The sequence below is a fragment of the Canis aureus genome, chromosome 2, assembly GCF_053574225.1.
Source record: "Canis aureus isolate CA01 chromosome 2, VMU_Caureus_v.1.0, whole genome shotgun sequence".
In the NCBI taxonomy this organism is placed as follows: domain Eukaryota; kingdom Metazoa; phylum Chordata; class Mammalia; order Carnivora; family Canidae; genus Canis; species Canis aureus.
Genome location: NC_135612.1, coordinates 61,735,552 through 62,014,575, shown reverse-complemented (window position 1 = coordinate 62,014,575; position 279,024 = coordinate 61,735,552). Strand labels below are relative to the sequence as shown.

The window sequence follows — 279,024 nt, the reverse complement described above, 5'->3', positions numbered from 1 at the left end:
GTGTCCCGACCATGGAGTGGGACGGGCTGGCAGCTGAGAGCAGGCAACCACCCATTCCCAGTGCTCACAAACCACCTTTGCCTGCAGGGACCGTGGCGGGGCGGCACCTCTCAGGTCTACACTAAGGTGAAAGCACAGCCTCCACGTGGCACCTAAAGGTGTTTGAAGGGCATAGAAGAGTCCTATAGCAGCACTTGGTGTTTTATAACCTTGTGGCTAAAATCTTCATTTAAATTTATGGTTGTGTTTTTGATGCCTGGAGTATAGTAGCTGTTGTTTAAATTACCATGATTATTAGCGGATATTTGGGTTGCTATTTGGTATAGTAACAAGAGAATTCTTTGTTTTTCCTCTGACATGGAGTGATAAAACAGCTACACTGAACATACTAGAGTTAGAAACCAAGGAAAATGTCCTTATTCTGGGCTTTTCATTGGTGCTGTACTCCCTATATATCCAGTTCTTGGGAATAAATCTTTTTGATACCTTGTTTAATACTATGGGGTGTAAGTAAAAAAGTAAGGAAGCATGTGTGTGTTACTGTCATCTAATTTTGTATGAATTTCTTGAAAGTGTATAATTAACGTGAATATTTAAAGATATTTTTTTCCAAGAAAATCAAGTGAGATCTTCTGAGTCACTGAATCTTTCAAGTGGGCGTCCCCCTTCTGGCCTCACTGCAGCCTGGGATGGGTGGTGGTGGGTTTCCTGCACCAAGTAAGCTCTCTCCAAGCGCCTGCTACCCGAGACAAGGCTTGGGGCTCCTGGCCCACTGTGGTCTTGAGGTAGCCTGGCCGTCTGTTAGAGAGGTGGATGCCGCCGTGCACGTGGTCACCCAGGCTCTCCCTGACTTGGAGGGTGGCCGGGAATGCAGGAGAGGACCTAGAGCCATTCTTCACTTGCTTTTTCCCATCTGGCAGGTGGTTTGATGTGCTTCAGAAGGTGTCTACGCAGTTGAAGACCAACCTCACGAGTGCCACTAAGAACCGTGCAGATAAGGTGAGTGGGAAGTGGCAGGTTCCCATGCTAGACGCACAGATCAAGCCCAGCACTTGCCAGGTCGGCTGCTTGAAGTTTTCAGTTGAAGGCTAACTCATGAATTTGTTCTTTTTTTTCCCCCCGTAGAATGCTATTCATAATCACATACGTTTGTTCGAGCCTCTGGTTATAAAAGCTTTAAAACAGTACACAACCACAACGTCTGTGCAGCTGCAGAGGCAGGTTTTAGACTTGCTGGCACAGCTGGTTCAGTTACGGGTCAATTACTGTCTTCTGGACTCAGATCAGGTTTGTCACTTTCAGCTTTTGTCTTCCACTGCTCTTCCTAATTCAGTAAAGGTTACGTGTGAGACCCTGAAGCCCACCTTCGGGAAATGTGCAGCTTTGCTGTTGCTGCACCAGTCGCTGCCTCTCCCCTACTTCATACACTGGGTGATGCCCAGACCTGGTGCACACGCCCCACATACTGTCCGCCTGGGTGGGGCTGTGTTTGGGGTGGCCTTTACTCGTGTGCCAGGTCTTCCTGTTCACTCACCCTCCCCACCCCAAAATTAGTGTATTGCAATTGTAAGATACAATTAAGACTTAATTGTTGGTGGGGGCATTTTTACAAAATGTGGGGATTTATTTTGAACAGATTAACAATTATGGCATCCAGTTTCAAACAAGCTGATGTCAGCATGTGTCTGTAAAAGGGAATGTGGTCTAAGGGAACAGTAGCTGGTGCTGTGTTAGAGGCCCTCCTAGTGCCTGTCTGACCAGCACGGTTTTGACACTCCCTCAACGAGTGGGACTCAGCTGCCTAGCCTTCCTGGTGTGGCTACTGTGGAGAAGCGCTTCTGGAGTCCTCGCCCCTAGGGACGCAAACTCTGAAAACAGGAGTCATGCCAGCTAAGTTCGCTACAGATAAAATTGCCTTTAGGTCATGGAAATGTGACTGTCATTGCTGGGCCGTGATCTTGGGCTCCTTTCCCAGGTGAGGTGGGAAACGTTTTGTAGACATTGGTGTACATGCAGTATCTGCATTGTCTGTAGTTACTATTGGCACCAGTGTTCTTCTTAAAGGGACTTCCTAGAGAAAGTGCTCATCTTCCCACCAGCGGTATTGGGAGGCTGTCTTCTGATGAAGGAGAGCTTGAAGCTACTTCATGGTGGTTGATGTTTGGAGTAATCCTCCTTCTGCTGAATTATCAGAAGCACATCGTCTGAAAGGGCCACCCCCTTCCATGGGGAAGATGCTCACTTGGGGATGGTTGGGGACATTACCCCCTTTCCTCTGACACAGGAGTCTCAGTGGAGGAGAATCCTCACCTGAAGCCTCAGGCGGTGCTGACCCAGAGGGAGGCAGGTGCATACTGACGGGGGCTTGAGCAATAAGGGGATCTGGGGGTCTTCTGAGCAGAAGCCTGGGCCCATAGTGAGGGCTGCTCTAGGAATACAGAGCCATCAACTCCATCCAGGACTGCACCCCACCATCTCCTTAGCATCTGGTTATGACTCCTTACAGGCAGAACCAGGCTTTCTCCTGCTGAAGTGAGGGGCTACTCTCTGGGCTGTCTCTAGTTGGATCACATTCTCTCTTTAGTCCTTCTCCATAGACTCTCTTTTCAGAAATAGTGTAACCTTTGTTGCTTTCATCTATCTTCCTAAAATCTCCAACTGACTCTTAGACAGGGAGAGGGGCCGGCCTCAGAGCTCCTCCATGCTGTCCTTGTTTCTGCAGTGCGCCTGGGCCACACTCCAGTGGAGCCAGTTTCCAGACTCCTTTTATGGGGTGGTGTTGGCTTTTTCTTGCTGCAAGTGCTCTGGCCTCACATTTGTTTGGATTTGCTTTTATCACTTAGTGCCCTTTATCCCCAGTCCTGAGGGTTTCAGTATGATGACAGTAGAAAATGAGACCGGGCAGACCATTTAATTCAATCCAGATCATGATTTGTTGAGTATCTGCTCTGTCTGCATCAGGCCCAAGGGCTGGGAGCAAACAATGGGTAGGTAAAGTTCCTGGCATGAGGTTGGGAGGGTGCAGGTGCTTGAGTTGGACATGAAACTGGCTCTAATCCAGTCCTAAAATGCCGTGCCCTTTGTGCTTAGGGTCCCTTTCCTGTTAGCACCAGCCCCCTGCATCGCTTCTTTGAATATCGGGGTGTAGGGGAAGGCGGACTGACGTGGGTATCTTCTTATTAAGCCAGATTCAAGTTTCAGGGCATCCGTGCTGCTCAGTGTGTGAGAGCTGGAACGAGCCCGGCCCCCACATGTGTCTTTTTGGTACTGCTTGGTCTTCTGGAGGGTGTGATCTATTTTTCCATAGTGTCCACCCCATCGTTTAGTAAATGTTCTTAAGGGGATTTGTGGAAGTATCTTGAATTACCTAGTCTGGAAGAATACATCTGAGTTCTTGTATAGAAACAAGTTTACCTACTGTCAGGAACCTGGTTAAAGATTTACACAAATAAGTAGAGAGAAAAGTAACCTAGTTTGTACACTTTGCTGATGTGAAAATTTTATTTTCCTGCTTGTAGGTGTTTATTGGATTTGTGCTGAAGCAGTTTGAGTACATTGAAGTAGGCCAGTTCAGGTAATAGCATTTTGTTATTTTAGATTTTTTGTCCTTATTACATATTTATGTATGATTTAGATTATTAAGATGAATATTTACTTTAAAGGATTGTTAAGCATTTTTGCTAGATATTTTTTTAGGTGGAACTCTGATTAACATGCTGTGTGTTTTTGTTTCTCTTAAAAATTGGTAAGTGTCTCAAGATCATTTAGAAATAGCTGTGTCTGGAATTACACTTGTCAGTTTTCATTTCACATTTCAGAGTATTTAATTATGAGGACAGACTGCTCACTGCAGTCTTATCTGCTGGGACACTGATGTTTTGAGCTTCTTAGAGAAAACATGTTTTAGATGTGGCCATCGTCAGTATAGATGGTTACTGTGCACTTCACTGATTGGTATTGCAGCTTCCCCTTGCTGGACAGGGAGGCCTTAACATTTCTCCTGTGCCAGTTATGGGCATCTCAGTGTAGTTCCTGAACATGAGATCTCCTGAGTCGCTGAACTGCAGTGAACCCTTGAATGACACGGGTTGGGGCTGCCCGCCCCTGCACACTCCAAAATCTACCTTTAACTTGTGCCTCCCCAAAAAGCCAACTACTGGAGTCTGCTGTTGACCAAAGCCTTCCAGACAATGTCAACAATCTCCTATTTCATATGTTCTACATATCATGTATATTCCTACAGTAATGTGAGCCAGAGAAAAGAAAATGTTACTAAAAAAACCATGAGGAAGATAATATACGTTTACAGTCTAATATTGTATTTATAAAAACCCCCTGTGTAAGTGGACCCGTGCAACTCAAACCCGTGTTGTTGGGGATCAGCTGTTCTTAGTGTGAGAGACATGGTGAAAAAGGCTGTGTTCTCAGCGCCTCTGGGTCTAGAGATCCAGCACTTTCTTACTCCAATCAGGTGACATCTTGACTCTGATTTGAGACAAGTTACTTTTTCTCCCTTGAGCCTCAGTTTCCTCAGCTGAAGAGTGAAGGGGCAGAAAAAGAACTCAGAAGATAGCACCTCTGGGCATCCCATGGTGTTGGGAGCTTTCTGGGGACGTTCCCTCAGCCTTCCCCATTGTCCCCTCATTCCTTGCTCGCTCTCTCCCTCTCCCTCCTCACTTGCTGCTCCACAGCCCCCTCGTCCTGTCCCTTTCCCTTTTGTTCTAAATTTGGAATCATGAGTAATTTCATGTTGTTTATATTGATCAGTATTTAATTTTAAAAGGAAGTATCTAAATGGATGTTTTTGTTTCTAGGGAATCAGAGGCAATTATTCCAAACATCTTTTTCTTCCTGGTATTACTATCTTATGAACGCTATCATTCAAAACAGATCATTGGAATTCCTAAAATCATTCAGCTCTGTGATGGCATCATGGCCAGTGGGAGGAAGGCTGTGACACATGGTAACGGGACAAACCTTTCCCTGTGGTCGTCAGTAATGATGTGCTGGACAGTGTTAGTCTTCATTACACCAACTTCCAACTGTATCCACAGCTGCTCTGTGCTTTGTAGGCTGTATATATGCATGTGTGTGCATGTGTGTGTGTCTGTGAGTGTGTGTGCATGTGCATACTGGTTAGAAGTGTTATGAAAAGAGAGCCCCCTTTTACTCTCAGGAGCTTATAATCTCCTAAGGGGAAAAGCACAGCAGTCAGGTGACCTGAGGTATAGGTAGAGTCTAATAGAAATACTTTTGTTGAATTACATGAAACACACAAAACTGGAAAATGCAGCTTGTCTAAGGACACTTGGTTTGTTGCACAGTGGTACTGGAAGTAGTGGTTTGGCCTGGGTTCAGGACAATTCTGTTGTGCCTGATTATTTATAGAGGCCTTACTGAGCACAGAAAGTGATCAGATGCTCAAGCTGCCTCCTCCCACCTGTGCAAGAAAGTTATGGTTTTAAGAATAAACTGTAAATCCTTGAACTTTTCAAACTAACCTCCCAGCATTTTCCTACTGACTCCTCTCTGGCTCCACTGTCAGGAATCAGTAGGCTTTTGAGCTTGGTAAGGGTATATCCTAAGGCCTTTGCAGACCCCAGGTGGGAGGAGGGTATTGTGGTGTGCAGCATTCTCTGTTCCATGTGCTTGTAGTAAAGCAGGTAATGTGTTGAGAACTAGACATAGAGCACCATCTGATTTTCACAGTCACTGGACTCAACTTGCCATGGCCTCACAAGGGCTGAGATTCCTGCCTCAGCCAAAGTTCACACTTGTCCACGTATGGAATTTGGGGTCTGGTGCAGATGTCCAATAGAGAGATGACTAAAGCTCCCTAGATTAGAGGATCTTTGGATAAAAAATCAGTAGGCAGACAGACCCTTGTACTTTCTATAGAAAGCTTGGTCATCTGTAGAACAGCCAGCAAGTATGCCGTGTGTGTGTGTGTGTGGCACTGAGGGTCCGTGTGCCGGTGTGTGTGTGCGCGCGCGCATGCGCGTGTACCACTAGGCTGACAGTGACTTGCGGTGACATCAGCAACATGATTGGGCCACACCCTTCCCAATGAAAGGTGTTTCTTATGGTTCGTCCCAGTAGTGATGTTAGACTGAGGAATCCACTTTGCTATTTCGGATAAAGACAAGACTTGGGGGAAAAACTTTATCTAATGAGAGTGAGTTATTACTTAAAAGGGCATAGAAATCTAATTCAGGTAAATCTTTCAGTAGAGTACACATTAGAATAGGAGGTTGTTATTTTAGTTAGTTGAAGGATTTTAGTTTGAATTTGACTTTTGAATTTGTGTCTCTTTTTTTCAGAAATGATGTTACATCACAGACACCCTAGTTTTCTTTTTAAGATTTCACAAAATTATCAATACATGGCAGAGGGTAACCTATGGTCTCCATGATGATATACTGATAATCCATAGCACTCACTGATAACCTGAATTTATCCTTTATTATAAGCTATATATGGATTAGGGTTTTCTTATTTTTTGGACATATTTTGGAGGTGTTAAGCTTTGTCTGCCCCATAAATGGTGTGTGATACCTTCTAAACCTGCCTTTTTACACTACAGCCATACCGGCCCTGCAGCCCATAGTCCATGATCTCTTTGTACTGAGAGGAACCAATAAAGCCGATGCAGGAAAAGAGCTTGAAACCCAAAAAGAGGTGGTGGTGTCAATGTTACTGAGACTCATCCAGTACCATCAGGTAAGGAGGCTTTGGGGCAACCCTTGGCACCCCATTGTCTCTGCAGGGGGAGGCCTCCTGTCTGCTAGTTAGTGGATGATCATTTGTGCCACCCTGAGTTCTCAGTCTGGGGAGATGCCCGGGAAGAATAAGCCTGCCAGGGCTTGGTCTTTAAAGCCATATAACCACGTGGGGAGGTCATTTGCCACCTGGCTAACAGTCACGAGGTCATTCAAGGAAGTAAATAAGTTGAAGACCCTCTTTTCCAAAACGACCAAAAATCAGTTCATTGACATTCATCAAAATGTTAGAATTCTAAAATTCTAGATTTTAAAAGATTTTAAGATTTTAAGAGATTTTTAATCTTTTAAAAGGTTAAAAGATTTTAAAAGATTTTAAAAATCTCACATCTGAGAGGCACCTGGGTGGCTCAGTAGGTGAAGCGTCTGCCTTTGGCTTTAGGTCATGATCTTGGGGTTCTAGGATCGAGTCCTGCATCAGGTTTCCTGCTCAGTGGGGAGTCTGTTTCTCCCTCTGGCTATGTCTCTGCCCTTTCCCTTGCTTGTGCTCTGTCAAAGAAGTAAAATCTTTTAAAAAATAAACTCACATCTGAAATAATTTAAAGACTTTCCTTGTACATCTTTTTACCATATGTTGAGGTAGGGCCAGGGTCTTATCCTCTGTGCTGGTTGTAGATTTGTTTTCCTTAAGGAGGAGTGGGAATTCCAGGCCGATTGGGGTGGCTTCAGTGCAGAGACCTAGCCTCTTCAGTGACGCCGTTCAGCTTGTGCGCTTACCTGGCTTTCACTGTTTTGTAATTCTTGTTAGCTATTTGTCTTTGAATCTTAAAGTCATAAGCTTTTTCATAGAAACACTTTCTTTGTACATTATCGTTTTGGTTGATCTATGTAATGTTTAATTAAATCCCATAATTACAGTGAAAAGTACAAAGCACACTGGGTTGGAGGAAGGCCTGGAGAGTGGCCTATCAGCCACATGAGCCCAAGGAGCTCTTGTCTGCTTCTCAAGAGGCCCGAGAGGGTTGGCTAGCCTTTGCTGAGGAGAGTTGGAAGGGAGTACAGATCTCCCTCTGAGAGGCACCTGTGGAGGGCGTGGGCAGACAGACTTCTTAGAGAGTGGACTTAGATTGGCATGGCTCTCTTTGTAGCCCTTGAGCTTTAAATAGGTCAGGTTGATAGGGGTTTTTGTTGACAGGAAGATGATAAGTATTTTCAGTTTTGCAGGCTCTAGGGCATCAGTTGCAGCATCCCAGGTCAGCTGTTGTGGACAAAAGCTGCCCCGGCCATTGTGTTCATGAGGGTTATGGCTGTGTGCCGATAAAACTTTGTTTACTAAAACAGACTTTTAGATATCTCTGCCTAGGACTGATCACTCATAAACTCCTGCTCGACCATGGGTAACTCTTCTGAAAGTAATGCTACTTAGTAGGTTAGCTTTGTAAAAACACAGACTTGAAATTAATGTAAGCGAAAGTCAGGAGGCATCTGCAGAATAGTTTAGTCAGGCTGTGTTTGCATTTTTCCAAAGGTTAATAGAAATTTGATTTTCATTTTGTGCCTTTTCTCTGATTATAAAATCTTGTAAATTCCATAGAGGCGTAGAAGCATAATGATGGCAAATGATCCTAAGGAGTGTGCAATTAGAGTATGCCCCTTGCATTTTCTTCTGGTTTCTAACGTGTCTTGGGTCAGGGTAGCATCAGGTGCTTTAGGCCCTCTTTGGGGATCGTGTTTGTATCCTGGAGCCCTCCCGCTGAGCCAGGGTCAGTGTGCTCTGCAAGCATGACTGGCCAGGAGGTGCTCTGACCTGCCCTTGCCCCACACCTGCAGGTGCTGGAGATGTTCATCCTGGTTCTACAGCAGTGCCACAAGGAGAATGAAGATAAGTGGAAGCGACTGTCTCGGCAGATAGCAGATGTCATCCTCCCGATGTTAGCCAAGCAGCAGGTTTGTCCCCTGTGTGTCTTATGGCTGTGGGGTCACTGGGACATGTTTATAGCTGGCAGAATTTCTTATAGGAGGCAACACTTGCAATTGACATTTCACTGAATTAAAACAGATTCAGTTTGCGATCCTCATCAGTACCGATCACAGGGCTGGGATTTCATTTATTCTCAGTGACCTTCTCAGGTTGCTGTTGCCTCCTGCCTCACAAGAGCAGAGCCTGAGGCTCAGAGCTCAGAGGTGAGCTCAACCCACCCAGAGGTGTGCAACTGGAGAGTACTGGGGCCAGTGTAGAACTGGTTGAGTCTGGAGCTGTGTCCTTTCCTATCTGGCTGACCTGCCTCTCTCATCCTGCTCAGACATTGCTACTTGATCTTGAGGAGTTTGTTTTCCCTTATCAACCATGATCCATCATTTAATCAGAACTTCTGTAATCAAGCCATGTGATCAGTTGTTTCCATAATTGCAGTGGAAAGAGGTTATCTGGCTGTGTTATGTGGGATGGAGCCACTCGACACAGTTTCTGAACCATGGCTGCCACCAGGTGTGAGAGGACAGGATGCTCTGTGCCCGTTGCAGGTGCAGTAGCACCTTGGTAAATGGGATGTGTGTGTTGGGGGCGGGGGGTGGTCTCCAAGGGAAGCAAGGGAGTGTCGGTGATGTCCCTCCAGGAAGCCTCACCAGCTATTAGCAGAGCTCTAGGTATTAAGCGCTTCAAGATGCGGTCATCAGATACCTGTGTTCATTTTCATTGTCTCAGTTAAAGAAGCAAGTACTCTGGGTAGTAGACAGTGTCCGTAACTCTTGGCAGTTGATACAGATGTGTAGCCATGGTGCAGTAGTAGTTACTGTCTTCACAGCTTCAGCCCCGTTCTGGCTTCCTAACAGACTTGTCATCCAGAAACTAGAGGGAGGGAGTCTTCTGGTAATATTGATAGATGGCAGTTTTCATAAATTGGTGAATGTGGTGTTTTATCATGGTTAGGGATCTGTATCTTTAGAATAGTACTCCAAAAACTTCATTCCAGTCTCATTTGTCAATAGTGTACACGATATAAGGCAGATGGAGGGCAGCCCAGGTGGCTCAGTGCTTTAGCGCTGCCTTGAGCCCAGGGCCTGATCCTGGAGACCCGAGATTGAGTCCCACATCAGGCTCCCCACAGGGAGCCTGCTTCTCCCTCTGCCTGTGTCTCTAACTCTGTGTGTGTGTGTGTGTGTGTGTGTGTGTGTGTGTGTCTCATGGATGAATAAGTAAAATCTTTAAAAAAAAAAAAAAAGTGGAGCTTGAAGGCTGGAAGGCATAGTAAATGTCCAGCTTGATCCCTGCCATCATGAAACCATGTGAAACACACAGTGCTTGCCAAGCGGCTAAGCACAGGTGTGCATTCCATGCAGTAGTGCTGGGCACTGCAGTACCAGCAGCAGACAGGAAAATGAACAGAGCTGGTGAAATGCCTGTCCTCTAGGAATGACAGTTTCGCTGGATGGAGGTGGAGGAGACAGACAACAAAAGTAACTTAGTGATGTGTGTGAAACACCAGATGACAGTAGGTGATGTGGGGGTGGGCCAAGGAGAGAAGAGAGGTGGGGATGTCAGGGCAGGGCTACGTTGCTAAGTTTGTATAAACTTGACCCGGGTAAGAGCTTTCTAGGCAGAGAAAACAGCAATGGAGATGCTAAGGTATGGGAGCCTGCCCAGTGGGATCAAAGAACTTTAAGAGGCCGTGTGGTTGGAGCAAATTGACCATGGGGATCAGGGAAGGCAGCAAGGGTCTAGGGGTCATGGAGGGCCTCTCAGGCCAGCATAAAGGACTTCAGGAAGCCTGTAGAGGGTTTGGTACAACGGAGTGGCATGGTGTGATTTGAGACCTGAGGATAGCCTCAGAGAGGGAGTGAAGGCAGAGCAGGGGGACCTGACTGAGGCATGGAGGTTGCATGCACCAGGATGGGGAGTGAAGTGACAAGCAGTAGCCACCTGCCACATACAGTGTAGAAGCAGAACCAGTAAACTTTGCTGTTGGCTTCACATAGATGTGAGGAAGGAAGCTTATGGTGATGGGTGTCTGTCTACTGCACTGGGGAGATGAGGAGATGAGATTCTGGTCTGGGCATATGCAGCTGAGATACCTGGGAGGCACTCTGGGGAGGCTGAGGAAAGCATTTGGATGTACAAATCTGTAGTTTTCAAGTTGGAACTGATCAAGAGGTGAACATTGGGATGGGAAGAGGTTACTATGGGACCCCATGTAGCTAGGAAGGAGGAGGCCGAACTCTGAACTTAAAGGCCAGAGAGGGGAGGACGAACCTGTGGAGGAGGTGAGGAAGGAAGAACAGGTGGGGTGGCATTGTTAAAGCTGAGGAAGGAAAGCATTTGGTGGAGGAGAGAGAGGTTGGCTTTTGGCTGTTCACAGGCTGAGCAAATAAGCAGGAGATGGAGGCCAATGGGGAGCAGTTTGGGTGGGGTGGAGGGTGTAGAAGCCTGGCTCATGTGTGTTGGTGAGAGAGGCATAGGAAAGAAACAGACTCTGGGAAGGAATAGGTGCGGAGTGGCAGCCAGAGGTAGGAAGAGTGGTCAGGGCGAAAGCAGAGGGGATTGTCCTCAGCGGGTTGGGGCTGGCCCTGGCTGTGGGCATGGTGTACTTCTCCTGAAGACCCAGAAGAGGCAGAGCTAGTGGCACAGATGCAGGCCCAGGGGGAAGACTTGAGAGTGTGGAAGCTCTGGATGGTTTCCTTACTGTTGAGGTAGACTTGGTGTATGTGGTGAACACATAGGCATCTGGGAACAGCATATCTCCGCAGACGTGTTCACTGGGTATGGGCACACTCCTGATGATAAGCAGTGTGCCCATCAGGAAGTCCGTGGTTGAACATTGTGGTAGACCCTTAGCTTGGAATATTTTGCATCCATTAATAATGATAGATTTTAAAACCTGTTGCCTTGGGAGTTCTTCGTTCTATTTTTAAGAGAAAAAAGCAAGAGATATTTATAATATGATTTTTCAGAACAACTTCAAAGACTCTGCGTGTCTATGGATATATGATTATGGGAACATAGAGAAAGTTAAAGAGAAATACAGTTGACCCTTAAACAACATGGGTTTGAACGGCACAGACCTACTTACACACAGATGTTTTTCCATAAATACAGGACAATCCTATACATGTATTTTCTCTTCCTTATGATTTTCTTAATAATGTTTTGTTTTCTTTAGCTTTTACTTCATTGTAAGAATGCCGTATGTAATACATGTACAAAATATGTGTCGGTCAGCTGTTTTGTTATTGGTGAGGCTTCTGATCAGCAGCAGGCTATTAGTAGTAACGTTTTGGGGAACTCAGAAGTTATACATGAATGTTCAACTCTGTGGGGTGGGTGCCTTTGACCCCCGTTTGTTCAAAAGTCAATTTGTACATCAGTTATTACCATTTGTTATAATTGGCTGAGTAGGGATGGGGTGCAGGTAAAGTGAAGAAAGGAAAAGTGTGTGATATCCATTTAGGTAAATTATGTGCATAAAGAAATGCATGAGAAATTGTTCCCAGACTATGGATGGTGATCATCTGATAATGTGCAATTCTGGCTGTCTTTTTCATCCTTTTAAATAGTTGAATCTTTTATAGAAAATATACATTGTTTATATAGTAAAAATCTAAATAAAAAGTTTCCCTATGGGAAACATATAGCTGCTACGGTGTTCTAAAAACTGTTTGCCTGGTTCACCACTCAAGTTTAGGATGCTTTTAAATGCAAGGATGGTAATACTTGGATGGTCAAGGCCATTTGACCTTGAGGTCCCTAACTTGAGGTTCATTTCTGTTGGCTTACCGGAAAACATTTGTGATGTTCCATTGCAACAGATGCATATTGATTCTCATGAAGCCCTTGGAGTGTTAAATACTTTATTTGAGATCCTGGCTCCTTCTTCCCTCCGTCCTGTGGACATGCTTTTACGAAGTATGTTTGTCACTCCAGATACAATGGTGAGTGTCTCGCCTCATGACGGCATCTTCGATTCATGACTGTGCAGTGCCCCCTGTTCATCAGAGTTACCTAGGGACTCTACCAGGGAGAAGCATGGTGGAACTTGGGAATTTGCATATTGAACAGGTTCTAGATGGTATTGATATTGCTTGTCTGGGACCACACTTTTGAACCAATCATAATTTATTGGCTTTATTGGTAGAATGGTAAAATAAGGGTAATTTTCATTCGTGAAACTAGCAGTCAGGAAAAATGTAATTCTCTTTTTACTTTATCACTTATTTTCTCTCTTTTAGGCATCTGTGAGCACTGTCCAACTGTGGATATCAGGAATCCTAGCCATTTTGAGAGTTCTAATTTCCCAGTCAACTGAAGATATTGTTCTTTCTCGTATTCAGGAGCTCTCCTTCTCCCCATATTTAATTTCCTGTCCAATAATTAATAGGTTAAGAGATGGGGATAGTACTTCAATACCAGAAGAACACCATGAAGGGAAACAAATGAAGACTTTGCCAGAGGAAACATTTTCAAGGTATGCTCTTTATCTTAGCCTTTAACCATCCCACGGCCTTCAGGAAGTCATGAAGTCATTTTGCGATCAGTAAGTCTGCAATACGTCCTGGTCTTGCTTAAACTCTGCAAGTGGGGTAAAGAAGTCTGTGTGGGTATGTTTTCTCTACCCAGTCTGCCTTATCTTTGGCCCTGGGTTCATGTGTCTCTTAAGTTCTGTCACATCCTGTCTCATATCCTTGTTAAAGACCACACAGTGGCTCACCATGGCAGTGGGGGCTGAGGCTGGCAGTAAGAGTCTGTTGTGTTGTCTGCACAGAATTTAAAAATCTAAGAGAACCCACTAAAAGTCATTTTTATTCTCATGTATGCTGGCCATTCTAAACACGGTAATAAAATCCTTCTTCCAAAAAAAAAAAAAAAAAATTAAAATCCTTCTTCCCGCCAGGGTGACTGTTCCCACTGTGTTCCACCTGGTGTATTTATGGTATCAAATCGGGTCTGCTCTCACAAATTATTTGGAAGCTCCTTGAGGGCAGTGATCACAAGTCAGACTCATAAATGCTTGTTGCCTATACAACACCTTTGCTGTCCACCTTTGTTGGATTCAGGGCACTCAGTAAGGTAGAGCTGGTGAAATGTCCCATGAGTATGGTTTGTCCAGACCTACTTCTTTCAGGCAGGCCCAGGTAACATCCATTTAGCCTTCCCTTCATTGGTCATTGGTGAAGGTGCCTGTGTGTTTGTGGAGTTAAATCCAGTAAACCTGCCAGACACTCTTTTGTTTTTTTGTTTTTGTTTTTTTTTCCAGACACTCTTTTGTTTGCAGGTTCAATCAGGTGGATTGTGGCCCCCTCTGCCACATTTAAGCAGGTGGCCAAAATGAACATTAAATTCTTACAGCGGATTGTTGTCTTATATTTGTGCTGCTTTATGGTTTGCAAAGTTTTAAACACTACATGTCATTTTATCCTTGTAGCAGTCCTGAAGGTGATATGTTTATTGCCATCTCCTAAGTGAGGAAGGTGATACACAGAGAGAGAAGGTGATTTAATCCAAAGGGATGATATTAAATGTTGCACTTTGTTTACTTAACTTAAATTTTTACTCCACTTCTGTCTACCATATGTATTTTTACAGTATACCTCATATAAGTGCTCTTTAACAGTCACCTATCAGACTTTTCCCTTTCTTTGAAGGTTTTTACTACAACTAGTTGGCATTCTTTTGGAGGATATTGTTACAAAACAGCTAAAAGTAGAAATGAGTGAACAGCAACATACTTTCTATTGTCAAGAACTAGGCACCCTGCTCATGTGTCTGATCCACATCTTCAAGTCTGGTAAGTGCCTCAGACTACTGTTCTTATTGCATCTATATATTCCCTATCCTATACTGTACACTCTAAGAGGTAGGATACCTTGCTGCCCAGCGTGAGCTCCGCTGTGCTTAATGTGCATTTAAAAATGTTTTGTTGACAAAAAAAGTAAACCTGAGGGCTTCTTCCTCTTTTAAAAGCCCAAGTTATTTTCGTACTTTTATATATAATTATGAATTAGAAAGGACAGTGAACCCAAGAGAGAAGTCACAAGGAGGCAGCCTTGCACCATGCATAGGAAGCAAACAATCCATATTAGGACAGTCAGTGCTAAGAGGAATGAATGTTTTCAAGAAGAATGCCCTGGCTTAGATTAAATGAGAAACTAAAAGACTTTAGTTATAGGGTACTGGTAAATCCTCTTCTCTTAGCAGGAAAAATGAGAGGCAATTCTAATCTCTAGGAAAAACAAACAGCAAGGAAGTCATGGTCTAGATACAAAGCAAACCAAAACATAGCATGATTTTCAACAATTTGATTGAAACCCTTGACCTTTAAAAAGCTCCTTTAAGTGGCTCCGGGGTCATGACCAAGGACCCATAGAAAGAAGTGTTATCCTTCTAGGTTTCTTGGCTTTGTTGGGAACTATATTTACATAATAATATAAATACTTTTTGCTTTTCGGTTTTAAAGTCAATGTGTGAATAAAACATTAAAGATTGGGCAGCCCTGGTGGCGCAGCGGTTTAGCACCACCTGCAGCCTGGGGTGTGATCCTGGAGACCTGGGATCGAGTCCCACATCGGGCTTCCTGCATGGAGCCTGCTTCTTCCTCTGCCTGTGTCTCTGCCTCTCTCTCTCTCTCTCTGTCTCTCTCTCTGAATAAATAAATAAATCTTTAAAAAAAAAAAAAACAGGGATCCCTGGGTGGCGCAGCGGTTTGGCGCCTGCCTTTGGCCCAGGGCGCGATCCTGGAGACCCGGGATCGAATCCCACATCGGGCTCCCGGTGCATGGAGCCTGCTTCTCCCTCTGCCTGTGTCTCTGCCTCTCTCTCTCTCTGTAACTATCATAAATAAATAAAAATTAAAAAAAAAAACAAAAAAACATTAAAGATTTATTTACTTATAGTTTCAGAACAGAATGAAAATGTTTTTATTTTTAAAAAAATGTTTTTATTTCCAAGAAAAAGAAAAGAGAAACTAACCAACTTAATTTTGGAGTGGAAAGTAGTGAAAGAAGTGGAGGGATGGAAGAATCACTAATCTCATTTTGCATTGTTGGGGTTTTAAAATTATATCTAAAGTTGACACAACAGAAAATAGAGGCTACAGAGACAAGCAAATAGAACTGAGAATGTAACTTAAATTGCTAGGTATCATGAGTGAGCTACATCTCATCTCTAATAGGGTAGAGTCTGTAACCATCATTCATCGTGACTCAGCAAGTCCAGCAGCTTGATTTGCAGGGGCAGGACCCTATCCTACACTAGAGCAAGAAGAAAAGGAATTACTAGTTAGAGTTCCTGGAAGTATTGAGGTGACTGTCTTCTTTAGGTATGACCACCTCAGGCATTTTAATTCTGTTGCCATATCGAGTATTTCCATGTTTCAGCTCTGATTTCTGTATTGGCTCTATTCTCTGCTGGGCTGCTTCTCCATGGCAGGAAGGATGGCCTCTGGCCACCTGTGGCCTCAGCCCCAGTATGAGTCTTATGAGTATCCATGAGTCCCTGCGTGCTTTCACCCACCTGGCCTAGATGAGAGATTGGACAGCATTCACTGAGAGGGAGTGAGAATTCTTTGTAATAGTAAGGTGAGAGGAACAGGCAAGAATGATAGATGGTCTGTTACCAGTGGTGAAAACATGTCGAGTGGAATTTTGGAGGCAACTATCAGAACTAGAAATAAGACAGTCAGTTGTTGCCTGAAGAAGGGTGGGGCAGGACATTTGAAAAATCAGAAGCCTTTCTATTATTGGATTTTTAAGTTGTATACATATTACTGTAATACAAACTAAAACATGCACACGCACCAAGTACCCTCAGAGCTGGAGATAGTTCTCATTTTCAGACTTTCTTCATTTGGCAAAAGTACACCAAGTCAGCCGGCACTAGACTGCACTCTGGATCCATGGTATTCAGGAAGGCTGATGTGGCTCTTGCCTTCGTGGGGCTTGCAGTCCACTGGGGTGGATGATACACAGGCAGAGAATCATGAGTCTGGATATTTCCTCTGAAGGAAGCAAGTAGTGCAATGATAGGCACCCAACAGGTGATGTTAAGCTAAGGCCTGAAGGTGAGATGTTGCTGTGCTCCAGCCAGATGGCTACTGAGAGTGCATGGGCGAGGGTCAGTGGGCGACAATCAGCAGGCAACTGAGGAGGTGGAGAGGGGCAGGGGTCACAGAGAAGGAGGCATCTTCGTGACTACTTCATTTAATTGCCTTTGCCCTTGGACAGGGGCGTGGCCAGAATTATCAAGTGGACTTGAGTATCAAGCCCTCTTCATTACTAACATTGAAAGGATTTTTGTTTTGAAGATCTTTTGATTTATGCTTCACTGATGTACTATAATAAGTTTAAAGTTGAGAAAATAAGCTACATGAATAATAGGTCATTTGTAGTACATCGGCCATTCTGATAGTTGGCCATTGTTTAGTTTGGACCTGATACCAGAAGGATACCTCTAAGCGCTGCTTGCTTCCCTCCTCAGACAAAAGTGACCTCTTCTATGTCCTTTTGCACATCACGTGGAGTTCTGTGCCATTCCAGGTATAGACCGACTCACCACCTTTAGTTCCTCCTGTTCCTTTTCTCAAAGGTCAGGGGAGGTATTGTGTAGGCTATGACAGCCAGTGCTGTCCACTAGTGCTTCCTGCATTGTGGGAACATTCTGTGCCTGCAGTGATACAGTTGCCTCCAGCCACATGTGACCTTTGGGCACTTGAAATGTAACTAGTGTGATTAAGGAGGTACTTTTAAATTTTATTTAATTAAATAGGGTGTGAGGGGCGGGGCAGTGCATTCTACTAAGGAGCTTGGGGCCTGGTGCTAGAGCACCAGTGGCTTTGCTACAGTGTCTTTGCATGCTGTTCATTTGGTTCAATATTTGCAAATAAGTTGTCAGTGTGTTTATAAGTGTCTATTTGCATGTTGTTTGTTTTGACTACATTTCTTCTAAAGATACAAGGGAGCAAAATTACTGTGATTTTGAGACATTTTAAGTCATCTTATATTTTGATATAAGTAGGTACATCTAGCATATGAAGTTGGGGATTTTTATTTATGCTTTGCTTAAACAAAGGCAATGAATTCCAGTCCTCCACTGAAAATTGAGACCTTCAGAAACAATTCTTCCTGCAGCAGTACGATTGTTATGATTCAGAGTCACACTTGGGCAAAGACGTGGATGGTCACACTGCAAGGAATCACAGTGTTGGCTGTGGGGTGTGGTGCCCCATCAGTCCCTAGAACAGCTCAACAAAATAGACCCCCTTTTACGATGAGAAAGTTTAGGCTCCAGATGGTACTATGGTAAAACCGAGATTGAAAACCCAACGAGGGCAGCCCAGGTGGCTCAGTGGTTTAACGCCACCTTCAGCCCCGGGCGTGATTCTGGAGACCTGGGATCGAGCCCCACATCGGGTTCCCTGCATGGGGCCTGCTTCCCCCTCTGCCTGGGTCTCTGCCTCTCTCTCTCTGTCTCTCATTAATGAATGAATGAATGAATGAATGAATGAATGAATAAATAAATAAATAAATAAAATCTTTAAAAAAGAAAAGAAAACCCAACCATTTGTTCTTTTCACTTGCACTGTGCTGCTGCTTGGGTTGCACAGCAGCTCACATCTGCAGAGCACTTCTTGCAGCTCCAGAGTCTGGTATGTGGAGCCTCTGCCTCTAGCTCTGCTTCCAAGACTCCTGGCCAGACCTCTTATTCAGTGCCAAGAGGGTAGAACAAGGAGTCTTCTGGGTCTGCCTTCCTGTCCTGGTGCTCTTCTGTGCTCTGGCTCCGGCACTTGGCCCTGGGCCCTATCCCTTCTCCTAGGTCCTGACTCTCCTGGCTTCTCTTGCCTCCCAGTCACAGACTTTGTGCCGTGGGTGCAACTTCCTTTCCTCAGCCAGTGGTGGCTGCCTAGGAGACTGGGAAGGGAAGCCCTGTCAGAGCATCTTCTGGTCCAGGTCAAGGACTATGCTCACTATAGTTCCTGTAGCAGATAAACAGCAGCATTTCAGTGGCTAACCACAGTTGCCACTGTGGGAGTGTCTGTGCGGGAGGGTGTTCTGGTCTCTGGTGACTCTTCCCCATGTGGAGATTAGAGCCCAGGCCTCTCTCCTTCCTGGGGCTCAGTTGTCCCGGAAATCAGCACCCTGGTGATGCTGGCGGAGGAAGAGAGAAAAGGCTCTGTTGCCATGGACTGAAAGTGACCTCCAGCCCTTTTGCTGGTGTTTCTTTGGTGTATCTCTCAGCGGCCTCCACCGCATACAAGGGTTCACTCCAGTGGGTGACTGCTTCCCAGCAACAACCCTGTTGGGCAGGAGGACAACCTTGGGGGTCAGAGCTGTGGGGATGACAGCCAGGAGGCCCCAGGTGATGGGCAGGAGAGGCAGACGTCATGGCAGGATTAGCAGTGGCATCAGCCACCTGCCAAGGGCATCGAGCGGGCCTGTGTGTGTGTCCTCACCATTCCCGTGCTCTCCTCTCTCTCACCTCAGGGAGACACAGCCCTGTGGCCCTTCTTCTCACCCCCTCCTGCCACTTTTTGTCTTGAGCCTTTCCAGAGCTCACTCCACAGTCCCTGGCGCAGCCTGGGTAACAGCATGCATGTCTGTCTTCCCTGTGGGGCTAGGCCTTGCTGTGCTGTGAACCCCACCTCCGATGCAAAACAAACTGACCCTGTCTGTGCTCTGTGGCTTCCTCCATCCTCTCTCCTGCATTGACTACACAGCTTTCCAACAGGAGTCTATTCCTGTTGCTTCTCGAGCTGGGCTTCCCCTCTGGTTTTTGCACCCAGAGCAGTGTGACCGGGAACACCCTTGCAGAGGCCACTGCTGCTCTTTCCTGCCACCTCACCTTGCGGGTACCAGGCCTGAGCATGTGGGGTGGAGCCCCTCACTGCCTGACTTTATCATCTTTGCTTTCTAGCCTCTTGATGGTAGATGTCCCTGGATTTTACCTCGCCCTGACCCTGGCTTTCCAAGGGTAGAATTGACCACAAAACGCTGAGTTGCTGAGGGGGTATAGCCTAATGATTTGAAGTGTGAACTTAATGCGAAATCATCTCCTGGCAAGTTCAGGTGTATCCATCACCTCATGTCGTTAGACATTTTATTTTTCCTTAGATGAGAACTTTTAAGATCCACTCTCTTAGCCTCTTTCAAGTACACTGTAGAGCAGAGTTAACTAGTGTCACCATGTTGTGCATGAGAGCTCAGGACTTAGAACTTCTTTGCCCGATGGCACCCCCACCCCATCCCTGCAATCCTTGCCTCTGGCAGCCACCAGTCCATTCTCTCCATCTGAGTTTGGTGTTTTTAGATTCCCCATGTAAGTGAGATCATGCACTATTAGTCTTGTTTTGTCTGACTTATTTCATGCAGCGTGATGCCCTCGGGGGCCATCCAAGTTGTCACAAATGTCAGTATTGCCTTTTTATGGCTGAGTAATACTCCATTGTGTATGTGCACCTCATCTGCTGTTCGTTCATATGTCAGTGTTGTCTTTTTGCATCATGGCTGTGGTATGTGTGAGCATGCAGATACTCTTTAAGACAGTGATTTTGTTTCCTTCAGATAAATGTTCAGTACTGGGATTGCTGGATCGAATGGCAGTTCTTTTAACTTTTTGAGGCTCCTCTGCACTGTTCCCCACAGCAGCTGCACTAGTTTGCATGCTCCCCAATGGTGCACGAGGGGTCCTTTTTCTCCTCTTCCTCTCTAATAGTAGCGATTCTAGCAGGTAGGAGATGGCATCTCCCTGATGAGTGATGCTGAGCATCTTTGCATGTGCCTTTGGGCCATCTGTGTGTCTTCGTTGGGAAACTGTCTGTGTGGGTCCTTTGCCCACTTACTAATTGGATTCTTTGTCTTTATGCTGAGTTGTAGGAGTTCCTCATGTAGTTTGGATATTAGCCCCTTGTCAGATGTATAGTTTGTGGGTTGCCTTTTCATTTCATTGGTCATTTCCTTTGCTGTGCAGAAGCTTCTAGTCTGGGGTAGTCCTGCCTGCTTATTTTTTATTTTGTTGCTTGGGCTCTAGGTGTCACACCCAAAAAAATTTGTTATCAATACCCATGTCAAAAAGCTTTCCCCTCTGTTTCCTTCCAGGCGTTCTGTGGTTTCAGGTTCTACATTTAAGTCTAACTGGTTTCAAGTTAATTTTTGTGAGTGGTAGTGGTCTAGTTTTTGTCTTTTGTCTGTGAATATCCAGTTTTCCTAGCACCATTTATTGAAGAGAAGTCTTTTCTCCTTTGAGTGTTCTTGGTCCTGGTTTCTATGCTTGATCTCTGTGCTCCTTCTGTCCCTTTCTCCTCTCCACAACCCTACCTCTCTCCCTTCCCTGTCTCTCCCTCCCCATCTCTCTCCCCCTCCCTGTCCCTCTCTCCCCTTCCCATCTCTCCCCTTCCTCATCTCTCCCCTCTCTGTCTCTCTTCCCCTTCCCCCGTCTTTCTCCTTCCCTGTCTCTCCCCCTCCCTGTCATTCTCCCTGTCCCTGTTTGTCTCTCCTTCCCCATCTCTTCTCCTCCCCCATCTCTCCCTGTCTCTCTTCTCCCTCCCCATCTCTCTCCTGTTTCTCTCCTCCACCTGTCTCCCGCCCACCGTTTCTCTCCCCCTGCCCCTCTCCCCTGTCTCTCCCCTCCCTGCCTCTGTCCCTTCACCTCTCCTAGTAGGATTGTCACCTTTGTGACCTGCCCTGGTTATTGCTGCAGAGGTGACTCATCATCATCCACAGAGTCTGGGTCACCCCACTGACTTGGCAGCCTTGGTATCTCATGTCCATTCTCCCTCTAGCTAGTGTGTGCTTTGTTGTCTCAACCCCTCACACTTACGATAAAAATTGAACTTGTTACCTGGCATAGCTGCTTCTTGCCAACGTGCTCCGTGCTGTTGTGGGAGATGTTCAAACCCCAGTGCACTGTGTACTCTTCCTTGCCCTGGTGAGCCATCTAACTTCATCTCTACTGATGGCTCCTCCAGAAGCCAGGTGAACTTTCTTAGCAGCCCCTGGCAGCAGCCCCAGTTGGTGGTCCTTTGCATTGCCCAGTGCTGTACTGATCCTATTGCAGCTATGTGAGCAGCTGCTACTCTTAATTCCATTTTGCAAATGAGAAAACTGAGACCCTCGGTAATGTACAGCCAGGGGCCAAGTGAATGGTAGAGCCATTTACTGATTTCAGAGCCTGTATTGATGTCCAGTCATGTGGAACACAGCTCTGACCATGGTTTCCTGTCCGCTGTCATTCCCTCTGCTCTGTGCCCCAGTCCAGCGTTCCTTCATGCAGTACCTGCCTCTTCCTGTGCATCCATTAGCCCCACAAGGAGCTCACACAGTAATGGAGGGCACAGAGAGGTATCTGACCCAGGCTGGGTGGACCAGCAATGGATGATCCTGTCCACGCAGCACCCAGAGAAAACCCTGAAAACAGGGCCAGAGAAAAGATGAGCATTGGACAACTCATTGGAACTGTTTTTCTGAGTTTGTGTGCTGTGCTCCCTGGGCATCCCAGGAGGCCAGGCTGGTATTGCATGCTATGACTGTTCTGCTTTTGTTAGCTCTCTTTCTCCACCTCAGGTCAGAAGCATAACTAGTCATAAAGTAGTGGGGAAAGTCCTTTGTCTGTTTTTGCCTAGATTAGGATCCCTTTGCATTTGAGGTGTGTTGAAACCTAAATCTGAGAGAAGATTTTTGACTTTCTCGCAGCAGTGCCAGAAGACTCAAGATACAGAGGGCAGGGAGCCCTTAGCCTACTCTGTCTGTGTCATGTATTCCCTGCTGTGCTCTGCAGTATGTACGTGTCTCTGGGTCTTTGGGGTGAGGAGGGCCGGCTCATGTGAAGCCACAGCAGATGACAGGAGAGGCGTGTTGAGCTGACTGTATCCATTCAAAGGATGGGATAGAAAGAAATCATTAGTTCCCAGAGGGGATTTGTCCACACCCTAAGGAGGATGCTGTGGACAGGCTTATGGGTAGAATGCCACTGGGTGTGTCTGTGACACTCCCAAGCTGAGTGTGGGTGGCTGTGTGGTTGCCTCGCCCCACGATATCCCATACTAGGCACAGAGATCACCTGGCTCTCTGTTCTCAGTAGTGTGCAGACCATGAGCTGGGGTCCTGTGTAGAACACTGTCTTCTTTCTCTGGGCACTTGCTGTGGCAACTTGTAGTTCTTTGCAAGCCAAGGAGATGTTTATTCCAGCAGGAGTAAGATGTGGTGAGGGTCCTGCTGCTCCTGCCAGAGTGAATGTGGCTCGGCCCTGTGGAGGCCTCTCTGTCCAAGGGGTAGTAACCTGTAGCACGAAGTGCAGGCCGCCTGCTCTTCAGTGGAACTGGGTCCACTATCATGCACAAACATGGCTCTTACTGCAGAGCTCCTGGAGAACTTGCTGACAGCAGTGGAGAGAAGGCCTGGAAGAGTAAAAATGTTAGCATCCTTGGCTGCTCCGTTAAATAAGTAGGATATCTGGTTTTTTTCTTTGAAAGCGCGATCTTCTAGATGCCAAATGGTTTGAACATGTAAGTATAGGAAAGAGCTGAGGGTGTATCTTTTTTATGCAAGATCTGCAAAGCATTGGGCCATAATGAGCAACAAAGACATTTTCCTCTCAGTTCTACTTTTTATTTCTAGGAATGTTCCGGAGAATCACAGCAGCTGCCTCTAGACTCTTCACGGTAGACAGCACTGACGGCAGTTTCTATGGCCTAGAGAGGCTGAACGCCCGGGTGCGTGCCATGGTGCCCACACATCCAGCCCTCGTGCTGCTCTGGTGCCAGATCCTGCTGCTCGTCAGCCACACCGACTACCGCTGGTGGGCAGAGGTGCAGCAGACCCCCAGGTACGTTTGCCATCTGCCAAGTGCCCTAGGTAGCCCCGGAGGCCAGCCCACTCTCATGTGCCAGAAATCTGGGCAGCTTGAGATTTGGCCCCGTTTCTTTTTTTTTTTTTTTTTTGGCCCCGTTTCTATGAGACTTCGTACTGGTTGTGCTGAACGTTAGCCATCCTCTCTTGGACTCTGCACTGTAGGGAAAATGTGGTTAGATTAGAGGCATTCAGAGTAGGTGCTGCTTTCCAAATGTGGTTTCTTTGACAAGTTCTTTGACACGGTTCCTCTTGTGGATCATTCTTGTCATGCTGTGTCCCTCCTGCTAGGCTCTCGTCCTTAAATTGGTTCCAGAGTCAGACATGTTGCAATGTCTTAACTTCATTATAAGGTAAATGTGGTTCTAGTTATTCTTAGATAATGAAGTAATTAATTACTGAACAATATTTCAAAACTGCTTGGAAATACTCTATTTTTTGTCATTCAGAAAGACTTATTAAGTATCTGATTGAGGGTGACCCCCTTTTTACTAAAAGTTTTCAGGGTTAAGCCTTGATTTCTGGGCACTGTCCTGTTCAGACATTTGAACACATGTGGGAATAGAAGCTTTGCCGCCCATCTGCCAGGCTGTCCTCAGTGCAGGGTTTCCAGAAGGCTCCAGGGCCTATGATGAGGAGAGGAAGCAAGGGCTGCAGGGCAGAGGTCAGCTCCTTTCTGCTCAATGTGGGAAGGCTGAGCTGTGTGAAACCTGGGGTCCCCTTTGGGTCACTCCATTGCTTTCAGCTGGAAGACCCAGTGTTACTAGGCATTATTCAGTATCTGTTCTGTGCTATATGCTGTGGGATATGCAAGGAAAAAATGTATTTTCTGCCCTCAGTGTATTTACAGTTTAGTTGGGGAAGACCAGTGAAAACATTGAAAAGGCCTAGAGAACATTACCTACTATAGGAGTCAGGAACAGAAAACGATTATCTGCTGCAGTGCTCCTTCAGTGGACATAAATCAACCGGTGAGCTTATTAAAATCGAGTTCTGGTTCAGCAGATCACTGTGGGACTCAGCTTTTTTGTCAGGCTCCTCTGTGGTGCTGATGCTCTGGTCCATAGAGCACCCTTTCTGTGAGGCCCTGAGTCCTCAAGGAGTGTGCCAAAGAGCCACTGGGGGAGCTCGTTCCAGGGACCAGGACTGTGGCCCAACCCACCACCAGACTGGACAGCTGGGTACCTTAGGAATTAGGATCCTGGGCTCTTGTGTTCTCACCGTCTCCCCAGACAACTCCCATGGGACCCAAGGATGATTTATGCTGGGCCAAGACTTGGTGGGGTGGGGCTTGAGTTAGCTGCTACTGCTAGCAGGTGTGTGCAGGTGGACAGAAAGTGAGACATCCACCAACCACCCCAGTGGGTGTGTGAGCCAGTGAATTTCATCCTTCACTCTACTCCCCGCTACCCCTTCTCTCATCTCCCTTCCTCCTCCTCTTCCTTTTCCTGTGCTCCTCTTCCTCCTGCTGGCTGGAGGGTGGGGAAGGCAGAGGGAGACCTAAAGTGGGTTCAAGAGGAAGTAGGATGGTGGACTAATCTGATAATTAGGAAACAGACACACCCAAACAGAAAGGGCCTTCTACAGATTTGAGGGATAAAACATGTAGAAAGAACACTATTGGAATGATAGGGGAAATTTGAATGTGAGTTCTAGGTGTTTTATAGTAACGAGGAGTTCTCAGGGGACCCCTGATGAAGTTCTTAAGGGTGAAGTGGTTTCACCCGCAGAGTGCTCGTGTGGTACAGCCCAAAAAAGTGTGTGCGTGTGGACTGCATATGTGTGCCTGCATAGAGTACATATGTGTGTATGTGCATAGAGTATGTGTAGAGTGAACTGTGTGTGTGCAGTGTGTACACATGTGTAGAGCATGTGCATGCCTGTGAGTGTACATGTGTGGGATTCACGTGTGTGTAGAGTGTGCGCATGCAGGTGTTTAGAATGCATACATGTGTAGTGTGTGTGCATGTGTGTGCATGTATGAGCCCATGTATGCAGTGCACGTGTGCAAAGCATGTGCATGCATATGGCATGAGCACATGTAGTGTACATGTGTGAGCATGTGTGTGCAGAGTGCACATGTGTATGTGCACAAAGGTGGCAACATATTAGTGATTGAATCTAGGTGAAGAGGTGTGACGGTTCATTGAATTAATCTTTCACCTTTTCTGTTGGTTTGAAAGTTTTCAAAGTAAAAGTTAAGGAAAAAAAGATACGGAAGCAGGGGCATTTTAGATCATACATTCTTGGACAATTCTTAGGGGGAGATTTGGTCTAGAGGGGAAGAGATATGGGACATGGGGTTGTGAGTTCCTCGTTTTCACTTCTGGTCCTCGTTGTAGATGCTGAACAGTGCTTTGTTGTGGTTTTCATGTGCATTTCTCTGATAACTAAGAATTGTTTTTTCATGTACTTATTGGCCATTTGTGTATCTGTCTTCTGTTAGAAAATATGTATTCAGATAGTTGCCTTTTTTTTAAATTTGGCTGTTGTTACTGAGTTGTAAATTCTTTATGTATTCTGGATCTAAGTCAGATGTAATGTAAATGTTTTCTCCGCATCTGTGGTTTGCTGTTTTATTTTTTTTATGGTTTCTTTTGAAGAGCAAAAGATTTAAATTTTTATGAAATCAAGTATGTCAGGTTTTCTGTTTCATTCTTTTTCTGTCCCCTCCCAAGTACCTACCCCAGGAGCATGAAGATTTTCTTCTCTGGTTTCTTTTGGAACTGAAATAGCTTTAGTGTTTACCATTCCGAGTTAATTTTTGTGTTAAATTTTGTGTATGCCAGAGCAGAGAAGAGTCATCTCCTCACCCAATCCCCTGAAGGGTGGTTCTTTCAGCATTTTTTTGTGAAAACATCCATGCTTTCTGTCTTGAGTTCCCATGGCACTTTTCTCAGAGTGCAGTGGGGCACGAATGTACGAACCTATTTGCAGACTCTTCTCACGTCCCCCAGTTGGCCCCTCTGCCAGCCATCACGGCAGCACTGCCACCACTTGGTCACCTCAGCTGTCCTGCCGGTTCCCCCACTCTTTTGTACTTCTAGAATCGTTTTGGGTCCTGTAGGTTCTTTGCATTTCCATGTTTATGTTAGAGAATCAGGTGGTAAGTATCTCCAGATGAGCCTGCTGCCGTCTGACTGAGCTTGGAGCCAGTCTGGAGTTTGGGAAGAATTGGCATCCAGCGTCTGGTCCGTCAGTCCTGGAGCATGGTCTTGCCCCATGTATTTCAGTCTCACAGTGTTTCATGTGCAAGCATTACTTGTATTTTATATATTCGTCCCTAAGCATTTCATGTTTTGGAATGCTCTTTTAAATGGTACTTGAGAAAGCGTTTTATTGCTATGGCGTGCTGCTAGTTTATAAAAGTATAGTTGGTTTTGTGTACCAATTGCACATCCTGAGACCCAGTCCAGCTCACATAGCAGCCCCAGGATGCTTTTGGGGCTCTGCAGGGTTTTCTGTGAACACAAGGATATCATCTACAGGTAAAGACTTTTCCCTTCTTCCTTTCCCAGCCGTATTCCTCTTGTTTCTCTTTTCTGCCTCAGGGCACTGACCAGACCGTCTGTACAGGGCTGACCTCCTGTCTGTTTCTGTTGGGGTCCAGAAGTGTCATTTCCTTCATGACCCCTGTTCATTTGAGGTCCAGGGGGGTGGAAAAGATGGACTGCACGAGTTGATAGCAGTTAAGACACAGAAACTACAGAGGTGTCATTAATTGCAGTGTTTCACTTAACTTTTTTTTTTTTCTTTTAAGTTTATTTATGTCAGTAATCTCTGCACCCAACGTGGGGCTTGAACTCACAACCCCACGACCAAGACCTGCACACTCTTTTGACTGAGCCGGCTGGGCGCCCCTCACTTAACTTTTTAAACCAAAGAAGATAAAAGCTAATGTAGTCAGTGGATTTAAATGCTTGAAAATCTAAATAGCCCTGAGAGCCAGCCATTGTCAGAGGCTGCCATCGTCTCTCTTGCTTTGGGAAGCTTTGTAACTGGAGCTTCCACCAAGGCCACAGTGCTTCCAGCTGGCTGGGCGTGCAGGAAGACCAGTGAGTGAGTCCATTCCTCTGGTCTGCTATCCTTGATCTGTGCCTGTCTTTTTCTATACATGTTTGGCAAGACATGTGTGTGGTCTGTATTTGGTGAGTGTGTGGCATTCGTGTTGCGTGGATCATGTGTGTGTGGTGTGTATGTGAGTGTTTGGCTCTTTTCATGTTAGTAGGAGTTAATCTCCTAAGTGTTCTCCATCAGCTCCAGGATGCCCCTGTTGAGACTACCTGCTCCTATTCTGATGTTATGTCAGAAACCTCTGGATCTGGGAATTGTATTCCCTGAATTACAATAACAAATGCTTAACCTAGTCAGTGTTTAAAATAAATGAGCCAAAAGTGGATATAGTCTGGGATTTGGCTGGTGTCCTCATTCAGCTGTTTGAAGGCATGCTGTGGCTGTTCATAAATCCAGGAGTTTATGAGTTTTCTTTATCCTACCTAATACAGTTTCCCTTTTTATAACATCTTGTATTGTTCTCCTCTGTTATCCTGAATAAAATTAATGGATTCTATAACCTAGTATGCCGAAATTTCATATAAATATGTCACAATGGTATCATAAAGATAAAACTAAAGGAAATAGTGTAATATATTGTGGTTCTTTAGTGCTTTTAATATCCCTGCTGTGTTTAGGGGGAAATCACCCGCATACATGTCCAGTAGCCCCAAGGGAGCAGAGCTTAGACCTACTCAGACCTATGCTCTAACACACCCCAGCAAGATGTTGTAGACAATGAGTGTTTATTTCCAAAAGATAATAAAAATGAATTACTTAGAAGTATGGAATACAAAATACAAGCTATTCTGATTCGTAGATTCAATAGGAGCCCTCCCCAGCCTGGTGCAGGCAGGCTCTCTGATGAGTCTTGGAAGCCATACTCTGGCCGCATGGCCCCTGGAAGCACTCGCTGCTGCCACAGCAGGATCTGCTCTTGTCTGCTTCTTGTTTGGGGGGGCTCTGTCTTCATAGGCTTTTGATTTATTTCCAGTCTGCCTGGCCTCTGGTGGCCTGTTACAGTCTTGCATGTGCTGTGGCACTGGGGGTGTGGTGTGGCCACCCCTTAGTTCCAAGGCCTGTGTGTGCAGTCATCTGGAAGGTGAGGCGTTCATTCACCATTGGTACCTAGCAGCATCTGTCGTGAGGTCTTCGGGGCTTGCCTATTAAGCTGGGACTCCATTTGGATTAATGTTGGTTGACCTTCAAATCCTACTGCTAGGATTTGAATTGCAAACTCTGCCCCTTTTCCTGCAGAGGCTCCCCTACCTTTGTGAAATGCAAAGTCACCACTTGAAGAATAGTCACACTGGGGCTGGCAGAGGGCTGAGAAGAGGAGGCGTTTCTGTTTGTTGGTTTTTAATTGGTCTATGTCTTACAGTATAGAAAAATACACTTTAAAAAAAAGAGATTATTTATTTATTTGAGAGACAGAGATAGTGATAGAGATAGCGAGAAAGAGTATGAGCAGGGAGCAGAGGGAGAAGCAGACTCCTCACTGAGAAAGGAGCCTGACATGGGAATGGATCCCAAGACCCTGGGATCATGACCTGAGCCCAAGGCAGACATTTAAGCAACTGAACCACCCAGGAGCCCCAAACGTACTCTTTCTGTATCAAATATTGTCAGGTGAACACCACCACAGTCGCGGTACAGGACAGCATCACCACTTCAGAAGGTTCCCTGTGTCTGCTGTGGCCACCCTCTGCCCCCCACTCTCCCAGCCACCGGTCTATGCTCCATCCCTTTGTTCAGCATAATGCCATATGGATGGAATCACATGATCTGTAACCTTTTGAGTCTGGCTTCGTCACTTAGCGCAGGATATTTCAAGGTCATTTGTAGCATTGCATGACCAGTATGTTCTTGGGGCTGGCGAGTAGTATTCCATTATAGGGATAAGGACAGCTGGCACGTCCATTCACAAGTTGAGAAAAGGGAAATTGCAGTTTGAACATTTGTAATCTGTGGACTATTTTATACCAGTTCTCTTATAAATCCTGAGGTGCTGTAGAAAAAGTTGATACATTTCAGAATATTCTTGTCCTCATGTGACCTCCGTCCCCACTAAGCCTTAGCAGAGATGCACAGGCTCTTTGTCACTGAGGGAAGAGTATTGTCCCAGACTCCAAATTGGGGGCAGTTCACAGGTGTGACGACACCTGTGTTTGAGGGCTTATGGCAGCATCAAGGGCTCCCCAAGGTGTAACCCCTTGCACTGAAGAGTGAAATAACCCGCTCTGGTGGAGGAGTTTTGCAGAAGTACTTTCAGATAAGGTTTGCGTGGCAGCACGTGGGCAGGTGAGAGTTGCAACATTTCACTAGTAATTGTTTAGTAAAATCTGACCTTGGAGGGGCTTTCTCTTGGCAGGCGGGCAGCGTTCATGCAGACCCACACGGGGAATCCCGAAAGCAATCTCTGTGTTTTCTGGTGCGCCTGGTGAGAGCCCTGGTACCTGAGTGCCAATCGGAGATGCAGCTTCACAGCAGGTTCCACTTTCAGTCGAGCACTTGACTGTTTTCTGTTCTCTTGACGTCCGGACACATTTTGCCATGGCTTAGAAGTAGGCAGCTGAGAGTGGGGGGTCACATTCAGGTCACTGGAGTACGGCAGGGTTTAGGGCCTCCACCTACCTCAGCACCGGAACTGCACCTAGTCACCTTCTGCTTTGAAGATGATCTTATGCTGTCCCAGAAACATTGTCAGCGTGTCTGTTTCTTCTTCCAGGAGACGCAGTCTGTCCAGTACCAAGTCACTCAACCCCCAGATGTGTGGAGAAGAGGAGGATCCCGATGCAGCATGCAAGCTTGGGATGTGCAATAGAGAAATAGTGCGAAGGGGAGCTCTCATTCTCTTCTGCGATTATGTCGTAAGTTAGGAAACATGAGTCCCCGTGGGGGCAGGGGGCTGGAGTACCCCAATGTGGGTGATGCTTTTACAGAGTGACCTCCTACTGCCCCTTGCCATCAGCACGGGACCTCAGCAAGTGTTCCGTCCTTCTCAGGCCGGTCACAGACATGGAGGTTTGGCTGCAGAAGATTTCACTCAGCTGCCGCCTATTTGGCGAGCGTGACTTGGAGTGGGGTTCTGCTTTAAACACTGTTCACCATCTGTGCAGAGGGCATTGGTGTCCATTGTTGCATTTTAAAATGGATTCTGATTGGAATGCCATTTTTAAAAAATAACTTTTGTAGAGTTTTTGACCATAAAACTAGCATCATGTGTTTAACATAGAAACTTGACAAAAACCAATAAACAGAAGAAAATACAGTCTCCTTGGAATTGCATTACGCAGGAAATCTGTTGTGACATTTGGCTGGGATTTCATATTTTTTCTCTACCGATAACAGCATGTGAGTTTCTTTGGCACAAATATGGCACCATGTTTATGCTGTTTTCACTCAGCAAAGCATGTGATGTTCTCAGTTGGAAAAGGAAGAGGGCTCCTTCACACAACTAGTTGTTACACAGATTTTTTTGCTGCTGTTTTTTATCGATATTTTTTTATTTGCATCTATTACATTGAAATAGTTTTTCTACCTTGTACTTTTGAGAAATAATTCATTATAATTGTATAATGTTATCTTTCGTGGAAAGGTAAGAAAAATATTAATTTTATAAATTAATACTATCAAATTATCCCACATGGAAAATATTAATCAGTAATCAGATGTCAAAGAATTGATTTCATGTTATAATTTCTGTCTAGAAGGATTATGAATTAAGATTGAAAGCCAACACACATATTCTAGGATGGATATTTATTTTCTTAGGAATCTTAAATCTCCCCCTTTAATGTCCATTTGATTAGTGGAATCTATTCCTATTTTGGATTCAGGAATGCTGTCAAAACTGTGACAGTTTCAGAGAGCCCATTTCCTCTGCTGACCTGTCAGGACTGGAGAACTGGGGAGCACTCTTGGGCGGCCAGACCAGAGCCTGGATGGAGCGAGGTCAGCCATGCATGGGACTGTCACCTGCTCCCTTGTGTCATGGCTCTGGTCCAGTCACCTGAGGGCAGGAGGTGCTGCCCCTTCCATTCTACTGCCCTGGGATCACACTGTCTTTGGCAGGTGTGCTGGGCCTTGCTCTGTTCCTCCTCTGGCCCTTGGCCAGTGTCCCTCAGAGGTGCACCAGAGCATTGAATTCCCCTGGTGGGCAGTGTCTGATGTCCAGCAGCTTGCGCCACAGTGTAGGGGTGAGGGTGACAGAATCTGTGAAGTAAGTCCAACCCCGATGATTGTTGGTGGTCAAACACTAGATAGTTTCAGTGAGGATTATAATTTGGAATTTGTTTTCCCATCTTCCTTCTTCTGGCCTTTTCTTTGGTATCCGTGTCTGCTTGCGAATGAGTCTGTCACTTTCTCCTCAGTGTCAGAACCTACACGATTCAGAGCACCTAACGTGGCTCATCGTGAATCATATCCAGGACCTGATCAATCTGTCCCATGAGCCTCCCGTGCAGGATTTTATTAGTGCTGTTCATCGGAACTCTGCTGCCAGTGGCCTTTTCATCCAGGCAATTCAGTCTCGTTGTGAAAATCTTTCCACCGTAAGTCTCCTTGGTACCAATTGTGCCAGTCCGTTTTTTTCTCTGCCTTAAGAATGTACTATTGGAATTTTTAAACTGCCAATTTCCAATTGGCAAAATGCCCTTGTTGCCTTCTTTCTGTCCACTGCCAGCCTACCACTCTGAAGAAGACGCTTCAGTGCTTGGAAGGGATCCACTTCAGCCAGTCGGGTGCCGTGTTAACCCTATATGTGGACAAGCTTTTGTGCACTCCGTTCCGTGTGCTGGCTCGCATGGTCGACACTCTAGCCTGTCGCCGGGTGGAAATGCTTCTGGCTGCAAATTTACAGGTACTAGAAAAACAATGAAACTAATTTTTTTTTTTTAATTTTATTTATTTGTCCATGAGAGACATAGAGAGAGAGGGAGGCAGAGACACAGGCAGAGCGAGAAGCAGGCTCCATGCAGAGAGCCCGATGGGGACTTGATCCCGGGTCTCCAGGATCAGGCCCTGGGCCGAAGGCAGGCGCTAAACCCCTGAGCCACTCAGGGATCCCAATGACGCTGATTTTTATTGAGAACTTAGCAGGACAGGCAAAACAGTTGCCTAGTTTTTTCCTCTACAGGCATATTCTTCATACACCACTGAGAGAAACGTGTATAAGATGTATAAGTTGTTCATTCTTTTGTGTGCCTGGCACGAGCACTTCTTGTCCTTCCTTCCAGTCTGCCTTTGCTATAATACACTGTACATGTCATTTTTCCACTTTCCCAAGAGTATAGGGTTATTTTGATTCATTGCATGTTACCCACTTGCTGACCTGTTCCTGTCTACTTCAGAGTGGCATGGCCCAGCTGCCAGTGGAGGAAGTGAGCAGAGTCCAGGAGTACCTGCAGCGCAGCGGGCTGGCCCAGAGGTAATGCAATGCCCGGGCTTCCTGGCTTCAGGGAATACAGGCTTAGATTTATTTATGAACTCTGGATGAGAGAGAGACATGCTTTGCATGTGAGTATGCTGTGGAAAGGCCCTCAGAGACTTTCTAAATTAAGCAGACTGGGATCTCACTTTATAAAGTGGTAACAGAGATTCGGCCTTCATTTCTTGGGCTGGTTGAGGGGTCATATGTATCCGGATGGTCTATGTCCACCCACCTATGACAAGTAAAAATGGCAGTTACCACCTTGATCTGAGCAAAGTCAAAGCATATAACTTAGCTGCTAAGTAAGAGAGGGTAGTCTGAAAGATGTTACCTAATTCTTGGCATGCATCTCTTTCTGGTATTTGTCCCCTAATTCTGCCTCATAGTCCTTTAGAAATCTTCATCAGAAATCATGACATCTATTATCTATTTCCACAACTAAATAAATAAAATACTTTTTACCTTTAAATGTTACCTTTTCCCTCCACACGGAGGAAGACGTGTGAAATGTGTGTGCACGCACTTGCATGTATGTGCACGTGAGAGAGCAAGGGAGAGAACAGAATAGAATTGCCATTGTGTAGCTCGTTGCGGGTGTCTTCATTTAGGAAGGCATCTAACCTGGTACGTAACACATGGTTTGGTTGATTTTTTTTTTCAGTTTGCTGGGCCCGGTTATGTTGTGATTTGCATTATGAAGTTGTTGCTCTCATAGAAGATGGTAGAAGGTCAAACTATTATTTTTCGACTCCAGAGTTAGTGTTTAGACCAGATGAAGAAGATTATAAATATCTTGTCCTAGATGAGGTGCTTGTTCTATGAAGTGAACATAAATTTGTATAAACTGTATTGTGTTGGGAGAATCAATGGGAGATTTTGTGCACTCAGATTTTAGAATAGATGATCTATTTTGTATTTGTAAAGAATGCTTTTATTAGCTGTTAAACCATGTAATGCCTATTATGGTGTTTGAGTATTAATGAAATGTCTGCAAAATACTTGTGGCATATGAACTGTGGTTATTAAAAATAAGCTAGACCCTGAATTTGCATTATGATTTGTCTGAGTGTTGTTGAGGCAGCTCTGAGGATAAAGTGTCAAACGCGTTGCATCTCGCTTTAAGAAGCCACTGTCGTTTCCTAACCTATGAGACTGTGTTCTAACCCCGCGTGTGATTGGATTCCAGACACCAAAGGCTCTACTCCCTGCTGGACAGGCTGCGTCTTGCCACTGCACCGGGCTCACGTGGCCCTTCACCTCCAGTTACCTCCCACCCGCTGGACGGGGATGGGCCCCTGGCACTAGAGATAGTGATTCCAGATAAAGTAAGTATTCACCTTGTGTACATATGACACACAGGGCCTATTCCAGGCCCTAAATGCTCTTTTACATCTTTGGCAAATCCAGAGTGTGCAGTGGGGCAGTAGGATGTCCTGGCACCTGGCACAGCCCCCAGGGCCTCTCAGCCTGCTATTTGTTGCCAGCAGTGGTCAGGGTTCCATCATTGACAGGATGCCTAAGGCCCAGCCCAGGTCATTATTAGGAATTATGGGGTGAGAAAGAAAATGCTGACTTGGGACACTCATGGCCTCAGGGAGAGGGGTATCAGCGTGGTTCACGGGAGAGTCAGGAGAGGAGTGGCCATAGCCTCCATAGGCCATTGTGCATACCTGCTTGGCCTCTCTCCATCTCCTTAACCCCACTGACCTCCTGTGTGTTGAGCACACCACCCCAGGACCCTGGTAGACTGTCATCACCCTTGCTGCTCACATCTCAGAGCTGGGTACCAGTTGGGGCTGTAACAGATCCTTGGTACTCTGCTTTCCTGAAGGGAGGTCAATATAGATATGAACTTGGATTTTGAAAACCCATAGCCCAGGCACAGAATGGCAAGGTTCAGGTCTCTATTGCATTGGCCTTGGAGAGAGAAGAGCACTACAGACAGCCCAATAGAAGATGTTAGGAGCAGAACCAGATGAGGGGTGGCCAGAGGGTGAAGGCACAGAGAGGAGGGCCTGCTGCCCTCACACTTGAGCTGAGTTAGGAGGACACTCAGGTGTGTCAGGGAGGAGCAGAGGCTGTCTAGGTAGTGACAGCAGGTTCAGGTCTCTATTGCATTGGCCTTGGAGAGAGAAGAGCACTACAGACAGCCCAATAGAAGATGTTAGGAGCAGAACCAGATGAGGGGTGGCCAGAGGGTGAAGGCACAGAGAGGATAGCCTGCTGCCCTCACACTTGAGCTGAGTTAGGAGGACACTCAGGACAGTCAGGGAGGAGCAGAGGCTGTCTAGGTAGTGACAGCAAGTCAAAGACACAGCCTACAGAAAAGGCCTGTGGTTTGGTGAGCAGCCACATGGCTAGCTAGAATCCAGTTGCACTGAAGCTGCATTCATAGTCCAGAGTGGGCCACAGGATGTGAAAGCGCAGGGCAGAGAAACAACACATGTTCAGTAGAGTTGAAGCCCCTTGAAAGCCATGCCAAATTTCACTGGGTTTCCCACTTTTTTCTTCTTCTCAGGACTGGTACCTACGTCTAGTCAAATCCCAGTGCTGGACTAGGTCAGATTCTGCACTGCTAGAAGGGGCAGAACTGGTGAATCGGATTCCTCCCAGTGACATGAGTACATTCATGATGAACTCGGTACGGCAGAGAGCAGCGGGATGCTAGCAGGATGCTTGACTTGTCTTATCATCATGTGATCAACTTAGGACATGTGGCGCTCACTTTTCTGCCTTAATGGCAGACTCTAATCCAGACAGGATGGAGCATGGGGGACTCCAGTCTAGATGGGACAGGTTGTGGGGAAAGTCTAATCCAGATGGGGCAGGGAGTGGGGAGACTGATCCAGATGGGATGGAACATTATTTCAGCTACATTAGAATCCAGAAGGAGGTAAATTGTGTCTAATTCAACTTTTCATGCATTTGAAAAGAGGTTCTCTTAGATTGCAATCTGTTCTCATAACAGTCATGAGGAACAGTACTAAAATGGTGTCCTGGTACATGATTTAACCAATTCTTGTATTCTGGAAATTCATTTTTTTTTTAAAGATTTTATTTATTTATTCATGACAGACACAGAGAGAGAGAGGCAGAGACACAGGCAGAGGGAGAAGCAGGCTCCCTATAGGGAGCCTGATGTGGGACTCGATCCTGGATCTCCAGGTTGTGACCCAGGCTGAAAGCAGTGCTAAACCACTGAGCCACCCGGCTGCCCTGGAAATTGATTTTTAGTAAGACCCCTCCCCTTATTTTAGGTGGTGAGGTCCTCCTGGCCCCACTACTTATAGGGAGGTCCCTGTACCCCTACTCCATATGGTATGGCCCTCCTCACTCCATGACTTGTAGTTAGGCCTTCCCCACCCTCTCACTAGATGTTATGAGGTCCCCATCCGCCCCATTGAAGTTGTGTAGGCAGGCAGGCAGAGCTGGCCCAGTGAGGCCCTTGCAAAGCACCGAGTCCCTATCCTCATCTCCTAGTCAGGGCCTGTGAGGAGTGGAGTCCCCGCCTTCCATAGCAGCCACAGCTATAGTAGGTTCCTTCCCAGACCTCCTGGGACGAGCAGCTAATTAAACCTTCAGGTGTTTTAGTGCTGCCTCAATATGTATAAAGTGGGAATGAGGAGCAGCAGGGGTCTGGGGGATGACAGGGTGACTGCATGAAGGGTGGGGGGCAACTAAGGGTGGGCCAAGTATGGATAAAGAGACTCAGGGTGGAATCCACACAGCGGTATGTGCCTAAGCACCAATTCTTCAGTAGTTTGACAGTAAGAGCTATACTGAAAAAACAGAATTGGCTCACAGTCAGTTTGCTGAAGCCATTTTAAGCTCCATTTGGTGAAAGCTGATTTGCTGAATGATAAATTTGCTTAAAGATCTATTTATTGGGGGCAGCCCAGGTGGCTCAGCGGTTTAGCGCTGCCTTCAGCCCAGGACGTGATCCTGGAGACCGGGGATTGAGTCCCACGTCAGGCTCCCTGCATGGAGCCTGCTTCTCCCTCTGCCTGTATCTCTGCCTCTCTGTGTGCCCTTCATGAATGAATAAATAAAGTTAAATAAAATAAAATTTTTTTAAAAATATATCTTTATTGAATATTCCAAATTCAGTAATTGAACTTTTAATAGCTTTGAAGGTTCTGGCTGTAGCAGAAAGGTTCAGTTTTGGTCACTGATGATGACCTATGCTTTTCTGAATGTTACCTAATCAAGATGAATATTCTGCCTGAAAATTGGCCCCCCAAAATCCTTAACATCTAAACCATCTAAAAAAATGGTTTTTAGAAGTTGGCAAAACACAAGTTGATACACTATCAAAGAAATGGCTGTATTTCAACCACGGTTGTGGCTCCTTGGATTTATTTCAGCTGCGTTTGAACATAACTTGTCAAACTTTGTGAATGTTTGGTGTTTCACTGGATTTCTTAGGTGCCGTGTCAGCTTCATTTTGTATTTTTATCAATTAAAAATTACATGTTGAATTTATTTCAAACAAATTTGAAAGCATAAAGAAATTTAAAATCTTTCCTTAATATTAAAGTAGCCCCAAGAAACCAGAAGTGTGCTTCAAGTAGCATATGGTATTTATTACAAGAAACAGAATATTCTTTAAAATACTTTGTTATGGTATACTCCTTTGTGCTTTCTCAGAAACGTTTGCATTATCCCTTCTTCAGTTGTGTTTTTCTTGCCTGGTTGAAAGTGTGTAATAGTTGTTGAACCTTTAACATCCTGATTCAGGAATTCAACTTAAGTCTGTTGGCTCCATGCCTGGGCCTGGGCATGCGCGAAATCTCCGGAGGCCAGAGGAGTCCCCTTTTTGAAGCAGCTCGCCTAGTGACACTGGACCGCGTGACCAGCCTGGTCCAGCAGCTCCCTGCTGTCCATCATGTGTTCCAGCCATTCCTGCCTATGGAGCCCACCGCCTACTGGAGCAAGTTGAATGATCTATTTGGTATTTAAAATAAAAACTTCTTTTATTTTTAAAAAATGCTGCAGAGGCAATATTGTGCTTTGCACTGAGTAAAGATTAGCAGTAAATGCTGTTGATCTAATAAACAGAAAGCATATGCGGAGGTGGCTGAGAGGCAGTGCCGGGGACCCTAGCTCTGGATGTCTTTTGGCATGTTTGCCCCTTTGCCGTTCCCCGGCCTAACCCCAGAGGAACCCTGGAATAGACCTCAGAAGAAGGTGCATTCTGAGTCACACACAGTTGGGTGGGTGTGTGCAAATGTATTTCTGAGCCGAAGGTGCCTTCAGATTCTCAGAGAATGGCCTGACTGCCTTTCCTAAGTCATGAACCCTTGCTAGAGTTGTGTTCACCCCCAGTCTTGTGTTCTAGGGGATGCCGTGTTGTATCGGTCCTTGACCACTCTGGCCCGGGCCCTAGCCCAATACCTGCTTGTGTTCTCCAAACTGCCCAGCCATTTGCACCTACCTCCTGAGAAGGAGAGGGACACTGTGAAGTTTGTGGTCATGACCCTTGAGGTAAGAGGCAGCTCGGGAAGTTGGTGTTTCTGTGCTGAAGGACTGTCACTAGAAAAATAAGAAGGCAGTTTCATCTGAAATACAGGAGCTGTGTGGTCCGACAGGGTCCTCTCCTCCCAGGGACAAGAACTAGAGGTGGTCAAGTTCCACATCTGTCCTTACTTTCCTGTGCACACTCACACCCCTGACTGTGTGGGTTTCTCACAGGTGCCTTATGACATTGGCTGCATAGCACTTCCTGTCCCCACTTTAGAGCAGGCTCTGGAGAGCCAGGCTTGGGACCAGGGCTCCCACCCAGTGTTTCCCCTCTGTGTGTGTCTAGGGCGAGGGCACAGGTTTCAGAGGAGGATCTGGTAGGGAGAAGCAAGGATGATTGGAGGGATGAGCAGAAACCTTTTAGGGATCTCCCAAATAGTGTAGGGAGTTATGTGCTTATGTGTGGATCTCTTTCCTTGATTCTAAGATGCCTTTGATCTCAGGGCAAACATCCATTAAATACGTTTTTTTCCAGGGAAAAGGAAGCACTGCTAATGTAGTGTGGATCCTAATTTTAGATAACTAAAAATAATCTGGGAAAATTATTGTTTTAAGTTGAGTAACAAACCTAGATGTTTCAGCCATAAGAAATTAAACCCTGTGTTAACACTTATAATCACCCCCAAAATGTGTGCATATCGTGCATTCGTCACCTTTCCATACAACTTTGGCAGAGTCTAGCCTGCATCCTTGCAGCCAGAGAGCCTAAGCTGTGTTTGTCAGCCTAAGCAGGACATGGCTGTCTCAGCATCGGCTCCACCTGCCACTTCATAGGTGTCAGGAGGGCAGTCGTTCATGAAGTGATGAATAAAAGCACCTGCTTGGAGCTGGGCCAAGTCAGACATCTCAGTGTGGTGGTGAGCAGGCTAGCAGGCAAACATACAGTGACAGTACATAGTCATGACTGTCAGCAGCAGTCCCATGACTGCCATGTGCAGGGCAAAATGCTTCTATGCATCCTCTTATTCAGATCTTCCTATAATTCTGCAAGATGGACTCTGTTATTCCCATTTTACAGATGAGGAAAGCAGGGCTTACTGAGGTTTGGTGGCTTGTCCAGGTTTCACCCACTAAGAAATAACCCACTGGCATTTGAACCCAATCCTGGCCATCTCCAGGACCCATGCTCTCAGATTCAGCCTCTATGACCAAGGCAGAGCCTGCCTGCACCCTGGGAGCCCTGTGAGGAGGAGCCTAGCCTAGAGACCATGTGGCAGGGAAGGATTTCTAGAGGAGCCCACAGAGCCGAAGGAAGGAGGAACAATGAAATCAGGGTGGCCCTTCTGGCAGAGAGGCAAGCCCCAGGCGGTTTTGGGAGCAGGTGGTCAAGCTTGGAATATAAGGGAGTAGGCAACAGGGTCTCATCCCTCTGGAAGCGTAGTCAGGACCCACCAGCCTCTCACTGTTGAGACAGTTCCCTGGCAGCCTGGAGATAGGAAGCGGGTCTGATCCTTCTGTAACGCTGACCCTCCCCTTTAGGCCCTGGCATGGCATTTGATCCATGAGCAGATCCCACTGAGTCTGGACCTTCAGGCAGGCCTCGACTGCTGTTGCCTGGCTCTGCAGCTGCCCAGCCTCTGGAGTGTGCTCTCCTCCCCAGAGATGGTGACCCACGCCTGCTCTCTCATTCACTGTGTCCGCTTCATCCTAGAAGCCGGTGAGTCTTTGACCACAACAGGTTTCTCTCCTCTGTCACGGGATCAGTAGTCAGCTCTGCAGATCTAGTCACGGACGTTTATTTTGTGCCACCTGTTTTCCAGGTGCCAAGCAAGGAATTGGGGGTTACTTGGTGGATAAAATATAGGCTTTGTGTTCATCTCCAATGGTTTGGATTCTGCATTAAAATTGGACTTGAATTTGCTTTTGTAGTCATTTTGTTTAGATTTTGGCGTTCTAACTTTCATAAAAAATACTCCTAATTTTATGTCCCTTTGATCTCTGGTCCTACTTGACTGTTTCATGCTTTTAGTCCCAAATGACCATAAGATTTAATAAGATTACATTAAAAAGATTGTTTTCTGTTATAGTCAAAATGCTTGTTTCTATAATGAATTGTAATATTAATGTATTATAAAATAAAAGTGACATTCTTTTCAAGGGACAGTGTCCTTAACAAGGGTCGTTAGCCAGAGTTTCTCAAAAATTAGACATTATAGTTTACATGTTAGAGGGTGTTTTGAAGTTTCATTGTTTAAATTGTTTTCATCTGTGCATTTGTAGTCAGCTTGAAAACGGAGATCTGGGGAGTAAATTTTCAAAGCCAGACTTCTTGGGGAATTGCAGTGATGCTTTTAGCAGTAATGAATCACGAGCTGTCTGATAAAAACCTTGAGGGCAAGAGGTGCCAAACAGCAGGCAGTGGACAGATGTAGAAATCTCAGCATAGACGTCTAGTCTCATGCACTTCAGACAAGCCTGGAGACCTGTCCCTGAGTCTGGTACTGTCTAAACCTGACTCCAGGAAATCCAGAGCTCCTCTGGCTGAATCTGTCTCCTTGAAATGTTATAAGGCTCCATAAATGTGAGACTTTGAATAAAAAGGAATGGTAAAAGTGTTTGGAAATTGTTCTATTGTGACTTCCAGTCGTGGTGCAGCCTGGGGACCAGCTGCTTAGCCCAGAAAGGAGGGTGAACATGCCAAAGGCCGCCAGAGTGGACGAAGTAGATCCAAACACACAAAGTAAGTCTCGAGCCGTTCTTTTTTTACCCAGTGTTTTTGAGGGCTTGAAATTCATGAAGAGACTTTTAAAGGGGTAAGTGTAGACACCTGAAAGCTTACTTAATGCAGTTGCATCCTGTTGATTATCTTTAGATATGGGGGCAGTTTGAGCACAGCATCTCACCTGTGCTCTTTCCTCTGCTAACACACTGGCTCTAGTCATCCAGCTTTCTTTGGTCCCTCCAAACTGGGCTGGGGTGTCACTCCCAGGCAGCCCTCCTGATGCCCCCCTTTCACAGCTGCTCCTCTGCCATCACCGCACTCCCTGAGGGCAAGGACTGCCTTCCCTCCGTGTGCCCACTTTCGTAAATGCTCTAGAATGTTTACCGGGTGACAAACAAATACGTGGAAATACCCATGTGACCATCAAGCGACCTGAGTGTCTGTTTTGACCTTCTCTGGGGGTGGATGTTTAAATGAAAGTTACTGCTCTTCCTACAGAAAAAGCATCCACATCCTATCCATCGGAACTTCTAGACTTAGACGTGTGCCATAGGTGTGCACGTTCTTTGTCCTGAGGCAGGTCGGGAGGAAAGCACTTGGCTGAGTGACTGCTTGTCACTGGGGGGCATCTGGGTGTCCTCAGCCAGAAGGTGTGGCTGGAGTGCCACCTGCAGCCCATCCACAAGATGGGAAGCACATGCCCACCTGGTGGTTCTTGAATGCCTTTTTTATGGAATGCTCTGGAATACCAGAGTCTTAGCCATGCTCTGGTGGCTTCAGAAGCCTTCCTCTTTCAGAGCAAGTACATACATGCTTTGTCATTTGCCAGCATTTGTACAGACCAGGTAAGGATGACATTTCCCTGTCATTCATCTTCAGCAGGTGATTTCTCTTCCTGTGTCACCTGTGAGTGTGTAACCCTCAGACACAGTGTCCTTCGGTACACACAGCCTAGCTCCTCGAAACTCTGTGGTCTGTCAACCCTTAGTTCACGCTTTCATGGTTTGTTGTTGATCTGTGAGGGAGACACACACTCACCTCCCTGCTTGGCCACGTTCTAGCTGAGTGGCTATGGCGAGTTCTCATCAGTGCTTCTGCAGGGAAGGTACAGGTGGCACTAGCCTTGGATTGGTAGAAGGATTAAATAAATTCATCCATGGATAGCACCCAGAACAAGTGCCTGTCTTGTTATAAGTGCTCAGCAAATATCACCATAATTTTTCTCATAACTTAAATTTCTATCCATCTGAAAATAGTTCAGGCATTTCAGGGGGTCGAGTCAGAGCAGACAGGCTCACAGGCTGGAGCCTATTTAGTTCACGTTGATTATGCTTATTCCCCACGGCCCAATTTAAGCTGGTTTGTTTAATCCTGGCCAGAGGAAGAAGCTAGCTCTTTTTATCGCCTTGATAGGGTGAAACCTCTTAAAGATTGCCCATTAGGGGCTCCTGGCTGGCTCAGTTGGGAGAGCATGCAACTCTTGATCTTGGCATTGTGAGTTTGAGTCCTGGGCACTGAGTTTACTTAAAAAAAGTATTAGTAGGGGATCCCTGGGTGGGCTCAGCGGTTTAGCGCCTGCCTTTGGCCCAGGGTGTGATCCTGGAGTCCCGGGATCGAGTCCCGCATCCGGCTCCCAGCATGGAGCCTGCTTCTCCCTCTGCCTGTGTCTCTACTCTCTCTCTCTCTCTCTCTCTCTCTCTCTCTCTATGTCTGTCATGAATAAATAAAATCTTTTTTTTAATAATAAATTTATTTTTTATTGGTGTTCAGTTTGCTAACATACAGAATAACACCCAGTGCTCATCCCATCAAGTGCCCCCACCTCAGTGCCCGCCAACTAGTCACCCCCCACCCCCTGCCCTCCTCCCTTTCCACCACCCCTAGTTCGTTTCCCAGAGTTAGGAGTCTTCATGTTCTGTCTCCCTTTCTGATATTTCCTACCCATTTCTTCTCCCTTCCCCTCTATTCCCTTTCACTATTATTTATATTCCCCAAATGAATGAGACCATATAATATTTGTCCTTCTCCGATTCACTTATTTCACTCAACATAATACCCTCCAGTTCTATCCACGTCAAAGCAAATGGTGGGTATTTGTCATTTCTAATGGCTGAGTAATATTCCATTGTATACATAAACCACATCTTCTTTATCCATTCATCTTTCGATGGACACCGAGGCTCCTTCCACAGTTTGGCTATTGTGGACATTGCTGCTAGAAACATCGGGGTGCAGATGTCCCGGTGTTTCATTGCATCTGTATCTTTGGGCTAAATCCCTAGCAGTGCAATTGCTGAGTCTTAGGGCAGTTCTATTTTTAACTCTTTGAGGAACCTCCACACAGTTTTCCAGAGTGGCTGCACCACTTCACATTCCCACCAACAGTGCAAGAGGGTTCCCTTTACTCCGCATCCTCTCCAACATTTGTGGTTTCCTGCCTTGTTAATTTTCCCCATTCTTACTGGTGTGAGGTGGTATCTCATTGTGGTTTTGATTTGTATTTCCCTGATGGCAAGTGATGCACAGCATTTTCTCATGTGCATGTTGGCCATGTCTGTGTCTTCCTCTGTGAGATTTCTGTTCATGTCTTTTGACCACTTCATGATTGGATTTTTTGTTTCTTTGCTGTTGAGTTTAATAAGTTCTTTGTAGATCTTGGAAACTAACCCTTTATCTGATACGTCATTTGCAAATACCTTCTCCCATTCTGTAGGTTGTCTTTGAGTTTTGTTGACTGTATCCTTTGCTGTGCAAAGCATCTTATCTTGATGAAGTCCCAATAGTTCATTTTTGTTTTTGTTTCTTTTGCCTTCGTGGATGTATCTTGCAAGAAGTTACTGTGGCCGAGTTCAAAAAGGGTGTTGCCTGTGTTATCCTCTAGGAATTTGATGGGATCTTGTCTCACATTAAGATCTTTCATCCATTTTGAGTTTATCTTTGTGTATGGTGAAAGAGAGTGGTCTAGTTTCTTTCTTCTGCATGTGGATGTCCAATTTTCCCAGCATCATTTATTGAAGAGACTGTCTTTCTTCCAGTGGATAGTCTTTCCTCCTTTATTGAATATTAGTTGACCATAAAGTTGAGGGTCCACTTCTGGGTTCTCTATTCTGTTCCATTGATCTATGTGTCTGTTTTTGTGCTAGTACCACACTGTCTTGATGACCACAGCTTTGTAATACAACCTGAAATCTGGCATTGTGATGCCCCCAGCTATGGTTTTCTTTTTTAAAATTCCCCTGGCTATTTGGGGTCTTTTCTGATTCCACACAAATCTTAAAATAATTTGTTCTAACTCTCTGAAGAGATCAACAAAACCAGGAGTTGATTCTTTGAAAGAATTAATAAGATAGATAAACCATTAGCCAGCCTTATTAAAAAGAAGAGAGAGAAGACTCAAATTAATAAAATCATGAATGAGAAAGGAGAGATCACTACCGACACCAAGGAAATACAAACGATTTTAAAAACATATTATGAACAGCTATAAGCCAATAAATTAGGCAATCTAAAAGAAATGGACACATTTCTGGAAAACCACAAACTACCAAAACTGGAACAGGAAGAAATAAAAAACCTGAACAGGCCAATAACCAGGGAGGAAATTGAAGCAGTCATCTAAAACCTCCCAAGACACAAAAGTCCAGGGCCAGATGGCTTCCCTGGGGAACTCTATAAAATGTTTAAAGAAGAAACAAAAAAAAAAAAAAAAAAAGAAGAAGAAACCATACCTATTCTACTAAAGCTGTTTGGAAAGATAGAAAGAGATGGAGTACTTCTAAATTCGTTCTATGAGGCCAGCATCACCTTAATTCCAAAACCAGACAAAGACCCCACCAAAAAGGAGAATTATAGACCAATATCCCTGATGAACATGGATGCAAAAATTCTCAACAAGATACTAGCCAATAGGATCCAACAGTACATTAAGAAAACTATTCACCATGACCAAGTGGGATTTATTCCCGGGACACAAGGCTGGTTCAACACTCGTAAAACAATCAGTGTGATTCATCATATCAGCAAGAGAAAAACCAAGAACCATATGATCCTCTCATTAGATGCAGAGAAAGCATTTGACAAAATACAGCATCCATTCCTGATCAAAACTCTTCAGTGTAGGGATAGAGGGAACATTCCTCAACATCTTAAAAGCCATCTACGAAAAGCCCACAACAAATATAATTCTCAATCGGGAAGCCCTGGGAGCCTCTCCCCTAAGATCAGGAACAAGACAGGGTTGTCCACTCTCACTACTGCTATTCAACATAGTACTAGAAGTCGTAGCCTCAGCAATCAGACAACAAAAAGACATTAAAGGCATTCGAATTGGCAAAGAAGAAGTCAAACTGTCCCTCTTTGCCGATGACATGATACTCTACATAGAAAACTCAAAAGACTCCACCCCAAGATTGCTAGACCTCATACAGCAATTTGGCAGTGTGGCAGGATACAAAATCAATGCCCAGAAGTCAGTGGCATTTCTATACACTAACAATGAGACTGAAGAAAGAGGAATTAAGGAGTCAATCCCATTTACAATTGCACCCAAAAGCATAAGATACCTAGGAATATACCTAACCAAAGAGGTAAAGGATCTATACCCTCAAAACTATAGAACACTTCTGAAAGAAATTGAGGAAGACACAAAGAGATGGAAAAATATTCCATGCTCCTGGATTGGCAGAATTAATATTGTGAAAATGTCAATGTTACCCAGGGCAATTTACACGTTTAATGCAATCCCTATCAAAATACCATGGACTTTCTTCAGAGAGTTAGAACAAATTATTTTAAAATATTAAAAAAAAAAAAGTATTAGTAAAAGCAGCCCCACTTCTTTTAGCTTGCGGCTTGACTCCATAAGCCTAATAAGAATCCCCTCTCTAGATGAGGAAGTTGCTTAGTCTGCCAAATCTCATGAACCATGGGTTATATTTGTGCACAACCTGAAACATTTGTCAGCTCAACAAATAATGTTCTGGCTCATACTCTGTGCCAGACTCAAAGTGAATGAGAACAGTCCCTGCCCTCAAGGTGCTGTGGCTCTTCTCTGCGGCTGCAGGGTTCCCCTCAGCATTCTCAGGAGTTCCAGGGTGAGACTTGGCACCCTATCAGAATCCCACCAGCAGTCCAGGAGAACCCCTGATCTCAGGAAACAGTGAGCCAGGGATTTATAATGTGGTTTTTTGCACGCCAGCTCAGGGAGCAGCAGAAGGTCCCAGGAGAGCCGCAGGACACCAGAGCACAGAGGAGCACAGCATGATTGCTCCTAGGTGCTGGCCGCATTGTGCAAGGCAGGTGGGAGGTTCAAGACAACAGTCCTGGCCAGCATGGAGAAGGTTGCATGTTTAGATAGACTGGAAGGAGGTAAGATCTGCAGGCCTTCAGTGAGCACCTGCATTTGTGGTTTGAGCACTGGTTGTAGGATGGTGCCTTCTCCCTCGGGGGGTAGGAACATCAGGAGCAGAGGTGGCGGGTTTGGGATATGTTTCGACAGAACAGACCTCTGAACCCTGGTGTTTGTTTAGATCTAGCATATATCACCACAGCCTGTCAGATGGTGGCAGAAATGGTGGAGTCTTTGCCATCAGTGTTGGCCTTGGGGCACAAGAGGAACAGCAACACCCCAGCGTTTCTCACGTCAGTGCTGAGGAACATCGTCATCAGCCTGGCTCGCTTACCCCTCGTCAATAGCTACACGCGTGTCCCCCCGCTGGTGAGTCTGGTGGTTCCTTGGCAGAAGGACAGAAATAATGAGATGTGCAGACCAGCCCCTGGCTGGGGGCTCCTAGGGGTGAGAGTGGGAGCCCATCCCTCACCTGCTTCCCCTGGGGTGGCCAGAGCCTCCTTCTGTGCTTGCTGTTTGTGGTCCTGGCACCTGTCTGGTTTCCTGGGGCATTGTGTCTAGCAGTCATTGATAAAAATGCTGGGTTTTCCAACATGGGGGGAAAACCTCCAGAAGTAAGATTTCATCTCCCACTAGTCAGTACTCGATGTTGGATGTGATTGGAAAGTAACTCAGCTCCCCTGTTTGGTGGTAGACTGGATGCCGTGCCCCTCAGTTGTTTGCCCGTAATACCAGGCACCGTATGATACTGTTCAGCTGTCTGGGCACGACCACTTTTGAAGCTTCCGATTCCAAATTGTCCTCAGAATTAGTTTTAACTTGGCATTCTTTGGACTCCTGACTGGAAGGACTTAGTGTGAGTGGGTTGAGGGTTGGTGGGTGGCCTGACAGCATAGCTGGAGGTCAAGGTGAAAACTGGGACCAAGAGGAAGGGGGCTTGTTTCAGCTTAGAAAAGACCTGTGCCTGCCAGTGGGCACGGCCTCTGTGCACGTATGTGATGGGGGACACTGGGCAGGTTGTACCCAGGCAGCAGTCCTCCTTAGACCAGGGCGCAGAGGGTGCCACCACAGGAGGCCGAGCTGGCCTACCTGTAGGGCTCACTGGGGGCAGCAGCCACCATAGCCTGGGGTTCCGGGGCTGGTGTGGAGCAGTGGGTTGTAGCGCATCTGAAGCCCCATGCCCACTGAGAAGAGAGCCAGGTGGAGCCCGGTAGAGAAGCAGGGTTGCCAGTGTGCAGGGCACGGCCTTGGCTGCCGAGGCACCTCAGTCCCTGTGTAGGTCTGGAGACAGCTGCCTGGAGGGAAGCGGGGAGCCACCCTGGGAAGGTGCTGTCCTAGAAGTCAAGGTGTCTGGAGGAGACGCGACAACACAAAGGGCACGAAGCAGTGTGCACCAGTGTTCTGAGAGGAGGGTGCAGTGAGCAGCTCAGAGATGCTAGGGAGAGACCTGGTGTCTTCCTAAGCTGAATGAGAGGCACTGGAACTGTGGAGGTGGGCTGGCCATGTCTCTGAGGCCCCCATGGGTGGGCTTGGGGAGTGCGGAGCTGAGGGGTCTATTCTCTTGGCTGGGAGGGTGGCTGCTCCTGCTGCCAGGACAGCGACGGGTCCACAGCTCCGCCTTCTGTTCACTGAGTTTATGTGCCTGCTTGCCAGGGACTATTTTTAAATGCAACTTGACTTCATTTGACGCCTGTTTTCATCTAACACACCAGCTGCTGTTTGTGTGCAAGGGTGCTCCTGCCTGCCTCTGACGGCCAGGGGCTGCCAACACGGACCTTCAAGAACCCAACTCATAAATTGCTAGCCTAGGGTGCTAGCAGCGAGGGAAAGGGGCTGGGCCAGTTTGGGAGCAGGCAGGTTGGGAAAGTGGGAGGTCAGAGCAGACCCAGGAGGCCCACAATGGGGCAGGAGATCCTCGGGTGATGCATGGGAGCTGTTTTCCCAGAAGGATGATGCACTTGCTTTTGGGACAGTCTGTGTGAGCTGTCAGTAAGAATGTGGCCTCCGAAAGGAGGCCATGCTGAGAGAAAGGTTGTTTCATGGTTTCCTCATAGTGCAGCTGTCCTGATTTGACTGGGGTCACACTATTTCTTTCTCATCTTCTCAGGTTTGGAAACTCGGATGGTCGCCTGAGCCAGGAGGGGACTTCGGCACAGCCTTCCCTGAGATCCCAGTGGAGTTCCTCCAGGAGAAGGAAGTCTTTAAAGAGTTCATCTACCGCATCAATGCACTAGGTATCCTTGTTTCTCTTCCAGAATTACTAGGCCTCAAAGCGCCTAGTTCTTATTTATTCCACAAGGGATGTAGGGTATGACATGGTCCTATGTGAGTACATTCTGCAGTGAATGCAAACTCTCGCAGTGAAAAATACTCACCGGTTGGTGTGATGTTGGGGGGCTTAACCCCAAGTCTTCATATACCAGGCTTGTTGGAAGTTAGGACAGGCACCCTGGTGATAGATCATGTGCAGCCCAGATCCGTGCGCTCTTGTGTGGTCGAGGATTCCCTTCTCAGGTGCAGATCACTCTGCAGCTGCAGCGAGGTGGAAGCAGCGCACTAGAGCGGGGAAAGTAGACTCTTCTGTGAGACAGCTCTGGCCTCTGGACGGTGGGGGCAGGCATCCTGGCCTCTAGGACACCCAGTGTTGTGGTTTCATAGCATCAGTACAGATTCAGAAACCACACAAGATTCGTCTGGTACACGGTTGCACAATATGTGGCAGTGTTAGTAGTTTGCATCAGGCGTTGTCCACTTCCTGCAGTACGGTGTGTGTTGCCCTTTTGCCCTCATTGCATGGCTGCAGGTCTGGTGGCAGGGTTGTATTTGGTAGGTCCTGAGTGGCTGTGTCAAGCTACGATGTTTCCCAAAGTGTCGGGCACCTCGCCTGCCTGTGGGGCCTGCCCTTCATCCCTGTGATCCCTGGCCAGCTCAGGTTTCCTCAGGGTCTGTGCTTATCTTGATCCCAGAAGCTTCAGGGAGCTGATGCCGTGTTGCCTCTACTTTTCCCTTTAGTGAAGCAGACAGTTTGTTACTCTGTCCACAGTGTGGACAGTCTCTGCAGTGACCCAAGGCTAGCAGCCTCAGAAAACTTTGTTTCTTGTCCTTGACGGTGGTTAGGAGGCTGTCTCCTGGCCACCCCCTATGTGCTATCATTTCCTTTCTTAGGCATCTTCCTGCTCGAATCCTCACTCAGACGTGCAAGAGGTACCCTGGACAGCTCCACTCTCTTCCTGATATTGCCTTCACATTCTTGCCTTTGTCTTCATTCTTTTCCCTAAAATGAATTGTGTAAACATCGATCTGTATGTTTGCCCACTTGACTAGGTCTGTCTGCATTTAATCCTGAAATTTGCTCTGGTTTTCCTGCCCTTGACATCCCCTTCCTGTCACTTGTGACCCTAATGGAAGTGGCCTGGCCACCTCCACCTCGCACGCAGATCACCCATGGCAACAGGAAGTGCGACCCTGAGAAGCAAGTGCTCATCCCACACCTTGAGGGCCACTGGTGAAGACATTGCTTGAGGTCAACCCACTAGATGCATGTTCCCCAGATGCTAGTGCCCTGGCTAGGTTATATCCTTTTTTGATCTGATATTCTTTTAGACAGAGTCAGAGAACCCATTCCTTTAACTTCTCTATTTTTAACAGCTTTCCTGAGATAGAATTCATGGAGCACACATTTCACCTACTCAGGGTATGCAGTCCAGTGGTTTGGTGTCTGCACACGCTTGTGTGCAATGCACTGGTTTGTTTTTGGGGAAGACCCATGAGCCCTCTGGTGAGCAGGGCAGGAGCAACTCTGACCCACTCAAATGTGGCCTGCTGCTTAAACATCCCTTCGCCTCACTGCATCTCTGCAGTAGGGGATGGAGAGGGTGCCACTTGCCTGTCGTGTGACCTCATACATGTGTGCTTCAGTGTCCTTGCTGGTGCAGTGTACCTGGCAGTGTGGCTGCATCTCAGGACTGCTGTACATGGCCCTGGGGGCGGGGCCTGTTCCAGCTGCAGCTGTATGGCCCAGCTGCCACTTTACATCAAGAAGTTTGGGGAGCAGGTGACCTTGTCTCACGTACCGTTTGCATTCCTAGGATGGACCAGCCGCACCCAGTTTGAGGAAACGTGGGCCACCCTCCTTGGTGTCCTGGTGACTCAGCCCCTTGTGATGGAGCAGGAAGAGAGCCCACCGGAAGTAAGGCCACGTGCAGGCCTGTGTGTCCACTTTTTGGCACATGGGCAGTCATGGCAGCTTGTGAATTGTTCCTAGTGGGCAATAAAGGGCAGCAAGCTCTTTTTCTTTTTCTTTTTCTCCCTCCCTCCCTCCCTCCCTTCTCTCTCTCTCTCTCTCTTTCTTTCTCTTTTCTTTCTTTCTTTTCTTTCTTTTCTTTCTTTCTTCTTTTTTCTTTTCTTTCTTTCTTTCTTTGTTTTCTTTCTTTTCTTTCTTTTCTTTCTTTCTGTGTTTACCAGGGTAGTCAGTTCATATCTAGGCTAATGTTGTAGAATAGGAGCAAATTCCCTCACAGTTTGAGTGGCCTAGATTCCTGGTGGCCAGAGTATGCTCTGTCATGGTGCATCACACGTTAAGGGTCAGTAGGGCTGCACCCTTTCTTGAAAATAAGTTTGAGTTTTCTTTATCAGTATTCAGGTATAGTGTATAGGTTGAATGAGAATGAAAAGGCATGTTATAAAGGCTATGTTTGTGTATGTACCTGTGTTCAGTTCACTGCTTTGCAGAGATTTATCCGGCTTCTTAGAATGTTAATGTACATTATATTAATAAAAACCATGTTCTCTGATAAGGCAAAGCCTGAGATACTGAAAACCGTTGGATATAAGTCCTTAACTCTGGTGGAAGGTAGGCCCAAACTGGTAGAAATGTCAGTTTAAGAAGTAGACCTACATCAAAAATCAAGGGTCTTTAAACTCTTTAAACTCATGTGTAGAACTCACAGGTGACAATTAGGAACCCTAATTTTAAACCCTAAAATTAATGAGGAAATTTAAGGGCAGTTTCTTAAAAATTGATTTATATTTTGAGGTCTGTACCAATAGGAGACTGTGCTTTGAAAGGTAGACATTGTCCATCAGGTTTATTACAAGTCACAGATGCTCAAGGGAGCATAGGCTGCGGGGAGCTTAGACAAAACAGGACCATTGCTGGGAAGGCATGTTGCTCTGCAGCCCTCCAGCTCTTCCCCATAAGACCGTGCAGCCCAAGGACCACGGCCTTTCAGTCCTGTGTGCAGGTGGGGGCGTATATGGTTTCTGGCATCTAGCCATTCATGACATGATAAAAATGTGGGCTCTCCTTCCAGGAAGACACAGAGAGGACCCAGATCAACGTCCTGGCTGTGCAGGCCATCACCTCCCTGGTGCTGAGTGCAATGACTGTGCCTGTGGCTGGCAACCCAGCTGTGAGCTGCTTGGAGCAGCAGCCCCGGAACAAGCCCCTGAAAGCCCTCGACACCAGGTGGGAAGAGTGAGGTGCCTTTTCACCCCGCCCAGAGTAACCAGCACCTTCTCCCTGGGTCCTTTTCTTTGTTACCAGAACTACAAACAAAACACCTGTGAGTGTTGCCTTACTGCAAGAAGTGATTCGGTGACCCGTGGCAGTGAGGCCTGCATGCCATGGGGTCCATTGACTGTTTAGGGCAGACTCTAGCACATCAAAAAATAGCCAAGGGCACATGGACTGGAGTCCCCTCAAAGGGAGTCATTTGCTCTTATAGGTGCCTGTGTTTCCTTTAGGCAAAGCTGGAAGATGCCCTGAGGTTTTTTGGTTTTAAGATTTTGAAGGAAACAAAATATCCTTTAACCTTTGTTTTGGATTTTAGGTTTGGGAGGAAGTTGAGCATTATCCGAGGAATTGTAGAGCAGGAAATCCAAGCAATGGTTTCAAAGAGAGAGAATATCGCCACGCATCACTTATACCAAGCGTGGGACCCTGTCCCTTCTCTGTCTCCAGCTACTACAGGTACCTGTGGGAAGAGGGCCATTTGTACCTGGGCCAGAATGAGAATGTGACCAAGATCCTAACACCACCACTCGGGCAGAAAGACCAGAGGTGTCTTTTTGGAGGCTGTGGTACCAAATGCACTGCCCTCCCCAGTCAGCCCATGAGGAACAGAATGGCTCTCAGCCTGAGACCTGCAGCCTTGAGAGGGAGTATAGAGGCCAAACTAGTCACTCAGTGAAAAAATCAGCATAGTTCATCCTTGACTCGCTTGAAGCTCCAGCTTTTTGCAAGAGAGCGCTGTGGCGAGAGCAGGCCTGGACCCCTGAGAGCCTGTTGTGGCTGGGGATCCCTGGTCTGAGCTCTCTGCCCCCAGCTGCCATTCCCTTCCCCATCCTCCGTCTGGGCCTGCAGGCTGTGTTCCTGCCCTGTAATGGGCACCAGAGTTTGTCACCCTGAGTTAAAAGGAAATTTTGTGAGGTTATTATTATTTTTGTTAGTACACATGTTTTTGTTGACTAATCAGTATTTTAGCACAGTGTTTTTATGATTCTCTAGTTTATTTTAGCAGTCGTTAGATACAGTTTTAAGCATCTTGAGTGCTTTACCTAGAGAGCATTCTATGTAGACATGCAGACGCTAGACATTTACTGAAGTGCTGGACTAGACTCAGGATTGTGTACCAGGATGGCCCCCTGAGGAGCTCCTGCCCCCTAGGAGACAGAGGTGGCCTCACTCCGTGTCACAGGAGGAAGGGGAGAGTAGGTGCAGATGGACTAGGGGTAGGAAGCATCATGGAAGAGGGGGGTGTTGAGGCTTGATCTGGTAAAGGGTCAGCCAGAGGCCTCTGGCTGGCAGGGGGAGTTGTTTAGTCTGGGGTATAGACAGTGCGAAAGACATAGGCTGTGGAGAAGATGGGTTGAGTGGCAGCATCCGCCTGTACCCTCCTACTCTGGTGGGCACAACTGGACAGCCGAGACACCAGGGCAGGGTCCTGGGAGGTGTTGCCCATCGATGTTGTGGTCTGGGTCCCTGAGTGCCTGTCTACTGGGCTGTTGCCCCATCAGCTGCTTCCTGTGCAGTCAGAAGCTGGTGTGTTAACAAGAGAAACAGTGATAATTCAGCATTGCCCGCCTGGCCCTGCCAGCATAGTACATTATGAAGTGCCAGAGAAAAGCCCAGAGACCCTCAGGGCTCTGCAGAACTGTCCACCTTGTCACCCTGCAGGTGCCCTCATCAGCCACGACAAGCTTCTGCTGCAGATCAACCCCGAGCGGGAGCTGGGAAACATGAGCTATAAGCTTGGCCAGGTCAGTCACACCCGCGCTGCCAGGGCACATCCTACTACTTTCTTTGCTCTCTTTCATCTGCTATGACTTTGGGTCATTTGATGCATCCAGAAGAAAAATTACATGCATTTTTTAAATAAAGGGAGAGTTTTTTTTATTTGTTCTCATTGATATTCTCTACTACGAGGAAGATTTAAGGTATCTTGTGTACCTAGTGATGTGAGCATGTGTGAATGTAGCAGGCTGGTGGGAGTCAGGCTTAGCTTTGGGGCATTAGTCAGTCAGGCAAGAGTGGCTTGGGTGGGGTGAACATCAGGATGGCCCTGGATTTGGCCAGAAGATCCCAGCTGCCAGCTGAAGGGGAACTGTGGTCACATAACCCAGTGTGGAAGATGGATATGCCCTGGGGGCCAGGTTGACAGCTTACCGGGTGAGTCACTTTGAAATAAAAATTCAGTTTTCTTGTCAGAAAAACAGGACAGTCACACATATGATAGTGCATGTCAAGGAGCTGGAGCGTAGGGATGTGGCTCCTGGAGCCATGAGGACGTGTGTGCTGGGCGGAGGGGACTCACGTGGGTGCCCGATGGCTGCTCTGTCTACTGCTCTGTCCTTTCAGACTTTACTGGTTTACTTAGAAAGCAGTTACTCAGGACTGCTTTTTTTTTTTTAAGCTTTTGTTTCAGAGGACATTGGCCAAGCAGGGGTTGGAAATACTTGTTTATCCCGAGGGCATCCCTATTGGCTCTGGGCACAGCCTTGTGGCAGAGTCCCCAGGCCTGCTCCATCCTGTCCTCTCCTGCTCACACACATTCCTCTGTGAGCAAGGAGCCACAGACGGGCTATCTGTGCTGTCCTTACAGAGAAGTTTCTGCCCCTGAGATAAGTTAGGGTGATGGAGCTCACTGTCATTTCTTTAGAAACGTGTTCCTGAGGAACAGGCTGTGAGTGGCTCTCGGGGTGGAACCTAGCCTCCTGGGTACGGGGCGTTTGCTTAGCCACATCGTTGTTCAGCATCTATGTTTACATCCAGCCATTGGGAATGGAGCATAGTGCATCTGCCCAGGGCTAAGCCCTGACCCCACCCTGTTCTGTCTGGAGACCGATCAGCTCCCACATCCCTCTGAAATGAGCCATCACTGGCTGTTGGGGAGTGAGGAGGACAGAGGGGCCACCCTCTCTTGAAGCCTGAAGATTGCTTTGAGGCTTCGAAGTTCATATTCCATCTGTGGCAGCTTTCAGGCAGCCACCTCCAGCCTGCCTGCCCACTGCTGGCCCCACCCCCCATGGCTGGTGGGACCCCAAAGGGGCAACGGTTGTTTATGCAGAGTGGGAGTTGGGCTAGTGTCCTAGTTGGTGGTAGGAATGCAGCCTGAGGCTGCAGCAGCCACTTGCTCAGTGTGAGGTACCATGCTGTGTGCCAGAGGACTCCCACGTGAACAGATGTGTGGGGGCATGGGCTGTTAGCAGGAGCGTAGTCTGTTTGAACTGGGTGCATAGGGAGGCACCCGAGTGGACAAAATGACTCCTGTTCCCAGCACCGCTGCCCCCATCTCCAGAAAAGGGGTCTGCAGCTCAGGGGAGAACCCACGCCTCTGCCCTAAACACTGAGCCCAGGCTTCTTATCTCCTGAAGGTGTCCATTCACTCCGTGTGGCTGGGGAACAGCATCACACCCTTGAGAGAGGAGGAGTGGGAGGAGGAGGAAGAAGAGGAGGCTGATGTCCCTGCACCTGCATCACCACCCACATCACCCGTCAACTCCAGGTTTCCCATCTACTTTTCAAGCAGTTTGAAATTTCCTATCTGTGATTTGATTTGGGGGAACCTCCTGAAATAAGTCTCATCTTGTGTATGGGGCGATTGCCCATCTGCTATGCTCTTCAGGAAGCACCGGGCTGGAGTCGACATTCACTCCTGTTCCCAGTTTTTGCTTGAATTGTACAGTCGCTGGATCCTGCCATCAGGTTCGGCCAGAAGGACACCCATCATCCTGATCAGTGAAGTGGTTCGATCCGTAAGTCTGCATTCCCTGCTCCCCTACAGGTGCACGGTGCTCGTGGCAGTACACATACACACTACCATAGACAGGGTGCACACGTGCAGAGTTCACGAGCTCTGGGAACCTGGGAAGGAGCTCTGAGCAGTTCACAGATCCAGGAGGAGAAAGTAGTATTTCTGTAGCCCATGGAGGGACCAATATTTACATTTCTGATCCACAGCCAGTTGGGACCCTTATAAGTACAGTAAGAGTGTTGTAGGGGCATCACATTGTGTGAAGGCTCCCTCTGAAGGCCACCCTATTTACTCATATTTGTCCCAAGGGCCTGTCTCATAAATGTCTACTTTCTTAGATGAGAGCTGGGCAGATGGTCCCACGACCACACCCCCTGGAAAAGCTCTGATACAGAGCTGTCAACCTCACTCTGCAGGCTCAGACTCCTGTATGTTTGGGGACCCCAAAGAGGATGTGTGTGTGGCTTAGGCCTATCCCTGCTTACGGTGCTAGGACCGAAGTCATAGAGGTTTGACAGTAGTTCCTCCTTAGATGCCAGCTTCACGTCTTTCCCATCATGTGGTGAGAAGCGAGCGAGAGTTTGGAGCTGAAGACACTCAGTGCCTGCTTCCCACCCGCGGACCAGCCAGCTAGAACCATCTATGTAGTCTCTGCAGTGGGCTCTGGTTGTCTGTCCCTGCCATGCCTCCAGCCGGTCAATGCAGGCATGGATTTTGAGCCTGGCTGTTGTCAGTACACACCCCTAAGGTTCCTAGATAAGACCTTTATTGCAGGTGAGATTTTTCATTTTTAACAAAAGTTTGCAACCTGATTTTTTTCAAAAACCAGTGAAATATAAGCACCTGTAATGAAGGTCTTATTTTTAAAAACTTACTTAAATATTTAACATAACAATGATAATTTTTATTTAAAATTTTTAAACAATTAGTGAGAAGAGCCTTGTTTTACATTTTTGCAAGTCTCTTAACTGATTATTAGAGAGCTTGATTTTCCTGTCTTCCCTGTGTTTGGCCTAATATCAGAGGGCTTCTGGGAAACACTGCCTTATGGTCAGAAGAGAACAGGAGTAAAAAAGCAGATAGGGTCTCCGTGTTGCTACAGAGGCAGTTCTGACCTCAAGCCCAGGAGGGCCTCGGGTGTCCACATGTCCGCTTTGGGAACAGCTGCTGCTGGCGAGTTGCCGAGCCTGCTGGTTCCTCAGCTGGGTCTCGGCAGGAGGCAGTACTCCTGAGGAGCAGATGCACTTGCACGCCTAGGTGACGTTTATTTCTAGATGGCATGTGAAGTTGAGCCTCCAAGAATTGAGTATTTTGGGGAGACAGGAAATCATCCAAGCATCTCTTTCTGAAGTGGTTGCCCATTTCTCCATCCAGGGCTTTGGAGAGCCTGTCCCCATGCTGCAGGGATGCTCTGGGATTTGGCAGAGTAGCAGTGGGAGAACTGCTCTGTGGTCTCACCACGGTCGTGACTGCGATCCAGGCCCTCACCTCTCAGTGGGCAGTATAGATACAGAGGCGTTTTTAAGGAGATATTCTGACTAGTGTATCTTCATGTTATCTGCTGACACTTATTATTACAGGTTTCCAGGTGTGGGCCGATTTATTTACTTGGCCAAGACTCCTATGGATTCCCATATTTGTCCCATTGGTGTCAGAACATGCATTTTGGACTTCGTTGCTTACTTCCTATCCCAATGCTCTGTGTCTCCAGCTCCTTGTGGTCTCAGACTTATTCACTGAGCGCACCCAGTTTGAGATGATGTATCTGACGCTGACGGAACTGCGGAGGGTGCACCCTGCAGAAGACGAGATTCTCATTCAGTACCTGGTGCCCGCCACCTGTAAGGCAGCTGCCGTCCTTGGAATGGTAAGTGAGAGGTGGTGCAGGGACCTCCTCCTTTTGGCTGCATGCCATGGGCATAGCCTTGGCCTGGAAAGGTCTGACATGGGAAGGATGTCAGGAGGATTCTGCTAACGTACCTGCCTTTCCATGGGTCATGGTGAAGCATGTTGTGGTGAGGAAGCCTTGGTTTGGGGCTCCTGTACCCCTTTGCCCTGGGTCATCATGGTGACCCATCCCCAAGGGAGCCAGAGGTGTGGGTGGTAGAAGCATGGGTTGGCTCCTCCTCCACAGTGGCCTATGGCCCCCCACAGCCTCCCACTCCCCTTTTCTGAAGTGCTGGAGACCCCTGTGTGTCCTGTGATCAGACCCTCCCTCTTGGAGGCCATTTTACCCCAGACCCTGCATTTCCTCCCCCAAAGTCTGGATGCTCGAGTCTGTTCTTAGCAGGAGGGAGACTGCCTGCTTTTGGTTTCTTCCTATACTCTGCATCCAGTCCGTCAACTCACCAGTACAGCACCCACCCATCTTCTGTGCAGACATCACCATCTGGTACATGCTCACCGGCCGTGATGTGAGCACATGAAAGCACTTGTGTGCAGGCCCTGCCCTTGGTAGCCAGTGAGGGACAGAAGCTCTGCTCCCAGAGGAAAGTAACCATCCTCCAGGCTATGCAGAGCCTGGCCTATCCTCTTGGCTGAGTAGCAGCAGCCAGTGACTGCAGAGCCTCTGGATGGTGCCCCCTGGGCCCACCTCCATTTTGGCAGCAGGGACTCCTTCATCCATCCAACACGTGGGGGCTGCCTGCTATCTGTCCCGTCACTGCGGCAGCTTTCCTGCACCTGGCCCAACAGGTGAGGCTGCTCTCATTTTGTCTGGGCCCCGTGAGGCTGCGACTAGGTCACACAGAACGTGGCAGAGGTGTAAGCTCACATCTGTGGCCTGGAGCCCTCTCGCCCCTTCCCAGTGGTGCTCCCCTGTATGGTTTGTCCCTCTGACCTAAAGTGCCTGGGCAGGTACCACCCGTCCCGGGTGGCCTTCAGCTGCGGTGCCGCCGTTGGGGGGCAGGAACAGTGAGTTTCCCCTGTGAGCACGTCACTTCAAAGTGTGTGCCTTCTGGGCGTCAAGAGACGTGAAAGCAGCTGGACTTGAAGGGGCCCTTTTGTCTTTGTGGGGGGTTTCAGCTGCTGGGTTTGTTTTTATTATAATTGTGTTTTTGTGCTCAGGCCCAGATCCCCCTAGACAGATGTTGTGTTGTCAGTAAATCAAATAAGTAATGATCGTTTTTAAGAAGACCCTAAGGCAGGATGCTGCATGGACACGGATTTCTCATCCTGACATGCACACAGACGTACTTCCGGAAGGTGGAGGCATATGTGTGTTGGCGCAAGCAGTGTGCTTTTCCTTCTCAGATGCTTATACAGTGTTGGAAAGCGTGTGTCCCTCACAGCAGGTCCTGGTGGTGTTCGTGTGGTCAGGGAGTGACTCCTGGGCAGGGCAGTCCTTGGGAAGGTGTCACACCATCCCAGTATGTGTGCAATAGCCATCAGCCAAGCCTGTGGGGACCCTCGGGTGGCAGAAGCCACCTTTCCCAGATGAAGTGGCTTGTGAAGCGCTAGGGTCGCCCCCACCTCCACACCGCTTCCTGTGGCCAACTCTTCTCCAGAAAGCGAGTCTTGAGGGAGGGGTGTGGTGCAGAGTGTTTGGGTTTTGCTGCACTCCACTATGTTTGGTGCCAAACGGACATCAGTAACATTTTGGTCTGTGATAGTATAGACTACTGTTAGGGGTACCCAAGACTACCTACCCTGGGTTTTTGTTGGGAGAATTCACGTATACTCACAGCTGGGATTGATCCCAGGGAACAGACACAAAGCACAATCAGCCAACGGGAGAGGTATGGGGTCGAGGAGTCAGGGGGACAAAGTCCAGAGGAATCAGGCGCCAGTTTCCAGCATCCCCTCCTGGGGACTGAGGTGGGACACGCTCCATTCCCAGCAGGGCATTGTGACAATATGTGTGGGGTCTTGTCAGCCGGGAGGCTCGTTAGGGACACAGAGCAGGGCTCGCTGGGGCTGGTCCTCTGGGCCCCTCTCCCTGGCTCAGCCCAAACCGCAGATCCCCGGGAGGACAGGGTGTCAGCACAGGTTGGGGAAGCACGAGGAGCAGGAATGCTCCCTGGACGCCTGCCCAGGGCCAGCTTAGCTCGGGCCTCTCGGGCGACAGCCTGGTCCCTCTGTGGAGCTCCTGCTACTCACTGTGTTCCTCTACAGTGTGAGGCCAGCCCCCGTTGGCCTCTCCTGATCCATTGTGGTCTAGCCTCCGTGCCTGTGACTATGCTCTAGGACAAGGCCGTGGCAGAGCCAGTCAGCCGGCTGCTAGAGACCACGCTGAGGAGCAGCCACCTTCCCAGCAAGGTCGGAGCCCTGCACGGTGCTCTCTACGTGCTGGAATGTGACCTCCTGGATGAGACGGCAAAGCAGCTCGTCCCAGTCATCAGCGACTACCTCTTGTCCAACCTCAAAGGGGCAGCACAGTGAGTATAAACGGCTGCATGGGAGTCTCAGGGTGGACTGGGGTAGAGCGGGCACACATATAGGTCATGGGGTTGGGGGCTGAGGTCCCTGAAACACAAGGTCACCACACACTGTCAGCTCAGTCCCTACCTCATGGTTTCAGCTGTGTGAACATTCATAGCCAGCAGCACGTGCTGGTGATGTGCGCCACTGCCTTTTACCTGATCGAGAACTACCCCCTGGATGTAGGCCCGGAATTCTCTGCATCAATAATACAGGTGAGCAGCCTTGAGCACCTTCCCCCAGGATGGGAGTGAGTTTGTGTGCACTGTCACCTGTGGGGGTACCGTCAGGTCACTTTGATGTGGAGGATAGGCACAAGTGACAGAGGCCTGATCTCTTCCTTCTTGTTCAGATGTGTGGGGTGATGCTGTCTGGAAGTGAGGAGTCCACCCCGTCTATTATCTACCACTGTGTCCTGCGGGGTCTGGAGCGCCTCCTGCTCTCTGAACAACTCTGCCGGCTGGATGCAGAGTCCCTGGTCAAGCTTAGTGTGGACAGAGTGAACGTGCACAGCCCACATCGGGCCATGGCTGCCCTGGGCCTGATGCTTACCTGCATGTACACAGGTGAGCTTTGGGGCTCCAGAGACTAGCCCAGGCCCACCTGTGCCTGGCCAGTCAGTACCACTGAGCTCCAGACAGAATGGGTCTCCTGTCCCAGTGAAAGAGAAGCGTGTGCATTCTTGGGATGCAGACCATAGGGCCTCACCAGCACTTGAGGGGGATTCTGGAGTATGGGGTTACTGGCTCAAGGTCACATTGAGCCGGGCCTGACTGCTGCACCCTGTGTACTTGAGCAAGATTGGGCCCTGGGCTGCCAAGCACTTCTGTCACCTGTTTTCACATCATCTCTCTGGGTTTGTTGAACCCCTCTGTGAGTTCAAGGCACAGTCTTCAAAGCAAGTAAGAGTACAGAATGATTTGTTTCAGGGAAGGAGAAAATCAGCCCGGGCAGAACCTCAGACCCCAGCCCCACCGCCCCAGACAGCGAGTCAGTGATTGTGGCTATGGAGCGTGTGTCTGTACTTTTTGACAGGTAAGAAAGAAAGCCCACCTTTTCCCTGGCCTGACCTGGAATGCTCACCAGGAGCAGCTGCCTTCACGCACACCTGTTCTCCTCTCAGCCTGGCCTACTTGGATCTTACCAGTGCACACCTCGCTCAGGGCTCTGCAGGAACGGGCAGTCCTTGGACCCTAGCACCAGAGGGTTTGGGGTAGACCAGCTCTGAGACCAGTCCAGGTGCTTGCCTATCTCTCCTAAAGGTTGGGGGGCAGCACCCTATCCGTATGGAAGCATCAGAAAAGGCATGTTACCAAGACGAGTCCTGCACATGGAGTTTTGAGAAGTAACAAAGACATCCATCAGACACTGCTGTCTTTGGGGAGAGAGGAGCCTTGCAGTCAAAGCAGGCTTGGCTGCATACTCCCAGGACCATAGGGGCACAGCCTTTGGGCAGCATTAGCAGCAGCTTCAGGAGGACTGTTCACTAGACTATGGTAAAGGTTTAGACAATAAACAAAAGCACCTCTGAGAGTTTGTAATTAACCCCCACCTTCCCTCGCTGTGTGTACTTCTGTCCAGAATTGGCTTAGCTTGCCAGTTCTGGAAAATGGGTTAGGCCCCTTGCCAGGCTCTTTGCCCAGAACTGGGCCCTGGGTTCAGCCAGATGACATGATGGCATCTGTGTCCTTGGGAGGCCTGTTGTGTGCCACTCAGCCTGTCCTGTCCCTTCACTCGATCAGCAGGAAGTGTCTGGCTTTCACAAGAGCATCCTAAGCAAGGCTTTCCCTGTGTCCACTTAGGCCAGATGAGGTGTTGTGGAAAGCTGAGCATTGTGGTCTCTTTCTGTGTTGAAATTTAAAATGAGTGTTTATAGCCATTCTTCCATTGTATATAGATCTGTCAAACCCAGCCACAGCTGAGTGGCAGGCAGGGGAGCCCATGCTTGGGTCCCTGCCTTCATGGCCCTTGTGCCCCAGTATTAAAATAAAACCAACATGTTAGCAAGTGCCCATCAGGTATGCAGCTTGATCATGCTCCAGACATTGGGTGGGGGACACTGGACTAACACCCAGTGGTGGGTGTCGTCAGATGCAGCAGCCTCACATGTGATGTGTGGGGCCACGGCTGGCATCTGCGCAGGGGGATCTGAGCACACACACATAGGAGGAAGCGTGGGCCCAGTTTCTGGGTCAATTCGGTGCTTGTCAGTAATGTACAGCTCTTCCATTTGCACAGCATTGGGGGTGCAGACCATAATCTTTGGGATTGGCAGGACGTCAGCAGGAGAATGTGTGGGTTCAGGTCCAGTAAGAAGAAAGGTCCTTACTGGCTGCGGTGGTGAAAAGAGGCTCATAGAGCATTTAGACATGGACAGAAACAGAACATCACATGGACAACATTCTTCATAATGAGTCTTTTTTAGTTCTAACGTCACCATCTCAAACCCTTTCTGCTTATTACTTGATATGACTCGGAAACCCCTCTGAGTTATCACCCCCCCCATACCAGGTGGAGGCCCTGGGTCTGTGCATTCACCTGTAGGTCCCTGGTGAGGTCTGCAAGGCAGGAGTCGCCTGTTTGCTGTTGCAGGTCACATTCTAGGACCCAGGGTGCCTCCCAACTGGCTTTAGACACGAGGCCCTCTTGGGGTAGGGCCAGACTCTAATTTGTGTCCCCTCCTTTTAGGGTCAGGAAAGGGTTCCCCTGTGAAGCCAGAGTGGTGGCACGGATCCTTCCTCAGTTTTTAGATGACTTCTTCCCACCCCAGGACGTCATGAACAAAGTCATTGGAGAATTTCTGTCCAACCAGCAGCCGTACCCACAGTTCATGGCCACCGTTGTATATAAGGTGAGGACACGGGGTCACAGGGCAGGGGAGCTGCCTGACGTAGACTGACCCAGACTTTCCAGAACGGATGTGCTAACCGAGTAGACTTGCCACTGGGCCCAGTTCTTCACCTTTGAAAACCAGCAGCATCCTTTTACCCAGCACCCATGTGTTGGAAGAGCTGTGGCCTCTGACTCTGTGGGCTTTCGTGTTTCTCAGGTTTTCCAGACTCTGCACAGCACCGGGCAGTCGTCCATGGTCCGAGACTGGGTCATGCTGTCTCTGTCCAACTTCACACAAAGGACGCCAGTGGCCATGGCCGTGTGGAGCCTCTCCTGCTTCTTTGTCAGTGCTTCCACCAGCCCGTGGGTCTCGGCAGTGTATCCTTCCCTGGGTCTGGGCCAGGGGCGGTAGCTCCTTCTCAAGCAGTCCTACAGGCCCTGCTCTCAGCATCTGGGTTGATAGTGTCTGTTAATGTTTTGAAGCCTAACCTTTAAAGAAACCCAGCTGTCAAAATGAGATTTACCTTAAACCTTGACAGAGTGCAATGTTGGTAAGGGGATAGAAAAGGGAGCGTTAAAAAAAAAAAAAAGAAAAAGAAAAGGGAGTGTTTACCACACTGACTGGGACCGCCTGGAGAGGCGGGGTGGGAGGGATGCTGAGGGCAGCAGCCCATCCCTGTAGACCTCCTCCCACCCACTCGCGGGTTCCATGCAGCTGCATATGTGGCCAGTGCTGTTTCTCATTATTCCTTGTCCATTGTGCCTGTGTCATCCTCTCGGGTACAAGGCTTAAGTAAAGATCCAGTTCCCACCCCAAAAATGCTGGCTGCCAAAAGGGGATGTTCTCCTTTGGCAGCCTTCCCCCAAGACAGACCAGAGCCTCTGAGCAGACGGCTGTCCTGGTGCTGGTGGCAGGCCTCGCTCAGCATTGCCTGGGCCGGGTGGCCATGGCTCTGCCCTCACTCTGCGGGAGCAGGGCTAGTGGGAGCCTCAGCGGCCAGCGCTGTGAAGGGAGCCAGGTCAGGTAAGTACTGTGGAGTGGAGCACCCTCGCTCTGGGGCTCCCCAGGCTGCCTTGCCCGCTTCCTCTGTCTCACTGGGCAGAGCCGGGCTTCCAGCCAGAGTGGCAGCGTCCATTTGCCTGTTCCTGGTGTGGCTGGCAGGAGCCAAAGTGGGAGGCAGCTGCTGCTGCTACACAGTCCAGGTCCCTGGCGTCTGCTCCAGCCGCCTCTCAGGGCCCCCAGGGCCCATCTGTAGACCTGTGTTGAAGGACAGCCTGGTGAGGACTGGGAGGCATGCCTAGGAGACTGCTCTTCCCTCACTTGAGCCTTGCTCCCTTAACTCCTTTGCCAGCCTTCCCCACGTTATCAGCAGGATGGGCAAGCTGGAACAAGTGGACGTTAACCTCTTCTGCCTGGTGGCCACGGACTTTTACAGACACCAGATAGAGGAGGAGCTGGACCGCCGGGCCTTCCAGTCTGTGTTCGAGGTGGTCGCGGCACCAGGAAACCCGTATCATCGATTGCTGACTTGTTTGCGGAATGTCCACAAAGTCACCATGTGCTGAACGCCCACACAGGGCAGCAGCACAGAGCCGGGGGCCCTGCCTGCGCTGGCGTGGCTCCGCAAAGGCCTCCCCTCGAGTCGCATCAAGGCCAGGCAGGCAGTGTCGGCTCTGCCACGTGGCAGAGGAGCTCTTTGGCAGTGAGGCTGCGTGCAAGGGAACATGTGCAGTACCGTGGGGTTGAGCCTGAGTCCTCGCAGAGAGCAGGAGCAGTTGTGTCACTAACCCTCTGTGCTGCAGCTCCTCCAAAATGCCAGCTAACCAGGTGTTCTTTTCCTCTTAGCACCCAGCCTGCTCGTGGTCATCGGGTTACAGCTGCTCTTGTGTCCTAGGGCCTCTCTGCTGTCCCGCCGGCAGAAGGTGGCGCCAGTGGGCTTTCAGGAGCATTCCCCGGGGCTCTGGCCTGGGGGTCAGGACCACACCCAGTCCTGGAGGGGACCGCTGCGGTGTGAGCAGGTGGGGGGGGGGGGGGCTGGGAACGTGACACCCAGCGCCATACTTCCTTTCTCTGATTTCTTCTCAGGATTTAAAGTTTAATTATATCAGTAAAGAGATTAATTTTAAGGTAACTTTCTACGCCCGTGTAAAGTATGTGCATTACCAAGTCTGTGCCGCATGTGACAGAGCCTGCGGAAGCTGCCCCAGGCCGGTCCTTCCCTGGCAGCCCCTGCTCTCTGCCCTGCAGCTTCCCTGCCCGCCCCCTTCGCCCACACACACACACACACACACACACACACACACACCCCTACCTGTCTTCCTTATTAACACGCTGGCGATGTTCTGTGGTACCCTCCACCCTTTCTCACGAGTTCACTTCTGTTTAGAGATGTTTAGAATTTAGAGATGTTTCATGTTAAGGTGTCTGCGTCAGGAACTCACACAGCCACTCTAAGGACTGGAAGGTGCCTGCCCCCCTGTCCCATACACAGCCCGCCTGCTGCTCCCTCACCCTTCCACACTGATGGCTCTGTGGGCTCCATTCCCCAGTGAAGGACAGCTGTGCTGGCACCTAGCCAACAAGGCCAGCTCTCCTGGTTACAGGCAGTCTGTCATGTCCAATGACGCCAGCCTGGATGTTGTCCGGTCCCGTCCCAAGCGGGGTCCGGCTGGGAGCTAACTGACCGCTGTGAAACCTGCTCTCCATGTGGCCTCTCTTGTGTATTAGGGCCCAGGCGTGTAGTGGAATTATATTTGTACCACTCTTGGTCAAGAGCAAAGCTCGGCATTTGGCAACTGTTAGAGAAGGACCCCAGCACCCACTTGGCCCCCTTTGCAGCTCAAAATGTAAAGTAGGCCTCCTTTCAGGAGGATGCAGATCTGTACCCACTGGATACGTGATGGGGCTCAGAAGGGGTAGTAAGGAGAAGGGCTGGGCAGTGACTGGCCGGCCCACGTCCCCTCAGAGCTGCTGCTTTTACCCCAGGCCCAGGCCGCTGGACCAACTTTCTGTTTCCAGCCCCAAAGTAGCCAAATCATCCAGTGCAGATGAGGCATGGACATTTGGGTTGACCTCTGCTGGGCAGAGCTCATGGTGTGCCTACGAGTGGGGCCATGCTTGCTGTCTGCCTGTGAGGCTGGTGGGTACTCTGCTGTCTGGCCCCAGAGGCAGGCCGGTTGCATGATGACTGCCATGTGGGTCAGTTTGGTCCTCAGTTCAAATGCAGGCAGTGGTTTGGGTATTTCATGTGGTGAGTGGAGGTCATTTTGAAGCCCTTTTCCAGAGCCAGAGGAGGAAGCGGAGGAGGAGGAGCCTTGGTACATGGTTAATTACCCTTACATCTGGCTGGGTATGGGCCTGATATCCCACCACAATACACAGCCAGCTGTGGGGCACACACCAAACTGCCTGCTGACCCCCTGCCCCAGAACTGCCATCCTCTTCCTACCCTCTCCTGATACAGCAGTTTGGGAATTGCTAGGGTGCAGGGTTTTCCCACCAGCCCCCACAGAGGCCCCACCAAGCAAGGGCATGAGCAATAGAAATGAGTCCCGCTTTTGAGCTGGATGGAAGGGAATCTTAAGAAGGAAATCTCCCATGTCCCCCACCTCCGCTGGGCTCCCATCTCTCCCTGCCACCTCCTAGAAACCGCCTGTCTCTCACCCCGTCACCTCAGCGGCTCCAAGACAAGAACATCACAGGCCAGGCTGCATGCTGTTCCTGGTGAGGGGTTTACATTTGTAGGAAGTAACACTGTGAATGTAAGGTTTGGAACCATCCCCCTTAGGATCCATATCACTGGGCTCACCTGGAAGCGTCATTGTCTTCCCTTGTTTGCCATTGATCCAAAATAGTCGGTGCTTAACTAGGGGCCCTGGAGCTTAGCTCTGGCTGTACGTGCTGACCCCAAAGACTGGCCTGTGTGATCCGGAAGTGGATGGGAGTTGGTGAGTGAAGTTCTCTAGCCGGGGATGAGTACGTGTGTGTGTGTGTGTGTGTGTGTGTGTGTGTGTGTGTGTGTGTGTGTGCATGTGTGCGGATCTATCATATGTATATCAATATGCAGGTATGCAAGGCTACCAGGAATGGCCGCTTAAGTTTTTTGCAGAAGTTGACTTTTCTTAGATGTGCCACATGGAGCTGGCTGCATGGCTGAGGTGTCTAGGAACCATGTCATTGCTCATTAAAATCCTACTTAGGAAAGGGTCCATCCACTTTGCCAGCTTTCTGCACAAGGAATTAATATTTTAGCAAGTTCCTAGAAGTCTGTGGCAAGCAGCAATCCTATCATCAATCCAAATTTTGTTGAAAATACTAATTTGGCAGGTCTATTTGCCAGGGAGAGGGTTTGTTTTCCTGCCGACACTTTTCCACAAATTTGAATGAAGCCAGGGCCATGCCCTTAAGCATGGCTCCTCCAGAAACGCGCCTCCCTCCCCTGCTGCCCCGCCAAGTGCTGTGGGCAACTCCCAGCTGTCTGTACCCGCTTCTCTTGTCCTGTCATATTTTTGCCAGCAAATGGATCCTTTCCGGACGATGAATGAGGCTGACCCCTGCAGACACCCCGAATGTAGCGTCAGAAGGCCTCACCTCTGAAAGGACCCCCACCGCACCCAGGCTGCCCCCTCCTTGCGGGGTGTCACTTGCAAGTCCCCAAGACCATGAGGCAGCTTCCTCCGGGGAGCTACAGCGAGCCCTTGTTGGCGGTTCCTTTGGAACAGACAAAACAGCAATAACTGCTCTTGGCTGACCTGCAGACAAAGCTTCCTTCTGCTGCAGGGCTGCAGTGGGCGTGGTTCTCTGGGATTTGTGGGGAGTGGAATTCATTTCCTCTGATACTGTGAGCATCCTTCCTAGCAGCTGTCCTCACTTTGTTTTGTCCTTCCCTCTGAGGGAGCCCTTGAAACCATGGCTCCCAGCCAGGGTGACCATGGGGTGGTTCTGTGGGGCAGTGGGCAGCAGCAGGGGTGCGGCCTTGCTGGAGAGCTCGGAGGGCTGTGCTGCTGCTGCTGGCCTGGGCATGGCCTCAGCAGGGAGTGGCCCACTCAGATGGCTGTGACAAGTGAAGGTGGCCTGGAAGGTTCTGGGGTCACTTTCCCCCATGCACCTGTCACTTTTAATGCAGTTGAAGGAACCCCCTCACCCCACCCTGAGTGCTTCTGAGAGCACCTGGCCCTGGACAGTCACCACAGTCTCCCAGTGCAAACTGGATGGTGACCACCGGCGCTCGAGGACCCTGGCCATCAAGGACCTGTTGCAGGTGGCAGGGCTGAGCTAAGTTTGGCCACCTGTCCATAATCACTGCTTCGTGCTGCGGCTGAGCGTCAGCAGGGTGTTCACCCCTGCCACACCGCCACCACCTTCCCCCGACACTGGGAGCCAGCAAGGCTATGAGGGGCATGTCCCGGAGCCCTGGCCTGGACTGGACTGTCCACTTCCAAGAGGAGAGGGAAGGACTGACATGCGATGTGTATTTAAATTTTTTAAATTGCTACAAACATTGTGTATCTGAATTAAAGGGAAATGACACTACATGCTACTGGGCTGCGAGGCATGCTTATTCTCGAAGAACCTCCACCAGGGATGCAGGATGAGGGTGAGGAAGTGGGCCCCAGACGTGAGCCAGTCAAGTGACGTCGTCATCTGTTCACACCAGGGCCATGTGGTTTCAGCATTGAATCTCTGCCTCCGTGTGCAACTGGGCCCTGAGGGGTGCTAAGGACACCAGGGTAGCTGAAGTGCTCACATGGACTGTGGCCTGGCCTCCGAGCGCCCTGCAGGGCCCCGCTGACTCCTGGGCTTCTGGCTCCCGGCCTGTCAGCTTTGAGCTTCTGAGTCCTCCCTGCTCCTCAAAGTCTTACCTAATCAGCTGAATGGGGTACCATGCTTCTTAGCTCTGGGCAGACCCCTCCTGGGGAGCTTTGGCAGTCGGTGTTGTCGGCAGTCAGCAGTCATCTTGGGGTGCAGGTGTTTTGCCCACCAGCCTGCACAGACAACTAGGCGGCAGGCTGCTCAGGTGGGGTACCATTCACCCAAGTCTCTTGGGTTCCCTTCAGTTGGCAAGAATCAGCTGCCTGTTGTCTTGGCAGGGCAGTCCCAGAGCCCACACTATAGCAGGTACCAGCAAGGGAGACACGGGCACCATAGTCCTTGCCCTTGGGCTGGAGAATGATGAGCACACGGGCTTCCCCCGGAATCTGTGACAGCCCTGAGAGCCTGGTGCCAGGAGCCTCAGGACCCCCTTCCCCTGCACAGGGACCATGGTGGAGTGTCTCCCCGCTAGGGCTGCAGTCTCACTTCGGCTCTAACATTCCATGGGGCTGACTTGAGCTCCCCAACTGTCTCCTCTGTGATATAATTCCAAAGCCTCTGATGGCACCTTAAGCTGCCAAGGCTGCGTCCTCCTTCTTCGTCCAAGCCTGGACAGCCAGACCCTGCCTGGTGCATCTGAGCACACCTGGCCTACCCATTGTTTCTAAAAAGAAGGGTCCCAGAGCCCCTGGTGTGAGTGGGCTTTGCTGCTGCATATCCCCCACTTGCCCTCCTGCCGCCACAGTAGAGGTGCCCTCAATGGAGGGCAGGACCTCACTTTTCTTGAGAAACTCCTGAAGCCCTTCTAGATGTGTTGGGGGGCTGCCCCTTGCCCTCGAAGCAGCCTGGCAGTAGTCTGAGTGCCACTTGGTGGCATGTCACCAAGACTCCATTTGGGGAGCCATGAGCATGTCCTGCAGTTTCTACTGATTTGGGGGTCTTGACAGCCTGGCCCCTGCATCTGGTCAGATGGCACTTGCCACTAGCCTCCCAAACAGATGTGGGGGCTGCTCCAGTGGCCTTCTCCCTGTCAGCCATGTCCTCTAGGGAGCCTGAGGGGCACGTGGAATGTGGGTGAGTCCAGGGTAGCCCTTGCTGCAGGGTCGGGGCTTGCCCACTGAGGCAGAGTGCTAACAGAGCAGAGTATGGCTACCTGGAGATGTAGGGAGAAGGCCAGTGGGGCCAGCAGGGAGCTGGGTGGCAGCTTGGAACTTCCTTCCACTGTGAGCCAGGCCATCATGGGACAATCCTTGCACCCTTCCACCGGGACAGCCCATCCTCCAGCCCGGTCCTCCCAGGGCTCTACCCTGCCACCCCGGCCACCCTCCAGCCACATTTCCACATGCCTCCCTGCCTTTGCCCAGAATGGAGTATTTCCAATGCTGAGCTCACCTGCCCACTGTGATAGGCTCGGCTCACCAGTGCCTGCTCCTGGCAGGTGCCAGAGGCTCCTCACAGGGACATCTGCTTCCTACCCGCAGCCCCCATGTCAGTCTAAGTACCTCAGACGGAGCATCCATTCATGTGGAGATGGAGGCTTACAGGGGCCTCCTGCTGAGGCCTGACTACCCCTTCTCCCTACAGGTACTGCCGGATACCCAGCCCCCGGCCCTCTGCCTCCCTATCCCTCAGAGACTGAGGGTCCCAGCAGGCCATGCAGCTGTGCCAAGGTATGGAGCTCCTCCCCACCAAGGACAGGCAGGGCCCTCCCCAGTGGGGGCAGCTGGGTTTTTACCCTGCCAACCCCTTCCACCTAGTGGGTACCTGCCCTGGGAGGACCACATGAGGGCTCTGCTTCCAGAAGCTCTCCCAGGACTCCCCTCTCTGGGGGGGCTTCCAATGCCCATTGAAACCTGAAAAGACATTTGGAGTCCAGCCTTTTACCCTGACTCCTCTGGACATGCCAGCTGGAGGGTAAGTAGGTGGTGCAGACTCCTCCTTGGGAACCACCTGTGTGGGACACCCGGAGGCCAGCGGCTGCCTCTTGGAAGCAGTGGGACCAGCTCTCTCAGTGTTTCCCAGGCAGGGGTCCCTGGGACAGCAGCTTCTCCTGATGAGTATTCACCATCCCCAGCCAAGCCAGTATGCCAGACTGCCCTGTCCAGTAGCTCTGCCCATGTGCCAAGAGGTGCCAGGAGGCAGCCTGGCTCAGCCCTTGGAGCTGCGCTGGAGAAAGCCCTCAGGTGGGGCTGAGAATTTTTATCTAAGGACTGAGGGCTTCCTGGAGGGCCTTCCAGTCACTCTCCAACATCCTGAGCACCACGTGCAAGGCGCCTACGCCTGGAGAGTGCTGCCTGGCCGGGTGGCCGTGTCCCTGTGTCCCCAGGTGACTGCCTGGAGAGGAAGGAACTCCTATAGGAAGCTGATAGCAGGCCCAGGCCTTGAAGCAAGAGCCAGATAAATGGGGCAGGTGCAGGCCCCTCTGAGCGTGCACACGTGCCCCTTCTGCCCGGGCGTGCTGCACTTCCAGCTCTGACCCTAATCTACCCACCCATCCTGGGTACCTCCCACTCTTCCACCTGAGCGACAGCTCCCTATTCCAAGTTCAGCTCTTGCGTTCTAGGCCAACTTGGAGCGAGACTCACGTGCATGGTCAGATCTGAGGAGGACCTCTATTAACCATGGTGATTTTCAGCCTGGACTTTGAGAGTCCCTCCCCTAGGCTTAGCCCACCGCCAGAATCCCACAAATGCTAGCAGGCTCACTGATGGCCCATAGTTGCTGGAGCCTGGCTGGGTGCCTGCGCCTAGGGGACAGTGCTGGGGCCTGTCCAGCAGGTGTGCTGGGCTCCTGCATTTAAACCATTGGAGTTTAATCTTTTAATTTTGTTTTGTTTTGTTTTGTTTTTTAATTTTTATTTATTTATGATAGTCACAGAGAGAGAGAGAGAGAGGCAGAGACACAGGCAGAGGGAGATGCAGGCTCCATGCACCGGGAGCCCGTGACATGGGATTCGATTCCGGGTCTCCAGGATCACGCCCTGGGCCAAAGGCAGGCGCTAAACCCCTGCGCCACCCAGGGATCCCCTAATCTTTCAATTTTGAATGTTGATGCCTTTAGGTGGCGCTTTGTCCCCATGGTACTCACAGGTTGCGTGGCCCTGCTCTCCTCTTCTGGCTGACCATCCTGCTGACATCAGCTGGCCAGACTCAGGGGACACCTCAGCCCATCCTCATCCTGGCTCTCAAGCCCACCTTTCCAGTTCCCCGAGGAATAGTCATGCTGTCTCATTGCTGGCTCTGTCTTACTCACCTTTGTCCTACAGTGTTCCCCCAGCCCCACCACTGCTAGCCAGCCCTAGCTGTGGCCCTGGCCCTTGAGACATCATCATGAGCCTCAGTCAAACTCTGGCAGAGACCTGCTGAGAGAGGGTGAGGGTCCTATGGCCACCCACTGCCAGTAGCCACCCTGCCAGCATCCCTGCCTTCCAGGAGGCCCCAGGAAATGGTGGGGAGATTCTTTTAACTGGGAGCCTGCCAGCCAGTGCTCCTTTAAGAGAGAACACAGCACAGGGTCAGACTCAGCTCCAAGCCAGCCGCTTGCCCTCTGGGTGATCTCCCCTCTCTACCCCTTCAGCTCTTCACTTGGAACATAGTGACCATGAGGATCAAAGTAGAATATAATTGTGTGTAGCTCATAAAACAGTGCCCAGTGTTCAGAGAATACTCAAATTCTTATTTTCTCACTTTTGCAAGTGTTCTGAACCCATGGTCACACAACTAGAATAGAAAAATAAAATGGCCTGGCTCAAGGTAGATCCAATTGGCATGAGGGAAAAAGGGAAGAAGGACCAAAATGGAGTGGGAAAGACTTCAGAGAGGAGGTGATGTCAGAACAGGGTTTTGCAGAATGAACAGGAATTTGCCAGTAAGTCCAAAAGCAAACTCTAGATGATCAGTTGGGAAGGGAGAGGGGCTACTTAAGACTGGTCCCTTCATTTGTTCATTTTGTTACTCAGCAAGCCTTTATTTAGCAAACCCTTTTCTGTAGGCTCTGGGGCTACAGGGAGCATGCCGCCTACCAGGTAGAAGTGGGTGTAGGTGCAGATGGTTCTGAGCAGGGTGGTTAGGGCTGTGGCGGGGCTGCCCAGGGTGGGAGGGACCAATACATACTGCCTGCCTACTGTTCTCGGCCTCAAGAACTGCCCTGGCTTCTCTGCTCGCCCATCACCCAGGCCAGCAACCAAGGAGGGAGACAGGTGATCCAATGGACAGAGTCCCACTCTTGCCCAGCCTGGTATTGGCACACTTAGTTTCCAGTCACGGAGTGTGCATGCACTGCCGGGGGGATGCTGTGTGTGGAGCGCATGGTGGGTAGGCAAGGGCTGGCATGCCTGCATGTATGTCGCCGAGGGTCCCTGGGGGTATCTGCCTCCGTGCCCCCTCCTTGCTGCCCCCCCATCTCCATCTTTGTTGGCCCTGGCCCCTCATTTTACCCCACCCTGACTGCCTACCCCCCACCCTCTACCCCCGGGCTCCTCCTGGGCCCCTGGTCTGTGCAAGTGGGGCGGGGCTGAGCTGGGGGCTCGGCTTGGACCCCAGCACGCTGGGCTCCCAGCAGGTGAGGCCTGGTGGCCGGGCTGGCGCCTGGGCCGTGGGTTTGAGGTCTGGCCCACTCGCTGCAATATTGATGGCCCGTCAGGGCAGCCCTGATTCCTGCGCTTTCAGTTAAAAGGTTTCTGTTGTTGTAGCTTATGCAGTTGCTCTGTTGCTATGGAAACGTGACATCAAAATGACGTTTCCCGTTTAAAAGCTTTTAACTAAATTCCTGCCTGTCAGATGTAGGCCCCATTTTGAGCGTGGAGCTGCCTTCCAGGAGTGGGGCTCCCGCCCTGGTGCGCAGACCACAGGCCCCGCCTGAGCGCGCTCCTTTAACCCCGCAGGTACCTCCGGCATGGCAGCCGCCGAAGCGCCTGGCTACCTCGTGTCCCCTCAGACGGAGAAGCACCGGCGTGCCCGCAACTGGACCGATGCCGAGATGCGTGGCCTCATGCTCGTCTGGGAGGAATTCTTCGACGAGCTGAAGCAGACCAAGCGCAACGCCAAGGTGTACGAGAAGATGGCCAGCAAACTGCTGGAGATGACAGGCGAGCGCCGGCTGGGCGAGGAGATCAAGATCAAGATCACCAACATGACCTTCCAGTACAGGTGGGCCCCACGCGCCGCATGCCTATGCACTCCGCGCACCCCATACACCCGCACGCACCCCCACGCCCTGGGCTCCGGCTCCTTCCTGTATAGGTGGGCCCCACGTGCCGCACCACCATGCACCCCCACGGCCAGCACTATGGCTTGGCAGCCAGCCATCTGTGCCTAGGCTGCTGCCGCGGACCCCCTCGGTGCTGAGGTGGGAAGGCCCTGTGTGGGCAGAGCCGGGCCACGAGATGGGGCCTCTACAAACTATCTGCCGCCTCCCATCAAGGAGAGGGAGAAGCTGAGGCCCAGCGAGGCAGAGCTGGGGCGATCAGCACCCTTCCCCAGACCCTTGACACAGGCGCCCACACAGACGACTCCCGCCCAGCCTCCACACACCCTCCTGCCAACCAGGATACCACAGGCTGGCCACCCAGGCAAGGCTCAGCTAGGCAGAGTGGCTGCCGTACAGGCAGGGAAACCGAGGCCAGGGGTGAGGAGGAGGCTCAGCTCCTAAGCCTGCAGTCCTGCCTGGTGCTGACACTGTCATTCCCAGCAACCACTGAGCCCAGACGTGAGTGCTGCCAACACGGGCCACGGTCAGGAGCAGGGTGTGTAGTAGGTCTGATACTGGAGCCCTGGACCACCCAGGGGCCCCACTTGTGGGAGGGGCCTTGTTTGTGGAAGGACAGGTGTGGGCCTATGATGCCTCCACCTACCCCCCCACCGTGGCATGAGGGGAGCTGTGAGTCAGGGCTGCCAACAAGGTTCCCAGGCAGGGGAGCTCTGGCCCCTGGGAGGGGTGAGGGGGCAGCTATGGCCCCACGGGCCCAGTGTCTCTGGGTGTGTGTGAGCCAAGCCCATCTGCAGAGGGTCATGGTGTGCAGAGGGTCCTGGGTAGGGCAGAGATCACAGCAGTGCAGAGGGTCCTGGGTGCAGCCAAGGTCACAGATATGGAGTGGGTCATGGGCATGGTAAGGGTCACAGGCAGGGCAGGGGTCATGGTCTGACTGGGGTCTTGCTGGGGGCCACAGGGGGAAGACTGGTAATGAGATTGGGGCCACAGGGCATGCTGGCAAGGGTGGGCCTGTCCACATCCCCAGAGGATATGCAGGTGCCCAAGGTGGCTGCTGTGAGCAGGGGGCAGAGGTGCAGCCAGGGCTGGCTGCACACAGGGCTTGCAGGCTTGCCCTGGGCACCTTGAGAGGGCTGTCCCTGGCAACAGTAGGCAAGGAGCCGACTGCTGTCCTTCCCCCACCCCCGGCCTATAGCTCTCAGCCTGTTATGACACCCAGTCGGCTATTTCCAGTTAACTTTCTGTGGCCCTGGGAGGAGGAGTTGCAGGGCCTGGACCTGCCTGAAGGCCCATGTCCACCTGCCGTCCCAGCCCCCAGGCCGGCCCAGGGGCCAGAAATGAGGCAACCATTAAGGGTCTGAGGGCCTCAGTCACCACATAAATAGCAGCCACCTGCTCATGGTGCAAGGGATAGGTTGTCTGTAGATGCGTGTGTATTCCCATTCCTGCCACCTGCATGCACATGGAGAGCCCTCTATGCCTGCTGCGGGGCAGGGGAGCTGCAGAGGCAAGGCCGGCTGCTTTACCAGCTTCCCATCTGACTCAGTAACTCATGGGCTCTGATTAGTGTCTGGCAGAGTTGTTCATTATTTATCCTGAGAGCCATCTTCAGAGTCCCAGGGGAGGCATTCTGTTCCCTTCTTGGAGGTGGGGATGGGGGCCAGGGAGCCCATAGGCCATGCAGGTGCAGCAGAGTGGGGCCTGGGCCCTCCAGTGGGGCACCCCTCCAGACCCTCAGTGCTGGGGGTAAGGGCTGCACACATGTACAAGACTGCAGTTTCCCATTCCCGGGGGGGTGGGGGTGGAGGTGGGAACTGAGCCCTAGACCACAGAGCCTGTAACAGGCTGATGCTTCAGTTGGTCGACTGGTTCTTCATCTGTTTCTTTCCACCCCGACCCAGAAAGCCTCCCATAGCAAAATCTTTTCTTATTTTCTCATGGTAGCTCCTTACATATTGAGGTTGTCAGGCTAAGGAAGCCTGTGGGGGTGGCCAGGTTCCGTGGAACATGGTCTCTTGGAATACCGTTCAGGGGTCTCCTGTGCCAGAAGCAGGCTTTCCCTCATTTCTCCAAGGAGAGCCTGACTTGAGTGGTCAGAGCAAGCACAGGGAGACCTCTCAGGGTGCTGGAGGGGAGCCTAGGCAGAGGTTGGGTGGGGGCCCCAAGCACGGTCCTCAACTTCCCACACCCGGAATTTGTGCAGCTTCCAGGGTGTTGGATGGTCCTGGGGTCAGGAGACAGAGCAGCCTGTGCCTCTGTGGCCTGCTCCTGGCTTTCTACTCTGGACATCCAGGCTGGTGGATGAAGCTCCTAAGGCCTCCTCCTGCTGCAGCTGGCCTCAGCTTGCTGCCATGGGCCACAGACCCCCTTGCTGTCCAGGTGGGCCTATTTGCTGAAGGCAGCTCAGTCAGATGCTCAGCTCAGTATTTCTAGTGAAGAGTGTGACCAGGGGCCCACGCTGGAGGGAAGCCCACATCAAGAGACAGGAGCCATCGGCCACAGGGGTCGCCAGAGCATGAGGGCCTCCATCCCCGGGAGAAGCGTGGGGCAGGAATGTAAGGACCCCAGACTAAGGCTGGGTCTGATGGGCAGGCAGCAACCTCCCAGTGGTGGCCTCCTTCCCAGCTCTTTTACAGCTGAGTCTTCCCATCGCTGACCTCCCCAAATTTGGCCAAGACCCAGGGACCTACAAGGCCTGTCTGGTGGGGAAGGGCAGGACACAGGGCTGGACGGGGCTCCAGCCCACGGTGGGCAGAGCTATGCTGTGCATACCCCTGGCCCCGGAGTCTAAGTAGGAATGAGGAAGATCAGGCCCAGCCCTGCTGCCTCCTGGTACCTTCAGCCAAGAATGTTTGTTGTTTGCTGGGAACTGGGCATTGTCTTATTAGATTCTCCCTGGAGCTTGTGACGAATTTACTTTGCTCATCCCCATTTTACTGATGTGAAAATGAAGGCTCAGAGAGGTTAATGAACCTGCCTAAGGTCACACAGCAAAGTGGTGGAGATGAGACACAGCTCAGATGTGTTGGACACTGAAACCTATGCTCCTAACTCCTGTGGTTCTCACTTCTAAGGCAGTCTCTTTAGAAAAACAAATTTCTTATATTATGATACCTTATGGTTGTATTATATCATACTTATATTTTATTCCTATGTTTGTATATTTTATTAAAAGGAGTATTTGTTCACTGTAGGGAGTTTAGAGATTACAGAACAACCAGGACAGAGGCAGTTCAGCCCAGCTCAGGTCCTCACACTCCCAGATGACCGTATTCACGTTTGGGGCGTGTGCTTCTATTGTCCCCGGTGGGCTAGGTCCCCAGCCTGACTTCTCTCCGAGTCTAATGTCACCCTGGCTCTGGAGTCCTTCTGGGGAGGCTGTCTGGCCAAGAGTGGTACCCGCCCGAGCCATGCAGCTCCCTGGGCCCCGGGGCTCTCGCACCCCTGAGCACCCCTCAGCCGAGGGCCAGGCAGGACAGGCCGGGAGCAGCTCCGTTTCTCACCCTTGGCTCTTGTGTCTCTCGTTTCAGGAAATTAAAATGCATGACAGATAGCGAGTCCGTCCCGCCCGACTGGCCCTATTACCTAGCCATTGATAGGATTCTGGCCAAGGTCCCCGAGTCCTGTGATGGCAAACTGCCGGACGGCCAGCAGCCGGGGCCCTCCACGTCCCAGACCGAGGCGTCCCTGTCGCCGTCTGCTAAGTCCACCCCTCTGTACTTACCGTATAACCAGTGCTCCTACGAAGGCCGCTTCCAGGACGATCGCTCCGACAGCTCCTCCAGCTTACTGTCCCTTAAGTTCAGGTAGTGTGTGTCTTCCTTCCCCGCCTCCACGACCAGCGGGGCCAGGAGCCCGGCAGCCAGAGAAGGGGCTGGGAGCGGTGATGGGCAGCGGCTCTCGGGGCGGCGGTGTCGTCTGCCATCCCTGGCTGGCTGCAAAGGCCTAGGTGGTGTGCAAGTGCCTCCTGGGACAGGGGGCCTCAGGCAGGCTGGCCTCAGACGGGGAGGCCACAGACAGGGAGGCCTCAGGCAGGGAAACTGCAGACAGGAAGGCTGTAGACCAGGAGGCTTCAGACAGGGAGGTCGCAGACAGGCCTCAGACTGGGAGGCTTCAGACGGGGAGGTCGCAGACGGGGAGGCCTCAGACCAGGAGCCCTCAGACCTGAGGCCTCAGACCAGGAGGCTTTAGGCCAGGAGGCTTCAGACGGGGAGGCCTCAGACCCGGAGGCCTCAGATCAGGAGGCTTCAGACCAAGAGGCCTCAGACCGAGGCTTCAGATGGGGAGGCTTCAGATGGAGAGGTTTCAGATAGGGAGCCACAGAGAGGGAGACCTCAGACCGGGAGGCTTCAGACAGGAGGTTTCAGATGGGGAGGCTTCAGACCAGGAGGCCTCAGACAGGAGGCTTCAGATGGGGAGGCCTCAGACTGGGAGGCAGGTGGTATTGAAGTGCGGGCCATCATGTCCATAGTCTGGTTTTGGCTCCTGGCTACATCACTTTCTAGCTGTGTGGAAAGTCCTTGACCTCTCTGGGCCTCAGTCTCCCTCTGTGAAATGGGGATGAATCAGCACTTTGTCTGAGGGTGACTGGGAGTGTCATGAGAGAGAAGGAACTTGGTGTGGGGCCTGGGACATGGAGGAAATCCAATGTCCCATTCCCACCAGCCCCCAGTTTCTGGCTCCTGGGCTCCCCATCACCCCCAAGCAGATCCTGACCTGGCTAGGCTGGCTGGAAGGCATGTTGGGCTGAGCCTCCAGTGTGCTCCCCTCAGCTGGTTGCAGTGTACGCGCCTGTCCCCTCTGATGTCCCTTCACAGACGTCCTGCTGGGCCAGCTCCGGCCACCTGAACCTGCCCTGGAGATGCCTACAGACAGGTACACAGGAGGCACACTCCTGTGCTGGGGAGGCCAGGGGAACCAAAGGAGGGACATTAGGGCTCGGCTTTCAAGGGTGAATAGGAGTTGGCTAGTCTGAGAAGAGAAGGAAAAGAGTGGGTTTGACTGGCCCTGCCTCTCCCGCAGCCCTGGCCTCCAGGTCTGTCAGATGGGGGTAAGATGAGGAAGGTCTGGTATCAGGGGCTGCCAGTTGGTTTGTCCAGCGCCCCTTCCCTGGATGGGATTTCTCAGCAAAGACCCCAAACAAGAATGCATTTGTGGATGGCCAGATGGAGTCAGCTAGAAACCTGAGGTTTATGGCCAGGTGTTTCTGTGGATTGACCTGGTTCCCAGACTCACAGCTGCCCCAGGCACCACGCAAGGGCCAGGATGTGGGACTGGCACCCCTGCCCCTGAGACTGGCCAGGTCACCATTCTGCTTCAAAGCATGGGGCCCAGGCAAGGAGACTGGTGGGGTCTGGCCAGTTAGAGCAGGGATGCTCCCCAGCCCACAACAGAGAGCACAGGGCCTACCACCCGGTAGGCTACCTTTGCCTCCCTGGAACTACCAGAGGTTCCAGTCCTGGGGGAGAGGCCACACTGCCCTGCCCCCCTCCCACCCAGTCCTCTTCATCTCTCCCCCCCGTGTGGCTGCTACTCCTGAGCTCCACCTAGGCTACAGGGGGTTTGGATTATCCTGTGACCCAGGTCACTGGATTGCCTCAAGGCCCACAGGACGGCAGTGCCTACAGCCCCCTGGCCCCTTCACCATCCTGGGAGGAGGGCTACAGCCCTCCTCACCTGCTGGACCAGGGGGAGGGAGGGCAGAGCAGTTGCTCGGCTACCAGGGGCTGTTTCCCATGTGTCCACTGAGGTGGGTGGGAGAGTCAGGCAGGCGGAGCCTCTGGTGCCCTGATTGTGTGGCCGGCCATCCACACGCTGGCACTGTCCTTCCAGGTCGGACGAGCGGCCCGTGAAGAAGCGCAAGGTGCAGAGCTGCCACTTCCAGAAGAAGAAGCTGCGGCTGCTGGAGGCCATGCTGGAGGAGCAGCGCAAGCTGAGTCGCGCCATGGAGGAGACGTGCCGGGAGGTACGCCGCGTGCTGGACCAGCAGAATCTCCTGCAGGTGCAGAGCCTGCAGCTCCAGGAGCGCATGATGAGTCTGCTGGAGAAGATGATTGCCAAGTCCAACGTGTAGGCTGCCGGGTGGGCTGGCGGGCGGGTGGGCAGCCAGGGCCCAAGCAGGCTGGCCATACAACACAGGCCGGCCGGGCCAGGCCAGGTCCCAGAGGGAGCCAGCCTCACGCTGGCCCCTGGGGCTGCTCCTGGATCGGACTTCCTGGTGTGGAAGCCCCTCCTCAGACACAGGCCGAGGACACCAGGTCACACGGGGGTGATCCCCCAGTGGGAACTCCTAGAACCTGTTCTCCGGTGTGGTGACTACCGATGATACTTGAAATGGCTTTCGGCATTAAATGTGTGATTTTTCATGACTCCCTGGAAGCAGAGTTCACCTTTCCAGCTCAGAGGGAATGCACCAGGTTGGTCTATTCCAAAAACAAAAGCATATGGAAACAGGCAAGTGGCAGCTTTGCACTCGTAACAGAAACTGTCCTGAAGGGGAGATGCCTGCCTGCCCCTCCCTAGAGTCTGCAGCAGTACTCCTGAGGTGGCCTCTGATGCCACAGCAAACCCAGGGAGCCTTCGGCCCTCTCCTTGGAGTACTGGGTGCTCCAATCACCTCCCAGCAAGAAGGCTAACAGAGCAATGACAGCTACCCACAGGCACCACCCTGTTCATTTTCCTAGGCCTGGGGGTGTCACGCTGATGAACAGAGACCTGGCCTCATGCACTCCTGTTCCAGGCGAGGAGGCAAACGCGTGAAGAAGGAAATGACATGATAGCAGGTGGTGGTCAACGCAGGACAGGAAGGGCTGGCCCCAAGCATGAGGAAGCCTCACAGAAGCAGCCAGGCAGTGCAGCCAGGCCATAGACGCACAGGAAGCTTTTGGGTGTTGTGCTGGCCGGGGCCCTCTGAGCAGGAGGTGGTGGTGTCCAGAGCTGTGAGATAATGCTCACCTCCCTGCCTCTGCCCTTTCCAGCAGGAAAACCATTCCAGATGCTTCTCTGCTGAATTCTTCCTAAGTCCTGTTGGCCACTTGGGCTTTGGTCTCTGACTGCAAAGGATGAAGGGCACGGGAGTGTCTGGCCCCCCCGGGACCAGCATGTTGCTGCCCACCCAGCAGGGTTGTGAGGCAATGCAGCAAGTGACATGGTTGACTTTTGACCTAGAAAAGCTCCTTCTGGGTGCTCCTGAGCAGCCCCATGGCAGGTGGGATGAAGGCAGGGGTCCTGCCAGGAGGCTGTCACAGTTATCCTGGTTGACAGTGACCCCTCATGGGACACTCCAGTGGCCTTTGAAGTCAGCCACCCAAGGTCATGCAGGTGGAGCAGAGGCCAGTCGCAGGCCTGGCTACAGAGTCCAGAGGGCAGAGCCAGATGGAACAGGATGGATGCCCCTGGCTCACCACCTCGGGGACCTCCCCAGAGCACATGTGCATGGACTCAAACCATGCTGCTTTGGGACCCAAGGCAGTAGTTCAGTGAATGTATGACAGGAGGCTCTGCTGAAGTGTGAACTTGCCAATTTCTTCCAAAACGGTCAGTGTTCCCAGCAAGGCCAGTGTCAGCTACCAGCATGATGTCACTGAACCAGTGCTGGGGAGGCATGCACAGAACAAGCCCCAAAACCCCACCACACAGGAGACTGAGGGAGTGCCTCATCCTGAAGACCTGAACTGAGGGCTGATTTCTGGCACAGGAACCCAGCTGCTCCTGAGACACGATGTCCCAGTGAGAACTTGATTGACAAACACTCAGCCTGCTGGCTATGCCAAGGCTGCTGGCTAGAACCCCATCAGAGTGGCCCAGGGGTCGCCGAGATGGCCACAGACTGTGGCTCCAAGTGATGCAGGAGCTCTCTTACCTTAACTGTCCTGGTGCTCCCATGGCTGTGGCTGTGGCCATGGCATACCAGGTTTAACCGTCCTGGCACTCCTGGAGCTGTGGCCATGGCTACCAGGGTTAACATAGTGGCAGAAGGCAACAGTTGCAGTATGTTATGTAGCATTTTTGCCTCTGTAATTAGAAGTCATTTGCACTATTTAACTTTCCCAGCTGTCTCTCTGAGTGTGGGATCAGTGCTGTCTCTCTCCATGTCTGCAGATTCTGTGCTGCCCCATACTCTGTTGGGCTGGAGCAGAACCGATGTGGTCAGGTGGAGGCCAGCCGGACAACTGCCTGCGTCACGCGCTTCATAAATAGTGTGTCTGTAGGGAGTCTCTGATTTCTTCTGTAGTTATTGGTCCATTAAGGGGGAAAGTGACTCTATTAGTAAACACTAAGCTGTTTGATAAGATCCAGCAAGACAATGATCCTTTTAACGCCAAAAACTGAACTCCAAAACCAAACAAATATGCTTTCTCTCCCTTTATTATTTAATGTTGGCATTTATATAGCTAATGCATCAAGACAAACAAATAAGTGGGATAAAAGAAATGAAAATTGCCTTTATTTTCAGATGATATTTTTATATTCCCAGAAAACAAGATATATAAAAGATCAAGAACTCTTTAAACCACCTTGAACCTGTGGATTATGAGAATGGAATGTTCCATTCAGGGTCATAATTGAGAACCGCAGGGATTCTATGAGCAAGTTTAACCAGAAAGGTATAGGATCGACATGAAGAAAACTACGGTTTTATTGTAAAATCTAAAACAATTCCTGAGCATGTGGAGAAACCGCATACTCCTAGAAGTGCCAAAGTAAAGTGTCATCATCTTATTAATGTAATTCCAGCAATATTCTCAATAACATTGTGGGTTTTTGTTTATTTTGAAATGGAAGAAAGTTGTTTTTTTGCTGTTGTTGTTGTCATTTTTTAATTTGAAGTCAGCTCCATGCCCAGTGCAGAGCCTGACACTGGACTTGAACTCATGACCCTAAGATCCTGACCTGAGCCCAGATCAAGAGCCAGATGCTTCACTCACCGAGCCGCCCAGGTGCCCCTGAAGAAAGTATTTTTAAGTTCAAATGAAAAAGGATTGGGGCAGAGGTCTAAGGCCGAAGGATGAGGAAGACCTTCTGGGCCTCATGTGGCGCTGGGAAATGCAGAACAGAAGCAAAAAGTGTGCAGTCACACACCCATGCAGCCAGTGTGCTGTCAGGGTCAAAGCTGGAAAAACATGAGACAGAAACTCAGACTGCACTAGGGGCGGCAGGGCCCCAGGCCAGCCAGACCCAAGCGGCTTCCTCCCGAGGAGCTGACCGCATGCATGCTGCCCGGAGCCGGTCCCCGAGCCTCTGCACTCACAGGGCCCTCCATGCTCTAGGAGGCCCTGAAGATGTCACAGCCTCTGTTCCTCTGGGTCCTTGCCACCAATTCTAACACCTAACAGACCTTACTAGAAATCAAACCTAAAACTTAAAAATTGGACTCATTTCAAAATAATAAACCCATTACGTGTTGACATAAACAGCAATTGAATGAAAAATACATTTTCCAAAACAAAAGGTTTTCAGGAGAAGAGGGGCGTTGTGTCACAGCTGGCTCCAGCCTCGGGCTGGTGGGTGTCCACGGGAGACCCGGCGCCGCATGGACAGGTGTTTGGAACAGAAAGATCATGGTGGACACCTCTCCCAGGAAGGACACTGGCTGTGCGGGCTAGTTGCAGTGTGGACTCAGCCCACCAGCTCTTCCAGAGTTGTGTTGAGCCTGCAGCCAGCCATTGGTCCTGTGCCTCGGGGACCTCTGTTCGCCACGCTCTCTAACGCTGTACCGGGCATTTGGAAAATTCTGGTTCTCGCTGTCATGCGTGTCTTCTGTGCCAATACAGTGCACAGACACCATCAGCTGCTTGCTCTCACTCTCCCACCCTGACCGCAGAGCCTTTCCCAGGGTGGGTTATCGAGCTCACAGCGGTGGAGGCAGCTCTTCCACGGTCCTGACCTTGGCACAAAAGCCAGAATCTTGCCACCGGCCACCACAACCACGTGACTTGTTTTCCCCATAGGGACAGCTCCCTTTGTTGGTTTCCAAGAGCACATCCACCAGGCGCCAGAGGCCTTTCAGGTGAAAATCATGTTCCTGTGAAGAATGTTTGCAGCTGCATCTTCTGGCAGCTGAACGGTGACCACGGGCTTCTCCCTGACAGCTGTCACACCGTATGGTGGGAGTCTGTCACACAGACTGTCCATCTTGTCATGCAGAATATTAAAATGATGTGTGTCCCAGGGCCAAGATTTAATAAAATTAGTACATTTTACTGCTCATTGGGGACACTTTTAAGGGAAACGTGTTTTTTGCAGACAGTGTGTGGTGGGAGGGACACGGGACATGTCCTGTTTCTCACCAAGGACCCAGCCTTTCCACCCAGCACTGCAAATGCCAACGTGCTGAAGATGGCAGAGGGCGTTTTTCCTTTGTGATAATACTTTGGGCCTCAGGGACACTTGGGGTCCACAGATCAGTCTCTTGGGAAGGCCCAGGCATGGGTGTAAGGCAACAGGGATGAGAAGATGCTTGGTGGCCTTACTTGTATCTGTGCATCCTGGAAAGCTCTGGTGGGTCCCACAGCAGGGGCAGGGATAAGGAGGTGGTCTGCAGCCTTTGTGCAAGCCTTTGTGCAAGCCCAACCCCACCAGCCCCCATGAGCTGTGTCCCCCAGGGGGGCCCAGAAGGAGGTCCTGCTTCCCTCTAACCCCTCTGCTGTCCTGCTGACCACCTGCTGTGTACCAGGAACAGGGGAGTAGGGCGGTATCAGTCAGAGGCTTGACAATGAGGGGAGGACACCCTGAGCAAAGAAAATGGGCTCATAGCTGGAAGGTCATCGCTTCAGAAAGAAAGAGCATCACACTGACCTGCCTGGGAGCTCCAGCCCCTGGCTCTGAGTTAGCTGCCATCTCCAGGACTCCTAGGCGGGACCTCACACCAGGGCTTGTGCAGGGTGCCAGCCCGGGGCCATCTCCCCAGAGGGACCTGCACCCACTTCCTGGAGGTATAATTGGACCAAAGAACAGGCCCAATCCCCCGAATGGCCTCAGAGCCACCAAAATGGAAGCCTTGACAAGCACAGGAGCATGTCTTCCTGGCACACCTTGGTTTGGCTTCCAAAAGGCAGGTGCATCTTTGAGAACAATGGGGTATCCTTCAGCTCATTCAAGGGGGGGGGGTGGTTCCCATTTACAGCTGCGTGTCCTACATGAGACCTATTCACTGGCCTACAACCAGCGCTTTCCTCTCCCCAGAGCAGAAGGCATCGGCTGCCCTTCAGTTTTGCCTTGTAGGGCACTAGGTCAGCATGATCCAAGATCATCGTCAACCAGGAGACCATCCTTGTTTTCCTCCAAGGCAGCATTAGTTCCCTGCTCCCTTCCAGTTTGTCTTCCGGGACCTCCACCTTCTTGTCATCCAGGAGATCCACAAGAGCCAAGAGTCCACATGTCAGGGGGTCAGAGCAGGGGAAGATGAGGGAGCAGGTGCACAGGCCTCATGGTGAACCACATACACATGGCGGAGGGCATGCTGACCCTCTGTGGGGTTGGCCAGCCACACATACCTCCTTTGAACGTGTGGGCTGGGGTGGGAGGGGCCGCTGGCTGACCCGCACCAGGACACAGCAGAGGAAGGCCTGAAATTCAGGAACTGGCGATGTCTTTGGAAAACAGCCTTTGGTGCTGGAGTTTCTGGCCCTTGTGCAACCCTGTGACTGCTTCTGGCTGCCCCGAGCCCTTCCTGGTTACCCCCATGCGTGTGTGACATGGTCCCGGGGAGGAGCCCCGAGCACGGCTCTGAGCCCTCCTGCTAGGGTCATGGTACACCTTCCTGGGTACTCCGTGGTAATGCAGAGTGACACCCTCCCCCCCTGCAAGGGCAGCACCACATCCGCGTGGTGGCAGCAGTTTCATGGGTCCCGGGTAGATGAACAGATCCCACCAGGCTCTCGTGACAGCGGCGCAGTGGATACCCCTGTGTGTACTTAGGCACACTAGTGAGCATTTGTAAAATCAGACAAGACAGCTTCAGGGGAACAGAAAGTTGACCAGGAAAGTCACCGTGTTAGACTCAGCAGCTCATGTGTGAGGGAGGGGCCCAGTTTATGTCTCCAACACAGGTCCCATGTCACAGCACCGGTTGCCGACCCCAGCTGTCCCTCCACTACTGAATGGTTTTGGAATCTTTCTTAAAGATAAGTTGCCCGGGATGCCTGGCAGGCTCAGTCGTGGAGCATGTGACTTAATCTCAGGGTCATGAGTCCATGCCCCACATTGGGTGTAGAGATGACTGAAAAATAAACTTAAAAAATAAATAAATTGCCCCCAAATATGTGTGTCTACATCTATAGTCTGCATTCTGTCCATTATTAATGATTCTTATTCTTGTGTCAATACATACTGTTTTTACCATGAGTCTTAAAATCTGATATAATAAATCTTTCAATCTTGTTACTCTTTTTACAGATCATTTGGGTATTTAAGACCTTAGCATTTCAAAAAAAAAAGTACTTAGCATTTCCTTTTTTTTTTTTTTTTTTAAGATTTATTTATTCGAGAGAGACACAGAGAGAGAGAGAGGCAGAGACACAGGCAGAGGGAGAAGCAGGCTCCATGCAGGGAGCCTGACGTGGGACTCGATCCCAGGTCTCCAGTATCAGGCCCTGGGCTGAAGGCAGCACTAAACCGCTGAGCCACAGGGCTGCCAGCATTTCCATTTTTTTTTAAAGATTTTATTTATTTATTCATAAGAGACAGAGGCAGAGACATAGGCAGAGGGAGAAGCAGGCTCCCTCCAGGGAGCCTGATGTGGGACTCGATCCTGAATCCCAGGATTACAACCTGAGCCAAAGATAGGCACCCAACCGCTGAGCCACTCAGGCATCCCATCCCCCCCTTTTTTTTTTTTAAGATTTTATTTATCTAGAGTGAGGGTGCACGCACGTGCTGGTTGGGGGTAGGGCGGGGGAGAGAATCCCAAGCAGACTCCATGCTCTGTGCAGAGCCTGATGCAAGGCTTAATCCCACAACCTTGAGATCATGACCCAAGCCAAAATGTAAGAGTCTGATGCTTAACCGACTGAGCCACCCAGGTGTCCCAAGTCCTTAGCATTTCCACAATTTTTTAAACGTAGTAAAATACACATAACACAAAATCTACCATTTTACCTACTGTTAGGCATCCAGTTGAGAGGCAGTAAGTCTGTTCCCACTGTGGCGAGCACCCCTGCCCCTCCCAACTGACCTCGTGTCCCCATGGAGCAGCATCTCCCTTCTCTCCCAGCCCTTGACACCCGGTACCCTACTTTTTGCCTCTGGGCACCTGACTCTTCCAGGGCGTCAGGAACTGCAGGCCCGTGGGATATCCTTTTGTGTCTGGCTTTTCCACTCCCCACAGGGTCCTGCAGGTTCATCTATGCGGTGGCAAGTGCACTAGCCTGTATGCCCAGCCACAGAGCATGAGGGTCCCCTTTCTCTGTGTCCTCGCCAACACTGGTTCTTTCTTGTCTTTTTTGATGAGAGCCATCCTAACAGGGTGAGGTTCTGATTGGCACTTCCCTGACATCAGTCATGTAGAGCATCTTTTTATGTTGGCCATCTGTGTGTATTCTTTGGAAAAATGTCTATTCAGATCTTCTGCCCAATTTTTAATTAGATTTTTTTGTATGTGGATTGTAACTGACAAGTATTTTTATGCAGTAAATTCCTACGTGCGGGATTGCAGGATCAATTGGGTAGGGATTGTCAAAATGCTTTCCCAAGATGTTATCTGAATTATGTTAAACTCTAAAAAAGAAGAAAATGTCCCACTTCATGTCTTAATACCAACCTGATTCTTTTTAAAAGAATACAAAACAGGAAAATAAAGTGAAAGTTCTAAGTAAAATCCTAGCAAACCTAAGACAGTACAACCAAGTAGGGCTCCTTTGAGAAAAGTCAGAGAACCACCAGCAGCATCACCAAACCCACCAAATCAGTGTGAGGAGGTCATTGGCCTGCATCATGCAGACAGCCCTTTGGAAAGTTCCCAGCATGACAGGACTTTCAGGGAGGGATGCAGATGTCGTTCCCACCCCATCCAGCAAGCACATGGCAGCCACACACAGTGGGACCGTCATTGTGGGGTCAGCATCACCAAGGACAAGGTCACTGTGCAAATATTGGAAAAGGAGAGGCAACGATGATCTGTTTTTGCCAAAGACATGATTATGAAACCAGGAAACTTGGAAGAAAAGTTTTATTTTTTTTATTTATGATAGTCACACAGAGAGAGAGAGAGAGAGAGAGAGAGGCAGAGACACAGGCAGAGGGAGAAGCAGGCTCCATGCACTGGGAGCCCGACGTGGGACTCGATCCTGGGTCTCCAGGATCGCACCCTAGGCCAAAGGCAGGTGCCAAACTGCTACGCCACCCAGGGATCCCGGAAGAAAAGTTTTAAAAACCCTACTATATTAATAAGATAAATATATGATTAATATATAAAATTTGTTTTTTTCTGTCTTATTAATAACTGGTTAAGAATAGGAAAACTCACATAACAACCAAAGCTGAGAAATGCTTATGAATAAATGAAACTGGAGAAGACTTTAATCATAGTAAAGATCGGAGAGGGACACCTGGACAAAAGGTGTGATGCCGTGTCCTGGGGGAGGGGGATGTTCCAGGGGGAGTAGGATGTCTGGGGGGGGGGAGGATGACCTTGGGGAGAGGACATCCTGGGGGTGGGAAGGAGGATGTCCCTGGAAGGAAGAGGATGTCCCTGGTGGGGGAGGACATCCTTGGTGGGAGAGGATGTCCCTGGGAGGAGGACATCCCTGGGGAGGAGGACATCCCTGGGGGGGAATGATATCCCTGGAGGGAGGGCATCCCTGGGGGGGAGGATGTCCCTGGGGGGAGAGGACGTCCCCTAGGGGAATCTTGCCTGAAACAACATGGTCTTTCCTGTGTCCCCACTTCTGCCCATAAACGTCCCCCATTTTGTGCATCACCTTGGACCCCTATCTGAGACAAAAAGCTGGCTGGTTAATGAATCATCTCGTAAAGCCAATGAGATCTTTAACTGTACTCAGTTGGATTTTGCTTTTTCACAGATAAAACCAAGCACTCAGGCCCTGTGGGGAGATGGTGTTGGTGGGGAGAGACCAGAACGGGTGGCTCGCCCAGACATGGGCTTTGACAGATGTTCACTGGTATGTTGATGTACATAACTGGGGAGGAAGCAGGGACAAATGTCATAATCTTCTATAAGGTTCATGTCAGGTGGATCAAAAATTTAAGTGATAAAAGTGGAAAACTTCTAGAAGCGATTCTGAAGGAACATGTAACCTTGGGGTCAAGACCTCTCTAATGGGACAAATCAGAAAAGAGAAAAGTGGCCTAATTTGATTAATAAAACTTCTAAAACGGTGTATAACAAAGAGCTTTAAAGAGTCTTGAGATGTTCGGTAGATGATGGGGGCGGGGCACCCTGCTGGTTAGCTCAGGTATGCAGCAGCAGGGCTGCAGGTGGGGGAGGGGTGCAGTGGGGGGGGATGCAGCCGAGGGAGGGGGGCTAAGGCCCAGCCAGCTGAGGGGGGGAGGGGTGTGGCAGGAGAGGGGCGCTGCAGCCCTGGTCACTGCAGGTGGAGTGGGGCTTCCTCCCCAGCCCTCCAGGCCACTTCTGCCCCCCAGAAGCAGGTAAGGCCTCTTCTGCAGTAGGGTCCCCCTCAGGACTGAGGTGGACGTCTGATACTGTGTGTTCCGGAGTGTTCTATCCATGCTCTCTATGCTGGGAGCCACATTTCCAGGATCCTTCCCTGCACAGTTCTGGGGTAGATAGCATCAAAGATGAGCTTTGCTTGAGGCTTGGGAGGCAGAAGTGATGGAGATGCCATGGGCCCCTATAGGGTGAGAGTGGTTGAAGTGTGGGTGGTCAGGGCTGGGGGTGGTCAGGGCTGGGGGTCAGGGCTTGGGTGGGCAGGGCTAGGGGTCAGAGCCATGGGTGATCAGGGCTGGGGGTCAGAATGTGATGTTAGAGGTGTCAGTATTCAATTCTGCACCCAATTCTGACATTTTTTCCCACTGACATCATCAAGCAATTGTCTGACACCAACTGAGTGTCCCCCAAATCTAACTCAGCCCTCTCACTCTCCTCTTTTTTTTTTATTATTTATTTATTTTTTTATTTTTTTAATGATAGTAACACAGAGATTGAGAGAGAGAGGCAGAGACATAGGCACAGGGAGAAGCAGGCTCCATGCAACGGGAGCCCAATGTGGGACTCGATCCTGGGTCTCCAGGATCGCGCCCTGGGCCAAAGGCAGGCGCTAAACCGCTGCGCCATCCAGGGATCCCTCTCACTCTCCTCCTGGAGATGGCATCAGACCCCTCAGGGAAGGGCTCAGTCCCACAAGGCTGCCCCTCCACCTAGACTCCACAGTCCCCTGTGCTTCTGGCCGCAGGTCCTTGGATCCAAGGGTCCCACAGCCCACCTCGGGTTTGACCGTTTGCTAGAGCGACTCATGGAGCCCGGGCAAACATGCTGTGCACTGAATCAAAGGATGTCACTCGGAACAGCCAGATGGGGGAGAGGCTCTGTGGCCCGTCACCCTCCCGCATCCCATCTGCACCGCTCGGACGCGCTGTCTGGGGTTTTCTGGAGGCTTTGCTACACTGGCCGGACCGATCGGATCTCTGGCCTGGCTCAGGGGTCTCAGTCTCCAGCCACTGGTCTCTCGCGGGCTGGGGTGGGGTGTGTTTAGGGGAAGACGGCCCGGGCTCCTCCTTCTGCGGGGCTGCCCCCAGAATTATAGGCTGCGTTCTAAGGCTCCAGGGCTATGGCTCGCCCCATGTTATTTCTCAAAGCTGCACTGGGCATGGTTAAGTACCCAAGGGCCTCCTTGCCCGCCTGCAGGGCAGCAGTGATGGGGTGTGGTGGGAGGCAGCAAGAATGAGCCTGAGGCCCCAGGCCCTCCCTGTACCTCTAGGGTGGCTCTGAGGGGTGTTTGGGAGAGGTCAGGACCCAACAGGGGAAGAGGAGCCGGGGGTGCACAGCACCCGATGGCTGATGCCCCCCACTCCATGTGTACACGGTCCCTGAATCAGAAGGGAGGCAGCAGGAGGGGCACTGGGTGCAGGGGAGAACCCTGGAGGAGCTGAGGGGCCTGGGGCTCCAGGCTAGCTCTGCCCCTGCTGTGGGGGGGTCCCACAGCCAGCCTGCCCTGCCCGGACCTGTCCTTCTGGAGCGGGGGCCGGGGGCAGAGGCCATGGTCAGCCGCCAGCACCCCTGAGGCCTTGTTCCAGGGGAGGGCAGAGCGTGGTGCTGGTTGCATCTGTACAGGGGAGCAGCGTGAGGGGTGGGCCAGAGAGGCCCTCCTGTTCCAGCTGCCACCTCACGTCACTGCCACAAAGCAATCTGGAGCACATGTTACCCCACAAGGGTCTGCCAGCGCCAGAGCACCCTGCATTGTTACACCTACTGGTACTCCCTAACCCCCAGGGATAGGGGGTGCCAGTTAACGCCAGGTCTAGCCCCTCCTTCCTCTGGGTGCCAGGGCTCAGGTTGGCTGCAGGCCTGGGAGCAGCCCACCCGCTGCAGGACCCTGGTCACAAGGGACTGTGAACCCTGAAATTCAGATTCCAACTACATGCCTACCACCCGCCCCCAACCTCCCTCGTTTTCACCACAGCCTTTGTCTTTCCCTGTTCAGAGAACTTTCCAGAGACTTTCCAAGCTCTGCATGGGAACAGCGTGGCTCCCTGGGGTGCCAGCTGGCATGGCCGGCAATTATCCTTAAAGTACGAGGACAATTTTAATTTCACAATAATTAGAAATATCAACTGCAGCTCAAGCCTTCGAAACTCATGGAATTTTAATGGGCAGCTGGCTTAGGTTACAGCCAAGAATAGCAGTCCTGCATCCAGCCCGGATCCAGGAGCCCCACGCCGCACTGGCCTCTGGGAAAAGTGGGGGTGTGTGCAGGGGGACAGGCCCCAGCTGAGCATTCTGTGGTACCCAAAGGAGGGGGGGAGATTCACAGGCCATGGGACCCTCAGTCCCATGGAGCAGGGCCTGCATCCCTGGCTTTGAACCTCAAGTCCAGCACATCTCCCTGGAGATGTAGCCTGGCCCCATGTCCACACTGTCTCAGCCTCCCTGCTTGTGTCTGAGCTCTTCCTCCCCAGGGCTGGAGCCCTCCTACCCCTGGCTCCTGGCTCCCACAGCTTGTGCCCACAGAAGCCTTCTCTGAGCGGGGTTGCAAGTCTGGGGTGTCCCCACCACACCCTAGGGCACGCTGGCTGCGGGCAAAAAGCCAGGGGCTCACAAGGCTCACTGCTCTCCTGTCTCATCTCAGGCACAGTCTCATGTCTGAAAACAGCCCTCTCACACATTTTGTCTGGTTTGCAGTGGACGGGGTGGTGAGTCTGTCCAAACCTTGTGATGCCACCACAGTGAAAAATGGACACTAATTGTGTCTTTTGGTGGACAGAGATTTTGCTTTTGATCAAAATCAAAATTATCTAGTTCAATTTTCTCTTGTAGCTAGAGCTTCCTGTATGCTGAGAAATCCTGACCAAGGTCAGGAAGGTAGGTATGTTCCACACCGTGTTCTCGAGCTGTGGTTGTGTTTGGGCCTTCTGTCCGTCCCAACTTAATTGATGTGCATTGTGTGAGTTAGGTATGAAAGTTCATCATTTCCCCCATTATCAGCCAGTTATTCCAGCACCATTTGTTGCAAGTCTTCCCTTTCCCTCACTGAATTTCTCTGGGGTCATTGTCAAAAAATCAGTTCACTGGGGACACCCGAGTGGCTCAGTTGGTAAAGCCTCTGCCTTAGTTTCAGGTCATGATCTCAGTGTCCTGGATCAAGCCCCAAGGCAGGCTCCCTGCTTAGTGGGGGGTGTGCTTCTCCTTCTGGCCCTCCCCCTGCTGTGCTCTCATTCTCTGTCAAATAAATAAATTATAAAAATCTTTTTAAAAAATCAGTTCACTGAACAGAGTGGGTCTATTTCTAGACATGGTTCCACTGGCCCATATGTCTACATTGTCTTCATGACTGTAGACTCCTTTTCTTTATAGAAAGTCTCGAGATCAGAAAGTACAATCTTCCAACTTTGTTATTCTTTTCCAAAATTGCTTTGGTTATCCCAGATCTCTTACTTTTGCATATAAGTTCTCAATCAGGGGAGCCCCAGTGGCTTAGAGGTTTTAGTGCTGCCTTCAGCCCAGGGCATGATCCTGGAGACCCGGGATTGAGTCCCATGTCAGGCTCCCTGCATGGAGCCTGCTTCTCCCTCTGCCTGTGTCTCTGCCTCTCTCTCCTTCTATCTCTCTCATGAATAAATAAATAAAATCTTTAAAAAAATTAGCTCTATATCAGCTTGCCAATTCCCGCCCCCTCAAACACCTGCTGAAATTTTTATTGAGATGACATTGAATCTGTAGATCAAGTTGAAGAGAATTGAATGTTACCAATTAATATTCAGTCTTGCAATTTATGAACATGGTATATATCCCTTTGGCAAAGTCTAGTACCTCCTTTATTAAATTTATTCCCCAGTATGTTATTTTTCCATTTGTTTATTGGTGGTATATAGAAACACAATTAGTTTTTGTATCTGTAGCCTACAACCCTCAAGACTCACTTATTAGTCTGATAGCTTCTTAAATAAATTCCTTAGGCCTTTCTAGGTTCACAATCATGTTTTCTGTGAATAAATGCATATTACTTTTTGTTCTCCAATTTGTATGCTTTTTTTTAAAAAAAGATTTTATTTATTTATTCATAGAGACAGAGAGAGAGAGAGGCAGAGACAGGCAGAGGGAGAAGCAGGCATCATACAGAGAGCCCGACGCGGGACTCGATCCAGGATCTCCAGGATCAAGCCCTGGGCTACAGGCGGCACTAAACCACTGCACCACCGGGGCTGCCCTTGTATGCTTTTTATTTCTTTTTCAAGCTTTATTCCTCTGGCTAGGACCTCCAGTACCATGTTAAAAGAAGCTAGAAGAGCCCCATCATTGCCACATTCTTGATCTTAGGGGAAAACATTCAGTTTTTCACCATTGAGTATAATGTTAACTGTAGGTTTTTCACAGATGCATCTATCAAATTGAAGAAGTTCCTATTTTTAGTTTGTTGGTTTACAATTTTTTATCATAAACGAGTGTTGAATTTTGACAAATGCTTTCTTGGCATTTGCTGTGATAATTACAAGATTTTTCTCCTTTATTTTATTGATGTTATGAATAACAAGGAAAGGATTGCTTTTTTTTTTTAATTTTATTTATTTATTGGAGAGGAGAGGAGAGAGAGAATGGGTGGAGGGACAGAAGGAGAGGGAGAAAGAATCTCAAGCAGACTCTGCACTGAGCATGGAGTCTGAGGTGAGGCTTGATCTCATGACCCTGAGACCATGACCTGAGCCAGGTTCCCCAAGGATTGTTTTTTAAATGTTAAATTAACCTTGCATTCCTGGGATAAAGCATACTTGTTCATGGTGTTATTCAATTGAGTAATATTTTGCTGAGGATTGTTGGGCTTATGTTAATGAGGACATGGGTTTATAATTTCTTTTTCTCATGATGTCCTTGTCAGGTTTTGGTATCAGAGTTATGTAGGTCTCGTTAAATGAGTACTAAAGTATTCAATCTTTCTCTATTTTCTGAAAAATTATGTGAGAATTGTATTTTTCTTTTTAAAAAATATTTCATTTATTTATTTGAGAGAGAGAGAGAGCAAGGAAGAGCTGAGCAAGAGGGAGAGGGAGAAGCAGACTCCCTGCAGAGTAAGGAGCCCAATGTGGGGCTCAATCCCAGAACTGAAGGCAGATACTCAACTACTGAGCTATCCAGGCACCCCTGTATTTCCTTCTTAAATGGTTTTACTCACTCCAACACCATATAGTCCTGGCAGGTTACTTATGGGTAAGTTTCTTTATAGAAAATATTGGCTTTTTATCTAAAATTTTATTATGAAAATTTTAAACAACTCAAAAAAAGACAGACTTGATAATGACAGTCATTCCATTTCCTACATTAAAATGTTATTATGCTTTCCTAATCAGATACCCACCTATGTATCCATTAGTCTTATTTTCTGATACATCCCTAAGTTGTAGACATTAGCACATTTCTCCTTAAAAGTGCTTAATTATTCAATTTCTTTAACCAATATAGGGCTCAACTCTTTATTTCCTCTTGTGTAATTTTGTTGTGTTTTTAAAGTAATTTTTCCATTTTATATGTTGTCATATCTGTTGTCACAAAGTTGTTCATACTATTTTCTTAATGTCCTTTAAATATCTGTAGGTGGGCAGCCCCAGTGCCCCAGCGGCTTAGCACCGCCTGCAGCCTGGGGTGTGATCCTGGAGACCAGGGATCAACTCCCATGTCAGGCTTCCTATGTGGAGCCCACTTCTCCTTCTGCCTGTGTCTCTGCCTCTCTCTCTCTCTCTGTCTCTCTGAATAAATAAAATAAATTAAAAATCTTTAAAAAAAATAAGTATCTTTAGGCTTGTAATGATATTCCTGATATTGGTCATATGTGTGTCTTCCTTTCCTTTTCATTAGTCTTACTAAGAATTGGTAAATTTTAATAAAAAAAAATTTATCTCTGTTTTTCTACTGTGGTTTGCCTGTTCTCTATTTCATTAATTTCCACTCTTTTATTATTTTCTTCCTTCTATTTACTTTAGTTTAATTTGCTCTTCATTTGCTGGCTTCTTAATATGCAGGCTTGAACCATTCATTTTAAACCATCTTCAATAACATAAGCATTTAAAATTATAAATTTATCTCCATAAGACTTTATTTACATACCATAAATTTTGATATATTGTGTTTTTATTACTATTCAATTAAAAATATTTTTCTAATTCCCCTTATGATTTGACCTGTGAATTATTTAGAAGCATAATACTTGTCTAAAATTGAGTGCTTTTCTAGATACCATTATTAATTTCTGTTTTTGATAGAAAACATATACTGTATGACATCAATTCTTTAAAATTAGTAAGATTTATTTCATGGCCCAGCATATGTTCTCTCTTGGTAAATGTTCCATGTACAATTGAAAAGAATCTGTATTTTGTAGCTGATGGATGTAGTCTTCTATTTGTGTTAATTAGGTTAGATTGTTTGATGATGTTCAAATATTTTATGTCCTTATTAATTGTTTTGTCTGATTTTCTCATCAACTTATGATATAAAATGTTAAAATATTCAACTATAAGTGTGCTTTTGTCTATTATTATTTGTTTCCTTTCAGTTCTCACAATTTTTGCTTCAAATATTTGAAGATACAGCCACTCCAGCTTTCTTAAGGTTATTTTTTTCCCATGGTATTTCTTTTTCTATCCTTTTACTTTCAATATAATTTTTTTTAATATTTAAAGTGTGTCTTTGTTAGACAGAATATAACAGGGTTTTTAAAAATCCATCCTCACATGCTCTGTATTTTAATTTGAGTGTTTAGCCCATTTATATTTAATATAATAATTGATAGAGGGAAAAGGATACATTACATACATTAGTGCAATAATAAAAATGGCTGAGTTTTTATCAGAGACAATAGAGAACCAAAGACAAAAGAACAACATCTTTAAAGCACTGGGAAGAAAAACTGTCAACTGTGAATTCTACATCCAATGAAAATACACTTGAAGAGGAAAAGCAAAATAAAAGTAACTACAGATTAACAAAAGCTTGTTGAATCCATTGCTAGTGTATGCATGCTGCAAGAAATGCTAAGAGAAGTTATTTAGGCTAAAAAGAAATGATGCCAGATGGAAACTTGGATCCACACAAAGGAATGAAGAACACTAGAAATGGTAAATATGGAAAACTCTTCTATTTTCTTCATTTCTTTAAAGACAGTTAAACATTTTTAAAAGGATTTATTTATTTGAGAGAGTGAGATCGAGCAATGGGGAAGGACAGAAGTCTTCAGCAGATTCTGAACTGAGAATGGAGCCCAATTCAGGGCTCAATCTTGCAACCCTGACATCATGATTTGAGCAGCAACCAAGAGTTGGACACTTAACTGACTGTGCCACCTAGGAGCCCCAAGACAATTGAACACTTAAGCAAAAATAATAACAACGTATTCTAGGTTTATTTTTACAAATATGTGTAAATTATAATTTCCATTTGGAAAGGAAATGGAATTATATGTTGAAAGGTCTTTACCTTATGCATGGAATAGTATAATGTGATTTCAAAGTATATTGAGGCAAACAATACATATTGGAATCCCCAGAATAAACTCTGGAAAATAGTAAAAGGGTATTGTAGCCAAAAGAGGAGATAACATTTTTAAAATTTAAAATCAGTTAATCCAAAAGAAAGTGGGGCAGCTGAGTGAGTCAATGGTTGAGTGCCTGCCTTTGGCTCAGGTTGTGATACCAGGGTCCTGGGATCGAGTCCACATCAGGCTCCCTGCAGGGAGCCTACTTCTCCCTCTACCTATGCCCCTGACTCTCTCTCTCTCTCTGTCTCTCATGAGTGAATGAATGGATGAATGAATGAATGAATGAATGAATAAATAAATAAATAAATAACGTAAAATAAAAATATGAGAAAAATTTGGCCACTATTTCTTCAAATATATTTTCCCCATGTTACCTTTCTGGGAATCCAGTTACACATTACTTGATGTTATCCTACAGGTCACAACCACTCTTTTTATTTTATTCAATCTTTTCTTTTCTGTAATTTAGTTTGGAATATTCATACTGATCTGCCTTCAAGTTCACTGGAAGTTTATTTTGCAGTGTCCAGAAGCCTAGCCAATACCTTTATATTTCAGATATTGTGATATTGTAATTTTCAGTTCTTGAACTTTTTTTTGCAATTTTGGAGTTTCCATTTATCTTCCAAAATACCCCATTCTTTATCCATTCTATCCTTATCTGCAAATTCTTCTACATATTCATAGTATATTTTTTATATTATGTGTCTGCGAATTTCAATTACTGGACATCTAGGATCTACATTTTTTATTGTGTTTTCTCTTGACATGGGTCAAATTTTCTGCTTCACATGTCTTACAATTTTTTTTAAGATTTTATTTATTTATTCATAGACACACAGAGAGAGGCAGAGACACAGGCAGAGGGAGAGGGAAAGCAGGCTCCATGCAGGGAGCCCGACGCGGGACTCGATCCCAGGTCACCAGGATCACACCAGGCGGCGCCAAACCGCTGTGCCACCGGGGCTGCCCATGTCTTATAATTTTTTTGAAGATTATTTATTTGAGAGTGTATGTGCAAGCAGAGGGAGGGGAAGAAGAAAAGGGGGAGAATCTTAAGCAGGCTCCCCGCTGAGCATGGAGCCCAATGCCAGACTTCATCTCACAACCCAGGCCAAAATCAAGATTTGGATGCTAAATTGACTGAGGACCCAGGCACCCCCATATTCTTATAATTTTTTGTTCCATTCCAGACATTGTGTGTAAATGAACAGTGGAGACTGTTATGTAATGTTTTATTTTTATTTTATTTCCCCCAAATGCAAGCCATTTCCTCAGTTGGGTTGAGGGTCTTTTTTTTTTTTTTTTAAGATTTTTATTTATTTATTCATGAGAGACACACAGAGGAGAGAGAGAGAGGCAGAGACACAGGCAGAGGTAGAAGCAGGCGCCATGCAGGGAGCCTGATGTGGGACTCGATCCCGGGTCTCCAGGATCACACCCTGGGCTGAAGGCGGTGCTAAACCCCTGAGCCACTGGGGCTGCCCTCCTGCCTTTTTTTTTTTTTTTTTTTAAAGAGGTTGAGGGTCTTATCACTCACATTCCTCCAAGAATCAAGTTGACTCTGGAGCTGGGACACAGCTTTAATGAGATTGAGTTCATGTGTGTTCAGCCCAACCCTCTATCTCCATTACATTGCAGCCTTTTTGATCTTGTCAGAGTTTGGTTCAGGAGCACAGCTATAGTTTCAGATATATTCAGTTCACTTTGGATTTAATCCTGTTGGAACCCTGGGGTCTCAGCACTGTGAGAATGTGGAGGACTAAGTGATTTCACTTTGCTTTCCACTCTATTTTCTCACTTTCTTTGGGAAATTTGAGTCTGGGTGGGAAAATCTAATTGCTGGGGCTGACTTATCATCTAAGACTGTGTTTCTCTTCATCTCTGCTCCTCCTTCTGCCAGTATGAGAACCAGACTTCTGCTACAGGCACAGACATTGCCACCACATTCTGTTCTCTATGAAAAGCTTATCTTTCTCAGGAATTCAGTTCATTAAAATGTCTATACCGGCCTACTAACCCTGTAGAAAAGTATAATAATTTTTTTCCTGGTTTTTCATTGTACCATGGAAGTGAAAGTCTTGTATCCACACCCCAGGTGGAAGAAGACGTCCAATTTTCTTTTATTCATTATGCTCCACATTGAAAGTGCTTAGGCTGATGTAAAAGGCAAATCACATTTATTAAATCCTCCGTCTCAGGTGGAGTGAATGCCATAGATTCTCATCCTAAAATAGTTTGCCCATGGTGCCATTTGTCTTGCTTTTCTTTATATTTCTATTTGTGATTGTTTCCAGAGGTTCTCAGAAATTAGCAGAACATTTGTTACAGTTTCACATGGCAACCGAGGAGCATTTTGCAATACTGTTCATACGATTATTCTGTGTCTGTGCATGTTGGGCCAGACCAAGCGGTGAAGTGGCTGACCTCTACTGAGCATCGGAAACAAACCAGACATTGAACATGGAAGTTGCAAATCATTTTACTTAAGATTCCATTAAATTTTAAGAAATCAAGTGAAACAATTTTACTTTCATTTAATACGTTAAAAACTGTAAGCAAAAGACTATAATAATGGTGCTATCACAATGCATAAAGGAAAAAGTAAACAAGCTAAAATTTTGGCCAGAAACACAGAAGCTTTCTTAGTGTCAACTATGGCACAGAGTCTGAATTTGTTATATATGGCTTTGAGGATGCCAACAATGATGATGTGCTTTGGAATAACTCAAGGGTTCTATTTGATACTTTCTGCATCTGCCCAAAGATGGAACTTCTTGATGAGACATATATCATATTTGACCTTATAATCACCCTTAGAAACACAAAAAGAATGTCAACTAGATGCTGTTAAAACAATTAGATCTAATTTACCCAAGATTCCAGCTGCACAGAAGAGTTAAGTAAAATAGCAGAATATCCTCAGATGAGGAAGAAGCATGGTCTTCAGAGGAAAACGAAACTGATTTCATGTCTGCTCTGTTGTGATCATTTGGTGTATCTATTGCTATTGATAGTATTAGGACAAGCGTGCAGAAAGGGAAAAATAAAACAGGTTGAGTAATTTTTTAAAAAGTCAAGCTTTTTTTTTTTTTAAAGATTTTATTTATTCATGAGAGACACACACACACACACAGAGAGAGAGATACAGAGACAGAGACAGAGACACAGGCAGAGGGAGAAGCAGGCTCCATGCAGGAAGCCTGACTTGGGATTCCATCCTGGGACTCCAGAATCACGCCCTGGGCCGAAGGCAGGCATTTAACCACTGGGCCACCCAGGGATCCCTGCCTTTTTTTTTTTTTTTTAATTGGATAGAAAATAGCTTTTATCCATAAAAAATTTAACAATACTTGCCTGTGAAATAAGCAATAAAAATAGTATTCTAGAAAATGTAAGGAGATTAAAACATTGGCACAAAGATGAAGGAGATGATTCACAGAGATGAGTTACTGTCAGTTTCAATGGAGTCATGATCTCAGTTGAAGAGAGATTAGAATAAACTGAAAAACATTTTGGTATTTCTGAAATAATGTCTCAGTGTCAACAAATTGGAAAGAAGAACTTTAGAAATACCGCATGAATTTAGCTATTGCTTTCAGGTATGGTGAAAATCTTGCTGTTATGGTGATTTCTATGATGAAATTAGCTTGCCATGTTTTCTGTGATAATGTTTCATATGCAAACCCACAACAATGTTTGAACACGATACATAAAATCTTTGGTTCTTTTCCCACTATAAATATTTGCTCTAAGAATTTTATTGATGGCCCTCATTTCTTCTGCCTCAGCAGAATAAGTTTCTCCAAATTGAAAATACAGCATAAATGATGTGGAAATCTGGATTATAGCAACATAATTAAAGTTTTTGCTGAAGTGAACACAAAAAAAGGTGTTTTCTGAAACAACATGTAAGCAGTTATGGTGTGTGTCTTTCTGCTATTACTCATCCAGTCACAGTTGACAGTCTCTAGACATAAGCAACTAAACATAGTTTTGGTTTTTTGCTATCGTGTGGCCATATGCAAACCATAGCTTTAGAAATATACAAATGGTCAATAAATACACAAAAACATGCTCAACATCACTAACCAGGGAAATGCAAATCAAAACCACAATGATGGAGCACCTGGGAGGCTCAGTCAGTGAAGCACCTGCCTTCTGCTCAGGTCATGATCCTGGGGTCCAGGGATCGAGTCCTGCATCGGGCTCCCTGCTCAGAGGGGACCTTGCTTCTCCCTCTTCCTCTCCCGTCCCACTCACTCATACTCTTGCTTGTGCTTTCTCTGTCTCAAACAAATAAATAAAAAAATCTTTAAAAAAAAACCCCACAATGATATGCTGCCTTACACCCAGTAGGATGACTACTTTCAAAAAAGCCTAGAAGATACCAAGTGCTGGTGAAGATGAAGGGAAGCTGAAGCCTGTGCACTGCTGGTGAGCATGTAAACTGGTGTAGCTGCTGCAGAAACCAGTGTCCTCAAAAAATCAAACAGAACTACCCTATGATCCAGCATTCCACTTCCAGGCATGTACCCAAAAGAATTGAAAGCAGGGGCCAGATATACACTGGTACACCCAAATTTGTGGCAGCATTATTCACAATAGTTAAAATGTGGAAGCAACTCAGTGTCCATGGATGGACAGATGGATTAGCAAAATGTGATCCATCCATGTGATGGAGTATTATTCAACCTTTAACAGGAAGGATCCTCTGACACCTGCTACTATGTGGATGAACCCTGAGGACATCGTGCAGAGTGAAAGAAGCCAGGCCCCAAGGGACAAATGCTGGGTGACCCCACGTACAGGAGGCATCCAGCTGTCAAAGCACAGAGGAAGTACACAGTGGTACCAAGGTGGGCAGGGACAGAGGGTTAGTGTTTATGGGGAATGGAGGCTCCATTTTGCAGGATGAAAGCAGTTCTTGGGTGGAGGGGGTCGGCTGTATATCATGAGTGTACTTAACGCTGCTGCACTAGGCACTTAACGGTAGTTCAAATGGTAAATTTTCTTTTTTTTTAAAGATTTTTATTTATTTATTTATTCATGATAGTCACACAGAGAGAGACAGAGAGGCAGAGACACAGGCAGAGGGAGAAGCAGGCCCCATGCACCGGGAGCCCGACGTGGGATTTGATCCCGGGTCTCCAGGATCACGCCCAGGGCCAAAGGCAGGCGCCAAACTGCTGCACCACCCAGGGATCCCCAAATGGTAAATTTTCTAAGTCTATTTTACCACATTAAAAAAAATTGGGAAAAAGACCTCATAGCTTTAGCTCTGCTTTTCAGTTTTGTTGTTTTATAGGAATTTTTGTCTGGAAGACATTCCACTGGATAGTTTACTCAGTTTGGGACCAGACCTCAGAGGAGGGGGGCCTCCTGGGTGAAGCCCTGCCACGCAGTGAGTGGGGTGGATTCCAGATGAAGGGGACAGCAGTCCCCTGCCCCCGAGGCTTCATCCCCCCTGGGGTACGGGACCTAGCACCGCCCTGCTGCTTGGGGGAGACCCCTGGGAGCCTGCCTCTCACCGTGGATCTGAAGTGGGTGATGCAGAAAGTGTAGGAGGTCTGGTCTTGGGAGTACTTGGGGCCCGGGGCCGGGCATTAGAGAATTCTCCAGTCTCCCAGGAGGAGGATGGAAGCTTCCCCAAACACAGACTGTGTGTTCCAGTCTGGGAAAGGTCCTGCAGGCCCTAGCCTGGCACCGCTGCCATCACGCTGGCTGTCACTGCAGGCACCCGTGAAGGTGGCCCACTGGGCTGGGGGTGGGTGTGAAGGGCAGGGGTCCTGCTTATCTGTGAAGTGCGTGGAGGCAGGGGCACCCGGGCTAGGTGTTCCAGGGATGCAGCAAAGCCTAGCAGCACCGAGACGGTGGGTCCCCTCGAAAGGGAAAGGTCCTGTGTTCACCCCAAAGACTTCCCAAGCCCTTCTCTGCCCTCTGCAGCAAATATGCATGGTAGCCTGTGGAAGCCCGTGGCTCCCTGTGGGCCACCTGCCACCAGTGTCCTGCGGTGGGGCGGGGGGAGGTGTTGGGGACACTCCACTCCTGAGCTTGTTTCACCATTGGCTCTTGGGATAAGTCACCCCCACTTCCCGAGGCCGGCTCAGTAGGGTAGTGCCCAGAGTTCCCTGTGCAGTCCCCATTATCACCGTAGAAAGTGCGGGAAGAGGTCCTCACCGATCTGTGGGTCCCCGCGGCCCCGAGGGAAGCTGACCCTCTCAGGCCAGCGTCTCGGGCTCCTGCCCGCCCGTGCTAGGCCACCCGCCCAGGCCTCGGAGCTCGGTGGGCCCCAGACGCAGGGGAGCCCGCCTCAGTCAGGGTGGCCCCTCTGGCCAGCTGCAGTCCGCGGCTGGCCTCAGTCTGCGTGCCTGGAAATGGGCAGGTGGGTGGCAGCCAGCAGCCAGCAGCCTCCTCACTGGCCCTGGCCAAAGGCCATGCCGCGCCACCGGGAGCTCCCGCCTCCGGGACGTGGCCCTGACCTGGGTCTTGCCGGGCGAGGGCAGGCCCGCAGGCGGCAGCTGAGCACACACGGCGGCGAAGCCGAAGGAGGGATCCACCATTTTATAAAAAGAACAGTCCTTTCTTCTCATCTAAAAGTCCTCATCCAGAAGGTGAGCTTTGGAGGCTTTCTGCTCTGGGCGTAGCCAAAAAAGTTTCTCCGCAGGAGTGACGTGCCGGCTGACAGAGGTCATCGCAGGATCACTCAGGGGGCCTCAGAGCCCAACGAGGAGGAGGAGAACGGTCTCACGCTGTCCTTTGCCTGCTTGGAGGCAGTGCTCTCTCTGCGTTACTTTTTATTTTCTGTGACAGGAAGGATTCTGCTAAGACACATTTCCCCCAAATAGGAAGAGACGTTTCTGAGCCAGGTCTGCCCAAGGAGGCGCGGTCACGCCACGCGGGGGGCCCCGTCTCCTGCTGGGTGAGCTGGCCCGAGGCTGGCCGCCTGTGGGACCTCCTGGGCCCGGCCATCCGTGGCCCTGAGCAGTCCTTCTCCTGGGGGCCCCGGGAAATAAAGTGCATTCCGTGCGGGGCGATGCGCTCTGGTTCATTAGCGTACGTTCTCCTCGGTACCGATGTGGTCTATGCAATTAATGCATAGTCTATTTGGTAACAATGCCCCTAATTAATACGAGTTCTATTTAGTAACAATGTGCTCTATTTAATTAATTTCATGTGTTCTGGGTAAAAACCTCAGGCTTCATGTGACTGATTTCCCCTGTTCGCTGGCCCTACTGAATTCTACAACACGGAGGTGCCGCTGGTGGGTTCTGGGGACATTCCTGGAAGAGGTGGCTTGCCCCCCAGAAGGTCTAGGAGGGCCTCAGGGGGGTTCCTGGGGCCAGGGTGGATCAGGTGGGGGCAGGTGTGAGCTGGGCTGGGCTGGGGCCCGAAGCCCCACATGCATCTCCCTGGCGTCCCCTCTGGCTTCCACGTGGGCCTTGTCCGCCGCTGGTCCCGCCTGCCTCCTTGGCTCTCGATTCAGGGGCCCCACCTGGCCCCTCCCCAGCCCTGCACCACTGACCTGGCCTCCCAAATCCGCTACTGCTGCTTCTTGGGCACTGTGTCTCTTCCAGTGAGTGAACAGTGAGGAGACAGTGAAGAGACATGAGGGGACAGTGAGGAGACAGTGAGGGGACATGAGGGGACAGTGAGGAGACAGTGAGGGGACATGAGGGGACAGTGAGGGGGACAGTGAGGAGACAGGAGGAGACAGTGAAGAAACAGTGAGGAGACATGAGGGGACAGTGAGGGAACATGAGGGGACAGTGAGGGGGACAGTGAGGGGACATGAGGGGACAGTGAGGGGGACAGTGAGGAGACAGGAGGAGACAGTGAAGAAACAGTGAGGAGACATGAGGGGACAGTGAGGGAACATGAGGGGACAGTGAGGGGGACAGTGAGGGGACATGAGGGGACAGTGAGGGGGACAGTGAGGAGACAGGAGGAGACAGTGAAGAAACAGTGAGGAGACATGAGGGGACAGTGAGGGAACATGAGGGGACAGTGAGGGGGACAGTGAGGAGACATGAGGGGACAGTGAGTGGACAGTGAGGGGGACAGTGAAGGGACATGAGGGGACAGTGAGGGGACATGAGGGGATAGTGAGGGGACATGAGGGGACAGTGCGGAACTATCAACAAGAGTAGAGTGGAGAGGGCAGTCCCGGTGGCACAGCGGTTTGGCGCCGCCTGCAGCCCGGGGTGTGATCCTGGAGACCCCGGATCGGATCGAGTCCCACGTCGGGCTCCCAGCATGGAGCCTGCTTCTCCCTCTGCCTGTGTGTCTGCCTCTCTCTCTCTCTCTGTGTCTTCTATGAATAAATAAATAAAATCTTAAAAAAAAAAAAAGAGTAGAGCGGAGACCACGGGCGTGCAGGCAGAGCCGGCTGCATACCTGTGATGAGGACTGTGTGTCAGCTTCATGGACCAAGGGTGCCCAGTTGTGGCCAAATCATTCTGGGGGTGTCTGCCGGGGTGTCCCAGCCATTGGGCAGGCATAGCTGTCCCAGGCCGCGACCACGGAGGCTGTGATGGCAGAAGGGGTGGCCGTGGAGGGGGTACGCCAGACCCCAGGGGTGAGGGCAGTGCAGAGCGGAGCCCCAGGGCCAGAGGGGCCAGAGTGAGGAGTGTGCCCCGTCCTTGTAAACCACCAGATATGCATAAGGAACTTGACTTCATTGATAAGGCACATCTGCTCACATTGGGACTCAGTTTCCCCTTCCACCTCTTTTCTCACCATGACACATGGCCCATTTCTGTCTTGCACAACTTTTCCATACTCGGTGTGGGGGGGGAAGTACCTACCGTGGAAGCAGCCCCTCAGCCCCACCCTGCTGGATCAGCACCCTCTCTTCCCCTGGGCGTGCCGCCTCGCTGAAGTCCCCGGCTCAGCCACCCCACACACGGGTCCCTCCTTTCCCACCCAAACTGGCAATACCCGTGGACGCTGTGCAGATGCGGAGAAGCAAGCCGCAGGCAAGGAAAGATCTGCCGTGCCCCCTCTCAGAGCAGCTCTCCACCCCACTTCTCTGCTCCCGGTGCCGGGAGGCTGGCCTGCCCCTGCCTCCAGAAGTTTCCATCAGTGGGACTGGGCAGGAGTGGAAAGGGTGGGAGGAGGGTGGGGTGGGGGCTCACTTCCCTGCTGTCCCGTGTTTGGGGCCATCAGGGCTGGAGGTGCCCCTGGCCCCAGGGCTGTTAGGCGGCTCTCCCTCTCCCTTCCCTCTGAGTTCTGCCCACACTCCCTCAGCCCTAGTAGGTGCCTGCCCCCCTCCCTGCCCTTACTCCTCCTGGCTCTGCACCACCTCTCTGGTTTCCCTTCCAATCGGGGGTTTTATTGGGCTCTTCTCAAATTTCCTCCTGGGACCAGAACAAACAATACAAGACCTGATGAGGAAGGCCTGCCAAGGAGAAAAACTTGCTGGGGGAGGCGCAGCATGGAGTGGGGAGAGGAGGATTTCTGAGGCTAAAGAAAACAGGTGATACATTCAGAAGGGGAGGAGGGCAGGAGAGGTGCTGCAGAGAGTCCCCAGAGCGTGAAACCGGGAGGGCAGATAGGAGGTCAGGGACATATTTAACAGGGAAAGAGGGCAGCAGAGGAAGGAGGGAGGAGGCCAAGGCAAGCTGGAAGGAGTAGGGACTCGGCACTGGGGGAAGGAAACAAGAGGATGAAAGCGGACCCAGGCCAGAGCAGGTAGCTGACGTGACTCTCAGGAGGGACACGTGATAGTCTTAGAAAGGGGCTGTGGCCCAGACTGGGAGGGATTCTGCTCACCTGCTCTCCTGCCCCTGGCCTTTGTACAGCAGAGGCAGACCTGGATGTGTGTCTCAGACCATCTGAGTTGCTTTGACAAAAATACTACAGACTGGGGGGCTCATTGATGACTGAGTTCTAGAGGCTGGAAGTCCAAGGTCAAGGCATCAGCAGGTTCTGTGTCTGGTGGGAGCTTCCTGCTTCATCGACGTGGTGGAAGGACAAGGCAGCTCTCTGGGGTCTTATTTATTTATTTATTTATTTATTTATTTATTTATTCATTCATTCATTCATTCATTCATTCATTCATTCATTCATGAGAGACACACAGAGAGAGGCAGAGACACAGGCAGAGAGAGAAGCAGGCCCCACACAGGGAGCCCCATGTGGGACTCGATCCCAAGACTCCAGGATCACGCCCTGGGCCAAAGGCAGACGCTTAACAGCTGAGCCACCCAGGTGTCCCTGGGGTCTCTTTTAGAAGGCACTAATGTCACTCGTGGAGGCTCTACCCTTATGACCTCATCACCTCCCAAAGGGCCCACCTCCTGACACCCCAGCATCAGGGGTTAGACCATAGAAGAATCACCCTTGCTATCATCCTGGGAGCACTGGAGGGAATAGAGAACATCTGAGTTTTCTGGTATTCCCTTGTGGGGGTAGGTGGTAGCGTGATGCTGCTGCATTTGTCATGAGGAGTTAACAGGCAGTGCAAGTGGCTCCAGCGAGGTCTGGGAGCTGGCCATGTGACTACTGCAAGTCAGGGCCCAACTAGTCAGGAGGCCTGCACTTGATTTTTTTCCACACTTATATCACATAGCAAATGCCCATGGGACTGTTGCCCCAAAGTACTCTAGCTGGTCACTGTGACTACAGGGAAAGTAATTTCCAAGGAAATAGTGATTGCTGAGGAGGAAGACAATGGGAGGCAGGGAGAGAGCTAACCCTGGAGGGTTCTCTGTCCCGCCTGGGCAGGAGGGGAGGGGATCTACAGGGAGCAGGGTGATGCCTGCCTGGCTCTTGCACCTGTTGGGAGGACTAGGGGGTGACAGTCCTCTGCGGGGGACAGCACACTTCTCATAGCTCTCCTCTCTTAAAAATAAAGTGATTTCCGGGTGGGAGGCGGTCTAGATGCACATCAAGGTCTTCAGAGGGTGTGGGATCCCTGATGCTAGGCGGCTTGCGCGGGGCGGAGGAAGGGTCAGCTCACTTTTTATGGGACCGGGGCTGGAGGGGAATCTGGGTCGGGGAGACCGGAGGGGACCCGAGGTGGGGGGACCCAGGGGCGGGAGTGTCGGGAGGGACCGGGGCGGGGGCGCAGGAAGAGCCCCAGGACGGGAGGGCATCAGGACTGGGAGAAAGGAGGGGACCGGAGGTGGCGATCTGCAAGGACCCCGCGGCTGCCGCGCACCCCCTCCTCAGCCCTGGCAGCGGAAGTCCGGTCGCCGGTCGGGGAGGCCCCGCCCCTTCACGTCCGCCTCGCGGGCCCCGGGACAAGGGCCCGCCCTGCATCCCATTCGGCCCTCTTCCCCGGGCAGCCCCGAGCCTCGGCCTTGGAGGCCCCGCCCCCGGCGGCTCGGCCCCGCCCCGAGGCCCCGCCCACAGGCCGAGAACTTGGGCGGGATCCCGAGCCCCGCCCCCCGAGGCCCCGCCCCCAGGCCGAGAACTTCGGCGGGATCCCGAGCCCCGCCCACGCCCGAGGCCCCGCCCCCGAGGCCCCGCCCCCTCCCGGGCGGCGGCGGCGGCGGCGGCGGCGGCTGAGCGAGCGTTGCGCGCGCGGGCTGAGGCGAGCGAGGCCGGCGGAGCGAGCGGCCGGTAGGTTGCGGGCCTGGCGCAGGGCCGCCCCGCCTCCGTTTCTTTCTTCTGCGGGCGCGCGCTCGCCCTCCGCGGCCCAGCCGCCGGCCCCGCCCAGCGCGGGAGGGCCTGGGGGCGTCCTGCCGGCGTGGGGCTGGCCTGGGCCCCCGCGCCCCCGGGCCGCCCGCCCTGCCGCCGGCCGCTCTCCTTTTGTTCCCGGGCCCTCGGCGGGGACGCGGCGGGGGAGCCTGGGCCGTGGGGTCGCCGCGGGGCCGGCCGCTCCTCGGCGGGACCCGAGGGCCCGGGTCGGGGTGGGGGGCGCAGGGGCCGGGAGCCGGGGCCTACGGTGCCCGCCGCGCCCCCGGGGCCCGGGTTGGAGCCGGGGCGCCCGGGCCCGAGTCGGCTCGGGGTCTCGGGTTTCCTGGCGGCCCCCGGCCGGCGGCGCATTGTTTGCGCGGAGCTGTCTCCGGAGACCCCAACTCCCGCGATTAACTGCGGCAACGTCAGCGCCGCGCGGTGCGGCTTCCCGGCCCAGCCTGTGCTGCCACTCGGGGGTCCTGGGCTGTGGGGTGCGGGCCGGGCGGCCCAGAGTTGTGCGGTCGAGACGGAGTCCAGAGTTGGGAGGTGCAGACAGGGCGGCCCAGCCTTGTGTAAACAGAGTGGCCCAGAGTTGTGGGGTGTAGACAGGGCGGCCTAGAGTTGTGGGGTGTAGACAGCAGCCCAGAGTTAGGTGCAGACAGAGCCCCAGAGTCATGGGGTACAGACAGGGCAGCCCAGACTTGTGGGGTGTAGACAGGGCGGCCTAGAGTTGTGGGGTGCAGACAGAGTGGCCCAGAGTCATCTTGTGTAGACAGTGGCTCAGAGTTGTGGGGTATAGACAGAGCAGCCCAGAGTTGTGGGGGGTAGACAGGGCGGCCCAGAGTTGTGGGGTGTAGACAGGGCGGCCCAGAGTTGTGGGGTGCAGACAGCAGCCCAGAGTTGGGAGGTGCAGATAGAGCCCCAGAGTCATGGGGTATAGACAGGGCAGCCCAGAGTTGTGAGGTATAAACAGAGTGGCCCAGAGTTGTGGAGTGTAGACAGGGCGGCCCAGAATTGTGGGGTATAGACTGAGTCTCAGAGCTGTGGGGTGTAGACAGAGTGGCCCAGAGTCATCTTGTGTAGACAGTGGCTCAGAGTTGTGGGGTATAGACAGGGTGGCCCAGAGTTGTGAGGTGCAGATGGGGTCCCAGAGTTGTGGGGTGTAGATGAGCCCCAGAATTGTGGGGTGTGGGTGTAGCCAAGCAGCAGCCCAGAGTTGTGGAGTGTGGACAGAGTGCTCCAGAATTGTGGGGTGTAGGTGGAGAGCAGCCCTGGAGTTATGCAGTATAGACAGAGGTCCCTTGTGTGCCTTGCCTGCCTGGCACCTGCCCGGCCGCTCACCTGGGATGTGCCCTACCTGCTCCGTGCCTTGGTGGCTCGTGGTGGAGTGGCTTGGGAATGGTGCCTGCCAGGGGGCCGCTGGGCGCTCCATGAGTCTGTGATTGAAGTGTGTGGTGGGAGGGGGTCCCCGCAGGAGGGCGTGGTGCGGAGAGGAGGGGTGCAGCCAGACGAGGCATGGTGGGGAGGGGTCCTGGAGTCTAGAACATGCAGCCGGGGACAGCGAGGAGTAGGAGAATGTGGCCACGGTATTACTTTAGAGACATAATTGTCATTGTGAGCAATTTCATAAAAATGCCACCTCACCCAGTAGGTTTGAGGACCAGAGACCATGGCTCGAGGGCCTGCACAGGCCCTGGGCTGGAGGGACGCTCCTCAGGCGGGTGGCCCACTGCTTGGCTGACTGGCGACAAGGGACACCCCCCCCCCCCCACCGACCGCTGGGACGGGTGGGGCAGGGGAGGCCACGGTGGCTGGAGGGAAGGCCATGGACTGGGGCTGGATATGTGGAGCGACTGCAGTGGCCCTGTCGTGGGGCGGGGTGGAGGCACTGACCAGGCCTGCGTGGCAGTGAGGAGGTGGCTGTGGGCTGGTGGCCCTGGGGTCAAGGACAGGCCTTGTCCCCTTTTTCCAGAATGGGGTCGGCTGAGGGGGATGTGGCCAGGCAGAGAGGGGCGGAGGGGGCACAGGGGGCTTGGGCTGGGCTCTGGGTTAGGGTGAGGCTGTGAGGGAGTGGGTTTCAAGGTTGGGGGGGGGTCAAGGCTGTGGGAGGTCGTGGGGGATGGAAGTGCCGGCTGGCTTCCATGGGAGATCCCTCCAGGTGGCCCAGAGTTGGCTCTGCTGCTACTGTCTTCTGTCGCCCTCTGTGCCTGTGCCTAAAGCCAAGCAAAACAGGGTGCAGGGCAGGCAGTGTGTCAGGGCTTCACAGGCTGTGGGCAGGTGGGCGCAGCAAGGGCCTGCCTCATACCTTTTACACCTTGCACCTTCCTGGACTTGGGTGGAATTCCTGGAAACATTAGACTTCCTAATTAGCGCTTGAAAGACTTTCTTGTGGCTGCTGCAACAAGTGACTGCAAACTTAGTGGCTGAAGCCATGGAAATGAATTCCCTTGCTGTTCTGGAGGCCAGAAGGCAGTGGGGGTGTCCCTGGGCTGACACCCAGGTGGTACCTCAGCAGGAGGGAGCCCACCCCCAGCCCTTCGAACTTCCCAGGGCTCCCACCCACCGTGGCCTGGCTCCCCTGCTCCCTCTGCCTCCTTCCTGCAAGGACACCTGGGATTGCACTCAGATGGGGAGGGAGGGGGCTTTCTCCCATCACGGGGTCCTGAACATAGTCACAACTCCCAAGTCCCTGTTACCTATCTCGAGTGACATCCATCCATGGTCCAGGGAACTAGGACCTGAGCCTTAGGAGCCCACTCTCTAGCCCTCCACCATGCTTCTGACTCCATTTTTGGGAGGCCTGCTTCTTCCCTCCCCATGTGGAGGAGCAGCCACATCCTTTCCCTTCCTCCTTGGCCCGAGAGAGAAGATAAGCCTTGCTTGGGGTCCGAGGCTGGTAAATGACTTGTTTTTACTTTTTGGGGGTTGGTGGTCCCCAGCTCCCTTGACCATCTGATAAAAATTGTAGTCTCTCTTTAGAAGCGTACTCTATACACATGCACACACAGTTTTACTGTAGACGAACTTTACCCATGATTGTTGGTCCCCCCTTTCTGAGGTTCACCCAGTTCATGGGTGCGTGTGCTCCAGGCAGACAGCTGTTGCATTAGAGCATTCCCAGTGCAGTTTGTCCTTTCTGGTTGTCTTCCCTCTTCCATTCAGGGGCTTTGCTGTCCCCAACCCTGCAGTCATGGTGATCCCTAATGTCTGTCCTTCCCCGTCTTTTTTCTTATTTGCACAGTCATTTATAGATGGACAAGCACACAGTCACCACCCCCCACAGACACACACACACTCACAGGCACAGACACACACACAGCCTCCCCCAGACAAACAGACACATAGACATGCCACCTACACACAGACACCCACAGACACAACCATCGACAGACATGGACATACACACACACACCATTGCTACTTATTTTCTCCTACATCTTGTTGTCCCTTAACTGTGGCCATGGTCTGCCTTCTAGAACCCTGGGTGGAGAGCCAAGCCCACTCATGAAAAAATCAAGCAGCAGATCTTGTCCTGCCTGCTTCTTGGCATCCCCCAGAGGCACTCGTCGTGAGCTTGCTGTGCTCCCTGGTGCTCACTGCTGCTCAGGCTGCTGTTCTCATGTATATGTTGTAGACATTCTCTTTTGGTTTCTGTCAGAGGTAAAGAAGCTTTGTCTCTCCCCACTGCCCTGCCCCTTTCCCCTCCATTTCCCACCGTTTTGGTGGCACCTGTGGTCACTGCTTACCATTCTGACTCCAGGTTTGGTCTCTTACTCAGGACACTCATGCATAGTGCTTTCCCTCTCAGCCCTGTCACCCACCTATGAAAGGGCTCTCTGCCTTACACTCAGCGTGCGTCCCACCGCGTCCCTGTTGTGGCGGTGCTTGTCGTTGGGGGACTTTTCTCCTGGAGTCCTCCATCCTGCCCCAGGCTCTGCTGGTCCAGGGGAGCCCCACACCCAGCTGCTGCACAGCTTCCCTCTGCTGCTCTCCCTCTGTATTGGTCGCTGCACTCTGGACCCCCTCTCTCTAACTGGGTTCGCTCCTTGTTTTGTTGAAGGACGTACTCTGGATGATTAAGAAGCAGTATGTAGATATTACTTATTTTTTTTAAAAGATTTTCTCAGAGAGAGAGAGGGGTAGAGACACAGGTAGAGGGAGAAACAGGCTCTATGCAGGGAGCCCGACGTGGGACTTGATCCTAGGGCTCCAGGATCAGGCCCTGGGCTGAAAACAGCACTAAACTGCTGAGCCACCCAGTGTGCCCTAGGTATTCTTTTCTAAAAAGATTTTATTGAGGTAGACCCCCCACTGAGCATGGAGCCTGACATGGGGCTTGAACCCTTGACCCCTAGACCACGACCTGAGCCGAAACCAAGGATTAGACGCTCAAGTCACAGCCTCCTGGACGTCCCAATGTAGATATTACTTCTGTCTTTGATTTTGAAGCTATCTTTACTCATTGGTAACTTTTAGTTTAGCTGGGTATAGAATACTGAAATGCTGAAAAGTATTATCTCAGAATTTTGAAGATGTTGCTTCACTGTTTTTGGTTTCCAGTATGGGTGCCATTGTGATTTCAGTTCTCTGTCAGTGATCTGGCCCCAGGAAGCTCACAGGAGCTTCCTTTGCTGCCCTATGCTCTCAAGTAGCCCGTGATGGTGCTTGCGTTCATCGTTGTGCTGGGCACATGCTGGGACCCTTCAGCCTGAGGACTGATGTTTTGTATTACTCCTGAGAGAATTTCTTGCCTTAAGTCTTGTAGTTTCTGGAACTCCTGTTATTTGGAGTTTGGGCCTCCTGGCTGACCTGCTAATCCCCTGATCTCTTGTTGATCTCAGAGATGTTTGCTCAGCTCTTGGGAGATTGCTTTGCATTGTCTTCCAGCTCTTCCTTTAATTGTTTCATTTCCGTTATCCTTTTCATTTCTCAAGAGTTCTTTTTTTATTTTCCTTTTTTTAAAAAAAGATTTATTTATTTGAGAGAGAGAAAGAGTGTGTGTGTGGGAAGGAGGGGCAGAGGGAGAGGGAGAGAGAGTCTTAAGCAGACTCTGTGCTGAGCAGGAAGCCCGACGTGGGGCTCAATCTCATGGCCCTGAGGTCTCAACCTGAGCTGGATGCTTAGCTGACTATACCACCTAGGTATCAATTTCCCTTTTCTTTTTATTTATTTATTTATTTATTTATTTTTATTTATTTATTTTAAGATTTTATTTATTTATTCATGGGAGTCACAGAGAGAGAGAGGCAGAGACACAGACAGAGGGAGAAGCAGGCTCCATGCAGGGAGCCCGACATGGGATTCGATCCTGGGTCTACCAGGATCAGGCCCTGGGCTGAAGGCGGCGCTAAACCGCTGAGCCACCTGGGCTGCCCTCCCTTTTCTTTTTTTTTTTTTTTTTTTTAATTTTTATTTATTTATGATAGTCACAGAGAGAGAGAGAGAGAGGCAGAGACACAGGCAGAGGGAGAAGCAGGCTCCATGCACCGGGAGCCTGACGTGGGATTCGATCCCGGGTCTCCAGAATCGCGCCCTGGGCCAAAGGCAGGCGCTAAACCACTGCGCCACCCAGGGATCCCTGCCCTCCCTTTTCTTTTTAAAAAATATCTCATTCTTCATTTAGAGATGCAAGATCTTATTTTTTTAGAAGGTAATAAACATACTTTGTGTTGTTATTCTGTTCCCTTATTTTCCACCCCCATGTATTTTTCATGAGACTATATCCTCCAGGAGACCAGGATTTTTTTTCCCTAGTATTATTCATGGCTGCTTTCAAACACCTAAAATTATGCCTGTCATGTAGAAGAAACACTTGGTAGTATTCATATCTCTTGTATTATTTCTTATGTTTGGGTGGTAGAGATTTGGGTTGTTCTAATAGTTGCTGAGAAGAGTTTTTAAAATCTCCAACAGTGACTGGATTTGTCGATCTCTACCTTTAGTTCTTTCAGGTTTGGTTCATGTGTTCGAATCTGTTATTAAGTTTGCACATATTTGTGATGGTGATTCTACTGATGAATGGGGCTTTGGTCTTGAAGTCTGATATATTTTTTTAGAGAAGGGGGAGGGGCAGAGGGAGAGAGAATCTCAAGCAGTTTCCAGGACCCTGAGATCATGACCTGAACTGAAATCAAGCCTGGGTGGCTTAACCGACTGAGCCACCCAGGTGCCTTTGAAGTCTGATATTCAGATAGCCCTTCCAGCTTTCTCACATTTATTGTTTCCATGGCATAGCTCTTCTGTTCTTTTATACTGAACCTGTTTGTGTTCTTATATTCAAAATCAGCTTCTTACAAAGCATATGGTTGGGTCCTGCTCATTTATCCAGTCTGATAGTTTCTGCTTGTGAATGTGAACATTTTGTCCATTTACATTTTTTATTTTTTTTAAAGGTTTTATTTTTTTATTTAGGAGAGACACAGAGAGAGACAGAGACATAGGCAGAGGGAGAAGCAGTCTCCCTGTGGGTAGCCTGATATGGGACTCAATCTCAGGACCCTGGGATCAGCCCTGAGCCAAAAGCAGATGCTCAACCACTGAGTCACCTAGGTGTCCCTACAGTTTTTAGTTTTTAAGTATCCCCCAAATTGAAGACTTTTTAAAATTAACTAATAAATAATAAACACAAATTTTTCCAAAGCAGCTTGGGGGGGCATAAATAATATTTGGAATACTGTTGTTCTTTAAGATTTTAAAATTTATTTTGAGAGAGAGAGAGAGAGAGGGAACATGAACAGGGTGTGGTGGGGGACAGAGGGGGAGGGAGACTCCTTCCCACTGAGTGAGGAGTCTGACGCAAGACTCGATCCCAAGACCTGGAGATCATGACCTGAGCCGAAGGCAGACACATCACCGACTGAGCCCCCCAAGTGCCTCTATTTGGAATACTCTAAAGTGGTGTTCCTTATGGAACAGACTTGAATAGACACAGAGCAAACAGGACACAGTGAGTCCCTAGTGCCTATGGTTGGGCTTAGCAGCTGTCCACAACCTGCTCCATCTCTGCCTCGGTCACACTCACTCCTGTTTCCTAGCTCTTCCTTTCTATTTTGCTGGAGTACCAACATAGCAGATTGATGTCTACCACTGGGTTTTCTCTTCTACCTTTTTTAAAAAAGATATTTATTTGAGAGAGAGTGTGTGCAGAGGGGGAGGGGCAGCGGGAAAGGAAGAGGGAGACTCTCAAACAGACTCTGTGCTGAGTGTGGAGCCCAGTGCAGGGCTCTATCCCACGACCTGAGGTCACGACCTGAACTGAAATTAAGAGTCGGACACTTAACTGACTGAGCCACCCAAGCACCCCTCTATTCTACTTTTGTTTTTTGCTGTTCTTGAGTTTTCCCTTTTCTGTCTTGTTTTGGATTAATTGAATATATGTATATGTGTACACACATACATGAATGTGTGTACAGTTATGTATGTGATATATACATGTATATGTACTATACATACACATGTAGTTTTTAGTTTCCCTTCTTAATTCCTCTATTGGTTTTTTTAGCTGTATCTCTTTGCCTTATCTTTAGTGGTCCAAAATATGTACAGTAGTCCCCCTTATCTGGAGAGGATATGGATATGTTCTAAGACTCCCAGTGGATGCCTTAAACCACAGATAGTACTGCATCCCATCTAGACTATGGCTTTTCATATATTTACATACCTGAGATAAAGTTTAATTTACAAATTAGAGATTAACAAGAATAACTAATAATAAGCTAGAATGAGTGTAAGGACGCAGTAATAAAAGTTGTGTGAATGTGGTCTCTCTCTCAAAATGTACTGCCCTCACCCTTTTGTGATGATGTGAGATGATAAAAGAGCCTTAAAGTAGTGTTAGGTGAAAGGGTGCTTCTAGAGCTGGGCTGGCTGTGAAGAGATGCAAGTGGGACCGCTGTATCTTAACCAACTGCATTCTGTTTAAGTTTGTTTGGTAACACTTGACATAAAATGTAATGATTTTGTAATAGTAAGTCCATTGACTCCCCCTTTGAGCTCTTGTTGTCATTGGCATTACAGTTATATATATTATAAACCACACAACCCAGGGTTATTTTTGTGTTTAAAAGTTATGTATTTTAAAGAAATTAAGAGTGAAAAACCAATATTTTAAAATATTTACCTATATACTCACCATATCTGATGTGCTTCATTCCTTCTTGCAGATTTGAGTTTCCATCTGGTATCATTCCTCTTCAGCCAGAAACACTTCCTTTAGCATTTCTTGCTAAATTCTCCCAGTTCTCATTGATCTGTAATGTCTTCATTTTACTTCAGTTTTAAAGGATCTTTTTGCTGATGTAGAATTCCAGGTTGCCAGTGTCTTTCCAGCACTCTGACTACGTTATCCCAGTGTCTTCTGGCTGCTGTTGTTTGTATGAGACTCTGTCCTAGCTGCGGTGTCCCTGTGTGTCAGGTGGTGATGCTGACACATCACCTTTACAGCTCTACAGCTCTTGTGTTTGTCTCTGAGCATTTCTGACTGTGATATGTGTAGGAGGGCTTTGTATGCACCCTGCCAGGCTTTGTTGAACTTCTTGGATTATATAAATTTGTAATTTTTCACCAGGTTTGGGGAAAATTTGCTATATCCTCAGATATTTTTCTCCTTTGTTTGTTCTCTCTTTCCGGTATTCCTATTACATTTATGGTTGACATTTGATACTGTCCCACAGGGCATTTAGGCTCTGTCCATTTTAAAAATCATTTTTGTCTATTTTCATATTGGATAATTTCTATTTGTCTGTCTTCAAGTTAGTACACCCTTTCTTCTTCCAGTTGTCTGGTGAGTTTTCAAATTTCAGTTACTGTAGTTTTTATTTCTAGAATTTCCTCTTGCTTCTTTAAAAAAAATTTTTTTTTTTTAATGTTTTCAAGTAAGCTTGACACCCAGTGTGGGGCCTGAACTCACAACCCTGAGATCAAGACATGTGCTGTACTGCCTGAGCCAGCCAGGGGCCTGCTTCTTTCTTATAGTTTCTGTTTCTTTCCTGAGATGTGCCATCTGTTTATTATGATCATATTTTCCATAAAATTCTGAATACATCATATTAGCTGCCTTAAGTTCTTATCTGCTAATTTCACGCCCTGGGCTATCTCAGGATCAATTTCTGTTGACCCCTTTTTGTCTTGACTGTGGGGCACATCTTCCTGTTTCTTTGAACATTTAGTGATAATCATGTGCTGGACATTGTGGATGGTCCACTGTGGTGATTCTCTTTTCTGGAGAATTATGATTTTTTTCTGGAAGTTCATTTGTCTGGACTTAAACTGAGATCTCTGCTGTAATCTCTGCTTGGAGCACCTGGGCTGCTCCTTCTGTTGCTTGGAGGCACTTAGGGGATGTCTAGCTCAGGGGCTGGCTGAGAGCCTGGGCAGTTTACAAACAAATCTCAGGGCTTTCTCTCTTCCAAGCTACCTCCTTTCTGAGATACTGAGATGTCTCCCTCACTTTCCAGCTGTACCCAACCTTCATTCTCTGACTCAAAGGTAGGAGGCTTGTGGCTTTCTGCCGGAGTTCCAAGCCATTTGTACGAACCCATGTCTTACCCAGGGCGACTGTTCTTCTAGGGGATATTCTCCTCTAGTTTCTGCCTGCTTTTTTTTTTTTTTTTTAAGATTTTATTTATTCATGGAGACACAGGGAGAGAGAGGCAGAGACATAGGCAGAGGGAGAAACAGGCTCCATACAGGGAGCCCAATGTGGGACTTGATCCTGGGACTCCAGGATCATGCCCTGGGCCGAAGGCAGGCACTAAACTGCTGAGCCACCCAGGCGTCCTTCTGCCTGCTTTTCATAGTTCTCCAAAACCTTCACATAGTTGGTTTTTGTGTCTTGTACCCAGTTGGAACTGGATTTAGCAGCATAGGAGAACACGTGAGTATTTTTACTTCACTGATAGACCTCTTCACACTTTGATTAATAGCCAGGCCTTGATCTTTGGGGCTTACTTGTTTCTCATCTGGAGAATCAAGGTAATCAGGAGGGAACCCCTCTAGTCTAAAAGAAAGTTTTCTTTAACATAAACACTGGATATTATAAAGCCCTTCTAGGTGTTTACCTGATACTTTTTTTAGATCAGTAAAGGAGTTTGATGAATACGGTGGCAGTAGAGCCTGTCCATTGTTCATTGTGTTCCTGTGATGTGAGCCACTTAGGGATAAGTATCAGGGGTGGTTCTTCTCTGACCTCTCAGAGGCTGACAACCCCTGAGCCTGGCATGAGTTTGCTAGGCCTGGGCTCCATCTGAGGGCCAGGAGGAGAGATACAGACCATGTTCTTCACTCCAGCCCCACTGTCTGGTTAGACTTTGGGCTTTTTTGAGTACAGTGTGTGTCAGGTAAGGTTAAGAATAAGGCTGCTGTGAGCATTAATTAGGATGGTGTGTGTGACATGGTGGAACTGTGTCTTACACATATGACTTTGTGACCACTAGCGATGGTGCTAGTGATGTCACATCTAGGTTTGTAGTGTCATTTATATGAGTATATGTGCCCTGGGAGGTATCCAGGTAGGTAGCTCAGACCTTTGCAGAGCACATCTTTTTTTTTTTTTTTTTTTTATTCATGAGAGACAGAGGGTGGGGGGCAGAGACATAGGCAGAGGGAGAGGCAGGCTCCCAGCAGGGAGCCCAATGTGGGACCCAATCCTGGGACTCCAGGATCACGCCCTGAGCCAAAGGCAGATGCTCAACCACTGAGCCACTCAGGTGTCCTTTTTTCTTTCTTTTTTTAAAAGACTTTATCTATTAGAGAGAGAGAGAAAGTACACAAGAGAGAAAGGGCAGAGGGAGAGGGAGAAGCTGCTTCTCCTTGCTCGTAGGGAGCCTGATGCGGGCCTGGACCCCAGGACCATGAGATCATAACCTGAGCCGAAGGCAGGCAGTTAACCTACTGAGCCCCCCAGGCTCCCCTGCAGAGCACATCTCTATCAAGCAGCTAGCTTGTGGCAGGCTGTGAGTTCTGTGGCTCCTCCTAAATGTAGTCCAGAGGAGCCAAGCCTAGGACACATTTTCCCCAGGTGGTACTTGGGCAGAGTAACATGCCCAGACCATCCCGCTCACCAGAGCCCTGTATCCCTAGTTGCCTGGAGTCCAGCCAGAAGGATGGTTCTGTGGAGAATTTAACGGCCAGTTGGCTTCCTCACTATGAAGTTGGGGTGGTTGGGCCCCAGGAAGAGGAGGGCCCTGGGCCCAGCCCTGTGTTCATTTCCTGTGGCCCTTGTCACAAAGCACCATAGATGGGGGGACTTAAAATAGCAGAAATTTATTCTCTTACAGTTCTGAAGGCCAGAAGTCCAAATTAAGTGTGGGCAGGGCTGCACTCCCTCCTAGGCTCTAGGGAAGGATCCTTCCTCCCTCTTCCAGCTGCTGGGACTACTGGCAGTTATGGGCCATGGCTGCACCGCCCTGTCTCTGCCTCCATCTTCACGTGACCTGTCCCCTGTCTCCATTGGATCTGCCCTCTACCTCCCTTTCATAAGGACACTTGGGATGGCATCTGGGGCCCATTCAGACCATCTAAGACCATCTAGGACCATCTTCTGTCCCAGAATCCTTCACTTAAGCCCATCTGCAAAGACCCTGTTTCCAAAGGAGGCCACATTTCCGGGGCCTGCAGATTAGGGTCTGATGTCTTTGGGGCCACCATTCAGCTCATGACAGCCTGCCTGGACCCGGGAGGTGAGGAGCCATGTGGGGCCACCAGGGGTTGGGGCCTCTTGCTCATATGACCTCTGGCCACCCCTCCTCTATTGCTTCCAAATGGTGTCTGCCCTCAGTTTCCCCGTGGGCAGGGTTGAGGCTTGTAGCTTCTCCTTCATACTGTCTGCACTGAAGTGGGCACAGGGACTTGGTGTGTTTGCACACTCTCTTATCTTCCTGGGAGTAACTGAGAAAGGCATGCAGAGCAGAAAGATTTCTTTCAGCCTTAATGAGAGAGCCAGACAAAGGGCAGTGTAAGACTCCTCTGCCTGTCCCTCTTGAATCCTGTAGGCAATGACCAAATTTGTACGTGGGTAGGAGAATGTCGCGTGGGAGGCCTGACATAAGGCCATTTGTTGCCAAGGAAAATTGTTCTGTCTTTCTAGGCATTTGGGGGTGAGGCAGGAGGCAGGCTGGGGCCGGGGATTGAGTGAGGTGTGGGGGTCAGGCAGGGGGATAGACACAGGGCTCAGCCTGTCCCCTGTCTGTGGGCGGCCACTGCCCACTTGGCCTAGGGGAGCTGCTGTGTGGGGCTGGGGGAGCTGCGAGGGAGGTAGAGGTGACATTCCGGGGGCGGGGGGCGGTAATGGTTGCCAGCGAGGATCCAGCAAGGAGAGCTGAGGGATACTGAGTCAGGGACTGTGAGGGCCACGGCCTCCTCTGTCCCTTCTGTTAGACTTATCAGACAACACAGGCTGCTCAGTATTTGGGACACACTTAGACTAAAAGTCAGCCATCTATTATCTGAAATTCAAATACATTTATTTATTTATTTATTTATTTATGATTTTATTTATTTATTCATGAGAGACACAGAGAGGCAGAGACACAGGCAGAGGGAGAAGCAGGCTCCATGCAGGAAGCCCGATATGGGACTCAATCCCGGGACTCCAGGATCACGCCCTGGGCTGAAGGCAGGCTCCAAACCACTGACCCACCCAGGGATCCCCTGAAATTCAAATTTAACTGGGTGTCCTGTTTACATGCCAGACCTGACAGCTCTATAGCCCCGTGATGCCCAGGTGACAGCCACAGACAGAATCAAGTAGAAGGAGGAAGGGAAAGTCAGATAATAACGGGAGGGAAAATTGAGATGGTTTAATCTCCAGTCCTTCCAGATAATTGAGCTAGAATTGATTACTGGAATCAAAAATAGCCCCACAGTTCCATCAGCTACAGAGCAAGCCAGGAGCTGGTAGCTGGAGGGGGTGGGCACCTGCCCTCTGAATCCTCTGGACTCGGTCCTGGTGGTGACGGCCAGGTGGGAGTGAGCCATGGCTGTGGGCCCTTGTCTGAGCCCCTCAGAAAGGCCTGGAAGGTGGTATGGTGCCTGGGCAGACAGCGTTGTGGCTGGAGTGTGAGGCCCACTGGTCTGCAGATAGCTGGGGGGGAGGTGGGGATTGGAGGAGCTAGTGGGTCGGAACTGAACCAAGGAGCCATGGAGGGATGGGCAGAGGGCACGCTAGGGGAAGAGTGATTCCCCAAGGGGGTCAAGGCTGGGTGCCTCCACCCCGTGTGTCCCCCAGACCTTCCATGACTGGTGGACTTGATGAGCTGTGCTGTCCCCCCGGGGTTGGCTAGCACTAGAGGCCGGGGCCACCCCTGGTCACTGTTCACAGTTGTCTACTTGATGCTGCTGTAGAAGCCACTCAACAGCCATTGAGTGAGTGAATGAGCAAATGGATGAATGAGGCACAGGGAAATCGTGGGTGGTGAGGACAGGCCTGTCTGAGGTGGATGTGGAGGCTGGGGCAGGCCTCAACAGGCAGGCTGGAGGCTAAGGCTGGATCCCGAGAGAAGTGGGGGAGTGTTACAGGCCTGGGTTCGAGTCGAGCCTGAGGGAAGGTGAGGGCAGGTGTAGGTGGGAAAGGTGGCGTCAGGGAGAGCAGGAGGCTCTGCGGGAGCAGGAGCGGGGCTCCGCGCTGCCCAGGGAGGCTGCACAGGAGTAGGGGTGACAGCCAGCTGTTGCGGGGTGCCGGCGGGCCACCCGCCAGCCTCTCCCCTCTCTGCCTTGCCCTTTGCTGTGATCCCCTCTGCCAGCTCCCACCTGGCCCTCTGGCTGCCTTCCTTCTCCAGAGCTTCTTTCCTTAATAGAGAGCTTCCCTAACTTCCTTCTGGTGTAGAAAATGTTCTTAATGTGATGTAAATAAAAGAAGTTACATTAGAATGCACCTACCTCAGTAGCTTTGTTCAGCCCAGCACTACAGAGAGTCCTGCAAAATGAGGGGGGAGAGCCTGTGGGTCAGGCCGGTGACCCGCCCAAGTGCCTGTGAGGGATGCCGGTTGTGGGTGTGGACAGTGTGGACCCGGGGTCACAGCACAGGTGTCTGTGTGGCCTGGGGCTGCAGGTGCTCTGTCCCATTCACTGTGCATTGTGTGAGCCCAGCCAGTATTAAAGAATGCATTTTTCTAATCATCAGAGGTCTTGCATGTTTATCTCTTTGAGATGAGAGAGCGTAGGACATTTCCTTCTCCTAGTTGGTTAGCCTACAGATTTTGTTTGGTCTGAACTTTATATCCCAGAAGATTAGATTCACTCAGAAAGATACATTAATATTTTTTGAACCAGTAAAATGGACCTTTGTAATTTAAATGATAGTTTCGTGCCAGATCTCCACCTTGTCCCTCACATGCTAGGAGGAGGGCAAGTGCTGGGTTAGAGGCACCCTGGAGCTAGGCTCGGACTGTAGGTGGGACTCCGGGAACTGGAGGGACACACCTGTGCCGCGGGGCCCTAGCCGGTTCCCACAGGCCCTTGGTTCCCACAGGCCCTTGTGTCCGGAGGGCCTCGGGCACTTGCAGCCAAGGGTCTCCCTCTGCCGCTGAGCTGTGGCCGTAGCTGGGAAGGCAGGGAGGCCGAGGGGAGGCCGAGGGCTGAGTGGCATCTGTCCGGCCATCCATTGGCTCAGTGCCTTGAAAATGCACTGGTGTCATGTTCTCCTGAGGGAGGAAGCTAGGCAAGTTTAGAGCTCGCATTTCAAGCCGTAAGTGGTAAGGATGGCATAACTACTTCTCCAGCTGTGTATCAGTACTTTCAGAATACCATCTCCTTTTCACAGGATCAGACTGTAGTCATTGTACATATGTTTTTCTACTGTGTTTGAAGAGATGAAACCTTCAGGTTGCCAGTCCTTAGTTTCCTCTCTTTTTATTTCTTTCTCTTCTTTCCTCATTACTTATAGTTGCCCTAGTTCCTGTTTCCAAGAGTACCTTTACTGTTGTTGGAGTGTGTTCTCAGCTCCCCTGCTGATCACGCAGCAGCTCTGTTAGGGGCTTGTTTTTCCTGCCCCAGCCTGGAGTCTGGAGCCCAGAGCTCAAAATCTGGAGCTGAGAGTCTGGAGCCCGGAGCCCAGAGCCTGGAGCCTGGTGCTTGGAGTCTGGAGCCTGGAGCCCGGAGCCCACCGGGAGGGCAGATGGGAATGCCCTGTTAGTACCGAGCCCGATACTTGCTTCTGTGGCTTGATCTCTTGGTTTCTTTGGACTTGAAGTGTTAAACCTCAAGAACTGACATTAAGAAAAGCCCCTGCAAAACCTTTGCATAATCACAAAATGCTGACCCGGAACATTGTATATTTTGTGCTCATTCATGCACATGAATGATCTCAGTGGCTGCTGACTTGCCTCCTAAGCTTAGGTTAGTGTTCACATTTGGGAGATGAAGTATCATGGAATTGAGCTAGACTGAGAGCCAGGTACATCATTTTGGTGGGAGAAAAACCTCCCAGGAGGTCTGTTCCTCACATGCTAGGAGAAAATGAGAGGCAGCCAGGTGGTGCTGAAGAGCTCACACTGGACTTGGTCAGCTGAGTCTGTGTTCGGCGGTGACCCTGGGCAGTGCACCTGTGCCTTGCGCCCTCCTTAGAGGGATGGGATTGTCATGGTTAGCTATGAGGTCACAGTGTTTCAGTGGCCATCCAGTGCAGGCACTGTTCTTGGCCAGTTTGTTCCATTCTGTAGTCAGTTTCTCTCAAGTGTGTGCAGTCAGATTTCCTGAATCACCCATTGCAGAACTTCCAGTTCAAGGTGATAGTGCTTCCACTGACGCAGTTTTCTTGACAACTTTGTGGGCCTCCTGTGAATCACATTGCTGTTTACTCCATCGGACGACTTTGAGAGAAGGTTTGTGAGGCTCACCCTTAGGGGGACACTTTGAGAAAGTTAATCACGCACTGCTACCTAGAAATAAATCTAGTGCCGTTTTTTTCTATATTGATAGCAGCAGTGCTAACAAATCAAACGAAAACTTTCATACTTTGTACTATATGGGACATTAGTCACATACTGCTGTGTAACAGATAGTTCCACAAACAGCAGCTTACAACAACCAACATTTATTATCTCTTAGTTTCTTGGATCAGGAATCTGAGGCTTTGTTGAGTCCTCTGTTTCAGGTGTCACCCAAGGTTGTGATCAGGGTGTCGGCCAGGCTACACTGTGATGGATCTGCTTCCAGGCTCACTCACATGGTGGCGGTGGCCTCCGAAGATCTCACAGGTCTGCTGGCAGGCCTCATGATCTTACCAGCTGTTGGCCAGAGACATTGTTGCCATGGGGCTGCTGCTCAACACACCTCACAGCCTGGCAGCTGACTTCCCTCAGGGCAAGTGAGGGAGACAACGAGGACAAAAGCCAGTCTCTTTTTAAATTATCTTGGAAGTGACTTCTTGTTGCTTCTGCCCTGGTTATTAGAAGTGAGGCACTAGGTCCAGCCTGAGGCTCAGGAGGAAGGGCTGCCAAGGGTGGGACAACTGGGAGGGTATCACTGAGTTATATCAGAACATTGATAGGTGTCAGTCTGCTCTACCACTGTCTGGTTTTAGGCCCCAGTGAGTTGTCTCTGCCTCTTTCTTTGGGTCTCTCATGGATGGATAAGTTAAATCTTAAAAAAAAATTTTTTTTTAATTTATTTACGAGAGACACAGAGAGAGGGGCAGAGACATAGGCAGGGGGAGAAGCAGGCTGCCTGCGGGGAGCCCGATATGAGACTCTATCCCAGGACTCTGGGATCACGCCCTGAGCCAAAGGCAGATGCTCAACCACTTGGTCACCCAGGCGTCCCCAGATTGTGGCTCCTTGATTCAGCCCCTGGAATGTGCATCCTCTCCATCCTGGGCAAGAGAGGCTAGCTCCCAGCCCCACCTCCCACACCTGAGCACACTGTTGGCACAGACATGGGATGGCCACCGTGGACTTCTGCCCAAGGCGAGGGGGATGGGGTGTGTGGGGGCCTGGCTGCTGTTGGAAATGTCTTGGTTATGTCACCAGGCCTGACTCTGTCTTCAGGGCCTCTGACCCCCACTCTGAGTCATCTTCCATTCTCACGGAAGGCAGCACGTGCTTGCAGGGGGATGGCCTCTCCCCACCAGTGGAGTTTGCATCTTGTGCTGCTTCTCCTGCTTCCAGTTCAAGGTGGTAGTGCTTTCATTGACGCAGTTTTCTTGACAACTTTGTGGGCCTCCTGTGAATCACATTGCTGTTTACTACATGGACGACTTTGAGATGAGCCCTCCTCTGTCTTGGGCTCCTGAAGGGACTGCCATAAGCAGCTCCCTGGAGGAACGGTTTTTCAAGGAGAGGGTTTGTGAGGCTCACCCTTCATCTCCCAGGATCCCAGTCTGCCACTTCCACCCCTTTCCTCCCACAGCAGCTTTCACTGACCTCACATGCACCCAGGACTTAGAAAAGCAGAAGGTGAGATGAGGAGGTGGCTTTCGGGAACATCCTCGTGGACAGTGGGGTGCTGGCAGGAGGTGAGACAGTGGTGACGGGAGTTCAGAGAAGGGGTGAGGGGAGGAGGTGCAGCCGAGCTCTGCTGGGGAGATGTGCCAGAGGTGCGCAGCTGGGGCAGGAGCGGTGACCTTGGAGAGTCCTCATTGCCATGTCTGTGCCCTTCTGTGCTGTTTGCACTCGTGTTGTGGGACCTGTGTTGTGCGACTGGGTTTCATTCAGTGGGCTTTCTGTGTGGTGTTACTGGAAACGTAGGCTCATCAATCAAGTACTGTCCTCACCTGGAAACTCTTGATGGTTCCCTTCTGTCAATGTAAACAGGGTCAGTCTGCTTGGGATCAGCCTGTAGGGTCCATGTCACCTGAAGGAGCAGAGGGCAGCCCGTGGCCCTGGCTGCCTGACCCCCACACACCCTGATGGCCAACCTGCTTCCCTGTGGCCTGCGACTTTGTTGGGTACAAGGCTGCATCTCATGCTTGGTTACTGGGGCAGTTAGGCTGCCAGCCCTTGTCTGAGGGGTCGGGTTCAGGGGCTCGGGGGTTCAGAGGTGATGGGATCTGGGAACAGGGAATGGGGCAGATCCTAGCTTCACCTGCGGGAACTCAGAAACATGCCAGAGTGGCTTTCTGTCAGTTTTTTTTTTTTCTTTTTTTCTTTGAGTAGGTTCCACACCCAGTGTGGAGCCCAACCCCAGGCTTGAACTCACGACCCTGAGATCATGACCTGAGCTGAGATCAAGAGTCAGATGCTTGACCGCTGGAGCACCCCCTGGCACCCCTGTCAGAAACCTGATGTTGGGTTTCTTTCATCCTTTTACTGTTTTCTGAGTTGGTGTTGATCAGAATACTGATTATTGGGCAGGGGTGGCAATGCCCTCTGCTCATCCTGCCCAGCAAGCTCTGCCGTCTGTGGTGGGCAGCATGCTGTGACCACTCCCTCTCTCTGCACCTGCAGCCCTTGCTCTGCTGCCATGAAGGCTTGGGGCTCCGGGCAGGCACCCCACTCTTGCCCGGCCCTATTGTGATTCAGGCAAGGTCTCCTGCTTGGAAGCCAGCTAGGGAAGACAGGTGCCCCCACAGCAGCCTGGGGCACCCCACAGGTCATCTGTCTTCCCTGTGGCATCCTTGTTGGGCCAATGGCGGGGCAGGATTGATGTGAGTTTGGAGAGAAAAGGCCACCTTCATTTTTGTACAACAAAGAATTACGTGTAAAATTCATCACACGCTTCTATTAACTTTGATTTTTTTCTCATTACAAGAATCATGTTTGCTCTTTTTAGAAATTTTAGATGCTCTGAACAAAAAATTATTAAAATTCTAATACTTAGAGAAAGGTAAGACTTTCAGCCATGTTTAGTGGCTCAGCAGGTGCTTACTGAATACCTTTTTTTTTTTTTTTAAGATTTTATTTATTTATTCATGAGAGATACAGAGAGAGAGGCAGAGACACAGGCAGAGGGAGAAGCAGGTTCCATGCAGGGAGCCTGATGTGGGACTTGATCCCAGGTCTCCAGGATCGTGCCCTGGGCTGAAAGCGGTGCTAAACCGCTGAGCCACCCAGGCTGCCCACTGAATACCTTCTTATGCTCCAGTGGGCCCATAGACGTGAACACAGACTGCCTGCATAGCCACACGTCACCCTTGGGCTCACATTCATGCTCATGAGTCAGGGAGGGGAGCGAGCAGAAGGACCTGGGCCTGTGATGGGCCCTGTGGACAGTAGGTAGTCCAGGAAGGGGCCTTCAAAAGGGAAGAGTGCTGTGAACTTGGTGAACTTGGTGTATGCAGCCAGCACATCCTTGCCCTTAGGGAACCACGCAGGGGGTCCTGTGTTGTCTCCTGGGACTGTGATTTCTCAGATGGGTGGGGGAGGGCCAGCAAGGATGGAAGCGAAGGCCTGGCCCCTGCCCTACTTCTCATGTGTGATTTCATCTGACACAGCCTCAGCCCGTGGCTCTGGGGTCTCTACAATACACATGACCAAGGTCCTCACTTGACCAGGATCACATGAATGGCATAATGGCATGATTGGTCCTCTAAGGTCCAGTTCCACAGTCCAAGAGCCCTGACTAGAGCAACCTGCTAGACTCTGTCTTAGCTACTGGGGGGATAGAAGGCAAGGCTCCCCTTGGACAGGCTCCCCTACTATGTGTTCCCCAGGACAGGCTCTCCAGGATGGGTTCACTTAGGACAGGCTCCCCACAACGGGTTCTCTTGGACAGGCTCCCCTAGGACAAGCTCCCCTACAATGTGTTCCCCAGGACAGGCTTCCCATGATGGGTTCCTCAGGACAGGATCCCAAGAACAGCGTCCCCAGGACAGGCTACCCCAGGACAGGCTCCCCACGATGAGTTCCCCAGGATAGGATCCCGTAGGAGAACATCCCCAGGACAGGCTCCCCCAGGACAGGTTCCCCAGGCAGGTCCTGTTGTCTCCATTCTTCCCTCCTCCTAGAGGTGCACTTGCACAGAGGTGCTCCTAGTATTTGTGAGACAGATGCAGACAAACATCAGCTCGCTTCTTTGTATTAACAGAGCTATTTTAGGCCTCTGGTATTCAGGGGAGGACTGCAGAATTCTACACACATGAGGTACCACCTGTCCAGGAGTCCTTTTAAAAGAATTTCCTTCTTTGGTCCCAAAGCCCAAAAAGTCTTTTACAGAGAACATGGGAAATTCTCCTTGCCTCGTATATTTGAGGCTTCAGCTCACCCCTCTAGGATGTCTGGGAGCTTGTTTACACGTTGTTGCAGTTTATCAGACTCTTCCTGTTCAGGAGAGCACCAGAGTGCCGCAGATCTTGGAGGGTTGTGCTGGGAACGTGGCCCTTGGTGCATCTGGCTGGCTGGCTGGCTCGGATGAGCACAGTCTGCCTGGGCTGATGTTTATGTGGGGGCAGGCCCACCTTCCCATGGCAGCCCCACACTGGCCTAGAGCTTGCATCATGGGTGAAGAAAAAGAAACACAACCCGGGGAGTCAAACAAATGGTACAAATGAGACTGGTTCCAGATAAGGGGTATCCAGTTGATTCTTTTACTTTTTTTTTAATTTTTAAAATTTTTTTAATTTTTAATTTTTTTGTTTGTTTTAAAGATTTTATTTTATTCATGAGAGACACACAAAGAGAGGCAGAGACACAGGTAGAGGAGGAAGTAGGCTCACCGAGGGGAGCCCAGTGTGGGACTGGATCCCGGAATCTGGGATCATGCCCTGAGCCAAAGGCAGGCGCTCAACCACTGAGCCACCCAGGTGTCCCTTATTTTTTTTTTTAAAGATTCCATTTATTTATTCATGAGAGACACAGAGACACAGGCAGAGGGAGAAGCAGGCCCCATGCAGGGAGCCTGATGCGGGACTTGATCCCGGGACCCTGGGATCACGCCCTGAGCTGAAGGCAGACGCTCAACCGCTGAGCCACCCAGCTGTCCTGGGTCCATTAATTTTTGGACCACCTAATCCCCAACCAGGTTTTATTGGGCAAACATTGACTACCACTAATAAATCCAGTCAGTCTATCCATCCATCTATCCATCTACCTTCATCCATCCCCATCCATCTCTCTATCCCTCATCCATCCATCCCCCCCCTCCATTCATTCCCCATCCATCCATCCCCCATCTACCTCCAATCTGTCCACCCATGCTCTCCATCCCCACCATCACTGGAGCTGTGTTACTGGGGCTGTGGTAACCCATTGCTTCTGCAGAAACAGCCTGGTTGCAAAGCACTCCCTGAGAATTGGCATGACTGTGGTTTGAGGCGTGTAATTAAACTGCTGTGTTTTTCTTTGTAGGGCTTGAGCAAGTGGCCTGTCCCCTGAGCATGGGAGTGAGGCTGGGGAGTGTCCCCTTTGCTCTGGTGACTGCAGGATCCCTCTGATCATTCTTCCAGTTTATTTCTCTCAGTCCTTTTCCACTTTTTTCTAACATCAAACAAGGCCAGACATCCCATCAAATGCTAAAAAGTCTGGCTTCAGTCTTAGCTGCCTTCAGGGTTCTCTGAAGAGAATATGTTTTCGCATGGGGTGCAATTTAAGTCATACAACCCAGATATACCCTACAAATTTGGGGAACCCATTCTGGCTGCCTTCTGTGGGTGGTATAGTGACAGATGAACAGAGAGACTTGTCACCAAATTATCCACATGTTTCTTCCCCTCCATTCCCACTTTTTCCCTTGGCAGCTCCTGGTCAATCCTCTTGGTGGCTTAGCTCTTCTGCACTATTCTCATCTCCTGTTGGCCTTGGGGTTACCCACAGGGGAGGGCTTTGAAGTCTAGAGAGGAAAGGGGTCCTTACCTTGGTCGAGGGAGCTGGCAATGCCATTTTGTGGAGCACAATGGGTGGGGGCCGTGACCACCGGAGGGTCCCCACTGGGTGTGCTGTGCCCCTTGGGTTCCTTGGGAGCCACTCACCAAGCAACAGGTATGCAGATGTGCAGCTGGGGAGTCCTGGGTAGTCAGCCAGCATCCTTGTCCCTGAGCTGTGGGGTCTTTGAAGGAAGGGTCTGTTTCCTCAATTGGCAGCCCTGTTCTGGGCCAAGTCCCACACAAGGTCCCACCTGGTGTCACCATTGAACGGCAGGTAATGTGTGCAGGTGTCAAGCAGTGGTGGGTCAGGTCGGGACCTGTGGGGAGGGCCCTTTAAGGATGAGAGCTCAGTGAGGGTGTGGGTTATTAGTGGCTGTTCATGGCCTGGAACTGGCCTTGGTGAGCCAAGAACCCACCAGTCCGTTCTCTGGCATTTTGGGGACCTGGTGTGTTGGAGAGGGCAGGTCCTAGGTCAGTTTAGTCTGGGGGAGAGCAGGAAACATGTCTTGGACTGGGGAGTGCTTCTCTGAGATCAGGTGACAGGTTACCAGAATGGATCAGACCAGGTGAGGCCAGGGTGCAAGGATGGTCAGCATGCGTCCTGGTATGTGTGACGGTGTTGGGGCTATGCTGCATCTTCTGCAAATGTCCCCAAGAAGTTGGGGGGAATAGTGCCCAGTGGGTGTTTGGTGCCATGGCAGTGGTGGCTGGAGGTAGCACCCAGACACAACAGCTTTGGGGGAGGATGTGAGGGGTAGGGCCTGCTGGTGGGTGGGTCCTGGTCGGAGAGGGTGGCACGGCACCGCAGGGCTTCTGCAGCAAGAGATCAGGCGGTCAGAGGGACTGTGGAGGTGGCCGGCGCCTGCTGTCTCAGCCCCAGGGCTGCTTCTGCTTCCTCTAAGGACCCCTCTGTGTGGAGGTGGAGAGAGCGAGGTTCAAATCCACTTGTGACACTCAGGAGCTGTGCAGCCTTGACAGGTTGCTTAGCTTCTCAGTGTGTCTGTTTGCTCATCTGCAAAATGGGAGTAATCCTACCTACGTCATAGCAGTGTGGCTTGTGGGCACACATGTTACCACACGTGGAGTCCTGAGAACAGCCCTGGCTCAGGCCAAGTACCAAGTACCAAGTACTGCACACAGCTCCCTGCTGCTAGTGCTTATCTGATATCTGCTTCTGTTCCTGCACTTCCCACTTGTCCTCATGTGCTGGGTGCCCTCTGCCCGGGGTCCTCAGCCTCCCCCTCTACCTCGTTTCCAGGCCCCCTTGTTGTAGCTGCTCTTCCCCGCTTCGGTCTTTTGGCACCTGTGCTCAGCTCAGGGCCTATCATGGTGACCTGGGGCATCATCGTTCCAAAATGCACCCCAGCAAGGAAGGATAGAGGAAGGAGGTGAGCCATGCGGTTGGCAGGAGTGCTAGATGCTGTGCTCCTCTCCTCTCCCTTCTGGGCCGGCAGACTTCTGCCCCTGCTCCTCCTGCTTTCCCTGCTCCCCCTCCTCCCCCTCCTCCCACTCCTGCTTTCCCTGCTCCCCCTGCTCTTCCTGCTCCCCCTGCTCCTCCTGCTCCCCCTCCTCCCTCTGTTCTCCCTGCTCCTGTTGCTCCTCCTGTTCCTCCTCCTGCTCCCGTGCTCCTCCTGCTCCCCCTGCTCCTCCTGCTCCTCATCCTCCTCCCCCTGCTCTCCCTGCTCCTGTTGCTCCTCCTCCTCCTTCCCCTGCCTCCTCCTGCTCTCCCTGCCCCTCCTGCTCCTCCTCCTCTCCCTGCTCCTCTTCCCCCTGCTACTCCTGCTCTTCCTGCTCCCCCTGCAGGGCCCGGAGCACACCACGTGGGGTGGTGGCTCTTTGCCTTATCCTGCCTCTCCCTCCCTGGGGCCTGGGGGCTGCTCAGGGCCCCGTGTGGCTTCTGGGTGTGAGATGCTGCAGGGCACGGAGTAGACACTCACTTGGTGGCTGTGAGTGGAGCAACTCATCAGATAGGACTGTCTTCTGATTTGAACCTCAGAGAGGAGTAGGGAAAGGTCACGGCACCTGAAGTATAGTCCTGGGTCCTGCTGGCCTGAATGATGTAGGTAAAGGAATGACAGTGTCATTTGATCCTGGTAGTGGGCATAGTGGGGAGACCCTTGTGTCCTATTGTCTGTGTTGTGAGGAAGCCGTCGCTTCTTTCTGAGCTGTTCCCTTTTTCTGCGCAATGGGGAGGCCAGCTTGGATGATGTGTCCATTGGCTGGGGCTACAGCAGAACCCTGCATGCTGAGCACCTGAAAGCACACCGAGGTCCAGTGTTTGGCGAGGACACTCCCTGGTTCCAGATAACCACCTTCTCGAGTCCTCACTGTCTTCACCTGATGGAGAGCGGGGGTGGGGGTGTCCTGCTTTACAGGACACGAATCTCATCCTGATGGCTCCACCCTCACGATTTCATCTAAACCTCCTCACTTCCCAAGCCTCTCCTCCACACACCCTCACACTGGGGGGTAGCATTTCAACATCTGTGAATTTGGAGCTACACACATTCAGCCCATAGCAGGTGATCTCAAGTCAGGGCGCTCCAGGTGTTGTTACCTGTCGAAATCACCTGGCAGGTGTGTGTGGGGGAGAGACTTTGTTGAAGCGGGCAGCTCAGACCTCCTCACCTGGAGTATCCGGGTGGAGGAAGGGGACCCAGGAACTGGCACTTGAGCAGCCCAGATGGCAAAAATGCCAACAGGAGCTGGAAACTGTGCCCTATGGTTTCTTCCAAATTTCGCTCTGCTCACTTTACTATTAACTGATATAGTTTAAGGAAAAATTAACCTGTAGGCTGAACTCAAAATGTGGTTGTAGGTATTAAGACACTACTTATATGAATTAGAAACAATTCTTTTTCAGTGAGTAAAGCACAGGGACAGGACCTGTCGTCAGAAAGTTGCTTGAATTAGAAACAGTTTTTAATCAATAGAGGAATGTGACTGTAAGAATCCAGTAGAAATATTTGGGTAAGTCACATAGAAGACTGTTGGCTTGGTGTTACATCGTACAGTGCTAGGACTCTGGTGTTTGGGTGAATTACAAAATAATTCTGCATGTAAAATTGGGAAATCATTAATTTTATACAGGCAGTACCTGTTGTTTGGCAGAGACAGCCAGCAGTCTTCTGTCACTGGAGGAAGGCAGCAGGGCGTCATCAACCCCTGTCCTGGGAGGGGTCATGGTGATGGGTGGCACAGGTAGGCATAGTGGCCCTTGCATCTGTGTGCTCTCTCCTCACCAGTAGGGTGACGCCCCTGGCACGAGTTTCTGTGGCCACGGAAGCAAACTCGGAGGCTTGGAACAACACAACTTTATTCTCTCACAGTTCTGGGTGATAAGTCCACAGTCAGTCTCACCTGCTACAGTCACAATGTCGTGGGACTGTTCCTTCTGGAGGCCCTAGGGGAGGGTCTGTTTTCCTCACCTTTTGTGGCTTCTAGGGGTGCCCCGATTGGGAGCTGTGTGGCCCTTCCTCTACCTTCATAGCCTGCCACTCTGATCTCCACTTCTCTCTAACCCTGACCCTCCTGCCTCCCTCTGATCAGGACCCTGTGACTCCAGGGGTTGCTCAGATCAGCCAGGATAACCTTCTGTGTTCAGGAGCCTTCACCTGAACATGCCTGCGAGGTCTCTTTGGCTGTGGGAGGCTACTTCCCAGTTCCCTGGGGGTGAGGCATATTTGGTGGGGGAGCATCATTCAGCGTGGAAGTGGCCTGGTGAGGAGACCCTGAACACTATTCTTGGCCAACTTTAATAGATGTTTTTAATGATGAATATCAAGTAGTTAAATGTCCAGTCATAATACTTAAGTGATTCTTGTATCACTACTTAGATATTAAACAGTATGGTAATTTAGAAATACTTTGTTCTTTTATCACTCTTAGCCATCGGGGTGATTTTGTTCAAATCCACATCTTGCACACTGTGTCCTCTCTGTCCTTGCCTCCACTGGTGGGGCCACCCTGGAGCACACCCTTCAGTTCCTGTAGCTTCTTCTGTCATGCATGGGTGGGCATTACTTGAAATTAAGCTTCTGTGACTGCGTACCTTTCCCAGGATGAAGAATTGATCCTAACAACTTTAGAACAATTATTTTAAAAATGTACTTTCCTTAAGAAACATGATATCTATACTGTTTTGGGTCTTCACAACATGATTTGCTGTATTGTTTTTTTTTTTTTTTTTTTTTAAATTTTTTTTTTTAAATTTTTATTTATTTATGATAGTCACAGAGAGACAGAGAGAGAGAGGCAGAGACATAGGCAGAGGGAGAAGCAGGCTCCATGCACCGGGAGCCTGATGTGGGATTCGATCCCGGGTCTCCAGGATCGCGCCCTGGGCCAAAGGCAGGCGCCAAACCGCTGCGCCACCCAGGGATCCCTGCTGTATTGTTTTTTAAAGTGATCTTTGAAGGGTTTTGTACAGTAGGAGCTCCACAGTGGGACCAGGCTGTCCCCCGAGAGGCCTGTGCTGCACTGGGCCTGGGCAGGTGTCCAGGAAGTGTTCCCGCTCCTCAGCTGGACAACCCCCTGCCTGTGCCAGACCCCTTCTTCCTGAGGGTCTGCGGTTTGGGCTGAGCCAGGGGCAGGGGCCTGGAGGACCAGCCCCAGCAAGCCCTGTTCTACGTCCTTAACGAGCCACCCTGGCTGACAAGACCCCACACGTGTTGTCACTACACGCTGCTGGGAATGGAGTGCATCCCACCTGAGTCCCAGGGAGAGGATGCTGGAAGCTGGCACCTGATTCCTCTGGACTTCGTCCCCCTGACTTCTTGACCCCATACCTCTCCCTTTGGCCAACTCCCTGGGATCAATCCCAGCCATGAGCACAACTTTATTCTAGGTCCTGTGTGTCCTCCTAATGAGTCATGGAACTGGGATGGTCCTGGGACCCTGACACAGGTTTGTTTTTGAGGACAACCAAGGCTGAAGTCATCCCCGGAACGATTAAATTATATTCCTTTGCTCTTTTTTTTTTAATGTTTTTTAAAGATTTTATTTATTCATGAGAGAGAGAGAGAGAGAGGCAGAGACACAGGCAGAGGGAGAAACAGGCTCCATGCAGGGAGCCTGATGTGGGACTTGATCCCTGGACTCACACTCTGGGCTGAAGGCGGCGCTGAACCGCTGAGCCACCCAGGCTGCCCTCCTTTGCTCTTTTTGGTGGTTTTAACTGTTCTATCCGGTGGCCTCTGTAGTTGGCTGAGGCGATTTCAGACTAACTCAGTTTTCCCACATGGTACCTTGTTCAGAAGAAATTAATTGAGGGAGGAAAAATATGAGAGAATATAAGCTGACTCTTTCCTGATGGATTGCTGCTTGTGATGGAGGAATTTGTGATCAGATAGGCGCCTTTCTACCCCAGGTCTGTAGCCAGCACTGCTTCTCACTCTGCCTCTGCGTCTCAGATTAAAGTGCAGGTAGGGATGTGCTGGATCTGCAGAGGGGCACGAGAGCCCCATTGTGCCCATTTCCAGGCGCTGCCAGGCTACTGGTCTTCTGATCACACTTGGAATGGTAAGGGTCTTGAGGTGTCTTTCCTTTCTGCCCAGACAGGCAGGAGAAGGCAGGAGAAGCTTCTGCTGCAGCCCTGGATCCCTCAAACCTAAGGTGGGAGTAACGTCACATCAGTGTTGCAAAGGGTGTCGATTCTGGGAAACACAGTCTGCTCCGGAGGGAAATTTCTTAGGCTGACTTTATGGTTTACCATATGTAGAGACTGCTTTTCCTTCCTTTGGACATTTATGTGTTAACCAGACACTCTTTCTATGATGGTTTTTGTTATGAGTTATCTTTTTATATTTAGGTGATATGGGTAAGCAATGGAAATATGGGATCTGGAATAACAAGCTATCTATTGTCTTCCTTAGGGCATTATTTCAAGGAAAAGTGCAGTAGCACCCAGCATTCCCTGAACTATGGATCCCCTGCAGTAAAGAATGATGCCCTTGGTATTGCAAGCACATCGAGATGTATAGAGCAGGGGACACAGTGGAGCGTCCACTTCATGGGCCGGCGCCCCTTCGCATGAGGAGTGTGGAAGTGGCCAGAGGAAGAACAGGGTACGGATTCACCCTTTCTGGTCAGGCGCCTTGTGTGCTCAGCTGTGTCATGAGAGGGAGCCCTGCAGATTTTGTGGGCCTCCGTGCTGGTGATCAGATATTTGCTGTCAATGAAATCAATGTGAAGAAAGCGTCCCATGAGGATGTAGTGAAATTAATTGGGAAATGTTCTGGTGTCCTGCACATGGTGATTGGTGAAGGCATTGGCCACGTGGAGTCCTGTTCCAGTGATGAAGAGATTGGATTTTATGAAGGAAAAGGCTGGCTGAAGCCCAAGCTTGATTCTAAAGCCTTAGGTATAAATAGAGCAGAGCGAGTTGTTGAAGAAATGCAGTCCGGTGGAATTCTCAGTATGATCTTTGAAAATCCTAGTCTTCGTGCGAGCAATTCAGAGCCCTTGAAATTGAAACAAAGATCCCTTTCAGAGTCAGCCGCTGCACGATTTGACCTTGGACGTGAAAGTATAAGTCATCCGAATCCTGGCCTGCTTTCTAAGGAGGAAGTATCAAAAATGATTAATGATGATTCGGTTTTCAGTATCGGACCTGAGAATCCTGAAGATTTTGTAGTAGATGCAAGTATTTTAAACGTTGCCATGGTCGTAGGCTACTTAGGTTCCATCGAACTTCCTTCCACAAGCTGCAACCTTGAGTCGGACAGTTTACAGGCGATCCGTGGCTGCCTGCGGCGCTTGCGGGCGGAGCAGAAAATCCACTCCCTGGTGACGATGCGGGTCCTGCACGACCGTGTGCAGCTCTGTACTGACCAGGCGGCTGTTCTGGCCGAGTACCCGGCTGAGAAGCTGGCCTTCAGTGCTGTGTGCCCAGATGACAGGAGGCTCTTTGGGCTCGTGACCATGCAGACCAGTGACGATGGGAGTCTGGCTCACGAGGATGAGGGTGCCTTGCGGACTTCCTGCCACGTGTTCATGGTGGATCCAGACTTATTCAATCACAAGATCCATCAGGGCATTGCTCGGCGGTTTGGGTTTGAGTGCACGGCTGACCCCGACACCAACGGCTGCCTTGAGTTCCCAGCATCCTCTCTCCCTGTCCTCCAGTTTGTCTCCGTGCTGTACAGAGACATGGGCGAGCTAATCGAGGGAGTCAGGGCCCGGGCCTTTGTGGACGGGGATGCGGATGCCCACCAGAACACCAGCACCAGCAGCAACAGTGACAGTGGCATTGGCAACTTCCACCAGGAGGAGCGAAGCAGCCGAGTGCTTGTGGTTGACCTGGGCGCCAGCTCTAGCAGGCACGGCCCCAGCAACAGTGGCTGGGAGGGTGCCGGTGGGAGGAGCTCCCAGCCTTGGGGTGCCCCCTGGAATGGGGCCTTTTGCCACGACCCCGAAGGGGGCCCCCTGTTTGAGGCCTCTCCACAGGCTGATAGGTGCCGGGACTTCAGTAAGCACTTAGGGTCCACTTCTCACGGAGAGGCTCCCCCTGCCCCCTTGCGGAGTTCAGTGCCGCCTTCCAAGAGGGGTGCCGTGGGCCACGGCGGTAGTTTCGGCCAGCGGTGGCTTCCAGTCCACGTCCTGCAGGAGTGGCAGTGCGGACATGCCAGTGACCAGGAGTCTTACACAGACTCCACCGATGGGTGGTCTAGTGTCAACTGCGGCACGCTGCCCCCTCCCATGAGCAAGATTCCCGCCGACCGCTACAGGGTGGAGGGCAGCTTGGCACAGCCCCCCCTGAGCACCCAGAAAAGGGACTGGTCCAGGAAGGCTTTCGGGATGCAAAACATTTTCGGTCCCCATCGACAAGTTAGAAAGACTAAGGAAGACAAAAAGGTAAGCCTGTTAGATGTGATTCGGTAAAACTGAGCTGGATATCGTAACTCAGTCACTGATGGCATGATACATGCTAGTTGACAAGTGTCCAGTCCCGTTTTTCTCCTGCTGCCCTTGGGCCCTGCCTCTGTTGGCCTTGCAGGACGTCTTTTGCTTATGTGCGGTGGGCTCTGTCCTGCCCGGGAGCCCTCTAGGTACTGCCCCCTCTCTGGCGGGTCCTGTGCAGAGCAGATAATGGAGGAGGGACATCACTTCTCACAGCCAGGCTGAGGCTCTCCTCCCTCCCTCCCTCCTGCCCTTTCGTACTGCTGGTGCCTAGGAGGGTCCTATCCATGGGCCCCTTTGGAGCCCATTTTATCCCACCCTTTTGAGATGAGAAAATTCTTGAAGCACAGATACTGTTGATCTCAAGACAGGTCACTTCCCAGGGTGTGGATCCTTGCTCTGTTTACTTCATCTGGAAAATCCTGAAAGAAATGCTGGCTGAACTCGGCAGTGGGCTGGTGGCTTGTGCTCCTTATTCACTGAAGGTGCCTATCAAATGGTAAGGGACCATGCTTGGTGCAGCAGTGCTTTGAGCATCTCACACCTGTCCATGTCCCTTTGGGGCCTTTGCCTTCCCCACTAGGAGCTCAGTTTGGAGCATGAGGGCGGGCGTTAGCATGTAGGACTTTCCTTGGCAGAGGGGTGGCCAGTGGCACCAGAGGGACAGGCTGAGCTGCTGTGTGGCCGGCGCCCAGTGAAAGACCCAGTGAGACGTGGAATGGTGCCTGGCTTGGGTTGTCTCCAAGGGACTTTTCTCAGAGGACTTTTCATGATTTAATTTTTTTAATTTATTTTTTTTAAAGATTTATTTATTTATTTATTCATGAGAGACAGAGAGAGAGGCAGAGACACAGGCAGAGGGAGAAGCAGGCTCCATGCAGGGAGCCCGACGTGGGACTCGATCCTGGGTCTCCAGGATCACACCCCGGGCAGCAGGCGGCACTAAACTGCTGCGCCACCAGGGCTGCCCTTCATGATTTTAAAATACCTTTTCTGCATGTGTTCACATTTCTGTTCTTGATAGCCAAGAGTCTCACAAGGAGATCCTTCTGCTGGCTGGTGAGGATGGGGTTGGGGAAACAGGAGAGCTGAGGGGCTGTTCAGCGAATATTCTGTTCATGCCTGCACCCTTCCTAGTAGTTTCCTAGTCATAGTAGTTTCCACTGTACAGCACTCTGAAGATTTAGAGATGGAGGAGAGGTCAGACCCCCTGGCTTTCCCTCTCCCAATGGCCATGATCACATTTTGAAGAGTCTAAGGGTAGATTTTTGTCCTTATAAACAGTTGTAATTGTGTGGGTTTTGACTCAGTTCCTAAACTGCTGCTGCCAGATGTTCTATTGTCATGTGCACCTGTTCTTTTGTCCCTTGGCTGAGCCACACATGGCCTGGGTTCTTGGGGCGATCCCCCCCACCCACATCCTTCTCGTCTGCTCCAGCCAGCCAGACTGTGACATGGATGCTTCACACTTGAGCCTCCTTCTGGGGTTGGGGGTGGGGAGGTTCCAGCAGCACGTCCTTCCCTATTGCTGTGGTAGGCTAAGGAAGGAGGGCCCGAAAGGTGGTAAATGTTATCTGAAATTGGAAAATTCACCACCCCTTTGAATGCATATCCCACAAATGTGTCTCCACTGGTGGTGTATAAGTGGATTTTTGCATTGGGGGAAGGAAAGGGTGTTTATGTGGCTCTCTGCAGGTCCGGTGTACCCCTGGTCATTCTGGGTGGAAGCCCTGTGTGTGCGCTGCAGGGCTCTCTGCTGTCTTAGACTGCACCCAGTGGGGTTTCAACCTCAGGGCACCTGCGAAGAGGGGGTGCTACAGCCCCTGTTCTGCAAGTGACGTAGCCAAGGTTTGAGGTTTAACAGTCAGGATTAAGCAGGGTCATGATTCAAACCTTGGATTTCTTCTTTTTGTTAAAGATTTAATTTTTTTTAAGATTTTATTTATTCATAAGAGACACACACACAGAGACAGAGACACAGGCAGAGGAAGAAGCAGGCTCCATACAGGGAGCCCGACGTGGGACTTGATCCTGGGTCCCCAGGATCATACCCTGAGCTGAAGGCGGTGCTAAACCGCTGAGCCACCTGGGCTGCCCAAGATTTAATTTTTTTTAGGGGAGTTTTAGGTTTACAGTAACATTAAGAAGGTGCAGAGATTCCCTGCATACGCTTTGCCCACACATGTGCACAGCCTCCCTGACTATCCGCATCCCCACCGGGGAGTACCCGGTACTGATACCATCATCACCCAGAGTTCATAGCTCAGTTCCAGGTCCCTGTCGATGTTGTGTGTCTGTTGGCTTAGACCACTGCGGAATGACAGGTGTCCACCCCTGTGGTATCACACAGAGGAGCTTTGCTGCCCTAAACACCCTCGTGCTCCCCCGGGGTCCTCCTCCCCAACCCCAGCCCCTGGCACCCACTGGTCTCCTTCCTGTACCCATCGTCGCTCTGTTTTTCCAGAATGTGCTGCAGAGGGACTCCTACAGCACACAGCCTTTGCTGACTGGCTTCTTCCTCTGACGTGCACCTGAGGCTCCTCCAGGCCCTTTTGTGCCTTGATAGTTTGTTTCTGTTTAACGCTGAATAATCCACCATCTAGATGGACACAGCTTATTCCTTCATCACCAGCTAAGGACATCTTGGTTCCTTCTGAGTTTGGGGAATTATGAACAAAGCTGCTGTTAACATCTGTGTGTAGGGTTTTGTGTGGACGAGTTTTCAGCTCCTTTGGGTAAATGCCAAGCAGCTTCATTGCTGGATCAGATGGTAAATGTTTAGTTTGTAAGAAACTGACAGACCATCTCCCAGAGCGTCTGCACCGGTGATTCTGTGTCCCCAGTGTGGTAAGCAGGAGCTCCTGTGGCTCTGTGTCCTCGCCAGCACGTGCTGTGGTGGGAGGCCCAGATTTGGCCGTTCTGACAGGTGTGTAGTGGTATCTTACTCTTATTTTAATTTGCAGCTCCTTGATGAGGTAGGATGCCGACCCCTTCTCATATCCTTCCCTGTCATATGCTTGCAGTCTGTGGCTTGTCTTATTCTCTTGACATGGTCTTTCCCAGAGCAGAACTTCTTAGTTTTATTTTTTAATATTTTATTTTTTAATTTATTCATGAGAGAGAGAGAGAGAGAGAGGCAGAGACATAGGCAGAGGGAGAAGCAGGCTCCATGCAGGGAGCCCGACGTGGGACTCGATCCTGGGTCTCCAGGATCAAGCCCTGAGCCAAAGACAGGCGCTAAACCGCTGAGCCACCTGGGCTGCCCCGAACTTCTTAGTTTTAGTGAAGCCCAGGTGATGAGTTCTCTCATGAATCATGCCTTCGGCGATATATCTGAAAAGGCCTCATCAAGCCCACAATCATCTAGCTTTTCTCCTGTGTCATCTTCAAGTTTTATATAAATTTTTTATTTCACATTGAGGTGTATGATCCATTTGAGGTTAATTTCTGTTAAGGGTATACCGTCTATGGGGAATATAAATAATAGTGAAAGGGAATATAAGGGAAGGGAGAAGAAATGTGTGGGAAATATCAGAAAGGGAGACAGAACGTAAAGACTCCTAACTCTTGGAAGCAAACTGGGGGTGGTGGAGGGGGAGGAGGGCGGGGGGTGGGAGTGAATGGGTGACGGGCACTGGGGGTTATTCTGTATGTTGGTAAATTGAACACCAATAAAAAATAAATTAAAAAAAAAGGGTATACGGTCTGGGTCTAGATTTATTTTTCTGTGTAGGGACGGCCCATGGCTCCTGTACCATTTGTTGAAGATGCTGTCTTTGTTTGCTTGTGTTGCCTTTGTTCCTTTGTCAGAGATCAGTGATGATATTTATGAGGGTCTCAGGCTTCTTTTTGATGTTCTTTCACCTTGAACACAAGTGTAGTGAGAAGGAGGGCCAGGCTGGTAAGACTTAGGCTGTAACAGAGGAGGACATGCTGCGGTGGAGTTGGGGTGTCTCTTGTGCTGGGAGATAACAGGAAGGTGCTCACCAGTGTACTGTGGACCCAGGTAGGAATTCTGTGAGCCCGTCAGGTGGGTATCGTTCTTTTTATTTTACTGACAAGGAAAGTCAGGTTTATATGCGTCAGAAGACCAAGGAAGTGCTGAGATTCAGACTTCCCTGGGTCTCTCTGACTTCCTTCATTAGACTAGTTTGGATGACTTGTTCCTTTGGTAACGGTGATGGGACACCCAGTTCATCTAAAAATAAGGAGTGGTGAATGGTGTTTTATTGGATTCCTACTAAAATCTCTTGAAGGTTATCAGTTACTTTTTACTTTGCTCCATGGATTCTCCTGATTATTAGCCTAATCTCACAGCCTCCCTTGCTGGAGTGGCAGAAGCTTCCAGAGGTTGTGAGGTGGTCTCCTGGTGTCCCTCCTGGAGGCTTGTTGGGATGAGGAAGACAGGCCAGGAGGGATGAGGGAAGTGCCTGGGAGTGGGGAGAGAGTGAGAGGTGTTGGGAAGGGCACGTGGTGGGTGCCATGCAGTGGAGGCCCCAGGTGACTCCCATTCTTCTGCATGGTAGCAGTGGCTCCAGTGACATGCTGTGCATGGGTCAGGGGACAGAAAACACACCAGGTTTGAGCAGAGAAACAGCGTGGAAAAGTGTGACATAGGCCAAAGATGGTGAGCTGCTAGGAGGAAGAGCCCTCTTGGACCCTGGGGCAGGCCTCACAGCAGTGGCGGGACAGGGGCCAGCTGGAGAGGCTGCCCCCCAAGGCCCCGCTGCTCTCTTGGAAACAGTGCAGGAACCCATCGGAATGCAGCCACTATGGGACGGCCATCCCCAAGCACTCACTCACCACCTCCTGGAAGACATCCCAGACCAGAGCAAGGTCCTGTTAGACCTTGACACCTCCCTCCCTCCTTGGCTGGCAGCGCCTCCATCAGGCCAGCAGGCCGTGAGAAGGCCACCCATATGAGCCGGGTGGCCACTCCCGCATTGCCCTTGGCAGAGTGGGGAGCGTGTTTGAGCTTTTCCTACCCCCAAGCCCATCTCGATCCCCAGCTCTCCTGGAGCCAGTCTTGGTCACCTGTGCCTGAGGGCTGTTTCTTGTGGTTATAGGGCAGTGCTGGCCTGGGCAGCCTTGTGGCTCCTCTTCTCTGGGAGCCATATGGGGAGTGACATGCTACCTCCGCCTTTCCTGGTCTCTAGGTGCTGACGATGGCTCCCACATTGTGCTCCGCAGCTCTTTGTATGAGATGTGCCCTGTGAGTTCCTGGGTCGTACCTGTACGCAGTCTGTTAGCTCCACAGTGAAGGAGGAAGCTGACCCCCAGAAGTGCTCTTCCAGGCCCATCTCTTCACTGTCCTCCTCTGCCACCGCTTTGGTTACAGCCTTCAGTGATTTCCCGCTTTGTTTACTTTGCTTTTTGCTGAGTATCTTAGGTACAAAAGGGAACGTATGACTAACAAAGGGATTGATGTTGAAGAAAACCCAAGACCTTGAGATGTGATCTGTATCATCAAAAATGATCCCATTACATTTAATTTGAATTAAGGATATTTAATTCTGCTTCTTTGAAAACTGATATTCTAAAAATAATATTAATCAAAATATCTGGCTAAGTAGCAAAATCCATATTCTTAAACTTCACACGTAATGGATTTTGGAAAAATTAAAAATGAAAATATGTTCATTATAAGACCATCTAAAGGATTTCTTATTGTTATTTTGAAATGAATTCGTAAATATTTTTAAACTTCTCAGTTTCATTTTTATTTTATTTTATTTTATTTTATTTTATTTTTTTTAAAGATTTTATTTATTCACTCATGAGAGAGAGAGAGAGGCAGAGGGAGAAGCAGGCTCCATGCAGGGAGCCCGATGTGGGACTCGATCCCAGGAATCCAGGATCACATCCTGGGCCAAAGGCAGGCGCTAAACCGCTGAGCCACCCGGGAATCCCTCAGTTTCATTTTTAATATGGAAAATAAACAATAGGTGGATCCCACAGAAACAGAAGCTCTTTGGGATCAGCAGTACTTTGTATGAGGGTACAGGCATCCTGAGACCACAGTGTTTGAAGACAAGATGCCCTGGAGGCACTCACCGGTTTGCAGGACAGACGTTCAGGAGTGAGTCCTTTCCAAACTGGCAGTGTTGGTGGGCACCTAATAATACCTTTTTGATTGAATACAATGAAAAAGTGCTGAAAAATACACCGTAGACTACATGCACTCATTTAAAAGAAAGCAACATGAGTTAGCGAACATGGAGGGCAAGACAGGGTCACGCCTACACCCCAGTGGCCGTATCTGCTGTGCTTGGGAGGGGGGTGTCAGCTGAGTCACACGGTGGCCTCTGCTGCAGGAGGCTGTCAGTGTCGTGGTGAGCCCCTGGGCCTCATGTGCAGCACACAGCCCCATGGCAGAGGCAGGAGGGAAGAGAAGTTAGCGCCATCTCTGCCTCAGGCAGTGGGGTCCATGTACCAGCCCCATGGAAAGCCCCCCCAAGGCACAGGGAGAAAGGTCACCAAAATACATGTATTTAATATGATCCCATTTTTGTGTAAAAATGTCAATACCCCTCAAATGAACCTGTATGTTTTAAAGTGTGTACATGTTTATATATAAATGTATAGAAACAAGTCAAAGGAAATGCTCCCTACTGAGCAGTTACCATGGGGGTGTAAGGGGAGATTGGGGATGGGTCCAGGACATTTTGGTTTTATCTTGTGTTACTTTGATTTTTTTATTATGGGAATAAGAACATATTTTACTTGCTAAAAATCATTCCTTTGGAGAAAAAAATTATTTTTCTGAATTCTGTTTAGTAAGAACCAAGTGAGGCATGGCGCTGGAAGCCGAAGCCATGTTTCTGTGGCATAGCTGGTGATGGGCTGGTCCCCGGGGGGCCGGGAGGGTACCTGGTTCAACAAACAGATCTCGTACAGCCTTCCAGTACAATGAGAGGAAGTTTTAAAATAGATCTTAGAAAAAAAGAATCTGGAGGATACTGTATCCTTCTGCACAAAGTGGCTTTGCCCATTAGCCTGTGGGAACCACGCCCGAGCACCGTGGCGTCACTTTCTGCCCCAGGTCGCCAGGCCAGGAAGCAAACGGGAAGCCAGGCCGGGCCAGCCGGCTGTTGCTGCTGGGCTGGTGGCTGGTGCTGAGGGGCCGGTGGAGGCAGCCCGGAGCCCCCGTGGAGGGGGGCATGTGGGTGGTTGGGGGGCTCAGGGAGGCAGGACCAGGTGCTGCGGAGGAGGTGGCGGGAGCACAGGGAGTGCCAGGACAGAGACAGAGCGTCCCCCACCCCCACTGTCCTGCCAGGGTTTCCTGTGCTTTCCAGGAAAAGTGAGAGTGTTCCGAGCGAGGTGGCCCCGTTCCCGCCAGAGTCAGGAGCCGGGGAGGCCGCAGCAGTAGCGTGTTCTGTCCTCCTGCCGCCCTCTCCGCTCGGCTCTGTGAGGGGCTCAGCGCAGCCGGTGTCGGCTCAGATTTAGCCATGCGCTGTCTGCTGCTGCGGCCCATTCATTTCCACCGTGTGTGCACCGCCACACACACACGCACACACACACACATGCTCTCGCTCACACGTTCACACACTCACACTTTCACACATGCACACATTCGCCCACACTTACACACTCACACCCATGCATTTTCATACTCTTACATTCACACTTTTACGCATTCACACAGTTCTCACAAACACTCTCACATCCACACATCCTCTCACACACACTTTCTCTTACGTATTCACACATGCACACTCACATACACACTCTGAGCCATTGAGGAAATGGCAAGTGCTGCTCTTATGAGCATCCTGCACACATGTCCATCTCCGGCAATGCATGTGAAGGGATTTCCCGGGGTCTGTCCAAAGAGTGCAATGGCCAGTCGGTAGCAGTGCTTGTTCATCTTTGCCGATAACTGCCAGGTGTTGAGTTTTTAGTATCCATATTTTAGTATCCGGCAGGTTTCTGGAGCAGCGACAGATTGGACTACTGACTTATAACAACCACACTTTTTCCTGGTGCTCAGTCCTTGTCCCTGGACCATGGCAGTGTCAGCCACGTCAGGTGTCACTCTACACGCACCAGGGTGGTACTTACTGTAGGTGAGGAACCCTGAAAAGAGGAATCAGGGAGCTTATACACAGGCTATACCCTCTTCCTCCTGGCTCTTTAAGCAAGTTTCCTTGGAGACAGAGGGAAGAACCCTGGGTTTTCCCTCCTACTCTTCGCAATGTAAATAAGTATCTCTGGTAGGTTCTCCCCAGACATGCTCCCCCCTCAACTCTGAAATGGAAGGTCTTACCCTCTGGAGGTAAATCTCTCCTGAGTTTCCTGTCTGCTTCCTCCTAATTAAATCACCAAATCTAAGACTGGGAGACTGTGGGTCAGGTCCCATGTCTCAGTTTCCCAACAGTCCCAGTCTGCTAAGCATGAGCACCCAGACTGCTCCACATTGTCTCCAGAACTTGCCAGAACTCGCCCTGGCCAAGCTTCTTACTTTGTTGCCAATCTAGTGGATGTAAAATGATACTGCACCTTGGCCTTGCTCAGGAAGGTGTGGATTCCTTGTGGGGAGAGATCCCCTCAAATCTATGCCTACTTTTCTCTTGGGTTGTTTCTTCTGCTTGGCCTGTCGGAGTTTTAGATACTGGCTGTTCATCCTGTGCTGATCATATTGCACGTATAGCTACACAGTTTGTGGCTTGTGTTGTTCACTTGCTTTGTGGGGTCTTCATGTCAACCATCTAGTCAATCTTTTCTTTATGATTTACAGTGTTGATGTAACACATTCATCACTACCCTGAGGTCAGGAAGATTCTTTTTCTTTTTTTTTTTCTAAAAAAAAAATCTGCTTTATGAGTAGAATAAGATAGCTAGCAAGTTCATTTTTTTCTCTCTCTGGATGACTTTGGAACTGCTGCTTGTTGCTAGAGCACTATAACCATCCTGCCGTGTGGCAGGCTCAGAGGTCCCTCAAAGAGGCTCAGCTGTGCCTCTTTGCATCACATGTTCACACGTTTGGGTCCATTTCTCAGTGCTCTACTCCTCACTGTCCACACCTCCAACAATACTTTACTTTTATAATTGTAGCTTTGTAATGAGTCTTTATATCTGATGCGCTGGCTCTCCTTGCCTTATCTTGGCTATTCTGAGCTTTGCTCTTTTATATAGATTTTACAGTGAGTTTGTAAATTGTCCAGAAATGCTACTGATGTTTTTGTTGCAGTTGTATTTTCATCTGTAGACCAATTTGGGAGAACTGACATCTTTAGAGTATTGAGTCTTCCTATCCATGAAAATGGTATTATTTCTCTCCATTTATTTATTTAGGCTTTATTTTGTTGCAGTAAAAATTTATAACTCCCTTTATAAACATCTTTAATCAGATTTATTTTTAGAGTCTCCCTTTTTTTTTAAGATTTTATTTATTTATTCACAAGAGACACACACACAGAGAGGCAGAGACATAGGCAGAGGGAGGAGAAGTAGGCTCCATGCAGGGAGCCTGATGCGGGACTCGATTCCGGGACCCTGGGATTGAGCCCTGGGATTGAGCCCTGAGCCGAAAGCAGATCGTTAATTACTGAGCCACCCAGGCGTCCCTTAGAGTCTCCCTTTTGCAATCAGCTTTGGGACATTGGCATCTGTGTCCCTCCCCCTCCCCCAAGCTCTGCCCCCAGGGGTGCTGGGGAGTGGCTAGAGGGGAGGAGGAGGGTCCTGCCTCTCCCTCCTTGCTCCCTGCATGTTGCCATGGCAATGCTCCTCCCTGGGCTGGGCAGTCCTCTCCCCTGCCAGCCCTGAGCTCAGTTATCAGCTCCTCTGGCTCCATTGTGGCTGCACCCCACCCCTCTCCCCCAGGTCTGGGTCCTCATCTGGCTGCTGTGTTTAAATCCCTCCCTCTTCTTCCGGTCTTTGTCCCAGCCCTGGGGGTGTAGTCACTTCCCGGTGGCTGTCTCTGACTTCTTAGTGTCTCTGCCTTTCCAGGTCTCTGATGCCTAGTTAACTGTTCCTTCTAGGAAATTCTCCCTGTGAAAACAACTGGTGTGGTCTTGCTTTCTGACTAGACTGCCTGACATACCAGGAACAGTAAGTATGTCAGCTGGAAGTCTTACTCCTTAAATTCTCTGTGTTCCCTCTTTTTAGAAAAACCTTCAGATACTCTGGTCTCTATTTTGAACTAAACAGTTTTCTTTGTTAGAGTCTACTTTTTTAGTAAGTGCTTACTGAGCACCTACTACATACTGGGCCCCATGGAAGGGATGGAGGCATAATATGAGCGGGACAGGCACAGCTCTAGTTCTAACTGTAACTAAAAAATGACTAGTCAGGGCTTGTTCCAGGCCCCCTCTGGGTCACCCTGAGCAGGTGTTTCACTGGCTACCGTGTTCTCCTGTGGAGATCGAGGTGGTTAGACTGGCTAGTCTGAGTCACTGCTGGTGCTGAAATGAGCCGCCTAACTCAGTGGCTCTGTGGGATGGATCAGCATTGGTACTAAGTGGCTGGGGCAGTTTGGTACCCCAGGTGATGGAGTTCTGCTCTCCCCCCACCCCCCACCCCATTTCCACCCTGGAGAGAACTGACACCTCTCAGCCTCCTTGAGGTACCCACCCCCACTTATAGTTTGAGGTGACAGGAACCAGGGGGGTTGTTTCTCCCAAGTCCTACGCAGGGACCAGGTGCATGGGAGGGCCCTCTTGTTCCTCTGGAAACCCGGCCGCACGCCCTGACTCTGGCTCTGGCTCTGGCTCCGGCTCAGCTGCTGGTGGTCAGGCCATGTTCTCCATGCCTGGAGCTGGGGCAAGACAGTCTGCTCCCTGGGCTGGGCCATGGCCACGTGGCAGTGACAGTGACAGTGTGTCCCCGCATGACCCCTGGCCTCCTGCAGCAAGTGTGCAGAGTTGTTAGCAACAGCAGCTGAGGAAGGGAGATGCAGGTGGAGGAGGGCTGCCATGCAGGCCGTTACACCCTTGTTCGGAGTGTGTGGGGACCATGAGTTACTTAGTGCCGGGGGTGCTGAGTCATTGGTGAGCTTCTGAGTTTGTTACGGTAAGAACTACGTTAAGAACTCCAGTGGCTGGCCCAGCCCGCATGTCCTCGCCTCCTGAGCATCACAGTGACACCGTGTTCTTAGCACAAAGCCACATGCTCATTACCCCCACCCACAAAATAAAAATACGGAATCACAAGTACATGATTTGTACACAGGGTTCGTCTTGTGCATATTTGGAGCCTTCTTTGGTTTGGGAGCAAAGAGCATTGGGCTGCAGAGAAGGCGTTTGGATGGCTGCCAGGCTTCCTTTGCCTGCAAGCCACTGGGTCCTGCTGCAGGGCTCTTAGGCCCCTAGACAATTTGTTCTCAGCCTTTCTTCTAGCACTGTGCTGGGCAGTAGGTATTCAGAGGACAAGGGCCCTGCTTCCTGGGGGAACTTGTGCTAACAGGTGGGGAGGGAAGGCACAGCCTCAGAGGAGGACTCCTCAGAGGGGGACCCCAGGGCAGCTCCTCAGGCAGTGCAGTTAGGGGTGGCCTTGGGTTGAGGGCTGAAGGGCGGGGAGAACAGGCACCTGGCCCAGCGGAGTCTGGATGGCAGGGACCAGGCCTTGCCGGTAGTGCAGCAGCCTCTGAAGGGCTGAGCAGGGGCTACTAGGCAGATGTGCAGGGAGCCCGCTACTCAAGTAACCTGCTAGCAAGGGTTCTCTCTGAACTCTTGTTGGGATATTCAGGTTTGATGAGTGTAGTGGGATGTTTTATTACCAGTTCTGAGGACCTGTGTGCTGCTGCTGCTGGCGATGGTGCGTCTGGGACAGGGAGCCTTGGGCATCTCTGCCTTTTTCTTCAGGCCTACCTATTGTCCTGTTCCTGAGACAGTCCCTTCTTCCCCCTCCCTCTCCCTCCACCTTTTCCCCTCTCTCCCCCCCTCCCTATCTCTCCCCCTCCCTCCTCTTCCTTCCCCCAATCCCTGCACTCCTTTCTCTCTTTGTACTACTGCTCCCTGCTAGGTTCGGTTCTTTCTGCTCACCGCTGCAACAGGTTGCCCTTTCCTGAGCTTGCACACTCTATTTCAGAAGACTTTGCTGAAGTACCCCTGCCAGTGCTGTCTGCAGCCTGGCTTTGCCCTGTCTGTTCCAGGGCTCTGTTGGGCTTGACCTCTGCTTAGCCTGGTTTCCTTCTCTAGTGGTCTTGGCCTGGAGTCTTCAGCACCATCCTGGACTTGCAGTCCACGGTGTGGCCTCCAGGGGCCTCTGGTTTCTTCTAGACTGGGAAGCGTTCAAGTAGCCCGCAGCTGCTCTGTTGCCGTCTTCAAGTAGCCTCAGGAGGACTGAGAGATCTTGAGTTCTTTGGAGTCCAGAGACCTGTCTGAGCTTGTCTTGGGTGCCCTGTGGCCCTGTGCATGTGGTTGGTGTTTAAGAAGCACTTGTGGAGAGCCCCGTGGCAACGCAGAGCAAAGGAAATGAAGGCGGTTTCCCTTGGCACCTATGTTACTTTTTAATAAAAATTGAGAGATTAGGGCAGCCTGGGTGGATCGGCGGTTTAGCGCTGATCCTGGAGACCCGGGATCGAGTCCCATGTTGGGTTCCCAGCATGGAGCCTGCTTCTCCCTCTGCCTGTGTCTCTGCCTCTCTCTCTCTCTCTCTCTCTCTGCCTCTCATGAATAAATAAATAAAATCTTAAAAAAAAGAAATTGAGAGATTAGGGATGCCTGCGTTGCTCAGTGGTTAAGCCTCTGCATTTGGCTCAGGTTGTGATCTCGGGGTCCTTGGATCAAGTCCTGCACTGGGATCCCCAAAGGGAGCCTGCTTCTCCCTCTGCCTATGTCTCTGCCTTTCTCTGTGTGTCTCCCATGAATAGATAAATAAAATATTTTTAAAGAATCAAGAGATTAAAAATAATGTGCTTGTTGCTCACATTTAGGACCCAGTGATTCAGGGGGTGGAGGTGAGAGGTTGGGGTCTGGGTGTGAGTGCAAAGGCAGAGAGTGAGGGAAGTAGCCAGTAGGTGTGTGGAAGGCAGGGGGAGGCCAGAAGGGGCAGGAGGAAGAAGCCGTGGGTCAGGCCTACCCACACCCTGAAGGCCCTTGGCCTGAGGTCCCAGACAAGGAGGAGCGAGGGAAAGAAAAGTGGTCACGTGGCCGAGGGCCCCTCGGGTCAGGCATGTCATGGGACAGCAGTCTGGGGGTTGTGTTCTTCCCCCACGCAGCCAAGTGGCCTAGGTGTGGGGGAGAGAGAGGGGTAATGGGGTGGGGTGTGTGGGTGAGGGTTGTGTGGCACTGAGACGTGGCCGGCGGAGCTCTACCCGGCAGTGCCACAAGGCTGCTCCCTTCTGCAGGACGCCCAAGGGTCTCACACGGGAGAAGAGCAGACATCTGGAGAGCCTCATAGTCCTTAGAAAACGTGAACTTCCTTTATGGCTGAAACTGGTCACTTAGGATTTCAAGTACCCAGGAAATCAGAGATTTTCAGCTGTGATGCTTTTTATATTAAAAATGTGATGCCTTATTTGTTGGACCCAAATCACATTTGGGGAAGTGTCCAGCATAATGACAGTGAATTAATTCTGATCATTTCCCAGAGAAAGAACAAGACCAGTTATTTCATGCACCTGAATTGCTTTGGTCTTCAGACACCAGCTGAATGTCTAGGGATTCTTTAATTTCCTAAAATGCCTATAAAATTATGTAAAGTCATGATTTTTATTTTATTTTATTTTATTTTATTTTATTTTATTTTATTTTATTTTATTTTATTTTATTTTTATCTTTATTTTAATAGTTATTTCTCTCCCCACACACTTCATCCTTTCCTAAATATCCACATGTTGTTTTTCATTTGCTCTTGATAGTGGCCTTTGGAGGCCAGCAGGCAGGAACCTGGCTTGTAGTCATGGGGTGTGAGGCCAGGGTTGCCCTCTGGGTACAAATCTTAAGTGGCAGGGCAAGCACGTGGAGGTCCTGGGGTGACTTTTGTTTTCAACTTTGGATTTTTCTTGTGGTGACACATGCACAGCATGACATCGACTCCGGGTGACGCTCCAGTCTTGCTCTCCTCTGCTCCCCAGTGCCCTCTCCTCTCTGGGGGTTCCCTCTCTGGGTGGTGTGCCTAGCAGAACTCCGCAACTCTTCCCAAGAAGGTAATGTGATGTGTTTTTGTTTCTTTGTGTTTAGGGCTCAAAATTTGGGCGGGGAATCGGACTCACTCAGACTTCTCAACGCACCTCTGCCCGGAGATCATTTGGAAGATCCAAGAGATTTAGTATCACTCGCTCCCTTGATGATCTCGAGGTATTTGATTTTAATTTTTCTCTTTTCTTTGTCAGGTTTTTACAAATGAACATCTACCGTGCAGATAAATTGGAATCTTTCTGAATCCCACCCTAATCCTGATCCCTTCCCTCTGTCTTGGTAACTGTGATTGCCAGGTGCAGGGAGGGTAATGAGAGACTTCTACTGCATAGCCAGGCCTTCCCTACCCCTGCCCATATTGCTGCCTTCCCTGAATCTGCCTGCATCTGCAGAGCGTTGCAGTGGCTTTTGCTCTGTCTTCTGTGTGGCCAGCATGCCTGTAAACACTTTACAGATGTGAGCTTGGCTCACCCCTTACAAGAATTCTGAGGAAGGTGGGGCAGCCCAGGTGGCTCAGCGGTTTAGCGCCGCCTTCAGCCCAGGGCCTGATCCTGAAGACCTGGGATTGAGTCCCATGTCGGGCTCCTTGCATGAAGCCTGCTTCTCCCTCTGCCTGTGCCTCTGCCACGTGCTCTTTTTCTCTCCGTGTCTCTCATGAATAAATAAATAAGATCTTTAAAAAAAAAAATTCTGAGGAAGGGCTTCTCATGGTCCCCTCTTTATTTTATTTTTTAAAGTATTTTTTTATTTATTCATGAGAGGCACACAAAAAGAGAGAGAGGCAGAGACACAGGCAGAGGGAAAGCAGGCTCCATGCAGGGAGCCCGACGTGGGACTCGATCCCGGGTCTCCAGGATCACGCCCTGGGCCGAAGGCAGCATTAAACCGCTGAGCCACCCGGGACTGCCCTGGTCCCCTCTTTAAAGATTGGGTATTGACTCACAAATACAGAGGGTTTTTTTTTTTTTGTTTTGTTTTGTTTTTTTATTCATGAGAGACACAGAGAGAGAGAGAGAGACAGAGACAAAGGCAGAGGGAGAAGCAGGCTCCTTGCAGGGAGCCCGATGTGTGACTCGATCCCGGGTCTCCAGGATCACGCCCTGGGCCGAAGGCAGACGCTCAAACGCTGAGCCACCCAGGCGTCTCCAAGTTCTTTGCTTTTATCTATAGTTCTTAAAAAAATGAACAGACTTTCCTTTCAGAGCCATTCTAGGTCTATAGAAGTGGCAGAAGGCAGAGAGCACCCCGTGCTCCCCATTGGCACCGCCGCAGTGCCTAGGATGCTGATGGGCCAGTGTGGATGCGTTCTTGTTAGGCCCCACTCTGAGCCGTACATTCAAGGCCTGTGAACAGGTATATGGTGTCACATGTGGTCTCTCACTGCCCTGAGAACCTCCCTTTCCCCCCCTGAACCCTTGGCAGCCCCTGATCCTTCTGTGGTTCGTTGTGTGTTCTCATACTTTACACAGATGCACCTGTACCATGTCTTACTCTGCCACCTTTAACACACTGCCTGATGCCTTCAAGTCTGACCCTCATGGCTTTAGTCCCAGTGTGGCACTTGTTCCATGGCATTCCACTGTGAACGTGCTAGTGCTGTTGACAGGCACCCGGTGGGAAGTGGGGAAACCTTCTCCCTCTGGGTGGGGTGCTGCGTAACAGGGTGGCCACTCCCACACAGGCTCTGGTCACCCCTCCTCTCTGGCACCAAGTGCCGTCAGACTAGATTTTTCCCATTTTAGTGGAAGGGCAGCTTGTTTTACTTTGCATTTCATTGATGATGCGCGTGGCCAAGTGGTCTACTGTGGGCTCTCTGGCCAGTCAGGTTTTCTCTGTTATGAATTAGCAGCCTGTTCATATCCTTTTCCTATTTTACTAAAAAAGATTTTGTAGTACTTCTTTATATATTATTCTGGATATGGGTCCTTTGTCAAATAAATGTTTTGAAAAAATCTTTGTGGCTTATTTCTACGTTTGTTTAGGGTGTCATTGGTTACACATATATTTAATTGGAGTAAACTGGTTACAGCATAAAATTCATCATTGTTAAGTGCCTCGTTCAGTGGCATGACACATATCACAGTGTTGGGCAGCTGTCCCCCCTGCCCCACATCCCCAGCACTCTTCCTCTTGTAAATGGAAACTGTCCTCATGAATCCCTGGCTCTCCATCCCCCTCCCCTCGCCCTGGAACCCACTGTCACACTTTCTGTCTCTGTGGATTTTGATGACCCCTAGGTCCCTTATGTAAAAGAAATCATAGCAGATTTGTACTGGAGCCCAGGGTCCCCAGATCCTTCTGTGGGCAGCAGGTGTCAGAATGTCCTAATATTTGATCCATTTTTCCATTGCATGGATATTCCACCTTCTGTTTATCCATCCATCTGGCAGTGGACGCTTTGGTTGCTCCCACCTTTTTGACTGCCATGGATAATCCCGCTTTGAACTCGGTTGTGCAAATATCAGTGTGGTTCTATTTTAAAAACTAACTCTAAGATAATTTCTTTTGTTTTTTTCTATTTTTTTTTCTCTAAGATAATTTCTTACAGACTGAATAACAATAAATGGAAACAAACTGACTTTGGTTGTTTCTTGCTTAAAAGAGTAAGTTAGTTTGTGTTTTAATGTGAAAGGGGAATCATTGAATGTTAGAGCCAGAAGAGGCCTTTGAAAGTACCTCATTGTCTTCTTGGCTAGATGAATTTTTGTTGGAGTCAGAGGGTGGGTTGAGGGGCTGGAGCTGTGGTGGCAGTGAGACCCTCCCCTGTGGTCTCATGGTAACCGCGGGGCGGTTCAGGCCAGTATGCTGGGTTTGGTTGTCAGTGGTCAGCATAGGCTCCAGTGTATCACCCACACTCCTGTGGAAGAAGCAGAGGTGTGCGTGCCGCAACGCACAGGCCAGGCAGAGCCTGCTGCCTGGGGACCCTCAGAGTGGTGCTGGTCCCACCAGAAGGGGGTCTGGACTAAGCCCACATTCTCGGGTTAGGTGGCTTGCCAGGTGTTTTCGTGTGTTTCTGGAAGGATTGTGGAAGGGGTCTGAGCCTCCAAGAGGTGACGAAGTAGCACCAGCCAGGCTTATGGTGGCAGCCTGTGGTCAGACGTTCTTTTCTCTGATGCAGGCCCTGGCATGCGTGCCGCAGGACGCTGTAGTTGGTGCTTACTTCTCCTTGCCCAACAGGAAGTCCCAGGACTTCCCACAACATGCCACCATCGCGTGCACTGTGGTCTGTGCTCTTGATCAAGGGCAGGCTGGGCGGCTCAGGTCTTTTCTCTCTGACCTTTGGGTTGGCTCTCTACAGAGATTGTCACGATCTCTGTTGTACAGATGGGGAAACTGAGGTGCAGATTCAGGAGCATTTTCCTGGCCATGTCAGACTGCAAAGCTGTGGTCTTTCTGCCACATGTGGAACCTCTCACTTTTGTGAAAATAGTACATTAGGGACATAAGATTGAATCTTTGCTGTTTTTTTTCTGTCTGAAGATTTCAAAATGTAGAAGATACAAATAACTTTTATGAACATTCGTCACTGGTAAGCTTCTCTCTGAGGGCAGCTTGTTGAACACATTGTCTGTACTTCCCTTTGTCGTTCTTTAACAGGTGTCCTCAGCAGTCTCTGAGACTGTCCCCAGACTCTTGGGCTTCACTGCCTTGTATGGCCCCCTCAAAGAGGCACCGGCTTTCACGTCAGCCTTCAACTGGTACTTACTCATCCTGGGCTTCTTGGGAACATTCTCTCCATATTGCAGGGGCCTCCGCATCCCTTCAGCTACCACCGGCCCAGCTCCTCTGCACAATCCATCTTGGGTCCACTTCCCGGGGCCCCTTAGTCCCCTGGAGTTAGACTCAGATGAGAGCTATGTAAGCCTAGGGACAATGAGGAGGACCCAGTAGGACCACATAAAATGGTAAATGTATGGGTCAACCCAAATGAGTGGTGACTGTGTAAAACAAGAATAACTGTGTTCTATTTGGTTTAAAAATACACAAATTTACCTGACACCATAGCACTAGTCTGAGCTCCAGGGAGGGTAGAGGGTGCAAGTTCAGATGCTTAAATCCCTGCGGAAGAAGGTAGAGAGAGAGGAGCCAGTAATTCTTCGATTCTTATAATGTGAGGATGCATGCTGTAATCCCCTGAGTAACCTGAGGCAATAAAACAAGGAGTAATTTTAGGTTGCAAGAGGGAAAAATGGAGTTATGAAAAACAGTCAATTCAAAAGAAGGTGAGAAAGTTGAGAGGCGAGACAACAGGAGGGCAAGAGCAGAAACTGCTGACAGGAGGCAGCATTTGGCAGAGCTGGGGTTAAGCCCAGATAAGTCAGTAAGTACCTTTATTTTATTTTATTTTATTTTATTTTATTTTATTTTATTTTATTTTATTTTAATTAATTAATAAGATTTTATTTATTTATTCGTGAGACACAGAGAGAGAGAGAGAGGCAGAGACACAGGCAGAGGGAGAAGCAGGCTCAATGCACGGAGCCCAACGTGGGATTCGATCCTGGGTCTCCAGGATCACACCCTGGGCTGAAGGCAGTGCTAAACCACTGAGCCACCCGGGCTACCCAGTGCCTTGATTTTAAATAAATTAAATATTTAATTAAAAAGAAAAGATTGTCAGACTGCATGAAAAATATCATACTATACTAGAGACACATGAAAGCTTGAGGACACAGAAAGCAAATAAAAGAACAGGAAAGGACTCACCATGCAATGCTAATCAGAAGAATGGAATAGGGTGCCTGGGGAACTCAGCTGGTTGGACATCTGCCTTCGGCTCAGGTCAGGATCCCAGGGTCCTAGAATCAGAGCCCTGGGTTCTTCCCTGCTCGGTGGGGAGTCTGCTTCTCCCTCTCCCTCTGCGCCTCCCCCCTGCTCATGCTCTCTCTCTCTCTCTCTCTCACTGTCTCTCAAATAAATAAAATCTTAAAGGAAAGAAGAACGAATGGCATAGCTGTATTGATGTCAGAGTTGGCTTTCAGGCAAGAAGCTGTCCTAAAGGTGAAAAGGGAACCTTCACGATGTGAGCGGCAGTAAGAAGTCACAATTCTGAATGTGATATACATTCAGGAGTATGCTCTCAACGTATCTAAAGCAAGAATGGCTAGAGACAAGAAAATACTCTGCTTAATGCCTGGCAGGTTGAGCAGGAAAAGGGTCAGTAAGAATCCAATCAGCATGACTCCCACCCTGGCCTCCTGGACGTCATGTGGCACTGTACCCAGTAAGTGCGTTCTTTCTACTCCCTTGTGGGATGTTTATGAATGCTGACCACGTGCTGGACCATAAAGCAAGTCTCAGCAGATCTAGAGGACTCTTCAGTCTGTCCCCTGCTGCAGCAAGGTTGACTGGAAGCCGGTGGCAAGGAGGTGGTGCCCACACACCTGTAGATAAGTGATCCACTGAAAAGAGAATCATTGGGGGCTTGAAAAGAGAATTGAAAAGAAAACTTGAAAAGAGAATCATTGTGGGGCTCAGAGCATATTTAGGATGACACTGGAATGGGCGCATCTGGCCCAGGGGGGTGCTCACAGTGTTCCCATGCCTGTATGAGAGGGGATGGAAAGCGGAAGGTTGTCTTGAGGCTAGAGAGAATGTGGTGAAACTGACCTGGAGAAGTAGAGGCTGGACAGTGATGGAAGCAGAAGCAGAAATTAATGAAACAAATTAACAGACTGAAACAGTAGAAGAATACATAAAGAGGGGTTAACTGCGCAACTCGTTTTATGAGGTCTCCAAAACCTTGGCTCCAAAAGTTGATGAGGACCTGAAAGGAGAGGGGAGGGGCAGGGCTGCCCACTGGTGAGCACAGGTGGGAGGACTTCACGCCCTGACATAAGCATAGTCCAGCAGTTCATGGTCATTCCAAGGACGTGTTTTTTTTTTTTTTTTAACACTTGAAAGTCAAAATAATTTACCATATTAACAGAGTAAAGTAGAACAATCGTATATCATCTCAACAGCAACAGGAAAAGCATTGGGTAAAGCTAGTATCCATTCATGGTAAGAACAAACAAAGCAAAACAAAATTTAACAAAATAGGAATTAAAGGGAACTTCCTCAATCTGACAAGGACATAAAAACCCCTAGAGCATGCAGTGTACTCAAGCTTTCCCCTTGAGGTCAGGACCAAGAGGAAGATGTGTGCTGTCACCAGTTCTATTCAAATGTTTATTGCCAGTTTTAGCATACTAAGAAAGTAAAAACAATAGAGAATTAAAAGCCACAAAAGAAAGATGAAAATGTTATTATTCTCACAGGATATGATTATGACATCAAAAATCTAAAAGAATCTATAGTCATTATTGAAATTAATGAATACTTGGCAAGCTTGATGGATAGTCTGTCAAAATACAATAGTCAGCTGTGAGTACAGTCAGACAATAGCATATAGATTCAATGCAATTTCAATAAAAATCCCAAAAGGTGTTTTGTTGAACTTAAGATAAATCTAAAATTTGCCTAGAAATGCAAAGGACCGAGTAGCCAAGATATCCTTGAGGAAGAATAGGTAGGAGGAATTCTGCTATTCGCTATCAAAACTTGCTACAACGTGAGAACAATTCAGGACTGTGTAGGTGTCGGTACATGGATGGACAGACAGACAGTGGACTCAACGAGCATGCATAAAAATAGACGCATTGCCTACATAATTGGGCTGTGTGCAGAACAGGGTTGAGTGTGGTCTTTTCAGTGGTGCCGGGGTAGAGAGATCCATGTGAGAAAAAGGAAGTCCATTCTCCCCATGCCGTACAAACAACTAAATCCAGCTGTGTTGTAGATGTAATGTGAAGGGCGGCACAGGAGAGTCACCAGAGGGTAATGAAGGCACATAGTCTCGTGGTGTTGGGGCGAAGAAAACATTACCCAACAGAGAGCTTGAACCATAAAGGCAAAGGCTGATGCCCCAACTGGGTGAATGTTAGGACCCTTCATTTGTGCAAATGCACCATTGCTAGAATACGGGGTGGGGGCATTGGTGGTGGTGGCCCCCAAGGTCCATCCATCTGAGGATGCCTACCAGAAAGTGGGCATGAGACTCAGATGGAGATTTTATGAAAGATGACACCTCAATGACACATCCAGCCACATTCGTCATCAGGAAGGTACTGTTACTACCGTGGTGAGGCCCATATGCAGAGCCAGCTGGAATGAAGACCACAGTGTGGAATGTTGGTGTGGCTGGGAAGCAGCCCTGACCCCTCTGAACCCCTGGGGCGAGGGTGACATTATCTACTGCATGTGGAGGTACATGGGCCCTGCAATCTGGAGCTCTGTTCCCTCAAAGCAGACGGCACGTATGCAGGAATTCGAAACAGCACAGTCCTGGTTTGCTGAAGCCGAAGCAACCTGTCTGTCCACCCACCCTGGGAAGGAGTCTCTAGGGGTCTCCACCCAGTGTCGCTGTGGGAGGCTGTTGGCCACAAAGAATGAGAAGTGGTTTGCTGTGGTCCTTCCAGCAGAGAGGGCCGAGCAGTGAGTGGGGGTGGGGTGTGGCGAGGGCAGGCCGGTGGGGGCTCCTCTCCTTAGCTGTTCTGACCAGCCTGCCGGGAAGGCTTGCAGGGCACAGAATGGGTGAGACTGCAGGCATGTCAGGGTATGAGTGCCGGGAGATGGACAGTGTGGGAAAGGTGCTTGTCCAGCACAGTGGTGACAGCTGTCATGGGCGGGGATTAGAAATGCCCTGTGAGAGACACCTGGGTGGCTCAGTGGTTGAGCATCTGCCTTTGGCTCAGCTCAACATCCCAGGGTCCTGGGATCGAATCCCACATTGGGCTCCCCGAAGGGAGCTTGCTTCTCCCACTGTCTAGTCTCTGCCTCTCATGAATAAACAAATAAAATCTTAAAAAAAAAAAAAAATGGGAATGGCCCATGAGTCCCAGGGCATAGGTGATTGGAGAAAGGTGGCCTCAGGACCTCTGGTTCCTCTGATTGGGCACAGGCATGGTGGGAAGGCTCCTGGACTGAGCTGGTGGGTGCCTGGTGCTTGGCCGGGGCCCAGGGAGAGGGTCGAGGGTCCCTGGGGTGAAGAAAGAAGGACCTAGGGATGCTGGTGGGAGGCATCTGGTACTGGGGACCTCCTGCATGGAGGCATGGCAGGCGTTGGCACATTTGTGGTAGGGTGATGGCAGTGGGGGAACTGGCCACATTTGTGGCCAGAGATGGGCTGCCGTGAGAATGTTCACGTGGAGCCCTTGATGCAAGGGGCCAGCACGAGAAGATGTGGGGGACAGAAGGGAGGGCAGGCCAGGCTGAGACCTTGGGTCTTACTCCAAGTGTGAGGGAGGCTTTGGGATGCTGAGGGAGAGAGGGAGAGAGTGACGTTCCGTGTCGAGTACAGAGTGCAGTAGTGTGTGTTTCATTGCCAGGGAGTGGGGCTGTGTGGGGAATGTCCTATGGTGGCACGCAGGGTGGTACAGGAGGGATGGGGCCCAAATCTTGCCTGCGGCACCTGGAAGCCACTGTTTGAGCTCTGCAGATGCACTCCCTGCCTTTAGGAGTTCCCAGGGCATTGAGAGGCACAGAGGAAGCTCTTAGGTTTCTAAATGACCAGGAGGGACCACCACCCATCAGACTGGAGAATGTGAAGGTGGGAGAGAAGCAGCTGGGAGAGCCAGCAGGAGCCCTGGGGGCTGGAGTCCACGAGAGGGGTTGGGGGGCTGGGACTGGGCAGAAAGGTGGTGGTTAGGGCCAGAGTCTACACATGGTGGCCTTCAGGCCTTCAACTTTATTCCTGTGAATAAAGTTTTATTGGCACACAGAGCATTCGCATGTATGTGCTGCTGTCACAGTGGCAGGGTTGGGTGGTCCGGCAGTGACCCATACACCTGGAAGTGCTTCTTCTCAGCCCTCCTCAGAGCAAGCTTGCTGTACCCTAGAGCCACCTGCCTGACCTTGCTGCAGCCTTGGGAGTGGGAGAGAACCTGGCCGCTCTGTAGACTGTGGCCTTCAGCCCCTACTCGTGGCCTGAGATCCCATCCCTCTCTAAATGGGCTGTCCCATGAGTGCTAGCCCCCCCGCCCCCCGCCTGCCCTGCTGCCCCTGGAGCCTCTCTGGTTGTAACTAGCATACCACGGGGAGCTCCCCATTGTTCCTTCTGGCTCTCACTGTGCCCTGGCCCCCTCCATGGAGTCCTCCCTGTGCCTGGTGGTCTAGAGCCCTCCCCACCCAGGAGGTTGGCTGGGGGACCCCCCTGCCACTCCAGGTGTATTTAGCAGGGACTGGCAGTTCAGGGCCTGGACGGCAGGGGGCGCTAAGGCCATACATTTCATCCCAACCTGTGTAGACTTTCCTTTGGCGGGGATAAGGGGATGGCACCTGCCCCTGAGATTGGGCTGCTCCCTGTGTTCATCTTCCTCTGCCACGCTGGAACCTTCAGTAGAGTGTGTATGTTCCAGAAGGCCTGGGAGTTCCTGACGAGTCCAGGGCATTAAGGGGAAGGTGCTCCCCGCTCCAAGACTGGCATGGGACTGGGGGCAGGAGCCCATGAGAGAGAGGCACCTGGGAAGGCAGGAGGCTGCTGCCATGGGTCCAGAATACAAGAGAGGCTCCTTGGTTGGCTCCTTTACCAGGATTTTCCAGGTGACGACAGAGGATTCTCTGCCTGGCTTGCTGGTGTTCCTGTGGGGATGCCCTCTGTTCCCCTCTCATCTGTGAGCTTTGGCTGAACCCTCCCCTGGCATGCTCCCTGAGCTGCTCTGCCCTGGGGCCCCACAGGACCTCTGCTGCCATTCCCAGGTGCTTGTACTGGACAGGACAGACTCCTGGGCAGGCCTACTTCCTGTTTCAGCTTCTGGGGCCAGAGCACCCCACCAAAGGCCCCTAGCTCCTCAGTTGGTTTGCACCAACACTGGTAGTGAGCTTCTCACTGCCCCTCTGGGCAGCTCACTGCTGAGGCCAAGCCTGTGCAGCACCACACAGCACCCCTGCCAGGCTTTTCTTCTTGTACCCAAACCCACACTTGGTTTTATTAGGGGCTGGTCTTTATGGGCCCAGGTCTGAACTCAGCCCTGACTGGCCCTGAGCTGGCACCCATCAGGATAGGGAGGATACAGTGGTGAGTGTTTGGTGTCAGAATGTCTGGACACTTGCTCTCAGAAGCTGCTGGAACTCTTGGACACTTGGGCAGCCTGGGAATCCCTTCTTCCCCCAAAGGTGAGCCGGGCTCCAGGAGCTGAGGGCACCATTTGGCACAGGGGGGGTTGCCGCCAGGTTCTTGCCCCTGTCCCTTCCCTCTCCTCACCCTACACAGCAGGGAAGGGCACGCTGACAGCAAGAGGGGAGACATAGCCCCAAAGGGACACAAGGACTCTGAGAGACAGTGGCGCCAAGAGCCAGATAGGCATGTGGAGCCTGGTAGGGGTAGGCTGCTGTTTGCGCCCCATGTGACAAACCACAGACAAGATGAGATTGTACTTCCTTTGCTAGGCAGTGGGCTTTTCTGTCTGATATGGTTACAATGAAAACAGACTAGAGGGCAGCCTGGGTGGCTCAGTGGTTTAGCGCTGCCTTCAGTCCAGGGCCTGATCCTGGAGACCCGGGATCGAGTCCCACATCGAGCTCCCTGCGTGGAGACTGCTTCTCCCTCTGCCTGAGGCCTGAGTCTCTGCCTCTCTCTCTCTCACTCTCTCTCATGAATAAATAAATAAAATCTTAAAAAAAAAGAAAAAAGAAAAGAAAAGCAAAGAAGAAAACAGACTTGGCACCTGAGCAGTAGTATAGCCGGCATGGGACCCAGGTGCCGGGTTTTCTAGAGGTCCACGTCAGAGGTCCCACGCTGTGCCCCGTGGGCATGGCCCACCCATCCTACGTTCTGCTTCTATGCTCTTGCCACCTGGTCCAGAGCCTGGCAGACCTTTGGGACTGGAGGCCCACTGTGCTCTCCCCAAACCTACAGGTTAGTACAGGCCCCTTGGAAATCAGTGCAGAAAATATCCAGATCACAGAGTCACACAGCTGTGACCACCTGTGAAAACCTGCCAGAGTGTTTCCTCTGAAGATGGGTTTACGTGCATGCATGTGTGTATATGATTGCTTGCGTATGCATGCAAGCTGGAGGGTGAAGTTGGGCGGGGGAACATGGGTGTCAGGGTTGGGTAAAGGAGGGTGGCATGTGTCCCATTTGTTTGCCCACGGCCTGGCCAGATCCTATTTCCACCTTGCCAGTCTGCGGTTGATACCACACGATGCTCTGGGTGCTGCTTCTCTCTCTTCACGGCTGCCTAGGGGGAAGGAGATGGGCTTGCTGGCTTTGTCTGTCAGACTTAATGTATTCCTGGGAAAGGTGACTTGTTCGTGTCCCCAGGGAGCCTTTTTGTAAGTGGCAGCCCCCCCACCTTCCTTCATCCTGCTGACTGTCCTGTTTGGGAAAGATGAATCCTGGAGAACAGGCAGGGTGGGTGGGCCATGGTACCTAAAGATGAGGCCCTAGAGAGGGCAGGGTCTCTAGGCTCCCCCAGGCCTGGCCAGTCAACCATGGGAACCCTGGAAGCCCAGGAGGCTTGGAAGGAGCTCTCTGGGCTGAGGCTCATTACATCACCCCCACTCATCACAGGGAGCAGGGGGAAGGTGGGGCTGCCTGGCACATCCCTGCCCACCTCCTGGGGGCCCAGGCTGTAGGCCTCTCTCACCAGGACCCAGCCTTCCATGCAGCCTTCCCTGCATCTCCCAGCTTGTCCCCCAGCCTTGGGCCATGCTCTCCCCCCAGGCCCTCCCTCATGTGCTCCCCCCCATCATCTCCCATGTGCCAGGCCAGGTACTCCCTGTGTTCAATGGTAGTGTGGATGGTCATGGCAGCTTTTGCCCCTTCCTTGCTCTTACGTTGAGGTCAGTTCATACTTCCATTGTGTGTGGACCTCAAGAAAAGCAGTCTGAAGAAGCTTGAGCCTATGTCCATTTTTTGTCTATAAGATTTTCACCTTTTAGGCAGGCATTGTACAATTTCCGCATTCAACACAGTCCTGTGCCCTGTGTGGCACATTCCCTTCACTGAATGCTCACGTTGGGAGTGCTTCTGTTTCTCCCACAGAAAAGCAAAAGTCAGGACAGGCTCAACATGGTCAGTGCAGTCGGCTGATGGCCTGACCCCCAAAGCTGGGGGCCATCATCCCAGCCTCTTGACCCTATGAGCATTGCATTGACAGCCCTGGACATGATACTCCCCAAGGTCTGCGGCAACCTAACCCTCCACGGGGGAGCTGAGCACTGGGGCCCATGAAGATAAGACATTTATGCTGTAGTGTGGAGAAGCACTTTGGGGTGAGCAATTTGCCCTTGGGTCTCCAGAAAGTTAACAGGTAAATTTAGGGTTCTATAACAGGTAATACCTGGGTTTTAGAATCAGTTTCCTATTTCTTTTCTACTTCCTCCACACGGCAGGATCTGCGGTGGTTCCCTCACTTTCAGGTTGTATCAGGCATCAGAAGACAGACAAGCAAATCATGGAGCAGAGATAGATGCGTGAGACGGGTTTTAGGAACACGGCCGATTCCGCAGGTTGGCACCACATAGACTCGTGCATATGGAGGCTTATAATAGAATCGTCAGCAACTGTAATTAAGGCTGTGAACTGCGCCACGCTGCTAAAAAAACAAATTCTCTGCAGCTGTTGTACTGACTGAGCATTACCCCTATCAGCTGAAGTTTTATTTTTCTGATTTGGTAGAGGAAATACTTGAAAAATGATCTCACAGCGTGACTTATGTAAACGGCCTTTTTTTTTTTTTTATATGAGACAATTGAGATAGAGTCTGAATCCCTGGCAAACCACAGTTTCCTGCAGTGTCCTGTTGCCATGGGTTACGAAGGGAGCGGAATGGAACTTCATCTGAAATGTCTTTAAACTTCCCTGACAAGCACAGGCATGCTGCCGCGTCAAGTGCTGTAGTGTAGGTCTGCGCGCCTGGTGTGGGTCGGAAGGGTTCTTGTCTTAAGATGAATTTGGGAAAAGGGCTGTCAAAGGAGACGCACATTTTAAATGATCAGCAGGTAAGGTATTCCAAATGTTTCTTGTCACTTAACAGATTTTTTTTGTAAGAAAACTTGGCATCTCAGTTACCGCATTATTTTTAGGTTGTTCGGTGAATGGTAGATTTTAGATGTAAACTTTGAAAGCACCTCTTGTGTCTGCATCCCGGAACTGAAAAGAGTTGTCTGGAGATACATGGCCGGCTGTGGGACCGCAGGTCCTCTGAGCGAGGCTGGGGACTAGGGCCAGCCCGGCTCCCAGCTGCTTGGGGTCTACAAGCCCACCCTACAGGGAGCATCAGGGCTGTTCTCATCTCTACTATAGTAACTCTGACTGATTTCAAAGTGAGCCAAGTGCATGAAATGTTAGATTTCTACTGGATTTTAAAAATCTATTGTACTCTTTAAATTACCATTTTATATCTAATATTTTAAAACATAATGAGTTGATTCTGCTTCCTACCCATACAAAGGGAACTCCTGAAAATCATATTTAGTGATTGATTATTATCCGAGCTTTTATAAGTTGAATTTGCCATGAAAATTTTTACCAAAGGCTTCAGATTAAAAAATTATGTTTATTTTCCTCTTGTGGCTGTGCTGTGTTGACCTAAAGGTGAAAGTAAATTATTAACAGAAGATTGTCACTAATTACAGGGTATGATTTTAAATCCATTCTTCCCTGAGAGTTGTTTCATCTTGATATTTTCCTAATATCTAGCTGGAGCCTCTGTGGAGAGCTGCAGAAGGGCCAGTTCACAAATGCCTGGTTCAGAAGTATGGCAGAGGAGAGGGAGCTGTCTCCTTCCTTTTCAGTGGAAAATAGGAAGAGGTCACTTGGATAGGTCAGGAACTATCCTTATGTTGTAAGTGCAGATTTTAATGTATTTTTAAAATATTTAGTGTGTAGCTTGAAAAGCCCGAGTACTCCTGAAGCCTACTTGAGAGGGTAGAGGCTTTGATGTTGACCGGCATGCCTGCTGCTTGGCTGCCTCTGGCTGCCTTGGTGCAAGAGGGACTGTGTGTTCCTGTATACCCCATTCCTCGTCCTGGATGGAAAAGTGAATTACGGAAATATTGTGTCCTCAAGGGACCGATTAACTGGTTAGGTATTTGTCCATAAACGTAGATTGCGTTTTCATTTCAGTGCTATACAAAGGCAAGTGTTAGAAAATGTTTCTTTTATTCTGAGTAAAAAAAAAAAAAGGTCACTAAAAATCTGCCTTTGTACATGCCTGTATAGATGATTTGGATCCCTTTTGAAATTTTTGCAAATGCTCAAACTGGCAAATATGTTGTTGGCATGAGTGTGTTAAAGTCTGATTGTATAGTTGTATTAAGCAGTGGTAAATGAGCAGCTGCCTCCCCTCTGGGGTCGAGGGTGGTGCTGGAAGGTCGTGGGACGAGTGTAGGTACTGCGTGCAGCTCTGCCTGGCTCCAGGGGGGTCCATGGGAAAGGGGGCAGGAAGAGGGTCCTGGTGGAGGCCTCACCCTGCAGGCACAGGTGCAAGGGGAGTAAAAGTCAGGGGCCGTGTGGGAAGGCTGGCTCTGCATCTCTCTGGCTCTGCCATCCTAGGGGAGTGCTTCTCCCTCTGAGCCTCTAGTTGTTGGTCTGTAAGTGGGGATGCCCTGGGAGGGCCGCCATCTGCAGTGTGTATGTGTGTATGTGTGCATACACATGTGTGTGTGTGTGTGCACACTCAGTGGATGCTGTGCTTCATGAAAGGCTGTGTTTCTTGTAAGCGTCTTTCATCTTGGGGCAGAGAGCTCTTCTGCCTTCATTGGAGCGCTTTCCCACAATCATTTCAGGAGTACAAAGGGTAGCCAGTGGCTGCCGACCCAGAAAACACATGAGGCTTTCACTGGCCAAATGAAAAGATCCCAGTTTCTCCATCTTTTCAGAAGTGAAGTTGAGCAGAAGTAGACTTTGAGCATGCATATATGCCCCTCTGTCAAAACAAAGCGGGCCATCATCCTTGAGCCACATGAGGATGGGTGTGAGCTGCAGAGGCTGGTGGGGTGCGGTGTGAGGAGACACAAAAAGCCGTAGCCTAAAAGGAATATGAATTGTCACAAGAGGGAAGCTTCAGCGAGCCTCATGAATGGACCCCTCACCCTGCTGCTGCGGCGGCACCTGGTGGGCTGGGTGTCCAGGAGGAGGTGTGCCATCCCCAGGGGCCCAGGGCTGCTGCAGCGGGGTGGTACCTGCCCCCCACCTGCCTCCCACCGTCTTGCTCGGGTGCCCGCCAGGCCAGCGCCTCCCCAGGCAGGGCTGCCCTCAGAGGTCAGCCGCTCCTAGGCTCTGTCCTTCCCTTCCCGGTCAGAAAGTACACATCCTGCTGAGCGGCACGCCTGGCAGACGTGTGTCATTTGGGGGCTTGGAGCGCCTCTTGTGTCATGGATGCCTTCTGAGGTCTGTCTGCCTGGGCAGCTGTGTTCAGGCTGCTAGAGTATGAGGGAAAAAAATTTCCAGAGACCAAGGGGCTTTCACCTCTTCGTGCACTGGGGCTCTGGGTAGGATTTGAAAATAAGAAGGACTTCACTGGGAGGACACAGTCAAGTGTTCGGTCCTAGGCAGCACGGAGCCTGTCCCACCTTGGGCCTCGGGGTATGAGCGGTGGGAGCAGCCATGCTCGGGGCTCCCACGCCAGCACCGGTGCCTGGTCGGGGTGTGCAGAGGGTGTGCAGCGGGCATTCAGGTCCCGCAGAAAGGCCTGGAGAGGCTGGAGGAAGACAGAGCAGTGACGGCGAGGAGGGTCAGCCCAGGCTTGGGGAAGAAGGCAGAGCGGTCACGCAGGCAGGGCTGGAGCCTTGATGAACTCAGCTCTTGTCACAGGGCGGATAGCGGGGTTTAGGTGTCCCGGGGGTGGCCGAGCGGGTCCCTGGGGCCGTGTGGGCTGCCCGGCTGCCAGGCTGGCTGTGGGACGGGAGCGAGCGTGTCAGGCGTGCCCTTCTGTGGGCTGACGTGTCAGGCCGCCTCCCGCCCGGCTGGCTCCCAACCTTAGGATGAGCTGGGTGGGCTGCTCGAAATTCTTTTGCATTTGACTGAGTTTCTCCTTTTTTAGCTCAGATGAACCGACTTCTGTTCACTGCCTGTGTCTGCCATCAGCCTGTCCCTCTCATGGGGCTCCCACAGTCCCGGGGAGAGCCAGGTGGAGGGCCACGGGCCCGTGTCCGGTGGGCTGGCCTCTGCCCAGGGCTGGCCCTGTGTGGCTGGCTGTGAGCCAGTCGGTGCGTACTTTGCCCCAGATCTCTTTCCACCCTACAACTGGTGGGGGAGGGGCCTTGGTCTGTCAGGGTGATCGCGTTTATGCCATTGAATGCACTGGTTGCACAGATTCCTCTCCCACTTTCTGGGGCTCTGACTCTGGCTATACAAGAAGACCTCCTAGTGTGTGTGAAGGGGACTTCACCTCTGTTTGCCTGTCTTCCCCTTTCCTTCAATAAGTGCTGGGCCACCGTGCCCTGGCAGCCTTCCTTCAGCGATGATGGCCCTGTCTTCTGCACCTCCCTGTGGCGTGACCTACATGCAGGCTCCTTTCCCCCTGACCCTGTGGGGGTTGCCCAGCGCCCTGTCCCTTTTCACCCTCCATCCTGGAATGACTCATCTGTCCGTGCTTATTTATCATCCTCTCATGAAAGAAAAACCAGATTTCCTAAAACAGCATTTGTTTGGGTGTCCTAGAGTTTGACCAACCATCCTGGGGGCCCCCTCCCCTCAGATCCCTCTACCTGGCTTCTCTGCTCCATGTGCCTCCCAGCTGTCATGTAGAGGCTGCCCTTGCCAGCCTGCCTCTTGCATCAGGGACCTGGCTTCCGACCCGGCAGCAGGTCCATGTCCACTCCCAGCTCCCTCTGGATGTGCAGGAGGCAGGTGGGGACTAGTGACCAAGTCAGACTTGGGCTTCTCCCTGGGGTTCCCCTGCCCCTCGCCCAAGCCATCCCTGGAGCCCATGTCAGCAGGCCCATGGACTCGGCATTCCAGACCTGTCCCTCTGCATTCTCCCTTCCACACCCCCACCCTGCTCTCTTGCCTGCAGCCCTGGGGGCTGCTCATCAGCCTGTCTTCATCGACACCCCAAGGGGACAGCCTCATTTGCCCTTCTCTGTGCCATGCTCCCCTGTGACACCTGACTTGCCCAGGCAGCAGGGATCTGACAATTTTGGATTCATCCTCAGCCCCCAGCATGAGCACCTGGGAGTGGAGCTGCCCATTTTGGATATGTGGCTTTGTCGCATGCAGCCCACGTGTGCAGGACACATTGACGCGTAGAAGCAATCTCAGCTGAATCTCCTGAGGCTCTGCCTGACCCTGAAGGTGGAGGCCACACCCCAGGACCCACAGGGCAACAGCTGGAGCGAGCCCAGGGGCTGCCGGGAGCTGATGGAGCCGGCCTGGGAGGATGGAGGGCTCCAGCTTGCGGCTCAACTCCAGCTTGTGGGTGGAAGTTTTAAAACCACCAACACACCTTGGCCTTTATGAGAAAGTGCATCCCTGGGGTTGGGCTTCAACTTCACACAAGAGTGGGGCTTGGATTCGGCCTCTGCATGTCCCTGCATGTCTGTTTCCTTCAGGAGGAGCTCCTCTGCAACAGTGTCCGTCTGAGAGCTAGATGTAGGGCCGCGGCCCACATAGAGCCTCCTAGGCAGGCCATGCTTACCTCCACTTTGCTAGCAGTTCAGTGCTGTCCTGTTGGGATGTTAAGTCATGGGTGTCCTCCCAGACCTTCTGTGTCTTTCTGAAACTTGGAACAGCTGGTGAGAAAAAGGGATTTGTGGTCTTTACATCAAGGTCAGAGGATTTTGGGGTGCAATCAGGTGTTCACACTGAATACTTAGCATTAGTGTGGAGCCTGTGTGCTGCTCATCAGGGTGTTTTCAGAATTTGCTCTTGGGCTTCACCATGTACATGATGGGATGTTCACTCTTGAGTTCTTGAGAAAAAGCTGTCATTGTGGGTTTGGCCTGATTGGGTCTCTTCTGATTTTATTGAAGAATGAAGAAGTCTTTGGGATACACACCTTAGAGAGAGAGGCCAGGTCCGATTCTGAGCTCCTGGGGCTCTGCCTGCATCTGCTTGAAGGCCCTCAATTGCCCCGTCCCCTCTCCCCCTCGGGCTGAGTGCACTGTGGTGTGCTGTGTTGTGCTATGATGGCTCTACCCTCACCCATGTCCCATTTGTCACTGTGTGGCACAGAACACGCCTGGAGCGCCTTCACCCTATGTCATTCACCCCATGTCTTCCCTATTTCCTGGAACACAGAAATCCTTTGTTATGAACATCATAGTTTGAACCTTAGGAATAGGTGCCCCTTCCCTGCCTCCCTGTGAGCTGTACATCCAGCTGTCTTTTTGTCTTTACCTGTTGGAAAGCAGTAGTATGGAGGGTGTGTGTGCTTGTGACTTATACTCGTGAACATGGAGAGATCTGGGGGTGGGATCAAACACGGTGGCCTCCCAGTGTGGGGATGGGCACCGAGCACAGCCCCCTCACCAGGCTCTCTGGGAGGTCTGTGGGACGTCACTCCTGGGCCCCGCCGCCAAGGGACCTGGGAACTGACCTGTGAGGGCAGACATCAGAGTGTGTGGTTGGACTCACCTCAGGGGCCTGGCAAGGAAGGCTTAAGGTGTAGCTGAAGCCACAGCCAGGTAGGTGGGCTGGCCAGGTGGGGCTGTAGAGGGAGTGGGGGGGCAGGAGGTGCTCTAAGCTGAAGGCACAAGGAGGGGCTGGGTCCTCTCCACAGAGGCTCTCAGAGTCCTGGGACGACACCACACAGGGGGAGATGGGGTCACATCAGGACCTCATGCACATGATGTGCGGACCCACATGCACACCCATGTGCAACTCTGAAGCTAGGCTTGAGCACAGCACGAACCATGGCAAGTATTTAGTATTTTCCTTTCACAATTTTCTATCCATCTTACTTCTTGGTTGACAAATGTGGCTCGGGGCCACTGAATTGATTTGAAAGCTCCTTAGGGGGTTGTGGCTGGGTGTGAAGACCCCTGGGCCCACAGAGCCCGAGTCAGGGCACACCGCCCAACAGGCCCCAACATGAGCCCGCTTTCTTCTGTACTCAGTCCAGCGAGGAGTCACTTAAAACTGAAATGATCAAGTTTTCATTTTATATATTTATTAGAATGAGAGAGAGAGAGAGAGAGAACAGGGGTGCATGAGCAGGCAGAAGGAAAGGGAGAAGCAGACACCTCACTGAGCAGGGACCCCAATGCAGGGCTTGATCCCAGGACCTTTGGATCCTGACCTGAGCCAAAGGCAGACATCCAACCAACTGAGCCACCCAGGCTTTCCAATGATCGAGTTTTTAAAAAGTCAAATAAATATATATTAGATACAAATAGGATTGTTAAATTCTTTTTTTTTTTTAATTTTATTTATCCATTCATGAGAAATCCACAGAGAGAGGCAGAGACACAGGCAGAGGGAGAAGCAGGCTCCTCAGAGGGAGCCCGATGAGGAATTCGATCCTAGACCCCGGGATCATGATCTGAGCCAAATGCAGATGCTCAAACACTGAGTCACCCAGGTGTCCAAGGATTGCTAAATTCTTAAGGTTTTCCATCATTTGGGTTATTTATCTTCTCTTTGTATTCAGAATATTTGATGCATTTGGGCAACTTGCAACCTTTGGTCTTTTATTTAGGACTCAGATATGACTGATTAATACTTTTTATGTCCAAAATAGGAAATTTTGTCAGTGGCTCAAAATTGAAAATTGACATTTTTATATATTATTATATATCAAAGTAATTTGACAACAGTATAGTTTAGTACTTTTCTCTTGTCTAAAGTTACAAGCAGGATCAGCCTTGATAGAGGCTAGATTTGTCATGTAGTTCCCTTTATATTAGTGATCTTAAACTCACTCCATTAATTCAAGATAAAATATCCATGGAACGTGTGGTCCAGATTTCCTGCTGGGAATAGATCCGATTTCCACTGAATTGTCAGGTTTAAGAGGCTGACCCAAGAAATGGAGATTGTTTGGACTTAAATTGCATATCTAAAATACTTTGTAAAAAAAAAAAATAAATAAAATAAAATAAAATACTTTGTAAGTTTCTTCCAAATAAATACATTTATGTTAGTGTAAATCTTAGTCCGGCAGGCCTGTTATAAAACACTTTAGAGCTGTTTCCTTATGGTACATGTTTAAATTGTGAGTGCAGAGAAATGCTAACTTCACTGGCAGCTTGTTTTGCGGTTTTGCTTAAGTGTAACACGTAGATGTGGGAACGTGGAAGAGCCCACAAGTACAGACTAATGAAAACGAATTATTTTTTTTTTTAATTTTATTTATTCATGAGAGACAGAGAGGGAGAGGCAGAGACACAGGCAGAGGGAGAAGCAGGCTCCATGCAGGGAGCCCGATGTGGGACTCGATCCCGGGTCTCCAGGATCGCGCCCTGGACTAAAGGCAGGCACTAAACTGCTGAGCCACCCAGGGATCCCCCTGTGAAAATGAATTATTGATGTAGATTGTCCTAGGTCTGAGAATAAACATTGGGGATGTTAAGTTTTAATTCATAAAAATGTTTATGGTGGTCCAGTGGTCTCAGTGTGCTGAGACATTGCGAATGCCTGATTTTAAGCAACATTGAGCAGCAGATGCCCCTCTGTGGGGATGCTCTATGGGAAGTATTTGTGGGAGTTTCTGAAGCTTTGCCATTTTGGACACCACCACCACCACCAGCACCCCCGCCCCGTCAGCCAGGCTGTGCTAAAAAAAAAAATGCAAACCAGGCTTTGAAAGGGTAACTTGGGTCAGAATCAGACATGCCATTGATCCCGAGGCAAATAGAAACGATTTGGGGATTCTCTGTCTTTTCTACCTCCCTGTTGTTGGCAGGTTGTCTGCCCGCCCCTCCTCATTGTCCCCTTTACCCGCCCCCCCTGCCCCCAGCACTGAGCACTGGCCACCAGTAAAGCCTGTTGTGCCCTGTGCTCCTCACAGGCACCTCCCTGGCTCCTTCCTGCCAGCGCCGTGGGCAGATCACTTTACCTCTCTAGGCCTTATCTCCTCCTGAAGTGAAGCCCCCTGATCCGTACTCCTCACCTGCTGCCACGTCCATCTCAGGGCCTAAGGAGTTGGGGTGCTGGGCAGGGATCGGCTGATGTAATGGCCTGGCTCTGCCACTCCCCGGTGTGTGCTGGTAAAGTAAAATAAATATTGGACAGAAAAAAAGAAGAGTTAGGTTAATGGTGATTATACATTATTTATTTGCAAATTAAATAATCTGGTCAGGAATAGTATAGTCATCATCCATTTCTCTGAAAATATGTGAACTTGGAAGAGGATAGTGGTTTTGTATCCAGGGATATATGTATATATTTTTTAAAGATTTCGTTTATTTATTTGAGAGAGAGTGAGAGAGCATCAGCAGGACAGGGGTGGAAGGAGAGGGTAAAGCTGACTCCCTGCTGAGCAGGGAGCCTAATGTGGGGCTGGATCCCAGGACCCTGAGATCATGACCTGAGCCAAAACTAAGAGTCAGACACTGCACTCACTAAGCCACCCAGGTGCCCTGAACTTTCCTTAGCATTTTAGGCTTGAGAAATGTTCTCTGTACACACCCTCCCAAGCTGGGGGAAGGGAAGGAAATGCACATGAAGCTGTGGCTCAGAGATGTTGAGTTGTTCCTGGAACGTGGTGCACAAAGGAGGCCCGAGGACTGTGGAGTGCCTCTCCTGGAGGGTGTGCGTGAGGGGTCCCCGGGGGTGGCCTGTGGGCTGTGAGCTCTGGCACCAGCAGGATAGCTCTCCTTTCTGAAAGAGTTCACCTGGCATCCAGGCCTTGCACCTCTCCACCCTCAGCTCACTCCCAGCCGTCCTTGTCTCCGAGCTGCTGCCAGTGTGACCGTTTCAGGGATGGCTTCCAGTTCCCAGACTCTCTTCAGCAGCCTCCCTCTGCCAGCCTCTACCGGGTGTCTTATTGAAGTGTGGTTCGTTGTCAGACGCCTCATGGAGGGTGTGTTTCACGGCTGCCACTTTACTACTTCTCCTCCGTATCACAGCTTCTATGGACGATTTCAGAGCCATGTGGCATTCCATATCAGAACTTTCCAGTGCCCAAGGCTCTATTAGTTGTAGTTTCTGCTGGCTGTTTCTCCTGGTGGGCTTTTTTCCTGGGTTTGGGGGCCTTTTGGAATTATAAGCACTTACTTGGGTGGTCTCACTTTTTGGAACTCCTGCAGGCGTCAGTTGGGCTGCTTCTCTCCCAGAGGAATTAGGGAGTGGGCATCTTTGTCCAGGTTTCCCAGGGTGTGTGGGGCTGTGCCCTACACCTGATGCCCAGCCCAGCCCCTGGGTCCCCCCAGCGGCAACTTTGGTGGTTTGGGAGCAGCAATATATTAAAAGCATGTTTGTCTTTGTCCTGTCTTCACAATTTTTCTATAAATCTAAAACTGTTCTAAAAAAGTATACTTTTTTTTTTAAAGATTTTATTTATTTATTCATGAGAGACACACAGAGAGAGGCAGAGACATAGGCAGAGGGAGAAGCAGGCTCCATGCAGAGAGCCCAATGTGGGACTCAATCCCGGGACTCCAGGATCATGCCCTGGGCCGAATGCAGGCGCTAAACTGCTGAGCCACCCAGGGACCCCTTAAAGTATACTTTTTAAAAAAGCATGTTTGTTGAGCTTTACCTGGATCTGTTGGCACTGCACCTAAGGCCCCCTAGCCTAGAGTCTGGCAGTGTCCTGCCCGCCTCGTCCATGCGGCTCCCCCTGCTGCCACTCTGCTGCACCCCACTCTCGCTCCCACCTCCGTCCTGGACCATGGGTCTTGGTTCATTCTGGGGATGGGTGTAGAGCTTTGTAGTGCATCTGTTCCATCTGCTAAAGTCTGAGAATGTAGTTTTCATTGTGATCATAACATGAAATTGACCATGGCCTTCATATTTATGAAGTTTTCATTTTATGATTTATTTCTCAGATATTATTGACAGTATTTCTGATTTTGTGTGTGGCCTTCCTTGTGGATTTTCTTCTCATAATCAATCTCAAGGGAATAACATGCCTCTGATGCTACTGAATTTATAACATGATTGTAGGAGATTGACCGTAATGTACGTGTCAGCCTTGGAAGGAGCCCACCCCATGCTTCTGTAATGAAGGCCAGACCCTTGGTTGGTGAGGGCTGATGGCCCAGGGCTAGCTCAGATCCAAGTCCCAAGAGGTGAGGGGCTCAGAATGGGAGAGGTCCCCCATCTTCCATGTAGGCTGGGAGGTGAGATTTAGGGAGGCCTGGTGCTAGGAACAGGCTGTCAGCTGTGCCTGTGAGAAGCCCTTCCTCATATCCTGCACACTGGTCTCACTTATCTCAGCAGAGAGGATACGGGTGCATGTCTTTTTCCCCACCAGAGTCCCAGGGATTCCATAGTCCAGGCCTGAGCCCAAGGGGAGCGCATAGCTGCGAGGTGACCACTGAGGAGCGCATAGCTGCGAGGTTTGGTCCTGTGCATAGTGAAGGCCAGCAGGCTGCCAGGGGAGGCCCATCGCCAGTGTCCCAGCACCTGTGCCTTGGGGGCCTGGCCTGCATGCTGTGCTGGGGCTCCGGCCTCTACTGTGACCAGGACGTGCGTGCGGTGAGATTGCAAGGTGTCCCCTGTGGGCTCCTGCATCCCTTGTTCGAGGGCTCTTTCCTCAGCTGCCCCTCCCCTCCCCCCACTTCCCTACTGGCCTGCGCAGTGCCTGCAAGGAGTCTTCCTCAGATGGGCCTTTTGTTACTCTGGCCAGCTGTCATTCCAGGGCCTCCCTCACAGCCTCCTGCTTCCTACTGGCCTGTTCTCTTCCACAACTTGTTCACTCTTGCCCTGGAGCCTTGGAGCCAGCTGCCCTCCTCTGCTCCCATCCCACACTCTCCAGGCTCCCACCTGGTGGGCAGGCTGCAGGGCGGACCCCTGCTGTGCTGGCAGCAGCACCTGAGCACCTGTCACCACACATGGGGATGGGGGGGGTTGGGGGTCCCACTCAGGGAGGTGATAGAGTGGCCTAGCGCAGTGTGGGCACTGAGTGGGGCACCACTGAATGTAGGGCACGGGGGCGGGGCCGCCGTTCCCCCCCCCCCCCCATGCTGCCCACACTGATGTGGGTTCCTAAGCCACTTTCTTCAAGGTGTCCTTCATGGTGTCAAGCGTGCTGGGATTTGATCTCTTCAGAGGAGAGTGGTGATGACTTGCGCAGAGCCCTGTGGCCCTGGCCCGCCCGGCCTGGGCGGGGTTCACTCAGGAAGTGGGAGCGGGCACTCGGCTCACCGGCTCACCAAGGTGTCCGCACGTCCTCAGTCACCGTGCTCACACTGTGGACCTGCTGGTTCCTGACTTGTCATGAGGCTTAATTAACTCATGTCTCTCTCTCTTTTCTTTCAGTCTGCAACTGTGTCTGATGGCGGTAAGTCCCCATTTCTGATGTATATTTTTATTTTTTTTAATGAAGTGTTCAAATTGTGAATGTGTATTTGCCACCGATCCACCTGGAAGAGGTGATTTACTTGCCTCTCCCCATGCCCCGGGGGAGGGTTCGGGTCAGGGCTGATGTCCGGGGAGCTCGTGTGGCTCCCAGGTGGCCGGGACGCGAGTTCTGGAAGCCGTTCATTGCAGAGACATGTTAGGAGCCTGGCCTTGAGCGGGTGGAGGCCTTGTGGCCGCGCCGGCGTCAGCTGCAGCATGTCCCGTCCCACGCCTGTGCCAACAAGTTAAAACACGCCGTCTTGCTAAGCAGCAAGTGAAGATTTCAAAGCTCTGGCTGAATTTGAGCAATTCTGGAAATTCGGGTGAGACTCAGGTGCTATGTGTCCCTTTCCTAGGAAGAGCGCAGTGGGTGAGTGGAGGCCCCGGGGTGGAGAGGAAGCCTTCTTCCTGCCTCTGGGTCATGTCTTCCGAGGGGACTCCTTTCCTGGGAGCGATCCAACACTGAGAAGGCTACAGGTGTCCTCTCCGACTGGAAGTTGCTCAGTTGTAACCTTGTCCTGTAGCTGAGTAGTGGTTCCAGGGTTCTAGTACTCATGAAAGTCCTTATGCTTACAAGTTGTGTTTTGTTTGTCACATGTTTTAATTAATCTATTCTTTGCCTTTTGAGAGTTGAATTTTCTAGCTTATCAAAAGGTACAAGCTCTGTGTTTTCATGGTCTGCTGGCTGTGAGTCTGGGAGCAGGCGGTGGCGGCCAGAGGGGACAGGTGCAGGGTTCGAGGGGGCCTGGGGACTGCAAGGGAGAGAGAAAGTAAGTGTGGTTTTCTCGATGCTGTCTGTTGTCCCACAACTGCTGGCTCTGCTGGCGGGCCCTGGACAGAGCTGTGGGAGCGGAGGGCGGCCTGGCCTGTGGAGCCTGCTGCTTGCTCACAGGGGTGCCAGTGGAGCACCTCTCGAATTACAGACGTGCTGATACCTGAGGCCACAGAGCCTGAAGGTTGTATTTGTGGATTTATTTTAATAAAAGGAATTACGTTCCCTATTTTATGTGCAGTGATAATCATGCCATTTAATCAGTCTTCAGCTGGGAGTGGGAACAATTTCCCTTAATGGAAAGAAATAGGACCAGTAACCAAATCCAGAATAAAAGTGAGTGGTTTTTATAACATTCTCTTCATGCTTCCCCTTTCTTCTGTGTTCCAGTTTGTCTTTTCTGGTAGAAGACAATCATTTTTGCAGGAGATTTATAAATGTGAGAAGTTCAGTTTCATCGTAAATATGAAGTCAGTCATTGAGACAGTTTGGTTCTGTCAGCAGCAAGTGCGGGACCCTGGAACTTGGGTATCTTGTCTACTCAGTGCGTCCGAAGCCGAGCCCCCCCACGTTCCTGTGTCCTTCCTGAGGGAGCGGCGCCCACTGTGAGGCAGGGCCTCCTGCCCCTGTGACCTGGGGTGCACGGGCCCTCCTCCATGCCAGGGGCTCACTGTTTCATGAGCGCACCCTGGAGCTCAGGAACTGCTCCAGACAGCTTAGATATGTTTTGGTTTTTTATGCTTTTATTATTTTCCCATCTTCGGTTTCTCTTCTGATTTTTGAGAAGAAAACGTTTCTCACTGAATTTGCATGCTAGTTCTAGGAGGTATGTGTTATATTCTGCCGTCTTTACAGATGAGCACCTTGAGGCAGAAGGGGGCCACCATGACACCAGGTTAGTGGCTGGATTGGGGTTCAGACCCTGAGATGGGGCCGTGCACAGAGCCCGCGGAGGCAACTCTGGCTGCTGAGGCTCATGGTGCCCAGCTTCCTGCCCCATTGTGCCCCAGCTCCACCAGCTCCAGGCCCCCCAGCCCCTGACCCTGCTTCCCGGGGACGCCTCCTTAGCCACAGACAGGAGCCTGTTGAATGGGTTTCCACACACGGATGTTTGAGGGGCCATGCTGGCCGGGGGCGGGGGGGGTTAGGCTCCCCGAGGGGCCTGGGAGCCCCAACAGCATAGTCACTGCAGGAGGAGGGCAGGGCCTGGGGAACCTCCTGCTCACGGATTGGGGTCCCCACATGGACATCGTGCGTGGCTTTGGTGATGAGTAGTCACTCATTCAGAAATATGGTTGGTAACTTGTCTTCCCTTTCATGTAGCATCCCTTTCTCTTGCAGCTTCTCACCATCTAGTTGTGTGGCTTTATTTGAAGGAAGTGGACAAAGCTGTTTTTGTGATCTTTGTCAACTTGAAGAGTATTTTCCACTTTCTCACAAGGAGAGGGGCTCGTCTGACCCCTGTGCAGGCAGGGTCAGAGGTCAGCTTCTGTGGAGGGCCACCCAGGGTGAAGTCCAGGGGCAGATTCTGTCTCAAGGAAAGGAAGAGCATTCTAGCATTATAGAAAAGCTTAGAAATGAAGCAGTCTGCCGTGAGGGAAGGTACTCAAACACTTGCTCACGGAGAATGCCCACAGCCGAAAACCAGGAATGCAGAGGTGGCAGCCATGGGCCTCCAGAGTGGGCACCTGAGGGGCATCCAGCTCTCCCAGTCTGAGTTTCGGAACAGTTCAGCTTTACTGTCATAAAAGCTCACTCTCGTATTTCATTTCTGTCCTTTTTTTACCCTGCACCCGGCAGCTTTGCCAGGGCTCCCGTCCCACTCAACTCCTACGTCCCCAAAAGGTTAGGCTGGTTTCTGCCATTACTAGATGTGCCTTTTGAAGTTGAGAAGGGAGGAGTGAGGGGGAGCACGGCCCCGGGGATGGTCCCTGCAGGAGCCACACACACAACGCCCCCACCCCAGCTGTTTCATGAGCACAACTTCACCCGCCCAACCCTCAGCTCCCCCCAGCGTGCTGGTTCCAGAGCCCCTCTGTCCTCTGGGGGGCATGTCCACTCTACCTCCTCATGCTCCCATGAGGAGCTCCTAAAGTGCTGTCCTCCCCCACTAACACCTAGCGGGCATGCCCTCCCCCTGCCCAGAGCTGCCAGGGGTGGAGGTAGTCCTTTCCCGTGCCTCGCCAGGCACTGTCCTCCTGCGCTGCTCTCACGTGCCCTCAGGCCGTGTGCGCACCAGCATGCTCCCCATCTTGCGGCAGCTCATCACCGGGGCTGCACCCCGCCAGCAGCTTCCCTCTGAGTATCAGCCTGGCTTTGTTTCCGACCAGCACTGCTGACGAGGGCCTCCATCCTAATTACTCATCTGGGTGGCTGTGTGGCCTGCCTGTCCACCCACTAGCAGGTGGCCTCCCTGTGGCGGCCTCAGTGCCACACACCACAGGTGACACAGAGGGTGCCTGCTGGATGAATGACTGAATTAAGGCCCTCACAGGATGTGCAGTTGCTAGCTGGATGCTTGGTTGGGACAGTGGCTTTCAAAGTTTTTATTTCTTAGTGAAACCCTCTTAAAACACAAGCAGACAAGCTCAGTAGTAGAACCCCATCTGGTAGAGCACAAAAGCAGAGAGGTCTGGTTGGATTGTGGGGCTGCGGCCAAGGCCTGAGCACCCAAGTGTGGGTGGGCCTCTTTCCATGTGCCGGCCCACATGGAGCAGGGGTGGGCAGGCTCTTATCTTTCTCCAGAAGCTTCCATCCACCACCTCATACTAGCACAGACACCTATTTTTGAAGTCATTCGTAAGCTCCGTGCCATAAACCAATAGCTGTTGTTTCCACTAGTTTTGATTAGTGTTTTGACAGAAATGAACCTTTTTGAAATCAGAAATAATACCAGATGAAAGACCTGTGATCTTTAATTCTTCTTTGTTTTCTGAATGCAGATGGCCTTTGATTTTAAGTCTACTCTCTACCCTACTTTTCTGTCTGTCCTTTTTAAGGGCGTGCAAAGTTAGGTAAGCCACGGGGAAGCAGGAAGATGGCGGGTATGTCCCTGGGCTGGCGCATTAGGAGTGACAGGGAAGGCTGTGCACCAGAGGTCCTTGCCACCAGGCAGCTGAGGAGTCCCTCATGCCCAGGGCCTGTGGGGCTGTGCTGGGCCTCATTGACCCAGCACACAGGCCTTGGCTTTGCAAACTCTGGGGCAGTGCCTGTCCTACCTCAGTCAGTGCTCAGTAGTGAGGAGATGGGGAGACATCCTCTGCTAGTTAGTTCCTCTGTAAGTAGCAGCTAAGAGGCTGTGCTAGCAGGTTAGGATCATTTAGTAACTGTGATCAGAGCAGAGGGCAACTAAACATGTCATTTTTAGCCAGCCACTAAGATTAAACATGTCATGGACCTTGGGCCTTGGGAAAGGTGCCGTCCAAGAGGAAGGCCACTAATTCAGGCCACGCATCCTTGACCACACTTGGTACTTGGCCTGGGTGTATTTTGGCACATGTTACCAGTAATCATATTCTGCACATGGGTTTCTTGTTTTTTTTTTTTAATAATTATTTTAATTTTTCCCAGATTTATTGAGGCATAGTTGACAAATAAAAACTGTATGTGTTTAAGGTATATGATATGATGATTTGATATACATATATGTTGTGAAATGATTACCACAGTCAAGAGCAATTAATATATTCATCATCTCACATGGTTACCTGTGTGTGTATGTGGGGGGATGGGGACCATAAGATTGACTGTCTTAGCAAATCACAAGTGTACAATACAAGTTTGTGAAGTGTGGTCACCGTTTGTACCTTAGGTCCTCAGAACTTACTCATCTTATAAGTGAAACGATAGACCTTGACCAACATCTCCTGTGACCCCGCCCCCCTCAATCCCAGCCTCTACTAACCACCATTTCACTCTTGCTGCTATGAATTTGACTACAGTTGACCCTCGAACAACACAAGTTTGAATTGCACAGGTGCATTTAGACACAGATTCTACCCGCCCCCCCCTATAAACACAGGACAGTCCTGTAAGTGTATTTTCCTTATATTTTTTAAAAAGATTTTATTTATTTATTCATGAGAGACACACAGAGAGAAACACAGAGACACAGGCAGAGAGAGAGAAGCAGGCCCCATGGAGGGAGCCTGATGCAGAACTTGATCCTGGGACTCCAGGATCCTTTAACAAGGCAGAAGACGCTCAACCACTGAGCCACCCAGGCATCCCTATTTATGCTTTTCTTTTTTTTTTTTTTTTTTAATTTTTATTTATTTATGATAGTCACACAGAGAGAGAGAGAGAGAGAGAGAGAGAGAGGCGGAGACATAGGCAGAGGGAGAAGCAGGCTCCATGCACCAGGAGCCCGATATGGGATTCGATCCCGGGTCTCCAGGATTGCGCCCTGGGCCAAAGGCAGGCGCTAAACCGCTGCGCCACCCAGGGATCCCTATTTATGCTTTTCTTAATAACATTCTCTTTTCTGTGGCTTATGTTATTGTAAGAATACAGCATATGTTACAAATAACACAGAACATGTGTTGAAGGACTGTCTATGTCATCAGTAAAGCTTCCGGTCAATAGTGGGTTGTTAGGTAGGTTTTTTGAGGAGTCAGAAGTTATACACGGATTTCCAGATTTTTGACTGCGCAGGGATTGGATTAGGGTTAGGGCACCCCAGTCCCCACGCTGTTCAAATATCAGCTATACTTTAGATCCCACACACAAGGGAGAACACGCAGTATTTGACTGTCTGTGTCTGGCTTATTTCACGTAGCGTAATGACCTCTGAGTTTGCCCATGTTTCTCAAAGCAGAATTCTCTCTTGAGGATCGAATAATACTCTTCCACATGGGTATTTGTGATTTCTTTGTCTCTTCACCTGACCGGCACTTGTTTTCATGTCTTGACCATTGGGAACACGGGGATGCAGATTTCTCTTTGACTTCCTGATTTCAGTCCCTTGAGAGAAATACGCATGGGTAGGATTGCTGGATTATAGGGTACTTCTATTTTCATTTTTTGAAGAATCTCCATACTGTTTACACAGCAGCCACACCAACTTACCTTCTCACCAACAGTGCACAGGGGTTCCCTTTACTCCACGTCCTCACCATCGCTTGTTGGTTTTTGTCTCTTTGATGAGAGCCACCCTGATGGGAGTGAGGTGATTCCTTATGGTGGTTTTGACTTGCATTTCCCTGATGATGAGGGATGTTGAGCATCTTTTCAAGTGCCTATTGGCCATCTGCATGTCTTTGGAAAAATGTCTGTGCAGGTCTTTTTTTATCTGGTTATTTGTCTTTTTGTTACTGAATTGTATGGTTTTCTTGTATGTTTTGGATATGATTCCTTCACCAGATATAATTTGCAAATCTTCTACAGAGGGGCTTCTGACCACATGGCCACCATTGAGCAGTTTAGACCTTCAGCCTTGTGCCCTGAGTGAGGCACAGGGCCTGGAAGAGCCCAAGGAGGAGGCCCAGCTGCAGCCATGCTTGGTGAGGGCTGAGGAGGCTACAGCTCTCCCCTAGGAGCTATGCTGTGCACCAGCACAGTGCCTGTCATGCTACATGGTGCTTCATTTCAATTTTGATGGCTACGCTGTTAGGCAGGTCCAGATGTCACCGGCAGGAAAGGTGAGTAATTGGCATACTCACACAACGGAGCCCTTGAGAGCACTGAGATCACTCCTCCTGCAATTGCACACATCTATACGGATGAGCCTCAGAGATGGTGCTCAGCTCGAGAAGCCAGAGCCCAGAGACGGATGATAACTCCGTTTATGCCAGAGGCTGAGAGTGTGAGAGCCGAGGCCCCAAGAAGTAGGACCGTGCAGTGGGTGGCAGCAATGGTGCGCCATGGAGCTGATGTGTCCAGTTTCCCTGCCATATCTCTCCTTCTAGCCGCTTACACTTGATACCTGGTTTAGTTGTACATATTTGATATTTGAGGAAAATGACCTTTTTGGGCAAAATGATACATATGTACTATAAATAACCTAAGTAATAAGAAAAAGTAAAGCAGAAAATGGCTTTAAAAAAATCAACCCCAGGACACCTGGGTGGCTCAGTTGGTTGGGTGGCTGACTTGATTTTGGCTCAGGTCATGATCTCAAGGTCATGGGATCAAGCCCCAAGTGGGCTCCCTGCTCAGTGGGGAGTCTGCTTGATATTCTCTCCCTCTGTCCCTCCTCCTGCTCATTGTGCTCTCTCTCTCAAATAAATACATGAATCTTTAAAAAAAAATCAACTCAATCCAACAACCTTGGGCAATATAGGCAAACATCACTACAGGTGTTTATAGTGAAGCTGAAGTAGGGGGATAGCAGGTCAGAGCCATGATGGCCAACACGCTAGGTCCTTCATGCAGATCAGGGACCCCTGCAGTGTGCCACCAGGCAGAGGGGACCAGGCACAGGGCACTCAGGCTACTTGGTGGCTCAGATGGTCAAGGGAGGCTCGGCCAACAGCCCCCTCCTGCTCCTCCTCTATTCCCACCACTCCTGGGGTCATGGCCACAGAATGTACTTCATTCACCGAAGGCACAGTCGTAGTGTCACACCTTGTGGCTGCAAACTTCGGTTCTGTGTGGAGTGGAGGCGAGAAGACTCATGATAGGCCCTTCCACTGGGCTTCTCTGTCTCTGCTCTTTCACTTGGACTCACTAGCAGGTTTCTAAGAGTCCCTAGGTGCTCTGTTCCTCACGTTTCTGCTTCTTCAGGAAAGCCAGTCTGTTCTCATCATACTCAAAATACAATTTTGTTGCAAAAGTCTTTTCTTCTATGTCACTAATTTGATTTTCAGATATATCTTGTCTCTTACTTCCTCTTTATTGGTTTTATTTATTTTATTTTTTATTAAAGATTTTATTTATTTATTCATGAGAGACACAGAAAGAGAGAGAGAGAGAGAGAGAGAGAGAGAGGCAGAGACACAGGCAGAGGGAGAAGCAGGCTCCACGCACCGGGAGCCCGATGTGGAACTTGATCCTGGGTCTCCAGGATCACACCCTGAGCTGAAGGCAGATGCTCAAATGAGCATCTGAGCCACCCAGGGATCCCATCTTTATGGGTTTTATAATAGTACTGCTCTTGTTCTCCATTTGTTTAGTCTGCTGTGTACTGTCATAGAACAGGAAAAATTATAACACTCTTTAGGCTGTGTTTCCTTTCAGGCCAGACTTTGTGTTTGTCTTTTGCTTGTTATGTACCTGCTCTCATCCATGCATCTGTTCATGCACCTGACCAACCGACCATCCATCCATCCATCCATCCATCCGTCCATCCATCCATCCACTTATCCATCCACCCATCCATCCACTTACCGACCTACCCATCCACCCATCTTTCCTGTTATCCATCTCTCCATCTATCTATCCATCCATCCGCTTATCCATCCACTGATCCATCCTTCCATCCATTCATCTTCCCAGCTATATGAGTCAGCAGCCCCCATGACCCCCATCACTTTCTGGTACTGATGTTCACAAGCCCAGAGAGACCTCACCCCAGAGCCTCTGTGTCCAGTCTGCCTGGACTGAGATCCCCAGTGCCAGCTAGGGATGTACTCACAAAGGTTTATCCCCACTCTCCCCAGCTTATCTGTCAGCCTGCCTTACTGAGAATGTCAGGGTTCTACTGAGTCATCTCCTTCTCCAGGACGACTGTGGGGGACTCAGGTGGGTTATGCAGAGAATGTCTCAGAAAGTCTCCCCTTTTAAAAAAAAATCTTTCTTTGGCTTTTTTCCCCTTCTTTTTTTCTTTCTCTGTTTGTGAGCTTATGGCAAGAGACTCCTGTGGGTTGCTCTTGTTAAGTTGGTGGCTGGTTTGTGGTCTGCACCCCACTCCCGCCTGCAGGGGCATGGGGAAGGGGAGCCTGGGAGCCTACTTCACATGCTCACACTTACTTGGGAAGCTGCACTGTGTGGGCTTGTTTTGTTTCTAAATAGCACTTTTAGTAGGAGATGAAAGAGGAAAGTAGGTTGCTATAGCTGAGAGCTTTACAATCCTTTTCACCTGCTCCTCTGGGCACTTGATGCTGAGGGATGTGGGTCTGACTGCTCTGTCTCCAGGGCACAGCAGGGGCTCTGCTCCCAGAAGTTTTAACACACCTGACTGAGGCTAAGCACAGCTCACTGGGCTGCCAGGCCATGTCTTTCCAGGCTCTATGTCCCATCTTTAACTCTGGCTGGACACCCAGTGAACGATGGTGGGCATGGCCTGGAAGGGCATGGCCTCAGATCCAGTGGAGAACCTCCATTTGCCATCTCCAGGCCTGGGCTTTCTCCTTCCTCCCACCAGAATCAAACCTTAAGCTCTCCATGTGGGTCTGTCTCAAGGCTCTGAGTTTGTAGTAAACTTGAATTTCTAGAAGTGACTCTTATTATTTCAGGTGTTTGGGATTTGAGGAGCCTCTCCCTAACATCATCCTGCATGAAAGTAAATGCAACTCACAGATAAACTCCTGTTGCTTCTCCTCGTTCACTGGAAGTAACTGACTCTTGTGAAACTGCACACGTATCAGGATTCCATGGCTCCCACCCTCAGGGCTGGGCTAGCCTAGCTCCCGGGGCCGCCCTCTGGGGCATGTCCTCTCCATCTGTGTCTCTGTCTATGTCCTCCTCTGGCATCTGGGGGATCTGGGGCATCGCTGTGCGGTGCAGAGTCAGGCTGCCTGGAGTCTGTATGGGAGGTGACCCTTGCTGATGGTGTAGCTGGGGGCTGACCTGTGCCCACCTTGATGCAGACTAGAAGGTGTAATCTTTAGTATTCCTGGCAAATGGAACTACATTCTATACAATTTGAAAAAGAAAGGGAGATGTAAAAGGTTTCAGAGTAATGCCATGTTTTTGTACAAAGTTTTAGTGATTTCACATTATCTGCATCAGAAAAGCAGCGCAGCCTAACTGAACATTTTTCAGAAATGTTTGCTAAATAGTAGAGATGGAATGTTAATTTGTAATTTGCTGTGTGAGAGGAGCTGTTTTAACCAAAACTCTTTATTTTGGTTTAATATATCATATTCGTTATGGTTTGCTTTAGAACTGAAAAATTATACCCAGAATAACATAGTGTATTTATAGGGTATGAAGTACTAAATATCTGTAAACACTAGTCAGACTGTAGATTTTAGTCTGGGGAAGCATGCAGCCTTGCTTTCTGCCAAGATGCTGTCCAATGTGCTTATTTCTTTCCAGTTCTATAAGATATTTGGAGAGAGTTTTTACTAGCAACTATTTATTTATTTGTTTGTTTTTTTAATTTTATTTATTTATTTATGAGAGACAGAGGCAGAGGGAAAAGCAGGCTCCCTGCAGGAAGCCTGATATGGGACTCGATTCCAGGATCCTGGGATCATGCCCTGAGCCAAAGGCAGATGCTTATTTATTTATTTATTTATTTATTTATTTAATTTTTTTTTTTTTTTATGATAGTCACAGAGAGAGAGAGAGAGAGAGAGGCAGAGACACAGGCAGAGGGAGAAGCAGGCTCCACGCACCGGGAGCCCGATGTGGGATTCGATCCCGGGTCTCCAGGATCACGCCCTGGGCCAAAGGCAGGTGCCAAACTGCTGCACCACCCAGGGATCCCCCAAAGGCAGATGCTTAACCACTGAGCTACTCAGGTGCCCCAGTGATTATTTCTTTTTTTAAAAAAGATTTTATTTATTTATTTGAGAGGGAGAGAAAATACAAGCTGGGGGAGGGCAGAGGGAGAAGCAGACTCCCCACTGAGCAGGGAACCCAGCGTGGGACTCGATCCCAGGACCCCGGGATCATGACCTGAGCTGAAGGCAGACGCTTCACCGACTGAGCCCCCCAGGCGTCCCTATCAGTAATTATTTCTACTGTGAATTTTTTTTTGAGTGAACAGAAGTTTAAAGTAATAAAGCCAGTGAGCACAGACCTACCTCCCAGAACTAACATGTGAACATTTGGGCATATTTGCTTTAGACCCTTTTTCTAGAGCATTAAAATCACAGTGGAGGTCCCCCGTGTGCCCCTCCTGTATTCTTCCCCCCCCCCCCCCCGCCCCAGAGGCCCTGTCTGGCAGCAGGCGTGTATCCTTCCTACCCCAAGGGAATTGATTACTTTGCTCTCTTATGAAACTGTAGTGTAAAAAGAGTGGGGTGTGCAGACTGTTTTTGTAAGCTGTGTGTTCGCATCCGGAATGTGGGTAGCTCCTGGGCTGCTCAGGTCCTGCCTCTTGATCGAGGAGCTGCTCCGGGAGCTGGTTCCAGGGCTGCATTCACTTGTGAAAAACTATGCACTCGTAACGTGAGCATTTTTCAGTCTGTGTTACCCTTTTGTGGACAGTCTACTGAAATAATATTTTGAATGTTAGAAGTTTTTTACCAAAGGACTTTCAAAATTGTCTGAACATCTTAATAGGTTCACTCTCAGAGTATTTATAAAGTTGCTGAGAGAAAGGATTTTATAGATTGGGCCGAAAACTTGGTTGGCCAGAATAATTTAAAGGAAAGATTTGAAAATGGACCTTGAGGTTGGTGGTACTCAAGGCCTTTCCCAAGGGCTGTCCTGAGTAATTTTTGTGCAAATTAGGAAAACTCCCCCGTCCCCAAGCTAGAGAAACTGTAAGAAGGTCAGGTATCCAGGCATACCGCATCGAAGGCTTTTAAGATTTTATTGCTGGTTTTCAACAATTTAATTATGATGACTCTTGATTTGGTTTTGTTTGTGTACATGCTGCTTGGGGTTTGTGAGGATCGGGTATCTCTTTTTTTTTTTTTTTAATTTTTTAAAGGATACAAACAGTGATCCAAAGGGGCACCTGCAACCCAATGTTTATATATATATATATTTTTTTTATTCATTCATGAGAGATACAGAGAGAGAGAGAGAGGCAGAGACATAGGCAAAGGGAGAAGCAGGCTCCATGCAGGGAGCCCGACGTGGGACTCGATCCCGGGTCTCCAGGATCACACCCTGGGCTGAGGGCGGCACTAAACCGTTGAGCCACCGGGCTGCCTAGGATCGGGTATCTCTTAATCACAAAAGCTTTAGGCTCCTGGAGCTTTTCTGACCGCCCTGGCAAAACATTCATTTTTAGTCCTACTTTTTCTCTGCTACACTTCACAGTTGATAGATTCCTTGGCTCCATCTTTAAGTTCCCTGATCTCTTCTTCCATAGTGTCTAACACACATTACAGTGTGTCCTGTGGCCTCCCAGCTTCCAAGGCTATGACTTTGTCTCAGCAATGGCTCTGTCGCTTCTCCAGCCCTTCCCCTCTGTCCTGACTACGTCCCTGCCTGCCTTACTCCCATGAGCATGTGTGCAGCATCTCTATGTGGCTTCAAATCCTCGGCTGCTAACTCACCATCACTGGCATTCGTGAGTCTACTCTGATGACTGGTTACCAATCATATTTTTCTTCATCTTCACATGTCTAGAGATTTTCCACTGGTGCCACATTTTGTCATCTTCCTTTGAAGAGTACAGAAGCTTGTTTAATAGGCAGTTAAGTTACTTATGGGTTGATCCTCTGAAGCTGGTTTTTAGGTTTTTTTGGGCAAGTCTAAGGGTAGCTTTTACTGTGGAGTGGTTTAGCTGCACTACTTAAGCCTAACACAGGTGGAGTCTCCTTTGTGGAGCAGGTATCCAACCAGAACTCCTTGGGACTCAGATCTCCTAACCCCGTGGGAGCTATAGGAACAGGTCAGCCTGCAGCTCCCGGCTACTGTTTGCCCAGCCTCGTGGGGTTTCACCCCATGCCCACACAAACCAGAACTCAGCAGCAGGCCCCTGGGTCTCCTGTGGGCTCCCTGCAGCTCTATTTCCACTAACTCTTGCAGCCCCTACAGATCCTGGCCACCCTAGGCTGCACTGAGTCTGGTGGCTATCTCTTCAGCTCAGTGAGAGAGCCATTGTTGATTCAGGTCTGAATCTGAAGCAAGGGACCACCCGTCCTGTCCATGTGCCGCATTTTCTGTGCTGCACTGTGTGTGGCGCCTGCTGACAGGTTGCTGGGCAGCCTCAGGACTCACCCCACTGATTTCTTCTCCATCAGGAATCAGAGTCTTACAGTGACTATGGTCCAGTTTTTGAGAGCTGTTGTTGGTCTACTTTGCCTAATTTTTTATAACATGTGGCACGACAGGAAGTCTGGTCCCAGTTGCTCCATCATGGCCTATCACTGTGTCTCTAAAATTCTAAACAAAACTCAGATCACATCAAAGTTCTTTCCTGCACAAAGAACTTCAGTGATTTCCATTTACCTCTAGGATAAAAACTGCCTTCACAACTTAGAGTGGGTTCTCATCCCCCCAGCCCAGTCCCTGGTGTGCCCAGGACTGGCTCAGTAATAGGCACTGAGAACAGCCAGTGAATGAGCAAACACCTAATTCTGGAATCCAGGAAGCTTGAATTACCTTCAGATTCACGTAATATTCTGATAGAATTTATTGTGGCTGCAGAATGAACTAGTGAGGGATCCCTGGGTGGCGCAGCAGTTTAGCGCCTGCCTTTGGCCCAGGGCGCGATCCTGGAGACCCGGGATCGAGTCCCATGTCGGGCTTCCGGTGCATGGAGCCTGCTTCTCCCTCTGCCTATGTCTCTGCCTCTCTCTCTCTCTGTGTGTGACTATCATAAATAAATAAAAATTAAAAAAAAGAAAAAGAATGAACTAGTGAAATGAATGAGGAACTCTTACCCTGACTCTACCAGAAATGGGTCTCCTGTGGCCCTCATAACTAGACTTTTTCTCCCATGTGGGGGACATCCTGTGTCTCCACCACTACCCAGTCTTCTCTAGGAACTAATGCAGGGGGCCCCAGGAAGTGCCCTTCTCTGGTTGGAGGGAATCTGGGGGAGCCTGCCTCCTCAGGAGGGACTTCTGGCTTGTCTAATACCATACGGACCAACACCAGGGGTCCGAGTGCATCCCTTGGGATAGGCTGTCCTGGGTGCTTCATGTGCTTGCAGCCGTGCAGTCCTCCCTGTGAGCAGGTGGCTCCCAGGCCACAGGTGGACAGCCAGCCCCATAGGTGGACAGGCCGGCGGGGAGGTCATCTGAGCCTCGCGGCCTGGCAGCAGTGGGTGCACTCGCCCACTATGCAGCACATGGACAGGACGGATGGTCCCTTGCTTCAGCTCAGGTGTATCAGCAGTGTCTTGCTACTGCTAGGAGCAGATCTGGGTGGCCCTCACTTGCCACAGTTCTTGGTGCTGAGAAACTCTTATGTATGTTTTAAGTGTGGCTATATCTGACAGTACTGACATAACGTCCTCTTTCCCCGGCTTTAAAAAGGCACCCCTCTGAGTTCACATTAACCAAACTCCAGTTCACTGACACAGCAGTGATTGATCTGAAAGAACTCACTGTGGAGAAATGGCTGGAATTTGGGTAGAAAGGCTTGGCCTCAGATTGGGTCTGGCCAGGATCCCTGCGTGTCTCCTGCTGGTGGCAGGAAGGAGGCGAGGAACCAGAGCCCCTACCCTGTGCGCAATGTGCCCTTGGCCCTCTCTGCCAGCCTTGCTCACACTTGGCCTCTCCATTCTCAGACCTGTGCTCTTTCAGGGCACACCATTGTCCCCTCCGGCAGATTGCGTGTGCTGGTCACTATCCCTGGTGCTGGGGAAATGCAAGAACACAGATGCACAGTTACCTGCAACCCCTCCCCGCCCCAGTGGACACATCCACTTAGAAGACACATGGGACAGTCCTCACTTATGACAGCTCCCCATTTTTGTTCCTAACCACAAGTCCCAAAACTCAGTTTTGGCCAATTTGAAATAATATGAACTGTAGATAACAGCTCTAGAAAGAAATGTCAATAACACAGTCTAATTAGAATAATTTATTTCATTATACAAAGTTACATTTCACATTAAATGATACTAATTTAGAAAAGCTGCTCTCTCTTCTAATCTCACATTTCATGATACTATTTCATTCAGATACTTCAGATGTGTTTTTTTTACTACTCATCTTCAGCCAAACGCTGCCAGTACACACGCACTAGCAGCAAATGGCCTGAGGACTTTTCACAAAGTGAACACCTGGAAGCCCCTTGTACCCCCCTCAGACCCTGACCCCAAAGCGGACCCCTAGCCTGGTGGCTGACATGTGTCCACCGCTAATCTTGCCTATTTTTGAACTTAAACATGATGCATTCATACTGCTTACCCGCCTCAGTGTCCAGCTGCTGTCATTCAATATTGTGAGTTTTATACATGTGCATGTCAATAACCGGTCATTGTCATTGCCATGTGCCATCCCACAAGACTGCTGGGGACATTTAAGTGGGTTTTGGCTTTTGGCCATTGCCAGTGGTATGTGGGCCTCGAGGTGAGCATCTATGAGCACTGCTGCTGAGACAGGTTGGCTCTGGTGCTGGTGTGTATAGAGCTGTAGTACATCAGTGTTCCAGAGCAATTTTCCTGTATATACACTGCCCAGCATGTGTGGGAATTCTGGGTGTTCCACATCCTCTCTGCTCTTCACACTGTTTTCAGATGAGCCATCAAATAGGGAATATGGGGCATGGGGTTGTGGTGTAGCTCTTCCCTGCAGCTTCCTGATAACTAATGAATTGAGCACCTTTTTGTGTTTTTGGCCACTTGGATATCCTCTTTGTGAAGTGCCTGTGCAAGACCTTCACTCATTTTTCTATCAGATCGTCTGTCTTTCCTTATTATTTGTAGGAAATTTCAAGAATATATCCTAGAAATAAGTTTTGTCTTGAATTTGTGTATGCAGGTAAGCCTCTCTGCAGCTTCCCTCTTCATTCTTCTAGTGGTGTCTTTTGCTGACCAAATTTTGTTTTTTTTCAATTTATTTATGATAGTCACACAGAGAGAGAGAGAGAGGCAGAGACACAGGCAGAGGGAGAAGCAGGCTCCATGCACCGGAAGCCCGACGTGGGATTCGATCCCGGGTCTCCAGGATCGTGCCCTGGGCCAAAGGCAGGCGCCAAACCGCTGCGCCACCCAAGGATCCCCCAAAATTTTTCATCTTACTATCATCCAATTTATTGATGATACTGATGATTTTTCTTGCTACTGCTAGGAGCAGATCTGGGTGGCCCTCACTTGCCACAGTTCTTGGTGCTGAGAAGCTTTTTTTCTGATGATACTTTTTATGTCCTTTTAGAGTAAGCCTTGCCCTGCCCCTGACCGTGGGGGTAAAAACCATTGTTTTAGTGTTTCCCCTCGAAATCTCGGGTCATCTGGAGGCAGCTTCTTATGGATGACGTGACTTAGGGGACAAGCCTTGTCTGTCCCACTTGAGGTCCGGCTGGCCCCACCCCAGGTGTTACAATGCCGATCCTCTCCTCACTGAATTGAAGCAGCGCCTTTATCAGGTAATCCTATATTTGCAGGTCTGTTTCTGGCCTCTGTCTTTTGTTCCATTGGCCTCTTCGTCTATCATTGGGCCAACACTTCGTGCTGTAATTACTGTCACTATTGGAGCATTGTGAGATCTGCGGTGTAGTCTGTTTTGTGTATCTTCAGGATCACTCCTGCTCTCAGGGCCCGTGCATTTTCTCATACCTCTTAGAGCCAGTTTGTACGTCACTACTGTATTCCAATCATCTTCGCTTCTGCCTGAGCTGGTCGAGATCTAGCACTTCTGTGTGACACCTTCCCTGGAAATGTGATTATAAAGCCACAAACAGCCATTGACATTAAGACTGTTGGGTTTAAAATCTGTTTTGTAATATATGTGTGTGATCTTTGTCATGTAGCCACTTACTGCCTTGCTCTATAAAAATCTTGAGGTCACTCCCCCAGGAGTAAATACTAAATTTGGCTTGGTTTGTCTTTTAAAAAACTGTTTCTTTTAGATGAGTGGTCTCCATATCTAAAACCAGGATTAACTGAGATTTTTTGAGGCTAATATGTCACCCTCAAATGGGTTCGATTGTCCAAACAAAGGTGAGGGAGAAGCCTGCAACGTATTCGACTTTCTGAGGATTTGTGTATAAGGTGACCCATCACATCAGAGAGAAGCCAATGGAAAGGCCACGCCTGCCTGTGGGTAGCTGACTGACTGTGGTCAGCTGTGATGCCCTTTGGGGTGGCAGAGGTGTAGGGCCTGACCCAGGCAGTGGTGGGCATGGCCAAGCAAAGCTGGGCCTGACATGTGAACTGAGCTTAGCCTGAGTGTGGGTTTGTCGAGACAAGAGGAGACAAGAGAGGCCCAGAACGGGTAGCTGGGTGCAACAGGGAACCTGAGAGAGAATGACTGTGTGTCCGTTGGGGTAGCATGGAGTGAGGAGACACCATCCCAAAGCCAACTTCCGGTTTTTCACTTTGGCACCTATGGGATGTTCATGGCATTTGCAGGCATGGGAAGGAGTGGGATGGGGAGAAATGGACAGTGGGGCAATCACAGGAGTTCTGCTTTGGGCCTCGGATTTTCAAGGTACTCACTCAATGTCCTGGGGGAGATGCTGTGTAGATGGCATAAACAGATAATAGAATGCAGAAAGTTCAGGAGTCATCAGCCTGTCAGTGGACTTGAATGCCTTGGTAAGTTTGAAGACTTTGAGATGGTACAGGAAAGGCAAGTCTCAAATCTTTGGGCTGAGTGGAGGCTAGAGCGGGAGAGGCAGTAGGACATGCAGTCAGGTCACATCCCCACAGGCCTCTGCTCCTGGCAGTGTGCCTCAGCTCTGCTGTCTGCATGGTGCGGTCCCAGGACCTAGTGCACAGAGTTCTCATGAGAAGTAAGTGAGTTAATGCACACCATGCACTGAGAGCAGCACCTGGCATGTAATCATGAGCTGTGACAACCCAGCTGCTGCTGTTAGTGTCACTGTTGTGGTTCTGATCACATTTCAGTATAACTGCACACTGCATTCAGTATTACTGCCCAGAGGGACTGGGCAGAGAAAGAGCCTAGGACGGGGCCTGAAGACAATTTCAAGATCGATGGGAAAGCAAGCATCAAATGGTATAAACTCTCCACTTGGACTGTTAAAAGTCCAATTTTAAAACAACACTGGCAGATTGAAATACTTAAATGAAAGAAGATAGCACAGGCAGATACTAAGAAAGAAAAACTGGTATGAGAATATGAATCTCAGACAAAATACATTTTTTTTTTCCAGACAAAATACTTCAAAGTGAAAACAAATGCAAGTAGAGGGGCTCTGTGCACCAAAAATAGAGCATCTCATTTATGAAGCAGACTTAGATGGACCACAATACCAGTGGGCATGTACTCCTGGGAAGAGACTGTAATATACCTTTTTCACAAGCTAAGAGATCAAGCTGGTAAAAATAAATAAATAAATAAATAAATAAATAAATAAATAAATAAATAAATAAAATTTAACAGGTATAAATAGAACTTTGTGCCCAATATACTTTTCCCTAAAGGTATCCTAAATATTCACCAAAGTTGACTATATCCTATGCCAAGATGTAATTGTTACAGATTTAAAAAATATTTATAGCAGACAGAGCACATCTCCTGACAGCATTGTAATTAAATAGATGTCAATCACAAAAAGACAAAAAATAACCCACACATTTGAAAATTCAAAACTATACTTGTAAATAATCTGTGGGCCAAGGAGAAAATTAAACTGGAAATTACAATACAATTTAGAACTGCTTTGCAATTATGGTGCTACATATTAACACCATGGGGTATAGCCAAAGTGGTTTAAAGAGAAAATTTTATGGCATTAAATGTATATATTATAAAAATGAACAGTTAGAAAATATAGGAGCTTGAGCTTTCAACATCAGGTAGGAAAACACAACAGAAAAATAAGTGTAAATTAAGATTAAGGAAATACTAAAGCAGAAACTAACCATTTATTCATTTAGCAAGTATATTTTGAGCTGCTACTTTCTCCTGCTTTCTTCTAAAAATGTTTTTGGGCACTGGAGATACATTTGCAAAAAAAAAAAACAGGGTCCCTGACTTTGTGGGGCTTACATTTGGTAGTGAAATATCATAGGCATATGAACAGACTGTGCTGTGTTAATAGAGTGATGGAGTAAAACCATATGATTATCACAGTAGAAGCTAAAGGAGTATCTGATAGAATTGCACACTCTTGATTTTTAAAAGTTATACTTGATGGTTAAACATTAGAAGCATTCTCATGAGAGCCAGGATTAGGGCAAGGATGTTCCCTATCTCAGTAACTATGTAACATTGTATTGGGAATTCTGGCCAATAGTATAAAGCAAGAAAAAGAAAGAAGTTCAAAAAATTTGAAGAGGAGAAAACCAAATAACTATTATTCTTAAATGATACTAGCATCAAAATGGAAAGCCTCAAGCATCAATCACATGGCCAGGCCTTTTGGAACTAATGGAATTCAGAAAGATAGTTAGTAGTTTTCCTAAACAATACACATTGTTTCTGTGGGAACATATATATGCTGGTAAAAGCATTAAAAAAATATCTGGAAGGATCAACACCAAATTAATAAGATGGGGTTTCTCTGGGGAGGGGAGATAGGGCTGGGATTTTAGGTAATGATTAATAGAGATTTTAGATTTATGTTTAAATTTTCTAAGAGAAAAAACGTTTCATGAATTGTGCATTAAAACCGCAAGATACATATAATTTGAGCTTGTGTGCATTTTAGCCTGTACCACATCATTAGCTCATATTTGGGATACATGACCCACTTATCCAACCAATGTTACTGTATGCCTCCTATGTGCCTGGCAGTATTTGTTACAAAACTCAGTAGGGAGGGGCATTCTCGCAGTACCCCTGTGATGTCAGTCTGTGACTTTTACCACGGTCTTATAGAAGGGTGAGTCCCTTGCCCAGCTGGGAAGATTGGAGCTCTCATTCACCAGGCAGCATGACTTAGGAACCCACAATGTGAGCCAACACACCTGTGCCAACTGGAGCTGGGCTAGAGACTCTGGCTCCCAGGACAGAGCTTGCCGCAGAGTAGACCTTCAACAAATATTTGTCCAATGAATGAGAACCAGAAGTGGTCCATTTACCTCCTATTCTTCTTAAATGTTTCCCCCAGTTTTAGGAAGAAAACCTAGAGAATGGGCTCGCTGGATAGTGTAGCCTTGGTCATCTGCTTATTCTGTAGAAGATTCAGGCTTGACAGATTCCCTGAGGCCAGCCTGTGAGGTGGGCAGCTCAGGCTTTGGTACCCTGGACAGTCTGCTGGCCACAGCTCTGGGCGCATTGCAGTTCCTGCTACTGGAGGCAGAGCAAGTAAGCCCCAGCTTTCTCTGCAACCAGGGGGCTGCAGCCCTCAGGAAACATGGGACCAGCATGGTGACCAGATTTTGGGAACCCAATTTTAGACAAATGACTTTTTAGTTTTCTTTGGAAACCATAGAAGAGGTGCAGATATTCCATTGTGTTTAGTTTTATATCTACCATGCTTGCTATCTTCATTAAAACTATGTGACACCATAACTGCCCCAGGAAACCCCGGCTTATGGTTGCAGGGTTTACACCTGCCTTAGAAAGTGGGGCTTCTCCTTCGTCTCACCACTACCTTTCTTCCACTCCCAGGAGTGGTCCCCAAGCACTGTCTCTGAGGTGCCTGCTGCAGGAATGTGAATGCTCCATCCTTTTGCTTCCTTGATGGCCAGTGCTCCAGCCCCTGGCCTGTTGGGAAGTGTTCTCCCACCTGGTCTCCACCTGTCCCACATCAGCCAGCACAGGCCCAGGGCTCCTGGCTGTGCCTCGAGTACTCTGTGTGAGTGGTCTTACTGCAGCTGTGGGAAGGGTGAGCAGCTTCTAGGGTCTTTGGGCTCTTGCGTTGGGCAGTGTCCTATGGACAGGGACAGGCTGCAGATGGACGATCTGCCCTTCATGTGTGGCCTTTGGCACAAAGATAAAAGAAGAACACCTTCATAAAGTACATGTTTTATTCACTGGAGTGAAAGAAATTAATTTCACAAAGAATGACCTAATAAGTGAATAAGGCATATTTTTGAGGTTCAAGCCAGTGTAATAAATGAATTTGATGAGAGTTAATCTTTGAAAATACCCTATGTCCCTTTTTGGTGACACAGGCTCCCTATGGTTAGATGCCACCTTTATTCTGCCAGCCACTTGTGGTCGTAGTGAAGGCTCTGAGAGCAGAATCCTGAAAATTCAGTGTGACAAGTGACAAGATGCGCCCATCTCCGAATGTCGCCTCACACTTCCCACACTGACCCTTTTCGGTTACTGCTCTGCCCACTCACGTGGCCTCGCGAGCTCTTGCAGCATTTTACCCCATCTGCTTGGCATTTCACTCTCCAGAAGGACTTGTGTCATTTCAGACGTGGAAAGTGTGTCTTGCTCTGCTCTGCCAGAACAGTGATAAATCAGACTTCTAGTACTGACTGCAGGAAAGGCTCGGAATTTAGATTTCTCCTGTCTGGGCCCACATGTCTTCGTGCCCCCGAGCTTCCATAAGAATTGCGGGGCATTTTGCCTTCTCTCCAGAGCTATGTGATCTGACAGGAGAGGCACCAGAGGCCTCACTGTGGAGCACAGGCCCGTGGGCTTGGCACCATCACTGGCCACAGTCCGAGGCTACAGGAGGTCTTCTGACCTCAGCAACTTCCTCTGTAAACTGGGTGATTGACTTAGAGCTATAGTTTCTAGACATGTCTTGAGGAAGTACTTGTAGGGGTTCTAAAATTGTGCTCTGATGATCAGTAGGGCTCCACAGTTAATGGCCAGAGAGGAGCTGGGCTGGCTGCCCAGGGTGGAACAGAATGCTGCCAGCCTGGGTTCTGTCCCACCTGATCTGGTCTGTCCCCTCTTCCTTCCCCAGGCAAACTGGCCCATTCAAAAAGATTCCATGTCTGATTTCTTCCAGAAAAACAGCCTTGCTGCTTTAAATTTGTTGGTAACTGAGGAATGAAGTGAACACTCCTAGGTCCAAAGGGTGACTGCTACGGTGGGGATGATGGGACTGACTAGGATGCATGGCTGGAGGGGTTGAGCTGGGGTGGGAAGAGAAGACAGGGGGGCGGGGGGAGGAGGCAGGCCCTCCACCCCCATGCTGCTATATCTCAGTGCAGAACTCAGGCAAGTTCCAGATTCTTTTTTTTTTTTTTTTTTTTTTTAAGATTTTATTTATTTACTCATGAGAGACACAGAGAGAGAGAGAGGCAGAGAGAGAAGCAGGCTCCATGCAGGAAGCCTGATGTGGGACTTGATCCCGGGTCTCCAGGATCAGGCCCTGGGATGAAGGCGGCACTAAACCCCTGAACCACCCGGGCTGCCCGCAAGTTCCAGATTCTAAATTCAGATCTGGTCTTCCAGGTTGTTTGAAGGTAGGCTAAAAAAATATAGCTTATTCAAGAGTATGATAGCTCCCCTGGTGCTTTTTCAATATTTAGGTACATAGTATGAAGTCCTTTATTAATACTCTAGCCCCAAGCCCTGCAAATGTTAGCTTCTGCCCTAATGAAAAAATCAAGGCAGGTTTTGGACCCATGCAGTTACCACATCAGGCCACCTGGAGACTGAAGAACCTTCCTGGGGCCCCGAGTCTCCACCTGGATTCCCCCCTGCAGCTGAATTTCATTCACCATTATAGTGACCCGGTGGCAGGCATTCTCAAGGCCTGCTTGGCTTGAAGAGTGAACAAGTGCACTTGGTGAGCAAACTCAGGTTTTAAAAGGTAGGTGACATGATTTTAAAACTCACTGAGTTTTAATTCAGTCAAGCACCTATGACTGTGCAATTGACTCTCTATATCTTATCTAAAAAAAGGACTACAAACAAGATTGACCCTAGTTAGTGGGTTTGGTTTTTGCAGTGATATGAGTGAGTTCTTAAATTATCTTGTAGAGAGTCCGGGTGTATTCTGGTTGAGCAAATGAGTAAATACAGTCCAGGACAGTGGGAGCCCAGTTCCCCATGGTTGAAAGGGAGTTAAAATATAGGAAAGGAGAATGCACTTGGGGTTGGGTCACAGGTGTCAGTATGAACTCATGGTCATAGTGGACATACAGGTAAATGTGGAGATGCATGGATGTCTGTGTGCCTGTGTATCTATTTCCTAGCTCTGCCAGAAAGTCCTGGGAGCAGGGAAACCTGCCAGTAGCAGCAAGCAGCCCTCATGTGCAGATCTTAGTACCTAAATACCACTCTTCAGTAAAAGGAACCAGCTATCCTTGGAGCCAAGCGTCACTTGCTGGGCTGGAGTGTGGAAAGCACATTGGAAAATCAGGAGACACTCAAGAGTGTGATACGGGCTCCCCTGAAGGACACCAGGGCCAGCCCGAAGGGAGGCAGAGCATACAGAAAAGAAGAAAGAAAAAAAACCCAGATATTTATGGCTTTTATTTTATTCAGTGGCTTAGCCACTGAATAAAATAAAATTCCACTGAGCACCTCCTCATATAGATAAATGAACTTGTAAAAATTGGGAAGAAAGGAAAGCTCTTTCTCATGGTGGAATACTGACTAGAAGTGAATGAGGGGTGGTGGCCGCTTGCTAGATGGGAACCAGATGCATCTGTCATCCCACAAAGGAGGCAGCAGCCCCCTGGAGGGGAAAGCTGGCGCCCTACCTAGACATTACCAGGACTGCAATAAACCGATGTTATGTGCTTCCTCAGGAGATGTGCCCAGAAGGACATGTCACTTCCTGAGGATTCCCACCAAATTGAGGGGCAGTCTACAAGATAACTGGCCTGGATGGAAGTCTGGGAACACGAAGGCCAGGAGTTTGTAAACAGACACAACAGCTCTGTGATCCTGCGTTCCATCCTGGGCCGTGCTGGGGAGGTAGCTAAGAAGGACATCCTTGATGCCATTGGACTGTGCTGCTTTTCCCAAGTTTGGTAATTGTATGTGGTTGTGGGAGAGAATGTCCTCGTTCTTCGGAAATGCACCCTGAAGTATCTGGGGCCAAGAGAGGTGCCATCTCCAACTAAATGTCCAACAGTTCGGAATGTGTGTGTGTGTCTGTGTGTCTGTCTGTGTCTGTGTCAAGAAAGAGGATGGGAAAGAGGGGGAGAGATAGGATGATCTAGCAAATAGGGCAGCATGTTGGTAGATGTCTGGTGAATCTGGGTAGAGGATGTATGGGAGTTCCTTTTACTATTCTTGTAAACTTTCTGCAAGTTTGAAAGGGTATGAAAATAAAAAGGGTGCCCCCCAGATGATAGCACAAGGAGCCCACAGAAGGGGGCAGCTTGAGTGCAGGTGAAGAGGTTTGCACACACCTGGGGGTTCAGCAGCCTAGGCATCCCCCATCTGACTCATTGGCACCGAGGGCTCTGCCTTCCGGAGCCCACTGCACCAGCTGTGGCTCCGGTGATGCTAGCATCTTCACTTGCTCTGGCCTCCTGTGCATGAAAGCCCGGGGCCCAGAGTCACGGGGGCCAGACAGGAGCAGAGCTGAGCAGAGCCGTCTCCCACACTCTGCTGCCTCACAGGCGACTGTTGACGGGAAGGCAGGACCACCTTATGCCAGGCTTCCTCTCTCTGCCCCCTTGGAGCAGAGTGGTCACTGGCGCTGGAGAAGCCTGTGGGACAGTGCACCAGCATAATTTGGGGCGGGGCAGGAGGGGGAAGCAACATCAGCCCCAGCCTCACCCTGCCCTCTGCAGGTTTTGTAAATAAAGCTTCAGGGGAACCAAACAATGTGGTGCTTTCTGACCCAACTAAATACTTGTTCCTGATAGCCTGAAGTTTTTGGTGAACTCTTTGTTCTCACTTTTAAAAGACAGGCCTTTGTGTTTATGGGGTTTAAAAACACTATTAAGATCCGTCGGAAAATACATGTTTAAAAGCCTCAGAATTATCATGAAAAGCTATTTCCTGTTTCCTTCCCCACCGCTGGTCTCAGAAAGTGCACCGCCAGGTGAGCAGCCGGTGGGAAGCCTCTGCTGAGGGTTTCCCTCGGGCACTCAGGCCTCCAGTGAGCCAGCAGCTCCTGCAGCCCAGCTCTGCCTGCCTAAATAATTCAAGTTCCCCGAGCCTCAGCGGGCTAAAGGTCTTGCTGTGAATTATGCATGCGGCTCCTATGATGCTTTGTGTTGAGTACACTATTGGTTTCCTCTGCAGGAGCCTGAAGGGGGAGAATTGCCTTTGTCGCCGGCTGTGGCTGCGGACTGGGGTCGCTGGGGAGTGTGCTAACCGGCCTCCTTGGGGAGCGTGAGCTGGGAACAATGTCTCTGTGTGTGGCCCGAGCCTTTGCCCGGGGCCCTGGGGGCTGTGCCGGCTGACCCTGGTATGGATTCAGAGGGGTGGTTTTCGGTGAATGGTTGGAAGTATTTGGTTAAGTGGCATCACAGTGGCTCTTATCAGCTCTACCCAGGTAAAGTCCCTTGTGGTCTATGCGCCTTGTCATGCTTGTCGGGGTCTGGCTGACTTGAGCAGGCGGCAGGTATGTTTGTGGAGGGCGCTCAGTCCCAGCCGGGGCAGGAAGCCCAGGACTTTGACCTTGAGGTGTGATTTACATACTGAAAGTGTGTGAGATTATGGTTCCCATGGGATGTTCTGGTGAGATAATGGGCTAAAGCTTTGTGTTGCAGAATTAGCTCTAAAACTGTCCTCTTAAGGTGTATTGACATTATTTATAACACGCAACCTGCATGTTTATGCAGCCAGTATAAAGGTGGTGGCTTTTCTAGTTTTCAGCAAGTCTGAAACTGACTTGGAAGTTTTTCTCGCCAGGAAAGCATTTCTTTGACTCAAAATGGTCAATTGAAAGAGAAAACAAAAAACAAAAGCAGTCAAGACGCAGGGAACATTCTCTAGCATGATGCTGACACGAGACGTGTGCGAGGCCTCCGCAGATCTGTTCCCTCCTTTGTCAAAGTGGGAGAGCGGCTCCGGCGGGGAGCTGAGTGCACAGGCCCTCCCGGTCTCCTGACTGGCCCTGGAGCTGAGGTCGGAGCCCTGGCGCTCAAGATCAGTCCTTTAGCAAATGTGCTGTTTTCCATGTTGGAGAAGAATTCCAGAGTGAGTTGGAAGGTGGAGTTAGGAAATTCAGACTCGGATGGTGGGTATCGAGGGCGAGGATGTGTGGAAGGCGCCGGGATTTGAAACCCACCTGAGCAGCACGCGCGCTGCGTGCGCACCACGTGCCTTTGCAATGCCCCTCGGGAGCGAGCCTTCATCCAGAGTTGCTAGGAGACCTTATGGCTTGACGTGCTTCATACAGCCAGCAATTGTCTCTGATTTCCCCACTTTGAAGAATGTGCGTGTTCCCCGAGATCCGGCTGTCAGGAGGGAAATGGCCGAGTCCACGGCCTCAGACAGTGTGTGGCCTGCCCCCGTGGGGTCCGGGAGCGGCTCCTTCGGGGTCCTCGTGTCCCGTGTTCCCTCCCTGAGCTCCGCTGGCCCAGCGGCCATCCACGTGGTTTCAATGAGAAACAAAACAGAAGGGAACAAAAGGAGACCGTGGGAAGGAGCCTCAGCCTTTCCTCCCGCAGCGTGGGGAGCCTGGGGGCAAGATGACTGTCCCCAACTCTGGGGGGGCCCATGAGGCCCTGAGCGCCGGCACCTGGGGCCTGCGTGCCTTCAGGGAGAGTGGGTTTGCAGCCACGGGGACCTTGCCCTTCATCTGCGCCGGTGTGTGCTCAGTCCACTGTGCATCTCGGCCTGCCTCCTGCTGGGCAGACCACCCTGGCCTCCCCGAGGTGTGCCGGGGTCATGGCGCAGCTGCGTGGTAGGGCACAATGCATGGAATGGGAGACACTTCAGCAGTTTCCTTCATTTTTTAAAAAGACTTCATTTTTTTTTTTTAATTTTTTTTTTTTTAATTTATTTATGATAGTCACAGAGAGAGAAAGAGAGGCAGAGACACAGGCAGAGAGAAGCAGGCTCCATGCACTGGGAGCCCGACGTGGGAATCGATCCTGGGTCTCCAGGATCGCGCCCTAGGCCAAAGGCAGGCGCCAAACCGCTGCGCCACCCAGGGATCCCCAAAAAGACTTCATTTATTTATTCATGATAAACAGGCAGAGACATAGGCAAAAGGAGAAGCGGGCTCCCCACGGGGAGGCCAATGCAGGGCTCGATCCCAGGACCCCAGGATCATGACTTGAGCCAAAGACAGATGCTCGACCACTGAACCCTCAGGTGCCCCTAGCAGTTTCCTTCCTTAATTTTAGTTTCTTTCTCCACTGGACTTTTAAAGGGCCAGTGGTTGATCTGTCAGTCTTTAAAAAAAAAAATTAATATTTGCCAGGTCTCAAAAAAAATGATTATAGTCAACATATGGGTCACCTTTCACTTCCAAGTTCTCAACAGTGTCTTCCCTCACCCACTTACATGCTTAGGCTGCAGCCCACAGCATCTGCTCGGCCTGGGGCAGGGTGCCAGGCGCCCTTCCTCGCTGCTGTCCTGTGTGTCCTGGGAGGGCAGGTGCTCAGAATCACTCTGTGGGCTGCGTTGTTGGAATCCAAACTCCTTTTATTTGAGAAACAAAAGCACCACCACCCTTGATGGGGTTCAGCTGCTCTGTCTGCAGTTTGTGGCCAGTCTTCCTGTTTGCTCCCTTGCCCTCATAGCCCCTTCCACCTGCACTCTCCCTTGGGCAGAGCTCAGGGCCGCCCTGCACACATCTGGGCCCATGGACCTGTGAAGGAGAGGTGTCTTCTCTACCTTCCCTTGTTCTTCACTGCCCCCAGGACACAGTCTATGCTCCTTGGCCCGCCATTTCCCCCTAAAGCCAGACATACCAGCCGTGAACTATGCTTCTGCTGCCCCAGGGTCTTTGCATATCTGGCCTCTCACCTAAGGCTTTTTCAGTTCCTCTGAGTCCCATTACCTTCTGATCACCCTCAGTTCTCAGTTTAGCCTTTATTGCCTCAAGGGAAAAAAGTCCGAGGAAGAATGTTTTGGTGCTCATTCTTAACAGGGTATTTTGAAAATTATTTTGTGAGCATCACCTCCTTTATCAACCATAAAATAGAGCAGGAAAGTACCTCAGACCCTGCTGATTGTGATGTTACCCCCTTAGGTACGTATAAAGTGGCTCGTTCTTCAAATTCACCTTTAGCTCATTGTAGGTGAAACTGAACCCATGGTTAGGAGCCATCTTAAGCTCACTTAGTGACCAGCCACACTGTTCTCCAGTTTTCTTTGGTTTCTGGATCATTTTCATTTTGATATGCAGGCACTCTCAAATATAAAAAAAATTAGTCCTTCATCTGTGTAATGGATTGTATTTCTCCACACTTTGCCTTTTGACCTAGCTTTTGGTGTTTTTTAACTTTCATCTTTATTTTTCAAGGTACAGTTGACATGTTACATGGGCTGCAGGTACACAGCACAATGAGTTGGTGTTTGTATACGTTGTGAAAACCATCACCACATGCAGTTCCATGAGTTTTTTCTTATGATGGGAATTTTTAAGATCTATTCTCTTCGGCCCCGTCACGTATGCAGCACAGTGTTGTAAGCTGGCTCCCCTCATGCCAGGACTTGTTTCTCTTGTAACTGGAAGCCTGTACCTTTGACCCCCCCCTTCCCCCCCCCCACCACTTTGCTGGCTCTTCTTGCGCGCGCGCGCGCGCACGCGCGCACACACACACACACACACACACACTTTGGTGTCGGCTGTTTATCTGTCTTGTCTCTCAGGGCTCTGAGCTTGTGTCTTCTCTTCCAGAGTTTCTCTGATTTGATTTTCTTACATTTAAACCTTTGGTCCAGGTGAGATTGATTTCAGCCAGAAGGGACCCAACTTGATCATTTCTCTGGTGGTTTTCCAGCTGGCCTTGCATAGTTGTCACCTTTTGTCCTGGGGACGAAGCTGCGGTGAGCCCATGTGCTGTGGCGCCAGGTGGGGCCGGCCCCACCTCCTGGCTCTGGTTTGCTTTGTTTTCCCAGCATTTCACGTTTAGTTTTCCACGTGAACTTTTACATTTCAGCTCGTCTGGTTCTAATAAAACATCTATTGGGAAATCTGTTGGGATTACATGTTAATTCAGGGAGAATTAACATCTGTGGGGTTTTACCCCTCATTGCTGCGGTTACTGGACACAAATCAGAGAGAGCGGGTCTTTGTGTGAGCCTGCATCGTGTGAGCGTGAAATGACAGCTTTTGCCCGGGGAGCTCTCCACGTGGGGATTGCTTGGCAAGGCGATTCCAGGTGGTCCAGCTGCGTGATGGCAGAGTTGCTAAGTTCTCGGGGGGCCTTGCTCGGACCCCTCGCTGCTGGCTGTGCTGTGCTAAATGTTTAGCAGCGGTGCGTCCGTACCGTGTGGCAACTTGGTGTCTTGAGCCAGGGCCTGCCCTGCATTCCTCCATGAGTAGTGGTGGCAGATTCCACCACCAGAGTTTCTCAAAAATAACATATACCGTGTGGTGGAGTCTAATGAGCCACAGAGAAGAATTAAAATTATTCTTCTCTCATCTTGTTTAATCTTCTGGATCTTAATTTTTTTTCTATAGCAGCTTAAGTTATTAGATTACTCTTTGACTTTCTATTTTTCTTTTCTTTTCCAATCTAAATGCTTTTTGAGCTTTGAATGACTCCTGTCCAAGTGGCCTCTAGTTACAGCGTGGGTCCAATTTGACCCAATTCCTGGCTCTGCTTTCTTGGTCCTCTGTTCCCTGTTTTCGAGGGGCTGTACCGTGGCCTCCTCGAGGCCCTCTGGGCTCCTGCTTGTGGGCGTGGTAGCCTCAGGCCTGGCCTCTGCCCACTGTGCTCTCAGCACTGCTGTGGGCAGGCATCAGCCTAAAGGGTACTGGTCCCCACTTCCCCTGCCTCCCTGGTCCCCTGGTCCCTACTTCCCCTGGTCTGCCTCCCTGGTCCCCACTTCCCCCACTGTTGGCCCCGTGTCACTGAGAAGGTGCATTTACAGTGGTTGGCCTAGAGCTACAACCAATTCCTCCCTTGGGCTCCTTCCCACCACCAGCCCCGTTGAAAGAACACAGGATGGAGCACATGGACCCTATTTCATTAGTCAGCTTTGCTCCTCCAAGCCTTGCACCCATGCAGGTTAGGGATGCTCCTGTCCCATGTCCTCTGGTCAGCAAGCTGTGGCTCGGCCTTCAATCTCCTTGGTGTTAGGACCTGGGGAGGAAACGGCCCCGTGTAGGACATTGGGACGTGCTGTTTGTAAAGAAGGGGATGCATCCATGGCAGATTATGTGTCTGGTCCAGCTTCTGGACCACCTGTGTCTTTCCTTGAGTCTTACCAACCAGGCCTGCCCTCGGGGGTACTGAGAGGCCCAGCATGCTCCTCACACGAGGTGGGAGACAGTGACATGGAGCTCCCCGAGTCCCTCCCCTTCCCTTTGTGAAGGAGCGGATTATTCGGGAACTTGCCTAAGAGATGAGTGAACTCCAACTATTTGGGGTTATTTCATAGCCTCTGGGGAGCCAGCCTCCTGCGGCACATGTGGTCTTTTCCATGCCGGGGTGGCCTCCAATCAGTTGTCACAACAACACGTGTGGTTAAATAGGACGTTTGAGTGTTCTGCCCATGCAGAACAGGGCACACGTGTGAGTGTGCTTTCACACGGCAGACGTTCCCTCCAGACACAGAGCCGCGTCCTAGGTCCCAGACACCCTGTCTGTGCCCACTTCCCTCTGCTCCCCCCATGGTGACCTGGCACCTCCCGAGCCTTGCAGGTGGAATCACTGGGAGCCCCGTTGTGTCTGCGGTGCTCGCTCAGCCATTGACGTGTGCGTGGTTGCAGTTGTTGCTGTCCCTGCTCCGTGGATGTGCACGCGGCTGCGTGAGGACTGGCGTGAGTCCTGTTCCACGCTCCATTCCCTGCCCCCAGAATAACGCTGGGTGTGCTGTCTGCACTTGGTGCAGATCATTGATTGAATGTGTGTATTAGAGAAAGTGCCTTGGGGACAGCCCCCCTGTTACCTCTCAGAAGGCTGGGCCGGGCCCTGCGGGGCAGGCTTGGGGGATACACGTGCAGGTGAGGTGTATGCTGGTCCCACAGAGCTGACCGGCACTGACCTGAAGGACTGCGTGAGCAACCACAGCCTGAGCAGCAATGCCAGCCTCCCCAGCGTGCAGAGCTGCAGGCGCCTGCGTGAGAGGAGGGCCGCCAGCTGGGCCGTGTCATTCGAGCGCCTTCTGCAGGACCCTCTCGGTGTTCGATACTTCTCTGTGAGTAGGGGGGCTGTGGCGGGGCCCAGGGGCCCTAGGCCCCAAGGACAGAGGCTGCCCTACCGCAGGGGTCTCCTCCTGCCCACGTGCTCGGCACACTCGAGGCCAAGAGGTTGAGGGGGGGCCTCTGCCCAGCCTGGCCTGGGCTCAGGGTCGAGGATCTCCCTGCAGTGAGGGCCGCGGAAGTTTCTTGTAAATGCTTGGAGGTCAGCTGCATGTGGCAAGGCTGGCCCCGGGGGGAAAGGGTGCTCTGCCCTGAGGAAACAGCTGTGAGCGCCCTGGTGGTCCTTAAGTGCCCGCAGCTTGTCTGTCATTTAGGGCCTTGGGTAAGTTAGGGAAAGGGGTTTAGAAGCCCCTGGTGTCTGTGAAGGTGAGCACAGGAAGGCGTGGGAATGAAGTAGCAGCTTGGGAGGAAGGCAGGTGCCGTGGGGACTACCTGTGTGTGAGGGCTTATCGATGGTGTTTTTCCTAGGATTTCCTAAGAAAGGAATTCAGTGAAGAAAACATTTTATTCTGGCAGGCCTGTGAATATTTTAATCATGTTCCTGCACACGATAAAAAAGAGGTAAGTTTGTTCATGCCTGGAGAATGAGATGGTCTCACTGTGGGCTGGTGTCTTTCTTTTTTTTTTTTTTTTTTTAAGATTTTATTTATTTATTCATGAGAGACGAGAGAGAGGCAGAGAGAGAGGCAGGCAGAGATACAGGCAGAGGGAGAAGCAGGCTCCATGCAGGGAGCCCGACGTGGGACTCGATCCCGGGTCTCCAGGATCAAGCCCTGGACTAAAGGCAGCACTAAACCGCTGAGCCACCCGGGCTGCCCTGTGGGCTGGTGTCTAGTGCAGTTGAGGTCGATGTAGAAACGTTCTCATGTGGTTTTGAAACACTTCTTTTTCAGAGTAAGTTTCTTAACATATGCAATACTTAGTTTTGTGTGAACATGGCACGTGTAAGTCCCCTTGCTGTAGACTGTTACCAGCAGATGTGCTGCCACTCAGTGTGTTGGAAGGGGAGCTTAAATGCCCAGACAGAGGGGCACCCTGAGAACATCCATTTATACAGCTTCCCTGCATGTGCCACACATGCCATCAGGTTAGCCCTTGCTGGTGCCAGTCCTTTCCATGGTGTAGTCACTTGAGGCCACCCATGGCCCTCCTTCCTGCCACAGAACAGGCCTCTTATCTGCTTGTACCCTTGGTACTACATGGACTGAGGTCTCCCATCACCCAGAGTGTGCGCAGAAAACTCCACACACGGGATGGCGTGCTTCGGTGTCCCATGGCTGCAGCACCTGAACAGTTACATAGCCCACTGAAAAAATTCAGGGAGGAGCCTATTCGGTGAAAAGTTTCATACTGGCTTGGACTTTTATTTATTTATTCAAGCAAGAAATATTTATTGGGTCTCAAGAAAATGCATCTCTAGTGCTTGGACCTGTGTCCAGCATTTGGGATCTGGGAGTGACACCAGCAGCACACATGCACGGCAGGGGAGCCTGTGTCCCACATGTCCCACTCACGCATGTGTCCTTCAGCTTTCCTATAGGGCCCGCGAGATCTTTAGCAAGTTCCTGTGCAGCAAAGCCACCACCCCCGTCAACATTGACAGCCAGGCCCAGCTGGCAGATGACATTCTCAGTGCTCCTCACCCCGACATGTTCAAGGAGCAGCAGCTGCAGGTGATATGCCTCAGTTTCCCACAGGGACTCCTCGCCAGGGCTCGCTCCTTGTTGCCCGATGGAGAAGGGAGGTGCCCATGGGTGTGGGTGTAGCTGGAGGGCTCTCTGGGAGCAGGCTTCATTCCGGCAGTGAAGTGACACTCCCTAAGCCCCGCAGGCCCGCCTTTGGCTCCCTCTCTGTGGTCACTCCTGCCTAGGCTGTGTGTGATGTCACGAATGCATGGCTGTGATGTGCACATAGGTATGGAGTTTTTTCAGTCCTAGGACATTACTGTGATTAAAAGGGCACATGGGGCCTACTGCTTTTTAGAGCATATATCCTGCTGACCCTATCAGAGATGACTTCTGTTGCTAAATCATATGAATAATGTGGGGGAAAAAATGGAGGAAAGTATTTTCAAGGCAGTTCTCCTTTCCTTCAAGTCTCCAGTCACTGTGGGTTTCATTCTTTTTTAACAAAAGCTTCTCCAGGATTGCATGTTAGCTTGTTGCTTCAGAAGTTAACCCCTGTCGCATGTGCTCTGTAGATCTTCAACCTGATGAAGTTTGATAGCTACACTCGCTTTCTCAAGTCCCAGCTGTACCAGGAGTGCATCCTGGCCGAAGTGGAAGGCCGCTCCCTCCCTGACGCACAGCAGGTACCCAGCAGCCCGGCCTCCAAGCACAGCGTCAGCTCAGAGCACTCCAGCGTGTCCACGCCAAAAAAGGTACCTGAGCTCCAGCCACATCCTCTCAGCAGAGGGGAGCTGCTGTGTGGAGCAGATGCCGCTAGGACACAGCCCTCCTGGGATGTACCCTCTGCCTTCAGCTGGGGGGCGGATGGTGGCAGAGCTGCCCTGTGGCTGCTGGAGGGTCTGTGCCATCCCACAGACAGCTTTACAGCTCTCCTCAGCTTCCTTTCATGCTTCATGTAACGTTGAAATAATGTTCTGTTAATGTCTCCATTGGACGGCAGCTGAGTGGAAAATCGAAATCAGGAAGATCCCTGAACGAAGAGCTGGGGGATGAGGATAGTGAGAAGAAGCGGAAAGGAGCCTTCTTCTCTTGGTCAAGGACCAGGAGCACTGGGCGGTCCCAGAAGAAGAAGGAGCATGGTGACCACACAAACGGTTCGTGGATGGAGTGGCTCAGGCACAGGCGGGGTGGTGGGGCCAGGCTCAGAGGCTGGGCTGGGAGAGCACGTCTGGGGTGTGCAGAGTGCAGCACTGTGTCCGGGGTGTGGTCCCTCGAGGGTGGGCCCACCAGCTTCAGTGCCTTTTGAAAAAGAGGGTGAGGGTGTGTTCCAGCCCACTTGCCCTGGGCTAGGGGACCCTGCAAGGGTGGTTTCATGTCCGGTCCTCTCCAGGCCTCTTGGTAGGAATCTGGGAAGGGAATTAAAATATAAGTGTGCTGCCACCTGTGCACCTAGACAGCCTCTCAGTTTCCTTCCTAGGCACTTTCCTAGGTGTGCATAGGGCTACATGGGCCTTTGTTACTTTTTTTTTTTAATTTTTTTTATTATTATTTTTTAATTTATTTATGATAGAGAGACAGACAGACACAGGCAGAGGGAGAAGCAGGCTCCATGCACCAGTGCCCGATGTGGGATTCAATCCTGGGTCTCCAGGATAGCGCCCTAGGCCAAAGGCAGGCGCCAAACCGCTGCGTCACCCAGGGATCCCCCTTTGTCACTTTTTATTGTAAATGTTAAAGATCACCTGTTCTAGATATTTTCTCCCTTGGTTTCTTCTTGTGCAAAGCTCAGAACATAGTGTGAGAGGGACAGGCTCGTCCTGGGGAGCGGGTGAGAGGGAATGAAAGCACCTTCTGGGTAAGGCAGAGAAGGATAGCAGTGACACCACGCACGAAAGAGCATAATGTGGAAAGGCTTTGGAAGGATTTTCTTCTCAAGGGATTCTCAAGAAAGGAATTATTTTCCAGGAAATAACCCTCAGGCTCCAGGCCTGGGTCCCCAAGTTTGAATGGGGCATTTATGGAGAGAGCACAGGTAGGGAGCATCTCAGGGAGAGAGGTGGTGACAGCTCCCAGGATGGGGCCTGTGCTGTGCCAAGCCGTCTGTAGAGCATACATTTTATCTCCTCCTAGAGCAGTGGGTGCACTGTCTTCCTGTGCCCATTTTACAGATGGCAGTGCTCCTGGGTCGTGCCATGGGTGGTTAACAAAGAAGTGTTCTTTCAAAAGGAGAGGCAGACAGATTTGCAGAATTCAGTCAATGAGAGAGCACCATGGGGTTCAGGGACCCCTGAGTACTGGGGAGACAGGAACAGTTGCCTTGAATAGCCTGTCTACCAGAGCAGGACCCCAGAAGCTGGGGCTCCCTGTCCCTGGCAGATCATTAGAGAAACATCTGGAATGGGCTTTAAATCCTGATTCCAGGGCATTCCCCAGGAATTCTGACCTGGTCAACTGGGAATCTGCTTTGGAAGGTGGGCCAGTGGTTCAGAAGGTTGGGGGGACCTGGGGCTGCTGTCTCCTCACACCCTGGCCTGCAGTTGCCAGCCATGGCTCAGCACCCTTTGCTCAGCCTGAAGGGTGGGGTTGGGAGATGTGATAGTAAGTGAGGTTTCGGTAGAAAGTGCGGAAAAGCAGAGACGGTGCTGTTTGGTTTTCTGAGTCACTGTGTTTCCCCATCAAGAGCCCCTGCATGCCAATGGAGGCCTGGGCCGCCGCGAGTCGCAGGGCTCCGTGTCCTCTGCGGGGAGTCTGGACCTGGTAAGTCACCGCCTCCGCCTCCCCAAAGGCCACAGCAGACTGATGAAACCCCCCTCAGTGTTGAGTCACGCAGAGCCCACACTTACAAAGCTCAATGAAAGTGTGTGTTGGACGTGGGGAGCAGGGCTCCGGCCGGGGCGCCTGCCAGCCCAGCACTCTTGGCCGCATAGGGACCCGTTTGGCAGATGGGGGAGGGCTGCTCCTTGAGTGCTGAAGATATTTCTGAATTTACTGTGGATGTCTTATTGCTCTCATTCAGTTGCCATGTTTTGAACTCCTGCTAAGAGCAAACAGAAGGCTCTGAAGCCAGGTGCTTTGTGTTTGTGTCACAGTTGGAATAGCCCATTAAGGCAAACCTTCCTGTGTTTGTGTTTCTGCTGGCAGGGGCCTGTCCGAGGCAGGGGCTCCACCTCCCCTCACGTCCTGCCCACAAGGCCCCAATCTCTAGTTGGGGGTGGGAGGGGGCGGCGCTGGGGGCCCTGCGGGCTGTCAGCTGTCAGTCTGATAGGGTTTGGAAACCCTCCTTGAACAACATCCTAGTCACTTGTCATTGTCCAGTGACAATGTAGCATATTATCCCTTCTTCAGTTATGCTGTGTAACAGTTAAAAGCTGGAGGGGTTTAACTATGTGTCAGTTCGCTGTTGCTGCTGGCCCAACCACCCCAAAACTCTGGCTTAAAACAAAGACCCTTTATTCCTGCATCTGTGTTGTCCATGGAAAGGGAATAGTTGGGGCCATCTTATAATCAGCCTACCACCTACAAACTGTGTTTTCTGGAATGCTATTGGGGTGGCAGAGAATTCTAGACTGTCAGGAGGAGATGGTGACAGGGAAGCACCATCCAGGGCAAGCTGCACATGAGGACATGTGGGGCCCTGTCTGCAGCCAGTGGCTGCTGTTGTAAATCAGAGACCACGGGAGATGTCCTGGAGAGACCCTGAGGGGTGCTGCACACATGGAGCCCTGGCTGGCCCCTTGGTTGGTATCCTACCTGCCCAGGAGCCCCCATGTCTGGGCTGGGGTCCTGGTGCTGGGACAAAGCGCTAAATAGCAGTTTCCTGTGCTCTGCTGTAGTCTGTGAATAATGTGGATGATCTGATCACAGGTGCTCCGGAGCCACTGCCTACCTGTCTCCCTGTCCACCTTCCCCCGTCCTGCAGGTGCATCTCACTGCTGAGTACTTGGCAGCCGAGAGGCCTTGGGACAGGGGCAGGTGAACTTGGGCCGTGTCCTCACCCAGACAGAGTTGTTGTGCATCCTCTGGGCAGAAAGGGCACCTGAGGCCTCAGCCTATCCCTGGTGCTGTCAGGGCGGACCCTCTGCCAGCAGCTAAGGAGGATCGCTGCCCTGCCCTCCCTACACTCGCCATCCTGAGTACTGAGTAAAGTTCAGAATGGTCGAAAACAACAAAACCCCACCCCTCACAGCTTTCTCTTGACCCAATGGCTGCTGCCCTGCCAGGGGTCTTTACCCCTCAGGTGATGTTCCTGCCTCCTGGCCTTTGTCTGAGCTCCCCGCTCCCTCTCCCAGCCTGTGTCCCTCAGGCTGACTTGCTGTCCACAATCCAGGCCTCTCAGAGAGACCTCTAGTCCTGGAAGTTCTGGTGGGAAGAGCCAGGAAGATGAGGACAAGCAGCGGAAGGGCCTCCCAGACTGGGTTGGGCCTCAGGCCCTCCAAGGGGGAGCCAGCCTGCCTGGTGAGCCCCCAGTGCTGCAGGGGAGAGGCAGGAGAGTGGGTTCCACAGAATGACTCCCTCTGCTTCTAGCTCAGGGAAGCTAAGACAAGACCCCTGAAAACAACATGGGAAGGGCCCCTCCTATTCTTACGGAAAAGCTCATGAAATACGACCCTGGTAAATGGTTTGATGAGAGAGTAGAGGAAAAGACCGGAGATACAGAGAGACCTGCTCTCTTCTCTCCTGTGTTTCTGTAGAAGCCCCAGCAACTTTGTTGGCTTTTTGTACACAGCAGCCTTTCTGCATTTACAGAGCTGCGTGTAGGACAGGGAGACACACTGTATGATCTCCCTGAGCACATGCAGGCTAGTGAGAACCCTTCTTGGGGCAGCCCTGCACACCTGCCCATAACACTGGTCTCCCGGCTTCCCAGTCGGATGCCTGTAGGACCTTGATGCCAGAGCGGGACAAGGCCGCCAAGCACTGCTGCATCCAGCTCCCCGATGGGACGTCCTGCATGGTGGTCGTCAAGGCAGGCTTATCCATCAAGGAGGTCCTGGCTGGGCTCTGCGAGCGACATGGCATCAACGGGGCTGCCGTAGACCTCTTCCTGGTGGGCGGGGACAAGGTACGGGGCTGCCCTTCCCATAGGGGATCCTGCACCTGGGCTGGGGTGGTGGGATGGCAGGTCTGTTTGTCTTGTGAACTAAACCTGCCCAGTCACCTGAGTCTGTTGCCTGGAGCAGGCCCTCAGGCTGACTGTGCTCTGCTGCTGGAGGCCGACCCTGAGAGCCCAATAGCCCAAGAGCCCATGCAAGGGGCTCTCGGCACACTAATGTTAGCTTGTCTGCAGCGCGCCCTCCTCTGGGTGGCTGTTTCTGAAGCTGCTCCTTTGCTTGGTGGAGCTGTGCATCCCACAGCGGTTGGGGAGCACTTCAGGGATCTCATCTGCCCTCTGATGTCAGTCTCTATTTTCTTCATGGGTTGCAAAGCCTCTGGTGCTGCATCAAGACAGTAGCATCTTGGAGTCTCGGGACCTGCGGCTAGAAAAGCGGACTTTGTTTCGGTATGAAAACTGCCACGGCTGTGTCGTGAGGTGTCTGGGGATGTCCCCGTGAGCCCTGCAGCCTGGGCGGGGAAGGGAAAGCTGGTGCCCCCTTCATGAGCTGGGGGGTGGCAGCGGCCACAGGGAGGCCCCAGAAACCCATGGGGCCAAGGGATCACTAACTGTCCTGTGTCGTGGCCAACCATAGGGCCGCACTCTGGGATGCACAGGCGGGATGACAGAGTGCTGGCCATCTGCCAGGAGCGGCCCATCTGCTGCATGTGATGGCCCACCAGGAACCTTAGCGAAGCCCCCTGTGGCTTCCTTCTGATGCTGAAGCTGTTCCACAGCCACAGCCTGGCACTGACCTGCTGACCCCACGGTGCCAAGGGTGGCCTGTGGTACTGTATGGTTGTGCCCACAGGGAGGAATAGCTAAGTTTATATTTGCAGCAAATATGTCCTGTCTCTCCCCCTCCAACCAGGCTGGATCTGGTTCCAATTAACCGGTCAGTGGGACTGAAGGCCAAGCCGACCAAGCCTGTCACAGAAGTACTGCGGCCCGTGGTAGCCAAGTATGGCCTGCAGCTGAACGAGCTGGTGGCCAGGCTGGTGAGTGTCTTGTGGGGGGAGCGTGGCTATGCTCCCTGCACAGACAAGTAAGCTCATAGAGGCCTGCTTGCCTCTGATGCTCTGCAGATGGGAGCATGTGGAACCAGAGGCCATGCTGAGGCCCTTTGGGGGAGAGCTTCACTCGAGGGGAGTCCTGTTGTCTGTCTATATCTTGATCACTCCCAGCAGGCTCTGGGTGATAGTTGAGATGCGGTTTTGGTCCAGGGAAACCAGAATGAGAAACACAGCACTAGAAACCCCTTCAATATTCCTGCCATTTGCAAATCTGCTCGGCCAGTCGGCCGAGTGCCAAGAGCACTGAGTTACTCAATGTACCATCTCTGTCTCTAGAGTGGAGAGAAGGAGCCCCTGGACCTTGGTGCCCCCATATCAAGTCTGGATGGGCAGAGGGTCATCTTGGAGGAGAAGGAGCCTTCCAGGGGAAAAGGTGAGTGAGGCCCTGAGGCTTCCACTGGTCGCCCTGGCCTGCTGGGGTCCACTTTGTTCTGCCTCCTAGAAGCCCCTAGCCCTGCTAACCCCCTGGTTTCATTTAGGGTCTTATGGGGCCTGGTGAGCTCCTTCCATGGCATAACTCAACCCCAGCTGGGTGTCTGAGGGGCCCAGCCTGATCCAGGCCTGACTGTGGGCAGGAGGCAGCAGGACCAAGAGCTCAGGGGCCTCGCTCTAGGAGCCACATGCCTGCTGACAAGGGGGGCAATGTCCTCTCAGCTATAACAAGGGATGATGGGCCTGCTGGACACCCCCCTCCCCCCAGGGTAAGATTGCTCTGAGGTTCCAACACTCCCTGTGTCCAGGGCTTTGGCCAGAGAGTGCTCCCTTCTGAGGGGCCTCAGGATGTCCTACATAAGGGACACAGGCCCTGCAGTAGAGGAGGCAGTGGACTGGGTGCCGGCACATCCCCACTACTTCGTGTGGGGAAAATTGGGAGATTTACAGAGCCTTTTCCATCCTGCTGCCTCTGCCATGACAGACCTGCCCTGGGGACTCTGAGGTGCCCACTACCAGGTGCCCAACCTTGGGGCCAGCAGTCAGTCCCCCACGCTTCACTCTGATGCCTTGAGGGCCCATGCTCCTCCTCAGAACACCCCACCCCCTTCTAGGCGGAGGGCGGTAGGAAGTGGGTCCCCTGGAGAGGGCTTTCTGGAACCACCTACTGAGTACCCTGGCCAGGAGATACTTTGTAAAGAACGGCTGGATGTAGCTTTGGGCTGTTTCTTCCCTTTCCTGGCCTTCCACCCAGCAAGGACTGGCTCTGCTCCTCAGCATAGCTGGGCTCACTTCTCTCTGTCCCGGTGGATGCCCAGGGTTCCAGTCCCTGCCCCTCTGCCCCCCTGCTGCAGAGGAGAAGTCTTCCTGGGCCCACCCTTGGTTCTAGAATGCTTTTGGGCAGCCCCGGTGGCTCAGTGGTTTAGTGCCACCTTCAGCCCAGGGCGTGATCCTGGAGACCCAGGATTGAGTCCCCCATCAGGCTCCCTGCATGGAGCCTGCTTCTCCCTCTGCCTGTGTCTCTGCCTCTCTCTCTCTCTCTCTCTCTCTCTCTCATGAATAAATAAATAAAATCTTTAAAAAAAATAGAATGCTGTGCTCTCTTTCTGGGACCTGGTAACTGGGCCCAGCAGGGTAAGTGGCCCGAGCAGGGCATGGCTTCCCTCTGGCCTGTTTGTGCACAGGTGAGTCTGAGCATGGCACCTCAGGCAGGTACTTCAGTGTGTTTGTAAAGCTGTGTATAGGCAAGAGTGCTGTTATTCTTCTTGTTGGTTCTGGCCTGGACATGTGGTCTTTGTATGGCTGGTGTCGGCAGAGGCTAGTCTGCAGCCCTGACTTGGAGCAACAGTCGTATTTGAAAACATATATCCTAAGTCTGAGACTCTTCTGCTTTCTAAAGAATATTCTTGCCAGATAGAATCTGAAATGAGCTTTTCTTTTGCCATGCCTCCAGAAGGTCCCCATAACTGCGGTCTAGGACTGGCATGCCTCCTGCACTGCTCCACACGGTGTCTCCTGCCCCAGATGCAGCAGCTGGGGGAGGGCGATCTTTTGTCTTCTTGTCCTGCACCAGGGCTCTGGCCTGTATGTGCATATCTAATACAAGATTTCTAATATTTGGGCTTCTCTACAGTTTTCTCTCAAAAACAATATAAATGTTATGTCTGAATGTTCAATTCACTGTCATTACAAAGCGTGTTTCATTATGTTTAGGATCCACAGATAAACAGAAAAGTGCACCAGCCAAACAGAATATAGCTGTAAATTCCAGTTCCAGAAATCACTCGGCTACGGTAATTCCCCTCTGCTCCCTCTGCACAGTTTCCTTGCCGCTGACTGGTGCAGTGCCGGGGTGGGCTGGGACCCCAACGCTCCTCTGTCACCCGTAGTGCCCACCGGCTGTCTGCTCAGAGCCGGCCCACACCCTGTCCCCCTTCTGATGCCTGGCTCCCTCTAACCATGAACTGCTGGCTTCCCGTTTGCTGTGTTGGGGGTGGTTGTGCCTTACACGTTCCTATTCTTGTATCTTGTGTCACTGTGATTGTTTTTTCCGCAAGGCACAGGACATCTGTGTCAATGTGATCTGTATTTCAAAGGTCCTTTTTGTCTCTAACTGATGGATTGTGTGTTGCCATGTGTCTGACATGTAAGCAGAACTTTGACTTTCCTTCTAATGCAGGGAGAGGAGAGAACGCTAGGCAAGTCTAATTCTATTAAAATAAAAGGAGAAAATGGAAAAAATGCTAGGGATCCCCGGCTTTCAAAGAGAGAAGAATCTATTGCAAAGATTGGGAAAAAAAAATATCAGAAAATTAATTTGGACGAAGCAGAGGGTATGTGTACTTTTTACAACTTCCGCGTTTTCTAGTGAATGCGATGTCAGTTTTCCAGAGCGATCATTAGGACTTTCTTTGAGCCGTTGACATCAGAAGGATGCAATCCCTGTCACACCAAGCATGCCCCTTACCCCTGGGTCAGCCTGAGGCTGTCTGTGCCGCTCCTCTCAGTTGTCAGACTGAGCATTGGGCCCCTTGCAGGCCAGGCTGGGAGTGCCCTCAAGATGGGCAGCAAGCGGTCCCCAAGGGTCTGCCCATGGCCCCTCTCCCTGGCTCACATGAAGCTCAGTTAGTGTCAGGGGGCCCATATCAGGGTCCTCACCAGCAGGGCGGGGGCCCTGAGGCAGATTTATTCCTGGACCTGCAAGGGAGAGGCAGGGTGGCCCGAGAGACCCCCAGAGAGGTGATCTCTTACAGAAACTTCTTTTTTTTCTGAAAGCTTCTAAGAGCAGAATCAAAACTAACAGCTGTTAGCATGACCTGAATTTTTGATGCAAGGAGTGCTCCCCAGGCAGCCGGGCCCACAGCTAGCTCCCTGTGAGGCCTTCCTATTCACCCCCCTCCCCTGGCCATTGCTGGCCACCATGGAGGCAGAAGTGAGTCACAAGATTTAAGGTTTTAAAGTCCTTGTCATCCTTCAAATACCAAGAGTGTAATTTAAATGCTAGAGAAAGCTCAGCTTAGACTCCTACTTTGAACAGTGAACTGCAGTTATGGCCGCTGGTCAGCCCAGGTAAGGAGACAGGAGGTCTGGGGGAGCCAGCGAGGGGGCTGGGGGCCCTACCAGCACCACACTTGGCCAGGGGCACTGACCCTGCGAGGCGCTGTGTTTACCCGCTGCCCTCTTAGAGTACCGCGGGCTCCCTTGTGCCTCAGTTAGCCTCCCTGTAACCATCAGAAGGGAGCCAGGATTCCAGCAAAGGGCTTCCAAGTGTAATCAGAAACCCCGGGCCAGAGTATGGCCCACGAACACGCTTCTCGAACCATCCCCACACAACCATGTCCAGGCAGGGGTTCTGGTCTATTCGAGTCTGGGCTTCCTAGGACTTCACGGGGCAGGGCCTTCCCTGCAGCCCTGAGGGTAGAGAGGGTGCCAGGTATGAGCACCTGGGGCCCCGCAGCCTGTAGCTTCAGGGCAGTGGGATGAGCTTTCCAGATGGTGAACTTTTTTGCTGTGCTGGCCTAGGTGGGAAACTCTCTAAGACTCGATGTGGGGTTTTTTCCACTAGAGTTTTTTGAGCTCATTTCCAAAGCTCAGAGCAACAGAGCAGACGACCAGCGCGGGTTGCTGAGGAAGGAGGACCTGGTGCTACCCGAGTTTCTGCGCTTACCTCCCGGCCCCATGGAGCTTGCCCTTTCCTCACCAAGCGCGGCCAAGAGCTTTGGCAAGAGGAGCTTGACGGGCAACGGCAAGGAAAAGGCTCCCCAGCCCCAGGAGGCATGGGGGCCCGGCCAAGACTTCCGCGAAAGCCCAGCAACAAGCCCCAGCTCGGCCGACAGCACCCCGTTCAGCGCCCCCCTGACCCCCTCGCCCCCAACACAGGAAGCTGAGGCCGGGGGTGTCCAGACCCTGGAGGGCGAACACGTGGCCGACCTGACGCTCACGGGGGAGGGGGACATGAGCAGCCCCAACAGCACTTTACTGCCGCCAACCCCCACCCCGCAGGACTCGGCCGGACCTCCGAGACCAGGTACCTCCGGCTTTGACCCCCCTGCACACCTTTGACTCTCTGCTACTCCACTGTCCACCCGGTGTTATCCACTCAGTTTCCAATAAAAAAAAGAAACAGCTATGGTAAGTCCCCCTCTACCTATAATAATCACTCTGTCAAGGTTCCAACGTGACCTCTGGTGTCCTATTCACTGTGGGCCCCCTCTGCCTTTTCTGAAAGGAGCACCTCTGCGTGTGGCCAGGACAGGTCACGGAGGGGCTCGGGCCATGCAATGCTCTGGGAAGGCTGGTGCACGTGGGTGGTGTCCACCCCTGCATAGACAGCGGCACTCCCCTGCCAGCCTCTTCCTCCCTCCTGGGTCCACTGAGGCCTCCCAGCCAGGCCTGGGAATTTCTGAAAATGTATGTGCTATTCTTAAAACTTGGATAGCTAGCATTTTTAGTGTTTTAGTCTCAAGACTGAAAAAAATAGCATTTGTCTTGAGCAACTGGTAAAGTCCCGTGTGTTTGGAAGAGAGCGAGTGTGCTCTCTGGCCCCGGGTCCACTATAGGGAGGGAGGGCTGCACACGCCGGCCCCATTCCAGTAGACTGCAGGTGCATCTGGTTCCATGTGGGCTGGGCCGTGGCTCGGTTCCCAGGGAGCCAGAAGGAGTCCTGGGGTTCCCTGGCCTGGAGTAGGCCTGGGCGTTCCTCCAGACGGATGCTCTGGTTAATAGGAATGGGGCTGAACGGTCCAGCTGCCCAAGAGCCGCAGATGCCACAGGTGGAAGCAGGGCTCCCGGCCTTCCAGGAGTAGTTCTGCCCTGCTCTGAACCAGTGTCACGACATGTGTGCCTGTGTCTCCCCCCCCCCGTCCCCCATCCCTGTCCCCTGTCCCCTGTCCCATCCCTGTGCTGTAGACGAGGAGCCTTTTCAGTGGACACTTTGGTAGGCCGCTGGTGGCTATCCTTTCTCCTCTGTGTGCTCTGTGATGCGCGGACACTGACCACCAGATGTGTGGTCTGCTGTCGGGGATGACATGAATGCCTACCTTTGCTCAGGCCCCCGCCCAAGGTGCCAATGGCAGTCTGAGTACGCCCCAGGATCGGGGGGCCAGGGAAGCCGTCGCTGCTATGTGTTCTGTACATATGTACATAGCTGGGCACTTTGGAGCACACATGCCATGTGGGCGGGCTCCCCTGGTGCCTTCCCACTGAGACTGCACACGGACTCAAACCGGGAGAAGCCGTGGTCTTCCCGTGTGTCGCGCTTTTGCACGTCTGCGCTGTGGCTGACTTTCCCTTTCTGCTCTTTGTAGACACCTGTACGCAGGTCCACCTGTGTTCTGAGTCTGTGTGCTTCCAAGAGTAATAAACTCTGGATCTTGTCATCGGACTGGTTTAAAGCTCTCTTCTTTTTCTTTTGAAAATTTCTTTCCACTTTCAATGGGTCTGCCTTAGTATAGTGGCTTTCAAAGATGTGCCATTCACTCAAGAGATACTCTTGAGCACTTGCCATGTACCCACACACAGTTGTGTAATGGGGAGCGATGTGAGGGGGTGGCTTGAATGACCCTGGGAGGCCACCCTGGGGCAGGAACGGGAAGATGCAGCACCCTGCTTGGGCCACATGGAGGCCTAATGGGTAAGGGGCCTCCTCTCCCTGAGAACACCAGTGGCCTTGGTGGTCAGGCCTCCCCTGTGTGCCGTCACCTCCAGGGAAGAAGACTCTGGGTGTCAGGTGGTGGTCAGTAAGGCTGCCTGGCTGAGATCAGCAGCTGGTTCCTCCAAACCTGGAGCCCTCGGGGCTGGCAGCCCTGAGTGGGGCTGTACCAGGCTGTCTGGCCCATGTGGTTCACCCCCTGGGGGCTGTTTTCCCACAGAATGACCATCAGCCTGGGAAGTGCACCCAGGCTTGTCCCTTGGGGATGTCGTACCTGCTGCATGCTGGTGTCTCTGGCCTGTCAGCGTGGAGGGCAGCTGGCACCAGCTGTGCAGGAGCGTAGGTCTTCCCTGCACCCTGGCAGGCTCCTCCTGGCCAGACTGGTCCCATGGTCAGCCCAAGCGCCCCAGGCTCCTGGCTCTCTGCTGTACTGAGAGGGAGGGGCTCTGGCCATAGGCTCTGACCCCCACCCCCATCCCCCATCTTCCTGGAGCTGACAAGCTTGTTTGATGGGAAGGGCCTCGGTCTTGAGTGTCCTGCGCAACACACCATGACCCAACTCGGCGAGGGCTGGCAGCCTGAGGCCTCTGGCAGGGTCTTTGTGGTTCTCTGTGTGGGAAAATCACTGGCCCCATAATGTGTCAGGCACCTCCACGTTGCAATGAAAGGGAACCCACCCCTGAGATTCCTCCATCAAGCGAGGGAAGAACATCTTTCACACCCCTGAGGCTGGAGCACATCTGTACCTAGCACTGAATTTTATTTCTCAGGGTTTAGAAGGCAGGTCTCCCCCAAAGTTACCCTCATTGATTCTAGCAGTCGCTGTGAAATATTTCTTAGCTACATGGCGGCCACTGGGGATCGGTTCAGGGTAGGGAACACGGTGAACTGATATCCCTGGGCTTCGGGCTCTGCAGCTCATGGTCACATCCAGGCCATGCAGCTAGTTGGGCAGCTACCACCGACAGCCCCCAGGTGACAGGGGTGTCTTCCCGAGGATCACACTGCTCACTCACGCTGGTCTGCCACCCCCAGTGTCCATGTACAAAGAGGCTCATCAGCAACCTCAAGGCCAGAGGATAGAGGTTTTCAAAAGGACTTGTGGACCAAGAAGTGACTCCAGTGCAAAGAGCCCCTTCCATACATAGGTACACTCTTAAAATGAATCCTGTGGTTGCTCTGATCCTAATTGCCACCTGTTTTCTCCATCGTTATCTCTTTGGCTTCCAAAGACACACCGGGAGTTCATGGGCACCCTCTGGCATTTCCTGTCCTGGGAAGGACCAGCTGGGGAGGTACGTGTCCTCAGGCCCCAGCAGAGCAAGAGTCCAATTACGAGTGTGGGCCACACATGGCCCATGCCCAGGGTGGTGCTGGTTTCTCTACTGTATGAGAAGATGCCTACGTCCACGTACTCAGAGAGGGTGTAAGAATTATGCCCTATAGAGCACTGGCTTCCTAGTGAGCAGAACACATCTGTTGAGTTGAATGTTTGATGAACGTGTCCAGAGCAGCAGAAGGGGTCACATTCACTGCTGACTGGTGGCCCCAGCAGCTCCTACCTCAGCCCAGCCCAACATTTGCTTGGTGTCAGACCTGAGGCTGGGCTCCACTTGTGAGTAAAGAGTCAGTGGCTAGGAACCCCAGGATATAGAGCTTGACCATGTGGGATTTGGGAGAGGTCTTTGCAAGGGGTCACATGGAGCCCTTCCCCAAAGGCAGGGTTCAAAGAAATCTCTCCTCAACTGCCCCTCTGTCTGAGTGATGGATGGGCCAAAGAGGGCCAGGAGAGCCCCATGCCCCCACCCCTCACCAGGCTCCAGGCAGGCTTGGGAAGAGCCAGGCTTTCCTCCTCACTGGTCTGGCCACGCTGGCGTTGTGGGTGTGGGTCAGGGTCCCTGGTTGAGCTGCTCCTAGCCCTTTCAGGAGGCCAGGCTCCTGGGGACCCCACCAACCAGCTGCCCTTAGCAACTGTGGGGCCCCTTGGGGGCCACATGGGCACAGCTGCCAGCAGGGCCATGCACCGCTCCCTAGGAGTCCCCACACAGCTGTTCCAGCCTAGGGTCTGAGGGGGCTCAGATGCAAGGGGATACTGCTCACTGGCTAGGGCAGAAGTTTTCCCCTCTTGGAGACCTCATCCAACTATGCCCCAAAGCCACACCCAGTTTCCAAAGTGGCGGCTCTTGGGAACCCACAGATGGCTTCCTAGCTGACGTGTGTAGCTCGTGGCCCCTCACACATAGCCCACCCAGTGGGGGTTGCTATGGCCTAGTGCTATGGCTTCCATGGGAATGGAACTGGAGCCTTAAGCAGAGGCCACAAGCCCTTGGAGGGGCCACAGCCTTGACCTTGGCAGTGAAGGCAGCCAGACCGCACACCCCCAGTGTGGCTGCAATCCTGGAAGCCCATCTGCACCCAGCTGCTCAGTGGTCAGCCCCCATCCCCACCCTCCCTTTTCCCCACTGCCCCCGGCCACAGCCCTGGCGTGTCACACCTGCTCGGCCCCAGATAATGGGGAAGCCAGGACCATAGCCACAGGGAGGCCTCCAGGGCCAGCCACGTAGGTGTCCCCAACCCAGGCCCCACCTCCTACTCCCTTGTCCTTCCCCACATCTTCACTCATCCTTTCAGGTGTCTTCTCTCTCCAGCAGATGCCTGGCCAATCCGTCTAGGCGGCCGAGGTGTCCCCACCCTGAGCATACACCTACCTTCTGGGGTGAGACAACCCAGTCCTACCCAGTACAAACCATAGCACACACACAGGTGGCTGGCTTTTTCAGGGACACATAGGTGCCAGGGGCCTCGATGGGAGCCCTCTTGCCCACAGCGCATGTTCTGGCACCCTGGCCCGGCTCTGCTGGAGTAGACCTGAGCAGACCTTCTCCCGTTAGATGCCTGGTTGGGAGCCTCCACAGGCTTCCCGGGGCTGGCCCGGCCCCCTCCCCAGACCCCATCCTCCCAGCTACTGAGGTCCGCAGCCTGTGTCTCCTACACAGCCACGCTCCGTGCCCAACCTTTTCTGTGTATGCTGCCCACTGTCCCTGCTCTACCTGACTTCTGAGGCTCACTGGCCCACAGCGTGATCCAGCCCCACCTTTGTTGTCCCCTGCTGTTCTGGACCCCAGCACTGGGGCTCCTGCCTGTGGCTCCTCCCCCACATCCATGCCTGCACCTGGTGTGGCCCTGAGATTGCCCGGTCCCCATTCTCCCTGAAGACATCCCCTGCCCTCACTGTGTACTGCCCTTTGCTGTAGTCCTGGCACTAGTAGGTGCTCAGTACAGATTTACTAATGAAGGGTTTTAATCCAGTAACCAACCCCCCCCCCACCCCCTGCCATGTCCAGACAGCCCAGTGGGTCTGGGGATCCGAGTGGAGAGCTCCCTTGTACATATGATGGACTGGAACCAGGGCTTGGGTTGGGGCTGTCCCTGTTCTTTCCCATGGGGACCCAAGCAGCCTCTGTGAAAGTATGCAGAATGGGGTACCCAGGGTCAGGAAGGGCCTTGGAAGGGCCAGGGGCCAAGGGCAGACTCTGGGGTCCCTGTCCCTGGTCCCCGCCCCTCTTCCCCAATTTTCTAGTTCAGCGGTACATACACCTCCTTGTGCTGTAGGAGCTTCCCAAGGGCAGCCGGAGGCTTCACAGAGATGTTGGGATGGCCTAAAAGGACACCCAGGATTTGGCCTCACAGATAGTCCAGAGCATGAGGGACAAGTCACAGCGAAGCAGCTGGATGACAGGGAGGGTTCCTCTTGGTCAGGAAGGGCCGTGGGACAGGCAGCTGGAGTTGATCTAAAGGAGAGCTTGGAGATGGCCAAGGGGTCAGGCCATGCCCCGGGACCTGGTCCCCCCAGTGTAGCCCTGTACTGTGCTGTCCCTGACAGGGGGGTCCTGGCTCTGCCATCCCATTCTCCCTTGATGACCAGAGCAGACCTGGCAGTTGGCTCTGAGAATGCTAGTGGCCAGATGCAGGGGTGGCCCAGGGATGGATGGACCACAGACAGCTGGCAAGGAGCAGGAGGGGCTCCCTGGGTTCCAGATTGCAGTGAAAGCCCCAGCACGCATGCTCATGTTCGGAGAGGGCCAGCCAAGGGGCAGGGTCTGCGGTGCCCCAGGAAAAGGAAGGTCCAGCAGAGCAGCCCAACTGGGCAGGATAGCGTGTGAGTGTTTTAGGGACCTGAGACAGGACCTTAACGAGCCTCACCCTAAGTGAACCGTGTAGAGCAGAACCAGGCTCCCTTGGGAAGTGGCCGCCCCTGGAGCCCTGCTGGGGAAGTGCTGATGAGCGCTTCGGAAGGCTGGGCTGGCGGCCGCTCTGGGGCGGGCCCTGGCCCAGGGGCTGTGACACATGCCTGTTGCACAGGGCTGGGTCCTGCCACTGAGTCACAGGTCTGGGGCTGCCACTGATTCAGGAGAGCAAGTCTGAACAGGGCAGGCAGGAAGGTCCCAGACTGCAGCCACCCTCCGTGTGTTGCTCACATCCTTGGCCCATGGACTGACCCTCTACCCTGTCCTCAGAAGCAGTCATTCCTCCCCATCCTGAGCCCACTGAGCCCCTGGGAGCCAGGGGACCCGTGGCCAAGGCCTGAGTGCCCCCTTCAGCTCCCTGTCATCCCAGGGGTCCTTGTGGGGCTGGATGGGAGAAGCCTGGGCTCTGGAACCTGTGTGGGGTCACCAGCCCTTCAGTGCTCCAAACAGGTGCCCCAAACGGGGACAGAGCTTAAGAGGGCAAATCCCTGCCTCTCTGCACATCCTGTGTCCCAGGCGAGGCCTAACCCTACCCCATCCATGTCTGGGCCCTGCAGCCTGGCATTTGGGACTGTGGGGACCCAGTGATGCGTGGGGGACAGGGTGGATCCCAGTATGCCCTGGCAGGATGGCCGTCAATACGCCTGAAGGGCCATGCCGTGTGGACCTCGGGAGGGCAGCCTTTCCTGGACCCCCTCCCCAACATGGCTCCACCACTCGTGGACCTGCCTGGATGGGTCAGGCCCTGAGCAGCCCTGCTGCAGGCCAGGTACCCTTCCACCTCCTTGACTGGCTGCTGAGAGGTCGGCGGCCACTGTCGGACAGGGTGCCTGTCTCTGCCTGCAGGCCCAGACTGGCCTGGGGAGGCCGTGTAGAGGCACCTTCAGAGGCGTGGGGTGTGGTGGAGTTGGGGCACTTTTGGGGCCATGGAGCAGCCCAGACTCCTTACCTCCATGGTCACCCCCACTTCTTATAGGTCTTGAAACCAGGGAGGAAGCAGTCTTCCCCTCCACCAGCAAGGCTGGGGAAACTGAGGCCTACGGACAGGTCGTCATTGGGCAGGACCCAGTGTCCCTAGGGCTGCACTCCTCCTCCAGCCTGTCCACTGTGGGCCATGGGCCTACAAATAGGACAGGGCTCCTGCCCACTCTAGGGAGCCAGGGAGTTCAGGGAGAGGGCTGAGTGCACACCATGCCCACCCTGAGCTGGTCCCTGGACACTCCACCTGTGGAGTGGAGTGACTCCATCTGGAAGACACATTTCTGCCTACCATGGGCCCTGCTGGGAGACACGACGGCAATGGCCCTCCCCAGGGTCTAGAAGCTTCCAAGACAGCAAGACAGTTTCAGGCAGCCCAGGGCCTCTGGGCCAGGGGGCTGCGGGGGGGGGGGGGGGTATGGAACTTGGAGCCAGATGCCCAGCTGACCACTGAATGGCCTGTGAGAGGGGCAGGCAGTGTGGCTGGGGTGGAGGGAAGGGGCACTTGGCCCAAGGTGTGCGTGATGGGAAGGGAAGGTGTCGGGGGTGCCTGACTCAGGAGTTTGTGAGGGTGAAGACATAGCCCCGAGGCAACAGTCAGGAGGACAAGCAGGTGGCCAGGGCTGGGAAGGGTAGCCAGAAGCGAGGCTGGGGCCTGTGCCCACTGAGGCCTGTAGGTGGAGGTCTGGAGTGCCCGGGGAGGGATCTTTCCCTGAGGGCCCAGCACCCACCTCCCGGGACCACCCCCACCAGCCTAGGCACAGGTACCTCCCCTGCAGTCTGCTGGCGTGGCCAAGGACCCCATCCCACTTACCACCTCTCTGAGGACCCCTTGGCCTAGCCCCACCAGGAGGAACCAGGGGCCATACTAGCTTGGGATAGGGTGGGTCAGCAGGTAGCTGAGCTCTGTTCCTGAGCCTGTGGCTTCCACTGTGTGGGGGCTCTGAGGGGCATGGGTGACCCTACCCAGGGCCCCCACCTTCTGTCACCCTACACCAACCTCTGTGACTCCTGCCCAAAGCCCCCTTGGCTGGGCCCTGCTTGCCCTGTGCAGCCCACCTGCTGAGAGCACTCTGCTGTTCTGGGTGGTGGTGGGGCCCAGGAAGGTCTGGGGGCTTGCCAAATCGGAGGCTTGAGGTCGGGCATTCTCCCCCAGGCCCAGGGCACCCAAGGACAGAGATCACTTGTGTCTGAGTGATGAGGGTGGGGTGTGGTCTCCTGCCCTGGGTGCTTGCAGGGCTCCAGAGCCCAGGGCAGGGCAGACAGGTGACAGTCTCTTTCTTCTCCTTGTGACAGGAGGCGGGGCCAGAGGCAGCCAAGGCCTCCCAGTCAACACCATCATCGAGGTGGACCGTGTGGCTGGCTTGGCACCCGGGCAAGTCAGCAGCATCCCCAGGGTGCGGACAGGTCCCCAGAGGTCACAGGCCAGTGGGCCCCTGACATCAGAGCTCCCCAGCCTGAGCCCCGTCCCAGCTGGGCCTACCAAGTTCAAGGCCAGCCAGCACCATGCAACCTTCGTCTGAGGCGCCTGAAGCCCCATCCCCACTGGCTGTCCCTCCTGCCGCCGCATCTGAGCTGCCTCACCTGGACACGTGTGGAGGCCTGTGATCTCGTGGGGACAGCCCCATATCACCTCGAGGGCCTTGGAGGGGCCATATTGGCCACCACGCCTTTGGGAGCCAAACTAGGCGAGGGCAGAGTGGCCTAGCCTTGGACGCTCGCCATGGCTGGCTCAGAGGGCTCCTCAGACCCTGCCCTGCTGCCCCTCGGCCTCTAGCCTTCCCTCAATAAATCAACTTTGGGGACCTCCCCCGAGTGTCAGCCTCGTGCTGGGTGCTGGGGTCAGAGACCCTGCCCTCGGGAAGCCATTATTTTGGCCCGTGTATCAAGGAGAGGGGTCGAGGAGATGATGGCTGAGGTCAGCGTGGGCAGAGAAGGAAGCCAACCTAACAGGGCTCACAGCCATGGTGTCCTGGAGGGTGAGAGGAAGTGACCCTTCTCGATCAAGGCCTCTGGTCACATCCGCTTTGTGGCATGCCTGACAAGTCAGGGCAGGGTCCCCTTTTGGGGGTGGCCGCCCATGAGGGCAGGGTTCAGCTGGGGGTCCCCGGCCGCGCGGCTCCCTGTGCTCTCCTGTCTGGGTTCTGGGGGCAGTGGGGACCCTGTACTCTGCCTCATGTGGGGGATGGGGTGCAGCAGGGCCTGGGCGGGGTTGGGCCCCGAGGCTGCGATAAGTGTGATCACAGAGTGGCCGCAGCCTGGGCAAGAGGGCGCGTGTCAGGCCACGCTGTGGGGCAGGGCCACCGTGTGCTATCGGTGGAGCAGGTCTGGTCGGCCTCCCGTCAGGGCTGATGAGCAGAACCCCAACATCGAGTAGCTGAGCGCTGAGGGACCCTGTGCTGGGAGGGGCCTAAACTGCAAGTACTGGGCCAGGCCACTGAAGTGGTTCTGGTTGCTTCTAGGGAGCCACCCCCAGTGAGCAGTGCTTTGGGTGGAGCCTTGGGAGGTGTTGGAAGGGGGGCACCCATCACCTACTGCACCCAGGACCCGTCGTGTCTCCTGGCACCCACCATGCTCCCCTACCTGCACCCATGGTGTCCCCCATACCACACTTGATGTTCAGGCCCCTCCCCAACCCTGCACCCACCACAGACCAAGCTAGGTGGCCCCAGTTTCCATTCTCCTTTCTTTTGCACAGATGGCAAAACAAGGGCCTAGAGAGAGTGGTGTTGGGGGTGGGGTGCGCAGTGAGGTAGCTGCAGAGCCAGGCTGATCCCTTGACCAAAGTGAGGGCCAGCCTGTGGACAGCTGAGCTAATTCATGGGGAACCCTGGCAGCTCTGCCCGCAGCCCCCAGTCATGCATTCCGGGACCCGTGGAGTTGGGGGTGGGCCTACTGTAATTGTGTCCTGACTCCAGGTCACAGATGGAAAGAGCATGCAGACCTGGGCAGGACTCTAAGCCAGGTTTCTGTGGCCCTTGGTGGGCCTGGGTGCCTGGGTGCCTGGGTGCCTGGGTGCCTGGCTGGGGCTCTTCTGGGGACCAGAGCTACCCAGAGACAGCGGGTCCCGGCCAGGGCTCAGGGTGGAGTGTGGGCAGCCCTGGACAGAGGTTGTCCAAGCTGTGAGGGGGAATACCCAGGGCTGAGGGGGTCCGGGGGGGAAGGCTTCCTGGAGGAGATGCCCAAGGGAGTCCTCCCAGGGGGGAGGGGACATTCCTGGGCAACCTGCTGACTTAGGGCAGGTGGACTGGCAGCTCTGGTGCTGCCCACCTCCCCAGCTGTACGCCCATGAGGGTGCCCACCCCAGGCTTATCCTGGGAGCAGCAGGGAAAGCACACCCTCCGCTGTGCCTGGCCTTTTCTGGCTATGGGGCTAGCACCCACCTTCCAGGCCTAGGAGGCTCAGTATTCTTAGCCACTCGGGTTACCAATAGTTCACAGAGAGATAGTGGCCAGCCCTGTGGAGAGGTGGGGGCCAGAAGCTGGGGCCAGGAGTCCAAGCCCCCGCTGGCTGTGTGTCCTGGGAGACTTCCTGGAGATGGCTTCTAAGCTGAGACCTGAGGATGTTGTCAGGTCCAAGGCCCGTGTGGCTGATGCCAGAGGGAGACACCTGGACCAGGCGGGGTGAGCTGGGCAGCAGACATGGGGGACATGTGGGCCCGGCACTGGAGGCGGCCAGAGTTAATCATTTCCAGGAGGCCTTGACCTCCCCCTGCCCTAGTGGCTGTTCTGGCCTCCTGCTGCCCCCTCACGCCAGCCCAGGAGGAGCCATGGGGCGCTGGGCCTGGGGTCCCAGCCTTTGCCCCCTGCCGGGAATGGCCCTGCTCCTGCTCCTGCTGCTGCTGCTGGTGCCTCACGGGGCTCAGCCCCAGGCTGGTGGGGTGAGCACTGACCCCATGGCGCTGTGACCATGGGCTCCCTGTGCCCACTCTGGGGTGGGGGCCCGGGGCCAGGGAGGGCTGTGGAGTAGGAGGGGGACCCAACATGGTGAAAGCTGGCTTCCTGGCCTTTGGTGGGTGAGGTGGGTGCTGTGCTGGCCTGGGGGACAAGAGGCTTGGGGGTCTGACCTGGGCCCCCACTCGGGGGCATGAGGGCCACTCCCCTCCCTTTGGGCCGCTCTTGAGTCCCATTGTTTGGGTGGCGGGGGGACCTCTGAGGGCCTCAGCTGCTCTCGTCCACCCTAAGAACAGATCACCAGGATTTGAGCTAGAAGGCAGGGGTGCCCCAGTCTGGGCAGACACGCAGCCCAACCTATCTAACCCTGTGGGCTCGGCAGAGGCCTTGGGACAGCCAGTGGCTAGAGGCCCCTGGGTTTCCACTCTAAGACCTACGGGCTCCGGTATGGAAACTGAGGCTGGGGACTGTGACCAGCCCAGCCAGCGGGGCCTGAGCATGAGGGGGGGGGGGGGGCCGTCCCACCCTGACACCATCACAGTCCTCTTGGCTCCTCCTAGAACCTCACAGAACCCCCAGAACCTAACGCCACAGTGACCCCTGGGACCCCCATGATCCCTGTAACCTCGGTGACCCCTGTGACCCCAGCCACGAGTGCTCCAGAGGCACAGGGACCCCGTGGTAGGGGGCTCACCCCCCCGCCCAGGGCAGCTCCCTCCAGCAGCAGCCCTGGGGACCCAGGTGGGTCAGGAGAGCTTCCTGGAGGCGGTGGGCTACACCTGGATGGGTGGGTGGGGAGGAACGCAGGCGGCTGCTGGGGAGCGGGGTGTGCGATGTGGGGTCAAGAGGTGCCCAGCACGGGAGCCCCTTGACCCTTCTCACCCCTCCTGCAGTGCTCACAGTGGATGGGCAGCCCTGCAGGTTCCCCTTCCGCTATGGCGGCCGCATGCTCCACGCCTGCACTTCAGAAGGAAGCGCCCACAGGAAGTGGTGGGTCCCGGGCTGGGGCAAGGCCCGCGAGCACAGCCCATCGGCCTCCCCTCCTCCAGGTCCCCACGGTCCCTTGTCCACCCTGGAGACCCTCCTGCCCTCTGCCCTCCCTACTCCAGCCTGAGCCTGGTATACGACAGGGAATGTGGGGGTGGGCGTGACGAGGGCAGAGCTCCAGAGCCATCAGCAGTCGAGGTGCCCTGCGAGAGTCGGGCCGGGTGGGCAGGTCTCTGGTCTGGGCCCCACCTGATTCATCACCCCCAGGTGTGCCACCACTCACAACTATGACCGCGACAGGGCCTGGGGCTACTGTGTGCAGGCTCCGGTGTCCAGGGAGGGCCCAGGTGGGTGCCCGGGGGAGGGGGGGGATGTGCTGGATGGGGGAGGGGTGTGGGCTGGGGGGCATTGAGCCCAGGCTAGGAGCCAGCTGGGCCTGGGGCAGGAGCGAGTCTAAGGGAGCACTTATGGGAGTGGGAGCCAAGGGGACAGGGGTCCCTGCTTGGAGTGCAGGAGGGGACTTTGGGGTTGACCCTACACACTGCAGCCCTGGGGGCCCCCTCCCAGGCAGGACCCTGCCCTCTCCTGGAGCCACAGGGCTGCCTGGGTCATTGCTGGGGCCAAGGCGCCCCCTGGTGGTCAGGCTGGGCCCTGTGGCTGCATGGGAAGAGCCCTGGACAGAGATGAGGGCCCGCAGAGTGAGGTGTGGACAGCTCAGCTCTACCTACTGAGGGTCCCGGGGAACACAGGAGGGAACCGTGCTCCCCGATGGGGACAGGGCTTCCGGGGTGTCTGGTACCAAGCCAGAGGCCTGCTTGCCCAGGGTCTGAGTGCTGGGCAGGGGGTGCTGGGAGGAGAAGGAAGGCCTGTACCCCTCCCTAGGACACATGCACCCCAAGGAACCCAGAAGGGGCAGCTTGAAGGCAGCAGGTCCGATGGAGGCTCCGCAGGGCCTCGACAGGCAGACAGGGCTTGGGGGAGACATGCCGGTGGGCCGGGCTCCCTCACACCTGCCCCCTCCTGGATATCCCCAGCTGCCCTGGACTCCTGTGCCTCCAGCCCCTGCCTCAACGGGGGCTCATGCTCCCACACCCAGGACCCCGGGTCCTACCACTGCACCTGCCCCATGGCCTTCACAGGCAGGAACTGCGACACAGGTGAGCAGGGCGGCTGGGGCTCCTGGGGCCGGGCTAGGGCCTGGGAACAGGGGCACAGGAGACACCTGCCCCAGGGCAGCGGTACACAGGGCACTTGTGACCCCCAGAAAAATGCTTTGATGAGACACGCTATGAGCACCTGGAGGCAGGCGATCGCTGGGCCCGAGTGAGCCAGGGCCAAGTGGAACAGTGTGAGTGTGCTGGGGGCCAGATCCGCTGCGAGGGCACCCGCCACACAGGTAGGCCATGGCCAGGGGAGGGCTTCCTGGGGTCCCCCAGCCACAGGCAGCAGGTTGAAAGGCCCCGACCCCACTCTCCTATGGCTGACACCCTCAAAGCCTGAGGCCTAGCTTCTGAGCCCTCTCCCCAGCTTGCCTGAGCAGTCCATGCCTGAACGGGGGCACCTGCCACCTGATCGTGGCCACTGGGACCACCGTGTGCTCCTGCCCGCCGGGCCATGCTGGGCGACTCTGCAACATTGGTGAGTGGGTCAGCCTCTGGGCCCTGTGCCCTGGGGCCGGTGTCAAGGTGGACGCAGTGTTGGACGCAGCCTCACTGCGCACCACGCTGCCCACAGTGCCCAGCCAGCGCTGCTTCGTGGGGAATGGCACCGAGTATCGAGGCGTGGCCAGCACGGCGGCCTCGGGGCTCAGCTGTCTGGCCTGGAACTCTGACCTGCTCTACCAGGAGCTGCACGTGGATTCGGTGGGCGCCGCGGCCCTGCTCGGCCTGGGCCCCCACGCCTACTGCCGGTCAGCACTGGCCGGGCCTACCCCAGGCCGCCTCACCCAGGGTGGGCAGGGTCTGTCCTGGGGCCAGAGGTCAAGGCCACTATGTCCATCTGCAGCAAAACGAATGAAACGCTGCTGGGGAGGGGGGCGTATCAGGAGTGCCGCCCCGCTGGGTTCTGGGTTCCCTTCCCCCCACCCCGGCCCACCTTCCTCTCCCTGCGCTCCAGGAACCCTGACAAGGACGAGAGGCCCTGGTGCTACGTGGTCAAGGACAGTGCGCTCTCCTGGGAGTACTGCCGCCTGGCGGCCTGCGGTGCGCAAAGTGTGCAGCAGGGGACGGCCCTGTCCCCACTCCCATGGGGGTCCCTGCACTTCTCCCTGGGCCCTCCCTGCTCCATCCATGCCTGGCCTCCCCTGTTTGGAGGACCACTGCTCCATCTGAAAGATGAGGAAACAGGCTCACTGAGGCAGGGCTAATGCAAGGGCATGCAATGCCTTGGCACCAGGGGTCAGAGCAGGCTAGCCAGTCACCACGTCTTCTGGGGGGCTCCCACCCAGCCTGAGCACAGCCTGATGGTTCCCAGAGGCAGGAAAGTACTGGTTAGGTGTGAGTAATGGGGGTGGGAGGTCCAGCAGGTACCCTTGGAGTTGGACCCTGTGAGTGGCCAGCTCCACGAGGCCAGCCAGCCCTCTGGCCCTGGTGTCCCCGGGCCACCTGACCAGCCGGGACTCTGAGGTCCCAGGCTGCTGAGAGGGACAGGAACATCTGCCAGGTATGCCACACCACCTGGGTTCCCACAAAGCCTTGTGATTGATTGGGTCTCGTTCTCCCCATCGTACAGAAGAGGAACCGGGCTCAGAGTAGACCGTGTGCCTGTGAGGGCAGAGCTGGGGCCGAGCCCTGGGTCCTTTGCCAGAGGAGCTGCCTGGGGTGGGGCGGAAGCCGGGTGAACCGCCTGGGGGCTTGAGGATGGCAGCCAGGGCCCCTTCTGGGTGGGGGTGTGCAGAAGGGGCCCTGGAGGTTGACCCAGTGACTTGTGCTCCCAGAATCCCTGGCCAGAATTCCATCTCTGACCACTGCGGTCCTGCTGAGCCAGGCTGAGCCTGCCCCAGTGGGGCGCCAGACCTGTGGCAAGAGGCACAAGAAAAGGACCTTCCTACGGCCACGCATCATCGGAGGTTCATCTTCTCTGCCTGGCTCCCACCCCTGGCTGGCCGCCATCTATATCGGAGACAGCTTCTGTGCAGGGAGTCTTGTCCACACCTGCTGGGTGGTGTCCGCAGCGCACTGCTTCTCCAATAGGTGAGGGGCTCTCCCTACCACCTCCACGGCATGGTTCAACCCATCCACTGGTCTGCCTCCCACCTCCTCCCGCCCACCTGGCCATACACCCACCATCCACTCCACATCTCTGTGTCTGTCCCCTGACACCCTCTGCCTCCCCCCTAACTGCTCACCCATGCCCCACCCACCCCCCATCACCATCCTCCCACCCACCCAATCTGCCTGTCCTCACACTCTACAAGCCGGCTATCACCTGTGTCCCTGCGTGTCCCCACCTACCCATATAACCCTCATCCTTGGTCCCTCATTTTCCTGTCGCCCCACTGACCATGGAGGGGCTCAGTGTTCAGCCTGGCGCTGGGCCTGGAAGCAGCAGAGACCAGCCCCACACCTGCCCCAGGTCACCTTCCAATCCCTGCCCCAGGAGCCCACCAGTCCTGCTCTGGGGCGGGGCAGGGGGGCTCTCAGAGGAGCCATAGGGAAGGGTGATGGGCAGGACCTCGTCTGAGAAGATCCCACCCCTTCCAGACCCCAGACTGCCCAGGTGGGGGTGTCCCCTCCTCCCCCTAAGCAGGCCCTGCCCACTCAGCGAGTTGAGCTTTCTGTGGGAAGTCAGGCCTGGTCTGGTAGCTAAGGGAGTGGGAGTCCGGGATGCAAGGCCCACCACCACGCACCCAGAAGGCCAGCCCCTCCTCCACTGTGATGGGCACAGGGTTCCCTGTCTGGGGTCCAGTGGGAGAGGATGGGCCTGACAGTGGCATCCCAGGGATCAGAGGCTGGGGTTTTGGCAGCGTGAGAGTCTGGCCTTGAGCCTCCGTTGGTCACCCAGGGACCACAGCATGGGTGGGGGCAGTGGGTACCAGGCCTGCCCTGTGCGGAGCCAAGACCTGTAGCAGGCTCCCCACGGGGCCTGGGAAATGGGACCTTTGAGGCCTCCCCAGTACAGAGATGGGTGGGGGCTTAAGAGGCTGGGGGAGGGGGCAGGCACCCAGTCCTCACGTCCAGGGCGGGGCTGGGGGGTCAGGCAGGGGTGCTGGAGGTGAACAGGTGGACTCCCAGGTGGCCCCCCAGGAGGGGCATGGGGCGCCCTGCCCTGCCCCACACTCAGGCAGCCTTTCAGCCAGCCGGGTCCTCCCCCTGTCCCTGGAGTGTGCTGGCCGTCCGCCTGAGAGCCACCTGAGCGAGACCCACGAGTTGCCAGCTCTGGGCCTGGCTTTGGGCTGCTCACTATGTCCAGAGGCCAGGCACCAAATCCACTGTGTGCTGAGCTGGCTGGTGCCCATGGGGGTAGCAGCCCATTCTCCAGAAGGCCCTCAGGCCTGGGAGGTCCCACTGTGGCCTGGAGCTGGAATCCAGGGAAGGGGGGCCAAGCCAGGGTGGGCTTCTGTTGAGACCCAGGGTGGGGATGGGGGCCGGGGCGGCCCAGGTCTTGTGCCCAGCAGGCATGAGGGGCTGTCTGTGGGGGACCGGGCTACATAGTTGCTGGGTCAGGCCCGCCAGGCAGGGCTAGGGTCTCCACCCACTCAGGCCCCAATCAGCCAGGACCCCACCTGCATGAGGCCCCCAGAGGTGACTAAAGGGGTGCATTAGAGATGGCACTGGCCAGGACTGTGCATGGGGCCATAGCCCACCACTCCCTGCCCCCTGCCCAGGCCTCTCCCCAGGGCTGCAGGGGGCCTGCGCAGCCTTGCAGCCTTGCCCTCCTGGGGCTATCTCCTATCTCCGAGAAGCTAGAGCCACCACGAGGAAAGTGGGGGGCGAGGGGAGGAGTCTGAGGGTGGGACCTGGGAGTGGGGCTGGGGAGGACTTGAGGTGGGGGGCCTGAGGAGCGGGCCCAGTCCTGCCTCCACCAGCCTCCCTGCACAGCCCCCGCAGGGAAAGTGTCTTAGTGGTCCTAGGCCAGCACTTCTTCAACCAAACAACGGATGTAACACAGACGTTTGGCATCGAGAAGTATATCCCGTACCCCATGTACTCAGTGTTCAACCCCAGTGACCATGACCTGGGTAAGGCTTAGACATGTTGGGGTGCCACAGGGCCAGGGATGTGTGTGCACTTTGCACACTCCAGGCCGGAGCCAGGAGAGAGGCTGTGTGTCTGTGTGTGGGGTGGGTAGGCACCAGGCAGAGAGGGGAGGGGAGGGATGGGGAAGGAGAGATAGAGGGGTGAGGGAGAGGGGAAGGGAGGGAAGGGGCAGGAGGAGGGGAGAAGGGAAGGGGTGGGAGAGGGGAGGGGAGGGGAGGGGAGGAGCAGGAAAGGAGAGATAGAGGGGTGGGGGGAGGGGAGGGGAGGAGAGTAGTGCAGGGCAGCAAGGGAACCTGGTAAGGCTGAGTGGCGCCCTGTGAGGAAGACCTGGCTGGCCAGTCCTGCTCCGACCTGGGTCTCCCAGGCCACAGATGCCAGTGGCCACAGCCCCTCTGTCCCTGGCGGCCACTCTCTGTCCAGCAGGGATCCCCATGCCCCGGGCTGACCTCTGCTCTCTCTCTCTTGCCCAGTCTTGATCCGGCTGAAGAAGAAGGGGGACCGCTGTGCCATCCGCTCCCAGTTTGTCCAGCCCATCTGCCTGCCTGAGCCCAGCAGCCCCTTCCCCACTGGGCACAAGTGCCAAATTGCGGGCTGGGGCCACCAGGATGAGAGTGAGTCTGGTGGGGGTGCCGGGCCCAGGGCCGTGGTCACGGGGAGCCTTGCCCAGCCTGAGAGCACCTTGTCTGCAGATGTGAGTGGCTACTCCAGCTCCCTGCGGGAGGCGCTGGTCCCCCTGGTCGCAGACCACAAGTGCAGCAGCCCCGAGGTGTACGGAGCAGACATTAGCCCCAACATGCTGTGTGCAGGTTACTTCGACTGCAAGTCTGATGCCTGCCAGGTAAGCCAGGGCTGTCCCAGGTCTCAAGACCACCTGCCCCCCCCCTTCTGGGGGCTCAGGGCTACGAGGGATCGTGAACCTCAGGGTCAGCCAGGGAGACAGGGCAGGGAGTGCCCCTGCCAGTCGGTGGTCTACACCCCAAGGATGGGCACCCACATATTCCAGAGGCCATCCTGGCCACTGCCACCAAACTCCCCTGGCAGAGGAGAGGACTCCCTCTCACATGATGGGAAGACTGGGGCCCAGCGAGGTCCTGTCACTCTTCCAAGGTCACACAACTCAGAAGTGGCAAGGGGGTTTGACACTGGACTACATGATACAACAAACACTTTGTGGGGGGGTGGGGAGTCAGGGATGGCTTTCTGGAGGAGGGGGCATTTGCATTTATTTTGAGGGGTGAATAGGAGTTTGCCTGGCAGCTGGGGAGATTAGCCTGGGACATGAGGACCACCTGGTCCACATAGGGTGTGTGCCAGTGGGTGGCTTGGGGAGCCAGATTGAGGAGCACATTCCTGGTCATGGAGCTGAGAGGAATCCACGGCATAGCTTTAGGAACTGGAGTGAATGGTCAGACGCTGGTGTCTAGGAGGCAGGGGAAAAAGTGGGGTAGCTCCTTTCCTCGGCAATACCTTGGTCATCTGTCCCCCTCCCCCAGGCTGTCAGGAAGTCTGCCTTGGGAGTTCCTGGGGAGTCCTCATGGTGGGGGGGGTGCACTGAGACCCTTCTGGGGACATTTTCAGGGCCAGGGTGAGGGAGGCAGAGCAGCAGTGGGTGGTGGAGTATTCCTGGGCTATGCGGGAGCTGAGCCAGCGCCTGGCTCTGACCAGCAGCCCTGCCGCAGGGGGACTCAGGCGGGCCCCTGGCCTGTGAGAAGAACGGCGTGGCCTACCTATACGGCATCATCAGTTGGGGTGACGGCTGTGGGAGGCTTAACAAACCTGGCGTCTATACCCGTGTAGCCAAGTACGTGGACTGGATCAAAGACCGGATATGGCCCTCTAAACGCCCTTCGGATCCCTCCTGAGACAGCACCCATCCTTGAGTGGGGCATCCTGCCTCTGCCTCCCCACTATTCCTAGACTCCTAATAATAAAGATGCTTCCAAGAACCCAGTTGACTCAGCCCCAACCTCTGTACCCACTCCTCCCACCCCCACCACCTGCCAGAACCCGGTCCACAGGGCCCCAAGCCTCTGTGCCTGCCCCCTGCTACCCACAAGGCCCCTGGCCCACATTTGTAGATGGTGTGGCCAGGGGTGCCATGGCCAGTTCCCCACCTTCCCTTTCTCAGTGGAGAAGGCAGCCTGCACCCCCATAGGGAGGCTCTGGCCCCAAGGCTCAGGGGTCAGGGCAGGGCACCTAGTCTGGACTCTCTCCAGAGCCCCAGCTGTGGTGAACCTACTCCCCTAGGCCCCTCACCCCCACCGTGGGCAGCTGGGGCTGGAGCCCAGGCACCCTGGCAGGGTCGGAGTCCAGCAGCGCATGGACCATGAGGACTTAAGCAGGTTGTTTGGAAAGAGCTATGGGCCCTCGTCTTGCTTCGGGAAGGCACCCTGACTCAGCATGGCTTCCTAGAAGAAGGCCAGAGAGTCCCTCTCAAAGAAACCAGCAGGCCCAGGTGTCCGGGGAGTCGAGGGCAGTGGTCACTACTGGCGTGTATGTCCCAGAGCCATGCTGCTGCAGCCAGCTGCCCAGCACACCTGGGGGGTGGAGTCCTAGATGCCTTCGAGAGCCCAGGAGTGGGCACAGGGAGCAGCAGCTGCAAAGGCCCTAGGGCAGCAGGGTGTGGCTTAATGAATCCAAATAAGGAACTCTGGCTGGATGCCAGAGAAGGCAGGGATGGAGGTTGGGGGTGGGGGGCGCTGCGTGAGGTACTGGGTATGCCCCAGGGAGCCCTGATGGGGCTTCAGCAGGGTGGACTTGTGCAGCCAGGAAGAGAGGCCTGGGCGTGTGCGAGCGGGCAGAGAGGTGCCGTAGATAGCTCCCCGTGCCCAGCAGTGGGCGCCTTGGGGAGCTGGGAGGCTGGTCTCAGGGAGAGGCCAGAGACGGCCCCACATTCAGTGCATCCAGACCCACACCCACCCATCCCATTCTAGGAAGGGGACCCTCCTCCAACAGCTGCCTGGAGGGTGGGGGTCCTCTGCACAGTCTCCACCCACCTTCCTGCTCCTCCTCCACCCCAAGGCCTCCTTCTCTCCTGTCCTCTCCACAGCCCCGGCTCTCTGAGGTGACAGGCCAAGTCTTTCTCTATGTCACTGTCCCCCCACCTCGGAGCCTCCCTCCACCAATCCCTGCAGTCGGACCCCACCTGCCTCCAGCCCCTCTTCTGTCCCGCTCTGCCCCCTCAGTGTTCTGGCCATTCTGGCCTCCTGTCCATGCAACCGACCAGAGCCCTTGCTCATACTGTTCCCACTGCTTCTGGAATGTTCTCTCCCATACCGCCCCTCCCCCCTTCACCTGGCGGGGTTCAGGCCACTCCTGGAGGCCGTCCCGCGAGGCCAGTCTAGCGGGGTCCCCTCCTGGTCATTCTCCATTGGCACACACGCACATGGCACAGGGAACATGGGCTTTGCCCGTGCCTCAGCTCTCAGCCCGCCTCAGCCCGACTATGTCCGGAAACCACCCTATAGAGCTGGAGCGAGGGCAGCTCTGTCCCCTGCCAGGGGGAGTCTGGCGCTCCGCCGCTCGCTGACATGGGACTGCCGGCTGCATCTGTTCCCTGTGCAGGAGAGGACGACCACCCGGAGCCCCCTCCCTGGGGTTCTTGCACTAAGCTCTGGGTGGAGGCTCCCCTTCTGCTGGGACAGAGCCCCATTCTGGGGAGGACAGGCAGGTGAGGCAGGTGTGCAGGGTGACCTCGGTGGGCAGTCCCCGTGCCCTGGAGCTGGCTGAGGGCCTCTGGGGCCACCCGGGGTTGGTGCCACTGCCACGGGAGCGCCAGGACAGAGTGGCTCCCGGCAGCCCCACCCTGACCGCTGGGCCTGCTCCCCCGTGGCTGTGGGGCTGGTAAAGGGGTGGCTGCCTGGCGCCAAGCCCACCTTCATGCCTGGAGCGAGCCCGGCATCTGCCTTCTGCCTCTGGGTTTATCTCTGCCTTCTCCACCCTGAGCTCTCCCCAGGAGGCTGATCTCCACGGACAGCATCAAAGGGCCCCTGTGCCCTTGGGTTCTTTAGGACATCGGGGACCCTCCGCAGCAGGTCAGAGAAGGGAGGAGGTACAACTGGGATACTGGTTTCCCTGGCTCTCTCTGTTTGGGGTCATCTCCCTGGAACAGGTGAAACTGTGTCCTCCTAAAATTCAAATGTTCAAGTCCTAACTCCCAGGACCTGAGAATGTGATCTTATTTGGAGGGAGAAGCGTTACGGAGGTGATCAGGTGGAGACGAGGTCGCTTGGGTGCCCTGATCCACTAGGACTGTGTCCCTAGAAGGAGGGGAAATGTGGACACAGACAGGCACGGCACGTGGCAGGGCTGCAGGGGAACATGGCCATCGGCAAGCCAAGGGCAGAGGCCTGGGACAGGTGGTTGTCAGTCTCAGGAGTCCACCCTGCCCACATCTGGGTCTCAGCCCTTGGTCTCCAGGATACGCTCCAGTCTGAGCTGCTGTGTTCTGGCTCCCAGGTCCCTTCCCTGAGGTCACCGTTCCTCCCATGATGGGAAAGACCCTCTCCTTCGGGGTTCAGTGACCTCTCCCTCGGGCCTAGAGGTGTAACCACTCCTCCTGCCCAGCCTGGGGGCCCCATCTTATCCCCAGGGGCTCCGCTCCAAGACCACCTCTCTGAATTGTCCTGATATTAAGTCCCTGTTGGGCCCCTGGCTGACCCACACTCTCTCACTTTGTACAAGCTTTTTAGGATCTACTTGTGTTTTGTTCAGGGTTTTACATTTATGTTTCTGAGTGAGGTTGGCCTTTCTTGCACTCTGTGAATGAGTTCAAGAGTATCCCTACTATTCCCTAGAGGACTCTGTATTACGCTGGGATGACCTGTCTTTGCAAGTTCAGTAGAACCCTCTATAAAATTCCCTGGACCTGGTGTTTTCTTTCTAGGATGGCATTTAACAACTGGGTGGGTTCCTGAATAGTCATCGGACTCGACGAGAATTCTGTGTCTTCTGGGGCTGGTCCTGGGAAGTTGCACTTTTTTGGATGATCTGAGCTTTCACAGTGGGCTGTGCACAGAGTTGCTGACGGCCAGACGTGCCAGCGTCCCCACATTCTGCCAGAGACCACTGCCTCGGGCCTCCGGGGCTGCTGTGGAGAGCCTACTTGCACCGGTGGTTCTTTCCTAAATACCTTTTCTCCCTCCATCTCTGTGACGTGCTGTGGGGTCCCCATGACGCTGGTGCTGACGTAGGTTTCTTCCTTCCTCCCACCCTGCCTGCTGTCCCTGAGACTTCTCGCCTGGCTGGGAGGTGACTGGTGCCCTTCCTGGTGGTGATGGGATCCAGCCTCCTTGTGTCTGGAGCTCCCCATGTCCCATGACACTTGGGGTCCACCCCTGACACTACATCAGAACACTTTGTGTCACAGCTGACCCTGAAGCCCGACAGCCATGCACTGAGCTCACCGTTCCGTGGGTTGGCACCTTGGTCTGCACTTGGCTGGCTGGTTCTTCCGGGCCAGGCTGGCTCCTTCCATCACTGGAGGCATTGGTGGGCCTTGGGCTGTTCTCCTCCTGGGGGCCCAACTGGCTGTCGGCCGGGGCCACGTGTACTTCCTCATCCAGCGGGCTGGCCTAGGCTTGTTCACAGGGTGGAGGCCGGGCTCCAGAGCAGAGTGGCTGTGAACCCCTGATTGTGCTTCGCTTGTCAGAGCCAGCCAGATTCCAGGCAGAGAGGCAGACTCGGTCTCAGTGGGAGGGGGATATGGCCTCATTTCCAGGGCTGTGGGAAGAGGGGGCATTATCACAGCCATCTTTTCAAATGGTCACTCCATTCTCTATTGGCTAAGGCTGCCCCACTGGGGGTGAAATTGATTTTCCCACTATTCTGGAGGCTGAAGTCCAAGATCAAGGTCCAGCAGGGCTGGTTTCTGGTGAGGCCTTCCCTCCAGACTGGAGACAGCTGTCTTCTCATGTCCTTCCAGGGCCCTTGTCCATGTACACCCGAGAAAGGAGAGATGGCTATATCTCCCCCTTTACTTGTAAGGCCAAAGTCCTGTGGTATCAGGACCTCACCCTCATGACCTCATTTAGCCTTACTTGACTTCTGTCTCCAAAGATAGCCATATGGAAGTGAGGGCTTCAACCCATGAGTTTGGGGGTCATGATTCAGCCTATGACACCTTCCCATACCGTGTGACGTATGTGGGAGCTCCTGCCGGGCACCCTGGGATGGGTCTGGGAGTGGTGCTCATCCCTTCTGCCCACATTCCTCTGGCCAGGCCTCCTTCCTGCAGCCCCACCTACCTGTGGGGTGCTGTGAAATGTGAGTGAGTGAGTGGGGTGGGTGGACATGGGGTGCAGTGTCTGCCATGGGCAGGTGGTATGTGTTTTTCTCCAGCCACGCGGGTCTGGATTAAGCAGTTGGCCCTGGTCCTGAGCATCCCTATGTGTATGAAGCCAGGGTCATTTTCAGAGACCCTCAGCCACAGCCTCATACCCTGGCATCATAACGAGGCAAGAAGAGGATACTGACACCAGGAAATCATGTGAAGGTTCAAGTTCACTAGGTGGTGAGTGGCAGGTGCAGAGTCTGGTGGCAGGTGCTGTGGCTGCAGAGCCACTGATGGGACAACGGTGCCCTCTGGCCACAGACTGGTAGCAGTGGCAGTGTCCCTGGCCATGATGTCCAGCACCAGTACCCCTGACTGTCTGGTCAGTCAGGGGTGCAGCTGTCATTCATGGCCATGGGCTTCTTGGACGATGCCAACCATGTCCCGTGGCTGCGGAGTCCAGCTGTGTGGTGGTGCAGGGCTGGGGTGGCATCCGGTCTCAGGAACGTGGCTGTGCTTCCTCTCTGCCCTGCTTCCCAAAATTCCTGCTGGCTTTCCAGCCTCTCCTGGGTTCTACTAGAGGCCTCACATTCTTCCAGCACATTCCTTCCTCCTGCTTCAGTGGCCAGAGTCCGTTTCTGCCATTTGCAACCAGCAACTCTGGCCATAACAGCTGGAGAAAGTCTTACTGCAACTGGGCTGCTACAGCAAAATACCATAGGCTGGGTGGCTAAAACACAGACATTTGTTCCTTACAAATGGAGGCCAGAAGTCTGAGATCAGGGGCCCTGCGTGGTCAGGTTCTGGTGAGAGCTACTTCCTGGTTGCAGACGGCTACCTTCTGGGTGTGCTCATGCAGCAGAGAGCATCTCTCGTGTCTCTTCTTACAAGGACACTGTAAGGGCACAACAGCTTTTCCTCAGCTTCCAAAGAGATTATGTTGAAAATATCCTGAGTCCAAAATGCATGGAATGCACCTAACCTACCAAACATCGTAACTCAGCCTGGCCCGCTGTCCATGTGCTCAGGACACTCACGTTAGCCTATGGTTGGGCAAAACCATGTAGCACGAGGCCTATTTTATAACAAAGTGTTGACCAGTGCATGTGCCTCACTGAAAGTGAAAACTAGAACAACTGTGTGGGTACAGATGGTTGTCAGTGTACTAATCATTCACCCTGCTGACGAGGGGGCTGACCAGGAGCTGCCTGGCCTCATAGAGTGTGCCACAGATGGCTAACCCGGGGAAAGATCCAGAGTCAAAATCCCAAGTACAGTTTTTACTGGATATGTGTCCTTTCCCCATCATCCTGAGGTTGAAAAATCATAAATCGAGCCATCTATAATTGGGTCATGGGAACTCCACCCTCATGACCTACTCATGTCCTGAAGGCCCCACCTCCCAACTCCATCCCACTGGGGCTTGATCTCCACACATGAATCTGGGGGGACACAAGCATTCGGTCCACAGCAGGAGCTGAGGAGCAGAGAGGGCCCAAGTCTGGGGGTAGGAGGTAGGCAGGAAGCTTTCCCCGCCTTTCAGCAGCCTGGTGACCACATGGAGGGGAGGAGAGTCGTCTGTCCGTGCTCCAGCCTGCATTTTCTGGGACCAGTGGGAGAGCAGGTGCAGCTGCCAGGCGTGGCAGGAGCCTGGGTCAGGGCCAGCACTTGGGAATGCAGCAGGGCACTGCCCCTCCCTGCGGGGTTGACTAAGCGCCAGGCGCCCGGGGCGGCGGATGTGTCTCTGGCCACAACCCCCGGCCGCCATCCGGCTCCAGGCCGTCTGTCCCATGCCAGCCCCTGGGGGCCTGAGACGTGTGGGGGCATGAATGGGGCTCTGTGGCCAGGCAACTGCTCTGCAGAAGGCGGCTGGTGGCTGCACAGGTGATGTGGGGGTAGGGGGAGTGGGGGATGTGGGGGAACCAGAGCCGCTTCTGGGCCTGCTGTGATCCTGCTCTGCGTTAGGCCCCAGTAAGACATCGCCCTAGCCCCATATTCAAGCCTGTGGCCCAGCAGGGACCCCCTAATCAGATCCCCAGGGACAGTGGGGAGGGTGTGCCCAAAGGAGGTGAACCTGGCTTTCTGCACCCAGCATGCACTGTCTGCACTCCAGACCAAGGCTCTGTGTGCCCCCACTGCTCCCCAGTCCACTGCAGGCTCAGCTGACACGGATGGGCCCTGATGAGACCCCCCTGCTTGCTCCCTGCCTGCCGCTCTGAGCAGCAGGTCCTCCTTCGTGAGAGGCAAGCCCCAGCCCAAGGGTGGAGACTCCTATCCATGCCCCGTGAGCATCAGCCTTCTTGCCTGCGCGGGTTTTACACCTTCCCTCTTCTCCCTGCCGGAACTGAAGCCCCTTAAGGTCGGGAACATTGAGTAGGACACACTGCTTTTCCTTGTGTTTCTAGGGTGCCACCCCCCACCTCTGCCACTGTCCCCTTATCCTGTTGGAAGCTCCTGAAGGCATGGGTGTTGGAAGCTGTCTTAGAAATGGGGCAGATAGGGGATCCCTGGGTGGCTCAGCAGTTTGGTGCCTGCCTTCGGCCCAGGGCGTGATCCTGGAGTCCCGGGACTGAGTCCCACATTGGGCTCCCTGTGTGGAGCCTGCTTCTCCCTCTGCCTGTGTCTCTGCCTCTCTCTCTATCATAAATAAATAAATAAATCTTAAAAAAAAAAAAAGAAAAAAGAAAGAAAGAAATGGGGCAGATGGGGCAGCCCAGGTAGCTCAGTGGTTTAGCACTGCCTTTGGCCCAGGGCGTGATCCTGGAGTCCCGGGATCGAGTCTCTCGTCGGGCTCCCTGCATGGAGCCTGCTCCTCCCTCTGCCTGTGTCTCTGCCTCTCTCCGTGTGTCTCTCATGAATAAATAAATAAAATCTTTAAAAAAGAAAGAGAGGGGGCAGATGTCCAAAGTGTAGACCTGTCAGGTGCCCCAACCACATGTGCTCTGGAAGAACCAGGGGCAGCTGGGCTGGATCTGCAGGGTGGGGGAGGAAACATCCAGAAGCTCAGAGCCCCCCACCCCCTGCTGTGAAGGGGGCTCTGGGTGGGCCTTTTTTTTTTAATTTTCAAGATTTTATTTATCTATTCATGACGGGGGGGGGGGGGCGCAGAGACACAGGCAGAGCGAGAAGCAGGCCCCATGCAGGGAGCCCGACGTGGGACTCGATCCCGGGTCTCCAGAATCACACCCTGGCTGAAGGCGGCGCCAAACCGCTGGGCCATCGGGCTGCCCCCGGGGTGGGCCTTTCAAAGAGCAGCACAGCACGTCGCCGGGCGGGATGGCTCTTAGCGGGCGTCAGAGAGACCAGACCAGACGCAGAGCCCCTGGCCCCTGCGGTGGGTGCACACGGGGCCCCTCCCACCCGCCACCCTGCAGCAGCCCGCACTGGGCGCGGGGGAGCGGACTCCGCCTCCCCTGCCCCTGGAGGAGGAGGCCAGGGTCCTCCGAGGTCGGTGGGTTGTCAGGGTGTCTGCGGGCAGCCCGGGGTGCTGGGATCGGCAGGTGCCCGTCCAGGACGCACAAGCGGAGCCCCCCCCCCCCCCCCGCGGGCTCAGGTGGCCGCAGGTGCCCCGCCCCGGCCCGCCCCGGCCGCCCGCCCCGCCCCGCCCCGCCGCAGCCGCGCCGCGCCCTCCGCGAGCTATTTTGAAAGTGACCCTGGCTGCGCGGCGGCGGGCGGCGGGGCGGGGAACCATGACAGAAGATGACCGAGGCGGCGCTGGTGGAGGGCCAGGTCAAGCTGCGGGACGGCAAGAAGGTCGGGGCGCGCGGCGGGCGCGGGGGGGCGGGGGCGCGGCGGCCGCTTACGCTCCCTCTGTCCCCGCAGTGGAAGACTAGGTGGCTGGTGCTGCGCAAGCCGTCGCCCGTGGCAGGTGAGCGAGCGGGTCCCGCAAGGGGCGCGGGCGGGCGGCGGGACCCCGACCCCGACCCCGGCCCCGGCCCCGGCCCCGGCCCCGGCCCCGGCCCCGGCCCCGGCCCCGGCCCGGCCCGGCCCGGCCCGGCCCGGCCTTCCCAGCCCGCCCCGGAGCGCGGCCAGCTCGCCCGAAATAGCCGGCGGCGCCGGGCGGGCGGTAACCGGAGAGCGCCGCCTGCCCCGGGCCTGCTGCTGCCGGGAGCCGGCGCCGGGCGCGGGGACCCTCCGCACCCCCCACCCCTGGAAAAGCAGACGGGCCGCAGGGGCCTGCGGGGCAGCCGGGGGCCGGGAGGGGCCGGGAGGGGCCGGGAGGGGCCGGGAGCGCCCGGCAGGAGTGCTCCCCCTCCCCCCAACAGGCAGCAGGAGCACCCCGAGGTGCCCCCTTGTGCTGCTGGCGGTTCGGGTGGTGTCCCTGAATCCGAATCCAGGTGGGACACTCCAGGCTGTGCTGACCCAGTGGCCCTCCCACCTTTGGGAGGGGTGAAGTGCAGGGGGACAGAGGCTAGGCCACCAGTAGGAGCAGTGTGGCTTCTGTGTCTGGGAGGAGGCCTGTCTAGATTGTGTGTGTGTGTGGGGGGGGGGGCGAGGTACTGGCACCAGCAGCTCCCCTCACCTGGGTGGGCACCTCCCCGCGTGGGAGGAGGCAGCCAGGAGCCTCGGGGTTGGGCATGTGGTCTCTGAGCTGTGCTTGTGCATTTGGGAGGCTGGGAGCCGCATGCCTGCAGCTGTTTCAGGGGACAGGTGCCCTGGCACAGGCCCAGGCACCCCGGGGTCTGTGCGGGGTGCTGGGGGGCTGTGAGCACACACTGCCTCACACGTGTAGGGCTGCCAGAATGTCTTCCGGGGCACCTGGGGTATCTGTCATTTCCCAGGAAGGGTCGGGTGGGGGCCGTGCTACCTCTTCCCTCTCCTGGGTCCCCTCCTGCCCTTTGCTGAGCCTGCTCCAGTTTTAATCCAAGGGCCTACGTTTGGTCATGGACACACCTCCTGCCTGGCCTCAGCTTCCCCCTCCCCGGGGCCCAGGCTCCACACACCGCTCATTCAGCTAGTTAGCTCTTCGTGTCCAGACCCGGCGCCCGGTGCCCTGGGGGCCCTGGTCCAAGGGAAGGCCTGGTAGAGAAGGTGTAGGGGCTGCAGAGACTGAGAGGCCCCCAGAAGGCAGGAAGCCCAGGCTGAGGGCAGGGGGCAGCAGGGCAGAGGCCCCCGGTGATGTAGAAAGGGCTTATGGCCAGCATGACCAGAGGCAGGGGCTGGCTGCAGGTTGGGGGTGTTGCTGGGCAGGACAGCATTAGCCAGGGCCTGTGGAGGCCTCCAAGCAGGCTCTTGGGGCCGATGCCCCACCTGAAGGGCTGCCCCAGATATGGTCTTTGTCCCTCTTGTAGCCCCAGGGGGTGGATTTTATCTCAGCATCAGAGAGCTACCTGAGAGGTGAGCTCCCTGCCGACCCGAGAGCACCTGCCTGCCCAGGAAGGGCCTTTCAGCATCGCCGGGAGTTGGCCAGGGTCCCCGGCATCCAGAATCTGGATCTGTAGGACTTGGTGGTCAGCAGGCTTTTCCTGGCTTTCCCGTGTGTGCAGAAGCAGTAGACAGAGCCGGCCCAGTGTGGGGAGCACTGCAGGAGCCTGGGGACGGAAGCCTCACGCACTGGACTGGGTTTAGGGGGTTGTTGGAGGGATGGGGAAGGACGTTCTAGGCAGGATCTTGTGTGAAGAAGCCGCAGAGGCCCTGGAGGGTGCAGGGGGTTAGGGTTAGGAGCAGTGCAAGGTAGGCTCCCGCACTACCGCCTCTTGTCCCTGGACCCAGAGTCTCTCCACTGACTCCTGCCCTCAGTCCTGGGGAGTAAGGACCCTGCGTCACCACTTGCAGGCAGCCTGGTGAGGGCTGTGAGCCCAGCTGCTTTCAGCAACACCTGGGGACACGCAGGCTCACCGGGGGCGGGCCTTGGGCGAGCGCCCCATGCGGTTGGCAGCTTCCCTAAGGTGGGCGTATTCCAAGAGGGCTGGGCACCAGGTGCTGGTGATGGGGAGGGTCTGTGTTCCATGGGAATGGGCCTGACGGCTTAGTCCCAGGCAGGACAGGCAGCCTGAGGATGGAGTGCAAGTAGTGGCCGGCCTTCCGTCCTCCTGGGGACCTGGCAGAAGGACCTGGGCTCCTCGCAGCCCTGGATTCAGGACTGGGGGTGGGAGCAGCCGGGCTGGGATCTCGGTGCTCCACACGCTCTGTGTGACCTGGACCAGTCCTGGTGGGGCTCGCCATGGAACCTGCCGGGGTGGACAGGTGGCCTACGGGGGAAGGGCTGAGTCCCCCATAGCCTGTGTGCCGCCTCTGATGTCTGTGCCTTGGGGGTGGCATCCTGTGAGCCTCCCAGCCCTGCACATGCCCCCCAGCCCGTCACCCCCGAACACTGTGGACTGGGTCAGATCCTGAACCGAGCTGGCCCTGCACCCGATCCTGGCCCGGGGTCAGCAAAGGCCCTCCCTGCTTGGGCCTGGTTCACAGCCCCCATCCCCAGCTGCCACCCCCCAGCAGGGTCCCCGTGGGCTCTGGCCGCTCGCTCGCTGAAGGCACGGGGTCAAGGTCACTGCGAGGGACGACCCTCCAGCAGCTGCTGGTCCCCGCGGGCGTGGACCTCCGTCTCCATCCTCCCAGGCCTCCCCACAGCCCGCCCTCCCCCAGGCTCCCCGCGGCCCTGGCTGCGAGCGCCTCTGAGGGCTCATGACCCCACAGTTATTTTTACATCTGCAGACGCGCGTGTCCAGCCGCCTGCGTGCGCGGTATCCGATGGGCCTCTGCCACTCACGTGTCCCCAAGGGCCTGGCTGAGCCCCGCCCCTCAGCCCCCTCCCCGCTGCACCCCCCCCCCCCCGCTGAGATGGCCTGTGGGGAAGCCCCTCCCTCGATCTGTCACCAAGGTTACTGCGGAGCCTGGCCGCCCGCCCAGGCCACAGCCCCTCTGGCTGACCTGCCTCTGCTCTTACCCTGGGCCCAGGGACCCCGACCAGACAGACACCTTGCACCACTCTTCCCCTCCCCCCACTGCACACAGGCCCTTTGGTTCTTGCCTCTGGGCCTTTGCACTGCCTCCTCCCTCCAGCATAGCACTGATCCCTGTGGGGCTGCCACACTGGGTTCTTGCATCACTTGAGAGGGTCTCGGTGCCCACCTCCCCCACGCTCAGGCCCCTGCAGCCACTGTCATCCCCTGAACACTACTTCCCATAGCAGCCTCCTCTGACCATCTCCTGTCCTGGGTGTCAGCTGTGTGGGGACTGGGCTCTGTCCCCTGGGCCCTGTGGCTGCTCAGGAGCAGAATGACCTGGGTGGAGGATGCAGGGGAGGTGCCCAGGCTGTGGGGCAGAGCCGGAGACATGGGTGGGCTCTGAGGGATCCCAGCAAGGGGTCTTTATGCAGGGCTGCCAGTTCCAAAATGGGCACCTACCTCTTGGGCCCCGCCCTCACTCACTGCAGGGCACAGACGCTGGAGGGCAGGGGTGCGCTCGGGCAAGTGACCTCCCTGGTGCGGAGTGATGATGTGAGGCCGTCCCAGGCCTGCACTGAGGTCTGCTGGGCTGCTCTGTGCTTGCCGGCAGGGTGGCATTTGCCGGGGGCCTCTATGTGCCAGGCTGGGGCTGTGTTAGCACTTGGTCAGGACGGGCTGGGTGGCGTCTGTTCCTCAGACAGACGGCAGGCTGAGGGTGGGCTACAGTGGTGGACGCAGGTTCTGAGTGGGGTTTGAAAAACCCAGAGACCACAGAAACCCATGTGCTCATCTGAGGCTTCCGGTGCATTCTCCCACCGTGGCACCCGTGCCCATGGAGGGGCTCAGTGGCCACAGCACTGATGTGCAGTGTGTGCAGGTGTGTGGGCAAGCATATGTGTGTGAGCATGCGCTGGGGTGAGTGTGCAGATGGGTGTGTGTCCATGTGTGTGTCTGTGTGTGCACCTGCCGGTCCTTGCTGCCTTGGTCTATCTCACTGCCAGCCTCCAGCTGCCCTGGCCCAGACCCTCTCTGGGCCCTGTGGACATCCCTGAGCTGTGGTGCTGTCTGGCTGCACCCTTCGACCCTGCTACTGTGAGCAGCGTGCACAGAACCACACGGAGAGGAGCCTGACAGGCCATCTGAGTGGGGTGGCCCGGTGTGCTTCCTGAGTCACCAACCCAGAAACCTCGCCAAGTGACCAGTGTTGCTGGGCTTCCTGGGAGTGGTGAGGCCGTAGGGTACCCGGTGGAGCTGTCCAGCTGGGACAGGCTCTGGTGTCTCTGGCCCCATGTGTCTGCAGGGGTGCTGGGGCCCAGGAGGGGCTGGTGATGTTTTCAGGGGTGCTGTGGCCCAGGAGGGGTGCCGGGGTGCTTTGGCCCAGGAGGGCTGCAGGGGTGCTGGGTTCCAGAAGGGGTGTCTGCAGGGGTGCTGGGCCCAGAAGGGGCTGGTGGTGTCACTGCTTCCTGGGAGCCCTGGTGCTGTCTCTCCTGGGCTGACCCTGCTCTGTTCCCATCCCTCTGATGCCTGTCGGTATAGCAGCTTTGTGGCAAATAGCTCTCCCATGGAATGGGTTTTAAAAATAGGATCAATTTATTGTCCCAGGTGCTGTAGAGGGAAGAGGGGTGGGAGCAGCTGCGGTCACAGGGACCCGGGGCCCCACACTTGCTGCCCCCTCCCCACAACCCCTTTCCGAACCCGTGCTGCTAGGACTTGGGCGCAGCTGCTCCAGCTGAAAACAGGCCGTGATTTGGGTCAGCTTCCACAGTGTGGAGGGTGGGAGCATGTCATAGCCGTGGCCCTCACCCCATTTTGTTCACAACTAGAAACACAAGCAGTGGCTTAGATGATGTGCTAGTGTCCTGGGGCTGCAGAGATCTGCTCTCCCACCATCCAAGATCAGGGTGTGGACAGGGCTTCTTCCAGCTCCTGGTGGCTCCAGGCGCTCCTGGACCTGTAGCCGCATCGCTCTGTGGCTGTCCTCGCGGGGCCTCCTTCTCTGTGCGGTGCCTTCTCGTCTGTCTTGTAGGATGCTCGCCGTTAGGCTAGGGCTCGCCTGGATGATCCACGGTGACCTTGCCCTGAGATCCTTAACTTGATTATATCTGCAGAAACCCCTTCTCCAAGTCAGGTCCTGTTTGCAGGTGCTGGGGGCAGCGCATGGGCATGTCATCTGGGGGCCTGTTTGGCTCATGACGGCGCTCGGGGCTGCTCCTCTCTTACGGAGCGGGATGTGGGCTGCATCTCGCACGTAGACAGAGTCCAAAATGATTGAACAGGTGCGGGAGGGGGGCTTCAAGGACAGAGGTTGGCTCTCACGTGCAGGCCCCCAAACCGGCCTCACGAGTGTGCACGTCTGAGATGGGAACACTCGCCCGGCCGCAGGAGGCACCACAAAGGCGTGAGGGCACGGTGGCAGTTCTGGCACACTCGGCTCTCTTAGACCAGGAGTCAGCAAACCACAGCCCTGAGCCAGATCTGGCCCTCTGCTTGTTGCTGTAATAAAGTTTTATTGGGGCATAGCCGTTCGCTTCTGTATTAGTCTGGCTGCTGTCATAGTCAGGTGCTGTGACCAAAAACGGTTACTGTCTGGCTCCTTACGGAGAAGTGTTTTGACCCTGCTAGTGGCTCTATTCCTGGGAGCGTGACTACTAGAACAGAGGAGGTGACAGTCTTGCTCTGCCTTGCAGGGCACAGTTCTGGCCCCGCCGACCCAGTGCAGGACAATGGGGCTGTCACTGTGTAGGAGCAGATGGGGGCCTGCCTGCAAGGGCCCACCCTCAGGGTCCGTGGGGGTGGACACAGCAAACAGACAAGGCACGGACTACACACAGAAAACCCGCTGTGGAGGGTCCCAGAGCCAGGTGGCCGCTATGCTCACTGTGCCTGGAAGTGTGGGGGCGGCCTTCCCAAGCGCGGGGCGGTTGGCTGTCCTGCAGTCCTCAGAGGCCCTTCTGTCCTGTGTGGGGGCCCCTTCCTGAGGCTCTTTCTGTGCCACAGGCCTCTGGTGACTCGTGGGGACATTTCCATAATGACACGTGCCCTTTGCTGCCTCTGTGACTTATTTCTTGTTGGCCTGGTCTTGGTTTCCAAAGGGAGTTGTTTAAACCCACAGCCTCTTTCTGGGCTGCTTTTGAGAAAGAACACTCCGGAAGCCTAAGATGAGCACGAGGGTTTCTGTGGGCTCTGAGTTTCCCCCCTCAAATGGGAACAGCTTTGCTTTTTTCTGATATAAGCACTTCAGACGCTAAGTAGGTGGGAGGAAGGAGGTGAAGCCCCCATTGCGGTCCCCAATTTTGTAAATACAGCTGTGCTCTGCCTGTGGCTGCTTCATGCCAGGAGGGCAGAGGGGAGTTGAGGGGCAGGTCAGTGCACCCTGAATGTCCCACTCCCTCTGGGGAGCTGTCACCGTGGGGCCTGCTGGGGCAGAGAGCCCAGCTACAACACCCTGACGTGGCCTCGATTCGGTGGCAAAAGTTAGTGTGCCCTGAGTTCTTGTGGGATTTAGTTGTCACTTGGGTTTGCAGGGCCTGCTTGCAGAGGGTCAGAGTGGGAGCATCGCCGCACCCCTTTCCCGGGGCCTCCTGGGCTTCCTCCCCCCACCTCTCTGGCTCACACCAGGGACTTGACATCTCCAGCTTTCTGGTGGGATTCCGAGTGGTCTCACACAGAAGCGTACTTAGGTGTTCACGTTGGGGCCCCCAGCCCCACACCCTTGTTGAAGGCTGGATGCCCGGGGCGCACATGCTGCCGAGGGCCTGAGTGGGCATGGGGACGGCAAGGCAGGCTCGTAGGAGGGAGGGACAGGTGCCATCCAACCGGCTGCGCTGTGCCTGGGGCGGTGCAGGTGGAGGGCGCTGGGGCTGCGTCCAGGGCTGAGTGTGGCTGCGGGCTCTGGCTCATTGTCCCGTAGGGATAACGGGGACAGTGACTGCATCCAGGACAGAGGCATCACCTGCAGTGAGGCAAGAGAGGCCTGCATCTTGGAGTGGCTCAGCTTGGTGGTGACAATGGGACCCAAGGCTCAGTGGCTCGCCCCCAGGGCTAGAGTCCTGGTCGCTCTCTGGGGAAGGAGAGATCAAGAGGCGAGTGGGGTCTGGATGTGGCAGGAAGGGGTCCTAGCGCGTGGCCGGCTTTGTGCCCATCCCCACAGGCCACCCACCACCACTTCTGTGGGCCCCACAGCCCCTCAAGAGTGGCCCACGTGGGCCGGAGAGCCTGGGGCAGGGCGAATGCACGGGTGGGGGACGGGACCCTGCGTGGGGCAGAGTCAGGTGGGCAGGTCCAGCTGCGAAGTGTTGCAGGCCTACTTCTGCCCACATGGCCCGTGCCCTGAGCGGGGTGGGGGGGGGGCAATTCCCTTTGCACGGGATGAGACATGGCCTCAGAGTGGCCCGGTGGCCTGCTCGGGGTCACAGCTAAAACCCGGGCTGTGGGCTGCTGTGGCCTCTGCAGAGGATGCTGTGGGCTTGAGGGCAGCGTCTGTGCTGGCCTGGTGTCCCTGACGGCCTCTACTGTGTCTCGCCCGGTGTCGCCCGCAGACTGCCTGCTGATGCTGGCCTACAAGGACAAGTCGGAGCGAGCCAAGGGCCTCAGGGAGCGCAGCAGCCTGACGCTGGAGGACATCTGTGGCCTGGAGCCCGGCCTGCCCTACGAAGGCCTGGCCCACACGCTGGCCATCATCTGCCTGTCCCAGGCTGTCATGCTGGGCTTCGATAGCCGTGAGGCCATGTGCGCCTGGGATGCCCGGATCCGCTACGCGCTCGGCGAGGGTGAGTGAGGCCAGGGCACGGGACTCCAGCGCTACAGGCCGCGACCTCAAGCGTCCCGCAGGACCCTCACCCCCCAGGCTGTGGGAACCTTGACGTGACTCCAGGGCACGATGCAATAGGGATGCCTCTCCTGCTGTGCTCTGCGATCAGGGTGTGGTCCTCGAGGGCAGGGCGCTGCCTGGAGACATTTGGGCCCTGGAGGGGCACGGGGAGCAGTCAGGGCCGCAGGGCTTTCCAAGCTCCCTGGCTCCAACGTTTTAGTTGGAACCAGAGCCATTACCCCAAGCGGGTTTGTCTGAGCAGAGTGACTGTCCTAAATGCTGTCCTTTGCTCAGTACCCTGTCCACCTGAGTCCCAAGCTGGGGCTCCAGTGGGGAGCAATGCCAAGAGTCTTTATCCCACCAGGGGTGGGATGGGTTCTGTGCCTGAGCCAGGAAGGCCAGGGGGGCTGGTGCTACCAGGGGAGGTTTGTTCTGGAGGACAGAACACTCAGCCCTGCAGGGTGGCCGGGCGCAGGCATAGGGGTGGGGTGACCCCGGGTGAGCTGGGGAGGAGGAGGGCCTGGACCTGAGTGAGGGGGTGTGGCCCTTGCATCAGATGCCAAAAAACACACCCATCAAGATCAATGACATTTCAACCCACTTTAAAAACCTCAGGATCAATGCCCAAAGCCTGTGATGAGCAAAATACTGAAACTTAGGGTAAAAACGGGCTCCGAGCCTGCCCTGCCCTCCCCTTCCTTTCCAGACCCAACCCCAGCAACCCTGACCAGCTTTGTTTTTATTTAAACATTTGATACCTCGCTCATCATGGACTTTTGCATTAATTTTTATTTGTTGAAAATAATCATTACAATATCATTGACCTCGACCTCTGAGTGTTTGCTGCCTGAAGTGGGGGCTTCCGGGGGCGCCCTGAAGCCAGGCCCGGCTGGCTAGGACAGGGAGGGTGGCCACGGCGGCCCCTTTGGGCACTTGCCTGCCTCTGAAGCAGAGCAGTGTCCAGTTCGTGGGAGAGCTGGATGCAGCCTCCAGGGCTAGCAGGTGCCGGCCAGGGGGGCAGGACAGCCCTGTGTTGGGGGCGGACCCCTGGGAGCTGCCTCCTACCCCTGGGGCCTCTGCTCCTGGTGATGCCCTCTCACCCCACCCCTGCCCTCAGTGCACAGGTTCCACGTGACAGTGGCGCCTGGCACCAAACTGGAAAGCGGCCCTGCCACGCTTCACCTCTGCAACGATGTCCTTGTCGTGGCCAGGGACATCCCTCCAGCTGTCATGGGGCAGTGGAAGCTGTCCGACCTCCGGCGCTATGGGGCTGTGCCCAATGGATTCATCTTTGAAGGCGGGACCAGGTGTGGGTACTGTAAGTATGTGGGGCCATGGGTGCCCCGGACCTCAGGCTGCTCCTGGGCTTGGCTTCCCCCCAGACCCACACCTTGGAGCTTCTCGGGCATCTGGGGAGCGTGGCGGGGAAGGGTTGTGTCTCCCAAGACCCCACGCTCAGCTGAGCCCAGACCTCCGGCTGCCTCTGTCTGGCCCTGGCCTCCAAGGGTGGGAGGAGGAGCACGCAGCCCACACGTGGGGTGCCCGGACCCCCGGAGCGAGGCCTGCCTGACCCCATGCAGGGTCCTGTGTCTGATCACAGAGCCTCAGAGCCACTAATGGTAGGATTTAATGAGAAAGGAAAAAAGGGGAAAGGATGTGCAATGTGCATAGACCAAGGATCCCTCATGAGTGCACCAGCTTGTGGGGTCCTTGAGCTCCCACACCAGCCTCAGGACAGGCGGGGAGCTGCCCCGAGGCTGCAGATGAAGGCTGAGTGCTGGGCCCCCCAGGCTCTGGGAGGGGGGGTCTGAGGGCCGTGGGGACGCCCAGGTGAGGCGTGCAGGGGAGGAAGGGTGCTGGCGAGCTGAGCCCCAGGGGGAGCAGGGCAGCAGAGGCACGGCCCGTCCCTGGAACGCAGAGCTCAGGCCACTGCGGGAACAGGGGTGTGCCAGCGCCCCTGCCCACTGCTCTCCAGGCATGGGGGTGTGCACACGTCTGGGCCTGTGGCAGCTTAAGGGCACGAACCCTCTGTTCTTTCCCCAGAAGGGCCCGTGCCCATCTCTGCTGCTGCCCAGGGCTGGCAGTGAGGTCCAGTGGCCTCCCGATGACCTGTCCCATGGCCAGGGTGACCTGAGTGGGAGCCGTGAACCCCCATCTCAGTTCAGCCTGGGACCCTCACCAGATGGGGGTCATGGCCCCCTCCACGTAAGGTCGTTGATCCCCTGACCGACAGTCTCCCGGGAAGAGGACGGTGGCAGGGGCTTATCACAGAGTCTGGCACGTGCTCGAGGCGGCCAGGTTTGGGAGGGCGCCGACAGGGCTCTGGGACCTTGGCCCTGACTGGGTCTCTCTGCGCTTGAGCACGTGCTCGTGCTGGCTGGCTTGGCCCCTTGTTCTGCCAAGGATGGGCAGGGTGCCAGCCGGTCAGCCTTGGGGGGCAGCCCAGGGCCCTGCCTCCGAGGACATAAGTCATTAGCTATGAAGATGCAAAGAGTGAGCAGTGAGGTTTGAATTCCTGCTCAAGGCAGCAAGACCTCTGGAGCCAGCTGAATTTTGATGGGCTGGGTCCTCGGCTTGGGCTTGGGGGAGGGTGTTTGAAGAAGCAAAGGCAGGCAGATGGGGTGGGGTGCAGCGGGCTTGTGGGGTGGGAGCCCCGGAGCCTTGGGGGGGCACAGCCAGGCCCCGGGGTGTTCGAGTGGGAGCCTAAGCACAGCTGCTGGGGTGCTTGCTCTGGGCTAGGTGGAGGGGTGGGTGAGGCACCAGCTGGAGTTCCCCCTCCGCCCACCCCGCGGGATGTGGCCTTGGGGCACCTTGTTCTGGAACATTCAAGGTGGCAGCAGTCTGCGGTCCAGAACAGTGGAGGGGGCAGGGCACCCAGCCATGTGCACAGTCGGAGCTGGGCCACGGTGCACTGGGTCTGGGGCAGCCCTCCCCCCCCAGATCCCCCCACGTGGGGGCCCGGGCAGGGGGAGCACTGTTTGCGGCCACCTGAAGACGGGTGCAGACCTCCTGGGGGTGGCACCGGCTGTGCCCTGAGGGAGGCCAGTCAGGAGGACCCGTTTCCTCGGAGACACCTTATATTTGCCGGTTGTAACGTAAGAGGACCTCGGAGTTCATGATCCCGAGCCGGCGTGGGTGGGCTCCTTCCTTCCTGCAGACGCTGCGGCCATCGGGCTGTGGCTCCGGGAGGCCCGGCAGCCCCAGGGAGCCCTTGTGGGGCCGGCTGAGTGCTGCTCCCGTGCTAGCTGGGCCGGCCGGGCCCAGGGGTGCAGGCGCCCTGGGATTCAGTCTCCCAGCTGCTCCCCGTGCGCCCCAGAGGCCGCCGTGGAAGATCCTCTGGGTGGCCCCACGGCGGGTCCCGCTGGGCTCTGTTCTCCAGGGACAAGTTTGCCAGGGCTCTGCCGGCAGAAGCTGGGTTTTAGGCTCTCACGGGGAGGGGTGCGGGGTGCTCTGCCACATGATACAGGGCTGGGGTGGAGGGACCGTGCACCCCTGCACATGTGGTCGGACCACCGGGGGGTCAGGCCCTGGGCATCCCCGCAGGCACGTGAGTCAGGGTCTTGGGGCTGCTGTAGCAAATTCCCCCAAATTGAGGCCTCAGAACAATAAAAACAATTCCTTCCCAGTGCATCCCCAATCAAGGTGTGGGCCGGGCTGTGCTCCTCCAAGGAGGCCCCTTCCCGCCTTTTCTGGCCCCTGGTGGCTCCAGATGGCCCTGGCCTTGTGGCTGCCCACTCCAGCCTGCCCTCTGCTGTCACAGACCATCTCCCTGTGACTTCTCTTCCGACTCTGTGGGATTTAGGACCCGCAGATAATCCAGGATCACCTCATCTCATTTCACTTGGTTAAAGACCATTGTTTCAAATAAGGTCACAGTTACAGGTTTGGGATGTGACCTATCCTTTGGGGACCACCATTTAGCCCATGACGTGGGTCACCTTGACTGTGAAGGTTTTAGAATTTGGATCATGATGGGCCTGTGGCCCTGGGCACATTTCATCTGGAGGACAGAGAGCTGGGCTGGGATCATCAGAAGGCCCTGGCAGGTCTGGGGCATAAAGAATCAGCATCCCCTCCCTCCCCTGGCACAGTCCCAGCCTGACCCCTGTGCCCCTCAGAACCACACACCCTTGGTTCTTGGCCACAGACAGCTCTCCTGAGAGCAGGAGATGATCCCTGGCTGCCTTTGCCCACCCTGAGTGTAAAGAGGGTGCCTAGAAGGTGTGGAGATGGGGTTAGGACCCGGGAGGGCAAAGCAGAGGGGTCATGGCCCTGGTAGGTGTGGGAGTGGCATCAGGGTGGGTATGACCAGGGTTGTGTGTGGCTGAAGTCCTCTCAGGGCCTGGCCAGGTATGTGGGGGCCTGGGGTAGATCTGGGTCCCTCCCAGATAGGCATTTCTCTCTGTGGCCTCCATGTGGACAATGGCCTGCTCAGTGTCAGATGGGAGTAGGCTTGCTGGGTGGGAGTCCAGGGTCTCCCAGCGTGGCCTGATCCTCTGTCTCTGGGTCGGTGGTGGCCCACTGTGTGTGGTTAGGGATTTGGGGCACCAACAGAGAATGGGAGAAGCAGTCCCCGCCCAGAGCCCCGGGAGGGCAGGCTTTGGGGAGGGGCATGCAAGCTGGGCCTAAGGGTGAATGGAAGTTTCTAAGACGGGGCCCAGAGAAGATCTCCGTCCCTTGCATTGGCTGGTCCTCCTGTCAAGGTCATTTCAAGGGCATTTCCCTGTTTACATGAGCTAGTTGCATTTGTAAGAGGTCAGGGTCCTGGCATGCTGAGGAATTCAGCAGGTGGTGGAAAGGTCCCCAAGCCTGTGGCAGAGGAGTGTCATGGACAGTGGCTGTCAAAAATGTACCCCCTTCATTGTATGTGCCGGCCATCTGTGCTGGCCCCTCCTCCACTAGTGCCCGGTTCCTCTGGGTGCAGTCCATCACTTCAGCCTCGTGGGACATGGTGGGCATTTTTTTTTTTAAATTTTATTTTATTTTTTATTTATTTATGATAGTCACACAGAGAGAGAGAGAGAGAGAGTCAGAGACACAGGCAGAGGGAGAAGCAGGCTCCATGCACCGGGAGCCTGACGTGGGATTCGATCCCGGGTCTCCAGGATCGCGCCCTGGGCCAAAGGCAGGCGCTAAACCGCTGCGCCACCCAGGGATCCCTGGTGGGCATTTTTTTAAAAAGATTTTTATTTATTCATGAGAGACAGAGAGAGAGAGAGAGAGAGGCAGAGACACAGGCAGAGGGAGAAGCAGGCTTCATGCAGGGAGCCCAACGGGACTCGATCCCAGGTCACCAGGATCACACCCTGGGCGTAAGGTGGCGCTAAACCGCTGAACCATCAGGCTGTCCATGGTGGGCCTTTTTAAATGACTTTTTTTAAGTGAGTAAAGGATGACGCCATAAGCTAGGAGGAACTCTCTTGCTGCGTATCTATCTATATCTATTTATTTTTTTGAGTGAAAGAGAGAGTGACTGTGTGTACATGAATAGGGGGAGGTCAGAGGGAGAGGGAGAAGCAACTCCTCACTGAGCAGGGAGCCCGATGTGGGCCTCCATCCCAGGATCCAGGAAGCCGTAGAAGTGAGCCGAAGGCGGATGCTTCACCCACTGAGCCCCCCAGGTACCCCTCTTGCTCCGCCTTTAAAACGCTTGCATCATCCACCTCTGACAAGTCCTCTGGTGCCTCTTTTGGACTTTGTGGTCTGAATGCTGGGTGGTCTTGACAGAGCTGACCGAAGCCCTGGTCTCTGACCCCAGCACAGATGCGTGACCTGCATGGCGTGTGCAGGAACCCCGTTAGGAGGTGGTGGCAGAGGCGAGGTTGCAGGAGGAGGAAGCCCAGTATGCAGACCAGAGTATGCTCTGTCTTCCCAGAGTAGCAGGGAGCCTGAGCAGCACAGTGCCACCAGCAGATCTGTGTTCAGGGTGATGACTTCGGCCCTAGATGCCCATGGGGATTGAGGTGGGGGGCATGAAGGCAGCCGTGAGAAAGCTCTGGATGTGGCCTGAGGCTGAGTCAGCAGCATGTGTGAGAGGGGGGTCACTGGGAATTGCAGGAATGTTAACTAGGTGGTGGTTGAAATGGGGAGAGAGGGAGGACCAGCCTAGGGTGGGCGGGAGAAGGAAGAGTGCTTGCTGGGGTGAGGGTCCCAGGAGGATGGAGCCCCTGCCCTGGGCCGGGCCTGCTCCAGTGCTTTGCCCACGGGGAGGCATCCTGGGTGGGGTGGGGAACAGCAAAGGCCCGGGCTCCCCTCCACTTGGCAGCATGTTCAGGGACATTTATGAACTGGGGTCATTTGATGGGGGTGGTTTCAGTTTCCTACAAGGAGATCAAGTCTGCCCTCTGGGTCTAGACCACTAGTCACATTTCAGGTGGTTTGGGGTCCATTCCACCCCTCTGCTGGGAATCTTCCACTCTGGAGGTGGGAGTGAGCCTGGAATCCGTCAATCCCTTGTCACTCACTAGGGGCTGGCCTCCCAGGCTGGTCCTGGGTGCCCCGAGTGTCCAGGATGACGACCTGGACACGGAGGTCACATGGTGGGAGAGCGTAGGCTGGGCAGGGAGAGCGTGGAGAGCAGTAACCACAGGGGTCCCACGCTTGAAGTTCTCTGTGCTCCCCTGTCTTCACACCAACCATGAGGTACGGGCACCAGCCCCATTTTGCAGATGGGGAAGGCGAGGCTCAGAGCCACTGGTGACTTCTCTGGGATCTGGCACTCCGTGTTCCACTGCACCGCCAGCCAGCCCAGGGCCAGCCCAGCACCAGGTGAAGTGGGGATGGGACCGGCTGTCAGCAGCGCCCCGGGCTTCCTCCTTAGGGGGCTTTGCTCTGCTCTGTTTCCTCCCAGGCAGGAAGGCCCAAGGGGAAGGCTCCGTGTCCCCCTGCCCCTGGGGAATGGGCAGTGTGGCCTCAAGGGACGGTCCAGACATGACGGCATGCCAGCCACCGTGTGTTTGTGTGTGCACACGTGTGTGTGTGTGTACAGGGGGTGGTGTCACAGAGATTGGGGCATGTTCCGGGCACGGAGGGGTGGCGGCTGCAAGGCTGCAGTGCAGGCTGCTTCGTGTGGTGGTGCCTGCGAGAGGGTGCTTTGTTTGTGTCTACGGTGGCAAAATATATGAGGCAGAGAATCTGCTTTTTACTCGTTGTTGAGAGTACAGCTCAGAGGCCTGAAGCGCATTCAGTGTCCTGCAGCCGTCCCCACCCTCGGTCCCCAGCAAACACAACCCTCCTGACCCCCGGCCCCTGACCCCCACTGCCTACCTTCTGTATTTAGGATCTGACGCCTCTGCGGGCCTCACAGAGGTGGGGTCACATGGTATCTGTCCGCCCCCACCCAGGTCTGGAGTCTCTGGGTCGTCGGGTGACTCTGCTTGTGAGTTCTAGGGGACCCTCCGTGCTGTTTTCCTCGGTGGCCCCCCAGCAGCGCACCCTGAGAACCACTCAGTTCTGGTTTCCCCATGTCCTGGCCCTCCTCTCTCCCCATGTCCTCGCTGACACCTGTTGCATCCTGCTGTTTGGTCTTCAGTCAGTCCTCCTGGTGGGAGAGATGATCGGGTGAAATTTAAAACTTGATTTCGAATGAACTTGTTTCCTTGAACGTCGGTCCTTTCTTGAAAACTAAGGGCAGAGAGTAATGAAGTTCCAGTTGGTCGATGTTTGGCTCCGTTAGGAAGCCCTGTGCAAAATGATACCCCAGGGGCCTGGGTCAGTTGCATTCTGAGTGAAAGTCCAGCACCAGCCAGGTTGGTGCTGCCTGGACAGAGCTTTCTAGAACCTTCTCCAGATGCTTGCAGGCGCTCGGTCCCCACTAGGACTTCACCATCCGGTCTCAGTCTCCACGGAGCTGGGACACTGAGCATTGGCAGAGCTCAGGACGCTGGTGGTTACCAGGATTAACTTGCAACAGGAATCTACCCAAGGAACTGGGTGCATGGAACGTGTGGATGGAAAGTGCTTCTTTCTCAGGGCTGGGGACTCTTTCCGTGGGGTGCATCGGCCTTTGTGCTGGAGATGCTGTCCTAGGGACTAACTGCATTTATAAAGCCCATGAGTTTTGCCTGCAGCTCCCGGGAACCCACAGCATCTACCCTAAGCAAAAGGTGGCTGTCACCCCAGCAGCCGCTGGCTTCCTGCTCAGCAGACTTTCGCTCCTCTGTATCCCTGTCTCCCCATGTCATGATCGCGCAGCACTTGGCGGCTGTTTCACTGCTTATGGTTCTGTGGGTCGGGGATTTGGGCGGGGATGGCTCGTCCTTGCTGAATGTGGTGGACGGGTCACTCAGTCAGTGGTGTGGGTGGGTGGCCTGGAGGATGGCCTCTGGCACGGATCCTGCCCCAGGGTGGGGCTTTATGGACCAGGATGGAAGGAGGTGAGCTTGTGGCAAAGTGGGCCAGGCTCTAGTTCCTCCGGCCCTGCAAACAGGCAAGCAAACAGATTCAAAGAACACTCTCTTAGGGGAAGGCCCGCTTGTCTCTGCTTCCCTCTTTCTACCACACTGAGTGCCTGGGTCCCCCGGGCCCCCGGCCCTGGCTGAGGCACTGGGGCCAGGATGCCTCAGAAGTGGTCCGCCTATAAGACTCCGGCCTGGCAGCCAGGACAGCATCCACTTAAGGGACATGCAGAGTAAAGGATCACAGGGTACATCTCAGAGGAGGTGCTCCCTCCTAGCAGCACCAAATGAACCATCAGGGGTCAGGGGCTGGGAATAGTGATGTTAGGTGCGTGGAGTCTGGACAGCTGAGGTGACATTACCAGTGGTGGCCTCCTGGGTGGAGAGCTTGGGTGAGCTGCCCCCACTTAGGGAGCTCCCAGTGTCCCCAAAGCCTGGGGTGCAGGAGGGAAGCCCACAGAGGGCCGGCCAGTGGTCAGCGAGCTGTGTCTTGGAGGCTTCACGTGGGGGCTCGGGCCACCCGTCCCCAGGGAACCTCTGTGGTTAGCTCGCGGGTCTGCATGGGGGCGGCAGCCATGCTCCCAGGCCTTGCCGGCTGCGTCTTGGGGAGCATGACGCCCAGCAGACGCCTGGTGGAATGCTGTCGGCTCCCCTTGCTTCGTAATGTGGTTTTTTATAGTCGGGGGACTGGTTGTGCCGCGGCCGCTGCCAGCTGACTGTAAGCTCGGGATTAGAGGCCCGGCCCTTTGTGCGAGCTGGCGCGGCTGCTGGGGCGGGGGGGCGGGGAGCGGCCCTCTCCTCCCCTGCCCTCCCGCCACCGCCACCGCCACCGCCACCGCCACCGCCACCGCCACCGCAGGGCAGCAGCTCCCAGCCCATCCGTGCAGCGGAGGCTCTGGGGTATGCCCGGGCGGCCCACCGGCTGGGCTGCTGTCCCTCTCGGCCCCCTCTGGGGTCTCTAAGCAGGTGCGGACACCCTCGGGGGGCCTTGAGTGGGTGGATCAGAGGGCAGGGTGCTGCACCCCCCGAGAACCCCAGGAGAGCCACTGTGGCCTTGGCGGGTGACAGAGGTGTAACTGGGAAGCCTTCCCCCTGCAGCCCCTTCCGCCTGCAGGGCCGCCCCGGGACCTGCCCTTCGGGAGCCAGCGTGCCTTTCTTTGGGCAACGGACGGACGAGGCAGGGCTCGCAGGCATTCTTGTGTGGTGACGCCAGCCGAGCATGCAGCCCCACGTGGCCCGGTGTCCCCATTCACTGGGCGGTGGTGCGGGATTTCATTCACCCTGGCGGGGCTCCGGCCCAGCAGGAGGCCTCCCCCCTCCACCCCTGGGCTGTGCTGACTCACGCGGCCTGCCCTCTGCTGGCCCAGGGCCTCTGGGCACGATTCCCACCCGAAAACAGGTCCCGGAAGGGGGTCTGTGAGGTGGGCACTATGCATCACTGGCTGCAGCCCGCGGCCACCTCCTGTGGGGGGCAGGCCCACCTCACACACACACTCGCCCTCGGAGCAGCCCCGAGCCAGGAGACCGGGTCGTGGGGCACCTGCTGAGACCCAGGCCCCCCTGGCTGCTTCCTGGCAGGCGAACCTCACGCTAGGGGACTGCTCCTTGCTTCTGATGAGCCTGGGCATGTGAGAGAGCTGGAACCCCCTCCCGGCCTCCTCCTGGGGCCGCGTCCTCCTGAGGCACCCCGGCTCCTCGTCCTGGCCAGCGGAGGCCCACGGAGAGGACCGAGGGCCAGCAGGGTGGGACGCCTCCTCCCAGCCGGCCTGGCGCACAGCAAGCTTGCCTGGGTGGGCTGGTGCGCACAGGCCCGATGGCCAGACGTGTGCCCACGCTGCTGCGACAAGTTGTGTGGGCCTGAAGGACAGAGTGGGGTTTTCCCCAGGCCAGGCACAGGCTCCTCCTGGGCGTTCAGGGGACACTCACGCCACCCCACCCCCGCGTGTGCAGGGTTCGCTCCGGGTTCCCGCGTTCTCCATCTGGTGGCCCCTGGGCCCATTCTGCAGCGGTCCCGCCCCGTGGATGCTGGGGCCGGGCCGACACGGGGTCTGGCCTCCCTCTGCAGGGGCCGGAGTCTTCTTCCTGTCCTCGGCCGAGGGAGAGCAGATCAGCTTCCTGTTCGACTGCATTGTCCGCGGCATCTCCCCGACCAAGGGCCCCTTCGGGCTGCGGCCGGTTCTCCCAGGTGCGTGTGGGAGTGTGGCCTGCCGGGGAGGGGCCGGGGGGCCACTGATGGGTCAGCCAGGCTGCCCATGGGAAGGGATCAGCCGCCGGGCTCCCGAGGGGACAGCACACGCCGTCCTCGCCCTTCCTCCACGGGGTCACAGCTCCTGGGACCCACACACTCTGGCTGTACCAGGTGGGGCCCCAGGAGGCCAGAGACCCCGAGTGGGGCCCACGGAGACCTTCTGATCTGGACTGGTGTGGGGTCTTGCCCCACGAGGCTGGGACTGTGGGCTGGGGCCAGAGCCAGCCGGGTCCCAGGTGGAGTTTGTGTTTTGGCTGGAAGCTGCCTTGTGCGCTTGCCTGGTGGGTGGCAGGTGGTGGGTGGCGGGTGGGGTCTCACTGGTGGTGGGTGTGAGGCTGCACTGAGCTCCCCTCATCTTGCCCCCACTCCCTGGTTGTGGCTGGGGCGCATTCTCCAAGAGCCCTGGGCAGGACAGAGCCGGACGCCGGAGGGACCACGCTATCCCGGGCACTGTGGGTCCCCAGCAGGGCGGGACCCCCGAGATCCTGGGCACTGTGGGGCCCCAGCAGGGCGGGATCCCAGAGGTCCTGGCCCCTCAGGGACAGCCCAGGAGGGACAGAGGCTGGTTCTTGTCCCCACAGCCTCCTTAGAGGCTCACCGGGTGCGTGGTACCCAGGATCGCTGGTACTCCCCGCAGCCCAGGGAGGTGGTGCTTGTCACATTGTCCAGGTGGGAGACGTGGCAAGTGGTCAGTGAGCTCGCGTCTGTGGTCTCCTTGCACGGGTGCCACAGCCAGGGGGCGGGTCGTTCAGGGCCCCTGGGAAGGACTGGGTCCACCGTTGCTCAGCAGATCCCTCACCCCACCTCCACACCCCACATGGGCCCTGGGGGGACGGGTTGGGGGCGGGCTGGGGACTGAGGAGGTGGCTCCTGTGGCCCATTCTTCTCCAGCTGGGCTCTGCTGGGTGGTGCGGTGGCGCCCTCTGCTGGCGCCCTCCTGCCTGGCAGCCACCGGTCCGTGCGGACGGCAGGGTGTGGACAGGACAGTGGGACAGGCGTGAAGGCAGGGTGTGGACAGGCTGGTGGGGCTCTGGGTGGCATTGGGTCTAGGCCCTGTGATGATCGGGCTCTCCTGCGAGGTGGCCTCTCCTGGGTCAGCAGCCTCACACCCCGGGCTTTCTGGGGTGCCCCTGCGCTCACACCTGCTCAGCTGGACCCACGGGGAGACAGTCAGGAGGGGAGAGATGAGAGTTCCGACGTCTGCTCTGCCCTAAGCACAACCCTGCGCGCCCCCGTCCTGGTCCTGCCCTGACTGAGATGCACTCTCTCCACACCCCCACTTTGTAGATGTGGACAAGGGGCTCAGAGAGTCCATCCAATGCCAGCGTCCCCACCGTGGGGAACACCTGCTGGCTTTGGGGCACCAGATATGGGCTGCTGGCTGGGGGATCTGGAGGGGGCAGGTGCCCTGAGACTGGTGCCCCGTGGCTGGGGAGGAGCTGGGACTTGCAGGGGAGGGGGTCACCCGGGGCCCTGCCATGGCCTTGAGCCCCAACCCCCAGCACATGTGTGGCCCTGGTGGTGCTGGACTCACTCACTGTGACACCTGGGTGGCGCCCGCGGCCAAGGGCCCTGGGTGGGAGCAAGGAGGCCACGTCTCCTGACTCTCCTCTCTGCTGCAGACCCGAGCCCCGGGGGTCCTGCCGCTGCAGAGGAACGTGTGGCCCAGGAGGCCCTGGAGGCCCTGAGGCTGGAGAAGCGGCTCAGCCTCCTGTCGCACGCGGGTCGTCTGGGTAGCGGAGGTAGGGGAGGTAGGGGAGGTGGGGGAGGTGGGGGAGGTAGGGGAGGTGGGAGAGGTGGGGGAGGTAGGGGAGGTTGGGGAGGAGGGTGCAGTGGGGGAGGAGAGAGAGAAGGGTAGGAGGGAGAGGAGAGGGAGGAGGGGAGGAGGGACGGTGGGGGAGGAGGGGGAGGAGGAGGTAGGTGGGCTGCCTTGCTGCTGTGGGGAGGGGCCACTGCTATGGGGCCTGAGCCAGGCTCCTGCTTTTTGGTCATGCCTCCCCTCCTGCTCACTCCTTCATTCCTTCCCTCCTACTCACTCATTCATTCCTTCCTCCTCTCTGCTCACTCATTCTTCCCCTCACTCATGATGCCACAAACATCATGAGTGGTGCTGCCAGAGAGCTGGGAAAGCTGGGAGAGCTGGGTGCAAATTCTGCTTGCCCAGCAGCCCTGTGGCCTGGGTAAGGCTGTGGGCTCCTGTGGGCTTCAGCTTTACCCTTAGTGCCCAGACAAAAGGGTCCTCCTCGGCAGCCCGAGGACTCTCTGTTTGCTGGGAACTGGACAGAAGGGGCTGCTGCCAGGCGGGTGGGGGGGGGTCGGGGGGGGCTGCCTGGGGTGGGGGGGGAGCCATGCTGTGGGGCCTGTCTGTCCTCTCTACTGCTGCCAGTCCAGTCTGGTGGGGTGCACTGTGAGCCTGTCCCCAGAAGTAAGGAGCCTCTTGGCACTGAGCCGTGATCCTCTGATTCCCAGAGGGCAGTGACCAAGGGGGCAGCAGGAGGACGTGGGTTCCAGAGAGGGCCGGGGGCGGGAGGGTGGTGGTGGTGGTGGTGGTACAGTGTGTGTGTGTGTGTGTGTGTGTGTGTGTGTGTGAAAGATTGGTATTCAAGGAGGGGCCTGACCCGGTGAGCTGGTTTGTGCAGGAGCCTCTGGGTGGGGGCGGGGGGGGGGGTGCTGGGGAGGGGGCGATGGGGGCCTGGAGAGTGCTGGCCCTCGGCCGATGTCGCCCCCAGCCCTCCCTGAGCCCACCCCAGCCCCCAGAGCAGTGTCAACACCCCGACCGCCCTGTGCTCTGTCTAGGGGATGACCGCAGCCTGTCCAGCTCTTCCTCAGAGGCCAGCCACTCGGATGTCAGCGCCGGTGGCCGCCTCACCGCATGGCCAGAGCCTTCCTCGTCCTCGGCCAGCACGTCGCAGGAGGGTCCAGGGCTGGCCGCCGCCCAGGCCTCTGCGGAGACCGTGCCGGGCACCTCCAGGCCGCCCCCCAAGCCGCTGCGGCCTCGGCAGCTGCAGGAGGTCGGCCGCCAGAGCTCATCGGACAGCGGCATCGCCACGGGCAGCCACTCCTCGTACTCGGGCAGCTTCTCCTCCTGCGCCGGCAGCAGCCTGGACGTGTGGCGCGCGGGCGACGAGTTCGGCTCCCTGCTCAGCCTGCCGCCTGCGGCCGGGGGGTGCGAGCCCAGCCTGTGCGCCTGCCCGCCGGGGACAGCCGAGTACCAGGTGCCCACGGCCCTGCGGCACCATTATGACACGCCGCGCAGCCTGCGCCAGGCCCCCGGGGACCAGACCTCGGCTGTGCAGGGCAGCCTGGACGATGGTGGGGCCGGGGACTCGGGTGGCCAGATGTCCGCAGGGTGTCCCTCCGGCTGCCTGGGCGCGAGGCGGCGGGGACAGGTGGCGGAGGGCCCGGGCAGCGAGGCCCCTGTCGAGACCTGGGAGGCAGGCAGCCCCCATGCAGGGCCTCCTCCAGCTTTCTTTTCCACCTGTCCGGCCTGTGGAGGACTCAAGGTAAACCCCCCTCCCTGAGAGCCACAGCTCAGGTTCGCTGCTGCGGGGGTTGGGTTCTGTCCCTCCCGGCAGGAGGGGAAAGGGTGCCCTCGGTGCTGTTGGTGAGGCACAGGGGGGAGGGCCTGGGGGGAGGGGTGACAGTCCCAGAGGCTGCCCTCTGGGGAGTGGAGCCTGCAGGGAGGGCCCCCAGGACTTGGAGAGGGCGACTAGCCTGCAGCTCAAGTGCCTTCTGGAAAGTGGGAAGCTCTGGGTGGAGCAGGCTGGGGGCGTGTACAGTCCCAAAGCCTGAGGATGGGGTGCAGGGGACCCAGGCTGGTGCTGTGTCCCAGCCGGCTTTAGCCAGGCCCTCGGGGTGATCAGGGCTGGGAGGCCCCTCGCGGGCCGCAGCCACCTCCCGTCCAGTTCCCCTGCCTACCCGCTGGATGGCCATTCTTACTTCTCAGATACATCCCTTCCGTGGTGCACAGTCAGGTCATCTGCTAAAAATTAGCTTCCTCTGCAGCAGCTGCAGACCCAGATTCCCGGGACAGGAGCGTGGCACGGTGCGTGTAGGACGAGCTTTACCTGTCCACTGCACACCTCTGTGAAGCAGCGCCACGGGTGGCCCGTCTTACAGGGGAGGAAACTGAGGCTCAGGAGGCGCAGGGACTTGTGGGGTCTGGGTCTCATGACTCAAGAACCTCCACTGCTCACCCACCAGCCTGTTCCTCAACCTGCAGGCTCCCGGGCCAGGGGTGGGCAGGCAGCAAGGTGGTGACACCAGGAGGCCCCTGGGAAAACTCTGGAAGCTGCGCCTCACCCCCTCCACCCTCCTGGCTGAGCTGCAAGGCTAGGGGTCAGGACCAGAGGGGCTGGGGCTCCAAGGCCCATCCGTTTGCGTTTGGAGGCACGTGGGTCGCCCGGGGTAGAGCTGCTTCCGGCGCCCTCCGTGGCCTGTCTGCTCGCCTGCATGGGGTGCAGCTGCGTTGCCTGGTTTCCTACATTGTTCTGCAGTTTCGTGCACCCCAAGAGGCGGGCCGGTGCCCGTGCGGCTCGGGACCTGGGCTGGCGCCGTCCTGCACTGTCTGGCACCCGCCCCCACCCAGGGGGCCAACGGCTCACCTGTAAATATTTTGCTTTGTACCTTTACCGTCGGCTAAAGACCTTTGTTGCTCTTTTACATTTTTAAAATCGGACCTGTTTGTAATACATTCTTAGATTGGAAATAAAATTTTCTTTTCTTACCATCTTCTCCTTTTCCATTTGCTAGCCTCCCCACCTCCCGCCAGGCCCTCCCCGCGGGGCCTTTGTCTCCAGCCTGTGGGTCTCAGGGGGCAGCACGGGGCCTCGCCCAGTAGCCTGCCTTGAGCCTGAACGCACTGGGGGCCTGAAGCAGGAGAGGCAGCTCCCGACAGCCCATGGGGCGTGTGTGCGTGCGCACTTGCATTCGCGTGTGACGTGTGCATTCAGCTGCATGTGTGTGCACTGTGCGTGGTTGTGTGACCTGTGTGTGTGTGTACGTAGTGTGTACAGATGCTGCATTCATCTGCACGGTGTGTGTACACGTGTGTGCATGTGTGGTGCGTGCACAGGAATGTGCATTTGTGCATATGCATACATTTGTGTGTGGTGTGTGCATCGCACATGTGTGATGTCCGTGTGTATGCTATTTGCACAGATGCACACGTGTGTGTGTGTGTGTGCGCACATGTGTGGCATGTTCTCTGCTCACTGGAGACCACTTGGGCTCAGGCAGGTGGCTTCCCATGTCCAAGTGAGGGTGGGCACTGCTTTCTGGGCCAGTGAGAGTCCTGGCTCTGAGCCTGGAGCCCCCCTCCATCTTCCCCATTTGGGTGGCCGAGCTCCAGGGATCCCACCTCCCATCTCCTGCACATCCAGGGGCCCCCGCCCTGCCCTATCACTCCCATTTTACCCTGCTGGGGGGCCAGCTCTGTGGAGGCCGAGTTGGGAGCTCTGGGTGGGGTGCCTGTGAACTGTAGCGTGAGGAAAGCCAGGCTTTGGGGGCTGAGCGGCACCCCGCCAGGCCAGCTGGGTGGCCTCAGGCAAGTTTCTACACCTCTCTGAGCCTCTGTTTCCTCCTGCGTAGACGAGGATGCCTACCTCCCTGGGCACATGGAGAGGGTCCAATGAGGTGATAGATGCGCGTGGGCAGTAGATGTCTATTCACAGCAGCGGTCATTAGATCCACTGTTGTCACCTCCACCCCTGAGGCACCCCAGCCTCTGGCTGCAAAAGTAATAAGGCTGCGAGCTGCTAGCGCCATGAGTGAGGTGGGGTGGCGTCTGCCCCTGCCAGGGCCCCTCGCTGTTTGGGCGCCCGGGCCTTGCCTGGTGGGGCTGGGCGCAAGCAGAGTGGGCAGATCCATGCTGGGAGTCCTGCTGCCTTGTCTCTCCAGGGCGTGTGCAGCCCACTGGCCCAGACCTGGAGTTTGGGGTCCTGGCCCCCAGCAGGGGGAATGGGCTGAGCTGCACCCTGCCCATGCTCAGCGTTGGCTTTGATGCTGTGCCCGCAGGAGCGGCCCCGGAAGCAGGTGCGGGCTGTGGTGGGGCCGTGGGCCCTTGGCGCTTGCTCCGCGGCTCCCGTGGGCAGATGGTGATCTCCTCTAGTACCTCAGAGGCCTGTGTGTGAGGGCTCCCGGTGGGCAGCCGGCCTCTGGTCTGCGACCAGACTGGGGGCCCTTAGGTCGGGGGTCGGGGGGTCGGGGGGCTAGACACGCTCTGCCCAGGTCCCGGGCCTGCACAAGAGCTCCTTTAGGAAGGTGATGGGTTAGACCAGCTCAGTGTGTCCCTTGAGCCTGGCCAGGACCTGGGTCAGGCTGCTGTGTCTTGAGTCTGGGGCATCAAGCAGAGGCCCCCAGGGCAGGGTTGGGGTTTCCACACCCCCATTCCAGTTCCCAGCTCCTCACAAGGCCCTGCCGCCAGCCTGTGATCCCCAGACTGCTGGGGATGCTGGATCCGCTTCAGTCACTTGCCCTGGGCCCGGGTGGGGATGGGGGTGGGGGTAGGGAGGCATCCCCCAAGGGCTGTGGGAGGCCCAGGCCCAGGTGACAATGAACCTGCTGGCCACGGGCCACTGTCCCTCCCTCCTGATCAGATCCTGTCCTCAGCTCTGAGGCCCCCATGGCCCCTTCCTCCTGCAGGCCCCTCTGCACTTCTAATCAGGCCCCCCCAAGAGGCCGTTGTGCAGTTCAGGGGGTCCTGGCTCATCTTCATGGCCTCTGTGGGTACCTCCACAGGTGCTGGTGGGGCGGGGCCCGCAGGGCCCAGGGAGCACCTGCTCCAACCTCTGAGCACCTGACAGCCACACCCCCTTCTGCATAGCCCTGAGTAGACCTTGGAGGCCCAGAATTAGCCTAGGGCTCAGAAGAGGGCAAGCAAGGGTCAGGGCTGCCAGCTGGGGGTCCTGGGACACGTGGGTATGGGGCCCCCTGGGAGATGAGGAGTCTGGGCTGGGGTCCGCCAGAGGCAGCCAGGCCCCCAGTGACCTGGGTGCAGCTGGGTTAGTATCCTGCTGGTCAGGCTGGGGCAAGGGGAACGGGGTCCAGATGGACAGGTTGACACATGTTCTCTTTGGTCCAGGGAGCAGCTGCCTCACCCCCCGGCCTTCTGATGACACACTCAGGTAGGCCCCAGCTTTGGGACCAGCTCCCGTGTGGCCTCGGGACAAGGGAGTGGGGGGCATGGCGACTGCAGTCATGGCCTAGCCAGAGGCTCTGCAGCAGATGGGGCAGCGGGTGTTAGTGGCCATGATGGAGACAATGGGCAGAAGGTGACATGGACGGGGGAGGGGTGGCCGTGGGGTCGGGGGACAGAGTGCAGCCGGAAGGAGCCCTGGCAGGGGCGGGGCAGGCCCAGCCGGAGGATGAGGACAGGGTGGCTAAGCGTGGCCAGCTAGCCCGGAGGGCTGTGTGCATGGAGCGGGCAGGGCCAGGCTGCCTCGGAGCCTTGGCCTGCGGCGGGGAGCCCCATCCTTGAGGTGATGGAGAACAGGGTTGAGGGGTCCTGGTGATGAGCAGGGAGTGAGGGGAAGACTTGAGGTCTCCAAGCTCAGTTAGAAGGTGAAGGATGGGCAGAAGCTGGCTGCTGCCCAGGGGAGGGCCTGGAGGGTTGAGGGAAGCTGAAGTTTGGGGAAGGTTGGCCTTAGGCAGGGTGGAGGGGTCAGGGAGGCTCAGGGGTCAGCTCTGGGCCTTAGCCTTAGGACTGGGGGCCCTAAGGAGCTCAGATCCTCTGTCCTTCTCGAGACACATGACACCTGTTGGGGCCAGACCTGCAGGCTGACCTGCAGTGGACCTCTGGGGGCAGGAGGGGGCGGGCAGGGCAGGCCGGGTCCACAGGAAAGCCCCAGCAAGCTGCTCTTGGGTTCTCTGGGTCAGGATGGGGCACTGAGCTCCACCCCAGGGCAACCTATCCCCTGACGCCCACTCCCGGATGGTCCCAGACACCTCCTCCTGCTGTCCACTCGGCTGCCCCTAGGGCCCTGTGGAGGTCTTTTACCCAGACAGCGGGTGGGCCCCCAGGAACAGGAGGGGACGGGGGCCCAGGCGTCAGGATTTACTGGAAGATACAGACCCTCTCTTTCCACTGAGGCCAGGGTCTGGGGAAGTGGGGCCTGAGTCCGGCAGAGACGGGGATGAACTGGGCCTGGGGTGGTGCGGCCAGAGCCTTGGTGACGGCGGGGGTGCCTCGGGAAGGCAGGAGAGGTCAGGCTGTGCTCCTCTGTCCTCGGCTCTGTTCCGGCTTCTAGCAAGGCTGGGAGCAGCTCTACCTGAAGGAGCGGGAGGGAGGAGGGTGAGGGGGATCTGCCCCCACGAACACTGCTTAGACACGGAGGCCAGGAGGGAGCCCCTCCCCTGCTTCCTCCTCCCCTGCCGGCTGTGGACTGGGCAAGACGTGGCTCCAGCCCTAGAACCAGCTCCAGACGTCCTTCCTAGCCTCCCCTCAGGTCCTGGTTCAGCCCCTGAGGGCTCTCCCCGCTGCACCCGGGCCTCTGCCTCTGCCCTTCCTTCTTTCTCGTCCTCTATTCCTTGGCACATGCCTCCTTCTCCAGGCAGTCTGCTTGGATTTTCCCCTGGCCTCACTGGTCTAAGTGTCTCTCTTGGGTGCTTCTGCCTATCACCTCGGGGTACATGGGCGAGGGCCTGCGTCTGCCCCTCTGTGTGCCCAGGTCCCCTCCAGGCTGCTTGATGGAGAGTCTCACACTGTTGGTGTCCAGATGGGTGTGCAGAGCCCAGGTGGACACGGCGTGCCCGGGGAGGGTGTGGGGAGAGGGCCCTCGCCCTGCTCTGCCTGCCAAGGCTGCACCCCTTCCTGTCCTAGGCTGCATTCGGGGCGCTGCAGGTGCGGTAGATCTACAGAAACCCCTCGCCTCACAGCTGAGAGGCGGAAAGCAGCCCGTTCTTGGCTTGATGAGAGCACAGGACAGGCTGAGCTGCCAATCGGAGAAGCCCAGCGCCGGGCCTTGGCTGGCCAGGGCCGTGCGCGAACAGGCAGCCCGGGCCCCAAGCCTGGCCTGGAAGCTGAGTGTCCAGAGGGCCCTCCCCGTGTTCCCTGGGGTCAACGCATCCGGCCTTTCCCACCCCGTGTCCAGCAGCAGCCTCCAGCCTCCCTCCTCGAGGACCTCCCTCCCTCGCTCTGCAGCAGGGCCACCTCCTCATCAGGGAGCACCCCCGGCTCTGTGCCCCTGGAGCACCCCTGCTGCCTGTGTGCAGACTCTGCCGGGGTCCGGAGCCGCTCCTGGGAGCCCCACACCCCTGCACTGGCCGGAGGGTCTCCCTGCAGGGTCAGCAGCAGGAATGTTTGGGAACAGTAGTTTCCCGGGGCATCAGTGTCCTGTTTTTGACGTCAGGGACGTGGGCACAGCATCCTGAGGGGGCCCTGCCCTGCAGGGACCGTGTAAGGAGGGGGGTGGGTCTCCTGGGCCCCCAGGCTGGGAGGGGCAGGAACCATGTGACTGGCTTTGGTTCATGAGATCTGGCTCCACTTGGCCACGGTCTGGCTCTGGCCCTGGCCGGGGTGCGGGCTCTGTGGCCTTCACCCCCTCACTGGGAGCAAGCAGGCAGTACAGTGTGCCCTGCACCCCCGGCCTTGCTGCGGCAGCTAAGGGCACAGGGGGGAAGGCACCATGAGGACCTTCAGGAGACGCCCCCTGGCAGTGGGTGCCCTGTGGTGGGACGGGGACCTGAGGGACACAGGGTCTGCCTCCTGAGGTCCTGGCCCTGCGCTAGGCTCCCTCGACCCCTGCGCAGGGGCTCAGAGACAGGGTGTCCCCTGCAGCTTCAACCCTCTATCTGATCCCTGATCTATTCTGAGCAGCAGAGCTGGCCACCCTCATGTGGCTGTGCCCGGGGGACCCTGAGGACAGGGGTGTGGGGGAGCCTCTGGAGAACAGCCAGCAGGACGTCACCCTTGGTCCCCACGGCTGGGCTCCTTCCTTGTGGCCTTGGTGTGCTGGGCTCTCGGGCCAGTGGGGAAGTGTGGCCAGGTGCACAGCCAGGCGGCCCACTATGAAGTCCCCCCGAGCCCAGCCCGGGCCAGGTCTTCAGGTGCCCTGGGTGCTGCACCTCCCATATACCCCAGGAGGGGGTGCACAGTGAAATCTGCTGCTAGGAAACAGGGGAGGACTCGAGGTGCCTGGGGCCATCCTGGAGGAGGTGTCACTGTGCATGGAGGTGTCACTGTGCATGGAGGGCCTGCACTTGGGGGAAGGGATTTCCTGTGGAGACTCGCGGGTCTAGAGGTGGTCCCTGGAGCCCGGAGCTGGGGTGGGCATGGGGATGACCCAGGAGGACCGAGAGGGTGAGGGTGGGTGGCAGGGGGGCTGAAGACGGAACAGTGGGGTCGCTGACGGCAGCAGGCCTTGGGGCATCCGTGAGGGCAGCTCAGCAGGGATTAGCTTGTGGCAGCAGACAGGGGCGTGGGGGGAGAGGGGCCCAGGGTTTCTAGAAGCTCACTGGTGAAGGGGCGCAGAAGGTGGTGCGGTGTTGGGGGGAAGGCGGGTGGACCCCAGGGTGGGCAGTGCTGGGCCAGAGATGGTCAGTTGGCAGGACCAGAGGGTGGGGGCGGGGGGGTGGAGCTCTCTGCGGGGGGGTCCCCCGGGTCGCCCACCCGCACTGCCCTTCTCGGCACAGGAGCCCCGGGGCCCGGGAGACCGAGCAGCGAGGCGCCCCCCTACCTGAACATCCCCGTCAGCCCCTCCTCCAAAACGCAGCTGCTGTACCTGGGCCTGGAGCTCCAGGGGGCCGGCGCCGGGATCCGAGGTGGGTCCCCATGGGTGGGGGGGCTGCCTCCGGGCGCCGGTGGCCCGGGCCCCCCAGTCTCTGCTCTTGCTGAGCCGTGCCCCCTGGGGCGGGGCCCCTTCCTTCCAGCTTGCCCCCCACCCCCAGGCTCGCGTCCCGGATCCCCTCACCTCTCCCAGCCCGAGGCTCTGCGGGGGCGGGGGCCAGGGGCCTCCCTGGAGGAGGGTGGGGGTGCCGGCCGGCTCACCGGGGCTGCTTTCAGGGGCCGGGGCCTCCCGCTACGCACAGATCGACATCGCGGCCACCGAGGCAGCCCACAGGGTGGGGGCCCAGCACGCACAGACCCGGGAGCAGCGGCTGCCCGAGCTGGAGCAGAGGAGGAAGGGGCCCCCGCGGTGAGGACCCCCCAGCCCCGCCACGACCACGACCTCGCTTCTGTCGCCAGCAGCTGAGGGCACCAGGGAGCCCGTCCTCTGCCTCGCCCACGGAGGTCTGAGCTCCGGGCCGGTGGCCTCCTGGCTGCAGGGTGGCCACAGCCGGTCCTCACCCTTCCCCGCCCCACCGGCCACGGGGGCCCAGACCCGACCCTTCTTCGGCCTCAGTAAGCCACTCTGGACCTCCAGCACGTCGGGAGGAGCCATGCGTCCAGGTGTCAGGCAGCCTGTGGTCGTCACCTGCCCCGGTGCGGCGTCTGGGCTGCAGGGGCCCCGGGGGGATTGAAGACCAGGTTCCACTGCTCTGGGCCGCAAGGGGCCCTCCCAGTCCCTGGAGACGGTGGCCACCTGACTGATGACAGGCCTGCCCTTGGAAAACACATATCCCCAAAGCACAGCGAGGCCGGACCAGGCCCCACCTATGCCGAGTGTCCCACCCTGCCTGCCTCTGCCCTGCAGCAGCCTCCAGCTGTCCGGGGTCACCGCTGCCCTGTGCCTGGGGACCGTGCTGCCAGCGAGTCCTGGGGGTGGCAGGACTGTTCCACCTTCAGACCTGTCAGGCTGCCGGCAAGGCCCCCACATGGGTTTACTGGCTGCACTGCTTCTTAAGACCCATTAAGTTATGTAAATAGTTTAAAATTGTTAATATTCTATTTTTAACATGCACATTATTTTTCTGAAGGATGAAGTGCCTTCTCTTGTGCTGTGTCTGTCGTGGGCTGTTCCTGACCATGGACTTGCTTCTGTTGTCTTGACACGGTGCAGGTGCTCAGGGCCGTGTTATGCCCACCTTGGTGGGTCGCCGTGGGGTTTCCATGTTTCCTCCCAACAGGGCCTGTGGCCCGGGGGAAGTTGTGTGCCATTTCCATGACTCAGTGAGCTGGAGGGAATGGTCATGGCTCCACAGGGAAGGGTGCTGGGAAGTTTCCAGAATTGGTGGTGCGGGTTCCTGACATTCCTCCCTTGTCATGAAAGGGAAGCATCGGGCTAGGCCCTCTGACCCTGGTCTTAGATGTGAGATGGGGCTCTGCTCTGCCTGGCCAGGGTCTCCAAATATAGCCCACTCAGGCACCTCCTTCCCTTCTTCCCTCTCCTTCTCCCTCCCGTCCGTCCATCATCCACCCATCCACCATCCATCTACCATTCACTACCCATCATTCATCCACCATCCACTCACCATCCATCCATTTACCATCCATCCATCCACCATCCAACTACCATCCACCATGTATCATCCATCCACTATCCATCATCCACTTATCTATCCATCATCCAACTTCTATCCATCCTCCATCTATCAGCCGTCCACCATCTGTCATCCATCCATTCATCCATCTCCATCCATCCACCATCCATCCATCACCCATTCACCATCCACTCACCATCAAGCCATCCATAACTCAACTTCCATTCATCCTCCATCCAGCCAATCATCCATCATCAATCCACCACCCACCAACCATCCAACCACCATCCATCCACCATCCATCCATATCCCTCCCTTTCACCCTATCCCTGATCCACTAAGGACCCAGCGAGTCTGAGGGTAGTGTAAGTGACTGACGTTCCTCATATTCTCCTCTTCAGCTGAGATCCCTCAGGTTGATGGGTTTCAGAACACCAGCGCCCTTTTCCTTGCCTTATCTTCTAAGCTGACACCTGTTGGGGAAGCTTGTGAGTTGAGGCAGAAGGAAGCAGGTCCAGCCCTGAGCCCATGAGGGCAAATGTCCTGGGTGGGATGCAAGGGCCTCAAGTGTTGATCCTACAAGCAAATCAGGTTCTCAGCCTAAAGGGCCCCCACTAGAACGCCCTGGACAAGATTCTAGGGTGGTCAGACTTCCCTTTAAATTACAAGGTGGGGAGCAAAGCCTGGGCTGCACACCCCAGCCCAGGGTTCCAGCAGTAAGGGGCTGCCCTCTGGGTGGGAGGGGGCCCAGACGTCCATGTGCATCAACTCTGGGATAAACAGCTTGGAGTTCTTGTGACTTTGACTGGCTGGCGTCTGGGGTCTCTCGTGTTCAAAAGGAAATAAGGCTGCTGTGTTTTTGTATTGCTGAAGCTGGGCTATGGATGTGTTAGGCATTCGTGAAGAACAGCTCCCCGAGGGGCTCAGCCAGGCCCGGCCCAGGCCACCGCGAGCAGTGTGCTTTGGCAGGTAGAGGGCTGCATGCGGAGGGAGGCTGCCCTCCAGCCCATGAGGCCTCAGGGGGTCTGTGGCAGCCACACAGCAGAACAGGGCCAGATGGCCACCTGTCC

General features: G+C 52.9%; 5 protein-coding genes across 25 annotated transcripts in view; all 5 read left to right on the top strand.

Moving 5' to 3' along the window:
- HTT (huntingtin) overlaps positions 1-68,599 on the top strand; it is a 145,318-nt gene extending 76,719 nt beyond the window's left edge. For all 3 annotated transcript variants that reach the window (XM_077875802.1, XM_077875807.1, XM_077875798.1), the window contains 36 exons: positions 921-999; positions 1,126-1,287; positions 3,519-3,574; positions 4,815-4,963; positions 6,584-6,720; positions 8,550-8,666; positions 12,522-12,644; positions 12,942-13,177; positions 14,355-14,497; positions 23,316-23,523; positions 30,328-30,469; positions 31,973-32,152; positions 32,284-32,460; positions 32,951-33,027; positions 34,217-34,355; positions 35,549-35,671; positions 37,768-37,981; positions 38,369-38,514; positions 40,030-40,207; positions 41,135-41,230; positions 46,741-46,928; positions 48,667-48,793; positions 50,648-50,748; positions 51,872-52,026; positions 52,391-52,530; positions 53,737-53,819; positions 55,434-55,564; positions 55,685-55,814; positions 57,525-57,680; positions 59,999-60,189; positions 60,333-60,447; positions 60,585-60,798; positions 61,162-61,267; positions 62,921-63,083; positions 63,282-63,442; positions 64,417-68,599. In XM_077875802.1, coding sequence (XP_077731928.1) covers positions 921-999; positions 1,126-1,287; positions 3,519-3,574; positions 4,815-4,963; positions 6,584-6,720; positions 8,550-8,666; positions 12,522-12,644; positions 12,942-13,177; positions 14,355-14,497; positions 23,316-23,523; positions 30,328-30,469; positions 31,973-32,152; positions 32,284-32,460; positions 32,951-33,027; positions 34,217-34,355; positions 35,549-35,671; positions 37,768-37,981; positions 38,369-38,514; positions 40,030-40,207; positions 41,135-41,230; positions 46,741-46,928; positions 48,667-48,793; positions 50,648-50,748; positions 51,872-52,026; positions 52,391-52,530; positions 53,737-53,819; positions 55,434-55,564; positions 55,685-55,814; positions 57,525-57,680; positions 59,999-60,189; positions 60,333-60,447; positions 60,585-60,798; positions 61,162-61,267; positions 62,921-63,083; positions 63,282-63,442; positions 64,417-64,630 — 5,257 coding nt within the window. In that variant the 3' untranslated portion in view covers positions 64,631-68,599. The remainder of the gene's footprint in view (positions 1-920; positions 1,000-1,125; positions 1,288-3,518; positions 3,575-4,814; positions 4,964-6,583; positions 6,721-8,549; positions 8,667-12,521; positions 12,645-12,941; positions 13,178-14,354; positions 14,498-23,315; positions 23,524-30,327; positions 30,470-31,972; positions 32,153-32,283; positions 32,461-32,950; positions 33,028-34,216; positions 34,356-35,548; positions 35,672-37,767; positions 37,982-38,368; positions 38,515-40,029; positions 40,208-41,134; positions 41,231-46,740; positions 46,929-48,666; positions 48,794-50,647; positions 50,749-51,871; positions 52,027-52,390; positions 52,531-53,736; positions 53,820-55,433; positions 55,565-55,684; positions 55,815-57,524; positions 57,681-59,998; positions 60,190-60,332; positions 60,448-60,584; positions 60,799-61,161; positions 61,268-62,920; positions 63,084-63,281; positions 63,443-64,416) is intronic.
- Positions 68,600-68,706: 107 nt separating this feature from the next.
- On the top strand, positions 68,707-86,468 carry MSANTD1 (Myb/SANT DNA binding domain containing 1). 2 transcript variants are annotated; one of them, XM_077875822.1, is made up of 4 exons: positions 68,707-70,546; positions 73,759-74,023; positions 77,615-77,890; positions 79,917-86,468. In XM_077875822.1, exons 1-4 carry the CDS (start codon positions 70,531-70,533, stop codon positions 80,155-80,157), a joined length of 798 nt encoding a protein of 265 aa, XP_077731948.1. In that variant the 5' UTR covers positions 68,707-70,530; the 3' UTR covers positions 80,158-86,468. The 2 variants fall into 2 exon arrangements, with proteins under 2 accessions (XP_077731948.1, XP_077731958.1); XM_077875832.1 differs by lacking the exon at positions 68,707-70,546 and adding an exon at positions 70,576-73,112.
- A 22,258-nt stretch (positions 86,469-108,726) lies between these two features.
- Positions 108,727-228,717, top strand: RGS12 (regulator of G protein signaling 12). Of its 8 annotated transcripts, none has more exons than XM_077875669.1 (19): positions 108,727-108,811; positions 136,475-138,455; positions 152,624-152,740; positions 176,937-176,958; positions 207,634-207,803; positions 208,276-208,368; positions 209,337-209,480; positions 210,008-210,118; positions 210,436-210,589; positions 212,116-212,192; positions 214,303-214,497; positions 214,862-214,935; positions 215,399-215,525; positions 215,877-215,973; positions 217,746-217,825; positions 218,212-218,365; positions 219,598-220,059; positions 222,915-222,977; positions 228,204-228,717. In XM_077875669.1, the coding sequence occupies exons 2-19, from the start codon at positions 136,575-136,577 to the stop codon at positions 228,428-228,430; spliced, it is 4,248 nt and encodes a 1,415-aa protein (XP_077731795.1). In that variant the 5' UTR covers positions 108,727-108,811; positions 136,475-136,574; the 3' UTR covers positions 228,431-228,717. The 8 variants fall into 8 exon arrangements, with proteins under 8 accessions (XP_077731795.1, XP_077731768.1, XP_077731747.1 ...); XM_077875642.1 differs by having other exon boundaries at positions 210,008-210,187; XM_077875621.1 differs by having other exon boundaries at positions 210,008-210,187; positions 210,433-210,589.
- A 129-nt stretch (positions 228,718-228,846) lies between these two features.
- HGFAC (HGF activator) lies at positions 228,847-238,931 on the top strand. Of its 2 annotated transcripts, none has more exons than XM_077875702.1 (14): positions 228,847-230,787; positions 231,361-231,541; positions 231,694-231,790; positions 232,055-232,134; positions 232,822-232,944; positions 233,052-233,183; positions 233,315-233,425; positions 233,522-233,696; positions 233,903-233,988; positions 234,723-234,978; positions 236,827-236,966; positions 237,456-237,596; positions 237,675-237,823; positions 238,665-238,931. In XM_077875702.1, exons 1-14 carry the CDS (start codon positions 230,470-230,472, stop codon positions 238,845-238,847), a joined length of 2,172 nt encoding a protein of 723 aa, XP_077731828.1. In that variant the 5' UTR covers positions 228,847-230,469; the 3' UTR covers positions 238,848-238,931. The 2 variants fall into 2 exon arrangements, with proteins under 2 accessions (XP_077731828.1, XP_077731834.1); XM_077875708.1 differs by having other exon boundaries at positions 238,651-238,931.
- A 7,506-nt stretch (positions 238,932-246,437) lies between these two features.
- DOK7 (docking protein 7) lies at positions 246,438-277,449 on the top strand. Of its 10 annotated transcripts, XM_077875786.1 has the most exons (11): positions 246,891-247,009; positions 247,079-247,124; positions 254,682-254,912; positions 256,071-256,271; positions 265,415-265,534; positions 267,220-267,339; positions 268,394-269,100; positions 272,679-272,721; positions 274,586-274,621; positions 276,230-276,355; positions 276,597-277,449. In XM_077875786.1, the coding sequence occupies exons 1-11, from the start codon at positions 246,956-246,958 to the stop codon at positions 276,731-276,733; spliced, it is 1,821 nt and encodes a 606-aa protein (XP_077731912.1). In that variant the 5' UTR covers positions 246,891-246,955; the 3' UTR covers positions 276,734-277,449. The 10 variants fall into 10 exon arrangements, with proteins under 10 accessions (XP_077731861.1, XP_077731905.1, XP_077731880.1 ...); XM_077875735.1 differs by lacking the exons at positions 246,891-247,009; positions 272,679-272,721; positions 274,586-274,621; positions 276,230-276,355; positions 276,597-277,449 and adding an exon at positions 246,438-246,590 and having other exon boundaries at positions 256,165-256,271; positions 265,300-265,534; positions 268,394-270,323; XM_077875779.1 differs by lacking the exons at positions 272,679-272,721; positions 274,586-274,621; positions 276,230-276,355; positions 276,597-277,449 and having other exon boundaries at positions 246,887-247,009; positions 256,071-256,260; positions 268,394-268,533.
- Positions 277,450-279,024: the final 1,575 nt, after the last annotated feature.

Excerpts from the sequence above, each read along its gene's own strand:
- DOK7 (XM_077875786.1), top strand. The coding sequence starts at position 246,956 with ATGACCGAGGCGGCGCTGGTGGAGGGCCAGGTCAAGCTGCGGGACGGC. Across the intron at positions 272,722-274,585 it reads CCTTCTGATGACACACTCAG|GCAGCCCGGGCCCCAAGCCT; the intron begins GTAGGCCCCAGC and ends GTGCGCGAACAG. Across the intron at positions 276,356-276,596 it reads GGCCGGCGCCGGGATCCGAG|GGGCCGGGGCCTCCCGCTAC; the intron begins GTGGGTCCCCAT and ends GGCTGCTTTCAG.
- RGS12 (XM_077875621.1), top strand. The coding sequence starts at position 136,575 with ATGTATAGAGCAGGGGACACAGTGGAGCGTCCACTTCATGGGCCGGCG. Across the intron at positions 176,959-207,633 it reads TGCAACTGTGTCTGATGGCG|AGCTGACCGGCACTGACCTG; the intron begins GTAAGTCCCCAT and ends CTGGTCCCACAG. Across the intron at positions 214,936-215,398 it reads GAAAAGCGGACTTTGTTTCG|GCTGGATCTGGTTCCAATTA; the intron begins GTATGAAAACTG and ends CCCTCCAACCAG.
- HGFAC (XM_077875702.1), top strand. The coding sequence starts at position 230,470 with ATGTTGTCAGGTCCAAGGCCCGTGTGGCTGATGCCAGAGGGAGACACC. Across the intron at positions 231,791-232,054 it reads GGAAGCGCCCACAGGAAGTG|GTGTGCCACCACTCACAACT; the intron begins GTGGGTCCCGGG and ends CATCACCCCCAG. Across the intron at positions 233,426-233,521 it reads TGGGCGACTCTGCAACATTG|TGCCCAGCCAGCGCTGCTTC; the intron begins GTGAGTGGGTCA and ends CGCTGCCCACAG.
- MSANTD1 (XM_077875822.1), top strand. Across the intron at positions 74,024-77,614 it reads AACATGACCTTCCAGTACAG|GAAATTAAAATGCATGACAG; the intron begins GTGGGCCCCACG and ends CTCTCGTTTCAG. Across the intron at positions 77,891-79,916 it reads TTACTGTCCCTTAAGTTCAG|GTCGGACGAGCGGCCCGTGA; the intron begins GTAGTGTGTGTC and ends CTGTCCTTCCAG.